General features: G+C 39.2%; 4 protein-coding genes and 2 long non-coding RNA genes across 7 annotated transcripts in view; 2 read left to right on the top strand and 4 right to left on the bottom strand.

Moving 5' to 3' along the window:
• The first annotated feature begins 13,413 nt into the window (after positions 1 to 13,413).
• On the top strand, positions 13,414 to 35,426 carry LOC108708186. Its single transcript, XR_001934410.2, has 2 exons — positions 13,414 to 14,849; positions 33,516 to 35,426. It is a non-coding gene; the product is annotated as an uncharacterized LOC108708186 (long non-coding RNA).
• A 28,237-nt stretch (positions 35,427 to 63,663) lies between these two features.
• On the bottom strand, positions 63,664 to 102,376 carry LOC108708185 (H(+)/Cl(-) exchange transporter 4). Its single transcript, XM_018246625.2, has 12 exons — positions 102,189 to 102,376; positions 98,733 to 98,884; positions 96,531 to 96,630; positions 91,941 to 92,128; positions 79,553 to 79,675; positions 77,006 to 77,212; positions 76,845 to 76,925; positions 75,361 to 75,906; positions 73,037 to 73,223; positions 71,172 to 71,570; positions 66,479 to 66,695; positions 63,664 to 65,737 (listed from the first exon to the last, which is right to left on the bottom strand). Exons 2-12 carry the CDS (start codon positions 98,874 to 98,876, stop codon positions 65,647 to 65,649), a joined length of 2,283 nt encoding a protein of 760 aa, XP_018102114.1. The 5' UTR covers positions 98,877 to 98,884; positions 102,189 to 102,376; the 3' UTR covers positions 63,664 to 65,646.
• An 8,647-nt stretch (positions 102,377 to 111,023) lies between these two features.
• Positions 111,024 to 244,794, bottom strand: wwc3.L (WWC family member 3 L homeolog). 2 transcript variants are annotated; one of them, XM_041582087.1, is made up of 23 exons: positions 244,163 to 244,794; positions 200,258 to 200,367; positions 199,084 to 199,287; positions 185,143 to 185,219; positions 182,967 to 183,046; positions 166,284 to 166,413; positions 145,933 to 146,082; positions 144,050 to 144,123; positions 132,765 to 133,007; positions 130,120 to 130,209; positions 127,472 to 128,049; positions 124,681 to 124,798; positions 122,916 to 122,990; positions 121,974 to 122,060; positions 121,046 to 121,238; positions 119,770 to 119,925; positions 117,522 to 117,673; positions 116,827 to 116,989; positions 116,437 to 116,601; positions 115,792 to 115,884; positions 114,259 to 114,489; positions 112,333 to 112,460; positions 111,024 to 111,723 (listed from the first exon to the last, which is right to left on the bottom strand). In XM_041582087.1, exons 1-23 carry the CDS (start codon positions 244,393 to 244,395, stop codon positions 111,657 to 111,659), a joined length of 3,597 nt encoding a protein of 1,198 aa, XP_041438021.1. In that variant the 5' UTR covers positions 244,396 to 244,794; the 3' UTR covers positions 111,024 to 111,656. The 2 variants fall into 2 exon arrangements, with proteins under 2 accessions (XP_041438021.1, XP_041438022.1); XM_041582088.1 differs by lacking the exon at positions 244,163 to 244,794 and adding an exon at positions 210,717 to 210,966.
• A 4,740-nt stretch (positions 244,795 to 249,534) lies between these two features.
• On the bottom strand, positions 249,535 to 257,606 carry LOC121399652. The gene is made up of 3 exons (XR_005965238.1): positions 256,731 to 257,606; positions 249,978 to 250,042; positions 249,535 to 249,806 (listed from the first exon to the last, which is right to left on the bottom strand). It is a non-coding gene; the product is annotated as an uncharacterized LOC121399652 (long non-coding RNA).
• A 12,386-nt stretch (positions 257,607 to 269,992) lies between these two features.
• On the top strand, positions 269,993 to 271,370 carry LOC108707495 (putative claudin-24). The gene has a single exon (XM_018245494.2). The coding sequence runs from the start codon at positions 270,011 to 270,013 to the stop codon at positions 270,635 to 270,637; it is 627 nt and encodes a 208-aa protein (XP_018100983.1). The 5' UTR covers positions 269,993 to 270,010; the 3' UTR covers positions 270,638 to 271,370.
• Positions 271,371 to 274,029: 2,659 nt separating this feature from the next.
• The window catches only part of cldn34.L (claudin 34 L homeolog), an 8,825-nt gene continuing 3,506 nt past the window's right edge, over positions 274,030 to 279,348 (bottom strand). Inside the window, exon 2 of the mRNA XM_041582086.1 lies at positions 274,030 to 275,126. Coding sequence (XP_041438020.1) covers positions 274,259 to 275,053 — 795 coding nt within the window. The 5' untranslated portion in view covers positions 275,054 to 275,126 and the 3' untranslated portion in view covers positions 274,030 to 274,258. The remainder of the gene's footprint in view (positions 275,127 to 279,348) is intronic.

Genomic DNA, 279,348 nt, shown 5'->3' with positions numbered 1-279,348 from the left:
AACTTGCATAGGGATTGCATTTCCAGGTAGTTTGTTTCTTTACAAAAAAGGAAAATGTGAGTATCCCCCAAAATAATGAATCAATCAATTGAAAGATTGAAAAAAAATTGAAACGCGTTTCGTGCCTGCTGGGGCACTTACATAGTGAGTAAGTGCCCCAGCAGGCACGAAACGAGTTAGGTCTTGCTCTGATGTCCTAATAAATTTTTCAATTTTTTAATTGATTGATTCATTATTTTGGGGGATACTCACATTTTCCTTTTTTGAAATGTTGACTTGGACCTACACCCTAGGACTGGGGTGAATTGTGAGTATATCCTCCATGATTAACTTTAATATTTGATTTTGTATTATTAATTAGTTTTGTAGTAGTACCTATACATACACATATTTTTTTGGCACCAACATAAATTATTTTATTATAATTTGTTTCTTTTCCCTTTATGTAAAAAAAACCTTTATAACAGAGCAAGACTAAGGGCAAGTAAAGATCTGAAACACCCAAAGTTTCCATGGTTTATATGGGCAGTAAAAGACAATATACAACTGGTTTTAGTTTTAAGGTTTTGCTTTTTTTTTTAATTAACAGTTTCATATAGGCAGCCATTAGAATACTATTCTTACCACTGCCTACAGAGTCTACTAGAGAACTTTGACTGAAATGTGATGTGGCAGGTTTGCTATTCAGTTCAATGGACTGGGGTATATCTGGTGTATTTGTGCCATAAGCCATAAGAGAGGAGTGGACATAAGAATAAAACAGAGAGGAATGAAAGGATCTTTTTAGACCTGGATTTTCCAGAGAATGAATACAATAAAATTCACTGTTCGTATATAAATTAAACACTCATCCCTGTTGCCATACCCGTAAGCATTTCAATTTGCATGATGTAAATGTATTGTTCAGATGCTTGGGGGAAGCTACATCACTAAAAAGCAATTTATAGGGGTCAGAGTATATGCCCATGACTCCTAAAATGTGTTCATATGTTTCATTTATTGCAGCATTCTCAGCTACAGAACTGGGCTTCATGTACGTGCAGAATGAAACCACACTGCCATTATCTCTTAAATGAACCATCTGTCTCCATTTTAATATTAAACTGTCTGACCTGGAGCTTTTAGGTGTTTCACATGGGAGTCATTGGGAGACAGGAGGGGCATTTTTGGATTATTTTCCACTGGTGGAGAAAATATCTCCTGTGCCTTAATTAATTATTAATAATATTAGCCTCTAGAGAGCCTAACAGTTAGACATGAAGATAGTTAATTCTACACCACTATAGAGTTAAAATATGTAATTTTAAGGGCAGTCCTTGCCAGCCATAGATCTCTGTATTCAGAGTTCCTGGATATGAATTTTGTTCTAATCCTCCCACTGACCCTGTGCCCATATTTTGTGTTATTTTGGTTTTATGATATTGGGCTGTAATCAGATATCTAGAGGAAGGACATACTGTGGTTTAGTCTTCCTTTGATGGAAAAGGCTTCCAGCTTCAGTTTTAGGAGCAAAAATGGAGCTATAGGTGAGTTTTTTTTATTGGAGGATTCTTTGGAGATTTAATATTGTCACTGAGCCTGAAGAACCATCAAAAAGTGCTACTAAATAATTTTGCTTTAAAAATATAGTGTTGCTAAACTGCATATTATGCCATGCGTTAACCCTTAATATTATGTTATTGTGTACCGAAGTGTGGTTGAGCAAGGAGTAATTAGATTCTCTTTAACTAGAAGATTAATTTGATTAACTGCATTCTCCTCCCCCACAAAAAAATCTCTGATTAACCAAGAGGGTGGGATGATGTGTAAAATGAATGTGTTTATGTTTTAGTGTTCTACACAGTTAAATGCAACAAATAATGGCTCTAATGAAACTGAATCTAATAACAGAAAAATACGATTGCATCCATAAATGTAATTTAAAGGTTAATGCGCCTCATATGCAAATGAAAGCATTTGCTCATATTATAATACAAGGAGAAAGAATTACACAGAGATTTTTGCCCACATCTGTCAGTTAAACATTGAGTGCTGTTATACTCCGTGTCCTCCTAGTTCTCTCCTTGGTTTACGGCAGTCTCTAATATACAATACTGAAATATCTGCATTATTTCATCATCGTGATTATCATCATTATCAAGAAAAGCAGCACACACACATAGTAGGAGTAATGAGAGGCTTAACCCCATGTATTGAAAGCAAAAGAAACAAGTGTGTGTGTGTGTGTGTGTGTATATATATATATATATTTTATATAGTGAATAAAGTACCCCCTCTTGTAAAATATAAGGATATTATAAGTTACCGAGGATTTTCATATAAAAACACGAGCCCGCAGGTCATGGAACTCCGAGGTAACTTCTAATATCCTCATATTTTACAACTGGGGGTACTTTATTTATTATTATACACAAATTTCAGTGAGTCATGTGACAGAAATGACATCAGAACTTACAATTTATAACTGATGACATCAGAACTCACCGTTTATAAGGATATAATTTACAAGATATTCATGGCTTTTGTGTATTATATATACAAATTTAAAGAATGCAGCTTATCCCCATGTTGCAATTAAAATCAGTTGGGTGCATGGGTGTGTGGCTTATATCAAATATTGAACAAAACAAATTAGCCCAGCACTCCTATTATATAGCCTTTAGGAAAAAACAGATTGAAAGGAAAATATCTGTATTTAGTAAAAAGAGACACTTTTAGTTACATGGTTTGTACAAAGTATGCATAAGCTGATGCGCCCGCCAAGGCAGTGTCCATGCATCTGTCCTAACTAAGTGAAAAAGTATTTTCTTTGCTTCTCTCTTTATTTGGCATGACCTCTTCCAAAGAAACCATTCAGCTTAATGAGCTTTTACTAAAAACTAAACTATTATAAAAGTGTGTCTCTTTTTACTAAATACAGACATTTTCTGCTTTTTCCTAAAGTCTTTATAATAGGAGTGCTGGGCTAATTTGTTTTGTTCTAGATAGATTAGATAGATAGATAGATAGATACACACATATTAGTGATATTGTTACGATGACCGCAAACACAGACAACAAGCAGGATATTTGTCCAAAGGATTATTCAGCACAACATCTAGGTTGGAGTAGAGTTGGCAGCAAGTAGAGCAACCATGGCAGAGAATACAGAGGTGAAGGAAGCCCCTCGCTTTCATATTGTATTGTTCTTGATGCCAGTTTTGTGTTTAGTACTTAGAAACTGAGATCACAAGATATCTTATTTTAAAGTTGGATAACTAATCGCACCCTGAAACTGGATAACTAATCTCATCCTGAATTGCTATGTATGTAACACTGATGAGCAAACCAGATAATTCAGTCAATGTAATCCCCAGGCACACTTCTCTAATTTAGCTGAAATTGCTCTTTTTGTGGTCTAGGCTTGATGTACTTTTTATTAGTCTGTTTTGTATACGGTTTCACTTATGTCTAGGACTGGTGATTATTCTTTCTTCCTGTGAAGTTCCAAAATGTTGTCATTTTAAGATATAAAACACTCATGTAGTCCATTCCATAATTTTCATGAGAAAATGAGTGCACAAACCTATAAAAGGATTTTCCTACACACCACGCATCAGTAGCAATGTCATCACTGATATTCAACACAATGTTCATAAATTAAACAGTTCTCTGCCTAATACAATGAGAACTAGGAAAATATATTCACAGTATTATTTTAACGGGAAATTTATTATACACAAATACACATATTATACACATATATATATTATATATATATATATATATATATATATATATATATATATATACACACACACACAAAAAAATGGTTAACTTTCTAAATACCTTTTTGATGCTTATTATTTATGTAATAAATAATGTACAAGTCAGGCAGAGAAAAACCATGACATATCCATTTATTGGCTAGATCGGAACCAGACAAATCAAATCAGTGTAGCAGTGTGTTTGCTTATTTATGCTTGCTAAGTTTGGGGGTTCTCACTCTACACTCCATGGAGCTCCTGGCATGCATTGCAGCTGTAATGTACAATATACACTGTACTTTCAGAACCATATTATTATGTAATGTATTATGTAATGAGGAAAATATGGAAGATCCATTGGATTCCAATTGTGAATATTGTGCAGTCCAGAATGCAGCAACTCAAAATATTTTGCCTACCATTTTGCTTATTCAGCCACTGAGATCTAAGTTGAGGGAAGACATTAATCCATTAAAAAAAATTCCAAAAGCTTTTAAATGATGGCACAGGATTCAAGGTCTCTAGGTTGCCTATGAAACAACTCAATGTTAACAGTCCAGTAATTGTTACAAAAAAAGGGAAAGTTGTGCCTACTGCTAATTTTTAAAACCATTAGCTGGGGTGCTGGGAGGCTGTGGCCACAAAATTCCCATAGACAAATACAAGAGGTTGTCTGCACTCAACCCATTATCAATATATTTAGGACATGGAGACATTTTGTCTATTAAGCTACTAAAAAAATGCCTTACCCTTTAAAGAAAAGATTGTTTGTCCATATATTTAAGCAGGCCAACTATGTCAAAGTTATCCCTGGTATGGCCAGTCCTACATTCAACTTTCATCTGATTTATTAAGAGTTATACTGCTTCATCATACGAGGGACTAATTTTACCTGCTTTCAAGGTTAAAGGAACAGTTCAGTGTGAAAATAAAAACTGTGTAAATAGATAGGCTGTGCAAAATAAAAAATGTTTCTAATATAGTTAGTTAGCCAAAAATGTAATATATAAAGGTTGGAGTAAACAGATGTCTAATAAAACAGCCAGAATCCAACTTCCTGCTTTTCAGCTCTATAACTCTGAGCTAGTCAGCGACTTGAAGGGGGGCCACATGGTACATTTCTGTTCAGTGAGTTTGTAATTGATCCTCAGCATTCAGCTCAGATTCAACAGATATGACCCATATCCCCCCCCCCCTCAAGTCTCTGATTGGTTACTGCCTGGTAGCCAGGGTAACCAGTCAGTGTAAACCAAGAGAGCTGAAAAGCAGGAAGTAGTGTTCTGACTGACTTGTTATACATCAAATCACTCCAGCCTCTATACATTACATTTTTGGCTTACTAACTATATTAGAAACATTTTTTATTTTGCACAGCCTATTTATTTACCCAGTTTTTATTTTTACACTGAATAATTCCTTTAATACTTCCAAACATGGTCACTGTTTTATTGGCCAACACTAGAATCACCTGACTTTAGCTGGAAAGGGTGGGAGCTACAACATGGAGCTAGTCACTACTCCAGTAATTACTTAATTTTTGATGATTTTATGGAGGTTAAATAACTTTATATTTACATTTTTTTAAAGTCCAGATCACTTAACTCCCAACATTTTCCATTAATCAGAAAACTTAAGATTAGTCAGAGTCTCATAAGTGAATCCAGACGGTCTCTTGTCCCGTCCCCAGCAACTCTGACAGCTTTATAGCCTATAGAAGAAAGCAATGGTTTTTATTCCCAGTTAAACCAAAACATATAAAAGTTTCAATTTTCACTTAGTAATTACTTGATGCACTGAATCAACGTCAAAGTATTTGCCACAGTCACTGGGTATATAAATATGCAGAGAGAGACACTGTGTTCATTCCTGTCTGAGTAGTTAGGGAAGAATTTGTTCTACTCTTTTACTGATCTTTATTTTTGGACTCTCAGGGTGATGAAGTTACCCTGTTTACTCCATTAACCCATGAGGCAACTTTTAGAAGTAGTAGTATGGAATGCACAAGTACTCCTATAGGCACCTGTATGCAGAATAATACCATGTTCCATTACAATTTATTCTTACTTACCATTTACACCCTTCTGACATACTGTGGTGACACAACCAACTCATTAGCAGTCCATACTTTAAGGGGCATAATATTATAATTACTAACTACACCACTACTTTGCACCAGCACAATAATGAATAGGAACAAATATGGGACAATTTAGAATTTTGCATTATAAATATAGTAAGAAGTACTAAAAGAAGTAAAATAACATGTAGTGAATATATAGTGATCAAGCTTTGTTTTTAAAAGGTTTCAAAAAGGCCCTAATCATTGGATACAGGCTGATGCTTGGAGCTGGAACCCCAGGTTGGAGATTCCTGGCCGACACATCTCCATGATAATGGCCTCATAGGTAGCTTTCCTGGCTGACACTCGTTTTTGTGCTTTGATAAATAGGCAGTTGTAGTGTTTTGGGCAGCTTTTCATTGATGATTAATTGCAGCTGGAACACTGCCCATGTGAAATGTACTTAATGTGACAATATCGGGGCCCATCAGCCATAAGAGACCATTCATACATTTAACATCGATAGTGGTTTTTACACAAAGATGAAAACTTTTCACATGAAACGCATTCAAATCATGTTGTTCATTAGATTAAATATGCTAAAGGAAGGGCAGAGGAAGAAAGAATTAATTCAAATTAAAAAATATCAGAGCTCGAAAATAATGTTTTACCATCTTGTTTTAGGCATTTTCAGATTCAAATGATGCATTTTGAGCCTGCAGCAATAAACCCAAGCAAGTAGAAAATACAAATGCTACATAATGAACGTATAAGTAACCCTTGAATATAAATGAGCTACAGGGCAGTGAATAACCCAAGGACTTGTATTCTTCCTCTGCAGCTCCAAACAAAATTTGTAGTATAATGGGCCCACTTGGTATGTAGATTGCACCATGAGATGAGACATGTCTCCAGAGACTATTATTCTGTGATTATGGGGAAAACAATTGCCTCTGTGTTTCTTTTTTTTGTGTAAATTCTAATGTAAAATGGGTCATGTACAGTTTGCTGCGCCACATACAGACATGATGTATTTTATAAAGTTTGTGCAATGTTAAGACAAGATGGGATCACTTGAGAGGGCATTGGTCAGCATTGCTATACTTTATTATGTGTATTAATAAGAATCTGGAGACAATTCTAAATTTTTATCTAAATTCTTTCGAAAACAGTATGTGTTACACTCCATATTTGCTTTTATAAGTAGAATAAAAAGTTCAATGTATAGGGCATGTACTGCCAAGTGTTTTAATTAGGAATATTAGGATTGTTATTTCATGCCAATCTGAAACTGAAATAAATGTCACATTCTACTTTCAACAAGTCAGCAGCCTACTGAGAAGCCTCTGGATAATGAGTTGCTCAGCCATGTAAGGTGAGGGAAGGGTTTGTTTACACGGAGGATACTCAGTAGACTGTTGATTTGTTGCTTTGCTTTCTCTTTTAGAAGTTAGCCTGCAAGAAACCACAAAATCCTATAATGGAACTAGTAGATCCTGGGCCACACTTACCGCAAAATCCATCCATAAGTATTAATTAAAATTATAGGCATAAAGTATGTTCAGGACAAAGCCTATTCATTCAACTCCTGTTGAACCAGTGAGCTTACCACCTGCTTAAATAAGGTATTTTACATAAATATTTATGGTATAAACACATGGCAAAGCAGGTTCAACTGCCCTTTTCTCTGTGTATTTTGTACATTGTTACAATCCATTAATGGTACAGCCAAGAGACAAACTATTGCAATAGATAGAAAATACATATTCACAGCTACGGAGATTAATAAGTGGCCATTTACTTACCGATCCGCAGCGTGCTTAGTGCAATTTTGGTTACAATCTCCAACTGAAGTGTTATTTATCCATAATTCTAGTATCATTACTCCTATAAGGGATAGATGCACTTTATGCAATACTGTCATTATCTGTGGCAAGCAGAACTACTTGTTAGTCAGTATACAGTATATTGAATTGCAAGGAATGGCTTTGGACGTAAAGAGATTTAATAATTGGATTGTTTTGCACAATAACTGCGGCAAACTTTGTGCACAATTGCACTTGCAGTAAGTAAATGACCCCCAAGAGTGGGATGACCCTGTCCAAATATAAATTGGTGCATTATATACAGACACAAATAGGTAATGCATAAATGCTGCATTTGGCAGTGACTGGAGCATTGCCCTATATGTGCCAAGACTCAGTCAGATACTGTTCTAGACAACGGTGGTGTCATGGTCAGCTAGGACATTAACTGCAAGAAGTTTGGTTGAGCGGGTTTTTTCTCCACACTCTAAAAACTTAAGAGACAGGTTAAAGGGCATGTAAAGTCTAAAATAGAATAAGGCTCGAAATGCTGTATTTTGTATACTAAATATAAACATACTGCACCACAAGCCTAATCAAACAAATAATTTATGCTTTCAAAGTTTGCTACAGGGGGTCACCATCTTGTAACTTTGTTAAACATCTTTGCAAGACTAAGACTGTGCACATGCTCAGTGTGGTCTGAGCTGCTTAGGGATCGTCATAAACAAAGCTGCTTGAGTTCTGCATGGCTGGGAATTAAGGTGGGGGCTCCCCCTGCTGTTCATACATATTATTGTTCCCCTGCTCAGCAGTTAGGGACCATCTGATAATTCCTATCCACAGCAGTAAATGAAGGGAGAATTTCACTGCATACAGTCAAGTTTCTTATAAAAACGGTACACATTTTTTAATTAAATTATATTGGAGATGTTTCTTTTTCATTAAAGAATTTTTTTTGCCTTTATATGCCCTTTAAACGGTTCTTAAAAACTGAACGTGTGTGTTATGCAGACCTGTGGGATAAGGACTACAATAGAAGAGGGGCCAGTAGGAATGATGGTATCCAAGCAGTTACGCTTAGCAGTTACGCTGATCCAAAAAGATCCCTTATCAGAAAAAACTCAGGTCCCAACATTCCAGATAACAGATCCCATACCAGTACTACCACTTTGTTTTACAGCCAGGATGTTGCCAAAATCATTTTATACATAAACAAAGCAGCTATATCTTCATCCACTAACATTTTAATTGCTTCTTACATTTTAAATTACTGCCTGGTACAGTTCATATGCATGCTATTTACGTAATACTGTTATCCAGAAAGCACCAAATTACAGAAAGGCCATCTACCATAGATTTCATTTTATACAAATCATCCAGGTTTTTAAAAAATGATTTCCCTTTTCTCTGTACTAATAATAAATAGCACCTTGTACTTATCCAAACTAAGATATTAATCCTTATTGAAAGCAAAACCAGCCTATAGGGGTTATTTAATATTTACGTAATTTTCAAAATGAATCAGTTAATAGTGCTGCTCCAGCAGAATTCTGCACTGAAATCCATTTCTCAAAAGAGCAAACATTTTTTTATATTCAATTTTGAAATCTGACATGGGGCTAGACATATTGTCAATTTCTCAGCTGCCCCAAATCATGTGACTTGTGCTCTGATAAACTTCAATCACTCTTTACTGCTGTACTGCAAGTTAGAGTGATATCACCCCCCTCCCTTTTTCCCCCAGCAGCCAAACAAAAGAACAATGGGAAGGTAACCAGATAGCAGCTCCCTAACACAAGATAACAGCTGCCTGGTAGATCTAAGAACAGCACTCAATAGTAAAAACCCATGTCCCACTGAGACACATTCAGTTACATTGAGAATGAAAAACAGCAGCCTGCCAGAAAGCATTTCTCTCCTAAAGTGCAGGCACAAGTCGCATGACTGGGGGCAGCTGAGAAATTGACAAAATGTCTGGCCCCATGTCAGATTTCAAAATTGAATATTAAAAAATCTGTTTGCTCTTTTGAGAAATGGATTTCAGTACAGAATTCTGTTGGAGTAGCACTATTAACTGTTGTGTTTTGAAAAAAACATGTTTTCCGATGACAGTATCCCTTTAAGGTAGGGTGATACAAATTATGCAAAGATCCCTTATTCAGAAAACCCTAAGTCCCAAGCATTATGGATATATTCTCTATTTAAAGACCAGTTTATTCTATCCAGATATGATGTCACTGTATATAAAGATAAACTGTTCTTTTTGTCTGGTGAAAAATACTATGTTGGTCCAATCAGTGAGGAGATTTCCCAGTAACAGCTGAACAAAGAATTGTAGCTGCAGTCTTAAATGTATAAATATTGATGGGTATGATATACTTTATTGCACCAAATTAGCACAGACATGCATTGTTTAAACCTTTTTATCAGGTAATCACTGCAAAACTGCAGGTGAATTTCTGCTTAAGAATAGGAAATGTAGTGAGGATTATTTAAAATAGATAATAAATTGAGCAAGACCAGTTGCTAATAGCAACCAATAAAGTTTTGCTTTAATTTTTCATCAGACTGTTCAGAACCGATTTGTTGCTGTTGGCAACTACGCTTATGCAGCGTAGCACCGACATTCCAAAAACTACATGGGAGACTTTGGTCAGATAGACTTGATGGTCCCACATTATTTGTTCTGCTGATGAGCACTTACATTGGATCTCTTATTTGGAGAAGCCTGCACCCACATTCTGGTCCCTACATACATATGATTAATATATTCTGGATTTTTTTGGAGTCTGCAATTAGGGACTCCTTAGTTTCCCGAATGCATCCAATATATTATTCGTCTGCTATGAAACATTTTAAATTTAAAGGGAATAAAAGAAACGAACCAGCTATGAATAAGGCTTTTAATATCAGTAGGACATGTCGGGCTCAGTCACAATGCCCCACCCAGTGTTTAAATGAAAACAAAAAAGACCTTAATCTGCCATTTTTTTTTTGCACTTTGCCCACTGCGTGGGGTGTTGTGTAAATAGTCGCAGGCCTACCAACTGAATGCCCCTTAGTTCTCTTGTGGATGGGACCCCTGAGGCTCATAAATGACTCCTATTATCTTCCCACTCAGAATATTTGAATTATATAGTGATTTGGTGTTGGTTTACTAATCTGGGCAGTTGTTGACATTAACCTAAATAAATACCACAGATATATTCTGGTGGATAGTCATGTGATGCTTCACTTCTAACCTTAGTAAGTTGTGGTTGTTTCTCAGTATTGTTCACACAATATGGGATTGCAGCGCTATCATTTTAGACACCATGCATCTGCTTTAGAGTACAACTGGACCAGACAACTAAATTGCATGTAAAGTTTAAAAGGAGCACAGGTATGGAATTTGTTATCCAGAAAGCACCAAATTACAGAAAGGCCATCTACCATAGACTTTATTTTATCCAAAACATACAGGTTTTAAAAAAAAATGATTTCCTTTTTCTCTGCAATAATAAAATAGCACCTTGTACTTATCCAAACTAAGATATTAATCATTATTGGAAGCAAAACCAGCCTATTGGGGTTATTTAATATTCATATGATTTTCTAGTAGACTTATGGTGTGGTGATACAAATTATGGAAAGGTCCCTTATTCTGAAAACCCCAGGTCCCGAGCATTATGGATATAATACTTTCTATTTAAAAAACAGTTTATTCTATCCAGAGAGCAGTGTATTTACGCGTTGACACTATAGAAACATCTAGAGCAGGGCTGTCCAACTGGCCCCCTTCTTTGGCCCCCCAGATGCTGTGTCTGTTTACCATATGTAAACTTTAAAAGATATCACTGTAGAGATAAACTGCACCCTGCATTGTTTAAACCTCAAATTCAGACTCTAACCCCCTGTATTGTTTACACCTGTGATCCCCCTGTATTGTTCACACTTGTGACACCTCTATTGTTTATATCCTAAAGCCTGAACTGTTCACACCTGAGACCCAGACTGAAATTGCCCACATTGTTCTCCTGTTCACACTTTATACAAAATGCTAATGGAGCACCAGCACTGTGTCACTGTATGTAGTACATATTAGAATGATAGCTTTCCTGTCTCCTGCTCTGTTCTGCCTTCCCTCCCTGCAGGGCTGGAACTAGAGGCAGGCAGAGTAGGCGCCCACCTAGGGCGCAGTCATGGGGAGGGCACACTTTTAAGGGGAATTTCCTTTCTTTCTTTTTTAAACCCTGATTTGCTTGGCCTTTAATAGTTTTTCAACTTTATAAACCCCCTGTTCCAGACAGAATCACTCCCAGCTCCCCTTTGGCAGCTGCTGGCACAGGTACTGTACATATTTGTGGGCAATATCTTGGCTGCTACTTGCACAGGTAAACAGATGATATGATGGATATTTGGCTGCTGCTGACACAAGTACATATATGGAGGCAGTAGTGTGTATTTTTTGGCTGATGCTGGCACAGGTACAGATTGGGGGCAATATAAGGGATTGGCTGCTGCTGGCTCAGGTACATGGGGCAATATGGTGGCTGCTGGCACAGGTACACAGATGTTTGAGGGCAATATGATGGCTTTTTGGCTACTCCTGGAACAGATCCAAATTGGGGCAATATGATGGATTCTTTTGGTTGCCGCTGGCATAGGTACAGATTGGGGGTAAAAATATGATGGATGTTTTGGCTTATGCTGGCACAGGTACAGATTGGGGCCTGGGGGCAATCTGAGGGATTGACTGCCATTGGCATACAGGTAGGTACAAATGGAGGCAATATGATAGGTGCTGGCACAGGTACAGGGGGCTATATGACTGGTAAGGTGGGAAATGGTAATGCAGGACTGGGTGGGGGGCACTGATTGAAGCCTTTGCCTAGGGAGCAAAAATACCTTGGCCCAGCCCTGCCTCCCTGTGTGTGCCATTCTCTGCTTGCCCAGTGCTGCTTGTGTGTGCCATTCTCTGCTTGCCCTGCACTACCTGTGGGATGTAAGCCTGTTAGGGGTTTGTTCTTGGGGTTATTAGCATTTGGAAATTGTTGTTAAGGGCGCCTAAGGTGTTTAATCATGTGTTGGGGGGTTGTTGTATTATCCACAGGGGAGGATGAGGCATATGGATATAAGGGTATGTTTTTAACATGACTTAAATTTTTCACATATGAGTGATGAGGGATTTCCCTGCAGTGAGCACAACCATTTGTTTTTTTGGTGTGCTACCACCGTTAATGTGGATATGATCTTAAAAGTTCTTGTGGTAACATGGGTGTGGTTTACAGTGGGTGTGGTTTAAAAGGAGTAGTGGCCAACACTGACTTCCATTATCGGCCCTCCTCCACATAGGCCAGTAAAATTTTGGCCCTCGGTACCATAGAACTTGGACAGCACTGATCTAGAGGGTTATTTACTAAACCTCAAATTTTTCTGGTCGGACTTTTTGGGGCAAAAACTTAAATTTTTCATGGGAAAAAAGACTAACTCGAGATATAACACCCCGATACTGCAAAAAAGCCAGAACCCACCTAATGCCAGAATCTGCCATCTCAGACCTGTTGAGGTCCTGTATAATTCAATAGGAGAGGCACCTATCTCAATTTGAAGTTAATGTGGTCTGCACTTGATTTAGCCCGAAAATATGAGTTTTCGGGCAAAAACTCGAGGGGAAAAAAAAAATATTTTGGAAAATAGCCTGAAAAATTCAAGTGATTTGGGTTTTCACTCTATTAATTCAGGTTATTTTATTAATATATAAGATAAAATTGAGTATGGGAGTTTGGTTGTATTTTTTTTTTAAATAAAATATGAGATAAATTTGGATTTTAGTAAATACCACCGCCCCTAATGTTAGGGAACTGAAAATATAACATACCTCTGTTAAGGACACAATGAGATCCATGTAGCAAGGAGCAATTAGGTATAGAAAGCAATTAGGATTTATGCAGGTTTCACTTGAGGTCAGATAGTTATTCTGCAATGAAAGCTTATTTGTTTTTGCACTAGAATAATAAATATGAAGGAGCAAGCTAGTATATAACTAGCAGGTAGTTAGCAGGAGTTGAAATGAAAGGGTTAAGCTCCCACTAGCAGTGACTGCAGGCAAAGCTGCCTTAATGAATCAGACAAACTAGGAACTCAGAACACAACTAGTTCTACTATATCTGTAACAAAGTATCATGTCCTGGAAAGCTCTAGGTAAAAATAACAGGTCCTCCTCAAAAGTAAATCAGATACACACAAGCTCAGGAGATTCTGAATACAGCCACACAAACAACCTGGACAGACAGAACTTAACAAATAGCAACTTACCACTAACACAGAATCAGGAATCAGACCCACTAACTAGAAATCTCACACTACACTTTAGCAAAGTCTCTAGAACACAAAACCACCTCTCTCCCTCTTCACAACCTGTAACTCAGTGTGACCAGCTGACCAAGGGATATTCATTGCTTCCTCTCAAAGTTGATTGATTACCACTCTTGCAATGATTAACTCTTCCATTTCCAAGTAAACCAGAAGTAGGAATTCCCAAAAGTCTCACACCATTATGGACTTACAAATGGGAGACTGTTAACCATTTCCTAATCCATCCAGAACATACCAGTTACATCCAGTGACTTGTCGCATACTCACTTTCCAGTAAAATCAGACCCCTCTCAGGTTGTGTTTCAGGACACTTTATTTGGAGATGCCTATATTTTCTGGTCTTTCAAATTCAAGCACATAACAATACTATTGGCTTTTCCTCACCCTGGTATTAATGCTGTGCTCAAGTTGCAGTTGTATGCTGCACAATAGCCTACCTGTTAATAGGGGTAACGGATACCACTTCATGTGAGGCTGTGTATATCTAAAATTCCTACAGATTTTGTTATGCAGAAATAAAATAGGAATAGTAACGGCAGATCTGGATAACTGACTTCTCTATGCAAACCATAAAAATTGATAGCAAAACATTTTCCTAAATTATACTACTACAACTCCCATTATTACAACTTTTCAGCAATCAACTTTTCTGTTCTGACAGCAGCATCCCTTGTGAGTAGGACATCCCCAGCACTTGAAGCCAATGGAAGTTGAACTCCTCACATATAACAAGTCAATAATTATTCACATACATACACAGCTTTCCTCTGCTGCACCAACAGCCCTTGTTTTTCTTAAGACCTCACCATAACCGCAGAAAGAACAGTCAAGGATATAAATGGATTTAATGGGGATATACTTCAGAGATCTCAAAGAAAGGTAAGAAACCATCCCACCCCTAAAGGTGGTAAGGGGAAACTCTGATTATATATACAGTATATATGCTATAAGACTTAGCCCTGCAGTGTCCCTAGAAGACTGGCTACACTATCATTTTTATTATCATTTGTCAAGTTAATCTAACAGGTGACTGAATGAGCTCTATAACATTCTTTCATAATCCTCCCATAACAACAACCAAATTTTTCCCTGGAATGTTTCAAACCGCAGCTGTTCTACTCCATTGCCAACAAGTTAAAACGTCGTTTAGAAGGTGTTACATCTTAAAACCTACATATGGATTTTATTTTAGTACACCTGCCATCTAGCCCACAAGAACGTATGTTAAAGGATCTCGGGCTTTTCATAGCTACAAAAGATTAACTCCAAGGAGATTTTTCAAAATAGTCTTAAAATGGATGCATTATGTGGAGCTGTCATGGTTACTAACCGATTTATTCTAAACCTACAGGCCTCCATGCACTTGCACTCTAATGTAATATCAAGAAACTGGCATAAAGTATAAGCCTCAGCCAAAGGAAAAATGGCCTGAAACGTGTACAATAATGAGCAAAGCAGAGAATACATTAATGTATGTATATAAATGTGTGTCAGATTATACACATCTTAATGTTAATTTGCACTAATTCCCCTGGTGCAGCCAGTCAAGTTGTCCTATCACATTGTGTATGTGGTTTGAGATATAATAGGAATTTAATATATATTTTCTTTTTTTTATGGGGTGGTTCACCTTTAAGTTTACTTTTAGTATGTTATAAAATGGTCTTTATTATTTATATTTTATAGTTTTTGAATTATTTCTCTTCCTCTTCTGACTCTTCCCAGCTTTCAAATGGGGGTCGATGATCCCATCTGAAAACAAATGCTCTGTATCACTGCACATTAATTGTTATTGCTACTTTTTATTACTCACCCGTCTATTCTGGGCCTCTCCTATCCATATTCCAGTCTCTTATTCAAATCAATACATGGTTACTATGCTAATTTGAACCTAGCAACCAGATTTCTGAAATTGTAAACTGGAGAGCTGCTGAATAAAATGTTAAATGCAAGCTAATGCACTTTGGCAAAAATAATATACACTAAATGCCAATGTGTTTGGAGTTTCCTTTAATGAGAAGGATCTAGGGGTTTTTGTAGATACCAAGTTGTCTAATTCTGGGCAGTGTCATTCTGTGGCTACTAAAGCAAATAAAGTTCTGTTTTGCATAAAAAAAGGACATTAACTCAAGGGATGAAAACATAATTATGCCTCTTTATAGGTCCCTGGTGAGGCCTCATCTGGAGTATGCAGTGCAGTTTTGGACTCCAGTCCTTAAGAGGGATATAAATGAGCTGGAGAGAGTGCAGAGACGTGCAACTAAACTGGTTAGAGGGATGGAAGACTTCAATTATGTGGGGAGACTGTCAAGGTTGGGGTTGTTTTCTCTGGAAAAAAGGCGCTTGCGAGGGGACATGATTACACTTTACAAGTACATTAGAGGACATTATAGACAAATAGCAGGGGACCTTTTTACCCATAAAGTGGATCACCGTACCAGAGGCCACCCCTTTAGACTAGATGAAAAGAACTTTCATTTGAAGCAACGTAGCGGTGGTTCTTCACAGTCAGGACAGTGAGGTTGTGGAATGCACTGCCGGGTGATGTTGTGATGGCTGATTCAGTTAATGCCTTTAAGAATGGCTTGAATAATTTTTTGGACAGACATAATATCAAAGGCTATTGTGATACTAAACTCTATAGTTAGTATAGATATGGGTATATAGAATTTATGTGAAAGTATGGATGGGTGTGTGTATGGATGCTGGGTTTTCATTTTGAGGGGTTGAACTTGATGGACTTTGTCTTTTTTCAACCTGATTTAAGTATGTAAGTATGTAACTATGAGAGAATGGTCATAAACATGCAAAAGTTGGTACAGGCAGCGAACAAGCAGTAGGCAGGGACAAGCAGGGGGTTTTATAGCCAGACTAATGGCAACAGGTAAAACAAGCCATGTTTACTTGCAATTACAAGTAAAGCAGTAGGATTGAACCAGGATCTTTGCTTCACATAGGTAATGCAAACAGCATAGAAACACCAGGGGGCTCATTTATCAACACTAGGCAAATTTGCCCATGGGCTGTTACCTATAGCAACTAATCAGTGATTAGCTTTTTAAAGCCAGCTGCAAGTAGAACAATGAATGCAGCAATCTGATTGGTTGCCATGGGTTACAGCCCATGGGCAAATTTGCCCAGTGTTGATAAATGACCTCCCAGGTCTCTATTTTGACTCCAGGCAGGATGTTACACATACCCTCTGGTAAATGAGACTAAAAGAAATCTCATGTCAGTAATCAAAACCATGTGATTTATGAATAAAAGTATTCAATTTTTTTCACCAATTTGTATTGAATGATAAAAAAACATCAAACTGAAGAGTTTTTTATTATATAACAGAGCAAATTCTGTCCAACCTATATAGAATAAGAGTCAATATATCTGAATATGGCTTAGGTTTCAGCGTTCCTGCGTTCTGTATGTCATAATTGTCATTTATTATTAACCTTTATATAGCATCAACATATTCCACTTTGCGTTACAGGGACTTTGCATATATATCTAGGGATATATTATCAGTATGACCCACAGTGTGTACACTAATGTCCCAATGGCGTCTGTGTGGGTATAGCTGTGGGTTGGCAGGTGTGTAGATTTGTGGGCCAGATTGCAGGTCTTATCTACAGCTAGGGTTGCCACCTGGCCGGTAAAAATGAAGGTTAATCGCAATGTTATTAATAGGGACAAAAGAAAAATATATAGGAAGGCCGGTATTTTTTTCAGAAAAGGTGACAACCCTATCTACAGCAAACAAAAACACCACCTCTGCTACATTTTAAATACCAAGTTTCCATTTAATTGTTTGTTTTTTTTAAAGGAAAACACAGTCACTAGAAACCAGAGAGTGGTTTCAGAAGTGACACATTGGGATTCAGGAGACCTTTGCAGCTATGCAAAACATGAACCCTGGGAAGAAATCAAATGTTCCCTTCCAAGTTTTTCTATTTTCATGAATTTCCCTAGAGGCTGAATTGCACCAAATGGGTTTTATACCACACTGTGCAGATGCCAACAGCAGCATGGTTCCACCATTATGAAGTATATATGTATGTATATATGAGACCCTTAAATCCTGGGAAGGAAGTTTCTCTACCCTGATGCAGGGCCGGAACTAGGGGTAGGCAGAGTAGGTGGCTGCCTAGGGCGCCATCATTGATGGGCGCACTTTTAAGGGGATTTTTTTTTAGTTTTTCATTTTGCTTATTTAATAATTTTTTAAGTATTAATCCTGGCCCCGGTGCAGGCAGAATCCATCCATCCCTCACCTCCCTCACCTTCTCCCGGCAAGTAACAGCTCCTGGTGGTGCGGTGGTGTGATGTGCGCATGTGCGTTAATGACTTCACTTACGTGGTTCGCTGGCAGAGAGCTGGCAGCCAAGGCACATTGGTGTGGTTTGCGCGCATCGCTGCTCTGTCTCAGGTCAGCATTTACAGATAGTTGCGTTCAGTTCAGCCTGAACTGAAGGAAGATTAATATTCTTCTGTATGATGGATCAAAGTATCCTACTGTTTTGTTTTTTGACATTTTTCAGTTTAACATTACATATTTATATTTATATAAATGAAAAATTTCATTAGTTAATGTGTTGTACATTTTATTGCTTTCTTTTTTTAAAAACCGACATGGCAAGGTGGGAAATGGTAATGCAGGACAGGGGGGGGGGCTGATTAAAGCTCTTGCCTAGGGTTCCAAAGTACCATGAATTTTATCGCTCCGAGTGTGGAGCTCCCCATTCGTCCAGGCTACTCACGTGACCTCCAGTCCCACATCCTGGCATTGGATTCCTTCAACTCTCTCACTACAAACGGACTTGATTCACGGACACATTCTGGATACGTTTAAAATTCTTCACATCCTTTATTTATTCATATTTAAAAGGTTGTCAGCATTGGCACAGTGCATATAACACACCACTGACGCGTTTCGTGCCCTTACTAGCAGGCACTTCCTCAGAGGAAGTGCCTGCTAGTAAGGGCACGAAACGCGTCAGTGGTGTGTTATATGCACTGTGCCAATGCTGACAACCTTTTAAATATGAATAAATAAAGGATGTGAAGAATTTTAAACGTATCCAGAATGTGTCCGTGAATCAAGTCCGTTTGTAGTGAGAGAATTCCAAAGTACCATGGCCTGGCCCTGATGCATTAAATGGGTAACCTTCAGCCTATAAAGAATTCCACGAAAATAGAAAACTCAGAAATGAAACTTGCATTCCCTCCCTATCAACTAAAGCTGGCCATAGACGCAAAGATCCGATCGTACGAATCGTGGATTCGTACGATTTTCGGACCATGTGTGGAGAGTCCCGACATTTTTCGTCTGGTCGATCGGACAGGTTAGAAAATTTCTGTCGCCTGCCGATAATATCTCTGCGTGTATTGACGATCGTACGATTTTCAGAGGGAGACTGTCACTAGTGTTGTGAGACATAAGTATCGTACGATTGCTGTCAGGGGCAGAACATTGGCTGATCTGTTCTTTTTGATCGGAATGGTAAAGACTTTGATCTGAATGGTTAGTGGAGGGTCGGGAGATGGGAAAGTCCAATCGTACATTGATTCGTACGATCGGATCTTTGCGTCTATGGCCAGCTTAAAGCACATTACAGAAGAGAACGTTATACTTGAAAAAGCAAGAATGCATCTGAAAGTGGCTCAAGTCCACTATAAACTGCTTTTTTATCAGGCTTGCTGTAATATTACCGTATATACTCGAGTATAAGCCGTCCCGCGTATAAGCCGTCCCGCGTATAAGCCGAGGTACCTAATTTTACCTCCAAAAACTGTGAAAGCTTATTGACTCGAGTATAAGCCTAGGGTGAGAAATGCAGCAGCTTCTGGTAAGTTTCAATCAAAAAATTGAGGGTTCTTGCTCCCATTGGAGGTGCTGGCGTCTCGTTTTTGGATGCCGGCGACTATTCTTGGACGCCGGCGACTATTCTTAGGCGCCAGCGACTATTCTTAGGCGCCAGCGACTATTCTTAGACGCCGGCGACCGTTTTTGCGCTTGACCCGAGTATAAGCCGAGGTAGAGGTTTTCAGCATATTTTGGGGGCTGAAAAACTCGGCTTATACTCGAGTATATGCGGTACCTTTTCACTTCTTTCCTCCTATTGCGTCATAATAGCATACTGCTTATTTAATAGCATGGATGGATTTGTGTATCTTATTAAGTAGATGTTTAACATTTAAGATTTTATATCTCACATACACTTTTCATAGTAGAAATAGTTTCAACCCCTTTCTGAGAACCAGGCCATTCTAGGCAACTGCTTAGAGAAAAACAGGATGCCCTGGTTTTCATTTGCATTTATTATGATGAGCACAATACCTATTAGCTATCAGCTTACAGTATGTACGGTAGCTGATCCAGAATTGGTGGTGAAATCAGCTATGAACAAAATCTGCTATGGGGGTGGAAAAATAATAAATATACATATTTGTCCTCGGAGAGCAATAGTATTCATTTAATGCAATGTTAATCAAACCTCCGGACATTGAAAACACAGACAGCTGAGCTTTCAAGCGCATTGGAAAGCACTTTACAACCGGTTTGTTTATGTAGGTTGCTATGGATAATTCACAGCTAAAATGTTTTGCAACTTGGGGTAAAGTGGAAAGTCTACACAAGCAGCTGCTGGAGAGTGAGCTCCAAAAGAGCCTGCAATCATATGGGACTTGCAGCTTATAATGAAACAGATGTTATAGGAAAATGGTGTTATTACTTCAACATAGGCAAGCAAAGGATGTATGCTCAGCATGAAGTTTTACATAAGACTACCTTAAATCAGCAGTGTTTCCATTGGAATCATTTCAGTCTAATTTGTTTTAGTAATTTACTATATAATTAATCCACTACAACAGTGCTGTCCATCCAACCTGTGACCCCCCCTTGAGTGGCCCCCACATGAAAGTCTGCCTGCTGTGACTGCTTACCTTGCGTAAGCTTTTAAAGGTATCGTTACTGAGATTAACTGGCCACTGCATTGTTCACACCTCAAATTCAGACTGAAATCCCTTCTGCATTGTTCATCCCTGTACTTGTTCAAGCCCTGTACTATTTACTCAGACCCAGAATGAAAGTGCCATACTCTGCCTGCCCTACGCTCCCTGTGTGCCATACTCTGCCTGCCCTATGCTCCCTCTGTGTGCCCTACTCTGCCTGTGTTATGCTCCTTGTTTGTTCTGGGGGTGTGACAGCATTTGAAAATTGTTGTTAGGGGCCCCTAAGTTGTTTAGTCATGTGCTGGGGGTGCTGTGTTTTCCACAGAGGAGGAGGAGGCATATGGATTTAAAAGTATGTTTTAATATGACTTAAAGTTCTCACATGAGTACATGTGTAATTAGTGATATTCCTGCAGTGAGCACCAACCATTTAGGTTTTGGTGTGCTACGACCATTAATGTGGATATTGTCTAAACATGTGTTAACATAGGTGTGGTTTAAAGTGTGTGTGAGTTGTTTAATGTTAACCCCAATAAAAAGACTCTGAATACATTTATCACTAGTGTTTACATTCATGTCTTTAATGCTGCCCACTAAATTTGGAAATTTAAAGGTATGGTTCACCTTTAATCCATAGATGGCTTGCAAACCGGGCAGTTGTTCCTTTATTCCAAATTATTAAAAGTCATGAGTCAAGCAATTTTTAATATTTGATTTTGAATAAAAGACTACTGTCCGGTGTGAAAGCCATCTATGGATTAAAGTTGTTATTTCTCCCCTGGCTACAGATTTGGGACATTGGCACACAGGCCATCAAGAGAATCGGGTGAGTTACTTCCTAATTTGCTGTTATGCTTAAAAGTTTGGATGTCCTGGATTGTGCTTCTCTGTTGCATTCCCCCATCAAGTGCTGGACCTAGGGTAGGAACACCCTGGTCAAAAAATGCTTGGAATAAGTTAAACTGAAAACTAAATTTGGCCGAGCCACACTTTATTTGAATACCGTGGTTTACCTTTAAGCTAACTTTAAATATGTTATAGAATGGGCAGTTTTAAGCACCTTTTCAATTGGTCTTTATTATTTTGTTTTTTAATTATTTGCCTTCTTGTTCTGACTCTTTTCAGCTTTCATATGGCATCACTGACCCCAACTAAAAAACACATGCTCTGTAAAGGTACAGATTTATTTTTATTACTCATCCTTCTATTCAGGCCATTTCCTCTTCACATTCCAGTCTCTTATTGATCTCAATGCATGGTTGCTAGGGTAATATTAACCCTAGCATCCAGACTGCTGAAAATGCAAACTGGAGAGCTGCTGAATAAAAAGCTAAATAACTCAAAAAGCACAAATAATAAAAAACTGAAAACCAATTGCAAATTGTTTCAGAATATTACTCTCTACGTCATACTAAACGTTAGCTCAAAGGTGAATATCCCCTTTAACTGGATTTTTGCTCTATTTTACTTGTTCAACAAGTAAAACATTATCCTGTATTATTCAAAAGTTTGTTGAGCAATCATTTTTATACTGTTTATTGTATCGCATGCCAATCTGGATAATAAAATCAAAGAGAACCTCAGCTCAGCTAGAAAGGAATTTAATTTCTTACATCTGTTTTACGTGTCCATGGATAATGTTTCTACTGAGTTCTGTGTATTTTTGTGAAGATTAACAGTTTATATGACATATGTTGATGTTAACCAAAATCATATAAACCAAATGAATAATGCAAATGTATATAAATCTCATAAGTGCTCAACGGGGATACTTAAAGTGTTGGCCGATAGGACGGTACGAAAGAGACAGCAGATCCAATGACTGCTGGGGGCAAAAGAAGGCAGTTAGCCCCTAGGGCAGGGGTAGGGAACCTGCGGCTCTAGAGCTTCATTCGGCTCTTCATCCTGCTTGCTGCTGCTCAGTCTTTCGGCTTTGCCTGTCAGGTCGTATTTACAGCCCTCGCACCTGCTGGTGGCTTCTTGAGTGTGCGACCGCGGTAAGCACACTCAAGAAGCCACCAGCAGGTGCGAGGGCTGTATAGACGTCCCAGGAGTGGCAAGACTGAGCCACAGCAAGATGATTCATCATGGTCCTTACCGCGGTCACACACTCAAGACAAGAGAGAGACGATCAGCATGGAGCTTCAGAAACAGAAGTCACATTAAACAGATGAGAAAACTAGCATTTAATAGGGCTATTCAGTGTTTAATTTATTTCAAAGTAGCCCTGCATATACACAATGCACTTCCGTTTGTTGTATTCTGTTGTTGTAACAGTTAAATTAAAAAAAGGTTAAAAAAGTTTATAAGCTATGTTATGTTTTGCGGCTCCAGACTATTTTTCTTTAGTGGGAGAGGGGCAAAATGGCTCTTTTGATAGTAAAGGTTGCTGACCCCTGCCCTAGGGTGTACTGATATACAATACACTGTGCTGTGTGTAAGGGCACACATCATCTACCTAAATGTTTGTCATTGATGGGAGGTCCTGTCCTGTGGGACAGTAACTTCCAGTTACCTTACTGTTATTAAAGATAAGAAACTAAATTACTGTATATCTTGAGAGCTATTTCATATTGATCTTTAATACCGATTAAACAGATATTAAGAGGCCTTGGACTGCAGATGTTAAAATAGAGACCCACTGGGAGGTAGGCAATGAATTAAAGGTAGGGAACACAGACAAAGAATTAGGCCTTAGGGATAAACTATGAGAAAGGAATGAAGCATTGAAGGGTTTGTGGCAAAGATTTACTGTGGGCTAAGTGATGCACTTTGACTGGACTGTGAATTTAAATATTTACACCCTTTTTAGGAGGGAAAGAGGGATTAAAAAGGGTGGATGAGTGTGTTTGTATGTAAAACCTAAATTAAAACAATGCACTAAAGAAATAACCATAGCTGGCACTAGCTAGGGAGTGAAATCCCTCTGGGTAGAGATTTTAAATGGGCAAAAGGTTAAAAAGAAAATTATCATTGATGTATGCTATAAACCATCTCTTATAAGTGACGAGTATGAAGCCCAGCTACTCTAACAATTAGAAGCAGCTTCACAACTAGGTCAAGTTATTACTATGGGTGACTTCAATTATCAAGACACTGACTGGGTTGCTGGGGTTGCCAAGACAGAAAAAGCTAGTAGGTTTGTAAATATGCTGAATGACAACTTTTTAGACCAACTCGCTCAAGAACCTACTAAGATCTTTTGGATCTTGTAATAACTAATAATACTGAACTTATCTGTAGCATTTGTGTGGGTGAGCATTTAGGGAATAGTGATCATAACATGGTCTCCTTTGAGATTCTGTTGCAGAGGCAATTCTATAAGGGAGTAACTAAAACACTAAATTTCAGACGTGCAAACTTTGGCAGTGTAAGGGCATCTCTGTAACATATTAAGTGGGAAATGCTTTTCACAGGGCTAAACACAGAACAAAAATGGGAAGTCTTTAAAATCCTGCTTAATAAATATACATGTCAGTATATTCCCCTTGTAAGCAAGGAACAACGTTGCAAAGCAAAACCTTTTTGGTTCAATAGAAGTGTTGGCGTTGAGTTGGGTAAGAAAAGCCATGCTTTTAAGGCTTTCAAGTTAGCTGGGACAGCTGCATCATTTATAAGGTACAAGGAGGCCAATAAATCATGCAAAAAAAGCGATCAGGCTAGCTAAAATCGATATGGAAAAGGATATTGCAGTAAGCAGTAAAAAGAATCCAAAATTATTTTTTAAATATGTTAATAGTAAAAAATGATTGCGGAAGGGGTGGGACCATTTATATCAGAGGGGAGTCAGCTGGTTGATGAGAACAAAAAAAGGCTCAGATTCTGAACTCTGAAGATTTCCTTCTTAATAGTCCCAATTCTAGTAATACAACTAATGATGCATGGTTCACACATGAAGAAATTCAAAAGAGAATATGTTAGGATAAAGAAAGGTCCGGGGCCAGATGGTATTCATCCCAGGTTACTTAGTGAGCTTAGCTCTGTGATTGCCAAACCTCTTTACTTAATTTTTTAGGATTCATTAAGGTCTGGCATGGTTCCTAGAGTCTGACGAATTACTAATGTGGTGCCACTAAAAAAAGGGATCCCGATCTCAGCCTCAAAACTATAGGCCAGTTAGTCTGACGTCAGTGGTAGGAAATAATTTTAAAGGGTTAATAAAGGATAAGATACTGGACTTCATATCAAAAAACAATACTATGAGTTTGTGCCAGCATGGTTTTATGCATAATAGATCTTGCCAGACTAAATTAATTTCTCTTTATGAGAAGGTAAGCAGGGACCTCGATTCTGGGATGGCAGTGGATGTGATTTACTTAGACTTTGCTAAAGCATTTGATACAGTGCCATGCAGATGGTTACTGGTTAAATTAAGGAATGTTGGCCTTTTCCATAGTATTTGTATCTGGATAGAGAACTGGCTAAAAGATAGATTACAAAGAGTGGTGGTAAATGGAACATTTTCTAATTGGAACAGTGTTAGTGGCGTACCGCAGGGCTCTGTACTAGGTCCCTTGCTTTTCAACTTGTTTAATAATGACCTGGAGTTGGGTGTTAAAAGTACTGTTTCTATTTTTGCAGATGATACTAAATTGTGCAGAACTATGGGTTCCATGCAGGATGCCGCCACTTTTCAGAGTTGGGAAACTGGGCAGCAAACTGGAAAATGAGGTTCAATGTTGATAAATGCAAGCTTATGCACTTTGGCAAAATAATATAAATGCAAGTTATACACTAAATAGCAGTGTGTTGGGAGTTTCCTTAAATGAGAAGGATCGAGGGTTTTTTGTAGATAACAAGTTGTCTAATTCTGGGCAGTGTCATTCTGTGGCTACTAAAGCAAATAAAGTTCTGTCTTGCATAAAAAAGGACATTAACTCAAGGGATGAAAACATAATTATGCCTCTCTATAGGTCCCTGGTAAGGCCTCATCTGGTGTATGCAGTGCAGTTTTGGACTGCAGTCCTTAAGAGGGATACGAAGTCTAAGTAAATCACATCCACTGCTATCCCAGAATCGAGGTCCCTGCTTACCTTCTCATAAAAAGAATTTAAGTTAGTCTGGCAAGATCTATTATGCATAAAATCATGCTGGTACACACTCATAGTATTATGATTTGCTATAAAGTCCAGTATCTTATTCTTTATTAACCCTTCAAAAAGCTTTCCTACCACTGACGTCAGACTAACTGGCCTATAGTTTTGAGGCTGAGAACAGGATCCTTTTTTGAATAGAGGCACCACATTAGCAATCCGCCAGTCTCTCGGCACTATGCCAGACCTCAATGAATCCTGAAAAATTAAGTAAAGAGGTTTGGCAATCACAGAGCTAAGCTCGCTAAGTATCCTGGGATGAATACCATATGGCCCTGGACCTTTGTTCATCTTAACATATTCTAGTCTCTTTTGAATTTCCTCATGTGTGAACCATGCATCATTAGTTGTATTACCAGAATTGGGACTATTAAGAAGGAAACCTTCATTAACTGGTTCCTGATTTGTGTAGCCAGATGAAAAATTTGAATTCAGAATCTGCGCTTTTATTTTGTTTTCATCAACCAGCTGACCCCCCTCTGATACTAAAGGTCCCACCCCTTCCTGCTTAATTTTTGTAATATTAACATATTTAAAAAATAATTTTGGATTATTTTTACTGCTTGCTGCAATATCCTTTCCATGTCAATTTTAGCTTGCCTCATAGCTTCTTTGCATGATTTATTGGCCTCCTTGTACCTTATAAATGATTTGGCTGTCCCAGCTAACTTGAAAGCCTTAAAAGTATGTTTTTTCTTACCCACCTCAACACCAACAATTCTATTGAACCAAAAAGGTTTTGCTTTGCAACGTCGTTCCTTGCTTACAAGGGGAATATACTGACATGTATATTTATTAAGCAGCATTTTAAAGACTTCCCATTTTTGTTCCGTGTTTAACCCTGTGAAAAGCATTTCCCACTTAATACTCCCTTATAGAATTGCTTCTGCTACAGAACCTCAAAGGAGACCATGTTATGATCACTATTCCCTAAATGTTTATCCAAACAAATGTTAGAGATGAGTTCAGTATTATTAGTTATTACAAGGTCCAAAGGTGAGTTATTCCTAGTAGGTTCTTGAACGAGCTGGAATAAAAAGTTGCCATTCAGCATACAAACCTACTAGCTAGTCTTGGCAACCCCATTACCCCAGTCAATGTCTGGATAATTGAAGTCACCCATAACAACAACTTGACCCAGCTGTGAAGCCGCTTGTATCTGCAAGAGTAGCTGGGCATCATACTCGTCACTTATAAGAGGTGGTTTATAGCATACACCAATGATAATTCTCTTTGTAACCTTTTGCCCAGTCAAAATCTCTACCCAGTGGGATTCTACCCAACAATTTGTCTACCTTATCAACCACATGCCGAACCCTGGCACCAGGTAGACAGCAAACTGTTCGGTTGTAGTGATCCGGATGACAGATTACCCTATCCACTTTCCTAATAATTGAGTCCCCTACAACCACAATCTGCTTAGGCCTGACTCTGCTCTCCTCCCCACCACTACTAGAGAAACTGGTCTCCCAGCTGTTAGAGAGATCAGCCCCATCTAGAATTGCCAATCCGGAGTTCATACTCCCATCATCATCACACAATCTGGCAAATTTGTTGCGATGTATAAGCTCCGGATCAGCCTCCACTTTCCTTTTGCCCACCTCACCACCCAGTTAGCTGCCTCAATATCCTGCTGGTGTTCTGTTCCCCCCAAACTATCTGACCCTGCTAGGTCCTGCTCAGTGAGCAAGAGACTCCTTTTAAGATTGTCAATTGACTGCAGTGTTGCAATTTGTTGCTCTAGTGCTCTAACTTGAGCCTCCAAAGTGGCAATTTACCACAGAGGTAAACATTTTGGATCTCTTGTTCCAAATCTGCATACATATGACAGATTGTGCACTGAGTCAGACCTTCAATCTTGCTAGCACTCATTATCCCAGTTATAGATCAAAACAGGAATAAAAAATAAATAAATTATGGTTTAGAACAAACTTTTGACCTAGTTTGAACCTCCTTTAGTTGGAAACTCCGGTGTTTGTAACTCCACTTACAGATCCCCCACTTAACTCTGGTGTTTGTAACTCCACTTACAGATCCCCCACTTAACTCTGGTGTTTGTAACTCCACTTACAGATCCCCCACTTAACTCTGGTGTTTGTAACTCCACTTACAGATCCCCCACTTAAAGAGCAAACACTTAAGAGCAGCTACACACTAGAGCAAGCTCCACTGGAGTCCCAGGGGTTCTATTTATAGAGTCTGTTCAGGTGCAACTAATCAAACCCCATCCCCTCAAACTGAGGGAAAACTAAACGCAAAGTAAAGCAGGTTGTGACAAACTTGCTGTAAGCACACTAGCACACCAAACGTTGCTATTTAGCACCCAAGACAGAATAAAAAACTATAAAAAATTAAACCACAGTATTTAAATATAAAACCTTACTATAAAATAGCAGTTAATAGCAAATACTTATCCTTTTCAGTTGATTTGTTTGCTTTTAGTTGCTTTTTCCAGTCAGCAGCTTGTTTCAAACAATGGGAAACATTTAAAAATTCAGGTTGTTCCCCCCCCCCAACTGCTTATACAGGCAAAGATTCTTGATTCTCTGTACTTCTTGGTTTTGGGCTGCTTTCTTTCCAATGGGCATGTCTTGAACTCTCTGATCATCTCTTCTGTCTCCTAATATGTAAAAATCTCTGGCTGAAGTACCTATCCAATTGGTTGCTTTTAATGTCTCCCACACCACTCCTGTAATCCCCATGCAAGAGGCCAGTAGATCATATGTCTTAGCACAAAACAGAGACAGGGTCACAGTGTGTATAATTATTGCAGTTTTGAGTTACCATCTATCCCAGGCATTTCCAAAGTCTGGCCCGCTGGCTAATTGCGGCCCATTTTCAAATTTACACTGGCCCGCAGCCTCCGTCATGAAATTAATAATAATGTGACCCGCCAGCAAAGTGCATTCAGGAATGGCGTAGCCGTAGCAGTAATATTTGGGCACATTAGTGAAATGATCTGCCACTTGGTCTATACTGCTGCCTGTGTGCTGAAGGTGTTAGCAATAGTGATGGGCGAATTTGCGCCGTTTCGCTTCGCCGAAAAATTCGTTTTTTCTACGCTGGCGCCCGTTTTTTACGCCGGCGTCCGTTTTTTTCGATGCCGGCGCCCGTTTTTTACGCCGGCGTACGTTTTTCGGAAAAAATTTTCGTCAGTGTGTATGTTTATACAAGCCATCAATTTTTTACATATGAGCTGTTTTATGCAAAATATTTTTACAGACAGCAACATTGTTCAGGTGTATAGTTATCCTTTAACGGACAGGTTGAGATGGTACAGTCAGGTTGACAAAACAGTCAGGTTTAGAAACTTCAACTAACAATTACATACAAAAACAGACCTATCCGCGAAAAACGATCAACATGACCTATAGGTAGCTTTTAATGTTCATTCATATTTTAAAATGTAGTATTTTAGTGTCAGTATCACCTTAAGTACAAGGGAGAGGTCAATAAGGTACTTTATGTGTGTGTATGCAAACTTGTTTTATGCTTTCACATTTATTGTACGTGATGGTGACATGAATAGTGCCTAGAGCAAATATTGGCCCCTCTACACATCATGCTACAAATTTGTTGCCAAATGGTCCTACCGTACACATGTACGGGACTGATAAATGTATACCCCATTTACTTTGCATTCCTTTAAGGATTGGTCACAAAAGGGAGCCTTAAGCAGGCCATAGATGTTGAGATTTTTAAAAGATCAGATCCTCATCGTGAAACCACGATTTTCTTGGAATGATCGTATGAATTGACCATCAACTAAAAAGACCAATTTGCCAGGAAAACAAAGGGGAGCTGCCTGCTTGACCCTGTAAACATAGATAGATTGCACTGGGACCGACAAAGATTTTTTGACCTGGCCGATCAATTTCCTGACTGATGTCGTAAGATGTATGATCGTTCGCATCCCACTAACCGCACGATAATTTAGAAGGATTGGTCGGACTTCCCTAAAATCGGTCGTTCAGCAAGAAGAATCGTCGCGTCTATGGGGAGCTTTAGTCTAATGGAGGGAGTAGTTCTTCCCGTCCTGGGTCACTGCATGACCCCTAGTTATCCTAATTGTGGGTCCTAGATGGCACTGTGTAATAATATATAATGAATGAGCCATGCTTTTGCCAGAGGCTTTTACCTGAGACTCTCCTACGTGGATTGAAGTCTCTTGTGGAGCCATCGTTAGTGCATGACAAGTAAGGGGTAGCTAGATTCTGCCACCAGTCTTGCTAGGAGAGAAAGCCAAATCAGGGATACCTATATGAAAAGCTCTCGGCTCCACCAAGGAGTACAGAAGGGATTAAAACCCAAGGTGCATTGTTTTGCGAATTTCGCGAATTTTTCGGCGAAGTGAAACGGCGCAAATTCGCCCATCACTATTGCTAACACCTTCAGCACACAGGCAGCAGTATAGACCAAGTGGCAGATCATTTCACTAATGTGCCCAAATATTACTGCTACGGCTACGCCATTCCTGAATGCACTTTGCTGGCGGGTCACATTATTATTAATTTCATGACGGAGGCTGCGGGCCAGTGTAAATTTGAAAATGGGCCGCAATTAGCCAGCGGACCAGACTTTGGAAATGCCTGGGATAGATGGTAACTCAAAACTGTCAGGGAACCAGAGACAGGTTGTATGGGCTTGATAGCTTCCCACCTGGGTTCCACTAAGAGGTGCCCCCAGAAAAACCGTAGAAACTATTTGTGTACTGCATACACTCCTCTATCAAGATATATTGGAGGGATTATTCTACGAACGGTCTTCATTGTGAATATGTACTGACAACTCAATGACTATTCTCTGTTTCATTGCTCTATTCTCCCATTTGAATCTGTTCTAAATAAATCAGTTTGGTTATTGTTCAAAGAACCACTGGCACCCATTCTTTATTAAAGGCGTTGTTCACCTTTAAATGAACATGATACAGAGAGTGATCTTTGAGTGATCCAATTTGCAATTGGTTTTCATTTTTTATTATTTGTGTTTTTTTAGTCATTTAGCTTTTTATTCAGCAGCTCTCCAGTTTGCAGTTTCAGCAATCTGGTTGCTAGGGTCCAAATTACCCTAGCATTCATATATTCATTTGAATAAGAGACTTTGATATGAATAAGAAAGGGCCAGAATAGAAAGATGAGCAATATCAATACATATGTAGCCTTACAGAGCATTTGTTTTTTAGATGGGGTCAGTGACATCTGAAAGTTGGAGAGAGCCAGAAGAAGAAGGCAAATAATTACAATAAACTCTAGAAAAGAAATAATGAAGAACAATTGAAAAGTTGCGTAGAATTAGCCATTCTATAATATACTAAACATTCACTTAAAGATGAACCACCCCTTTAATACAACTGATTACAGTGTGTTACACCCTGCCTCCACACAATTGTGAGGGCTCATCCCCCTGAGAATTATAGGTCTCATCCAGAGCAAATATTGGGGTAAAGCTCATAGTGAGAGTAACAGTGCCGCAAATGTACTATAGCCTTGCACACACATCAGTAATGCTAGAGATCTTGATATGTTAAAATATATCCTAAAAAAATCAGGCCTGGCACAATAGTTAACTTTGCACTTATAGGGTCTTGGCTTTTATTTGAACTAATTGTATTAGTTGCTGTTTGTGTCTACTAATTCTATCTATTCGTACCAAAGGAATGTCAGTCTGCTTCTCCTCTGGAAAAAATTTTGACAGTCTCACAAGTTTTTTTACTCAAGTAGGATATTGCCAGACTACCTGTAATGTTAATAAAACATGCCAAGGGTTATGGAAGAAGAAGGGTAGGCAGGCTATTGGGAAGTACAGTGTTGGTTGGATTCTGATTATAATCAATATATGCATTAGTGTTAGGGAATCTCTTAGCATAAAGCACTAACTCTTCATTCCTAAAGGCTATATGACTTTTGTAGGCTGCAAGTAGTAATATTTACAAAGATAAAATGCAAAACGATATGTGTGGACCATATATGCAGTGTCGGACTGGCCCACCGGGATACCAGAAAAACTCTTGATGGGCCCAGGTGTCAGTGGGCTAAATATTTGGCGTATTTCATGGCCAATCCCTATTTTTATGAGAACAAAGAGGCTAAATCGATGGAATAATAGATTATAGTATGTAAAGAAAAGTGACTAGGAGAAGAGTGAGGAGAGGAATTACAGAGTGTGGGCCCCTGGTTTTGGGAAGGCCCCTGGTGTCCCAGTCCGACATTGCATATATTGCATTACAAACCATTATTATAAGTGTCTTTTGTTACGATAATGTATCATTGATGGTCAGTTGGTTATAATCCATTTGTTTAAATATTGCAAAAAAATGAACCCCAATTGTAAATTGTCTCAGAATATCACTCTCTACATCATACTAAAAGTTAATTTAAAGATCAACAACCCCTTTAATCAGTGGTTGGTTGCTATAGGTTGCTGTTTTCATACAACCTTGTCCAGTGGTAATAAATGGACCCTATTTTGGTAGAATAAATGATTTATCTTATCATAATGGCTTTTATGCACCTGCATCTCCCACTGCATTTATGCTGCACAATAGCAGATGCAGTTCTAGGTGCAAATTTGCACATGTTAAAGTGAAAGAGCTTAGGTGGCTGATTTATCAATGATTGGATTCCAATTTTTACTGCAATTCGAATTTTTTGAATTGCATTTACTAATTGCAATTTAGGGTTTCCAAAATTCAAATGACTGATATTTATTAAGCTCAAAAATGTTGTAAAAAATTAAATGTAAATCAAAAGTTTACAAGTTGCTAACTTTTGTAATTATCACTTTTTTCTAAATATCCTTAAATAAAATTCACTATTACGATATAGTATATAGCTCATTATTTTGAATAATTCAAAAGGAGTGTATATTGTATGTATGTATATATATATATATATATATATATATATATATATATATATATATATATATATATATATATATATATATATACAGGGCCGTTCCTGCCATGAGGCAAGGTGACAACCTTGCCTCAGGCGGCAGGGAAACGGGCAGTTACAAGGGGTGGCAAAAAGCAGCCTCCTTTAACTTTAAGAGCTCATAACACTAGCGATGCCGCACCTTTTGACCAGCTCCGACGCTAATCTTTTAAGCGCGGAGCTTATAGGAAAGTATTTAGGAGCACTCACGGATGATTCTTAAAGTGTCTTTATTCAAATTTTCATATAATCCCCTACATCACACAGATGTTGAAAATTTGAATAAAGACACTTTAAGGATCATACGTGAGTGCTCCTAAATACATACACACACACATATATATATATATATATATATATATATATATATATATATATATATATATATATATATATATATATATATATATATATATAATATGAAACAGAAAAATGACTGCATTGTCTGCTACTTAATTTCTGATTGGATTGAAATGTTCACAAAAGGTCTAAACAACAAGAAGCAAAAGGGAAAAGCATTTTAAAAAAAAATCTTTAAAAGAATTCTAATGACCCTTTTCCATTGTTAGGCTCTACTGACATCTGGGCCAGCCTCACCGCTTCACATGATCGTGTTTCGTATATGTAAGCGTCACAGCAATTCAACTTCCTGACTTATATTATGAGCAGACTTCGTCCCAAGGCCTGTGGGGAGTTTTTATTTTTATTATGGTTCTCCATGGAAACTTCACACCACCTACTTCAAATCCTTTCTTAATTATGAACACAAAATACAACATTTTATTGCTGATGTTCGTCATTTCCTTTTGTATTCACCAAAAAATGTGTTTCGATACATTACACATTGATGCTGCAAAGGTTAAAGTTTTCGTTTTTCTTCAAGACTTGAATATGAAGGCCTTGCTTTAAGTCATCAAAAGGCTGTTTCAAGAAAAAAAAAAGCTTATTTAGGGAAATTGTACTGGTATGGGATCCATTATCCAGAAACCCATTAACCCGTTTAGCTACGAATTGCAGGAAAGACATCTGCCATAGACTTAATTTTAATCAAATAGTATATGTAGTTCTAATATGGGAGATCTACCAAAGGGATATTTCCATTCTAACTACTTATGAAATTTTGGAATTTTCAAAATCATGGGTAAAAACACTGCAACATAAAATTACTAATAATTAATAAAAAACTATTTTGCCAAAGAATCACTTAATATCAACAATAACAACCCCCAATTAGGTTATATTTATCCCCTGATTAAAATAGACTTATTGCAAATAATAACTGGTATCTATATCAAATAGAAATCAAATTCCAAAACACCAATACTGAAGGCATAAGCATATTTTTTTTAAACAAATATGTGAATAAAAGGTTGCCAAAATGAAATCATACTGATAAAATTCTTACAGCAGTGAAGAAAGAATATGGCTTTACTGTATGGTTTCCGGTTCTATATAATCTAATGGACTTAGATGGCTGGCTTGTGTAAAAATAAGAAGGAAAAACTTTAGCCCCTATTCTGAGGTAGACATGCTCTGTGAGAGGGTTAGGAATTCTTACTGATATAAACTTGTTTGGTGGTGTCCACTGGCGTAGCTATAGAGGAAGCAGACCCTGTGGGTCTGTTTGCTCTTTAGTGTTGAAACCCTGTCGTGTTATTTTTTCTTTTTAAATTAATGCGCTCACACCTCAGCGAGCGCACAAGCAGCAGGGGGCATCTACGCAGGGCCCTCCGTACATTTTTCTTGCAAGGGGGCCCAGCATGCTGTTGTTATGCCCCTGGTGGAGTCCTACTTATTGTTAGATGGGGAAGCCTTATTTGTACCATGTAGTTCTCTTAGACTCCCCTTATTGATGAGGGGACAGTGCTGGGAGCCTGGGATATGAAAGACTCCAATGAAGAAAAAAATGTGTGGATCTCAGTGGGAAGACCAACCCTGTGAATGAGGGATAGCTTGCTAGTTCAGGGGTCTTTATCCTTGATGTCACATTCAAACTTAAAACAAGTTGGGGAGCAATACAATACCCTGGAGATGCCAAATAGGGCTGTGATTGGCTATTGGTATCTCCTATGTGGACTTGCCTGGTTTTTATACAACCAAAACTAGCCTCCAAGCCTGGAATTTAATAATAAGCACCTGCTTTGAGGAAACTTTGAGCAACATCCAAGGGGTTGGTGAGCAACAGGTTGCTTGTGAGCCACTGGGTGGGGATCACTGGGCTAGATCTTACTTTTAGTTGAGGAACATTAGTTGTTAAAGCTAGATATTAGTGTAGTCTAAAGCTCCACCTGGTTTGCCACCAGTGTAGGAACTCACAGCAGTGTAGGAACTCACTTGCAGCATCCAATAGTTCAAAAGACCATGGCTACCTTGTCGTGGTGCTCTATCCAGAAACCTTGCTGCTTAACTTGGTTCCAGTATTCCATATAGTATAAGAAGTCGGATGGCACACACTGTGGCAATTGTGCTAAAACATAAGTGATTTATGTGGATCTCAACACAACGTTTCGGAGGTACAACCTCCTTTTGTGGAATTCAATCAAGTGTTCTCAAACGTGCAATTCAATTTCAATCCACAGGTATATAAAAGGTACATAGGTGGGGAACTCCGCCCTTCTAATTAAGTGACATCACCATGTGCATTTACATATTGACCTATAAAAGGTAGTGCATTATATTATAACTTTATATCATACCATCATAGTTACAATACCTGAATAGTGACAAACCGTGCTTATCAAAGTCCAAATGTTTTTTATCTGTAAAATGTCCATATTAGTGTCCATGTACTCGTATAATTTCCGTTGTGACTGTGAAATAAACATACAATATCCCGACTTGGGATCATTACAAGTCACTATTGATTCAAATTACATAAAGAAAGTACACCATTAACATCAAAAATAAAATGAATAATTCCTCCCCATTGGGGCCATAGTGTTCAAGTCGGGATATTGTATTTAATTGATTTACGTTTATTTTGGTCATTTTCTTTAGAGAACTAGTAGGTGCAGTGGGAAGGTTTTAAAGAGGCTTAAGATCCCCTTTGCAGTCAGTTTGAAAAATTATCTATTTTTGTCTGGTTAATAATACTGAGCCTTGTGATGTCTCAGAGAAATAATTCATCTGTCATTAGGGAAACATTAAATAATCTAATTTCTTGTCTATTTCAAGAATGCAATTTCAATAAGCTTTCAGTTTGTAAAAAGGAGATGTGCATACAGGTTTCACTAAGATAACCAGAACATTGTATGAGATATTGTTGAGTGAAGAGACATACTTTATGGCATGTTTGCACTCTATCAGCATGTCACTCAGTGCAGGAGGTAATTCAGAGCTACACCGATGACATTTTTGTGTGTATTCTACGTTATCTGTAGTGTGAGAGCGGCTCTTCCAAGGACAGCAAACTTCTGTTTTGTGGAAATCATATCGGCACAATTAACTCACTGCCAGTGAAAACATTCTACTGAAGTATTGTATTTAACTGGCCTTTCTGCTGTCAAAAAAACACATTTGTAATGTTAATAAGCTGTATCTAAGTTAGTGCATTATTTCATAATACATGGAGGGCACTATAAAGCATCAATTGGTATTACATTTATAGAGTGATATTCTGAGACAATGTGCTGTTTTAAAATTTTTTATTATTTGTGGTTTTTGAGATATTTAGCTTTTTATTCAGCATACAATAAAGATAACTCTAGAGAACAACAGCAAGTTCAGTGTGTTTATTCCATCACAATATATATCGGATAAACATATCCTTCATCAGGTGCTAGTAACTAGCCCAATAACCCGAAAAAATTGGGGTTTTAGCAAAAAGCTAATTTTGGAGAAAATTAGCAATTTCGGAGAAAAGTCAGATAAAATCGTAAGATTGGGGTATTCTCTTCATATAATAGATTCTTTCCACAATCCAATATATTTGAGTTATTTAATGATAAGGTAAGGTAAAATCGTGGATGGGAGTTTGGTTGACCTTTCTTTATGAAAACAAATGTGATAAAATCGAGTTTTAGTAAATACCCCCTAAAAGCTAACTTTTAGAGGTATAAAAAGCAATTGAAAAATTTCATTAAGGGGTAGTTGTACCCAGGGCAAAGGCTCTTTGCACTTTTTCAGATGGCCCTGCCTAGCTTGCAAGCTAACCAAGGGGGTTCCGACATGCTGCCCAACACCCACTTTCTATGTATACACTGTCTCCAAATGCAGACAGTGATTTATTTACAGGAAGAATCAGCTCTCTGTGTTCCATACTGACCACATAAAGAGCTGTGCCTTTGGGACAATCCTTAGCGTAGGGTGCAAAGTGCAGTAAACATGGTGCTCAGCACCTGTTTTTTGCACTTTGCACCCTGCTCTGTGCTTGGTAAATGACCCATCATGACCTGGTGTACAAGTTGAAACTCTTTTAAAGTTTTGTGACAGTGATCATTTTTGAAGAACAGATGGTGGTTATGGACACAGATGTTTGGGCTTGCAACCAGACTACTAATGGCGATCTGTTATTGATCTTCATTTTTTTACTTCTGAATTACCATATCCCATTGTATAAGCTAGAAAATAAGAAAAAGAGAAACAAGTTACAATAATTAAATTTTTCATTTGACCCAGAACCTTGAAATATATTTGTAGAACTTGCACTATAAGCTTCATAATAATAATAATAATAATAATAGTAATAATAATAATAATAATAATAAAAAGTAACTCCTCAAGGCAGGTTTTAAATACTGGGATACTTCTGTCTGTGTGCACTGTACAAACCTTACAAAGTGCTAGGTATACATAGTTAGGTTGAAAAAAGACACGTCCATCAAGTTCAAACTTTTAAGGATATATATAACCTGCCTAAGTGCTAGTTGATCCAAACGAAGGCAATAAAACCCCTACTGAAGCCTCAGCAAATTGCCACAGAGGGTGGTAAAAAATCCTTTCCAAAATGGCAACCGGACTAGTCCCTGTATCAACTTGTACTGTGAGCTATCTTCCATAACCCGTATTTCGTATTCCCTCACTTGCTAAAAATCCATCCAACCACTTGTTAAAGCTAAATATACTGCATTGTTATTTTATATTATACACAAATTACAGAGGTTAAATAAAGGAAAATAGGAAAAATATTATGATTGATGGTAGATTACAACTGTATCTATACTGTATAGTATGTAATATATGGACTATGATATCTATTAAAATATCTGACTATGATTAATGGTAAAGATACATCTTGACAATACTTGACTAATTGGGTAGTTCTACCTAGAAAAAATTTAATCTTTGGATAAACATTATTTAACAACTGAAAAGTAGGCCTATTCCCATTACATTACAAATGTTTTTTAAACCTTACTTTTTAGGTGATTGTTAAACCAGGAAGGTAAACACTTATCTGAAGTTGAAAAGGTTCTAAAAGGAAATTTACATTCCAATACTGACTACAATTTGGATAAAATCGATTTTAGGAATCTCCTTTTTGTGTACAGGTATGGGTCCCTTAACTTGAAACCTGATATGCAGAATGCTCAGAATTATAGGACATATCCCACAGACTATTTTTCAATCAAATAATCCAAATTTTTTACATTTTTCTTTTTGTCTGTAATAATAAAACAGTACCTTGTACTTGATCCAAACTCAGCACAATCTACATTGGTGGCAAAACAATTTTATTGGTTTTATTTAATGTTTAAATTATATTTAGCAGATTTAAGGTATAAAAATCCAAATTACAAAATATCTCTTATCTGGAAAACCCCAGGTCCTGAGCATTCTTCATAAAAGCTTCCATACCAGCACTGGAAGCCAAATATGCACTATAATACATCTATAGTAGGAGTGATTGGAGTGAATCTATAACCATTTAAATTCTGAAAAATATCTTGTTAGCACTTGCTGCTGTTGCCCAGATCCTTTTCCATTGGGGGAGGGGCAGTAACCCTGGGAGCAGACTCGTTACATGGGGTTGGGTCATGCAATGTTAAGGTGCAGAGCATGCCAGGCCGGCCAGACACCCTAGGCAACCTGGGCAGTCGCGGCACCGGCTGGAAGCACGCATGCGAATTGACTCTGGCACGCATATGCGAATTACCGCAATCGCGAATGGACAGAGAGAAAGGGGACTGGACTAGGGGAAGGCGGCAGAGAAGGTACGTGCCTGGTCCCCCCCAGCTTTGCGCCCTAGTCACGTGCCTAACCTGCCTACTCCTAGTTACGGCCCTGTTTGAGGTGTGTTTGTGATGTGTTTTTACAACAACAAAAAACTCGTTCATGTCCCTGGTGTTTCAGTCTGCAAGCTCAGTGACCAAGGTGCAGATTCTGAATAATTACAATTTGCTGCATCAGTTGATACATTTCTCAGCAGCATCTGTGGAACATTAGCAACTATTATATCAATTATAACAGCTGAAGGGGTTGTTCACCTTCCAAACACTATTTTTAGTTCAATTGTTTTCAGATTGTTCTCCAAAAATAAAGACTTTTTTCAATTACTCTCCATTTTATTATTTTTACTGTTTCTCTTAAAATCTAAGTTTAAGGGCTGAACTCCACGGACGATCTTCGTCGGATCCGTCACATGCCAAATATTATGGGAGTGATAGAAAAATCGCAGGTACAAGCTACATGTATCTGACACAAGATGACTGTCGGCTGTGAAATCGATCGATGCGTCTTCATCCGACAGTCGTGTTGTGTGTAGTTTGTAGCTGTGATTTTTCTATCACTTTCCCCCCTCCCAGAGCTGCTTTAGAAGGTGAAAATGACACTTTACACTTCAGTATTAGAAAAACAATCAAACATAGGAAATAGAAAGTAATTGGAAAAAGTCTTTATCTCTGGTGAACTGTCTAAAACCAACTGAACTGAAAAAATAAAAAAATGTTGGAAGGTGAACAACCCCTTTAATGAAATTCTGGGTTTCAAAATGGATCAACTAAATGTATCAACAGCTTAAAGAATTGGGGACCCCCTCCTCTAAGCTACTTCTGAAAGACAAAAGACGGTGAAAAATGAAACTTTAAATTTCAATATTAGGAGAACGGTCACAAATGGAAAATAAAAATTAATACAAGCTTCTGAAAATAAAAATAAAAAACTTTCTAAATTAGCAGTTTAGATCATAAGCTCTTGTTCAGTGTATATACCCATTTATTATACAGTACTTTGGAATATGTTTGTGCTTTATAAATAAACTGCTAATAATAATTACACATTTTGTACCGCTTCTAAAATAAAGAAGTTACAATTTCTATCCCCCCTTAAAACAGTCTGTCTCACTAGGCAGCTTTGTGACAGAGTTGTGTTTTTTAGAAAGACAAGTAGCTTCAATAAATCACCTAGGCAAAGGGAGCACAGACAGATGATGTATAAGAAGTGAGTAATAAAAAAATACGACTGTGATACAAAGTCAAAGCAAGCATAGAGAGGCAGACTGGTGGAAGCATAGCTAAGAATAAGTTATTTCCCTGAGATGAAGTGTGTACTAAATTTTCTTTTCATGATAGTATCCACTTAATGCTGTAAATTGTAAACCCTGCCTGCTTCAAAGCTGGGTGAGCAGCAATGACGATGATTAAGTACAAGATACATTCTTACCTCAGAGGCACAGAACTAGAATTTACAGGGAGCAGTCTGCATTTCTAACCCTCTAGTTTTATTCACATGATCCACTGTGTCTTCTCATTGAATAGAATTTTGTTCATTAAGACTTTGTAGAGGGATAGTCATAAAAAATTAATTGCTATTAAATATTATGTAGTAGCATGGGAAAATGTCATTCCTGAACCACTAGTTAAGTTTTTTAGGGCAAATTACATTAACCTGTGATTGATTTCTGTCTGATATTTTACACCCTTTAAAATGTTGACTCTGAAAGGGGTGGTTTAAGTTAACTTTTAGTATGTTATAGAAAGTCCAATTCTAAGCAATTTTTCAATTGGAATCATTATTTCTTTTTTTATAGTTTTTCAATTATTTGCCTTTATCTTCTGACTCTTTTCAGCTTTCAAATAGGGTCACTGACCACATCTAGAAACAAAAGCTCTGTAAGGCTACACATGTATTGTTATACGCTGTTCTTTACCCATCTATCTATTTTGGCTCACTCCTATTCATATATCCGATAATATGTAGGGTAATTTGGACCCTAGCAGCCAGATTGCTGAAAATTGGATATCTGCTGAATAAAAAGATAAATAAAACACAAATAATAAAAAATGAAAACCAATTGCAAATTGACTCAGAATATCACTCTCTGCATTATACTAAAAGTTAATTCAAAGGAGAACAACCCCTGTAAGAATTTTAATGTCACTTTGTTAGTTATAGGTGATAGGATTTCTTAATAAATATAATATAGTTTTTTTGTAACACTGATACTGGAAGGAATATTAGCTGGGAAGGGTTAAGGAAAGCTATGTTCACTGTATATCAATAACTGTTAACTTTTTGCTCTACAAGCAATCATCATTTACTTAAGCTTTGGGATGAAAATGCATCATTCTTGTTTATATTATCATGGATATATGATATACAGAGATGTGCCCCAGAGGACCATATGTTATGCAGTGAAATCCCATTATGATGTGTAGAAACCGTGTTACCACAGCAATAAATGCAAGAGAAACATTACAATAAAACTGCAGATCTAATTCGCCAGTGTCATTTCCTACTTTTCTAGATCCTAGTGCAGAGTTGGGAAATCCACTTCAGATTCACAGAATGCCTCATGACTCTTAAGTCATCCAACATTTGTTTCTAATCTGCGTGGCTTGGACTCTAACTAATTTTAAGAGTATTTGAAATGACAAACATGTGTGTTTAAAAGTAAGGTTGCACATAATTCCCTGGCATGTTGTTCCCCATCTGCACTGTATAGAATAGTGTTTCCCTTTCTGTGATGTCCTTTAACTTTCTAATCATTTTTTTACACCTATGCTTTACTTTACAGCTGGGCTAACTTTTACAATATTTCTATTCTTTTCAGAACTGCATACAAACTTTACCGTACATGTGGTTTCTCTTTAGAATGTTCTCATTGGACCAATCTTTCTAAAAAAGCTGGCACTCTGCTTCAAGCTTTATCCAAAACCAATTATTATAAACTTTAAATACATGAATAATATCATTTTATTTAACCATTAATTATGTTTATCTAGGTTAACAATGCTTCTATTTCATCAAATGGCATAAACGCACAAAATGATGCTGTGAATAGTAGTTTAGAGAAATGAGCCAACAGGCTGTGGGATTTAATAGAGAACTTTAAGAATTTGCCAGGTTTGGTCCATTTTTCCAGAAAAAAAAAACTTTCTTCTGGCCCATTTCCAGTGTCAACTTTTCTTTTTCTAATCAAAATTGGCTCGATATTAAATGTGTGTGTATATATATATATATATATATATATATATATATATATATATATATATATATATATATATATATATATATATATATATATATATATATATATATATATATATATATATATATATATATATATATATATATATAAGATATATAGATATATATATATATACACACACACAAACTCATGTATGAAGTGTTGTTACCAAACTGATAAAAGTTATATTTGATGACAGTGGTATTAATAGGGTAATACACTTGTTGCTTATGTTACCCTTAAGAGCCCTCTAGGTCAAGCCTCGTAGGTGACAATCAATTACTTAGGGCATGATTGCTAATCATGATCAGATTCTAGATCCTACACTGTATACAGACTTCAAGACTGGGATGTGTCTAAGGTGCCCAAAGGCTTATTTTAGTACTTCTCTAGTCTTGAACCAATAGGCTGAAAGAATCGAATGGTATTACTGTATCAGCACCCACTATCAATTATCCTCTTATTAAACTGCACATCCTGGTGATGTCTTTAAGGGGTGGTTCACCATAAGGATAACTTTTAGTATGTTATAGAATGGCTAATTCTAAGCAACTTTAAACCTGGTCTTCATTATTTATTTTTTTATACATGATTTGCCTTCTTCTCACTCTTTCTAGCTTTCAAATGGGGTTCACTGATTCATCAAAAAACCAAATGCTCTGTAAGGCTACAAATCTGTTGTTATTGTTATAGTCTATTACTCATCTTTGGACCCTAGTAACCAGATTGCTGAAACTGCAGAGCTGCTGAATAAAAGGCAGGTGTGAAGAGATGAGAGCACATGTTTGCATTTGTGAGCTTGGCCCCCAAATATTTTTTGCGGGGGGTGGGGCTTGACTAGTTACACCACTGGTAATAATGATGGGTTCTCACCTTGCCTCATTTCTGGAGCACTCCTGGGTAATTAGTACTATATGTAAAGCTCACATACCTTCCCATTACCACCACTATTTACATATTTAACCATCTTATAGTGTCATGTAAAAGAATATTGGGCAGTCTAATGGTATATAGAAAGGATTTACATTTCCCATATTCCTTAGGCTTATATTTTATTGAGCTATTACTGAACCCTTATGGCTGCCACTGGATTTGGTTTATCAATCATCAGTGGAACCCTTCCTATTTACAAATGAAACATATATATTTTTTTGATATTACTTTACTGTAGGATTCCTTTTGTATGTGGTTGTTCAAAGTGCCTTTTTTGTTAACGGAACATGGGCAGAGATACTTATTTTAGAGTGGATGGCAATCAGATAAATGAATATATCTTCCAAGCACATACTGTATCAGTTAATTGCATGCTTCATAATTTCAAGATTGGATAAAGTACATTTATAATGTAGCAAGACAGCTGTCATTACACTAAGTTTTCAGGGAAATTGCAGTGCTGTGCTAAGGGATTATCCAATAGCTAATTTTAATCAGAGTGGGCTACGGTCTTTTTAAAGTGCCCTGTAAAATACCTAATTTCTTTCTTAGGTTTTTAGAGACTGCTTGATACGCATTAGGCAGACTGATTGCTTAGAATAATAAACATCTACATTCATGAGACAACCGTGTGATCAACATAATTCACACCTAAATATATATTATAATCATCACAATAACAATACAATAGAGAGCAGTTATAGTATGACCAGCATTCCTTTTGCAAAGTGTAATTATACTTTGTAAGAAAAAGTTTAATTATATCATTATTATAAGAATGAACATTAACCAAACTCAGGTGAGGGCGTTAGATGCAGTTTGTCTGTTCAACTTTTGTCGCTCATGTTGTGTATATGAAATTAATAAGCAGAAATTTTTTTTTTTGGACTTTTACTGGGTTAGGAGAAACAATGCCGAGTACATGGTAGTGCAGTTTGAATATGTGGTCATCACTATTTAAATACTGTACATTTAGGTCCATAAATATTTGGAAAGAGGCAACTTTTTTTTTCTAATTTTGGTTCTATACATTGCCACAATGAATTTTAAATGAAACAAGTCAGATGCAGTTGAATTGCAGACTTTCAGCTTTAATTCAGTGGGTTGAACAAAAAGATTGCATAAAAATGCGAGGAACTAAAGCCTTTTTTTAACACAATCACTTCATTTCAGGGGTTTAAAAGTAATTGGACAAATTGAACTGAAAATAAAATGTTCATTTCTAATACTTGGTTGAAAACCCTTTGCTGGCAATGACAGCCTGAAGCCTTGAACTTATGGACATCACCAGATTCTGGGTTTCCTCCTTTTTAATGCTCTGCCAGGCTTTTACTGCAGTGACTTTCAGTTGCTGTTTGTTTGTGGGCCTTTCTGTCCGAAGTTTAGTCTTCAACAAGTGAAATGCATGCTCAATTGGGTTCAGATCAGGTGACTGACTTGGGCATTCAAGAATATTCCACTTCCACTTTAATAAACTCCTGGGTTGCTTTGGCTGTATGTTTGGGTCCATCTGTATTATGAAACACCTCCCAATCCATTTGACTGCATTTAGCTGGATTTGAGCAGACAGTATGTCTCAGGACAGAAACAGCCGAATGAATTCTGAGGTGTTCAGTGTCACATCATGGATAAACACTAGTGTCCCAGTGCCACTGGCAGCCATGCACGCCCAAACCATCACACTGCCTCCGCCATGTTTTATAGAGATGTGGTATGCTTTGGATCATGAGCTGTTCCACAACTTTGCCATACTTTTTTCTTGCCATCATTCTGGTAGAGGTTGATCTTGGTTTCATCTGTCCAAAGAATGTTTTATCAGAACTGTGCTGGCTTTTTTAGATGTTTTTAGCAAAGTCCAATCTAGCCTTTGTATTCTTAATGCTTATGAGTGGCTTGCACCTTGCAGTGCACCCTCTGTATTTACTTTCATGCAGTCTTCTCTTTATGGTAAACTTGGATAGCTATACACCTACCTCCTGGAGAGTGTTGTTCACTTGTTTGGCTGTTCGGAAGGGGTTTCTCTTCACCATGGAAATATTCTGCGATCATCCACCACTGTTGACTTCCATGGACGTCAAGGTCTTTTTGCGAGGATGAGTTCACCAGTGATTTCTTTCTTTCTTAGGATGTACCAAACTGTAGATTTTGCCACTCCTAATATTGTAGCAATTTCTCAGATGGATGTTTTTTTTTTAATGTTTTTGCAGCTTAAGGACGGCTTGTTTCACCTGCATGGAGAGCTCCTTTGACTGCATGTTGTCTGTTCAAAGCAAAATCTTCCACATACAAGCACCCCCTCCTCAAATCAACTCCAGCGCTTTTATCTGCTTCATTGATAATGACAGAATTGCCCATACCTGCCCATGAAATAGCCTTTGAGTCAATTGCCCTTGAGCCCCTGAAATGAAGTGATTTTGTTCCTCACATTTTTATGCAATCTTTTTGTTCAACTCACTGAAGCTGAAAGTCTGCAGTCCCACTGCATCTGAGTTGTTTCATTTAAAATTCATTGTGATAATGTACAGAACCAAAATTAGAAAAAAGTTCTCTATCCAAATATTTATGGATCTAACTGTACATGACATACAAAAGGAAATCACCCCCTTATTTTTCTTGGAAGCCCCTAAACAGCTGACAGCAAGAGGGCCAGCTGAACAGTAATAGTTATTATTAGCTGCTTATACAGTGACAGGAGCTGTTGCTGGAGGCTAAAATGTATGCCACCACCATTTAAACTAGATTTCGTTTTTATGTTATTTTGCCACTTTTCTTAAACTCAGCATTTACAAGAGCATCAAAGCAGGAGAAGGAACATGGAATGATAGGATGCGCCTGTCTTTCAAACATGTTAACTGCAATATCAGGTCTGTATATTGGGCCCAATACATTAACTGATTTGTGTCTAGGCTCTATCGTACTGGGTCCCAAATGGTGTGGCTGCCCCTCTCCAGGGGGTCCTTGAGGCAGAAGCAGGGGAGGTGCAGCTTGAAGAACAGTTAGGGAAAGATTTGGAGAAATTACTTATTTGTTCTCCTAGATATTGTTGGAACTGTGGATGAATTACTGAATCACTAATAAGTTTCCATACCTGTAACCTGTTACAAGCTAAAGGGGGCCCTGATCAAAAGTTTTGAGTTTTAACAGGGCTTAAACATCGACTGCTTGTGTGCTTGGCTTAGAGCCACAGGTATAATATTCTCTTATGTTTTTTCTGAAAGTTGGAAAAATGCAATACAGATATAATGTGATTAATTCATAGGGGTTAAAGGTGTACTTTTGGTAATATCACCTAACACAAGAATGAGTTACCATTTTCACTTTCAAGAATGATATAATGATGTCCAGATATCACTAGGCAGCAGCTATTTCCCCATGCCTGACAGGAGAAGGATGATTAGGAGATGGGGCAGATAAAGGTTTAGGCGGCAGGCTTTTTTCCTGCAGTCTATCCTTTTTAAAGCCAAAAAGATGGACGGCATTGCGTTCAAGGAGGTAGAAAGTTTATTGCAGGATCCTACAAGGATCTCATGCCGGGCCAGACACTAATATATATTATTTATTATAAAATAGCTGTACTGGAAGGGTTAGATTGCTCTTAGCAAGGAATAAGCTACAGGGTTACTTGTATTACTATAGAACAGTTTTCCAGTTCAGAACCCTTTTAGGAGTTGAAGGATTATTTTTATCATCTCATGTAAATTGGAGACAACTTTAGATTTTGTCACACACCATGAAGTCTTGAGTTACCATATAGTGACATTAAAACAAGTGTCTGTCTGTTAAAAGAGAACAACATGTGACATTTGGAACACGAGCAAGACTATATTGTATCATGCCTGTCACTGTCTCTTAAATACATGAGAGACAGTGCCTCAGTGCCTACTCGACTCTTCCAGACCAAGTCAGCAGTTATTAGCCCATGTATGGAGCCATCACAAGGAGTTTATACCGATATATCTGGGAGGAAATCAGTCATATATCTATAAGGCAGGTTTAAAAAGTCCAAAACTGCACTGGCATTTTGATACCGTCTCACCCTTCTCAGGACAATTTTTGAATACACATACTTCAAGCTGGATGCATGGATCAAGGATTTGTGTGCAGTCATGCATCCAACTTGCAGCATGTGTTTTCAATAATTGAGATGGTAACCCTACCCCGTTCTTACCTGATGAGTCTCCATAAGCCAACTGTATGATCTAATTATTAGACCCCAGGAAGTAAAATCTGATCGCTTGTCAGTACAATTTGTTTGTGGAAAAGTTCTTGGCAGTGAAAGGGTTATAACAGGTATGATGGAAAACCATCAGCTCAACTTGCAAACAATGCTATCAATGCCCAGTATAGACATATCATTTCTGAAAGCACGCATGCAGATGCAATAACACTGATTTGAAAGTAAGATATGGATCAGTGTAATAATCTTATCAAAGAAAGAGGCCATTATACAGAACACAGCACAACTTTTCCTTACAGCCACAGGGGAAACTTTACAGTAATAAATGAGGAGGTTGTAGACTAAACACTGCCTGTTTGAAGTTATGTGATGTTTTAGCACTAGAGTTAGATTAATGGGGAGTGCTTTGATTTTAGTAGCAATTAATATGGAGAATGGAGATAGCATAGGATACACAGATTCGGATTTTCAGACAGTCTCAAAAGTAGTACAGCAGCCAATTAGTGCTAGGATTGGTTACTAGCCAGTGACAGTGGCATTGAGAAAACTGTACATATTTATCTTTGTGTTAATACTTGATCCAAAAGGAAGAACTCTTTGGTTTTTGTAACCAGCAGGTAATTGTTAAAACAGTGAACTGCTGCTGGAAGCAACAGGGTAGGGAGCACCAAGCAAAGTGTTAGTGAACCATTGGTTTAATGAATTCTCTTTCTGGCACCCTCCATGGGGAATAGAGAATAGAAATGCAGGCTGAAGCAGTGCTGGAGTTACATATCATGTCTGCCTGGATTGGCACTGAACATTTCCGCCTGGGTTTCACTTGGGGACTTAACTGTCCATTATTTATGTTTTACAGGAAACATTTTATTCCAAACATACTATAGAGAATTCACCCTGCTAAATTTGTGAGGAAAACATTAGTTTAAAAAGGTGAAAGGAGGGCAATGGTACAATTCTCAGGAGGTAAAAATTCAATTCTGGGGGGGGGCGTGGCCTAACCATCTATGTAGTAAGACGTGTTCCCGCTGAGCTCTGGTATCACCGATCCGTGACTGAGCAGGATCGAGGAGGTAAAAACAGACCTGGCGCTGCTGCACCAAGATCTTCAGAAGGTGTGCGAGCAGACCGCAGAAGTGGAGAAGAGAATCTCCGATATTGAGGATGTCACAAGAGAAGTTCCGCAATCCATGAATGATCTCCAACAGCAGCTCAATATGTGCAGAGCCAGGGCAGATGATCTGGAGGGCCGGAAAAGACGCAATAATATCCGTGTCACTGGAATACCAGAAGGCCAAGAAGGGCCCTGATTAAACAACATATTGAGGCACAGCACCTATCTCCTCTCTTTTTAATAGAGTGGGCTCACAGAATCCCAGGGCGCCCACCACCTCCGGGTGCACCACCACACACCATGATAGACAAAATTCTCAATTACAGAGATAGAGACGCTATCCTGAAACAAATGCGAGTGAAAGGGGACATTACTATAGGGAACTCTAAGATGCTGTTCTTCCCGGACTATACGAACAAAATGCAAAAACAGAGAGCAAAGTTTGCTGAAGTCCGGAAGAAGCTAAGAGATAAAGGCATGTCTTACTCAACAGTGTTCCCGGCAGAACTCCGTCTGATAGATGGTGGGATCACACGTTTCTTCGATACTCCCCAGAGTGCCATGGACTGGCTAGAATGACAAGGAGCACCAGCTTCACCGCGCAGAGACTGAACAACTGCCAGTGGTAGTGTGAGTCGTGAGAAGGTTCAGATGACTTCAAGTGATCGACTACCCCATACATGCTCCCCCTGCTAGACTACCATGGAGCAGGAGGCCCAACAATAAAACCTGGGGGACCCCAGGCTCCGACATCTGGAGACTCTGTTCATTATTCGGACTCGGAGAGAATTGGATAATATAGTATGTTTATAAGTTTACGTTGAGTACAAATTACTACTGCAATGGTTCAATAGTCCCATGCAAATGCTTATTTAATTCAGTTTGGGGCCAAGGCCCACCCCAGTTTGCAGAGTGGGCAGGGAGGGTTAGGGTTATGTTTTATGGGTTTTTTCTTCCTCTCCCCTATTTCTACCTTACCCCTATACTCAGGTACAGCGATGTGTCCAGCAAGCACAATCAATCATAACTATAAATGGCGACCACAACATTAGTCTCATGGAACATTAGGGGGCTCAATGACAAAATAAAGAGGGCTCTAATGTTCACAGTTTTAAAGCAATGGGCCCCTGAAGTAGTTTGTCTCCAGGAGACCCATTTAATAGGGCGTAAAACACTTCCACTTAAGAGAGGATGGGTAGCACAGGCGTACCATACTACATTTTCCTCCCACGCCAGAGGGGTTGCTATCCTTATTAAGAAAAGCCTTCCATATGTACTCCACCAGATTCATACAGATCATTATGGGCGATACATTATCCTGCATTGTACAATAAGATCTACTGAATTCCTACTGGTTAATGTTTATGTACCTCCACCATTTAGTGTGGAACTTATAGATCAGATAATGTAGAAGGTTATTACTCTGCCTCTCCTCCCTCAGTGTTGGGTAGGAGACTTTAATTGCTGCCTAATCCCCACCCTTGATAGCCTTAAGGTGGCCATACATGGAGAGATCCGCTCATTTGGCGATGTCGCCAAACGAGCAGATCTCCCTCCGATATGCCCACCTTGAGGTGGGCAATATCGGGCTGATCCGATCGTGGGCCCTAGGGCCCAACGATCGGATCCTAACGATGCCCAAACGGGCGGTCGGATTGCGGGACCGCATCAACGAATAGATGCGGCCGCGATCCGACGGGATTTTCTGTCCCATCCGATCGAGATCTGGCCGACTTTCGGCCAGATCTCGATCGGTGAAGCCCGTCGGGGGGCCCCATACATGGGCCAATAAGCTGCCGACACGGTCTGTCGGCAGCTTTTATCGGCCCTCCTGTGGGATGCTTTTAAGGCGGTGGCTAGAGGAGACATTATTCAAACAATTAGTGCGGTTAGGACCAATACTAAGGTACAGGTACAACAGGCTACCGAGGAGGGGGAATGGGCAGAGACGGCATATATTGCAGCACCCACAGAGGGGGGACATACTCTCACTGAATTGACCCAGAAAAAATTGCTTTATGCTTCCCAAAGGAAGTTTGAACAAGGAGAGAAATCAGGTAAAACTTTAGCATTTCTTTCCAAAATAGCAGTGCCTAAGACAGTAATACATAAAATCAAACCTGAAGAGGGCCAAATTCTAACTGATCCTAGGCAGATTGCTGACCATTTTAAAGAGTATTATATCAAATTATACAGTACCCAGGCCAAGTTTACCCAGACACAGCTAGAAAACTTCCTAGCAACCATACCTCTCCCCAAACTTCATCCCGCATATACTGCTCTATTAGATAGCCCTATAACAGCTGCGGAAATTCAAGAGTCGATCAACTCAATGGCGACTTCGAAATCCCCTGGACCTGATGGTCTACCAGTAGAATGGTATAGGGCATTGGGGAAGAAAATAACAGGTACACTATGTGACATCCTGGCACAGGCCTATGACCAGGGAACATTACCTCCATCATTTAGTAATGCGTCAATTGTTTTGCTACATAAGGAGTCTACATAATATCCCTTCTTATTGTAGATGCTAAAATCCTAGCTAAAGTGTTGGCATCCAAAACGTGCAGACACTGGCGCACATTCTGGCGCACGTCCTGTGACATCATCTAGCACGTTTTGGCGCGAAAATCCACCTATTTAAGGTAGCCAGAAGGTTCTCTCAGCGCCCGAGTATAGGTTCTTCTATCTAGAGTTCCCGGGTGTTTTCTAAATATTGATTCTTGATTCTCGACCTTTGCCTGAAACCTCGACCACAATATCTTGCTGCCTGGACCGACCTTTGCCTGAACTGACGATTCTTCTGCCTAGTCCATTGTACCGCGAACTGTGTTTGCCTATTTGCATCCTCCTTGGTCCACACTCCAAATTGTGCCTTCGGGCCCTGACAGCTCTAATATAATATGCAGGTCCCACATGACAACATAGGCTCCAGGGTGATACTGTCACTTGATTCAGAAAAAGCCTTCGATTCTATTGTATGGCCTTATTTATGGGGAATCATGGAGCAATATGGGTTTGGAGATTGATAAATTAAGTGGGTTAAACTCCTATACCAGAATCCGACAGCCAAAGTTCAGGTCAAAGAATTTGTCACCGATAATTTCCAGCTAGGAAGGGGGACCCAACAGGGGTACCCTCTGTCCCCCCTACTCTTCGCTCTGGCTATTGAACTGCTGGCCATTCAGATCAGAACATCACCGCAGATAAAAGGGATCAAATATGGAGACATTGAGGAGAATCTCCTTATATGCGGATGACGTATTACTGTATTTGGAAGACACGGGTCCTTCGCTGGTAGGGGTATTAGACATGTTTGATAATTTCACTAAATATGCTGGTCTACGCATTAACTGGGCCAAGTCAATGATTTTTTCTCTTGAGCAAGACCTAAACCCCGGTTTAGCAGCTGACCACAGATTGCAATGGGTCACAACTTTCAAATATCTAGGTATACATATACATAGATCAATTTGTACCCCAGAACCTCTCCCCCATAACTAAACAGCTCACGACAGCATTGATATCCTGGAGTACACTCCCACTTACCCTATGGGGCAGAACAAATATAATTAAAATGATTTTTCTACCAAAATATCTCTATGTACTACATAATTCTCCACTGACTATTGCTAATGATATACTAGACTCTATACAAGCCCTAATCAGACCCTTTCTGTGGGATAATAAAGTCCCAAGAGTGTCACAAAGTACATTAATGGTGCCATATGATAGAGGGGGATTGGAATTACCCAACCTTTATGCTTACTATCTGGCAGCCCAGATGGCTTACATTAATTGGTGGCTAACACAGGATTTGGAAAATCTCAATGTAATTCTGCAAACCAGATGTGTGGGCTCTCTTGAGGCTATAAGGAACTGTATTTTTAGGAATGAGAAGGACTATCCTCAACTTCCACCTTGCATGAAAGCTCCATTGCTAGCGTGGATGCGTGGATGACAATACTGAAATTAACACGAGTCAAACCCCCTATTAGATCCCTAGCACTTCCCTTATGGGGAAATTCCCATCTACAACATTTTCTAGATACAGAGGTCACAAGATACTGGGCCCCCAAAGCAATAAAATATCTGGCTGATTTAGTGGAGGGGTCTAGTTTCATAGATATGAACCCGTTAAGAGATAAAAATGGTACCCCAAATATGCCTATGTACAGATATCTCCAACTCCGCCACATATTTAACACTCAGTTTGGGGCAGGAGTCATGGTAATGGAAGAACCCCTGCTGCTAAGCCAACTCAGAAAAGTGGACACCTCCAAAATGGTCTCCAAACTGTATGCCATAATAATAGAAACTGGTCCCAAACCCTTTTAATAAAGCTCTAGCAGCGTGGAAAAGAGACATTCCAAATCTCAGCACTGATCAGTGGGAAGAGGTAACAGGAAACCTTTACAATTTCCTCATAAGTGTGAGAGACAAACTCATACAGCACAAATTTATTTTAAGAACCTACCTCACTCCCAACAGATTATATTGCATGGGGAAAATACATGCACCAAAATGTAAGCGGTGTGGGGATCAGGATGGGTCCTACTGGCACATGCTTTGGACGTGCCCGGTCATCCATAGATATTGAGCAGAGGTAACACTCCACATAAAGGAAATCCTTGACCTCCCCCCAATCTGCACCCCTAAAATATGTCTATTGGGCCTAGTGGACGACTTTCTTAAAGCAACCAGGACAAGAGTTCTAGTTAGGTCCCTCCTCTATTATGCTAGGAAAACAATAATTATGAAATGGATGGCTCCTCTCCCCCCAAAAAAAGGTGAATGGGTACAATATGTTAACCTAATGCTCCCTTTGTTCCAACTAACTTCTGAAGCCAGAGGTTGTCCTGAAAAGTTTGGCAATAATCGGAACCCGTGGACTGATGTGCACCTGATAACGTTGCTTTAAGATGAGAACAATATTATTTTGAGTGTTTATATGATGTAAACAATGTTCTGAATCTATGGACTTTGCTGTCCCCCCCCCATTTTTTTTCTTCTTCTGTATCCCACCTTATTTACCTTGAAAATAATAATAAAAAGTTACCTATTAAAAAAAAAAAACTAAATTCTGAAATTTGTTCTGTTAAAATAATTTGTTGAGCACCATGAATGGCAGGGACAGATTTTAAAATGATGTGCCTATAGTCCAGTAAAGGAAGGTGCCCCCCCTAACCCCGGCTTATGACCATGTGAACCCCCTTTTCCTGCCCACTTCTGCATAAACCCTTCCTCTGCTGCTCAGTGTACATAGAAGGGAGAAAGGAGCTGCACTGTGGACTGGTGTTTGTGGGAGTTTCAAATACCTGTGGTTCCATTCTCCCTACTTTCACAATCATTAGGTACAGTACCATAGTGGCATGCTGACTCTAAAACTACCCAGGCCCACAAATACAGGCCTGATGAAGGGAACAACAAAATTGTATCACAGGGCCCTTATATGGAGTGCCGTTTCTCCCCAGTACATTTTATCGATAAAAAACATTTAGTAAACAAAAATGCGGACAAATGGAACTCCATACTTACATAGGGACTTTTTACTTGCCCTGATGTGCAGTGGATTTTTTTTTTACTGTTTTAGTGTCCTTTTTACCTGCATTCAGGTTGTTGTGTTGCTGTGCAGTGAAACACAAAACACATCCTGTGCCTAGGTGGTAAAAATACCCATATGTATGGACCCCAATGTAAGCTCTCTGTAATTTAGAAAAATCTATTGTATGCATCAACACAGTAGGGACAATAAGTGGAGACAGCATAAATATGGAGAAGACCTTCACATTTTGGTGCTTATACACACTAAATACAAATTCATTTTTTCTAGTAAAATTATTGGAAAAATATTAACAGCTAAAATCTATATGGATATCGTAGACTGAATATTTAATTTCTTTTAATCAAAAGTATTATTAAAAAAATCTAAATGTAAGATATAAGACTGAGATGTCTAACCTGCAATCCATTCCATGTTACTGTCGTTCATTTCCCACTGAACACAAGTCAGTTGGGGGGTGCTCAGGACTCCCCTGTGAAATAAAAGGTCTTAGGGGGCTGTAAGATGTTGGAAGAGGATTCTGGGAAGAAAAGGAAGGGGAAGTTGGAAGAAAAGTAGAAAATAATTCTAGCTTGGATGGGGGCAAGCTTTTCTAAAGAAATAAAGATAGTTTAAAGGCTAAGAGTTTGGAATGTGGGTGGGAATACCAGAGAAAGGGTGCAGCTCTAGCAGAGTACTGAATCAGTGTTTGGGAAGAGGTGCTGAAGAATTGATCAATAGGGTGGGGACTGCTTTGAACATCTTCCCACGATATATACAGAAAATGTATAACTAAAGAAAAGTAAACAAAATACAATATATGATATGAACCAGAATCATAGGATACTAATGTACAAGAACTGACATTTTCAGACATTATGATGCTGTTGGTTTGTTTATAAGTGGCAAACTGGACAACCAGTTTTCTTATCATCATAAGTATGTTTATTCTTACAGACTAAACAATAAACAGCCTAAAATTGGAGCATGTCTGGTAACTGGAAGTAGTTGGGGCACATTGAATTGTGGCTTAGCTGAAGCAGTTCCCAGATTTGAGATGTTACTTGGTATGCAGAATATCTGGCAAATCTTTGGAAGACTAAGCAACAACAACTTATTATTATCATTATTATAAAGCTGCAACACAGTTGGCAGCATTGTATACAAGAGGTAAAGAGGGCCCAGCCAAAAAGAGGTTATAATCTAAAAACAGTATCCGATTTATTTTAGTCCCATGTGCTGTTATTTAGCAAAGTGCAGGTAAAACAGCACCAGAGTCATGTAATGCTGACTTAGCATGCACATTCACTATATTGTATCATTTTACCAAAAGCATTTTATTTTTTCTGACAATATGATTAATGTGAGTCATGCCCACTGAACACCATATATTGAGTAGCTCTTTAAACAACTAAATGTTGACTGCAGGCACCAGCACCGATAGCAAACAATGCTATAAAGCAGAACCTCTGGATATATATATATATATATATATATATATATATATATATATATATATATATATATATATATATATATATATGTGTGTGTGTGTGTGTGGCGTGTCCACATGTTTATTTCTTTACCCTTATGGGTATACACATTTCATATTTGTTCAAATATTTTCTGCCATCCATTATATGTGAAAATGATTTATTATGAGCAGCACACTCCGCTCTTTTCCCATTGCTTTTCATCCTTTGTTCATGTCAACAGCATTGGCCTTTGTTTGACCCGTGTTTGTGAGCACAAACCACCACAGCTCTGACCGACCAAAATAAAAGTAACAGAATAGAAAACAGATGCCCTAGAGCCCAGTATGCCGAGATCAACACATTTTATGGTGAAACAAATTCTGGAGCAAGTAAGTAACTGCACTTACTAAATGCAGACTATGACTGCAATTTGAAATAGAACATATAATGCCCTTTTAGTACTTTCTTTTTACTGACCTTTTCTTATATAAAGATACCATACATATTTTATTATCCTTTATTGAAATAGAGATGTAGGGGCCCAAACGGTTAATGTGCCCCTATGCCTTTAATTCCCTACACTTCCTGATCTCCCTAGTTGCTGGGCAGATGCACATGTAGCTAGATTTAATTTGCATATTTGTATTATTGGCTAGGAGGCGCTGTGACCACACCCTGTCACACTTTGGTATAGTGAGAGAAAAGGGGTGGATCTTCCTCTTTGGCTTCTGGTTGCTGACCCAGCTGGATGTTCCAGGGAGCCTGGGTGCAACAAGGCCCAGTAAAGCCACGTGCCCTAGAGGGACCAATACCTCCAGAGAGATAAGTCAGGGAGCAGGGACTCGTGAATGAGGCCAGCTAGAGATAGTTTACTACCTGTAATTGTACTCTCTAGGAGAGTAAGATTGGCAGGTTAAGTAGCAATAGCAGCTTGGCTCCCACTAGGAGGGATAGCAAGGAGGTAGCTCTCCCCTCAGGCAAGACTGGCCTGTAGATAGGGACACAGCCTAATAGGGAATTAGGGCTAGTGAGTTCCCTGATTCAACGTGTGGAAACCAGGTAACGATGCCGAGACCCTGAGGGTATATCAATACTGGTGTGATGCTATCACCTCAGGGAGTTCCAATGTGCTGTCTCTAAAGGACATGTTGTAACCATGCCATGATTGTCTACTGGGCCTTTGTAAGTACAACCCTGTGGATCATTAGTCTCTGACAAATAAAAGCTGTATTCTGTTTCAATGCAAGAACCTCCTGGCACCTGTCTTTCATGTTTTATTGCACAGTAGCCTGTGGCAGTTGTAGTTAAACTATACCACACCTTTAAAGCTTCCATTTAGCGAAGGACCTCGTCTGAAGTGTTACAGTCACGTGTAACCCATGCTCTAGTGCACTAGCTGGTGATTAACTGTGTTGGTCTGTATAGCCCAAAATACTGTTACAGAGACATAACAGAAAATTAATGTGGGGGTGATTTGCTTTTTTTTTTTGTTTTCTTTAATGGCCTTTATTACATCCTGCCAGTGTTGCCACATTTTTCAGAAAAAAATCTGATAACAGAAATAAGGCAGGGACTGTTAAAGAAGTCTCATAAAAGGCTTGAGGTAGTGATGTAAAATTAAATTAAAAGATAATTTCTAATAGAGCTAAGTTAAAGGGAGGAATAGTGGGCAGCTGAGTTAAATCTGAATGCAATCAACAAGGAACAAGGGCTCCAAAAACAGAACTCCGTTCATTTGCACTATAACTCCAATGGTCTGTTAGGATTCCAGTAGTAATAGAAATAAAACAACTTTTAATGATAACAAGGTGTATAATGAAGGGTCATGAGTATAACTTAAGCCCATGCATGCACTTGGGGCCTAAATGACAAAAGTAACCACAATATAATGTCCAGTCACCCCACATTTATGTAAAAAGAGAGAATGCATCAAAGTAAGTAACAACTACAAGTAGGTGAGCAAAACAGACGCATATTATGGTCACAGCTATTCACCAACAAATTCTTCAATAAGAAGCTGAGAGATGCACATAGTATTTAGCGACAAAAAAATGCTAATATTGGTATATTAATAGTATGCCCTATTGTTTGTCGGTACTTAGTCCAATTATACAAGAAAAACACTGAGTTGTGCACCAACAAGCTCACCAATGTGAGGTTGATAATGGCAATTGCACATAGAATGTACAAATGGCTTGTACACTGGCACCATCTTACTGCAGGCAAAGGGAAGGGAGTTCTGACCATATGTAAGACTACCCAATTGCACCCCAGTGTGCTTATTAGCCACCCATCCCCTTTCTGAACATGCAGTTTAGACAAACAAGACAAAAAGTTTCAAGTTCCCTAAAGCCAAAAACCCCTTGTGAAATGCACTTAATATGTAATTAGTGTGTTAAACATCAATATTTGATTTCACTGTTATCTTACCAAGAATTAGAGTGGGTGACTGTTCCAAGTAAACGAATAAACCAAATTTATAATCCGAGTTCTGCACAAATAGATAAAAAATATTGGCTTTTGCACAAGCACCTTCTCACTGTAGGCAAAGGGAAGGGGGAGGGAGTTCTGACTATGTACATTCCAGTGTGCTTAATAACACCCATCCAGTGTCGACTGAACCCCCCCCCCGCCTACCTGTGCTCATAATTTCTTCGATCAGGGGTGGAGGTCAGGAGCGCAGGTCGATCTGAGCCAGCGGGGCCCACAAGGGCTGGCATATCAAGGCCCTTGTCCCCCTCCCAGAAAACCCACTGTGCCACTCTACATCCCGTACCAGGTGCGCATCAGGTGGGGGTGGAGTTTTTCAGAGATCAGGCCATGTGAAGTGGGCTTGGGCCGGCTGGATCTGAACCTGCACCCATCTCTTATCTAGCTAATGCCAAACAGTGGAGACAAAAAAACAAATGTTAAAGTGCCCAGGAAGCCAAAGAACTTGAGCAGCAAAATAAATGATACTTTTGGTGGCCTAGTAACTTCTTATTTTTACCAACAAGATTAATGAGTTTTTCTAAAATGTATAGATGCCCCCAAAAAGGTGTGGTGTGGCAGGTACTAGCAAACTAGTTAATTTCAACTCTGGGCTGGCTTGCACATATATAGTACTAGCGGTTAATCATGAACTATCAACCACATCACCCCAGCCTGTCATTGACTTATGTCAGTCATCGGAAACAGAGAAAATCTGCAAGAAAACAGCAGTTAAATACTAAGACAAGATCTCACAATAAATCAAGGAAAATTAAAAAAAAAACCTTCAGATGTTATTGTAACATATGTAATGGTATCCCAAAACCCAGAACAAATCCCAAGGTCCTGATCTCGGCTCACACTACTGCCTATAACAACCGCCTTTTGCTTTGAGAGAAGCCCTCTGCTACTCAGATGCCGCCAGGTCTTAAAGTGAGAGGGCCAAGGGGGGAGTTCTGGGCAGGCAAAGGAACCATGACTTGTGCAGGAGGCAACAGGGAACAGAAAGTGTAGTCATGGAACATGCCATTACCAATCAGACAGGAACGTAATCAGGATGAACAGGTACAATCGGTGCAAGTCAGGAACAGGCAAAAGTCAAAGAACAGATAATCAACACGAATCACATCCAGGCACTATCAGGAAATAGACCTACGTTGGGCAATGAGTCAGTGCAGAGCAAGGGGTTTTATAGCCAGACTAATGGCTTACATGGATCACCTGTGGCCAGGTCCCTAGTTCAGCTCCAGGCAGGATGTTACATTAATAATATTATACAAGGTAGAATACTTGTAGATTATCCTACATGTAATATTCAATTAAACTAACAAAAGTTCAAGGAAAACTTTTTTTATACTGTACTATGGTTCTGTGAAAATAGATATTTATCTCCAGCAGATGCATTTTTTTAAAACTTCCTTCCTAAAATTTTCTTTTCTTTTACTTGGCATTGATGGCTAACAGTAATAGTAAGTTTGCCAGATCAGTGTCATAGTATGTACCGAATGATGACCAGGCTTATTTTTATTAGCATATATTGGAAACTGCCTCCATCTTGATGGTTGCAGGAATGGGGAAGCTAAAAAAGCATTTTGGTTGAGCAGGAGGAATTCTGGGAAAAGAAGCCCAGGATCACTCCTAAAATTTTCATTTACATGGATTACCTTATAAACTGAACCTAACCCACAGGGTTTTTAAGAACAGCCAGGGCAGTAAAGGTATGGGACCTTCTATACAGTTATACTTGGGGCCTGGTGTTATCTGCATAACCAATTTTTCCATAATTTTGGTCTTCATAACTTCTAGTCTACTAGAAAATCATGTAAACATTACATAAACGCAATAGGCTGGGTTTTCTTTAGTTTGGAACAAGTTAGTGGTACTGTTTTATTATTAATACAGAGAAAAAGGAAATCATTTTTTAAAATTTGGATTATTTGGTTAAAATGTAGTCTATAGGAGATGACCTTTCCATAATTGGGAGCTTTCTAGATAACAAGTTTCTGGATAACGGATCCCATACGTGTATACTGATTAGATTCCCAACTGCAGATTGGTTTCACCCTTAATTGTGTCTCATCAGTGCAATGCAGGGTTTTATAATGAGCATATGTAGAGTCATGAAGTGGATCCAGTAGAAAAGTATTTTGGTTGAGGACCGGTAAAGCTTACACTCTTTCAGGGAAGCCCAGGAGGTTAAGGGGCCCAACATGACCCTAATTCATATAAAATATTGGTAAAGCAGGTCAACCTCTAGACATTTTGGGGGCATAAAAAATAGTTTGCTCTAGGCCCAGTAATATCTAGTTACTCCGCTGCTTGAAAAGTTATAAATAAAGGATCAGAGTCTGAAAATCTCATATATTATCTTTATTTAAAAATAGATTCCAAACATTTTCATTTTATATAATGTGTCAATATTCCCATGGCCTTCAACAAATATCCATTGTCATTGATTTACTTAATAAAGAAACAAATTATCATGAAATGTCAATGTTTATGCATATAACTCTATAAAGATGAAGTTGCTACATGAGCAAATGATCGGTATCAATACACTAGAGAATAACAAAGGCAAGTTATTAATTGAATGGGGTGCAGTGCACATTAATACAAAACTTAAATTATATATTATATATATTTTATTCAATCATTTTAACTTAAATAACTGTAATTTATTTACTTACAGATCAGTGATCTGGTGAAATTTTTTTATCACACAATATTATTCCTGAAAAATATATGTACAGAGTAAGTTTCCATAGATGCTTCCAGTGGTTTTGAAATTTGCAGGTATACAGAACTTTTCCAAACAGTTTGATTTGGCTGCTCTACACTGGTAAGTATAAACAATAATAATGTACTTTCTTTCTCAGCTAGTATATGTAACTGCTGTGGATATAAGAACAAAACCCTAGACCTTAAAACAACCTGTATTAAAACTTTCAGCTGACAACAAGTGAATGGGAAGCTATAGAATTAAAAGCTGCCTCCATGCAATTATTCCGCATTCGTTCTGTGTTCTGCAACAGGGAATAAAGTTGAAAAGGGACCAAGCCCTTTATATAAAACTTTAGAACAAATAAACAATGTCTATTGGTTTGGATACCAAAAATAGATAATCCACAAAAATGTTTAAATTGTACGGCTTTTGTATTGTGTTCCAATTTGAAATATTTAGAGAGACTTTGACCCTTTTCCTCACAAAAAGCATAGGCTGGAAAGGAGGTTTTGGAGGAATTAAGTAACCCGTCTTACAGATTTAGAATTTGAACATTCTTAAAGTAGTTTATAAAAAGTTGTAACCTATTTCTCTAGGATTGATGTCCAAAGTTAAAACAAAATAATGGGACTGTTATATTTTCCAGCAAACAATCTGCCTCCTATAATAGTCAATAAAGAATTCATTGCTGTAGTCATTAATGTTTTTATACTTAAATTCTGAAACCTCACATTTAATCCCTTGCATCCTCAGCTCACTTACCAATGCTTTTACAGATCCATGATTGGGATCAGATCTGCTCATTTGATGGGTTATCCAATTTGGCCAACAACAAACTACCCAGATCTGAATGACCTTATATTTTGATTCCTTTGTCAAGATCAAGATTAGCATAAAGAGACCCCTTGGATGCGGACCACATGAATGTGCGTGGGATTTTCTAATTTGCCCAATAGATATCTAGTGGATTTTTAGCCAGATATTGGTCATACACAGTCTAGCAAGCTGCTGACTCTAAAGGGTAGCTTTTATCAGGGTTGCAAACTTTTCTGGAAAAAAAATACCTGCTTTCCTATATTTTTATCTTTCTTCCATATTAAAGGGGTTGTTTACCTTAGAGTTAACTTGAGTATGATGTAGAGAGTGATATTCTGAGACAATTTGCAATTGGTTTTCATTTTTTAGTATTTGTGGTTTTTGGGTTATTTAGCTTTTTTATTCAGCAGCTCTCCAGTTTGCATCTCGTTGCTAGGATCCAAACTACCCTAGTGACCATACATTGATTTTAATAAGAGACTGGAATAGGAATAGGAGAGCCCTAACTAGAAAGATAAATAATAAAAAGTAGCAATAACAATAAATGTGTAGCCTTACAGAGAATTTGTTTTTTAGACAGGGTCAGTGTCCCTTATTTGAAAGCAGGAAAGAGTTAGAAGAAAAAGGTAAAGTAAATATTTCAAAAGCTATAACAAATAAGTGAAGAAGACCAATTGAAATTTGCTTAGAATTGACCATTTTATAACATACTAAAAGTTAACTTCTTTAAAGGGATACTGTCATGGGAAAAAAAAATTTTTTCAAAATGAATCAGTTAATAGTGCTGCTCCAGCAGAATTCTGCACTGAAATCCATTTCTCAAAAGAGCAAACAGATTTTTTTATATTCAATTTTGAAATCTGACATGGGGCTAGACATTTTGTCAATTTCCCAGCTGCCCCATGTCATGTGACTTGTGCTCTGATAAACTTCAATCACTCTTTACTGCTGTACTGCAAGTTGGAGTGATTATCACCCCCTCCCTTTTCCCCCCAGCAGCCAAACAAAAGAACAATGGGAAGGTAACCAGATAACAGCTCCCTAACACAAGATAACAGCTGCCTGGTAGATCTAAGAACAACACTCAATCGTAAAAACCCATGTCCCACTGAGACTCCTTCAGTTACATTGAGAAGGAGAAACAGCAGCCTGCCAAAAAGCATTACTCTCCTGAAGTGCAGGCACAAGTCACATGACATGGGGCAGCTGGGAAATTGACAAAATGTCTAGCCCCGTGTCAGATTTAAAAATTGAATATAAAAAAATCTGTTTGCTCTTTTGAGAAATGGATTTCAGTGCAGAATTCTGCTGGAGCAGCACTATTAACTGATTCATTTTGGAAAAAAAAAATTTTCCCATGACAGTATCCCTTTAATAACATCGGCATCAAGTAACATGTTTTACCGGCCAGACCGGTAAAATACTGACCAGGTGGCAATCGTGTATGTATGAATACCTTTACATGACACATCACTGAGACAAGTAACACAGATTTAGCATGTTTAGCAATTTAGCACTGTGAGAGAGTGTGTTCACTGTCAAGCGTGTTCTAAGCTACTATAAGGGTGCAGTATTTTTGATCTCAAAGAAAACAATTTAACAAAATGGCATGTATTAGAAATGAAGCAGCTTCCACATAATTGCAAAATTGCTTAATATGCTTTTAGAAAAGCTGAAAAACACTTTTAACTGTACAATATTCAGGCATCACAGCACTTTAACAAATTGTATCCTACCAACAGGAAATTTTGGTAGGAAGTAGAATTGTAATTATTTTCCCAATGTCTCTGAACCATGGTATTTACAGTGGAACCTCAATTTTACATCTCCCGATTTTAAGTTTCCCCTCATTTTACATTGTTGTTTTGTGGTCCCACCTATATATTATGCATAATACATTTACCTGGTTTAACATTTTCCTGGATTTTACACTATTTTTTTCTGGTCCCCTGAAAAACGTAAAATGGGGGTTCCACTGTACTTTCAAAATTCAAAGCCAGGCCTGAAGGTGCTAAGTGTGAGGCAGGCATATGGCTTAATTAAAGAACCCTATATAGTAAGACTAGTTACAATAAAGTGTTTTTAATATATGTAACTATATATACATACGGACCTGTTTATACACTTGACCAAAAAAGCAATTCAGCTGGCATAACACCCATTCCTGTAATAAAGTTTCCTTTCGGTAAATGCAGTAAAACTGAATCTTTCAGCATTTTTTTCAGCATTTTTTTGCTATCTGAAATACTGTGTGAGGATGATGCTTTGATAAGGTCTGCTCCTTACTTTAATTTTTATTTAAAATATGCCTGCCAAATACTTGACTAAGCATTGATAAGAGAAATGCAATATGGTAGGATGTAACAATGGGCATTACTGCTGTATTGGCTTATTTTAGGGTCAACCATGAGTTACACTGGCCTTTTTCTGTATTAAACAGCAGGAATCCATAATCTTATGTCATTCATACTTGTAAAGTAGAAAATCTTTTATAGACTGTGCAAAAACACATCAGTTCACAAAACCCTTTAACCCATTAGTCTGACCACATATAATAAACAATAACTGTATATGTATAGAACAGCAGCTTGGGTTGTATTCCCTCCATGACTCCCTAGCCTCTATATTTGTCCTTGTTAGAGTGCTCTTTGATCTAGAATGGTGCAATAATTCCCATGATACCAAGGGCGCAGTCCCACAACAACATACAATTAGGCATCCAACAGACTGGGTGCACCAGCCCTCCCCCGATTAATAGTATATTGTTGTTCTTTCTTCTGTTTCACTTCACATTATTCTTTGATTTTCACTTCTGTCTCACTCTTCTCTTTATTCTCTACGTATTGTCCCTTGCCATTCTTTGCTCTTGTTCCCTACTGCCGTTTTCGCCCTTCCACTCTTTCATCCCATCACCATATTTCTTCTCCTAAACCTTCAGTCTTTCTCCCCTTTCTTGCTTTTTCAACTAGCACATGTACATTCTCTCTTTAAGGTGCTTTACTTCTTTATAGTTTAGAAAAATCTGCAATTGTTGCATTCTCTGCTTCTTTGTCCATTACAGCACTATTTGCTTTTGACCTAAATTTATTCCCAAATTAATCTCTGCTACCCCTATTGGAGCATCTCCAAACAGCTGCACAGGGATTAGTTTAACTGGAAGGACCTTCCGTGCTGAACGTCCCACCATATGTGCAGTCCATGTGTATGTATTCACTGGTGGTCAAGGTTTTTGGGATCTCAGGATTAACAGCTGGGGTAGTATAGAGGCTTAAATAAAGTCAAACAAACAGATTAAGTTTATGCTAGTTTAGTTCAGACAAGATGCAGAGACTGCTCAATAACCTTAGCAATAGCTATGTCATCTGACCAGTCTTCCTATAGATAGGAATGCCCCTGATATAAATGTCCCAAAACCATTTCAATAAAATACATGTGCAGACCCAAGTAGCCATTCAGTCTAATGACAGGGCCACCTTATGCTCCTACATATACAGATTTACTGCTACATTCAGACATTTGTACATCATTCCCACTGCCCATAATCTTATAATGAGCACAGACATAAATGAAGCAGGATGATCAGAGATACTGGAGCGAAGTTTTTTCCATCTGTAGGTAAAACATATGCTATCCAGCAGGAGGGAAATTAACAAACTCCAAGTGATTATTTGTTGCAGAGATACTTCATCTCCGGAATGCATAGTTGATTTAAAACATACATTGTAATTAAATCGGGGCATAAACTTTAAAAAACATAAAGTTCCAGTGAACAATTACATTATCATGTAAGAATTAATCTGTTTAGTTTCAGAATGTTTATTTGAGTTGATAGTTCTCTTTTCAGTTTTTTTTTCTTCCAGTGAATTATGCCTGGATCTATGTAGGCCTATAAACAAACCCAGCAGCTTCTGATACATTTGCCTTTCTATTGCTTGCCTTAGTTAGTCGCCAATGATTTCTCCTTAGTGTATGTCACGTGATGGACGCAGGGTGGAATCCATTGAAGAACTTCCTGTCATTAATATTCCCTTACCAATATTCTTGCAGTCTTAGTTGAACATTATGGATTCAGGGTCTTGATTAGCCATTTGAGCCATGTGTCTTAAAACATCTTTTTTCGTTATAATACCCAAAAGTCTCCTGTGGGGAAAAGAATGTCATGTGAAGTCATCCTAGAGTATTTCATTTTACATTATATTGCCCTCATTTAAGCTCACATATTAAGGACAATGAGAAAGTTAGTTAAAGAGATTCAGATTTTTATGGGTTGATTTTTATTTCTAAATTACACTGTTTACATCAAATAATGCACTTTACCATATAAAATTGTATTCCCAAACCAACAAGTGCATTTATTTAGTTGTAGTATTGGTGTGTAGGCAGCTATCTCAGGTCATTTTGCCTGAACCTGTGCTTGCAGAAAGAGGCAGCATTTCACAACTGCTTTAAGAAAGGCTATTGTTTCTCCAACTCAGTGTAATTGAAGGAGTCGCAGTGGGACTTTTACTAGTGCTATTCTCTTATCTGCCAGGAAGCTGTTAACTTGTTACCTTTTCGCTGTTCTGCTTATTGGCTGCTGGGGGAGACGGAGAAGGTGATATCACTCCAACTAGCAGTGCAGCAGTTAATAGTGACTAAAGTCTATCAGAGTACAAGTCACATGACTGAGGACACCTGGGAAACTACCAACATATCTAGTCCCATGTCAGATTTTAAAAATTAAACAATGAGCATTGGCAGAGAATGGCACAAACCCAATGCCACTTTGTTAGGGTATTAATGGATTAATGATCAATAGACTACAGCACATGGAAGCACAGTACATAAGAATCTTCCTGAAGGTGCGTTAACCTTAGTGGATGTTCGGATAGTAGTACTTACCCACTGCGAGTAACGAGACATTGCCTTAGCCCAAGTTTTCGGAAAATGTCTACTACTGTTTCCATAGGTGTGTGGTCAGTCACAGTGAAGGGACTTAGATTAAGGATGCGACGCAGTTTCAGTGGATTGGGACTGTTAGCAGGAAGCTCTGGAGGATCCTCAGTGAAATATACAATAGAATTGCTTACCACCCCATCTTGGCATTGTCTAGCATTCTCTGAAAACCAAAACCAGACATTAATAGACATATTATAAATAGTAGTCATTCTGCAAGCAACTGCATGGTAACAGGTAGGCATATTGTTAACTAAATAAAGTCTACTGTGATTTCCTTTTCTAAAATTCCATAAAACTGGGGTTTTAAATGATCGTGTTATGAACGCCACAAAAAACAGCATAGGAGAATATTATAAGGCTGTAGCTGAAGTGAATTTATTACTATTCAAAAAGATTATTAAAGAGAGCCAGCTTAGCATATGATTCTAGCTTGTGATAGATGTGCTCGACAAGGCATGAAAATTGGCCTTTTTTCAGCTTTTTTTGAGTCATATATTAGAAATGCGGCAGATGTTCAAGATGAAACCCAGCAGATCAAATAATATTTTTAATGAATGTCAATAATACAGCAGTGTCTGGATTCAACTAATAATTTCAGCATTTAAATAGACGAGCTGAATATCTCTACATTTATTACGCGCTTAAGGTTTCTACAGCTATATGCAGAGAACAATACATTGAATAATGTAGGTTAACACTGACAATAAAAGCAATGAACTGTATAATGAAGTCTTGCAATATAATCACAGCAACATTTTGTTATTTACAGTGAAGTCAGAACCTACTGTCTTGTTCCCAGTAATTTTAGGTTAGGGGCAGTCGTAATGGCAAAAGGAATGTGGTTTCTTAAAAAGGCATAAGCAAGATGGATCAGGGGCATATCTGTGTGCATGCCATGGGTGGATTTAGGGGCATGGCAAGGTGTTGACGTGTATAAAATAGAATGTACTATGAAGCATAGAAATAAATGTGCTGTGAGCTATTACCCACTTTGGTCACAGACCATAACTGCTTCCTCTTGTAACCAACTGAACCACAACTTAACACAATCCAAATGGGCAACCATTATGGTGCTGCTCTGTGCAATTTCATCCAAGAACACAGATAATAGAGAATAAGTTATTCTAAACTAAAGGCCCTGAGAATTAGGCCACACACCCAAATACCTGAGACGTTGGTTAAACCCTGACACTGCCCAGGTGCTGCAAGAGACAGCAAAAGAAAGAGGTATTGTGCAGCATAGATTTGTTGTAAAGCAAATAATTACCACTTCAAAAAATTATAAATTTAATTTTTTAGGAGACAAAAATGTTAAACTGTTTTCTGCCTGCGGATACTTGGAGTCTTCTCTTGCGTATGAATAATAATTTATGGATCAAGTAGCAAAAACATTATTTAAAAATAACAAGCTACCACATATTTTCCAGAGTGCAATTGGTATTAATTAGTCACTGTTTCTTGGCCTGGATATCAAAAATCCCATATTGATCCTTTCAGTATTTGAACATACTCTGTGAAGAATAAGCACTCTGTAAATTGCTTAAAGGTAAATTCTACTTAAAATACAACTTGCTTTATATGAGCTAGTTATAGCAATCTCATCTATATAACTCATCTATGTAACTGGAAATGCAAACAATACTGATTGTTTTGCATGAAAGCAAACGATTTATGAAAAAGGGTTCATGTTTACACAAATCAGTGATGCAATTTTTCAGTTATTCGCCTTTAAATTAACTTTTAGTATGATTGCTATTTTGAGACAATTTATAATTGGGTTTTCATTTTTTTTTTTTTTGTGGTTTTGAAGTCTTTAAGCCATTTGTTCACAAGCTCTCCAGTTTTGAATTTAAGCTATTTGGGTCTTGTTTACTGTAGCACCCAGGCAGTGGTTTGAATGAGAGACAGGAATATGAATAGGAGAGGTCAATAAAGGTGTAAACTCATACAGCAATAGTTTCTGGTAGCCAGGGTCAGTGATCTCCATTTAAAGGGGTGGTTCAACCTGTAGGTTGAAAATATTTCGCCAACCAAAGGTGCGGGCTAATAGAGCCCTCAATTCGGTTCGGGGCAACAGAAGTTTTTTTTAAAAAAAAAATGCTCCCTGCCAGCGCTAGGACACCTGCACCAGGATGAAGCTCCCCGTTTGAGCGGCCATGTTGGGACACATGCATGCGCATAATGAGCAAATGCCGCCATTTGAACATTATGCACATACGCCACAACATGGCCGCTCACACCAAAAGCTCCCTACTGGTGCACCCTTTGGTTGGGAAAATATTTTCACCCAACAGGTGCCCTTTAAGTTAACTTTTAGTATGTTATAGACTTTAGCAACTTTTCAATTGGTTATCATAATTTATTTTTTTTTTATAGTTTTTAAACTATTTACCTTCTACTTCTGACTCTTTCCAGCTTTCAAATGGGGAGTCACTGACCCCATCTAAAAACAAACTCTTTAAAGGAATTGTTCAGTGTAAAAATAAATACTGGGTAAATAAATAGGCTGTGCAAAATAAAAAATGTTTCTAATATAGTTAGTTAGGCAAAAATGTAATGTATAAAGGCTGGAGTGACTGGATGTCTAGCATAATAGCCAGAATACTACTTCCTGCTTTTCAGCTCTCTTGCTATACACTGACTGGTTACCAGGCAGCAACCAATCAGAGACTTTAGGGGGGGACACATGGGTCATATCTGTTGCTTTTGAATCTGAGCTGAATGCTGAGGATCAATTGCAAACTCACTGAAAAGAAATGTACCATGTGGCCCCCCTTCAAGTCACTGACTAGCTCAGAGTTATAGACCTGAAAAGCAGGAAGTAGTGTTCTGGTTATTATATTAGACATCCAGTAACTCCAGCCTTTAAACATTACATTTTTGGCTAACTAAATATTTAAGAAACATTTTTTATTTTGCACAGCCTATTTACACAGTTTTTATTTTCACACTGAACTGTTCCTTTAAGGCTACACATTTATTGCTATTGCTACTTTTTATTACTCATCTTTCTATCAAGGCCCTTTCCTGTTCATATTCCAGTCTCTTATTCAAACCAATGCTTATTCAAATCAATGCATGCAGGAAAATTTGGACCCTAGCAACCAGATTGCTGAAATTGCAAACTGGAGATCTGCTGAATAAAAAGCTAAATAACTCAAAAAGCACAAATAAAAAAATGAAAACCAGTTCCATATTGTCTCAGAATATCACTCCAAATATCATGCTAAAAGTTAACTCAAAGATGAACAACCCTTATAAAATGTGGAAAGGTGTGGAAGAGGAAAACTATGAAAAATAAACAATGAAGAACAATTTCTAGGAATAGAACATTCTATAACATACTAAAAGCTAACTTAAGGTTGACCACCCCATTATCGTTTCAGTGTTTATTGTGTACTGTAGGTTGCAAGACTGGCATAATTTATTCATACCCCTTATACCCCTAGAAAACTCATTGGTAATAGAATGTGATATATATATATATATATATATATATATATATATATATATATATATATATCACATTCTATTACCAATGAGTTTTCTAGGGGTATAAGGGGTATGAATAAATTATGCCAGTCTTGCAACCTACAGTACACAATAAACACTGAAATATTATATATATATATATATATATATATATATATATATATATATATATATATATATATATATATATATATATATATATATCCTGGTTCAGCCTAGATATTAATCTGTTTTTAAAGGCATCATCTGTAAGCCTTCCATTATACATGCATAATAGAACTCCCCATATGACAAATGCATTATTCAGGGGATATGTTGTTTTTTTTTTAAAACATGGGTAAAAAACTGGTGATTCCTACATCAAATAAGAAAGAGATGGCAAGTCTGTATTGCCCTATGTCTATCTCGTTCCTTGGTCTGATATAACCTGATGTAAACAGTGCACTTTCCAAAGCAATTCCTTTTCACTGACCAGTAGTGAGGGAGGTTATTATATATTACTATTACCACATATTACCCTGCATTTTACAGAGACTGTTCTCCATTGGCGTCAGTCTGTAGACAGTGGAACATACAATCTTTGGTCTGTATCACATTCACTCAACTTACTGGGGACATTTTCCTCAAAAGGCTATTAATCTGCCTGAATGTGTGGGAGGAAATCCATACAAACACAAGGAGAACTTCTTGCAGATAGTGTCCTGGTCAGAATTGAAATGAGCAGTTCTATTATTGTGTTACTTTATTATGAACCATTACTACATTATTACTCTCCATTTTGGCCCCATACCACTGCAGACTGACTCAGGTTTGGCCTATCTGAAAAAAGTTGCACCACCAAGCACCATGTCATACTGCTTCAATCACTAGAGAGATAACATTCTGTAACAATTATGTTATCGAATGTTGTGCATATAGTTTAGTAGTCACACTCCCTATATGCTGTATATACACAGGATACACAGGCTATAAAAATACTGCTAGTGTGGTGTAACACGAGTAAAACAGCACTTACACTGTTAAATGTTTATATGTCATGTGCAGTCCTTGAACTTGTGCGTCATCAAACAATAGTTTTGAGACATAAACACACTTAGAAATGAAGTGGAAAGTTCCACAAAGGTAAAGCCATAATCAGACTTACTGATTGCAATGATAAGTTCTCTCCTTTGAGCGAAGCCAATTAAACGCTCGGAATCTCTGGACACCACAACAGGAAATCCGTTATAATCTGTGTCTTTGATTAAGGTCTCCATATCCTCTACTGTCATACTGTCCTGGGTAAGAACAGAGAGGGAGGGCTCCCCTCGGCGAGGCCTCATTACATCCATTGCAAGTGTTCTGTGGGTGAACTCATCCTTGACATCCAGGAATGGATAACCATTTAAATGAATGTGTGCCTCATAAATGCCTTCTTTCCCAAATGCATCTGCAACCCATTTGCTCGTTACAGCTGCTGCCATCAACGGCACAATGTACTCTAGGCCACCAGTCAACTCAAACATTATAACTACTAGGGAAACTGTCATTCTTGTAACTCCTCCTGTAGGGAAAAAAAAGAGAGTCTTCATCATTAGTTTTATGGGATTTGTAGTTTTTCTGTTCATGGCAGTAGTGAATTAGAGACCACTCTCAATATTCGACCTACTCTTCAGTCTGCCACTGCTCATCCCAAATGAAGAAATATATTAGTGTGCATGTTTGTAGACTTTTTGATGGCATGGTGTCTTGCCACCTTTTAGTAGATATATCCCATAGACACTTGATATGATTAATATGGTTCAGTTGCCATGTTAAAGGGATACTGTCATGGGAAAAAAATGTTTTTCAAAATGAATAATTTAATAGTGCTGCTCCAGCAGAATTCTGCACTGAAACCCATTTCTCAAAAGAGCAAACAGATTTTTTTGTATTCAATTTTGAAATCGGACATGGGGCTAGACATTTTGTCAATTTCCCAGCTGCCCCTGGTCATGTGACTTTTGCCTGCACTTTAGGAGAGAAATGCTTTCTGGCAGGCTGCTGTTTTTCCTTCTCAATGTAATTGAATATGTCTCAGTGATACATGGGTTTTTACTATTGAGTGTTGTTCATAGATCTACCAGGCAGCTGCTATCTTGTGTTAGGGAGCTGTTATCTGGTTACCTTCCCATTGTTCTTTTGTTTGGCTGCTGGGGGGGGGGAAGGGAGGGGGTGATATCACGCCAACTTGCAGTACAGCAGTAAAAAGTGATTGAAGTTTATCAGAGCACAAGTCACATGACTTGGGGCAGCTGGGAAATTGACAATATGTCTAGCCCCATGTCAGATTTCAAAAATTGAATATAAAAAAATCTGTTTGCTCTTTTGAGAAATGGATTTCAGTGCAGAATTCTGCTGGAGCAGCACTATTAACCGATTCATTTTGAAAATAAATAGAAAAAGAATAGATCACAGAGGGGAGAGGACTTGTATCCAGCTTAATGTAACAAAAAACAGAGTTTGATATGAATAAAAATATTGTTATGAATTGGCAGTGGGAAACTATAAGCAGGCAAGAGACAGATCGAGAATTAATTTTACACTGCCTGTGCTTGTTTACACATTCTGCAATAAAACATGTATAGTACAGAGTAAAGCTGGCCATAGAAGCAAAGATCCGATCGTACGAATTGAGGATTTGTATGATTTTCGGACCATGTGTGGAGAGTCCCGACATTTTTCTTCCGACGGAGATCGGTCGTTTGGTCGATCGGACAGGTTAAAAAATTTCTGTCGGCTGCCGATAATATCTCTGTGTGTATTGCCGATCTTACGATTTTCAGTGGGAGACTGTCGCTAGCTTTTGTCAGACATAACTTTCGTACGATTGCTGTCAGGGGCAGAACATTGGCTGATCTATACTTTTCTACTTTATTTGATCTGAATGGTTAGTGGCAGGTCGGGAGATGGCAAAGTCAGATCGTTTGAGGATTCTAACTATCAGATCTTTGCATTTATGGCCAGCTTAAGCCAAGTTTTTCACAGTACCTAGACAGGCTGCTGCTCCCACCATAGCATAGAGCCCAGGAGTCACACAGTCTGCTCCGGGTCTGCACCAGTTCCTGAAAATGATCCAGTCATGGTGATGGTAGGCCAGCTGCTCTACACCCACTCCTACAATCCGGCCAGCTATGGCCCCCACTGCTATGCTGGGAATAAACAGGCCAGAAGGTATCTAAAAAACAAAAGAGAAATCAAATAAATATTTATAGCGCTGGAGAATTCTTTCTAAAGCATGCAATTTCTATCAAGCGTGCAAAACACAATACCATTTTCTTTTCATGAGTAGCAGTGGCCCTGGCATTCAAAAGAAAATTATAAACGGTGCTCTGTGACATATGCGGTGGCAGGATACTAGTGCTATAGACTTTCATTCCTAAACAAAGATTTACATACAGTCTGGCAGGGACTGCACAAATGCAATCAGCCAATTATTATTGGTTATCATACTATTGATACAGAAATCCCTTTGTTGTTACATGATATTTCCCATCTTGATGCCTTTTGCATGTTTAATCCTAAATGCATGGTTTTGTCTGTTATATTGCAATGCCAGGCTCCCCTGAATAATGACAAGCTAACATAATAAATGACATGTAATTTTAGAACACAATTAACCCAGATCCCAAGTCAAAAATGAAATGCTTTAACGTTCTACAAATCACATATATTTTTATAAAGAATTATTGTCACTGAAAACTTGTCATAGATGCCTTTAGATTCCTAAACATCTAAATAAATGATATGTCTCTGGCAAACAGTTGATAGATAAACATTCATTGCATGCATATAGAATGCCCTTTAATTGGAGTAATTTCACATGGCTACTTTAGCAGTCAGAATGTACAATCTCCGGTATAAGCCATGTACCGTACTTAAAGGGGTCATTCACCTTTGAGTTAAATTTTAGTATGATGTAGAGAGTGATATTCTGAGACAATTTGCAATTGGTTTTCATTTTTTATTATTTGTGGTTTTTGAGTTATTTAGCATTTTATTTGGCAGCTCTCCAGTTTGCAGTTTCAGGTTTCAAACTGGTAGCTAGGGTCCAAATTACCCTAGCAACCATGCATTGATATGAATAAGAGACTGAAATATGAAAAGGAGAGGCCTGGATAGAAATATGAATAATACAAAGTTTAAAAGATGTGACCCCCCTATTTGAAAGCTGTAATTTAAAAAAACTATAAAAAAAAAAAAATTAATTATGAAGACCAATTGAAAAGTTTCTTTGAAATAGTCATTCTAGAACAAACTAGAAGTTACCTTAAAGGCGAACCACCCCTTTGAGAAAGCTTTATGGTGCCCCCAGTAATCATGTTTTTATTTCTTAGCAAGACATATCCATACTATTCTTTTCTCTGCAATATGTTGCCAAAAAACAATATGTTGTAAAAAAAAAAAATGCAGAATAGGAAAGGGCTAACACATTAGAGCAGGTACAGTATGACATGTCAATACATATAATTAGATATTACTGGGCCCCAGACTCTGGTTATGTTTTACAAATATATATATAAAAATTCCATCTCAACTTGGGCCGAACAGGGGTAATGCATTCACTTTTAGGCTGAATGCAGAAAATCTAGTTGCCGTAGACTGATATTTTCAACACATAATGCACATATTGCTAAATAAAAATACATTGTAATCGTTAAACATGCAAATTCCTTAAGGACATCTTGGGAAGAAGGATTTGTGTAATTAAGAAATGACCCCATTAAATTCCTTAGGCTTATGGCACACAGGGTTCTTTCTCTGTTTGCCAGTGTGTTTGAGCCAGCAGAGAAGAACCTGTCACCACTCACCGTCTATTTATATGAATGGGAAACGCCTGGAAACACCAGTGCTGGATGGTTGGGAACAAGTACAAATTACTGTTTTATTATTACAGAGAAATAGGAAATGATTTTTAAAACATTTGATTTATATGATTAAAAGGTCTATGGGAGATGACCATCCCATAATTAGGAGCTTTCTGGATTATGGGTTTCTGGATAACGGATCCCATACCTGTACTGTCACACTTGATAAAGGGTATGGGAAGCCCAAAATGGAGAGTAAATAGATTGCACTTACAGAAGTATTTAGTCATAGGTTAGGTTAAACTCAGTCTGCCATTGGCTGCTTCCACACACTCATATATACCCTAATTTTATTTCCTTGTATCTATTTTGCAAGTAATCTGCACAGACATTCCTCTCTCTAAATGCTGAGACAGTAACCACAACTTTATGGATCCAGAATGGCATAGAAAATAATATAAAGATCATATAATGTAAAAGTATTCATTTATTAAGCGTTTGTCTTACCTTCATACCAAATGTAAATATTGTAATAACTATTTTAAATATCAGAGCCAGGGCCAGTTGCCACATTGCCGTATAAACACCAGCACCCGCCTGACGGTCTGGAATATCATCTACAGGTCTGGTCATGTTGGGATCATTAATGTAATCACAGAGCTGGGAAGATTCCAGTGCCCCGCAGTCATTGAAAAGCTCTGAGATGAGCTCACTTGTGCTTCTTCTAGTATATGGATTTGGGTAGGCCAATAAAGCTGTGATCGCAGTGACCACAATAACTTCCAGCACTGGGTATTTACCCAGTTTAGTGGTTTTACGCCTTCTGCACCACGCAATATTACAGCGAATAAAAAGTGTTCCCCACAGGCCCCCGAAGACACCGAGGAGGATGAATGGAAAAAGTTCCGCCATGTACCAAGGAGTATGGTATTCCACATAAAACAGAACAAGACGGCTGTTTCCAAATGGGTTGATTGATCGGAGCGTAAATGCAGCCACCAAGGCAGCAAAGAATGAACGCCAAAGTGTTTTCAGTGGAAAGTAATAACTAACCTGTAAATAAAAAGAAACAATTGTGCTCCTTTAATTAGATAATCATAAACGAGAACGAACATTTGTCTTTCTAATATAATATGACACAGTTACGACAATGCGGATCTGAATCTGAATGAGCATTTCTCAATTTTTGAGAACTTAAAGGTGGCTTAACTTTTACCTCTTTGTTATGAAGCAGGCCTGGACTGTGGGTTCTGGCAAATGCCAGAGGGGCTGCTGTAAGTTGCCATAGAGAATCACTGTATATTGGGCTGGTGGGAGGCTGTTTCGGCTGCTGTGTGGCCTGTTTGGGCCTCTGTGTACCTGAATCTCAGTCCAGGTCTGTTATGAAGCCAAGTCTCCCTAAATCTTCACTTTTGTCCACCCATGTTGCAGCCCTTGCCCTACATTAAACCAAAGCTTAAGGCTTGTAGAAACTGGTTACGCCTTATCAGTCCCAACAAGATTCCAATGCTATATGCCAAGGGTGTGCCTAGCTAATGGCTCAACGCTGCAATACATTTTACATTTAATGCTATGTTGTAATTATGAGAACATTTTAACTTACTTTTAACCCAATGAAAAGAATCTATTAAAGTGGTCACATTTGTATGTGAGCCCCCAGCAAAGTCAGCACAAATATAGTCAACACTTATAAAATATACTAGGGATGCACCGAATCAAGGATTGGTTCGGCCGAATCCTTGTATGTAGCCAAACCAAATCATAATCTGCATATGTAATTTAGGAGCGGGAAGGGAAATCACGTGACTTTTCCACTCAAAACAAGGAAGTATAACATTCTTTTTCCACTTTTTCTTTTCCAGCCTCTAATTTGCATATGCAAATTAGGATTTGGTTCGGTATTTGGCAGAATCTTTCACAAAGGATTCGGGGATTTGACTGAATCCCAAATAGTTGATTCGTTGCATCCCTAAAATATAACATTCTTGTACCTCTTCCAGACTGAAAAGAACACCGCCAATTGGAGCCCCAAAGGCAACAGAGACTCCTACAGCAGCAGCCGCTGAGAGCACCTGTAGAAAAAACACAATGTACTAAGCAAAACATTTTGGAAAATGAAAGATAATTTTGGAAATTCCTTAATTTAACTTACTTCTCGTCTCTTTGCCTCATTCTTGCTGTATTTGGAAAATAAACTGCTGAATAAGTTGCCACAGCAACATGCCACATGAACAGAAGGTCCTTCTTTTCCAAGACTCAGGCCTGATGACACTACTAGTACCAATGTTACTGTTTTTATCAGTAGGGTCCATTTTCCCAGGTATCCTCTTATTATGAATCCACTGAGAATAGTTTTTATCTAGAAGGGAAAAAAAATGAGGAGCAGCATTATATTTTGTAATTAGGACAGCTTTGTACAAAGCAAGATGGCTGACGGTGGCGGTCGTTCCACATGACCAGGTCTTAGGGGCAAATTCACTAAGCGCCGAAGCGCCTAACGCTAGCGTCAATTCGCTAGCGTTGGTCATTTTCATTACTTCGCAAATTCACTAACGAACGCTGGCGTAAATTCACTAGTGTTACTTCGCACCCTTATGCCTGGCGAAAACGGACGTACGTGTAACTACGCAAATCCACTAACGCGCGCATTGTACTGAACGCTACCTTTTACGCCAGACTTCCTTCACCACCTCAGACCAGGCGAAGCGCAATAGAGTAGATAGGGATTGCTTCAAAAAAAGTTCACAACGCTGGCGTTTTTCTATATTATGGGTGATAGGCTGAAAAAGATCGAAAAAAATTTTGGGGCTCCCCTCCTTCCCCCCTACATTCCCTAACTCATGGCAACTTAACTATATATACAGTGGGCACATGTGTAGAGCAAAAAAAATTTTATTTGATGTTTTGAAGGTTTCCCAGGCATTTGTAGTGATTGTACGTATTCCTCCATTGAAATTTGAATTTGGCGCCATATGCAAATTAACCATCGCTAGCGTAACTTCGCTTCGCTTAGCGAATCAACGCTAGCGCAACTTCACGCTACCCCTGAGCGCAACTTCGTATTTTAGTGAATTTGCGGAGCGCTGGCGAAACTACGCCTGGTGAAGTGTGGCGAAGTGCCTTAGTGAATTTGCCCCTTAGTATTTTGGCCATATACGTGATCTGGATTTTTGTATATGCAAATTAGGATTCAGAATCAGTTCAGCCAGGCACAAGGATTCGCCCGAATCCAAATCCTGCTGATAAAGGTCGAATCCCAAACCCAATCCTGGATTTGGTGCATCCCTTAATAATATAGTACTATAGTTCAATTTTCTTCAAACCAGGTGTATACAGTATAGATACCAATACAGTATTATTAATCAAATGAAGCACTGTAATTTCTGCAAGCAAAAAGATGTATAAATATAAATATGAAATGCAAATATGATCCTACTTAATGTACCAATGAGTGATGGTTAATTTATGCTTGTCATTTACGTGACAATATCTAAAGCCACAATAAATATGTCTATATATTATGCTTTGTAAGATTCTTTTTGGGAGAGTTTTAGCCACATTTCCCATATTCTAGAGCAGAGTTTTGAAATAGTGGAAGACAATTATTCATCCCCAAATATGAAATGATTACCTATATTAAATCAGGTTAATATACCTTATAAGGAAGGGTTTTAGTTGAAAAGAATTATCAAGATAATGACATGGCATCTGATGTACATTGGGAAAACGTGACCCAGTGCAACAAACCAAAGATCACAAGCTGTAGACTGATCAAAGGACATTGCAGATAGATTGTTATGAATTACAGCAATGGATCAAATCAGAGGCGATGTAGTATTTTATATTTGGTACATGATTTGATAGCTTGAAAAAGAAACACCTACGCTTTTCCATGGTCTGTAGATTAAATGTGAAATTAATGCCTTAAAGAATTTTCTCAGAATGCCTGTAGTAGTTGTCAGGAATATTTATCTTTTCAGAACCGAAATAACTTATTATGACAAAAAGCAGGCCCTAAGTAGGCCATAACAAATGCAGTATTTTTATTCAGTTTGACTAGTGTGACAGGATGAGGTGCCAGAGGGAGATGGTGTAGGTTTCTTCTACTGGCTCTTCTAACTTCTCTCTTTAAACATTCACCTCAAACAGTAATTTATATCTGTACACATGCTCTTATCTCGTGTTATTCTAGTGTAAAGGTGGCCATACACGGGCCGATAAAAGCTGCCGACAGACCGAGTCGGCAGCTTATTGGCCCGTGTATGGGGGCCCCCGACGGGCTTCCCCGATCGAGATCTGGCCGAAAGTCGGCCAGATCTCGATCGGATGGGGTTAAAATCCCGTCGGATCGCGGCCGCATCTGTTCGTTGATGCGGTCCCGCGATCCGACCGCCCGTTTGCGAACGTGAAGGATCTGATCGTTGGGCCCTAGGGCCCACGATCGGATCAGCCCGATATTGCCCACCTCAAGGTGGGCATATCGGAGGGAGATCCGCTCGTTTGGCGACATCGCCAAACGAGCGGATCTATCCGTGTATGGCCACCTTTAGGCCCATAAATCTACACTTTGGCCCTGTGCAACCTAACAGTATACCATGCCACCCTTTTTAAATTACAGTTGTTTTTGTCTGGAGAATATTTGACAATATATTTTCTATAAAAAACAACAATTGCATGCATTATAAATATAAATTCCTACCTCTGGTATTCCAGATCCACATGCGTAAGGAGCAAAGACTCTGACCAAAGAAACTGCCAGAAAGGCAAATAACAACGCCCACATAATGTATAGAAAATAATTCAAAATGTAGGCACTGCCACCCTAAAACAGATAAAATGGTCACATTAGAATATTTAGTAGAAAAACTCAGATGTTAAAAAAAATACTGAAAATAATTATTATTTTATCTAACAATTCTTTTATTGAGCAATTAGTTATTTAGTTGACATATCAAATAAAGTCTGTGTTACTTATGTTAACAAAATTTCCGCATTTTAATTAAATAACCAATTAACAAAACAATTGGTGTCTTTGTTTTCTCAGTTCGTCCCAGAAAGCAGTGCAAACAGTAACATGCCATACCCATACCATTTGGTACATTATTACATATTAATTAAAATTTACATTACAGCAGTGGTTGTCACCCATAATTCCCTACTGTGGAGGGGTTGAGCAGGTTTCTGTTGTGTAAGGCTACTTGACTGATCTAGGGTGACCCCACTGGATCGTCCATAGTGTAATGGAATCTACCTCAGGTCGTCAAGATGGCGTCCAAGATGGCGTCCAAGATGGCGACCACCTGCCTCACCACATGGCTCCTGCTGGGCACAGGTCTATGACCTCACCTTCTTTCCACTCCAGGATTGGTCGTCGGCGACGGAACGGACGCCGGCGTCAGAATCGGGCGCCGGCGTCGAGACGTCAGCGTGAGGACGCTGGCGTCTGCGTCTGACGCAAGCGCGTCAAAATTTGGCGCCAACCCAGAGACTATTTAAACCTACTTCCCCTTCCAGTCCTTGCCCAACTATAGGTTCCTGCTACTGAGTTCCTGGGTGTTATTATCTATATTTGATTCTTGTGTACCGATTCCTGCCTGTTCTTCGATTCTGCTTGTCTTCTGCCTGGTCTGACCTATTTGCCTGTATTTTGACGATTCTTTGGATAAACCCTCTTGTACCTCGAACCTGGTCTGGTCTCCTCTTTGGTCTACACTATTACTGTGCCTTCGGGCCCGTTACAGTATAGTTGGGCCATGGACCCTTCGGAGGAGACTCCAGCTCCACCTGATGTCGGTGGCGCTATCCGCGGTCTGGCTTCCCGCATGCAGTCATACGAAGCCCAGCAGTCACACTTCGGTCAGGCTCTTGAAGCTATCCTGGACAAACTGTCGGCATTGTCACCTGTGGCCCCGGTCCCTGTGGCCGTTCCTGCAAGCCCACTTCAGCCTTCGGAACCTCGCATTCCTGCGCCTCCCCTCTACAGCGGCGATCCTGATGCATGCAGAGGTTTCATCAACCAGTGCGAGATCCAGTTCACCCTGCTGCCAGATCAGTTTGTATCCGAACGAGCTAAAGTGGGGTACATGATTACTCGCCTGCAGGGGAAGGCTTTGGAGTGGGCATCACCTCTGTGGGAGAAGGGGGACCCTTTGATTGACAACGCCAGTGCCTTCATCCGTGAACTTCGGGTCGTCTTTGATGCCCCTGGTCGAGCTATGGCATCCTCTGCTCGTCTGTTCCAGATCCAACAAGGCACTCGCTCTGTTCCAGAGTACGCTATTGAGTTCCGCACCCTAGTTGCGGAGACCACCTGGAACAATGATGGGTACCATGCCGCCTTCTACAACGGCCTAGCCATGCGGATCAAAAACGACTTGGTCTCCCGGGAAATTCCTTCTCGGTGGGAGGATCTGGTGGCGTTGGCTATAAAGGTTGACACCCGGCAGAGGGAATTTCAACTCGAGCTCGACAGAGAGCGTTCGAAGAAGTATCCCCGGTTCCAATCCACCCTGGCTCCTCGCTTCCAGAGACCCCTACTCTTCAATCCGGCTTCTGCTTTTCCCTCTCCTACTCCTGCGGTTTCTGCTTCCTCTGCTCCATCTACTGAGGAACCCATGCAGATCGGACGGGCTCGTCTTTCCGAACAGGAGAAGTTACGGAGAAGGGCTGCCGGCCTATGCCTGTATTGTGGGGGCAAATCGCACTTCGCCCATGAGTGTCCTGTGAAGCCGGGAAACGCCAGCACCTAGGTAGGTTTGGGGAGACCTATCTGGGTGGTGTTTGTCATTCTCCCCAACCCTCTACTCAACGCTTCCTTCTTCCAGTACAGATCCAATTCAGTTCCCAGAAGATCCCAGTGCAAGCTTTCCTGGACTCTGGTGCTGCCGGAAATTTCATGGACAGAGTTTTTGCTGCTCGTCATGCGGTTCCCCTACAACCCTTGGCCTCTCCTCTGCGGGTGTTAGCTATTGATGACCGCCCTCTGTCTTCGGCCATTATTTCTCAAACCACCGCTGAACTTTCTCTTAGAGTGGGCACTATGCATCTGGAGAGATTGGCCTTCCTACTCATCGATTGCCCTTCAACTCCACTCGTTTTGGGACTTCCCTGGTTATGCACCCATAATCCAGTCATTGACTGGTCCTCCTCTCAAGTCTCCCGCTGGAGCCCCTATTGCCAACGGAACTGTTTGCCTGCTGTACCCCTTATCAAGGTTTCTTCTGTTTCTTCCAAGTTGTCCCTTCCATCCGTCTATCAAGATTTTGCTGATGTCTTCAATAAGGGCTCTGCAGAGACCCTTCCTCCTCATCGACCCTATGACTGTCCGGTCGAACTTCTTCCTGGTTCCATGCCTCCCCGGGGTCGCACCTATCCTCTTTCCCCCTCTGAGACGACTGCCATGAAGACCTACATTCAGGAGAATCTCCAAAGAGGCTTCATCCGCCCTTCTTCCTCCACTGCTGGTGCTGGATTTTTCTTTGTCGAAAAGAAGGACGGAGGTCTGTGACCATGCATCGACTATAGGGGGTTAAACAAAATCACCATTAAAAACCGTTACCCTCTCCCCCTAATCTCTGAACTCTTCGATCAGTTAAGAGGGGCCAAGATCTTCACTAAGCTGGATCTTCGGGGTGCCTATAACCTCATTAGAGTTCGTGAAGGGGACGAATGGAAGACCGCCTTCAATACCCGAGACGGGCATTATGAATATCTTGTCATGCCGTTTGGACTATGTAATGCCCCCGCGGTCTTCCAAGAGTTCGTAAATGATATATTCAGAGACCTGTTGGGGGCAAAGTGTTGTCGTCTATCTGGATGACATTCTTGTCTTTTCCAAAAATCTCCTCGAGCATCGCTCCCAAGTGAAGGAAGTTCTTCTTCGCCTAAGAAAGAATAATCTCTTCGCTAAATTGGAAAAGTGCTCGTTTGAAGTGTCTTCCATCCCTTTTCTTGGGTACATCATCTCCCAGCAGGGTTTCAAGATGGATCCAGCCAAGGTTTCAGCAATTCTCGATTGGCCCCTCCCCACAAGTGTCAAGGCTATCCAAAGATTTATTGGCTTTGCCAACTATTACAGACAATTTATTAAAGGTTTCTCTTCCAAGATCTCTCCTATCCTGGCCCTTATCCGCAAAGGGGGTAAACCACAGCACTGGCCTCCTCTAGCCTTGGAAGCCTTTGAAGCCTTGAAAACTGCCTTTTCTTCTGCACCTATTCTCAGACACCCCGAACTCCTTCTTCCCTTCTTCCTCGAAGTCGACGCCTCAGATGTGGGAGTTGGAGCTGTCTTGTCACAGAGATCATCCGTGGATGGGAAGTTACATCCCTGTGCATTCTTTTCTAAGAAATTTTTTTCCTCCGAGCAGAACTACGATGTGGGGAATCGTGAGTTATTGGCAGTGAAACTCGCCCTGGAGGAGTGGAGACATTTACTGGAGGGATCCTCCATTCCCTTGACCATCTTTACAGACCATAAGAACCTTGAATTTATCCAATCCCTCAAACGTTTGAATCCTCGACAAGCCAGATGGTCACTGTTCTTCTCCCGTTTTAACTTCGTCATCACCTTTCGTCCTGGCTCTAGAAATAGAAAGGCTGATGCCTTGTCAAGAAGTTTTGTTCCTGAAGTTCCCTGCTCCGAAGATCCTGAACCCATTGTGCCTTCCTCCAAGATCGTCGCTGCCCTATTTCCCTCCTTGGCTTCGCAAATCCTTTCCGCTCAAGCTTCTGCTCCTGACAATATTCCTCTAGGGGTTGCCTTTGTTCCTCCTGATTGTCGCCAGTCTATCCTATCCCAGGCTCACAGTTCCAAACAGGCCGGCCATCCCGGAGTGGAGAAGACTACTGAACTCCTTTTCGCCTGGTGTGGTGGCCATCCATGAGAAAGGATGTTAAAGACTTTGTTTCTTCTTGTACCATCTGTGCCATTTCCAAGTCTGGACATTCTCCTCCCAAAGGACTCCTTCTTCCATTACCCATTCCATCTCGTCCTTGGACTCATCTTGCCATGGATTTTATTGTGGATCTGCCTGTCTCCTCCGGTCACACTGTCATCTGGGTTGTCGTTGACAGGTTCAGCAAAATGGCTCATTTCATTCCCCTCCGCAAACTTCCCTCTGCTCCTGAACTTTCCAAGCTTTTCATTCAACATATTTTTCGTCTCCATGGTGGGTTTCCTGCCGAGATCGTCTCTGACCGTGGCTCACAATTCGTGTCCAGATTCTGGAGATCCTTGTGCAAAGCTCTCAACATTTCTTTGCAATTTTCTTCTGCCTATCACCCACAGTCCAATGGAGCTGCTGAGAGAGTAAACCAGGCTTTGGAACAGTTTCTTCGCTGCCATGTTTCCCTGTGCCAAGACGACTGGTCGGATCTCCTTCCCTGGGCTGAGTTCGCCCATAACAATGCTTTGCATTCTTCCTCGCATCAGTCCCCTTTCTTCTGTGTCTACGGTCAGAATCCTTTGGCGTTCCCTCAGGATCTTCTCCTCACTAATGTTCCTGCCGCCAACGATCAGGCTGCCCACATGATGGCTATTTGGGCTGCTGTTGCCTCTAATCTGCAGAGGAGCTCCCTGGTCCAGAAGAGGTTTGCCGACAAGAAGAGGGTTTCCGCTCCACCCTATGCTCTGCCGACAAGAAGAGGGTTTCCGCTCCACCCTATGCTCCTGGTGACAAAGTTTGGCTTTCCACCCGTAACATCCGCCTGAAGATTCCTACCCCAAAGCTTGGTCCCAGATTCATCGGTCCCTTTCCCGTCATTGAAATCATCAATCCAGTGGCGGTTCGTCTTCAACTCCCTCCAGAGATGCGGATCCCGAATGCCTTCCATGTCTCTCTCCTTAAGCCTGCTGTGTCCTTTTCTTCTTCTTCTTCTTCTTCCCCAGCTCCAGTCCTGGTTGACGATCACCAGGAATTCGAGGTGAAGAGGATCTTGGACTCTCGTTTTTCCAGGGGCACTCTTCAATATCTCATCGAGTGGAAGGGGTTCGGTCCCGAGGAGTGCTCCTGGGTCAGGAGCTCAGATGTCCATGCGCCCATCTTGGTTCGTAGATTCCATAAACTATTCCCTCTCTCCCCTAGACTCGGTGGTCCTGAGGCCCCCCTAAGGAGGGGGGTACTGTAATGGAATCTACCTCAGGTCGTCAAGATGGCGTCCAAGATGGCGTCCAAGATGGCGACCACCTGCCTCACCACATGGCTCCTGCTGGGCACAGGTCTATGACCTCACCTTCTTTCCACTCCAGGATTGGTCGTCGGCGACGGAACGGACGCCGGCGTCAGAATCGGGCGCCGGCGTCGAGACTTCAGCGTGAGGACGCTGGCGTCTGCGTCTGACGCAAGCGCGTCAAAATTTGGCGCCAACCCAGAGACTATTTAAACCTACTTCCCCTTCCAGTCCTTGCCCAACTATAGGTTCCTGCTACTGAGTTCCTGGGTGTTATTATCTATATTTGATTCTTGTGTACCGATTCCTGCCTGTTCTTCGATTCTGCTTGTCTTCTGCCTGGTCTGACCTATTTGCCTGTATTTTGACGATTCTTTGGATAAACCCTCTTGTACCTCGAACCTGGTCTGGTCTCCTCTTTGGTCTACACTATTACTGTGCCTTCGGGCCCGTTACACATAGGCCCCATACCTTGTTGAATTTCTCTGGGCAACCCCTTCTCATATACGTGAGTTTATAAAGAGGTAGAGATTTTTCAATGAACTATTCCCAGCCCTGTGTTGTGGCTCCCCCTCTCGACTTCCAGTGCATTCGTACCAGCTTTTTAGTGTCCATGCAAAGGACAGCAGCGTGCGTTGTGCTCTCCTTGGAAAAACATCCTCTACCTGGTTCAATAGCAGTACTCTAGCCTCCATTGGTACAAAGATGTCAGTTTTTACCCGAATTAGCTGTGTGACCTCCCCCCCAGAATGAGTGTATTAGAGGGCACTCCCACACCATATGAAAGAATGCAGTAGGGGAATGTGGACACCTGGGGCACTCTGGGCTAATAGTTGAGTTCATTTTATGTAGCTGTTGTGGGGTAAGGTACACCCTATGTAAATAGTTTAATGGTGTCATTCTATCCTTGCTGCTAATTACCCTGTCAAAGAATATCTACCCAGTTACCACAGGATGTCATGTTGCCACTTTGCCACGCAAATTGTTCAGTGAGGTGCTGCAGACTTGAAGCAATTGTGCATAAAAGTGGGACAAGGTTTTACGCAAATCTTTTCTGTGTACCCCTATCTCTAGGTTGTTCGGCGTAGTATCTAGTGACTCACACTTGAATTGCGACTATTGTATGTCTCAGTTGTAAGTATTAGTTGTTAGGGATTGCAATGTTCTGTTTCAGCTCTTGAGATCTTAATAACTTGTCATCTACTATGACTTTTGCTATATACTTTATATATATATATATATATATACACACACAACGTGCCTAGGCCTGTGGATATGGGGTTCTCTCAAGTTGTTGTAGATGGGAGTAGCACCACAACGGGGTAAAGCATGAACAGTGTTGTAACCTGGAATAAAACTGAAGCGCAGTCTGCCAGGCTCGCACCACGGCTTTCACGAGGGGAGAGGCTTTGGTGGCATAGGTGGTACCTCTGTATGGTAGGTTTCTGAGCCCTTCGAATAGGATTTAATATGGCAGGCCTTGGGTTTCATGGCGATTGCAAACAGCATTGGGGAAATGGGAAACCCTTGCCTGTACCTCTGCTAATTGGGAAGGAGTTTGACAGTTTTGTGTTGGTTCGAATTCTGGCTACTGGGAGGTGGTATTGTGGCCCAGAGGTACTCCCATTACACTGAATAGAAGGCCTTTTAATTATCTAAAGAGGCAACCATCCTACTGCCCTGGTTATCGTGTGTTATGGAGATGTTAATAAACAGCCTCCTGATATTTATACGAGTGGTACGTCCATGCATAAAGCCTGTTTGATCTGCAGAGATTATGGTGAATAACTGTGGTGCCAAGTGCATAGACAATCCACTCCTCCTTTGTTGCTGCTCTGCCTGCACCAGGAAACATTGTCTCTGCTTGGGTGCAAGCAGACATGACTGATTCTGGGGCCAAAACACGAGATTCTGCATTTTGTGTGTCTGCGTGCATCTGAGCGGAGGCTATGTTTCCAGACAGAGCAGCAGCAAAGGAATAGTATAGGAGCAGTTTATCTGCAGGCTGAGGTCCACTTGGACTGGCATTAGCCTAAGGGTTTAGATATACAGATTACATGCAAATACTGACTGATACATGAGATATAACAGGCACCGCTGATTAGAGCTTGCATAGGGCAGTACATTTTATCTACACAAATAAAGTTTAAGAAAAGACTTTCCAGATCACACTACCTTTTTATTTCAGAAATCAGAAAGGAGAATATTTTTTACTTTCTTTACAGTTATTTTGCATAAGCAAAAAGAATGCCCTGGTAAAATTATAACTTTTGCAAGAAAGCTCCTTACAATGATTCTGAGCCTAAAGAACTGGATTTTGTGGAAGAAAAAAAAAAGGAAACAAAATAATTTACATAACACTTTTCTCCTGTGGGACTTAAAACACTTTACAGCAAGCAAGGCATGCATTATAGGCATAAGGAGATTAAGTGACATGGCCAGGTTTGAAACAGGGAATTAAACCAGGGTCTCTAGCATGAGACCCCACTTCAAAGTCTGATCACTTAACTTCTATACCAGCTCCAAGGACATTTTCAGAAAAGCACCACAAAGTGCAAAGCACAACATATCCCATGTTTTCATGCCAGCATTCTAGGCAAAAAACTCGATCAGTACAAGTGAAAATGTGGCACTAGTTGTGGCAACGTTATAAAGGCTCATCTACTATTGCAGCACTGCAAGTGTGATAAAACTTAAATGTTACACATACTGATGCCATTCATTAAGAGGCAGATTTATAAAAAAAAAAAAAAAAAACCTTAAAAACAGAAATTTGGCAGGTTTTAGATGGCGTATAGTAGACGTCGATTTTTTAAAGAGACAGTACATGATACATTTCAATATTCGAATTTTAGAATTTTTTTCAAATTCAGTTAGAATTTGGACTATTCCCTAGTCGAAGTACACTAAAATTACCTCAAAATTAGAATTTAAAAATTAGAATTTTCACTTTGACCCTTGATAAATCTGCCCCTAAATGTACGTATTTGTGTCTAAACGATGCTCATATAATTGTACTATATACAAATGCCAAGGGGCAGATTTACTAAACGGCGAAGTGGCTAACTCTGCCGATGATTCGCCAGTGTTACCGTATTTAGGGACTTTGCCAATTTACTAACAGGCGCAGACGTCACTTCGCTAGCGAAGGAGATAGACGCTAGCAGTTATTCACACTCTATCGCTAGGCAAATTTTCGTTCTGGCGAATGGACGTTACTCCGCAAATTCACTAAGATGCGGATTTTACTGAACATTACCTCTTTTGCCAGACTTGCCTTTGCCAGCTCAGACCAGGTGAAGTGCATTGGAGTGCATAGATCTTCTGTTGCTTACAAGATACTTTTTTAGTGGAAAAAGTCCAAAAAATGATGGCGTCTTTTACTTTTTTAAGAGTGATAGCCTGCAAAAGTACTTAAAGGGATACTGTCATGGGAAAAAAAAATTTTTTCAAAATGAATCAGTTAAAAGTGCTGCTCCAGCAGAATTCTGCACTGAAATCCATTTCTCAAAAGAGCAAACAGATTTTTTTATATTCAATTTTGAAATCTGACATGGGGCTAGACATATTGTCAATTTCCCAGCTGCCCCATATCATGTGACTTGTGCCTGCACTTTAGGAGAGAAATGCTTTCTGGCAGGCTGCTGTTTTTCCTTCTCAATGTAACTGAATGTGTCTCAGTGGGACATGGGTTTTTACTATTGAGTGTTGTTCTTAGATCTACCAGGCAGCTGTTATCTTGTGTTAGGGAGCTGTTATCTGGTTACCTTCCCATTGTTCTTTTGTTTGGCTGCTGGGGGGGGGGGGAAAGGGAGGGGGTGATATCACTCCAACTTGCAGTACAGCAGTAAAGAGTGATTGAAGTTTATCAGAGCACAAGTTACATGACTTGGGGCAGCTGGGAAATTGACAATATGTCTAGCGTTGTCCGAGTGAATTGTGTTGTGGGATACCAGGAAAAAACGCGATGGGCCTGGCTCTTTTGGGTTTCGCCGGCCCAGACCCGCTCCCTGCACCGTGGCTTAGTTCCCTCCCTGATCCCAGTTCATGCAGGCAACTGGGCATGCATGAGGTGGGGCGGGGGCTGAAGGGGGTCCCTGAGGCTGCAAGCCTGGTGGGAGTAACACACAGTAAGTACAGGCAGAAGCAAATAGATGCAAGTACTTTTGGGAACTATTCCTATAAGGATATTGAGCAACATCAAACCTAACACCAATTAATAACTTCACAACATCAGTTGCAGCTATTTAAAATGTAACATGGCAATTTTCACCACTGGGAATTAATCAACTCTAGGTACATGATATATTTATTTATCTGAGGGGCCCCTCCAAATGTACTTTGCTTGTTTGTTTTTATGGGATAGGCCGGTATTGTAACATGAGTGGCGTATAAATAAGAATAACATATTTTATGTTTTTGTTGCTTTGATTACTGTACTGAGAAACTGCTGAATGTAAAGATTTCCAATCAGTATTTTGATTTAAAATGAAAGGCACAAATCCCTAAAGAATGTGGATCTTACCGTGGAAATTCCCAATAATCTCACTTGACTTATCTTTCCAGTGCCATTCAGCTCCATCATTTAACTGCTAGGTATTTTTGTTCTTGACAAGGCTTGCTTTCATTTTATTCAAGGTATCAGTGTGTAATAGCCTCAGCCCGGCACAGAGCAACTTTTGCTCTTCCATCTGCTAATAACTCCCAGAGTTACAGAGTGACAGAATAGCTGTCTAGCATAATATGAGAGAGTCTGTGGGGCTGTCAGGTTAATCTGCAGGCATCAGTCATGCATTCTAAATGTAAAAAGAGCACATATTTGAGGCATGATCATCGCATGCCCCTGCCTATTGTGCAATCAAGCAGACAATGCTTTATAAGTTGGCTGAGGCAAACAGGCAGCAATAAAATAACATTTCTAAACACAACAGGGTTGTATATTATTTTCCTTAGGCCATTTAGCAATACATTTCTAACATGCAATGTTGCTGAACAGCAGATTACAGTGCTGGGATGAATGTAGTCTAGAGTTTATTTAGCCATCAGTGATCAATTCTGTGTTGTTACAAAACTGTCATCTCAAGTGATACAAACAAAATACAGGAAAACAAAGCAAAATCCTGCCTGGGGTAATGCATCACATGAAAGCCTATTTTGCCGTTATTATGCACTTTACCATGTATCCTGTCTCACACGGGCAACTGCACTAAGAACAACATACGGCAATATGGGAATAGCATCATTACATGCACCTTCTCCATAGAGTACTCATACAGAACAGATGAGCCTACAAGTCTTTCCACCAATGCCAATGGAATATAGGCAGTCTGTGAAATCCCAAATTCAAAGAGATCTGTCAGTTGAGAGCTCCACATAGGGGAAGATTGGGAAAGACAAGAAAAGAAAAATGATATACTGTGTAGCATTCTCAAGTAATCAATACATAGAAAATATTGTGCCCCACACTCATGATATATTCAGTGGAAAAATGCAGCAAATCCAAAAGGTCACATGCCTGGGAGTTCACTTAAATTCAAACAGACTTCACAGACTGTGTGCATTTAGTGTTGGATTTATGATATGTGAGGCCCCTAGGCGGCACTTTATGCAGGGTACTCCCACTTCTGTGCACCTGGATGCAGGCAGATCCAGGTCAGGTTTTGTGAGCGCAAGTAACGTAACTGGCGTGCGCTGAACCGGATCTAATGTAGAGAGCTCAGGTGCACACGTGCCTGGATTTGCATACATCTGGGTGCACAAGCCTTGCCTGCCTTCTGGGTGCACTTGCCTGCTTTCTATATTGTCCCAGCCCAAGGTGCAACCCAGATAAAATATTAAATAAATGCATCTTTTTGAATTTGGAGGTTTTGGAGGGTAAAGGGTTACCTTAAAAAACAGTGCTGGACATTGCAGTGTGCGCTTGGTTCCAGGGGATAAACACCACTTAGCACATTGTTTCTGCAGACACTACTGCCAAAGCTCAGACTGTATATAACAGTTACAGAATTCCCAGTTTCCACATCACAATCACTGTGACAATCACTGATCTTGAGGAAGAAGGGGCCGACAGTACAGCTGCCTCCCCCACAGCAAACAGATTTGGTCCCAGCTGTGAATTAGTTGATCTCCAGTCGATGGAAAACAGGTGGGAGTGTCAGGAATAAACTCTACTTACTAAAAATTAAGGAGAACTTGACCTTGTTCACAACAGGCCATTTCTTTTAATACTTTTTCATTTACCTTCCCCATTGTGTTCCAATGTTTATTCATGGCCCCCTATCCTCTAAATAGATAACATATATAAATGCAAGCAATGTTCTCAATAATAGCTAGGATGGCAAATAATCATTCTATACAAATTTGCCATCCTTTGGCCTGTCCATCATTTTAAGAGATGTACATGTAGCCTATAAGGTAATTGCACCACCAAATGTAAAAAATGTTTATAATATAGTTATAGTGAGCGGATGTCTAAAATAACAGAACAGAACCCAACTTCCTTCTTTTCAGCGCTCTAACACCGAGTTAGTCAGCGACTTTAATGGGGGCCACATGGGACATAACTGTTTAGTGACTTTGCTTTTGATCCTTAACATGCAGGTCAGATTCAAAAGCAAACTGTTATGACCCATGTGACCCCCACTCAAGTCACTGGTTGGTTACTGCAATCAGTGGAAACCAAGAGAGCTGCAAAGCAGGAAGTAGTGTTCTGGCTATTATATTAGACATCCGGTCACTCCAGCCTTTATACATTACATTTTTGGCCAACTAACTATAATGTATTTTGCACAGATTACCTTATCTACCTAGTTTTTATTTGTATACTGAGCAATTACAAAGAGAAGATCTGAATTACAAACAGCCTGATGTAACCAAGTCATGCATGTGCAATATCACGTCAATAAAGGCTATTCCCATACCTCAGACTGATCAATCATCAGCTCAGACCATTTCTGCCACTGAGGACACTTGTCTCTGTCCTCAAACGTTGTTTCATCTGATGTCCAGCAGCACTGCTCATGGCTGTACCAAAAAGCATTAAGACAAATGCCCTCTTTAAGATCCGTCATCCAGTCCACAGCTAAGTCTATAACCCCAGCTAATGTACCTGAAAAAAACAGCAAATGTAATAAAATCAAGACTTGTTTGGAATCTCACAAACCCATTTTATTCAAGACTTTTAATCATAATTCTAAGAAATGGTGCAATCCTGTATAAAATCAGTCATTGATATAAAAAGTGCATTATGACGCTCAGCCAAGCAGCGGCCTGGATAGTGCATCCCCCTACCCCAGTTTAGAGTGTCAGAAATGTTCTGGGTGGCTTTGGTGATCATCACCAGCAAGGCCTGGGCCCTCTAAAGCCCCTTCAAGCATGAGGTTTGTTGTGCCTTGTGATTTAAAAAGCCTCATTTATAAAGGCAGCCCTGTGTGCCAATTTTGAGGCCCAAATCTTTTTTTCTCTGAAATGTTTTTTTTACCTACAGTGTAACATTTCCCCCAAAATTTCAGTGTAACTTAATGCCCCAAAACAAATCTGTGTTCTATTCAGTGCATGCAAGCTGCGGCACACACTTACATTTCCGCAGGATTGATGTCTCTTTCGGCATTGACATCCAAAATATTTGGTGCATTGACACATCCTGTTAAGGGAGCCCTGGAATTACCGGCAGGCACAGGCTGTTGGTAATTCTAGGAATCCCTTGCATCCCTGCTTGCACTGGTGGGTCATTTATCAGAGCAGACTGAAGGGGCACATTGTACAAAAAGAAAAAGGAGTCTGTTTGATACAAAAGTGGGGTGTTCCCAGCATTTCTTCAATGTGCAATTACATTCACATATGGCTCAAACTAGTTCAGCCCTGAAGGGGCACATTGGCACTCACTGCCAGTTTTATTAATGCAAGAGCCTTTCCGAATTATGTGTATAAACTAGCACTTTCATTCATAATTTATACCTTCTTTAATCTAAAATGATTCCTTATCAGGGTCCCAGAAATAATGGGTCCACACACATCTGTTGCCCTTTTACCTCCTGTTGGCGGCCTTAATTTTACATCCGTTTGTAACACTAAAAAGAAGGGTTTTCTGGCTTCATTTTATAAACATTCATGTATGCAGCCTGAGAATTCCATTTCAGAGTTAATAAAACAGTGACATCAAGTGGTAATGTGCAGTTCCACCAAATTATCAGCATTTTGTTTCTTCCTAACGTATGGGTTGTCTCCACTATTATTCACTAATCAAATCTATTTGCTGATTGGTTGCCGTCACGACTCCTAAACCTTAGTTGATATACAGGTATGCACTCTGTCAGGTAATTATTTGGAGCAAAATATAATAAAGGGAGTCAGTGCAAACATCATTTTGTGGATATTTCTGTAAATAGTTTGTGCTATTTGTAGCAGAATAAAAATTCACTCCAACATATTGCATCTTGCAATGTAATATGATGTGATATAGAAGAAATAATTTGGATAATACAAAAATTTATCACACGGATTCTTCACCTCAACTAATTTTCCATTACATGAGCATATTTGCATATTTGTTGTTTTATTGCCATTACTTCTTTTGCTTTGTGTGGTCAGTTCTGCAGCAGCTGTGTACTGCATCTCACTATCTGCTTCTTTTAATGAGGAATGGAATATTTTGGAATAGCGGCTCAGTAGAACATGTTACAGTCACAGCTGATAAGCGGCAGTGCTAATAGCAGCAAAAAGCAAATATTTTCTCAGTTGATAGCATTCTGCAGTGTAAAGTATTTAAGTCTGGCTTAAGTGGCCATGAAACTTTAGTCTTAATGAAAACCCTCTACTTTGAAGTTTTTAAACAAATAAGCCCGCTTCCATACCAGAAGCCATTTCTGGAGTAATTCAATATATATTTATTGTACTTTCAAAACTGTGCTTACATTTTTTACACAGTGGTGCCCTGGTACATAAAGGAAGGTCTGGGCTGTTTAACAGAGGAATGTGAGTTTAGTGTTCTGGCTTTTATAATGTGATTTTTAGAGTGTCAGTTTTTAAAGAACCTGGACTAGAAAGTTAATGCTCACAACTATAAAGCACCCTGACCTGATTCTCTCCCCCTCTTTCATTACTTCTTCTCAATCCTGCATTCAGGACTTTTTATGTGCTGGAACACTGTGCCCCATCCCATGAAACACTCTCTGTGCCTCTAGACTTTCAAACAATCACTTAAGGCTCACAACTGTCAGACAGGGAGTTCTGAGCCCAACGGAAACATTACAGCAAAGCCTCCCCTTTCCCCGCCATGAAGGCCATCCTCCCTTTTATCAAACACACTTACCCCCCCCCCCCCGCTGTGTATTCGTCAGCTCAACCCCCTCTTCTGTGTGGCATACCTTTATCATTTATTTCCTAACCAACAGGAACTCTACAATCCCACTGGTTACTCTCATCTTATGTCAAGAGTCCTGCGAGGGTCTAGTTGAGTAGACCCTTGCCCAGACCGGATCCACCAATGCACAACCTGACCCAAAACAGCTGACCCGCTATTAAGGGCCCTGTCCCTGCTACCTGAACTTACCTTAACCTGGCCTAAGCTTTAAACGGACCTGAGACCCACGTAATCCGGGAGTGAGGTCATCGGCAGGCGGCCATGATGTCCTTCTGGAGGCGGCTCAACCAGGTAAGTAAGAAAACTGTACATTTTATGTGGAGATGTGGGGGAAATGCAAGTCTAGAGTAGGCCAGGGTACCCAGGCAGGGTACTTGTGGCCCACCTGCATGTTAAGGGAATCATGATCTTTCTACCCAAAACCAGACCACTTTGCGGGTACTCTCTGGTTACCCAACACGATACAGGACTCTACCGTGTGTTTCACTTTCTTTACCTCTTAGAATGTAAGTTCTTACAAGCAGGACCCTCCCCATATTGTCTATTTGCAATTTTAACTTGTCACTGATATTATGACCTAACAAGATCCCAGATGGTGAGCTTCTGTGGAGAATATTGAAGGCATGAAGGCATTACAGTTCTAGGGCTGCTAAACCTTCCTGCTGGTAAAATAAGACGGCTTATAAAATAATGCATTTCTATCTATATACATTTTTAGGTTTTATTTCTCTTTTAAAAATTTATTGGAATCATAGCAAAGTAAAACCATAACAGGTACCAATGTCATTTTAGGATACTCACAGATACAGTGAGAGAGCACCAAAGCTACAATAGAACCACATGACAAATTCTTTTTTGGAACATAATAAAAGTTGTTAAAAATTTAAAAGATATAAAGGGAAGGGAAATTTGCATTTTGCAATATTATATTGTTTGTTAGATGAATTCTCACTTGCAATTCAAACAGTGTGTTGTTTATTCCATTTATAATGACACCAAATATACACCACCCTGAAACGTTGAATATGGTATCATTGTAAATTATAAGGAATAAACAACACAATTTATTAATTGCAAGTAAGAATACACTTTTTTTATCATTAGCAAACAATATAACATTGCAAAATTCAAATAGCCTTTTCCTTCATTTCTTCAAATTCTGTATGGAAGGTGCCACATTTTTCCACTTGTAATCCATTTTTTTTTTGTTTTGTTATATAGTTTGTTAAGCAATAGGTGCCCCATAAATTAAAAAAAAAAACTTTTACTAAAGAAAGCGCACTGAGTGAAGATCATTTCTTACATTACAATACTGTTTTTTGCTAAACTTTTGTGAGATATACATTCTTTGCTTCTAGTTTTAGTATCCAGAGCTAAAGGGGGACGCCTAGTGGTCAGCAAAGAGTTCTGGAATTCAGATGTTTTCAACTCGGTTGAAGTTTAAGAAGCCCCAAAAAGGGAACGGTAGGGAAAGGGTTGTAACTAATGGACCTGATATAGCCCTTCCAGCCCTGTGGATGCTGTTTCTGTGGCAAACCAGAGGTTCTGTTTTAAGTCTGTGTTGCATTATTAATTTTATAAAAGTGTCTGTTCATATTCCCCACCTATCCAAGAAGAAAGGAAAGGAAAAAACCCTGATAATACAGGGATTTAAACTTAAACCTTTTCAAGGTTTGATAATAAGGAGTTTGCCTGGTAGGGAATTTTCATATTTTATGAGGGCTGTGTACTGTTATATTCTATCATTTATTGGTGCCCTCTTTGAATTTTTTTATGGGCCAAAGGAAAGATTGATGTTTGATTATAACAGAAAGACCTCAAGCCCCAAACACATTAACATTTAATTAAATTCTGGGTACAAAATGATCAGTCCATATTACTTTACAAGATCAAAGGTAGAAAACATAGAAGTAAAACCCTTTCATATAAATACTGTATACAGCAATTTTTTATGGTGCAATGTAGTGCCCACCTTAATCATTCTGGGGATTGTATATTACATGCACCCATAGCCTTTCTGTAACCTGCACTTCCAGCTGTGCCTCTGAGCTAAACCAGAGCCTTTCTGATTTAAGATCACTAATATATGTATATATTCTTATGTGCTTATTTAAAAAAATTAAAGTAATATGTGGAATGTTCTTCTTACCAGCCAGGAGTCCAATAAGGAGCATTACAACCCATCCTGACCATGCATCAAGAAGGCCTTTGATAAATTCCCAGATTGATTCCTTGCTCTTGCTAGTGATCTGTACAGTGGGGGAAATACATCTAATGATTAAATCAATTTTAAATGACCATAAAGAAGTTTCATTTATTGAAAACATAAATCTAAGATTCAAATTCACAAGAAGTCTTCTCGCTTCTTTCATTTTAGAAAAATGTAGCAAATATGTGAATTTGAAACCAGACTTGTTTAGTAAAGGCAGTCTCATGTGAAATACACATTTTTAATAGAGTGGAATTCTTTTCCAAGTAACGCCCGATGGGAGTTGCAGTAAGAGGTAAGATGGCCCTCCTGTGAGGGGAAGCTCTCCAATTACCTCCATGTTATTCCGTGGAACCTATTCATCAGGGCCAGCCTAGGTAGGATAACAGAATGTGGATTGCTTGTTCCCTAAAGAGGTTTATCATAACATACTGCTTGTTTCATCCTGTCTTTTTGGGTAGAATGTCTTGGAGTTTTTGTTAAGCAGTTTAATGCTAAAGTCTCCAGTTACATGTCACAAATGTTATACTAGAAATGGTCAACTAAAGTATTGGTAATGTTTCACATTCCAAAAAATAATTACTTTATGTAAAGGGTTTGCTGATAAGCTGCAAGGGAATATTGCCTTCACTTTGCTAATGAACCACAGAAAACTAAAGGGATGATGTTCAGCAAAGGAAACAAGAAGGGTAAAATCATTCAATTAATCTAATTAATTTAACTTCTAGTAAGTTTGCATTTGCCAATAAAGATATTGACAGACAAATCTCCCCTCTGATGGATACATACCTGCCAATACATAGAGAGGTACAAACAGTAAGTAAATCTCTCTCTCTCTCTCTCTCTCTCTCTCTCTCTCTCTCCTAGACTTCAGAGGAGATAGGGAGATAGGTGGTCACTTTGCATGTGTGCCAATATATATTCTTTTCAATAATCACCTATGGCAGTGTAGGGGTCCCCAACACCTGGGTCGCGGCCCACTGCCGGACATACCTGAACTGGGCCGCCAAGCCAAGTCTGCATTTCATGTGGGCGCACCAAATTTGATGCGGACGCACCGAATTTGGCGTGGACGAACGAAATTTGACGCTAGTGCACCCAAATTTGACTTGTCATCCGCAGTTGACGCCCCCCCCCAGGCCTTACATAAAATTCTGGTTTACACTGGTCCCTGGGGCAAAAAATGTTGGGGACCTCTGTTCTAGAAATCCCCTTCAAGTTGGAAATCCCTGGTATGGCCAGCTAAAAGGTGGGCCTAAATTGGCCCCCTTTAAAGGGGAACTAATGTCTAAAATAGAATAATGCTAGAAATGCTGTATTTTGTATACTAAACATAAACATGAAATTATTGCACGAGAAGCCTACTAAATTAACAAATGATTTATGCTTTCAAAGTTGGCCGCAGGGAAGGGAGGCCTATGTGCTTCCCTTGGCATGTTCCTTATCCTCGCCAAATACACTCATTGCTGTATTATTTGTGAAAGCACAGGTCATTGCCTTCATTCTAGAGGCTTATGGGCACTTAAAGGAGAAGGAAAGCTACCGAGGCAGTTTATTGCCAATAGATTAGCCACAAGCTAGAAAAACTATATTTATTCCATAGAATGTTTTACCATGTCTGAGAAAAAAGCTCTAGAAGCGGTTTGTTTAGGATAGCAGCGCTCAGTCTCTCCCTGCTTGCTCATAGCACTGGGCTCAGAATAAAGCAGGGAGGGGAAGAGGGAGAAGGGAGAGAGGAGCAAACTGAGCATGCACAAACCCATGCCCTGGAGGTTTAAGCTGAAAGAAGGAAGTCTGATATAGAAACCCATGTGTACACAATACAAGGAAAGAAATGTGGTATTTCTTTTGACAGAGGACTCAGAGCAGCAACCTTGAGGGTTCACTGTTGTATTTATATAGACCTTTCTGATAAAGCTTACTTAGTTTTAGCCTTTCCTTCTCCTTTAAGGTGAGGCAATGCACAAGGTAAAAAAAATGTTTCATAAAGAACTCCATTGGGTTTTTGTTGCCTGTGTGAAAAACCTTTTGCCAACCAACGTTTTTATTATATACAGTCCTCTAGTTTTCGTTTTCTGTTAATCCAGTATTTCTGCTGTCATCAGCACATTCATCCACCTTGTTAAAGCACTGGACACTTACTTTTCTGTGTCTGTCTGTGTCACGTGACTTCTCTCTTAACCAGTCAATGGTATGGAAATCCTCATATGTCCCCACATCTGGAATTGGTTCATCAAGGAAATCCATAAGGTTGCTAGAACCATTGATGTCACCGGTGTTAACCATGTTAATTCCTATAATGAAAAGAATTTGCTTTTATATGGCATCATTTGCAGGCAATGAAAGCAAACATAAGAAGTTCATCTTTACAAAGTGTATCAAAAGTGAATAATGCTTTTATTTTTTCCGTTGCTTTCTATACCTTATCATTATTCAAAACTTCATTTTAAATTTGAATCTGTTTTATTTCCCCCTCTCATGTTCCCAGTAGCAGCTCAGTAAGTCCCACCATTCACTTTCTACACAATTTAAGCTTTCAGCTCTTACCCAGCATGCTCTCTGAGCCTTAGTTATGATAGACTAAGCCAAATATAAGCAATACATACTTCTCTCATTATCAAAGCCTGGTATACTACCCACTATTCGTCTATGTGAAAGGATTGTGTTGATTTTGGATGAATATATAACAAGGTACAAAGGTTGCACGGAGTCCAGTAACTATCTGATTTGAACTATTTAAAGCCAGCATTCTGCCAGTAGCAGACTAGTAAATGCTAATGCAGATGGCTTTCCCCTACTAGATTAGGGGCATGCGATTTATCTACGACAACATACATGTCACAGTTGCTTCTCAGGCTTGGCATGTTCGTCTGTCAGTTGGGTAATACAGATACACATGAATTCAAGGTCCAGAAAACCACCATACCTTTATAAATTCTGGAACTAAAATGTTAATTACAGTATCCCTTTTCTGTTCTCTGGGTCTGACACATAAAAAAATATAACAGAAATCTGGTTTTCTTTGAAAAAGATAAGCTTTGGCTATATTGTTTCAGGAATCAGAACCAGCATTGCCGTAAATACAGTATAAACTACCAAACATTGCTATTACATTTACAAATAACTTTAAAACAAATTGATACATAATGAAACATCGCTTAGTCTTACAATTTCCTTAATGATGCAAAAAGAATGGGTTTTTGGTGTTTCCATTTTCTTTTGCTATACAGGTTTTAGGCGGAAGGACCCATTTAACATAATAAACATAATAAACAGTCTTCTGTGCATAACAACAAGTGCCAGAGAGCAAGGTCATTTGATTAAATGGCATTAGCATAGTTGCTAACATTTGGAATTAGTCTCCAGGAAGGATTTGTTGCTGGGCCATGTTATTGGTGACTGGTAAATGTTTAGGATATTTAGGATATATCTACAGTAGAACAATTTCTATTAATTGGTCTCTCAGGTACATTTAATTCCATTGTATTAGAAAGACTCAATAATGCTTTTTTAACAGGAATGTTTGTGCCATGAGGTCAGATGGAAATCCATGGTGGATATGGCCAGTGAAGGGATAGAGTGCTCATGTATGGGACCTGGGGTTTTACAGATAAGGGGTCTTTCTGGAATTTGGATCTCCATACCATAAGTCTGATAAAAAAAATATTTAAACATTAATTAAACCCAATAGGACTGTTTTGCCCCCAGTAAGAATTAATTATATCTTAGTTGGGATCATGTACAAGGTACTGTTTTATTATATCAGAGAAAAAGGAAATGAAGGTATGGGATCCGTTATCCAGAAACCTGGTATCCAGAAAGCTCTGAATTACAAGAAGGCAATCTCCAATTGACTACATATTAATCAAATAATTCAAAATTTTAAAAAACATTTCCTTTTTCTCTAGCAGCACTAGGGGGAGAGTGTTAGGATATAACAATACTTTCTACTGGGGCCAATACCTCTGTCCATATATATACATATACATATATATACACATAAATATCCCAACCATTGTCATGCAGCTACATCATTTATTGACTTTTGTTTTGTGACATTTGGTTGTCACATCGGTCAGGGTGTCGGCACCCAGGCCCCGATTAATATTTGGGCCGCCCCTAGGCCCTCAACCGCCCCCCTCATGAGCATGCGCATGTACTGGATCCTTCCTGAGCACTGAGGATTAGGTGCGTGGGCAATTGAGGGTAGGACTACATGCACGTTTTCGATGCGCTGCGACAAATTGCATACAATGGAAATAAGGTAAGAGAGAAATGTTGGATGAAGTCGCAGCGTTGATCCGACGCGACACGATTGTCGGATGCAGACGCTGCGTCTGCATCCAACAGTGGTGTCGTGTCGAATCAACGCTGCAACTTCATCCAACATTTCTCTCTTACCTTATTTCCGTCGCATGTGATTTGTCGCATGTGTTTTGTTGCAGCGCATCGGATCACGCCGAAAACGTCCATGTAGTCCTACCCTTAAACAGCACCTAATAGCAATGATATTGACAAAGGTGCTTTCAGTTTTTGAATACTGCTTACTCTTACACAATGCTTGGACAGGGCATCAGCTTCTATGGTTAAAGGGTTTGTTCACCCTTGAAAATGATATTCTGAGAAAATTTGCAGTTGGTTTTCATTTTTTATTATTGGTTTTTAAGTTATTTAGCTTTTTATTCAGCAGCTCTCCAGTTTGCAGTTTCAGCAATCTGGTTGCTAGGGTCCAAATTACCCTAGAAACCGTGCATTGATTTTAATAAGAGACTGGAATATGAATAGGAGAGGACCTGAATAGAAAAAAAAGTAGCAATAACAAATACATTTGTAGCTTTTGCATTTGTTTTTTAGATGGGGTCAGTGACCCCCATCTGAAAGCTAGGAAGAGTCAAAAGAAGAAGGCAATTAAAACTATAAAGGATACAATTGAAACAAAATTGAAAATTAAAATTGGCCTTTCTATATCATCCTAAAGTTAGCTTAAAGGTGAACCAACCTTTAGTTTTGTTAGAAAAAGGGACACAGGTGTTAAGACAAACATAGTAGTTGTGATAATTACATTTTACAAATCATATAATATGGCACAGAATACATGTATCTAATAATTTATTTCAGTAAAGACACAGTAGCTGGTCCTTCTGGCAACAACTTTCCATTTGTTCAGTGTAATCTCAGCCCCACTGCACTGCCTGCATTCCCATTACATTTCTCGCTCTCTCACATACACAGACTAACCGACTGCCATTTATCTTTGCATTGGGGCATATTCTTTCATTTAATCCTGGTTTATAAACAGATCTACTTCATTTCAGTGTTCCCGCAGTCTGTGGCCTGAATATGTTCTAAATTCCAAGTGATCCCTTTCATTTATTATGTATGCAATTTGTCAGTAACAAAAGGCCATTTGCTACAGAGCTGGACAATAGGCCTTCTGCTGCAGAGCTCCTTCTGCCAATATATCTGCAGCCATTTCAGCTGGAACGACCTGCATTGTGGCTGCCTTAATGGATTCAGTGTTGTTCGTATCAGCATCGACTCACTTCTCCTAGAATTTTTCTGCCTGTTACATACGAAATATAAGAAATAGTCACTTACCTGCACTGTAACATCAGCTTGCCAGCATCCACAGACTTGCACAGCATCCTCTACTAGGAGCTAATGCTATGGGATCTGTGATGTCATCATAGGGAGGATGCAGTCACAGTCATGTGGTCTCCTTGTACAGCAACCTGCCTCCATACACCAGCTGATTTAAAGGAGCAATGACCATTTCCTCCTGCAGACTCTCAGTTCTGCCACTTGTGTTTTTTGTTTGGTGGGGGGGAGGGGCTTACTCGATCTTTATAAACACAGAGCTGGAGCCATAAATTATAGCACTGAAGGTTTGTGCCTGTTATTCTTGCACTGCAAAAGCAGATTAGAGGATTAAGGCTTTTCAATACAGTGAATTCACATGGCAATGTTTGCTATTGCTATATGGAATTTGAGAAGATTTCAGTTAGAAACAAATGATAAAAAAATAAATATTAAAACAATGTGACAGAAAATGTCAGATTTTTTTATTGTATTACTCTTCTAAAGAAGCTTATCTCTGAAATTTTTCTAACATACAGTAATGTTATCCAGAATGCTCAGGACCTGGGGTTTTCTGGATAAGGGATCTTTCTGTAATTTTGATCTTCATACCTTAAGTCTACTATAAAATCATTTAAATATTAAATACACTCAATAAGCTGGTTTTGGTTGCAATAAGCATTCCTCCCAACTGTCCTGTTTTTAGAGGGACAGTCCCTCTTTTGACAGCTCGACCCACAGTCCCTCATTTGTACTGGAAAGTCCTGTTTTTCTCTGCACTGAACAGCCAACGTTTCTAACTTAATTGGCTTTTGGCAGAGAGCCCAGAACAGCCACAGCTGCTTATAAGATACTTTTGTAACAATTTCAAGATAAGCAAATAAGTAATTGTAACAATATTAGATAACAGGTCCCTTAGACTCACAGCTTAAAGGGCAATTCACCTTCATAGCAAAACTGTAATAACTGGAAAAAAAAAACCACAGAAATATGTTCAAACTTTCATAACCTGCCAAATTTTGTAAAATGAACAGTATGGGACCCATTATACAGAAACCCGTTATCCAGAAAACTGGATTTACAGGAATTATGGAAAGGCCATCTGCCAAATGATAACCTTTTTCTCTGTAATAATACAACAGTACTTTGTACTTGATCCCAACTAAGATATAATTAATCCTTATTGGAGGCGAAACCAGCTTAGTGGATTTTTATAATGTTTAGATGATTTTCTAGTAGATATAAGGTATGAACACTCAATTTATGGAGACACCCATTATCTGATAATGGTTATCCAGGTCCTAAGCATTCTGCATAACTGGATAACTGGTCCCATACCTGTACCTTGTACTTCGTCCAAACGAAGATATAATACATCCACATTGGAAGCAAAACCAGCCTACTGGGTTTATTTAATGTTCAAATGATTTTCTAGTAGACTTAAGATATGAATATCCAAATTACGGAATTACGGAAACCCCAGGTCCTGAGCATTCTGGATAACAGGTCCCATACCTATATTATTTTTATTGACCAGAACCTATCTATACTCATAACGAATCAGTAGAAATGTAAATTTCTATGCATACATGTAGAAATGTATAAATACTAATATACTGTACATACAAGCACCCCCACATGTAAACTGTCTTTGCTAGACACCCGATTTAATCAGAAATTTTGCCTGTGCCACGTGCAAGTTTAGGAAGACAGTGGGAGCTTAGGGAGCTAAATGCATGGCTCAAGTTTTGGTGTAGGAAGGAAGGGTTTGGGTTCCTAGACCACTGGGCTGATTTTTCCTTGGGGTACAACCTAAACATTCGTGACATATTGCACATAAATGGAAGGGTGTCCACTGTGCTTGTGGAAAGAATGGCTAAGAGGTTGGAGGAGTGTTTAAACTAGGCAAGGGGTGGTGAGATAAAGAGTTAGGGTAGATGGGGCAGTGGGATTAGTAAGGGGTCTTGGGGGAGGAGTGAGGGGGGCATACAGTTTACCAATTAAGAAGGTCCCTCTATTGCAAGAAAAAAAGGCTAATACTAACTTAAGATATAATTCTCCACTAAGTAATCCAAATTTCAAAAGAAAAAGTAGTAACCTCAGCTGTATGCTGGCAAATGCACAAAGTTTGTCAGGTAAAATGGGAGACCTAGAATTAATTGCATGCTCTAAAAATTATGATATAATTGGTATCACTGAGACCTGGTGTGATGAATCATGTGACTGGACTGTGAATTTAAATGGTTGCACCCTTTTTAGGAGGGACAGAGGGATTAAAAAGGGTGGAGGAGTGTGTTTGTATGTAAAGCCTGAATTAAAGGAGAAGGAAACCCCCTGGGCGCAAAACACCTCCCCCCCTCCCCTGTGTTGCCCCCTCTCCCTCCTCCCCCGTGGCCTACCTTTCCCCCTGGGCAAATGCCCCTAACTTGTTACTCATCCCTCTAGGGGCATTTGCCCAGGGGGACAGGTAGGCCAGGGAGGACAGGTAGGCCAGGGAGGAGAAGGGAGGGGGGCAACACAGGGGAGGGGGTTTGCACCCAGGGGGTTTCCTTCTCCTTTAAAGCCATGCACTAAAGAAATAACCATAGCCAGCGCATTTGTGTGTGGAATCCCTCTGGGTAGAGATTTTGACTGGATAAAAGGTAACAAAAAGAATTATCATTGGTGTATGCTATAAACCACCTCGTATAAGTGACGAGTATGAAGCCCAGCTACTCTTGCAGATACAAGCGGCTTCACAGCTGGGTCAAGTTGTTGCTATTGGTGACTTCAATTATCCAGACATTGACTGGGGTAATGGGGTTGCCAAGACAAAAAAAGATAGTAGGTTTGTAAATATGCTGACAACTTTTTATTCCAACTCTTCAAGAACCTACTAGGAATAACTCTCTTTTGGATCTTGTAATAACTAATAATACTGAACTCATCTCTAACATTTGTGTGGGTGAGCATTTAGGGAATAGTGATCATAACATGGTCTCCTTTGAGATTCCAGACGTGCAAACTTTGACAGTATAAGGGCATCTCTTCAACATATTAAGTGGGAAATGCTTTTCACAGGGTTAAACACACAACACAAATGGGAAGTCTTTTCTTTAAAATAATAAATATACATGTCAGTATATTCCCCTTGTAAGCAAGGAACCTCGTTGCAAAGCAAAACATTTTTGGTCCAATAGAAGCGTTGGTGTTGAGGTGGGTAAGAAAAGAGGTGCTTTTAAGGCTTTCAAGTTAGCTGGGACAGCCGAATCATTTATAAGTTACAAGGAGGCCCATAAATCATGCAATAAGCTATCAGGCAAGCTAAAATCGATATGGAAAAGGATATTACAGCAAGCATTAAAAAAATGCAAAATTATTTTTAAATATGTTAATAATAAAAAAATTAAGCAGGAAGGGGTGGGACCCTTAATATCAGAGTGGGGTCAGGTGGTTGATGAGAACAAAAAAAAAAGCTGAGATTTTGAAATCATATTTTTCGTCTATCTACACAAATGAGGAACCAGTTAATGAAGGTTTCCTTCTTAATAGTCCCAATTCTAGTAATAAAACTAATGATGCATGGTTCACACATGAGAAAATTCAAGAGACTAGAACATGTTAAGACAAACAAAGGTCCGGGGCCAGATGGTATTCATCCTCAAAACTATAGGCCAGTTAGTCTGACGTCCACGGTAGGAAGGTTTTCAAAGGGTTAATTAAGGATAAGATACTGAACTTCATAGCAAATCATAATACTATGAGTATGTGCCAGCACTGTGTAATAGATCTTGCCAGACTAACTTAATTTCTTTTGAGCAGGGACTTAGATTCTAGGATGACAGTGGATGTGGTTTACTAAGGGGTTTATTTATCAAGGTCCGAATTCATCTCAATATCGGCTGCTACAAACTCCGATCTAACTACTTGGGCTTTTAACGCTTATTTATTATTACATATTCCCGAATATTACCTTTGCGGGAAAAGCTCAGATTTTCAAGATTTTTTCGTGAAATTTCCCCGAAAACTCCAAATTTTTCGGAGTTTTCCCCCAAAAGCTCCGAAAACATAGTGAAATTGCTCGAAACCCCCGACACAACCAAAAATCAATGGGACTGTTTCCATTGACTTTTATGCAACCTTCATTTGGGAGGTACTGTTGTGATAGACCCGGAAGCGAGTAGAAATTCTGGATGCTAAGAACTTGTGTGAGGAGAGGGAACACTAAAAATCTATCCTGAACAAAATACTGTTGACTAGTGATGGACGAATTTATTCAGCATGCGTGAATTTGCGGCGAATTTGCGCATTTCACCACAGGCGAATAAATTCGTGAATATGCTGTGAAAATTTGCTGGTGTCAATGTTATTCCGACACAGCGATGGTTCCGACACCAGCACCAATTTTAACGCTAGTGATGGACGCCGGCGTCAACTTTGATGCCAGCACCCATTTGGTGTCAAAATCGAAGTTATGCAAATTTTTCAACAGTTTTGCAAATTTTGCTGGAAATTCGCGAGATTCCTGGCGAAGCGAAACGTGACAAATTCGCCCATCACTACTGTTGACCCAAGCAAAGTTTTCTGTGCTGTGAGGTCTGCTGAGCAAATGTGCCAGCATGAAAAGATAGTTTGGGACGTGTCTGAGGAAAAGACTTAGCATTTTTGTTATACTGGGCACAATCTTAGTCCCTCGCTCACTCGTTAGATACTCGTGGTATCAACTGATATTTACTATTATAGTCTACAGATCTCTAGGACTTACTACATTTGATCCGGACACTGGTAAATGCAAAATGGATCTGAGCAAGTGCATCTTGGACTTACTGCTGAGAAAAGACACAGTGGAAGTAAGAGCTTTGGCTTTTATTCTATGTACATGTTTATAGGAAAACATAGAAACAGGAGATAATCATGGCTTCCAAAATCCAAATGATGCTAATAGGTTTGGTAACAAAACAATAATATTAATCTTTATCTGTCACTAGAAAATATAAGGTCATGTCTTAATATAAGAAGAACTGCAAAATGCATCCTTCCCTCTTAACTCTGCAGGGCATGGGGGTGAATTGGTTTGTACTCCTTAACACCTAACTATAATAATATTTAATATTTTATTGCGGTGACTAACTGGTTATATAAAAACACTCTTTTACTTGGATATTCTGTATAATAGTGGGCCTTGCAATAATATTGGACTAACTGAAGTGTTTTCTACTCTACAGACGCCCCTACATGAAATAGTTCTGGATGATGAGGATGATCAACATGGAAGAAGGTTCTGCTTTTATAAGCGGTACATTGACAACATGAGTGGTACAAGTATTAAAGTAAGTGCTTCTATTCTACTAAATATTCTGTTCTGGTCCCAAGTGTCAAACGGGAAGTTTTCCTTAAAGTTTTCCTTAAAGTTATAGTTTTGCCTGATGTGAACAGTGATATTCTGTGACAATTTGTGTTTCATTTTTAAATCAACCAAAAAGCAAGTTAAGACTTTTTATTTTGTGTCTGTGAATTAAAAAATATTTTCTTTTTAGACCTTTTGCTTTTTAACTGCAATAACAACCTGCCCTTAATATCTGTCTATAGTTTATCTGTCTATATAGTTAATTTCAAAGTAAACTACCCCTTTGCGTTATTTTTAAGAGAGTTGCTAATAAACTGAAAATTTGACTTTGCTTTTTATTGTATAGCTTGAGCATGAATTTTATAAAGAAGCGGAGTCACTGAGATGCCACTGGTGGTTATGTGATGGACCCTGCGAGCAGCTAAAAAAGAGAGCAACAAACAGGACAACGGATACTAAAGCATACACAAGCATAAATGTGGTGGAAATTTGGTTAAGATTGCAGAACCAGAGAAGTCACCTAAAAAAAGAAGAAGCTAAAAAACAGCCTCAGCATTGAATAACATCATAGATGAGTAACACCAGCATCCAACCAGAATACCTCCCAGCTGTCCCTGTTTAGATGATACACTATTGGGGCAATGTATTAAAAGTCGCAAAAAGCAAAACAATTTGCACAAATACTGTAAGAATAAAAATGTGCATTTCACAATGCAATACTCTTCCTTAAATTGCATTGTGAATTTTAATTGCACATTGCCCACTTTTAAGAACTGCTTGAAGGTATCATTATCTTTTGGAGGATAGATAACTTTTGCAGTAAGAAGTTTTATTACATTTACTGCACACTGGCGCAAACTATAAAATTTACAAACCTTCTTCCACTGATGGAAGTGGTCGCTAAACAGTTTCCGGGTTCGCAAAAGCCATATTAAATTTGTACAAAAGCAAATTTGTTTGCACAAAGGCATAACTTTTCGCATTGCAAATGTTTTTTCCGTTACCGACTTTTATTACATTGCCCCATTTGTATTCAGGGACTGAGAGAATGAAAGGGGCTTCATAAAAAACTGTATAGAACTTGGGTGGATTAGGCCTTTGGCTTCTAATAACACTGTATGACTGTGCCACATAAGACTAATGGCCTAAAGTTTAAATGAAATGTTGGGAGATGTAGAACAGCCCTCTATGGAAAATAGCCCCAGAATTCAGCACACTGTGATTGACTTTGTAAGAAAAGTCACAGATCCTTTGGTATATAAAAGAGAATACATCTCTAAACTGTATGAAACTAGGTTTCAAGTTTGTCAAGGACTCTTTTTGGCGTGGTTAAGGATCTGCATTGAAGATTAAATCCAGCCCTTGCCAGAGAGGAGACTGATTTCACAGGCTAGAAGATGTATCTATTGCACAAATTAAGCATCAAATGAACCTGCCTGATCTCTCTGGGCTGATGGAGATCCAGTCTCACTGGAAGCACAACTGGTGACTCAGTCTGGAGAGGCCTAGTCTGCTTTTTTTTAGGTCATGTATGGCCATCTTTGGTCATTACAGATATATTGTTACTGTCATCACTGTTTTTAATAAAAAGAAAATCCATGAAACTTCTCATATTAAAGTTGTCAGTCATTTTATACAGTTTAGGTACTGTAACTAACACTGTAGATGAACCCTTTTAAGGGTTAAAATAATAAATTAATAAAAACCAGGGAAATGTAAAAAGGGAATTTACATCTTATAATGTATTGTTTGTTTAAAAAAATGATTACATTGCTGATTTTACTTATGAATATTGCTTTTTATTACTTTTCTTTAATACTGGTTAAATATAGCTTTCTTAAATTTCTAAATTTTATAATCTAATGTTTTTTAGACAAATTATTACATTGCAAACTATTTTAAGGGGGTGGCAACGCACACAGGCCACAATGGGGCCAGGGCATACTGTTGCCCTATGGTAGGCTATAAGGACAGGGTTGGCCTATACAGTGCTCTGCACCTTGCACCAGATTTCTCTATTCCACATGAGGTGCAGCCCTACTAGTAGCACAAAATATAGAATACCAATTGAGACGTTGCTTAACATTGGCCATCATAGAACATATTAAAAGGTAAATAAAAGGTGAACCACCCTTTTAATATCTAGTAGAAGTAAATCTAGAGCAACTGGACTTGCTGATTAATCATTGAAGACGAGCAGCTTTAATAGTTTGTGTTCGTGTTAGCAACCAAATAATCTGATATTAACTATTTAAACCAGAATGGGTCAACCACATGAAACTGACATTAAACCATTTTAAAATTACCAGTTTTCCCAGATCAACTCCTACCAAATATTTTTGTCTAAAAAATCCATATTGTTAAAGGACTCAGCAAAACATGGATTGATTGGTGCAAGGTTTATTTATGTGCATAGCCAAATATTTTGAAAGTTGAGAGCAAGTAAAGTTTGCATAATTGGTAGCATTTTTTTTCCAGCTCCTATCCAATAAAGATCTGTGGTGTACCCGTTACCGAGCTCGCTCATTATGAACATGCTTGTGATGTCACATGCAATTTTAGAGTTTTTCTTATTTCAAATCAACTTGAAATTTTACCAAACTCGAAATGCTTGCTTATTTATTAAAAAACTTAGTTTAATAAAACAAGAAAAAATATCTTGAGTGCATCTCATATTGTAAGCAGATCTAAATGCTTTAGTGGAAGACAGTGTAACTGTAAGGAAGTTTCCTGGTGGTCTAGTGGGCAGGGGTCCAGTGCCGCGTCCCTGGCGTGGACGCCCGCTGCTCCGCTGCTCCCTTCCTGGTTCCCCTATGGTGCGAAATTCAAACAGTATAACAGGGGAATTCAGTTTTCAGCAAGTTGCCCGTTGTTAGGTTCAATTTGCCTTGTTCCTGGGTGCTTTATAACTTGTTTTCTGATTGATCTACTATGTTTTGACCCGTGCCTGCCTGTTTGACTCTTCTGACCTCTCCAATCCTGATCCTGCCTGTCTGACTATTCTGACCTCTCCAATCCTGATTCCTTGCCTGTCCACTGACTATTCTACCTGCTCCAATCCTGATTCTGGCCTGTCTGACGATTCTCTGCTTGTGCTGGCCCGGCCTGCCTATTCCTCATGGTGTTCTTTCTTCCAGTATCCTGGTGAGACGATCGTGCCCCTTTGCTCGTCCAGAACCGTTAGCTTTGCTCCTCTCTCTGTTAAGACCTGGATGCATCCAATAAGCCTGAGGTGAAAGGCGGCGGTTAAAGGCAGAAGTGAGAGCCGAGACCAGGGAGCTTAGCTTGGGTTCTGGATATAGGGTGCTGAACGTGACAGTAACCCACCAGGAGAGGGGCAATATTTAGAGACTAATATGGCTGGAGCAGAGGCGTGGTATAACGTAGTAAAAACCTGTACTTCCCCTTAAAAAAAGCTTCAGTGATAACTACATATGCTTGTTTTGGTACTTTGAAGAGCCTGCAAAAATTAACTTTTTACATCAGTAAGTTATGTATTCACATAACAGACAAGGAAAGCCAAACTCTTCTCTGAAAAAAATGCAATGCAATTTTAATCAGTTTTACAAATCTGGATTTGATAATACTTCAGTACAGAAGAAAGAGATGGTGCTTAGCAATAAGATTGACATACACATTAAAGAGAAGCGGCAAAAAAGCGACTAAAACCAATGACAATCTGCAAAACAGTATTTCAGTTCAGGTACCAGAAACAAAGCCAGCTGGACAAGGTGAATTCATCTGTTTGAAGAACACCAATAAGCAGGAACTCAGTCCAAAATATCTTAAGGCAGGTATTTTCCTTCAAGGAAAACGGAACACTTTAAATAAATTACACTCCAGGGAATTCCCCTGAACTGGCCTTGTTTCTGATTTCCAGCCTTTATTAATTCACATAAAACAGTATCGGCACTGCACACACGACAGGACAGTTGATCTATAAAATAAGTTGTTCTTCAAATGCTTACGTTACAACAAGGAAAAACCAAGCCTTGCTGCAGTCATATTATAAAATATATAATTATAGATATTTATATATGCATATATGTTTTTGTTTTTATTTTTTACAAAAAATAGCTTTTGAAACATATGTAAGATAAAAGTAACTAGTCTAATAACTTCATGGAGATAACATCAATACTCTGTGTTTCAGATGAAACAGGTCATACGTCGTCAGCGGGCAAAGGAAGTATGTTGATTCTTGGTCTTGTGAAGAATGCTATCTTCTCCCTGAGGAAATGCATGAAAAGAATTTGTGTGTAGGTTCTTCAGTAATTGCTTATTTTATGTAGGACATTGGGTTGGAGTAATGTGGTCTATTTAAAATTACCAAAGCATTTGATACAGTGCGGTTTGAACGCCTGCTTTCTAAACTGTGGCCTGTTTTAGGTGTTCTTTGTATAGAAACCCCATATCCAGAAAGTTCAGTTTTAAATTATAGAAAAGAGTCCATATTAAGCAAATACAGATTTCCTTTTTCACTGTAATAATAAACATGACCTTGTACCTGATTGTAACTAAGCCTCAGGAATCCAAATTGCTGGCAAAACAAAAACAATCCTACTGAGTTTAATGTTGAAATGTTTTTTAGCACACTTACCCCAATATGTAATAAAAGGCACTAAGTTTGCCCAGGTGCAATAATAAGACGTTTGCTTTTAAACAGGTGACCAATAAATGCTACTTGCTGTCTGGTTGCTATGGGTCACTGCATCTGGACAAACTTAGTGCCAGTTATTACACAACCCCCCTATGAGGCAGATTTATCAATTTTAGAGTTTGGGGTATCCAAACTTTTTCATTCAACTGTATGTAAAGTGGAGAAGCAATTGGGCATACCTGAACGTTTGCACTTGAAATGGTTCCTTCTGATTTTGCCCACGCAGATGGAAAATCTCTTTGGATGCTTTCTTAAGCATTTTCTCTGCAGCTTGTTCCTGGTGCTGTTCGAGTTTGGTCTGCCTCGTCTGCATATAAAGGGAAAAACAATTTTAAATAGACCCACAGAGTAAAAGTTCATTATAGGAGAAACCTAGTTATTGAATAACAATATTTTTTTTCCAATTATGAAATATTTCCATAATTATATTTGCATACAAAACTATAGGGGTAATTTACTGCATTAAGGGCAGAATCAGAGCCGCCATCAGGGGGGCACAGTGGGGGACAGTTGTCCCGGCAAAGTCTGAGGTGAAAGGGGGGCCCGGCCATGCTGACTCTCCGAAAAGCCAGGCCCCCCCCTAAAAATTTGCCCAGTGTTGATAAATGAGCCCCAATGTTTTATGCACTCTCTGTCCTGTTCTGCAGATCACGTCTCTACCAGTCAGGGCTCTGTATTTATCCTACAGTAGGCGCTAAGGTAAGAGATGCTTTCCATTTTGCAAGCAATGCGTCCTGCACCTTGCACTGAATTTTTTAATCCAGGTGCATCCAGACACTGGAAGGAAGTGCTCTTTGAATGATCACTATGGCTTATTACCCAACAAGTAGCCTAAATACCATGTCCTTCCAAAGACAAAGGCACATTTGGTTGAGATGACTTGATAACAGATTTTACTTAGGTGCTCTAAATGTTCTTCCCATGCTGAACTGAAAATCACTACATCATCAGGATATGCTGCTGAATACTCACTATGACCCTCTAAGAGAAAATTCATGAGGCTCTGAAAAGTTGCTGGCGCTCCATGAAGGCCAAAAAGCATAGTTACAAAATGAATAATACTATTCCTGGTACTGAAAGCATTTTTCCCCTGAATTACCAGTCCAAAGTAGTGATCCCCAACCAGCGGCACATGAGCAACATGCTGCTCACCAACCCCTTGGATGTTGCTCCCAGTGCCCTCAAAACAGGAACTAGTTTATGAATTACTAGCTTGGAGGCATGTTTTTGTTGCATAAAAACAGGTGTACCAGTAAATAGAGCCTCCTATAGGCTACCAGTCCACATAGAGGCTACCAATAGCCAATCACAGCCATTATTTGGCACCATAGAAACGTTTTTCATGCTTGTTTTGAATTGTAAAAAAGGTTGAGAATCCCTGATTCACAGGTATTTGCCAATAACCTTTTGTCATATCTAGTCTGGATATATACTTGACTTCACCTAACTGATCAATTTAGTCATCAATTCTAAATAGTGGAAAAGCGTCAAACTTGGGACACACTGTTTATCTTATGAATATAATGCTTTTTATCAAGGGGACCAATATCAATATCCTTTAATGGTTCACTTGAGGATGTTAATCTATAATAGGCTTGCTCTGGATGCCTTGTACAATAGTGAGGTACTACCAAAATATACTTGTTATCCCTATTACTTCTCTCTAAGGTGCCATTATGTACATAGCTACCTTTTCAAAAGCATTGCCAACCAAAGGAATAGGTAGACAAATACAGGGAAACCCAGGATTATAGCAAGGGAGAGTGATAACAACACGATATGAGCAGGATACAACAAGCTGTGCAAAGTGTCCAACTAAAGAGGGGATATATTGGCATCATAAATATATAATAAAGCATAGCCTTGAATAGGGCATATTCTCATATTAAATAGGAAAACATATTTAATTGATATAAAAATAAAAAAGTGCATTCCCGTCATCTGCTATGCTGTTAACTGGTTATATTGCCTGACCCAAACTGAAAGCTATTTCAGATCCATTTTACTTGTCTTTGTCTTCTTTGTGTCTGTATGTAACATTTTCACTTAATTATAATCTCTATATTTTCGTAGCATGACATTACAATCAGCAGTTATTGCCATACCTGTCTTTCTGCTTCCAATAACAAAATACGGAACCGTTCATCTCGAAGCACCCACTGTGGAAGATCGCTCTGCCCGCGAAGCTGTACCTCTTCCAATCGATTCTTCAGCTCTCTGAGAGCATTTATTTCCTCATTTAATTGCCCCTGCCTGGTTCGGGAAGCCTGAAGATCCAGCTCCAGGTCAAGGGATGTTCGAGCCATGATCTCTGCCATGGAAGACTGGCAGGACGGCTGTAAGGCAAAATCAGTAAAACTCATGCTTGCACCATTCTCTGGTAAAAACAAAAAAAAGTATATCCACATGCAACACTTTATTAAAATACATACTGTATTAATATATGCTGTTATATTGCAGTCTCCCCTGATTAAGTGTCTGTGCATTTGGATACAGTTGGTATTTGTCTGTCACTGCTGATATATTTAGTTTAGTACTGTATATATAAATGATAATAATAATAGTTTTACTGTTATATTTACTTCATTTTCATTTACTAAATTGTTTAGTTGATTTGTGTAATGCCAGTGAATCAGGAGTAGACAATTTTGAGTTGCGGTGCGGTGGCTGCAAATTTAACCAGATCCGGATCCTTTACATTCATATCTTTTGTGCACCAGGGTATTCATTTCTGTACTGTTAAATAAGTAAGAACAGCGCTAAATAGTTAATATAAGCAAACAACTGTACTTCTGAATAGGATTCTAAATATGAATTGTATTATAAAGCTATTATTAATATCCAGACTAGACAATGTTATAGTTAACATATTTCTAAATTTATACATAGTGTAAATATATTCTCTGTCTTTTCTCTCAGGGTCACATGTGCTTTGAGTCCTGAGTGCCACCATCTCAAGATTCCAATGGATGGTTGGATTGCTGGTGTCATGGACGAAGTTTATAGTTGTAATTTCGGATAAGGGGAAAAGCCAACTGAGAGTTGCCAGTGCCCTAAAATAGCAACGACATTTCCCCATAAAGGCCCACACACTGCTGAGCTACACAAATATATATATATATATATATATATATATATATATATATATATATATATATATATATATATATATATATATATATAGATATATATATATATATATATATATATCGGTAACATTGTGCAACACCATTTGTTCTGCCACTGAAGCCTGAGGCAAATGCCTCAGTATGAGAAGAAGTGCCATAATTGAAAGGGCACCACCACACTAGTTTTGACTCTGTGATAGATTAGTTTCCCCTGTTACAGTAACACTCTATGACTGTGAGATAGGGTACCTAGTAAGTGTAATAGTATGTGACACCGAAGAGAAGTAAACTGGGGTAGCACCCCAGGTAAAAACTGCGAAACTGTAAAGACTCAAGTGGTTTAGCGCATGGTGACCTTTGATATGTATTTTGTAGCCACAACAAGTAGCTGCTACTAGTAGTTCTGTGTGTCTTCACCCTTAAGGTGTTACTAAACTCTTTTTCTTTGTTAACAGATTTTGCCTTGCCCTGAAGTAGTGTTTGGTTGTCTAACTTTGCAGTTATTCTTACCTGCTTATAGCGTAGTGTTCGCCTTTCCAGTGTATTTCGGATGAAAGGTGATTTTCTTGGCAATGTAGAACTATCACTGTCACTTCGATAAAGCTTAATTAAAAATGTAAAGCAGAGACATTAGTCAAAAAATGTTGGAGTTTATAAATGGGGTTCCATCAATGCCCTTAGAATATTCAGTACTTTATTAAGAAGTTAAATACTTCAAGTTAACAGTTAAATACTTCAGAGGTATTTTTCCACTTGCGTAAGTACATTTGGTGAGAAATCATGTAATATATTACCAATGTATAATCTACTTGTCTGATCAGTGGGTCCCTTAATGTGTTTAGGACAATCAAACCTGAGTCTTACTGAAGTTTAACACCACTGTGGCCCCTGGCTCTCACTGATATAACTGTATGGTTACTGGCCAATCCAGAACAGCATGAGTCAACAGACAGGCCAATGGGAAGTGATACGTAATCAACTGCATACTCTGCATAGCAAAGGAATAAACAAGATGGCTATAATCATCCTGTTGCTAACAGGGTCTTCAACCTTAGGATGCCAACAATTGCAGATCAGCATTATCTGAAGGACAAGAAGTTAGCACTGGTATCTCTGTGGCAGATTATTTAATACGTCAGGTGATTTAATACTCACTCTGCAAACATACTGACTCCTTGCACCAGGAGAAAACGTCTGTGACCGAACTATTGTACTGCTGCGTACAAATGGAGATCCACGGGACCTGTGGCAGGTTCTCTCTTTTGGAAGGTCTCTGACTTCATCTGGAAAGATATCCTCAGTGTTGGTTTCTTTATCTACCTGCAAGATACATCAGTGTCAGAACTGCATATTTGAGGGTTAAAGCCATGGAAAGACAGATATACTTTAACATACAGTGAGCTAGAACTTAAACTAATTAAACTAATTCAGCTAGTAGACCCCTGATCTGTACAGGAAACCAGGAAGTCCTTGTATGTAAATGAGCCATTAGATACTTGTCTGTTTTCTCAGTACCTTTATAGAGTACATGCACTCTTTTTTTACCTTAATGGGCTCATTGTGAGTCTTCACAGGATCGTACAGATTTGCTTGACCTGCTTGCGAAGATCCTTGCACAGCGTCTCTGTAACAGCTTTCTGAATAAGGAGGACTCAGCTGGTTACAGTTACTGTGGCATCCACTGTCAACAGATTCTGCTTGCCAACTCCTATTGCACAGAAATAAAAAATTTATATTGTATTGCTGATTAATCATTTAGTACATCATGGAGTTCTGTTTAGCAGGTCAATAGAAGATGTTGAACATACTTTATAGCTAATTTTAAGCAACTTTGATACTGTATATAAAAAAAACAGCCTCTGATCCTACAGCTTTTGCTAACCTCACCTTTTCAGAATAAGCAGAAAAATGATTGGCAATCGCAAACTCTTAGAAAAAAGGCCTACATTTAAAGGAACAGAAACACCTAACAGTGAAAATGACCACATCAATGTATAAATATATTATGTAGATCAAAGGAAAACTGTACCCCAAACAATGCAGGTCTCTATATAAAATATATTGCACAAAAGACTCTATTTGGTGTATTGTTGTTACTGACCCTTTAAAACCATTAGCAAATCTATTACAGTATTTTTAAAATATAAGGACACTGGAAGTCAGAGTTTCCGTATAAGGGTACAACGACTAATACCTTCCACTACAGTTAGTTGCACCAAGCCTACAATTCGGAGTTATACCTCTCTGAGATAGCTTCAGCTTGGTCTTCCTTCCTCTCCATCTCCAGAATCTCTTCTTCTGTGTACTCAAGCTTAACCCTCTCCACAGCCAGCTCCCGCTCCACTGCTTCAAGTTGGGCCGTAGTCCGGGCTAAAAGTATGGACACTGCATCCTAGAGAAAACAACACCTCTTAGAACTTCTGTGTAAAAATAAAACTGAGTAAATAGATAGTCTGTTCAAAATCAAAAATGTTTTTAATATAGTTAGTAAGCCAAAAATGTAATCTATTAAGGCTGGGGTTAATGGATGCCGAATGTAATATCTAGAACACAACTTTTCATCTCTCTAACCAATTCAATTGGTGAATAGAAGGGGGACCACATGGGACATAACTGTTCAGTTAGTTTGGATTTGACCCTGGCCTGCGTGTTCAGGATCAATTTATTTTGCACAGCTTATCTTTTTCACCAATCCAGAAAGTTACTATCCACCACCCAGTGGTTGCTGCTGAGACTGCCCATGTGACACCAACAAAGGAAGTTCAGACATGAAGTTCTACATTAAAAAGCCCCTTCCATTCCAGGTTATTTTCCTATTTTTGATACGATTGGCTGGTAGGATTCAGTTAATCATCTCCAAGATACACATGTACCTGAATTTCCTTCTTTGGCTTCCTGTATGCTGACACAGGCAGGGGAACTGAGAAAAATATTACATAGAGGTATTTACCTTGACAGTGCATTATTTTAAAACATGAAGATCAACTGGAAAAGTATTCCCATGTGTTCAGTGTGTTCATATTGTGTATGGGCTCATATCCATTATTATTATTATTATTATTAACATGTATTTATATAGCGCCAACATATTGCGTAGCACTGTAAAGTAAATGTGATTATACAACTACATCAAATGAATTGCATACATAGAACATATGGAATAACAAACATCACAATCAATACAGGTACAAAAAGGTGAGGAAGGCCCTATGCATAGGCATACAGTCTAAAGGGAAGGGAGTAATACACAAGATGTGGGAGAGGGCAAGATCGAATTAAGTGGGTGAGAAATGTGGTATTGTATGTGGTTTGGTAGTTAAGCAGAGTGAGGGTAGGCTTCTCGAAAGAAGTGCGTTTTCAGAGATTTCTTGAAAGCAGAAAGGTTGGGAGAAAGTCGGACAGACCGTGGGAGAGAGTTCCAGAGGAGGGGTGCAGCCCTTGCAAAGTCATGAATGCGAGCATGTGAGGAGGTAATGAGAGAAGAGTTGAGTAGTAGGTCAGTAGAGGAGCGTAGTAAGCGATTGGGTGAGTATATAGAGAAGAGTTCAGAGATGTAGGGTGGGGCAGAGTTATGAAGTGCTTTGAAAGTCAGTGTCATTAATTTGAATTTGATTCTGAAAGGTAACGGAAGCCAGTGCAGGGATTGACAGAATGGCGAGGCAGAGGAGGAGCGGTTGCTGAGGTGTATGAGCCTCGCAGCAGTGTTCATTATGGACTGGAGAGGTGACAGTCTCTGGAGGGGGAGGCCAATTAAAAGGGAGTTACAGTAGTCTAGACGCGATATGATGAGAGAGTGAATAAGAATTTTGGCAGCGTCTTGGGTGATAAATGATCGTATTTTGGATATGTTCCTTAGGTGGAAGTGACATGATTTAATAAGTGACTGGATATGAGGAGTGAATGACAGGGCAGAATCTAGGATAACCCCAAGGCACCGGGCCTGGGGAGAGGGGGTGATAGTGGAATTGTTAACTATGATGGATACTTCCGGGATGTTACTGGTGTTAGTTGGAGGAAAGAGAACCATTTCAGTTTTAGAGAGGTTTAATTTAAGGTAGCGTTGCGACATCCAGGTAGAGATAGCGGACAGGCAGGAGGAGACGCGAGTTAGGAGTTCTGGGTTGAGATCAGGAGATGAGAGATAGATCTGAGTATCGTCAGCATAGAGGTGGTAGTGGAAATCCATACACAAAGGACCAATGGCATAAAAAACTAAAAGGATTTTTACATATTTTTGCATATGATGTGATATTACCCTGCACTCTCAAAACTGTGTGTGCTTTAGAAGGACAACTACAGTTTATAAAATGGAAGTTGCTTCTGACATACATTTATTACAGCTAGTTGAAGATCTAGTGCAGTGGGGAGCAATTCAAAGCATTAAGTCACTTACCTGGGTGACAAAATGCCTGGAATCATGCACTAATCCATTGTCCTAAAGGGATCTACATTATATATTAATTAGAAAGGGACCATTCTGTAACTCACTGTTTTTGTTTCAGTGATATTTTCAGCTGGTTGCAAGCAGTCTTCAATTTCAGAAACCCTTTGTGGATCTGTGCTACTGTACATTTGGATGGGATACCACTGGAGATGCATCTCGGTGGAATCCACATAATCAGCCAAACCAATCTGGGCAATACCCTGTAGACAAACATTTTTTACAAAGGAAATGTACACATTAGAGTGATAGTGACACATTCAGCAGACACTATTGTACTTTACCCAGTGCCTTACTGTCTTTCTGGTTTAATTTTGAGCATAAAGTGCCTCTTCTAATAACTACAACAACAACTGATTGTATTTACCATACCAACTGGACAGTTAAAATTGGGCAGAATCATTTATGTACCCAAGAGATCCCCTTTCAGGCTGACCAGTTATCCTTTAAAAATAGTGCTTTCTTTGCATTCACACCAGCTCTTCAAGACCCATGGCTTGTCTAAATTAAATTCAAGGTGATTTTCCAGAGGAAGAGATATGTTTGCTACGTAATTCAAATAAATATAGTCTTACAACTTACAACAAAATCACTATGTTCTGGTGCAAACACATGATTTGATATACTTTTTCCGTGGGCCACATAGTTTTATAGTTTTTGTCATGTAAAATGTTACTTTGGCTTACAGTGGCACTTAGAGTTTGGTAATAAAAGGTGCAAATTTTGCTACCAGTCTAGTTACCCATAGCAACCACCGAACAGGTTGTATTTTCTGGTCAACTATTTAAAAAGCAAAATTCTGATTAATTGCCAGGGGTTTCTATGTAACATGTTGCACCAAGTATTTTTTAATGGTGCATTATATATTAACTTGCACCAAGCTGAGTTTTAATTCACCATTCAAACCTACTTTATCTCTAGATACAGATAGTTTCAGTTTGGCCACTTGAAGGTGGGGTTGGCCAAATCATGAAGCTGTGTGCCCATTTAATGCAACGTGGTTGTTTAGTGGAAGGAAATCCCTGTTATAATCTTTACTTGTCGGCAAATAAAGCTACAGTGCTTGGCCAAGATGTAAGTGGTGCATATGAAAATGACCCCTTCAGCTACCAATAGTTAGTGATAGTTTTTTTTTGGACGCTAGCGCAATTTCGCCAAAAACAGACACCGGTGTCCAAAAAAATGGTTGCGTGAATTTTTCGCCGTTTCCCGAATTTTGCAAATTTTTCGGCGAAATGAAACACCGCAAATTCAACCATCACTACCAATAATCAAGTGATAAGCAACTAAACGGTTGAGAAACTAGTAAACTTCTGGACTTACTAGTAGTTCTTCCTGGAGCCGGAGACAAACAGAGCATATGTACAGCTGCAGTGAGCTCTGCTTCAGAATGGTTGCGTGCATAGGGATTTGAAAAATTTCATTAAACATTAGCGGCACGTGGAACTCCAGAGACTTGGAACAGTAAGTGCTAGGTGTGCTGGAGTCCAGGGAAGGCAGGTAGACTCTTATGTGTCTAAATAAATAAAATATATGGAAAAAAAACCTCTTTGAATGATATAACAATATATTTCAGCACTTCAAAATTAAATTATATGTTCATCACTGCTATAACATGCAAAAATTCACAAAATGGTTTACACACGCCCTAAAAAGAAATTAAACATTGAATACCAACCAATTAATATAGTATGCAAACAAATGAAAGTAGTATAAAACCTTTGCTCAACCACATCTCTATACATACATTTTATAAGTCAAACCAGAACAATTTTGGCCATGACCGTGTCAAGGTCTAACCATACCACACACATTTTCAGACAGGGCATATCTGTGAATTTTTATACAGGCCTATTGGGACACATGCTGAAACACTGTAGTATACCTTTAATAAACTTAAAACAATTGCATTATTACTTGCATTTGAATGGAGAGAGGAGTTAAATTAAGGGGTTTTAACTATGATTGTCTCATTAACTAGGGTGAATTGTCCTGATTTGGCCCACCATGTGCAGCAAAAGTCTTTCTAGTGACCTAGATACATTATTTTGATGACATGTAAAAGAAAATCAATCACTGTTTGGATTTCATTCATTTTAAAGCAAGCTAAACAACTTTTGAAAATAATTTCTCCCTCTAATACATGCATTACTGAATATTATTACAAAGTATTTCAATAACTACTGTACACTCTTTGTGTTACATAATAACATGAATGAAAAAGAGCTGACAATATGTTTATGGCACTTACATTTTGCAACCTTCCTTAAAAAAGGCACAACTTAAATTGTTCAACTGCAAAACGTGCACAAGAAGGCATTCACTTTCACTGTCGTACCTACAATACAAATTATGCATATGAGTAATATAATAATCTTTTTCTAATATGCATTACAATACAATGATTATATTATATAAAATCACTGTGTAATATAATATTTTACTCTATTCAACATAATGTGAGCAAAATTGTCTCTATTCACACAGACAAGATCCTCTCAGCAACCAGCATTGTCTCCAGCTAGTGACATGATATGGTCCAACAAGTCTTCCACAATAGGCAATGCGACTGCTGAATTATTTACATATTAACTCCGCATTAGAGTCTGGCTCAACATTAAAAGACATAAAAATGAAGGGGAAATGTGTTGTCATGGTTTAATTTAGATTTAAACTGAAAAGCCATGTATCAAATGCTTGTCAGTGTCACATATTTGATTGTACTTGATAGAACTTGACAGGTTTGTCCAAAATCTCAGCACTATGTGCTCCCTGAGCTACAGAATACTTGTCTCCCTAAATGTGTCTAGAGGTAAGGCACAGAAATAACTTTAAAAAGAGCATTCACAAAGAATATTTAGTTTTTTAATGCCTTAAAACAAGATGATCAACAAATGTTTTTTTCTGAACATAGATGTTATTCTGCTTCAGCCCTGCAAACTCACCAAAAATTTGTGACAAAACTGTTCAAGTAGAATGTTTATCTGTTGATAAATCTAGCCCACAGTGCTAAAGGTGAGTGCTATGCTAATTGTCGGTAACTTTAAAACCTAATTAAATCATTCCTGGAAAACCTTTTTCATCAATCTTGAATATCTACATTTGGGCAGCAATAAAAAAAATCATATAGGAAAATGTTTTAGCTGATTTACACTAAGAAAGCCAAACCAAATACAAAATCCCATCTACTTACACTATTCCAACATGTACTTGAGGTTCTTCATTCTTGGCACTGTTCTTTTGCACAGAATTGTCAGCATTTCCATTTCTAAATATAAAGAATATAATTATATATGTCTGGACATCAAATAACCAGCAAACTGTTTCCCAATATCATATAAATCACTGGGCATTTATGCGAATTATAAAAGTAAACTGGGCCATAAGACTAGCTCATGCAGTGATTGTAAGAGAAGAAGTCCCAAGGTAATGCAGGGAGACTGCTAAACATGACAAACAGGAAAACTAAAGTTACTCATGTTTGGTTTGGTTTCAGGTACATCATTACTTTTCCAGTGCCCAGATATTCCCCCTGCATAATGCACTCCAGCTTATCTCTAAGCCAAAACAATCACAACAAACGGTGAAGGGAGAGGGTTGTTTATACATAGCATAGAATCTCCAGCTAAACTAACTGTGTGGAAACAAAATAATGACAAGTTACTGCTTTGCTTTATAATAAATATACCTAAGCAATAGAAAAAAATATATACTGTATATACCTAAGCAATATTATTTTTTTTATTTAAAACAGGCAAAAGGTACTTTCAACATAAGTTCTATCTAATATGCTTATGTTGAAAAAAATATATATTGATGTATACTGTCCCGTTAAAGGTTTTGTACGTTTGATAGTAAACTTTAAACTACCCTCTTCTTCTAAGCCCTAGTTTCTTCCTGTCCAAGTTCTATTTCCTTTTATATACAGTTCATGAGACTCTGGGGCCTTTTTATCATGCTGTAAAAAACATTGGAGACAAACATCGCTGGTGATGTTGCCCATAGCAGCCAATCAGAAATTTGCTTTTCGTCACTTGCAGGTGACTGTTGAAATGTAATTGCAGATTGGTTGCTATGGTTAATCCAAACGAAATGCAGATGCACACCTGGTCCCTCTTTCAACGTTCACGGTGCATGGATCATAGGAGGACGGCACCCCCAACACAAGGTACGTAATAATTAATCAAGCACACGAAGTTTGCTCAAGGGTTATTACCCGTGTTTAATGTCAAGCCAAACAGGTTACCTGTTTGGCTTGACATTAAACACGGGTAATAACCCTTGAGCAAACTTTGTGTGCTTGATTAATTATTACGTTGCTATGGTTAATACCACTGGTGATGTTTTTCTCCAATCACACAGCATGATAAACTAACTGTAACTTGTCTGCCAATCTGTATTATATACCAAACACAATTTCCAAAATAACACTTGCAACTGGGGCTAGTACAGAATTTTTACAGGGATTTCCAATATTTTATTAAAGGGGACCTATTGCCCTTACAAATGTGCTCCCTTGTAGTCGAGCCAACCTGAGAGGCAAAATTGAATGTCTTCTCTACAAATATGCAGCATGTGCATTCACATATCAAGCAGATAACCTACAAACCCAATATGTATATATAAATTTCTGGCCTGCTCCTCTGCCCTTTATCAAGTTCATAGTTCAAGGGCTGGGAAACCAGAAAAGTTGTAATTGTCACAGTTCAAAAGCCATGTGCTCAATAAAGGTTTTTAAAATTTGACCTTGCAGTGCAGTAAAACAGTGGCCATTAAAGCTACAAATATATCACATATCAGCTTCACAGAGGGGCCAGACCACTGTAAGTGTTCATTTAGAGCCATGTGTCATGTATGACATAAAGAAACACTGACATACAATTGCTTTCCCTCTTTGATTTAGTAATGGTTTTTGTGAAAAGCAGCACAATAAAAAAATGAACATAGAAATTGCACACCTTTTATTTAACGTTTCAAAAACCCCACTATCACTTGTGAGAGAGTCATCTGAAAATCCAGCAGAGACTCGTCCAGCTGCTTGTAGCCTTGTTGCACAGACTTCTTGGATTGGGCTTGCTGTTCAGAAAACAGAGAACATGTTTTCAATATTGCATACACACTGGAAGTCTCTTCTACCTACAATATCAATTGCTGGCCTCAAAATGTGTGGATGTCATAGCTTGTATTTTGTTATTCTGAAGATGTAATTAGAAGTCAGAAATAAAATACTTTATCTACTGTTCTAATTTTTAAGTAATCCATAGTCTCCATAGCAGTTACAAACAGATGCTTTCCTGCTGATGAGTAGGTGCACTCTGACTACACCAAAAACAACTACTCGAAGAGAAAGCATTGTGCTTCTGAGCACTCTGTGATTAAAAATACTTTTGTTTGCCCAGGAACAAGCCATGCAGCATACTGTAAGTATGTATAAACAAGGAGAAGATATGAGAGATTTAGTTGTTGCAGGTAGGCTACAGGGCTGTAACGGTGCTGCGGTGAAACAGTTGCAAGTCTACTCCTTCCCATTCCCAGGTTACTAAACTCTTTACTGATTTTGTTGCGTAATATGAACAGCAACATAATTTAAATAATGCTGATCAAGTGACCCATTCAATACACTTTAGAAGAACTGGCTGTTCCAGAGATGCCGGATGAGGGACTGTGTTTCAGAAGGAACAATCTAGTCTCTTCCACTAAAATAGATGGCTGAATTTATGGGCACAAAGAATCCATGCATAGTCATACGTAAAAATGTAAACCCCTAGAAATATGTTCATTTGGTTGGTCATTTACATTCATTATTTTCACGTTTTAGACATACGGGTATGAGATCCATAATCCAGACACCCGTTAACCAGAAAGCTCAGAATTACAGGGAGGCCATCTCCCATAGACCCCAGTTTGTCCAAATAATCCACATTTTTAAAAATGCTTTCCTTTTCTCAGTAATAATAAAACAGTACCTTGTACTTGATCCCAACAAAGATATAATTAATACTTATTGGAGGATAAACCAATCTACTGGGTTTATTTAATTTTTAAAGGATTTTCTAGTAGACTTAAGGTATGATCCAAAAAAGATCCATTATCCGGAAAACCCCAGGTCCCGAGTATTCTGGATAACAGGTCAAATACCTGTATTATTACTGACAGACTGAAGCAATTCCATTTGAAAGGTCTGTGCCACAGCACTCCAAGTGGGCACAAGTCACACCACTCATCTACGGTGGCCCACGAGCACCTCCATGCAAGCCCTTTAGTAGCACACTATTTCACATAGATTAGAAGTAGTGCCTATGGGAGCAGGAAGTATCTGTAGCTCTGCGCTACTGTCAGATTAGAACATTCAGCATTGGAGCCTATTTATCATGCTGTTTAAAACATTGGAGATAAACATCGCTGGTAATGTTGTCCATAGCAACCAGAAATCAGAAATTTGCTTTTCGTCACTTGCAGGTTGCTGTTGAAATCTAATTGCTGATTGGTTGCTATGGTTAATACCACTGGTGAGGTTTTTCTCCAATCACACAGCATGATAAACTAACTGTAACTTTTCTGACAATCTGTATTATATAGCAAACACAATTTCCAGAATAACACTTGCAACTGCGGCTAGTACAATATTTTATTAAAGGGGACCTATTGCCCTTACAAATGTGCTCCCTTGTAGTCATGCCAACCTGAAAGGCAAAACTGATTGTCTTCTCTACAAATCTGCAACATGTGCATTCACATAAGAAGCATATAACCTACAAAACCAATTTATGTATATATAAGTTTCTGGCCTGCTCCTCGGACCTTTATCAAGTTCATAGTTCATAATGCATAAGTACAGCAAATGTTTACTATACTATCACAAAAACTGGTTGCTGTCCAGTCTTTGAGAATGAAGAAAAAAACCTTTAAAATAAGTGTAATAATACATTTTACTTCAGAGAGCATGCCTTTAGTTTTTTGTGCAGCCACATCTTAAATATTTAGTATAAAACAGAGTGAACCCCATAAATGCACCCATAAATTGTTTTAAATGATGCCAGTAGATGGCAGCAAAGTAACCATATCTGACATACTTCTTTAATGAGCTCACTTATTGAAGGCCAGCTTCGCCTAAATTTTAATGTAAAACACATGTTTAGAACCAGCACAAGATTACAGTACTGTTGTTAGCTCCTTGAGAAAATCAAAGACCACTGCTGCAGAACAAAAACACAAAAGTACCAAGTATACTTGAGGGGACATACATTGAGGGGACTGCTTATGAGATTTTTTTTTTAACCTTGAAATATGAATCTAGTTTGCACTAAATAATTGATAATATTAAAATGCTCAAAAAATGACTGAAATACAATTTTCCAATATATTTATTTGTGGGGTTCTCTAAAAGTGACAACGAATATTACTTTTGTTGGCATATTTAATGTAAATCAATTCAATTCATGGTGCATGGATTTGTCACATCATCAGTGAAATGTTATTCTCTATTAATCAGCTCTCAAGGTTGCCTGTATCCTGTAAACATCGGGGACAAGATACAGTGAAGCAGTAAGATAACTTAGGATTTTACTGTACCTTTGTAGCCTTATAGGTTTCCTTGTCCTTTAAATACAGTAATACCAAATTAAGTTTTGGTAGATACACGGGTGCTAAAAACCAATATGGTATATTTCCCCATTTAACTAGTTATCCTATTCAGACCATAAGGTCTTGGGTGTGTGTATATGTGTGATTTTAAAATTAAGATCTTACCTGCACTCAATTGAAGTCTTGACAATTGTGGCCCACTGTCTCTGAGATTCTTACCCTTGTTTTCAGTGTTACAGCCTTGTATTTGGGAGCATGCACCTTGGGTATTCTCTTCACCCAAAGCTGAAGCATTCCCTCTCATCATATCTAGAGCACCAATGCTCATTATTTCCTCCAAGCCTTCTGACATTTGGGTCAAGGGAGAATCACAAGAAGCAGAAAGAAAAGGAGTATCCAATGGAGAACTTGGAGGAGACAGAGAAGACAGAGATGAACGTGATGACAGTGATGCCAGTGACTGGGGAGTATCCATGGATATCTTCTGTTTGTTAAGGTTGGGAAGTCCACCTGTCTCTGAATACTGACAATCTCTGCTTATAGCATCTAATGGAATCATATCAAAATGCATATGCTGCCCATACTCCACTTGTGTTTCAGCTTTCTCATAATGCGGAAGACCATAAATGTCTGTGAAGCTTATAGAGCTGAGAGATCCTCTGCTTGAAGCCAGTGAGCCGCGACTTGATGCTAGAGATCCTCGGCTGCTACCAGAAGACACAGTCAGGGTACTGGCGGACAAACTGCAAATTGGATTTAAATACTATTTAGATTTTTAAAATTGTCACATTCAAATATTTAATATACATTGAAAAAGAGATCTTTCATAAAAACAAAAAGATCAAACTGTGGCTGTTCTTAATTCTCTCTTCCAGAGGAGCCAGGAGCAGTATTTCATATATGTAGCTGCCTTTAATATTATTTTAAGGTAGTATTACAAAAATATAAAATACTAAAATCTATTTTATATAAACTAGTTATAGGTGATTTTCACCAATAGTTTAGAACTATTATTATATTCCAAATTGATGTTTCTGAAAAGGAGTGCAAGCAGAGTTTCGGTAAGTTATTTCTTAATAAAGACTTAGCGATTTTTAAAGTATAATATGTCTTTGTGGTTTTTTTCGTTCTAAACTAACGAATTTTTGTAATAAAAAATATTGATGTTACCGGTCCTGTAATTGAATCTTGGCAATGCATTGAGGATGCATAGACAGAGTTGCTGACACTCACATAAAACTGTACAAACACATGCTAACATCTCAGAAACCACTTCAAATACAAAATGTAAATATAAATGGACCACTCTGAATAAGTTTAAACCAAATCATTTTTGGGGCTGTTCGCCTTCCAAATACTTTTTTCAGTTCAGCTGTTTTTATAGTTCATCCGAAATAAAGACTTTTTTTTAATTGCTTCCATGTTTTATTTTTTTGACCATTTTTCCAAACTTAAAGTTGTGGGATATTATCAACTATTGAAATCAACTGAACTGAAAAAAGTGTTGGAAAGTGAACAACCCCTTTAAAGCCACAGCTATAAAGCTTCCTACCGGCTGTTTCTGCATTTACATAATGGAGGAGAGGGCGACAATTTAAACAATCCATTTCTGCATAACTATTGTATTTTTTTTTATTTTTGAATAGTCTTACCACTCTGGTAGGTACTCTAATGTAATGGGATCCATTACAGATCAGCATCAGCGTATATTTATTTTAACAAATTCATATGTCATGTTTCATAGCAGAGTTTAGACTTTAGGCTTGCTGCCAAACTGCAATGTGGGTTACAGGGTGAAACTTCTAGATGGTGTGCTTGGGGGTACTTGAACAAATGAAGAGTCACAAGTCAAGTAATACTAATAAACAATCCCTGTCCCTTCTGATGAGCTATGTAACAGTCCTTGTGCAATAGGTTATCTGATCTGAAAGAGGCCACACCCAGGCATTATTTGGATAATGTGTGATTTAGCAAAACATGCAGAAGGGAACGTTGCTCTGCCCAATCCTAGAATCTACGAACGAATGGGGCCAGTGACCTTCCAAATTTGCAAATGAAGGACACAAGATGGAATGGCTACTGAAGGTGACAGTCTGAAGAAAGAGCTTGCTAAAGACCAATGTTCACAGACAGAAGGAAAAAGAGAGAGGGAAAGTAAGAAAGAAATAGGTCAAACTTGGCAACTGGCTAAATCAACTTGATACAATAATGGTATGTATGTAACAAGTCAAGGGAAATTTGGAACAGTTATATGTGCTATATATGACATCCATAGCAGATGGTCCATTCATATAAAAATAGCTGTATGGATAAGCAATGTAGCTAGAAAGGATTACCCAGAAATGGTTTGGGCAGCAGATGTGACAGAAGTAATATGGTAATAAATTAATGTTACAGAAGTAATCTGGATTGAGATTATTTATAATTAGGTAACCTCCTAAACTGGAGACATTGTAAAAATAATTATGGCTAAACTGGGGGCCTATTTAGACATGAGGGGATGCGTCAAGGCTGGACCCAGATATCATGTTTCAGATATCTTAAGCATCCCTTAAATAATCTTTGATAAATCATTTGTATCCCCTTTAAGGTATTGTTCATATCCCCAAATGCTATTGCACAGATTTATGAAACTGAGACTTTCCTGGGAAATAATAATACCTAAAGCCAATGCGTGCATCTTGCTTCAATCAGACTGCTAGAGTGTATGCATGCATGGATGTGTTTGGGACCCTGGTGATACCAATGTTTGTTAGTCTGCTGCTCAGCAATTCTAACTTCAATTTATTGGCACACATTATTAACTGAATTACCTCTTTATCTGAGTGTGCAAATATGAAGCCAAGCGTGTAGCCTCCTCTAGGCTCCTTAACAGACAGTTTCTTTTCTCTTGTAACAGCAACCTGTAACATGAAAATAATTTATAAAATCACACTGCAAATATGAAATTATAAATCTCAAGTAAACAATGTATTTGAAAACAAGCCCTATTCAGCACTAGCCACACTACTATTAGGTAGATGTTATGTTTATTATCTCATGCTCTCTTTCTAATTCTTCTCAACATTCCATACTTGTTACACTGTTATTTTTCTAGCAGGATCACTAACCTCTTGGATCAGGTCATCAAGAACTTTAACTAGCACATACACAAACACACATCTACTCACAAATGTACATGATCTAATTAGCAAATTTTACCTAAAACAAACTCTAATACTATAGCCTCAATTTCCTGCACTAAACAGGGAAAATTTGAAAAGGTTCTAAAAGGTGAAGGCAAGGTAAAACCAAATCAGCAACCCATAGAGATACCCCTGTATAATGAGTTGCTTCTTATCTAAAAGGATAACATGATGTAGCTGTGCAGGGAGGGGTTTGTTTATTCTCTATGGACTGCTCATTTGTTTTTATCTTTCTCGCTATGAGAGGAAGTAGAATATGACTTTAGTTTCAGTTTCAGCATTTGCCTTATTTAACACAATACATAACAAAAGCTATACATAAAGCCGCATTTTTTGTGGTCCCACCAATTTATAATGCATTTCAATGGGTGCATTTTCCTGATTTTTACATAGTCATAACCCTTGTCATTAACATGGTAAATATTGTATTTCAAAGTATTGGTATAGGGTGTTACCAATGATAATGGATTATTAAGACCTCATAGGCAATAAGGTGATATACTACTTTTTTAGTTAAAGACTACAACATATTACTTCTCTCAATTCCTCTTTAGGCTACCTTAATTTTACTGTAGTTTTTGAAGTTATATTTGCATACACATAATGGATGGCAAGCATATGAAAAACAAGTTCTAGGATGCAAATTAGGATAGTGAGTAATGCCATGTATAACCATGTAAAACTAATAATGGAGAGTGGTGGGGGAGTACATGCAGTCAACAACCTCTTATGGGACAGGGACTTGCTTCCTACTGTCTCTTTTACCACATAGCACTTAAAATCAAATTAAGTGATGGTCAACTACCATAAAGTCTATTTTGAGGCAATAATTGTACATTTTGAAAATTATTTCTTTTATACTTTTAAATAATAAAACGTTACCATGTACTTGATGGTTAACTGGCTGCATGAATTCATATTTGTGGCTAAACAATCCTATTGGCTTCATTACATTTTTAAACTATTTTTAGCAGACTTAGGGTATGATCATCAAAATTATGGAAATAGCCTTATCTGAAAAAACCCAAGGTCCTATGCATTCCAGATAATAGATCCTATACATGTACTTGCATTCCATTGTCTTTTGCCTTTGCAGATATTGGTATGCAGTTCAGTTAATCCTCTAAACCCTATATGTATTAAAAGGCCATATAACAAAAGTTTGCCCAGGAGCAGTAACTCATAGCAACCAATAAGATGTTTGCTAACAACATAACAGCATATTGCCTTTTTTAATTAGCTACTTTCCTAGATTCATATCTCTGGCATATAATGGAGCTTGTTTATTAGAGAATTGAAGAGCCAATATTGTAAATTCAATCCACTGATCTCTGCACTATGTACAAAGAGTATCACCACTTACATGCCAAGTTGATTTATAACATCAATTAAGCATACCAAGAGTATAGTAGGAGGGCAAGAGTAGTTCATTTAGATTTGTGCAATGCACGTCATCCAACAATGTGAACTCCAGTGGTTAGACCAATTGCATGACAAATGGACCTACTGAAATTCTTTCATACTAAGTTGTTAGTAAAAATTATTTACCTTAAAAAACTTTCTGCCATATTTGAATTGTAAGATTTTTAAATGATCCCAAATTGATTTAGCCACTATATGGTCAAAGCTGATTTTTCAAGCTACAATTTGACTGACCCTTCACTTGCTGTAATCAATAAACTGCAGGGGTCATTTACTACGGCATTAGGCAGAAGAAGATCCTGCTCCTAAGGGTTCCAGCAGCAGGCATTTCTGCCCTAAGTTTGGCTATGCTTTGTACCTTGCACATTGCAGACTCCAGCCAACCCTGCCACAAGAAAAGGCAATAAGTACAGGGTCCAGTTATGTCTGGTGCTGCTCCATATCTTGCAAGTCTGAATGACCTCCAAGTTGGTTGACAAGAAGGAGGATGGGAGGGTAGAATGACTATGTCCCTTATGAATATAACACTGCTGAACACAGGTGACTCTGTATTCATGAGGGCAGCTGCAAAGTTCTATGCTCCGATGGCATTCACTTGCAGAAATTCAAGCAGCAAGGAAAGCAGTGTGCAAAGTGCAAAATGGTGAATTGCACCTATTTATTGCACTTTATACAATGCCTTATCAACATAAATTAACTCTTATATGTCCCACTAATGACCAGTGTTACATATAAGCGCTATAATCAAACCTAAAGGACTGCTAGTTGTCATAGGAAAATGTGTTATCAACGACGAAACAAATAAATCCCAATGACAAGTAAACAGCAAAGATACAACCAAAGCTAAAAACCTTTCTGTGATCCCTTGGGCAGATGTTGTATGGGCCCTCTGGATCTCATCTGTTAATCTTCTCATTTCTTCTTCCATCTTTGAAAGGTCCTCAGGAGATCTTCTCTGCTGGCAGATGAGCTGCAGGTCTTGAAGGAGAGCTTCTTTCTCTTTGATTAGCTGAAGATGGTCCCTGTCTGCTTCTGCCATTCCTGGCCAGGTTTCATTATCAATAAGAGCCAGCTGTTGCTGTATGCTGGAAACTCTAAAGCAGGAAAATGAATACATTACTGTGTTAATAAAGAAAGTGAATGTTACTGATGATAACATTCATAATCTGGATTATATTACATTTTAGCAATGTCAAAGTACTGATTTAAAGTCTTACATCAGAGCTATCAAAATGGAGGACAGCGGGCCATATGTGGGCCCTCAAAGGATTTTTATGGCCACCATAGGCTTCACTGTATGACACCATTATTTTAATTCGGCCCTCTAACATGCTATGACAAATAATCAGGCCTGCTACATTTAATAAATTGAACAGCACTGTCTTAAATAAGGCATTACGATTTATTTGAAAATACATTTCAAATGAGAATATCTAAAATTATGACATCTGATTTAATTAACAGTCCAACTGTCATCAGAGCACTCTTACATCATTTAGGGGTGAAAGTTTTTAAGGAATACTAGTGTAACTCCTTATTTCATTTCTAATTTAGTATACAAAATTACAAAAAAATCACTTATCCGAAAAAACACCAGGTGATGAGTATTCTGGATAACAGGTTCCATGCATGTATTAGGAAAGTGCAAAGCTACCTATTATAATTACAATAAAAATTCTAATCAGAGAAAAACAGAACAGTATTTATACTTGTCATATGAGTGTACCTTTGCTGCCAGTAATAACTGCAGGTCAACATGCTCACATTTTCTAATCTTTTTCAAGAATAGGCGCTCAAATTTGTACAAAATGTTTTACTGACCACATGAAAAAGTGGGGATGACAAGTAGTTAATGAAAAAGAATAGACAGACTTCTAGAAAGTTTTAATAGCTTCTTTGGCTTTGGGATACAGGATCAACAGCCAAACTATGCTGATATTTCTCGGTTTCCAAAAAAAATGACATTGCATATGGCCAGGAAAAGCTATCCCAGAAGAAATGAAATCTAACACAGTTTATTTCCTACTTGCATCTGGAAGGAATTTGGATCATCTGGCCTTCAAGGCAAATGTCTTTCTTGAAATACTGCTCAAAAACAGCAGGCTTGTCACAATGTGTATAACTGATTACAATTACAGTAAGAAAGAAGGCCATGTTCTACATTTAAACAATAGAGATCATCATGCTACAAGAGGTGTTATTCTTACAATTCCTATCACAGAAATTAGAGTGACAATAGGTTGTTGTTTCTATTTAATCTGCTGTGCAGTGATGCATACATAAGTAGTGATATATGAATAAAAATATAAATATATATACATAATCTAACTACATATATACAGTATATATAATGTAACTACACGACCAAATCTACTAGTAATTGTAACCCACTTCTTAACCCTGTACTTTAAAGTGCAAGCAGACATCAAACTGAGCAACAGTGATCAATTGTAAGCAGGCTAAAATAATGTTCAAAAAAGCATGTGCAATTTTCACTTAGAATACTACTGGGAAAATGCATTATGGAAAATAAAATGTCTAAAAAATGTGCAATATTTAGTAGGGGTTTTAAAAGGCAACAAAGTAGCCTAACTACGGAGGAAGCAGAACCTGCAGCCGTGGGGTTTGGCAGATCCAGTCTCCTTTCTCTTTAGGGAGCCCAGTGGGTGACGCATAGGGGCAGATTTATCATGGGTCGAATTTCGTAGTGTAAAAAACTTCGAAATTTGACCATCGAATGGCATTACTTCGATATTCGAAGTCGAAGGAATTTGGCCATATTCGGTCGAAGTAAAATCGTTCGATCGGACGATTAAATCTTTCGAACCGAACGATTAGAACGATTTAATCGATCGAACGATTTTACTTCGACTTCTAAAAACTTAGCCAAATGTTGGCTATAGGTTCTAGGAGGTCCCCATAGGCTAACATAGCAATTCGGCAGGTTTAAGGTGGTGAAACGTCGAAGTCGAACTTTTTTTAAAGAGACAGTACTTCGATTTTCAAAGTCGAACTTTTTTAGGCCTATTCGATGGTCAAAGTACCCAAAAATTAGTTCGAAATTCGAAGTTTTTAAATTCGAAAATTCACTTCGACCCTTAGTAAATGTGCCCCGTAGTTTCTCGTGGCCCCCTCCCCCATTGTTATGCCACTGAGGTAACAGTTAATAAATGGGAATAAAACTTCTCACAAACACTGTAAGGGTTGTTGCTGGAACATTTTAGGACATTTGATCCTAAAGTACATCCAGGGTATCTGTAAATGACACCCTGTGTTCAGGCCCGGATTTACAAACTTGCCGCCCCTAGGCCGGCTCTACTCATCGCCCCCGCTCCCCTGCCAGTGCCGTCCCCTTCGCTTCCCCTGTCCAGCACTGTTACCTCCACTTCCGGTTTCCCCCTGTCCAGCGATGTCCCCTTGCCTTTCAGGGCCTTCTGCTTTCTGTGCATGTGCATGCGCATAGCTTAACACTCGGGAACAGCACTGTGCCATCCCCTTCGCTTCCCCCTGTCCAGCACTGTCGCCTCCACTTCTGCTTCCCCCTGTCCAGCGATGTCCCTCCCCTTCCAGGTGCGGTCCTCTTCCCTCTCAGTGTGTGCACATCTTAACACTTGGGAACAGCACTGGAGACTGACGTGAGTCTCCAGTGCTAGTTACTGATGTGGCTGGGCCTCCCCTGAAATTGTACCGCACTAGGCCCGGACCTATGTGGCCTTGCCACAAATACGGGCCTGCCTGTGTTACCAACAGTATTGACCCATACCAAGTACAGGTATGGAATCTGTTATCCAGAATGCTTGGGACTTGTGGTTTTACGGATATCGGATCATACCTTAAGTCTACTAGAAAATAGGGATGCACCAAATCCAGGATTCAGTTCAGGATTCGGCCAGGATTCGGTCTTTTTCAGCAGGATTCGGATTCGGCCGAACCAAATCTGAATACTAATTTGCATATGCAAATTAGGGGTGGGGAGGGAAATCACGTGACTTTTTGTCAGAAAACAAGGAAGTAAAAAATGTTTTCCCCTTCCCACCTCAAATTTGCATATTCGGTTCGGTATTCGGCCGAATCTTTCACGAAGGATTCAGGGGTTTGGCCGAATCCAAAATAGTGGATTCGGTGCATCCCTACTAGAAAATCATGTAAACATTAAATAAACCCAATAGGCTGGTTTTGCTTCCAATAAGGATTAAGGATATCTTAGTTGGGATAAGGTACAATGTACTGTTTTATTATTACAGAGAAAAATTAAATCATTTTGAAATATTTGGATTATTTGGATAAAATGGAGTCTATGGGAGATGGCCTTTCTGTAATTTGGAACTTTCTGGATTATGGGTTTCCAGATAATGGATCCCATACCTGTAAAATAATTAAGTGCGTTCATGTTCTAATGAAGCTTGCATGCCAGTGCTGTAACTACCATACAGCAGACTCCATCCCCCGACCATCAGTGAGGGGGCCCGATGCCTTCTCGCACACTATAGTACCCATTGTGTACAACTTGACCTGAAGAAGTATGTGTCAGATAGCATATATACATATACAGATATAAAGGTCTTAACATAAATGCTTTAGTGATCTATAATAATCACTGTAAAGTACATTTGTTTAGTTTCTTCATTTACTTTATTGCATGTATCATGATATTATAAACACAGAATACTGACACAGAAGATAGACTAGTGCTACCAATATTCTCAAAACTGTCTCCTTTCTGCCACGTGATCACAAATGATCTTTTATTTCTATGTTTAAAAGCTGTGTGTGTGTGCAGAGATGTGAGTATTCTGAAATAAGCACTAAATTATACGCTGCACCTCTGTGAGCAGGGCTGCTCATTGTGCTCTAGTACTTACATCCTATGCACTTACCACTTGTGCCCCTGTTCATACTCCATAAAAATGGTGTTCTATGCCTTGTGTAGGATTCAAAGTCAATCCATAGAGGTGCCAAGGAGCCCTGAATTTAATAACCTGCCACCAGCAGTGCTTTGTTTCCCCTGGCACACACTAGCTTCTGAATCACTTGCAAGGTATTCCAGGGGATGCCCCTGTGTCCTCCATATTCTATCCCTCTGTATACATTCAGCGTGGGACACATTTTTTTGGACTCCAACAACAGACCTGTCACCACTAATGCCTGATTGCTTGTCTTCTCAATGTGAATCACTGTGTCTGTGGAATTCCCAAATATTACCTGCTGAGGTTATTGCCAATGGCAGCATGCTTCCTATGCAAATACACAAAAAGTGTTCTACTGTTCATTCACCATTAACACTTATCCACATACTGGGTTGGGTTGGTGTGCCAAAAACGTCTCCTGGTGGGAGACCAAGGCCAATTCCCATTAATCCTATCTAATTTATCACAGGGCTATATAACATCTGTACACTTTGGCACTATCTGCATCTGATTGTTGTGAGAGTAGGACCAAGATGTCAGGTTCTTCTACGTAGCTGACGCACTTCTGCAATATCCAGTAATCCACATTTTAGTTGTTGCGTAATGCTTACACATTAATTTGTATAATGGAGGCATTACAGTACCAATTAAATAGTAAATGACACTATGACTTATATGCTTCAGGTAGGAGAAAGTCTTGCCTAGTAGAATATAAAATGTTTTAATTAGACTGCATGCATTAAAAGGTTACTATCTAATAAATTAGCAGAACGCATTTCCTTTACTGATCATTTAAATAAACTACAATTATAAACAATGAAACAATAAAAACACGTCATTTGATAACTAATACAGTGTCATAATTTCAAAGTTAGCCCATGAGAGTAAGGCTAGTCAAGAGAACTCTAAATTACCCAAAATGAAGTCAAACATTGGCATATCTAAACAAGAAATTTCTCAATATTTGGAACATGCAGTAGATCACAATAGCATAGTCAGTCTCAGGAGGTACTGATGATTTAAAATCTGAAATGTGTTTTCTTAGCTATTAATTGCCTGTTGGACACCCTCACTATTAAGTGCTTGTTCATAAAGAATTTACTCTGCCTTTTCTCTTTTTGATTTGAAATACGAGGGATCTTAGAGCACACAGTAGTGTGTATATATGTTTAATTGTAAACATATGAATTTATAAATTAATGTATGTATTTTAAAATAAAAACATGAATGGCAATTTGTGTCCTTATTGATAATCATAATGAAAGAAATCATCTTTTTTATTGTTTGAAATCAGATTGCACTGATTAGCAAAACTGAGCAGGGTATTTGGCAACTGTCTTCTTTTATACAAAGCTGATGAAAGGGATCAGGGCATTTGACTAGGGTTGCCACCTTTTTTTGTGTGAAAATGGGCAGGGGGCGGGCCGGTGATGTAGGGGAGGCGGGCAGGTGAGGTCAGGGGTGGGACTGATGTTGTGGCGATCGGCAATTGGCTGATCGCCATGTCATTCACTTCAATGTCCTGTCTGGATTTCCTAATTTTCCAAAAACCGGGCTGGCCGGATGAAATCCGGACAGGTGGCAACCCTACATCTGACGAAGTCAAGATATTCTGATTTTTATATCAGAATCTGAGCAGTGGTGGAATTAGTAGTATTACTTGTCACTGCATTTACTTCCTTTGTTAAACTAAGAAGCCTATAACATTTGTATATTGTTTAAAATTGAACCCATACTTTTCTGCTTGCCATGGTCCCCTTACCCTAAAGAATGCAAACTTTTCTGCGTACCATGGTCCTAACATCCTAATGAGCTCATACTTTTTCATGTGCCATAGTCCTAACACCCTAAAAAGCTCATACTTTTCTGTAAGCTTGAGGCAAAATTGCAAATGAAGCTCATGGCAGCTCATACAGAGGAAGCAGATGCAGTGGCTGAGGCGAGGGGTGGGGGAGGGTCTGCTTCCTCTATAAAAGAGGCCTTGAGGGGAGGGTAGTAAAGGCAAATAGCTGATTTCATGCGCAAGACACAATGCATGAAAAATTATGGGAAGTGGTGGGGGAAATTTTAAGTGGTGGCACAGGCTGCAGAGTTAGGTTACTAACTGCACATGCCTGCCACTGACTGAACTCCACCAGTCACTAATGCTATTACCATTCAAGTCTTTGGCAGGCCGCATGGGTTCTGAGAAAAAATGCCTATGTCCATTAGCCATTAAAAAGGTGTCACTACACTTGAGTTGTTTTAGTTCTCTCTCCAAATAATGTCAAACAAGAGGTGCTTAAGAAAGACGTAGTAAATGTCAAAATAAACTCATAGCCATTACACCTTTATAATAGCAAAACAAAGATCTGTCAAAAAACAGAGATAATGCTGCTATTGTTATTATACATTTTAGTTTATATTGTCATGGTATGAAGGGAATGTGCAGTGTTTGTTTCATGTGATGCCTTTGTCTTAGGGCTCTTACACACAGGCGTTTTTTGTTGCGCTCCCCTGTGTTCCGCTTTCTTCTGTTCAGCCACAGGGAAGCACATAAGTTAACAAACTCAATTATTGTCACGGGGCCTGTATTCACACAGACGCATGTAAACGCCAAACGCAGATGGGACGCAGCATGTTGCATTCCACCTACGTTTGGCGCTTACATGCGTCTGTGGGAGTATAGCCCCCTTGACAATAATTGAGTGTGTTTACTCCTGTGCTCCCCTGCGGCTGAACAGAAGAAATCGGAATGCAGGGGAGCGCAGCAAAAAACTGAGATGATGTTTAAAACCCAGCTTTAACATGATGCAATCACCTGAAATTCCAGCTCCGACTCCCTTTAGCTGCAATGGAATGCTGCAGTCTTTTAAGCAAACAGCATTTCAATGCCATTAGAGTGATTTAAAGGTGTTGTTTACCTTCGAGTTAACTTTTAGTATGATGTAGAGAGAGGGATACTCTGTGACAATTCTCTCCAGTTTTCAATTTCAGCGATATGGTTGCTAGTGTCCAAATAACCCTAGCTATCATGCATAAATATGAATAAGAGACTGGAATATGAATAGAAGAGGGCATGAATAGACAGATGAGTAAATAAAAGTAATAACAAAACATTTGTAGCCTTAAAGATCATATGCTTTTTAGATGGGGTCAGTGATCCCCATTTGAAAGCAGGAAAGAGTCAGAAGAAAAAGGGAAATAATTAAAAAAAACTACAAAAATTAAATATAATAAATGAAAACCAATTGAAAAGTTGGTAAGAAGTGGCCACTCTGTAACATACTAAAAGTTAACATCAAGGCAAACCACCCCTTTAAGGCGGGAATCTGGCCAGCTCTTTTACTGTAAAAAAAATTACTTTTCATTTTCAGAATACTGTTTCTGGGGATGAGGATATGGTTCGTTAAAACTTGTCAGTATCTTTCATTCAAAGGTTCGTGTTGCACATTATGAAGTGCCCAGTTTCTTGCGGGGTACACAAGATATAGAAAAAATAGCCGTTTTTTAGCATCATTTGCCCACTGTTGAATCCCTCTGCTAGTGAAATTCACACTCAACAGCACTTTAAAAACAGGTATATGAGTGTCTAAAATATTGCGTTTTGGCAGATAATACAATTATTATCCAACATCATTCAGAGAGCGGCTGACTCAATATTCTGTTGCAGATTATTACTTAGTTATATTGAATAAATTGATGGGTATTTAAACTGCACAGAAAGCTTACTTTATACAGGAAGTTGGAGATTTTATGCATATGCTCTAAATTATAGAACAAAGGTTAAACAGATCTTAATTTATTTATTTAGACAACAAGTTTGTATGTAACAAAAGGAACTACATTCCATCTTTAATTATTAGGACAATGGGTCAGTTGCTACAAAAACTACATGGAGGAAATTCTGAGGCTGTTTTTCAAATCAATGTGGCTGTCTTACAAACAACATATTCTTATGAAAGAGTATAAAACCTTCTGACAACTTTAGCAGCTGACTTCTCTATCTCACTAATTCCCACAGTTAGGTTGCTAATCATGCAGGAAAGCTGGCCTTTCCTTTGTAACTTCCTCTACCACTCCCTGCCCTTCAGCATTTTTTCAGGGAATTCCAGTTTGTGTCCCATTATTATCAAAATCCAGACAATGGAAAAAGCATTTGTATTTCATTACTAAATTAAAGAGCCAGTACACACTCATATTTCCATAAGACTTGAGGTTAGTATATGGGAATGCCAATGAATAATGGTATTTCGCTATAAAGTTAGAAAAGCTAGGACATTTTTCCCTGCTATTTAACTCATGTTTCATTTGATTTGTTCTTTGATTATGCATCCCTTAGTGATCTAGGACTTGTACCCAGGGCTGTATTAAAATGACCCTAGTAGCTGGACCCTAAAACATGTGCGGGGAAATGTAATAAAAGTCGGTAATGGAAAAACTATTTGCAATGCAAAAAGTTATGCCTTTGAGCAAACAAATTTTGATTCGCGTGAATTTAATATAGCTTTTGCGAATCCGGAAACTGTTTAGCGACCACTTCCGACGGTTTGCGCCAATGTGCAGTCAATGTAATAACACTTCTCACTGAAAAAGTCGTTATATTTGCTCCAAATGATTACGACACCTTCAAGCACTTCTTAAGAGTACACAATTGAAATTGGCAATGTAATAACAGTTTAAGGAACAATATTACATTACGAGATGTGGATTTTTATTCTTATTGGTGCAAATTGTTTTGCTCTTTGTGACTTTTATTACATTCCCCCAGTGGTGTCCTGTCAAAACAAAGGAGCTAATTTTCTATCTATTGCTTGCTTTTTATAAATGGTACCAATTCATTCCACTGCAGAAAATAAATTATTAATCTTCATAAGTGATTTTCAGTAGGGATTACAATTTCAGATATGCGTTCATCCTGCAACCTAATTTTTTTTAAAGATGATAGATGTGTGAATTCTCCCAAATGAACTTCCTTAATTTGAAAGAATAGGCAGATCTATCATCTTTAAAAAAATATTAGTCATTCAGGAAAGAGTTGTTAAATTGTAAAATGGTTTGAATTGCTGGAATCATTAGTTTGATCTGTGATAAATCAAAGAAAACAAAATGTAATGGCATAAGGAAATACAAGGTACAAATTGCAAAGTTTATTACACGTGTAGTAAACAATGTAATCCAATAGGTAGCTTTCAGCCAGAAAATTCACACACCACAGTGACAAGTGGATCCTGTTTGTAAGGGTGTAGAGTGGGTGATGTATGTTAAGGTGAGTGAAAATAACTGTGTGCACATTGCTGTTTGAAACTGTGTGATATGTAAATGTGGATTCATTTTTATTTGAGTATGTTTCAATACGGGTGTAACTTGATAAATCGGCCACTAGGTGGTGCAAAAAGGTAATAGAAGTGTGGATGCAATATACTTCCCCGTCACTAGAGGGAGATGGTCTAGAGGTATGAAAAGGGGACCACACCCTGGTTTTGTGGTCTTAGTCTGGAGGGAACGGCCGAGAACTGAAGACTGGAAAAAAACAGATCTGAAAAATAAATAGAAGCAGGCTAAGAATAGGTAAGAGGGAGTATAGCAGCCACTAGGTGTCTGAGTTAAGATAGTGAGCATGGGCCGCCTAATGCCCCAAAAAGGAAAGTAGTGGGGATAGTGCCCTGATGGATTTCCACAGAAGAGGGACCCAAGAGGAAAGGGTTTAGGTCAGTAGTAAGGTTTGATGGGCTTTGGGCCAGTGGTCTGCCAGAAGAAAAAGCCTGGTCAGAATAGTAAAGGGCAGGAGTGCCCATACGTTACTAATGTCAGGTCTACTTTTAGTGATGTTTTCCCATTATGATCTACATCCATAATAGCATTGTTAGCATTCTGAATTACTTAAATATTATATTGATTCATGGGAAAAGTTATATTGCTATATTTAAGAATTTAATAATGTATTATTATATTATTATGATATTATGATAAATATCTAAATGAAAAGCACGAAACAGGAGGGTGATTTAGACAAGCTGTTTGTTGACTTGAGATCTACTGATCACCAACTAAAGGTCTATGGGTAGATCCCGATCTGCCTTATGGGCACCCCTGATAAAGGTGCACCTCAGGGAGTGCCGGATTACTGAGCCAGTGTAAGGGCCCGAAGGCTCTGTTAGGACCAAGGCGGAAACACCAGTCCAACATAGTTCAAGGTATCTGATAAGGGTGAAGAAGAAGAGCAGTCAAGTCCAGGCAAATGGGTCAATGCAGGCACAGGAATCCGTAATAGCAAGGAATAAGACGCACCCAGGAACACACAAAGTAGAACTTATTATTGGGCAAGGTCTGCAATGTTCTGGGATATTTTATAGGCCTATTTGACGCCAAACGGGTGTGATGATGTCATGATGCTGGCCTCACAACGCTGTGTCCATTCTGACTTGCTGGCGTCATGATGCTGTGTCCGTTTGACGCACTGATGTCATAACGTGCCACGTGGGATCCCTGGGAGCCGCCATCTTGGAGAAGAGGAGCGGAGTGGCCAAGTGGGGAACAGAGATTCACGGCGACTGGAGACAGGTGTCAGTACCCGACATAGCCATCCCCCAAGTATCAATCCTCTGGATAAAGGGTTAAACTTAAACAAGCCTGTGTGAATATTTATGCAAGTCTGAATGTATATTCCTGTGTAGAGTTTGATGCATGTGGTTATGGTGAAGAGGGGTGATGTAATAAAGCTTCAGGTTATCTGTTTGTTTGGAGTTTGGGTCCTATTTGGTTTCCTATACAGACACTGGATGGTCGCAGGCCCTATTGGCAATTTCTCTTACAGTCACATGACATTAGCTCAAAAGTTCAAAATTCCTAGGCAAACTCTTACAGTATTAATAGCAAGGTCTTATCATTAGTGTAGGTACTGGTACATTTACACTCATTTGACTGCAGTAGGGATAAAGTCTATTCCCATATTTATATAACTCTGCTGCTGTACCCAGACAGTCCACCCAAATGACACATAAATAAATATAAAAAAAATATTACAACAATTCAGGAAAAGTTGTGCAATTACATAACCTGCATGTTGGCACTAATGTGCTAACCACCTCTTGCTCAATCTAACATGATGATTTCCTTTTTTCTGCACTGCACTGCAGCCTAGGCCCTATGTTTGAATCCCAGTGTCTCAGTAAGCACCTGTTAATGCAGGCAACACATACCTAGAGTGAGAATAAAATATTTTTACAATATTTCGAGGCATTACCAACCTTTTTTTGGCCTCCTCATACTGCCAGTTAAGCCTGACTCTATCCGCCAATCTCGATTTATCATCGAGGCCAAACTGAATAAAGAACAAAAACATAAAGAAAACCAATTTCAATTAAAACAGCAGCTAGCTAAATAAATCATTCATAAACCACTTGAAATATACACATTTAATTATTTTCCTATGTGATCATTAATGTTCTATGGCACTAAAATAGTTAACCAAGTAGAGCTGGCTGCAAATACATGAGTTATTGTTTGTAAATGTGGAAAGCCTCAATCTAAAATAATAGTTTCCCCTACAGGAATCTTGCTTTAAGTGAAAGTTACAAAAATTTCATTCATCTTAGGCAGACCATTATTTAGCAGGAGGTTAAAAAAACACTTGAAAGAAATGATTCAGTGTCAGTGTCACCCAAGAACAGCTCTGCTAAACCTAAGCTCTTTAGGCTATGGCCACACAAGCAGCCTTTGTCAAATAATAAGACTTTATAAAGTGGGGCTTTCTCTTTTAAGCCTACACAATAGTACTGTATTCAGATATGGTGGAGAGCAGGTTAAATTAACTTTTAGTATGTCATAGAATGGCTAATTCTAAGCAACTTTACAATTGGCCTTCATTTTGTCTTTGTTTTAGTTTTTTAATTATTTGCCTTTTCTTCTAACGCTGTCCAGCTTTCAAATGGAGGCCATAGACCCCATTTAAAAACAAATGTTTTGTTACACATTTGTTGTTATTGCTACTTTTTACTACTCATCTTTCCTATTGATATTCCAGTCTCTTGTTCAAATCAATGCATGGTTACTGGGGTCATTTGGACCAAACCAAAGCAGAGGAGATTTGTTCCTACTGCAGCATTCCATATTCAACAGATGATGGAGGTCTGCTGTAAAATTAAATATTCATCCTCTGCTTCCCACGCTTATTACTATTACCTTATTGTTTAAGAATCATAAGACAGTGGTAACACTTCTGAAGCACAAAACTGGAGACAATAGTAAGCACAGAGGCTTTTCTACAGGAATATCAAAAGAAATGTAATAGTAAGCAAATCTGCAATATAGATTAATTAGTTTCAAAGGTTTTAGAGTTATTTGTAGATATAATTGTTATTAAAAACAGTTTCTCAAGAAGGGTTATTCTCAATGATGCAAAAAATGTTATATAAATGCACCCTTTAATGTTATTATATGACAACCTCTATTGAGATTACCAAAACTGAAGGATGTACTCAAAGTGATTTGATTTCAGTCTTAACTACTGGAGTTGTACAGGTATGGGACCTGTTATCCAAAACGCTTGGGACCTGGGGTTTTCTGGATAACAGATCTTTCTGTAATTTGGATCTTCATACCTTGCGTATGAAGAAAATCACATAAACATTAAATAAACCCAATAGGCTGGTTTTCTTTCCAATAAGGATTAATTATATCTTTGTTGGGATCAAGTACAAGGTAGTGTTTTATTACTACAGAGATAAAGGAATTGTTTTTTAAAATTTTGATTCAATTAACAAAATAATGTATCCTATAAAAGAGCATATTAACCACATCCTTTCTCTTTATAGCTATTGCTGACCAGTGATTATTTGATTATTTTAGTATAGTCAATTTACAAGTCCTGGTTACTTTGAGGCACATAACTCTACTATAAAAGTGCATGACAATTCTAAACATTCTCATTTTGTGTCTGCTGATGAGTGTTGTTATAATAAAAATATCATCACTGCAGGTATATAATCCAGGTCTCAGTCATGGATTGCAGGGATGACATTACCATCGGTACAAGATAATTCCTGGCATAGTAATGGAATTATTGCCTGGCTGAAGTTTATTTGTTTGCTTTGAACAAATCACAACTAAGAAATGACAGACCATACAGTACCTCTCCAATGTTGTCAGTTTGCGAGCAGGCATCACAGTATTGCTGAGGTAAACAGGAGTCAGTCAGGGAGCCTGAATTGTTCTGAATGTTGTGTAGAGAGTCTGATATACAACAGCTGTTTCTGAATCCATCAGTCAACTTTGCTAGGCTCTGGTTGGAAACACATACAAGCTTCTTAGTTCATGTACGGTATTTAAAAAGAGAAACCATTGTGCAGCAATATAATAAATGAAATAATATGGCACACAGTGACACTAAATATTAATTGTGAGGGCACGCTGATCACTTCTCAAATCAGTTTGGACTAAAATGAATATGTTGTCTTGACAATGGGACTCCTTAATTGACCCTTCGCCTTCAGCTATCCCATTGAACCCCTTAGTTACACACAGTAATGAAACACAAGGAGCCAGAAATGGTGAAAATGGCCACAGCATTAATTCACATTTTATTAAATAAATAGGACCTTGCCAACCTCACCCCAAGGCAATAGTCAAAGCCAGAATACCATAAGGGGTCGCTACTATGCTCTGTCGCTCCTAACTTGAGATCAGCACTATGTCATTATATCCACCACTGAGTATTAGGCTGCCTCTACCTACAGAGAGGATGGCCCCAAACTCTGCTACGAACAGGAGCTGCAGCTCTCTGGCAAGGTCCTACCGTTGCTGTGACAAATAAGAACTTTATCATATATCCACTGTTTTCATGCAGAGGAAGGCAAAAAACCCAGCCTGAAGCCAATGCCAATTATGCCTCAAGAGGAAAAAAATTCCTTCCTGACCCTATGGCGATTGACTGGGTCTCAAGGGAGGTGGTTCAATGGGGTACTATGTGTGGTAGGGTATGTTTCCCCTTTGTAGTTGCAACTACTTCACTTGAAGGGTTACCTGCTGCATATGCAGAATTCGCTGATGTCTTCTCTAAAAAGGCAGCAGAAACCTTACCCCCACACCGGCAGTATGACTGCCCAATAGATCTGGTCCCTGGGTCAACTCTTCCTCGTGGTAGAACCTATCCTCTTTCATTGCCCGAAGCCCAGGCAATGAAAGAGTATATAAAAGAGAACCTAGAAAGGGGTTTCATCAGACCTTCTAGTTCCCCTGCGGGGGCGGGCTTCTTTTTCGTTTGGAAAAAAGATGGTGGTCTTCGCCCCTGTTTTGATTATAGGGGGCTCAATAAGATTACCATAAAAAATCGCTATCCTCTCCCTCTAATTTCTGAACTTTTCGATCAAGTTAAAAATGCAAAAGTCTTTACCAAGCTTGATCTTAGGGGGGCTTATAACTTGATTCGAATCAGGGAGGGGGATGAGTGGAAAACAGCGTTCAACACCAGGGATGGCCACTACGAGTATTTGGTAATGCCATTCGGTCGTTGTAACGCCCCCGCAGTGTTCCAGGAATTTGTCAATGACATCTTTCGGGACCTGCTGGGGATATTCGTAGTGGTCTATCTTGATGATATTCTTATTTTCTCTTCTAATCTGGTTGAACACAGGAATCATGTTTGTGAGGTCTTACGTAGACTAAGAGAAAATAATCTGTATGCAAAACTTGAGAAGTGTACTTTTGAAGTTACCTCTGTTCAATTTTTGGGTTTTAACATTTCTAACAGGGGTCTTGAGATGGATCCAGGGAAGGTGAGAGCAGTCCTGGAGTGGACCCAACCCCTTTCTTTACGAGCAACCCAAAGATTCCTTGGTTTTGCAAATTATTACCGCCAATTCATCAAGAATTTTTCCCTGGTAGTTGCCCCAATCACTAACTTGACCAAAAAGGGTGCTGACCCTAGTATTTGGCCCCCAGAAGCAGTTCGAGCTTTTGAACGCCTCAAACAAGAGTTCAGTTCTGCCCCTATTTTGCAGCATCCAGATACTGCTTTTACATTCATTGTGGAGGTAGATGCCTCTGAAGTGGGTGCTGGGGCAGTCCTTTCCCAAAGGCACCCGATTACCAACAAGTTACATCCCTGCGCCTTTTTCTCTAGGAAGTTTTCGCCTACAGAGGCAAACTATGATATTTGGAACAGGGAATTGTTGGCTATCAAGTGGGCCTTTGAGGAATGGCGGCATCTACTTGAAGGTGCTAAACATATGGTAACCGTATATACAGACCATAAAAACCTGCTTTACATAGAATCGGCCACACGGCTAAACCCTAGGCAAGCTAGATGGGCATTGTTCTTCACCAGGTTTAATTTTTCTTTAACATATAGGCCTGGATCTAAAAACACCAAAGCTGATGCACTCTCTAGGAGTTTTGAATCTACCTCCTCTGACTCTAGTGAGTGCATCCCCATCATTCCTAGGGAGTTGATTGTAGCCGCATTGGATTCTGACCTCTCCACCTTGTTGTCCCTGTCCAATCTTCTGCTCCAGCAGATGAATGTTTGTGCCTGAGGAGCTGAGGGAACAAGTTCTTGAAGAGGTTCATAACTCCAAAATGGCTGGGCATCCTGGCTTTGCCAAAACTATTTCTTTGTTAGCCCGTCATGTGTGGTGGCCTTCTTTTAAACAGGATGCTAAGGTTTTAGTAAATTCTTGTCCAATTTGTCAAAGGTCAAAAACCTCTCGTCAAGTGTCACAAGGTTTGTTAAATCCGTTACCAATCCCTGAGAGGCCATGGTCCCATCTTTTGATGGATTTCATTGTAGATCTGCCTCCCTCTCAGGGTAAAACTGTAATTTGGGTGGTGGTGGATAGGTTTAGTAAAATGAGCCATTTTGTTTCCCTTCCACACCTCCCTTCTGCCAAAACCTTAGCCGATCTGTTTATCTCTCATATTTTCAGGTTACATGGGTTTCCTGTTAACATTGTGTCTGACAGAGGTGTTCAGTTTGTCTCGAAGTTTTGGAGAGCTTTCTGCTCTTTAGTTGGTATTGATTTATCCTTCTCAACTGCTTACAATCCCCAAACCAACGGACAAACTGAAAGAGTGAATCAATCCCTGGAGCTATATCTCAGGTGTTATGTATCTGATAACCAGTCCTCTTGGGCGGAATTGTTGCCCAGAGTTTGCCTACAATAATGCCACTCACTCCTCTTCTGGGGAGTCTCCTTTCTTTATTGTAAATGGGCTACATCCAAAAGCATTTTCTTTTTCTGGTTTAGATTCCTCTGTACCCTCTGCTAATTCCTCAGTCAATCACTTTTCTATAGTTTGGTCCCAAGTTCATCATTCTCTTTCTGCAGCTTCCTCTGCTCAAAAGAAAGCTGCAGATAGATCTCGTAGAGAGGCTCCTCAATACAAGGTGGGAGATTCTGTTTGGCTATCTACCAAAAATATTAAGTTGAAGGTCCCCTCTCTCAAACTGGGGCCCAGGTTTATTGGTCCATACCCAATAACTGAAATAATCAATTCCTCTTCTGTTCGTCTCCAATTACCTGCAGAGTTTAAAATATCTAATTCTTTTCATGTTTCTCTTCTAAAACCAGCCACTCAAGTCCGTCATATTCCTGTTCCTCCCCCAGTGTTAGTCGAAGGTCAGCCTGAATTTGAGATCCAGGAGTTCCTTGATTCTCGTCTGGTACGGGGTAATCTCCAGTATCTTATTAAGTGGAAGGGCTATGGCTCTGAGGAGAACTCCTGGGTCTCAGTCGATGATATCAAAGCTGATCAACTCAGAAAGAAATTCCATAAAAAATTTCCTGGGAAGCCTGGGGGTCCAGTGGCCCCCCCTAGAGGTGGGGGTAATGTAATAAAATTACCTGGTGGTCTAGTGGTGTGGCGGCGTGGACGGCCGCCACGCCGCCGCGCTCCTGTTCCAGCCTCCAGCGCCGGCGCCATCTTGGTTCTCTAGGGCGCGCCTCTTAAAGGTACAGGCGCGCTGGCGCGATTACGTCAGCGTGCATCGGGCACGTTTTGGCGCTAAATTTGGAGGTATTTAAGGCCCATTCTTACTCCCAGCCGGTGCCCGTGATAGAATCTTGATTCTGGTGGTTCCTGAAGCCTTGTGCTGTCTGTTCCTGTGAAATTTGTATCTGTTATTCCGGTTTTGATCCCTGAATGTTCCTGACTATTCTGATATCCGAATCCTGACCTTTGCCTGCATCTCGACTACTCTTTCTGCCTGACCCCATCTGTTTGATGACCCGGTTTGACCCTTGCCTGCCTGACGATTCTTGATATCTGCCTGCCTCAACCCTGCCTGTCTGACGATTCTCTTGCCTGCTCCATTTGTACCGTGACCTTCGGCCCAAAAGACTATCTATGTGCTGTCCATCACAGGACTATTGTGTTAAGACATCTAGTGGTCATTTGCGTAACTGCAGTTTAGCTCCTCTCATAAGGAACCATGAAGTGTCTTACACTTGTTAATAAAGTTTGTTAATAAAGTTTCACCCTCAGGCTGCAGGAGCCATCTTACCTCTCAGGAGTGTTCTAGGAAGTTCATCTGTCTTCCCTCCATACATATATGCTTGTAAGTCTGCATATTATTTGTTAGATTTATTGTGCATTGCATCACTGTATGTTCAATGTCAGTATTAGCTGTTCTTTCTCTGAAATGTGTTTATAAATGCCACATGCAATTGCATATTGTAATTTCAGTCTATTTGATTGTATTGCAGTTTTACAAAATAAACAACTCCACATGGAAGTATATTCAGTTTTACCTAAAGAACACAACCTCCTTCTGTCGAGTTATGTTCGCTAGCTGTCAGCTAATCGTTAGTAGGACAGCATAGTAAAAAAGCATACGTATACGTAACAGGCGAAGATAAAGAGCTGCATTTGAATTCATACATCATGAATCCAGATAAGAGTATGGACATCTCGCAACAAACTTATGAGACCAGGTCCCACGTGTCTGGCTCCAGATATTCAGGACACTCCAGCAGATCGTCTGCAAGCTCTGCAGGCCTCAGAGCAAGAGCAAAAGCTGAAGCAGCACGCGCAGCGCTCTCATATGTCGAAAAAGAAGCCGATATGATCAGACAGAAAGCGGAGTTAGAGGCTAATATGCATATACTGCAGATTCAAAAGGCAGCAGTATCAGCATCGGCAGAGGCTGCAGTATACGAGACTGCTTTCGGCTTGGAAGGAGATCAGCTCCACGATGTTCCAGAAGTAGCAATTCATGATCCAGTACAGAGAACTCAGGAATATGTACAGAAACACACTTTGGACCAAGTCAAAACAGAGTATCCTTCTATTGAACCCATCTCCAGCACAGTTCCACAGTTCCATAACTCAACATATAAGCAGCCTGTTCCAGATACATCTGAGGCGCCCCCTGCTGCTCATGATGATTCAAAAAATGTTCCAGCTTCAAAGGTGCGCGTTCAAGAAAACATGGACTATGCTAATCCTCAGTATCCATCAAGTGACCCGGGTTATCATACGCCCTCTGTGAGAAATGTCCCCTTAGGATCATCAGAGTCAAATGATCTAGCGAAATACCTAATTCGTCGAGAATTAGTAAGCACAGGCCTCTTAACATTTGACGATCGTCCAGAGAACTATTGGGCATGGAAGACATCATTCCAAGGTATCACCAAAGATCTCAACCTCACAGCCAGAGAAGAGCTAGATTTGCTGACAAAGTGGCTTGGGCCAGATTCATCTCGGCAGGCTCAAAGAATCAGGTCGGTGCACGTTCATAACCCTTCAGCTGGGGTTAGGATGGTGTGGCAGAGACTAGAAGACTGTTACGGCAGCCCTGAAGTAATTGAAAATGCCCTAATGAAAAAACTGGACGATTTCCCTAAAATGTCTAACAAAGACAATCTAAAGTTGAGAGAACTTGGCGACATATTGTTGGAGGTGAATGCAGCTAAAACAGAAGGCTACTTACCAGGACTGGCATACCTAGATACAACTCGTGGGGTTAAATCGATCATTGAAAAGCTTCCATATAGTCTGCAAGATAAGTGGATTTCTCAAGGTTCTAGGTACAAAGAAGTTAATCACGTTCCCTTCCCACCATTCAGTTTCTTCACCAACTTTATTGTCAACCAAGCAAAAATCAGAAACGACCCAAGCTTCATATTCTCAACGTACAGCAACCAGATGCCAGCACACACAGAGAAGACAGGAGCTAAGTATGGTAACAGACCTTCCGTGTCGGTCAGAAGGACAGAGGTGTTAGCCACGGATTCAGCTGTGCAGATTACTAACTCTGAAAAGAAATCTTTGGACCCAGATAGTCCATGCCCGATCCATAGAAAACCTCACCCACTGTCAAAGTGCCGTGGATTCAGGAGCAAGCATATCGACGAACGTAAAGCTTATTTGAAAGAAAATAATATCTGCTTTAAATGTTGTGCATCCACCAAACATTTTGCTAAAGACTGCAAGGCCAATATAAAATGTAGTGAGTGCAAAAGTGACCAAGCATATCTCAGCACTGCACCCGGGCCCAGCTCCTTGGACATCAGAGACTATTGTAACCGTCAAAGAGCATGGCGGGGAGGACAATGAACCTATTTCATCCACAGTTGTATCCAAATGTACAGAGGTATGTGCAGAAGGGACAAGGCCCAGATCCTGCTCCAAGATTTGTTTAGTAACTGTATATCCCTCTAACAAACCTGACTGTTCTGTAAACATGTATGCAGTATTAGATGATCAAAGTAACCGTTCATTAGCTAAATCTGAATTCTTTACTGTGTTTAACATTAGTGGTGAAGCATTTTCCTACACTCTAAAAACGTGCTCAGGTACTATGGTGAAAACAGGGCGTAGGGTATCTAATTTTACTATTCAGTCTATAGACGGGAAATCACAGTTAGAACTTCCCACTCTCATCGAGTGTGACATGTTACCTGATGACAGGTCAGAAATACCAACACCTGAGATTACACAGCATTTTCCTCATTTGGAATCATTAGCAGACAAAATTCCTGCACTTGACCCTAATGCTCAAATCTCCTCTTGTTAGGAAGGGATATCCTGAGGGGTTCACAAAGTACGTGAACAAGTCAATGGACCCCATAACGCCCCCTATGCACAGCGTTTAGATTTGGGTTGGGTCAATAGTTGGAGAAGTATGTTTAGGAGGAACTCATCCATCAATGGTGTGGAACTCATTCAAGACAAATGTACTACCGTAGTGGACGCACTTCGCTATTCAGCCCATGCTCTAGCTTTATGCAAATAAAAGAAAACTTTAATGCTTGCAAACGGCCCTTTCAACCCCCCGCTCTATGCTATGTGAAAACGGCAACTCACAGCATGGACAGTTTAGACCATAATGTGTTTGTTACAACTGCCAAATGATGAAAAACCTGCTACGTCAATTGAAGATAACATGTTCCTTGACATAGTTGAAAAAGAGATGTTTATCGATGAAACGAATCATTGGGTAGCACCCCTACCATTTCGTTCACCACGTCTTAGATTGCCAAACCAATAAGAGAGCAAGCTCAGAAGAGACTTCTTGCTTTGCAGCATTCATTCAGAAAAAAACCTGAAATGAAAGAGCATTTTGTTAACTTTTATGCGAAAGATCTTTAGCCAGGACCAAGCAGAGCCCGCTCCAGCCGTTGCAACCAGATGAGGAAAGTTGGTACTTACCCATCTTCGGTGTCTATTCACCTCAAAAACCAGGGCAGATCAGAGTGGTTTTTGATTCAAGTTCTCAGTATCAAGGTATCTCACTGAATGACGTACTTCTTAGCGGACCTGATTTGAATAATACATTGTTGGGTGTACTCATGGCGCTTCCGCAAAGAACAAGTTGCAGTGACTACTGATGTACAGCAAGATGTTTTATTGTTTCATGTTAGGGAAGACCACCGCAACTACCTGAGGTTCCTTTGGTACCAAGACAATGACCTAAGCCAGGAAATTTCCAGAGTTCAGAATGAAAGTACATGTCTTTGGGAATAGTCCTTCTCCAGCCATAGCCACTTACGGACTCAGACAAATAGCGAAGCGTGGAGAAAGTGAATATGGCAAAGACGTAAAACAAGTTTATCTTAAGAAATTTCTATGTAGATGACGGACTTATTTCTGTGCCTACTGAAGCTGAAGCAATCAGTCTCTTGCAGAGGGCCAGAGACATGCTGCACGAATCAAATCTCAAACTGCACAAGGTAGCATCAAATAGAAAGTGCGGTAATGGAAGCATTTCCTGCAGATGACAGGGGCTAAAGAGTTAAAAGACCTTGCTTCTAAGGTGTTGAATCCTTTGCCCCTTCAACCGAAGTCGTAGGAGTAAGTTGGAACCTACAGACTGACAGTTTCACCTTTCAAGTGTCCAGGGAAGTAAAGCCATTCACACGGAGAGGTATCTTTGGCCACAGTGAATAGTCTTTATGATCCACTTGGTTTTGCGACTCCGATCACTGTACAAGGTAAAGCTTTAGTTAGAGAGCTTTCAGTAGATCAATGTGATTGGGATACCCCACTCTCTCCAGACAAAGAGAGACTCAATGGAGAACGTGGACAGAAGATTTGATTCATCTTGAAGGTTTCAGCATTCCCAGACCCTATGTGCCAGTGTCATTTACAGCTACAAGGCGAAAGGAGGTATGTGTTTTTTCTGACGCTTCTACTATGGCAATAGCAGCTGTAGCATATCTCAAGGTTACAGACAGCGATGGTCAATGTCAATGTTGGCTTTATTATGGGAAAATCCAAACTAGCTCCTAAACCAGCCCATACAGTGCCACGTTTAGAGCTATGTGCGGCAGTTTTGTCAGTTGAGTTAGCAGAACAGATTGTTGAAGAAATGGACTTTGAACCTGACGCAGTTGAATATTATACTGACAGTAAAATTTGTAACTAGGTTATATTCATAATACTTCCAGAAGATTTTATGTTGTATGTTTCAAACAGAATCAATCGCATCAGAAAATCCACTAGTCCAGATCAGTGGCATTATGTTACCGACTATTCAAAATCCAGCAGATCACGGGACTAGACCAATTCAAGCAACCCACTTGAAACATACTAACTGGTTTTCAGGTCCAGATTTCTTGTATTATTCAGTCACAAGTCATCAACCTGAAGCCAATACGTTTGACCCTCTGTAGAACCTGGTTCTGACTGTGAGATCAGACCCGAAGTGACAGCCTTAGCAACTGAGGTACATGAACGTCAGTTAGACTCACGTAGATTTCTCAGATTTTTCCAAAGGTTGGGAAAATCTCTTGTGAGAGGTATAACTACACTTATTCAATCAGCAAGTCATTTTCTGCAACAAACAGAAAGATTCATGTAAGGGCTGGCATTGCTGTAGAAAGTTATGCCATCCCTTAGATTACTTGCAAGCAGAGACTGTCATTGTCAAATGTGTCCAACAAGAGGTTTTTCAGAAGAGATTAAGTCTTTGTCAAGACGAAGAAAGTCACAGATCAAAGCCTGATCAAATGTCTGAATCCTATAATTGACAAAGAGGGACTACTCAGAGTAGGAGGGCGTTTGTCTAATTCAGACATGGCCGAGAGTGAGAAACACCCCCTCATAATTCCAGCCAGCCATCATATAGCCACCCCCTTAGTCAAACATTACCATGAGAAGGTAGCACATCAAGGTCGTCATTTTACTGAGGGTGCATTACGTTCGGCAGGCCTATGGATCACAAGAGCTAGAAAACTAGTCTCCAGTATTGTTCATAAATGTGTTATCTGCAGGATGTTGAGAGGAAAGGTGCAGGAACAGAAAATGTCAGATCTCCCACCAGACAGGCTCGTTGTAGCCCCTCCATTCTCACATGTTGGGCTTGATGTCTTCGGGCCTTGGAACGTGATGTATCGCTATACTAGAGGACATTCTGCTCAGAGCAAAAGATGGGCTGTAATGTTTCACTTGTTTAAGTACCAGAGCAGTTCATTTAGAAGTGCTTGAATCCATGTCATCTTCAAGCTTTATTAATGCTTTAAGAAGATTTTTGTCTATCCGTGGACCAGTCAAGCAATTCCGATCAGATAATGGAACAAACTTTGTAGGAGCTTGCAAGGAACTGCAAATTAACTCAGAAGATTCTGAGATCCAAAATTACCTTTTTGAACAGAGATGCACTTGGACCTTCAATGCTCCTCACTCATCTCATATGGGAGGAGTGTGGGAGAGGATGATTGGCATAGCCAGACGTATTTAGACTCGATGTTGGCACAAGGCAAAAATGTTAGACTGTCACATGGAAGTGCTGATTACTTTGTTAGCTGAGGTTACGGCCATAAATGAATGCTAGACCATTAGTTAACATTTCAATGGACCCTGAGAAACCTGAAGTTCTTACACCAGGAATGCTTTTGACTCAGAAAGCTTGTCCTATATCAGCACCACCTGGTGAGTTCACTTTGAAAGATCTTTACAAGTGTCAGTGGAAGCAAGTTCAGAACCTTGGCTGATACTTTCTGGAAACGTTGGAAGCAAGAGTATTTGTCATCACTTCAAACAACAAGGAAGTGGAAAGAGGAGAAACCAAATGTTCAAGAAGGACATGTTGTCTGTTGAAAGACCCTCAAGCTAAACGCAATGAATGGCCAATGGGTCTTATTGTAAAAGCCATTCCCAGATGGTGATGGGAAAGTTCGCAAAGTTGGAGGTTAAAGTCATTAACCACGGAGCTTGCTAAAGTATATCTCCGACCTGTTTCAGATTTGATTGTCCTTTTTCATAGTAAAAAGTTATCGGATTGAATTTACAGTAATTCTTAGGTATATTATAGTGGCATATATTACGCCAGGCGGGGAGTGTGCTGTCCATCACAGGACTATTGTGTTAAGACATCTAGTGGTCATTTGCGTAACTGCAGTTTAGCTCCTCTCATAAGGAACCATGAAGTGTCTTACACTTGTTAATAAAGTTTGTTAATAAAGTTTCACCCTCAGGCTGCAGGAGCCATCTTACCTCTCAGGAGTGTTCTAGGAAGTTCATCTGTCTTCCCTCCATACATATATGCTTGTAAGTCTGCATATTATTTGTTAGATTTATTGTGCATTGCATCACTGTATGTTCAATGTCAGTATTAGCTGTTCTTTCTCTGAAATGTGTTTATAAATGCCACATGCAATTGCATATTGTAATTTCAGTCTATTTGATTGTATTGCAGTTTTACAAAATAAACAACTCCACATGGAAGTATATTCAGTTTTACCTAAAGAACACAACCTCCTTCTGTCGCAGTTATGTTCGCTAGCTGTCAGCTAATCGTTAGTAGGACAGCATAATCTACCTGCCGTGCCCCTCTGCTAGCCAGAACATCTCGCCTTAGACCCCTCGTTAGTCCAGGTGGCACCCAAGTAAGCTGAGGGCTCCTCTTGAAGCCCAACGGTGGTCACACTACTGGTGAAGCCGAGCCGAGACCAGGGTACTTGGCACCTGTTCTGGTATTGGGTGCCGGCCGTGACAATCCTCTTTTGGTGTAATGTGTAAAGGAGGGGACAGATGTGGCAAGAAAGGAAACTTCAGGTAGGAATCTGAGAAAGAAACTTATGTGGTTTGAAGTAAAAATAAGAGTGTTTAATGGACAGAAAAAAAATTTAAAAAAAACTCAGAAAATAAAAGTCTGAATTAATTCTGAGCAAACATGGGGGAGGGGAACAGGATGGACACACATGAGTGTGTAAAAGGAATGCTTTTGACTCAGAAAGCTTGTCCTATATCAGCACCACCTGGTGAGTTCACTTTGAAAGATCTTTACAAGTGTCAGTGGAAGCAAGTTCAGAACCTTGCTGATACTTTCTGGAAACGTTGGAAGCAAGAGTATTTGTCATCACTTCAAACAACAAGGAAGTGGAAAGAGGAGAAACCAAATGTTCAAGAAGGACATGTTGTCTTGTTGAAAGACCCTCAAGCTAAACGCAATGAATGGCCAATGGGTCTTATTGTAAAAGCCATTCCCAGTGGTGATGGGAAAGTTCGCAAAGTGGAGGTTAAAGTCATTAACCACGGAGTTGCTAAAGTATATCTCCGACCTGTTTCAGATTTGATTGTCCTTTTTCATAGTAAAAAGTTATCGGATTGAATTTACAGTAATTCTTAGGTATATTATAGTGGCATATATTTACGCCAGGCGGGGAGTGTGCTGTCCATCACAGGACTATTGTGTTAAGACATCTAGTGGTCATTTGCGTAACTGCAGTTTAGCTCCTCTCATAAGGAACCATGAAGTGTCTTACACTTGTTAATAAAGTTTGTTAATAAAGTTTCACCCTCAGGCTGCAGGAGCCATCTTACCTCTCAGGAGTGTTCTAGGAAGTTCATCTGTCTTCCCTCCATACATATATGCTTGTAAGTCTGCATATTATTTGTTAGATTTATTGTGCATTGCATCACTGTATGTTCAATGTCAGTATTAGCTGTTCTTTCTCTGAAATGTGTTTATAAATGCCACATGCAATTGCATATTGTAATTTCAGTCTATTTGATTGTATTGCAGTTTTACAAAATAAACAACTCCACATGGAAGTATATTCAGTTTTACCTAAAGAACACAACCTCCTTCTGTCGAGTTATGTTCGCTAGCTGTCAGCTAATCGTTAGTAGGACAGCATAATCTACCTGCCGTGCCCCTCTGCTAGCCAGAACATCTCGCCTTGTACCCCTCGTTAAGTCCAGGTGGCACCCAAGTAAGCTGAGGGCTCCTCTTGAAGCCCAACGGTGGTCACACTACTGGTGAAGCCGAGCCGAGACCAGGGTACTTGGCACCTGTTCTGGTATTGGGTGCCGGCCGTGACAATCCTCTTTTGGTGTAATGTGTAAGGAGGGGACAGATGTGGCAAGAAAGGAAACTTCAGGTAGGAATCTGAGAAAGAAACTTATGTGGTTTGAAGTAAAAATAAGAGTGTTTAATGGACAGAATAAAAAATTTAAAAAAAACTCAGAAAATAAAAGTCTGAATTAATTCTGAGCAAACATGGGGGAGGGGAACAGGATGGACACACATGAGTGTGTAAAAATCGAATTACAGAATGTGCATTAAAGTCACTGTATGGTTGTCACGGCCGGCACCCGATACCAGAACAAATGCCAAGCACCCTGGTCTCGGCTCGGCTTCACCAGTAGTGTGACCACCGTTGGGCTTCGGGAGGAGCCCTCAGCTTACTTGGGTGCCACCTGGACTTAACGAGGGGTGCAAGGCGAGATGTTCTGGCTGGCAAAGGGGCACGGCTGTTTAGCAGAGTCTTTAGGCCGAAGGTCACGGTACAAAAGGTCAAGGCAAGCGGATGGTCAGACAGGCTGGATCGAGGCAGGCGGATAACAGAATCGTCAGGAAGGCAAAGGGTCAAAACCAGGTGATCAATCAGATGGGTTGAGGCAGAATCGGAGTCAAATAACAGGCAGAAGTCAAACCGGAACGTCAAACAGGAGGATTAAGCAGAGTCAAGTTCGGTTTCAGGCAAGGGTCAGGTTTCAGAGATCAGAATAGTCAAACAGGCAGGCAAAGGGTCAAAACAGATAATCAGGAACAGATTCACACAGAATAGCAACAGCTAAAGCACCAGGAACAAATCCTATCACGGGCAATGCTAACTATGGGAATGCCCCTTTAATACTTTTGAATTTGGCGCCTCTCGCGCTGACGTCATTACGTCAGCGCGCATGCGCCTTTAAATCAGAAGTGCGCATGCGCGCGCGCACAGGAGCCGGCACAGGAAGAACGGAGCGGCGTGACGGGCGTCCCCGTCGAGGGGGCGGCAGGCATCCCTGCCGTCCCCCCACTAGACCACCAGGAGAAGGTATTTTTATTACATTACCCCCCTCTCTAGGGGGGGCCACTGGACCCCCAGGTTTACCAGGAAATTTGGAGTGGAATTGCTTCCTGAGGCGGTCAGCCTTGATGTCTTCAACTGAGACCCAAGAGTTCTCCTCAGGACCAAAGCCCTTCCACCTAGTAAGGTATTGTAGCTTACCTCGCACAAGGCGGGAGTCGAGGAACTCCTGGATCTCATATTCAGGCTGACCTTCAACCAACACTGGGGGAGGAACAGACAAGTGACGAACATTAGTGGCAGGCTTTAAGAGAGAAACATGGAAGGAGTTAGAAATTTTAAAATTAGCGGGTAATTGAAGACGTACAGAGGATGGATTGATTATAGCAATGATGGGGTATGGACCAATGAACCTGGGACCCAATTTGGGAGAGGGGACCTTCAGCTTGATGTTCTTTGTAGACAACCATACCAAGTCCCCCACCTTGTACTTGGGTGCTTCCCTACGGAATTTATCAGCAGCTTTTTTCTGAGCTAGGGAAGCTGCGGACAAAGAGTTGTGTACCCGAGACCAAATTTCAGAAAATTTAACGACAGAGGAATTCGCAGAAGGTACAGGGGAATTAGAGCCAGAAAAAGAAAATGCTTTGGGATGTAACCCGTAGACAATAAAGAAGGGAGACTCTCCAGAGGAGGAATGGGTAGCATTATTGTATGCAAATTCTGCCCAGGGTAACAGTTCGGACCATGTAGACTGATTATCAGACACATAGCATCTAAGGTATTGTTCAAGGGACTGGTTTACCCTTTCAGTTTGACCATTCGTTTGGGGGTGATATGCAGTGGAAAAGGATAACTCAATCCCTACTAAAGAACAGAAAGCACGCCAAAACTTCGAGACGAACTGGACCCCCCTGTCAGAAACAATATTCTCAGGAAAACCATGTAACTTAAAAATGTGAGTAATGAATAGATCGGCCAAGGTTTTAGCAGAAGGGAGGTGTGGAAGGGGAATAAAATGGCCCATTTTACTGAACCTATCCACCACCACCCAAATCACAGTCTTCCCTTGGGAAGGGGGCAAATCTACAATGAAGTCCATCGAAAGATGGGACCAAGGTTTCTCAGGAATTGGCAATGGATTTAACAGACCTTGAGATAACTGACGAGAAGATTTAGATCTTTGACAGACTGGACAGGAGTTGACAAAAATTTTGTGTCCCGTTTGAAAGAAGGCCACCAAACATGACGGGACAGTAGAGAAACAGTCTTAGTAACTCCTGAGTGCCCCGCCATTTTAGAATCATGAACCTCCTTCAAAACTTGCTCCCTAAGCTCCTCAGGAACAAACCATCTCCCAGGGGGAGTATCGGTAGGAGCAGATGTTTGTAAGGGAAGTAATAGGGAGGAAAGATCGGATTCTAAAGTGGCTAAAATTAATTCTTTGGGGATGATGGGAGTACACTCACTAGAGTCGGAGGGGAAAGATTCAAAACTCCTAGAGAGTGCATCCGCCTTGGTATTTTTGGAACCAGGCCTGAAAGTTAAAACAAAATTAAACCTTGAGAAGAATAAGGCCCACCTGGCTTGCCTAGAATTTAGGCGATTAGCGGATTCAATATAAAGTAAATTCTTATGATCAGTATAGACCGTCACCACATGTTTTGCACCCTCTAGGAGATGCCACCATTCCTCAAAGGCCAATTTGACAGCCAACAATTCCCTGTTCCCTATGTCGTAATTTACCTCTACAGGTAAAAACTTCTTAGAGAAAAAGGCACAGGGATGCAATTTGTTGGAAATCGGATGCCTTTGGGAAAGGACTGCCCCCGCTCCCACCTCAGAAACATCAACCTCTACAATGAAAGGAAGAGCGGGATCAGGGTGTTGAAGAATAGGGGCAGAACAGAACTCTCTTTTGAGGGTTTCAAAGGCGTGTAAGGCTTCAGGAGGCCAAATACTGGGATCAGCGCCCTTCTTGGTTAAACTTGTGATGGGGGCTACAATAAGAGAAAAATTCTTAATAAATTGACGATAGTAATTGGCAAAACCAAGAAATCTTTGAACAGCACGTAACGAAAGGGGTTGGGCCCAATCCAGGACAGCTCTCACCTTGCCTGGATCCATTTCTAGACCCTTGTTGGAAATAATAAACCCCAAAAACTGAACAGAAGAAAACTCAAAGGTACATTTCTCTAGTTTTGCATAAAGATTATTCTCCCTTAGCCTACGTAAGACTTCGCAAACATGATTACGATGTTCGTTTAGATTGGAAGAAAAAATAAGAATATCGTCAAGGTAGACCACTACGAATACCCCCAGCAGATCTCGAAAGATGTCATTGACAAATTCTTGAAAAACTGCGGGGGCGTTACAGAGCCCAAAGGGCATTACTAAGTATTCGTAGTGGCCATCCCTGGTGTTAAATGCTGTTTTCCACTCATCCCCCTCTCTAATACGAATGAGATTGTAAGCACCTCTAAGATCAAGCTTGGTATAGACTTGGGCACCTTTAACCTGGTCAAATAGCTCAGAAATTAGAGGAAGGGGGTAGCGGTTCTTAATGGTGATTTTATTTAAACCCCTGTAATCTATACAAGGGCGAAGACCACCGTCTTTCTTACCCACAAAGGAAAACCCAGCACCGGCAGGAGAATTAGAGGGTCGGATGAAACCTCTCTCAAGGTTTTCTTCAATATAGTCCCTCATTGCTTGGGCTTCAGGTAAAGAAAGAGGATACGTACGACCACGAGGAGGAGTGGAACCTGGAACTAGGTCAATGGGACAATCATACTGTCTATGTGGGGGTAAGGTTTCAGCAGCCCTTTTGGAAAAAACATCGGCATATGCCGAATAGGCTGCAGGTAAACCCTCAATTGAGGTAGTTGCTATTGTTGGAGGAATACATACGCCCCCGCAATCTGAACCCCACTGAGAAATTTCCCCCGTAACCCAATCAATATGAGGATTATGAACCTGGAGAAAGGGTAACCCCAAGATAAGAGGAGAAGAGGCACCTTCAATAAGAAAAAGGGCTATCTCCTCACTGTGAAAATCGTTAATACACAATGATAAGAAGGCAGTTTTTTTGTTAATTACACCTGACCCTAGGGGTCTTTTCTCCACCGCTAAAATTCTCATGGGGGTACACAGAGGGACCAGAGGAATACCATGTTTGGCTGCGAAAGCAGTATCCAAAAAATTACCCTCCGCCCCAGAGTCCACAAAAGCGGACAAATTAACAGAACCCGTAGGCCAAGACAATTTAACTGGTAATAAAACCTTGCAGGCAGATTGGGGAGAGGAAACGCCTGCACCCAAATGGAGCTCCCCTTCTCCATTTAGGCTTGGGCGTTTCCCGGCCTCTTAGTACACTGATTAAGGAAATGACCCTTTTCCCCACAGTAAATACATAAACCTAGGGAACGCCTGCGTGCCTTTTCCTCAGGAGATAAGTGGGATAGGCCTAACTGCATAGGCTCATCCTGAGGTAAAGACACAGAAGGGTTAGATACCTTAACATTAGTGACACCAGAATAAGAAGAAGAAGTCCCCCTTTCACCTCTTCTCTCTCTCTCTCTGTCTCCTATCTATCTGGATGGCGAAAGACATGAGGTCATCCAGATTGGAAGATAGGGGGAAATTTACCAGACTGTCTTTGACAGGATCTGACAGCCCTATACGGAACTGACTACGTAGAGCCATATCGTTCCACCCGGTCTCTACTGCCCACCGGCGGAACTCAGTGCAGTACACCTCCGCATCCCGTTTCCCCTGGCGCAACTTACGAATCGCGGTATCGGCCGAAGAGGCACGATCCGGGTCATCGTAGAGTATGGCCATGGTCTCAAAGAAAGTATCTAATGAGAAACGGGCTGGATCAGAGGCGGGCAGTCTAAGAGCCCAAATTTGGGGATCACCCTGTAATAGAGTCATGACGAACCTTACTTTCTCCTCACCTGTTGGAAAGGAGTGAGGGAAGAAACCAAGGTATAATTTACATGCCTCTTTAAAGACAAAAAATTTTGCTCTATCCCCACTGAACTTATCAGGGAATGCAATTTTGGGTTCCTGGGGTCTAGCAGAATCACCCCAAACAGCAGAAGAACCCTCAGGGGAAGAGACAACTGGTCTGATTGGCTGCTGCGAAGTTTCAAGCTTGCGGGTCAGATTGTGAAACCCCTGAAGCAAATAGTTTTGCTTCTGCTCATGGTCCTCCATGCGCTGTAGCAGGGCAGTAAGGAGCACTTCAATGGTAGTTGGAGGAGGTGAAACGGAAGCAGCAGCAGAAGCACCGTCTAGACTTTCGTCCTCCATGGCCCGTGATAATGTCACGGCCGGCACCCGATACCAGAACAAATGCCAAGCACCCTGGTCTCGGCTCGGCTTCACCAGTAGTGTGACCACCGTTGGGCTTCGGGAGGAGCCCTCAGCTTACTTGGGTGCCACCTGGACTTAACGAGGGGTGCAAGGCGAGATGTTCTGGCTGGCAAAGGGGCACGGCTGTTTAGCAGAGTCTTTAGGCCGAAGGTCACGGTACAAAAGGTCAAGGCAAGCGGATGGTCAGACAGGCTGGATCGAGGCAGGCGGATAACAGAATCGTCAGGAAGGCAAAGGGTCAAAACCAGGTGATCAATCAGATGGGTTGAGGCAGAATCGGAGTCAAATAACAGGCAGAGGTCAAACCGGAACGTCAAACAGGAGGATTAAGCAGAGTCAAGGTCGGTTTCAGGCAAGGGTCAGGTTCCAGAGATCAGAATAGTCAAACAGGCAGGCAAAGGGTCAAAACAGATAATCAGGAACAGATTCACACGGAATAGCAACAGCTAAAGCACCAGGAACAAATCCTATCACGGGCAATGCTAACTATGGGAATGCCCCTTTAATACTTTTGAATTTGGCGCCTCTCGCGCTGACGTCATTACGTCAGCGCGCATGCGCCTTTAAATCAGAAGTGCGCATGCGCGCGCGCGCGCACAGGAGCCGGCACAGGAAGAATGGAGCGGCGCGACGGGCGTCCCCGTCGAGGGGGCGGCAGGCGTCCCTGCCGTCCCCCCACTAGACCACCAGGAGAAGGTATTTTTATTACAATGGTATTTTGTAGTTGCATTGTTTACAACCAAAATTATAGATGTAAAAAATAAAATATTTGCCAGAAAAAGGAAAGCTTTGACACATTAAGTGGTTCATTGGTAAATTCCTTTAGGCTCAAATAAAAGCACATATGGGTAGCTTCCAATAAACTAGTAGATATTTAACTAATGCCTTGCTTTCAAAACCACGTCAAAACTTTTGGTGCAATATTTTGCTATTTTCAGCAGGCAATTTAGTGTATTTCAGGTGATTTACTATAAAAATTACTAAAAAAATACAATTCAACCCATTCACCATGTTTCTGATATATTCTTTAAGAGCTTATGTTCCTGTTCAAAGCTATTATCGATCACTTTGGGGCCGATTCATCAAGGGTCGAATATCGAGGGTTAATTAACCCTCGATATTCGACTAGGAACTAAAATCCTTCGACTTCGAATATCGAAGTCGAAGGATTTAGCGCAAATGCTACGATCGAACGATCGAAGGATTATTCCTTCGATCGAACGATTAAATCCTTTGAATCGAACGATTCGAAAGATTTAAATCCAACGATCGAAGGAATATCCTTCGATCAAAAAAACTTAGGCAAGCCTATGGGGACCTTCCCCATAGGCTAACATTGACTTCGGTAGCTTTTAGCTGCCGAAGTAGGGGGTCGAAGTTTTTTTTAAAGAGGCAGTACTTCGACTATCGAATGGTCGAATAGTAGAACGATTTTTAGTACGAATCCTTCGATTCGAAGTCGTAGTCGAAGGTCGAAGTAGCCCATTCGATGGTCGAAGTAGCCCAAAAAACACTTCGAAATTCGAAGTTTTTTTACTTCGAATCCTTCACTCGAGCTTGATGAATCGGCCCCTTTATGTCAGACATTGCTCCTGTGCTTCCCAATATTTTTTGGTGTGTAACTTACTTTTATATTTATAATTGCGAGTAGTACTCAACCAGTGCAGTTGATTTTTGTTATTAATGGAATAATATGCTGCAACTGACTGCACTCAAAGCCTCACATTGGGAATGATCACAATCGAGTATAATTATCTAAATTCAAATTTGTGAATTTTTGAGGTTTTTTTTATTGAATCATTAAACTTAAATTAGACCTTTTTTTTATTAAAAACCTTGAATCTTGAAAACTGGTTAGATTAAAAAAGTGAAAAGTAAACTTGAACACAGTAAAATCGCATGCTACTCATCATTTCCAAGGAGTCTTCCAACTTTCAAAACAATTAGATAAACTCTAAAAAAATACATTTGTCTAGGACAATTCCCATTGACTTCTACATGAACTGTTTTCAGATGCCAAATGTTTCCATTAATTTCCATTAATTTTTCATGCTTAATAAATATCAAACACATAACACGAATTTGAGTTATTAAGTTTAAGCAAAAATAAACTTGAATCTCATTGATAAATCTACTCCAATCAGTTAGCCAAGTTTCACTTTAGATGGGCTCACAATATTGTTTTATGCACAATACTGTTGTATTATCCTAACGAAGTGAATTAGTTGCCACCCCCCCCCCGTCCGGAAACATTGATTTTTGTGGCTTTTACTGGCAGAATAAATGGTGTAAGTTCCCCTGCCAAACAGCAAGCGTGTGCACTCATTGCCAATATTATTTGTTCTGCATTTTCAATGGTTTGTACCTGCATAAGATCACGCCTTTCCTTTTCTCCCATACAAATTGCTTGACGTAATGTTCTCAGTTCACTCATTATTGCTTGTGCTTCATCAAGCTTATAGTTGGTGTGAGCACTGGACATTTTGCGGTCAATCCTGTTAAAACAAAAGCATAGATCTCTTAGCTGTTTCAAAAAGAGCAGGGGTTGCATAAATAATACATTGTATTGATGCTATAATTGCTTCTTTTGTAGAAATTCAGTTTCTTTTTTTCCTGCTTAAAATGTAATTCCCGGGTAGAAGATCACCATACTGCTAAACAACTGTCCAGTGAACTATGATGCCAGGTAATATGAATCTATATCAGCCTTGTATCTATTATTTTATACTGAATATTTACTCTATAGAGTCAGTCCCGAAGCTCAGGACAGCAGCCCAGATCAGAGAATCAGCAGAAAAAAAGATGGGAAACTACAGGTGCTGCTAAAGAGCTGGAAAAACATTCTTTGGACAGATGAAATTAAGATCAACCTCGACCAGAATGATGGCAAGAAAAAGTATGGAGAAGGCATGGAACAGCTCATGATCCAAAGCATACCACCTCTCTATAGGGATGTCGCGGACTGTTCGCCGGCGAACTTGTTCGCGCGAACATCGGCTGTTCGCGCTCGCCGAATGTTCGCGAACGTCGCGCGACGTTCGCCATTTTGGGTTCGCCTTACCTGGCGCTTTTTTTTGACCTCTCACCCCAGACCAGCAGATACATGGCAGCCAATCAGGAAGCTCTCCCTCCTGGACCACCCCCACACCCCTGGACCACTCCCCTTCCATATATAAACTGAAGCCCTGCAGCGTTTTTTCATTCTGCCTGTGTGTGCTTGCAAGAGCTAGTGTAGGGAGAGAGCTGTTACTGATTTCACTGATTTCTTTGAGGGACAGTTGATAGTAAGTTTGCTGGCTAGTAATCTACTTGATACTGCTCTGTATTGGAGGGATAGAAGTCTGCAGGGATTTGAGGGACATTTTAGGGTAGCTTTGCTGGCTAGTAATCTACCTCTACTGCAGTGCTCTGTATGTAGCTGCCTGCTGTGGGCACTGATCTCTTCTGATCTCATCTGCTGACTGCTGTAATAACCCAATAGTCCTTGTAAGGACTGCTTTTATTTTCTTTTTGTTTTTACTTTGCTAGTTGCTAGTATAAGCCAGTGCTATTAGTCTAGCAGTGTTGGGGAGTGGGACTGGTGTGCTACTGTGCTGCTCCTAGTAGTTCAGCAGCACCAACCCGAGAAAAATATTTTTTTTAATATACATATATTTTTTTTTTCTTTTACTTATCTTACTGTTCTTTAACGTGTACAGTGCTGTTGCTGTTCTTCATAGTAGTGCACCAATAGTAGTGCACTTGCAGGCATTATTTGCTCAGTGTGTTCTTCATTTTCAAACAACAACCATCTAGCTGTGTGAGCTTGTTCACATTCTGTCTAAATATCAATAATAATACCGTCTCTAGAAACACCACCCGAGTGACGTTTTTCAGGCAGCAATCATATATATCGTATCCACTGCTGTAGTAGTGTATACGTTAACCTTGTAGGCATTATTTTGCTCAGTGTGTTCTTCATTTTCAAACAACAACCATCTAGCTGTGTGAGCTTGTTCACATTCTGTCTAAATATCAATAATAATACCGTCTCTAGAAACACCACCCGAGTGACGTTTTTCAGGCAGCAATCATATATATCGTATCCACTGCTGTAGTAGTGTATACGTTAACCTTGTAGGCATTATTTGCTCAGTGTGTTCTTCATTTTCAAACAACAACCATCTAGCTGTGTGAGCTTGTTCACATTCTGTCTAAATATCAATAATAATACCGTCTCTAGAAACACCACCCGAGTGACGTTTTTCAGGCAGCAATCATATATATCGTATCCACTGCTGTAGTAGTGTATACGTTAACCTTGTAGGCATTATTTGCTCAGTGTGTTCTTCATTTTCAAACAACAACCATCTAGCTGTGTGAGCTTGTTCACATTCTGTCTAAATATCAATAATAATACCGTCTCTAGAAACACCACTCGAGTGACGTTTTTCAGGCAGCAATCATATATATCGTATCCACTGCTGTAGTAGTGTATACGTTAACCTTGTAGGCATTATTTGCTCAGTGTGTTCTTCATTTTCAAACAACAACCATCTAGCTGTGTGAGCTTGTTCACATTCTGTCTAAATATCAATAATAATACCGTCTCTAGAAACACCACCCGAGTGACGTTTTTCAGGCAGCAATCATATATATCGTATCCACTGCTGTAGTAGTGTATACGTTAACCTTGTAGGCATTATTTGCTCAGTGTGTTCTTCATTTTCAAACAACAACCATCTAGCTGTGTGAGCTTGTTCACATTCTGTCTAAATATCAATAATAATACCGTCTCTAGAAACACCACCCGAGTGACGTTTTTCAGGCAGCAATCATATATATCGTATCCACTGCTGTAGTAGTGTATACGTTAACCTTGTAGGCATTATTTGCTCAGTGTGTTCTTCATTTTCAAACAACAACCATCTAGCTGTGTGAGCTTGTTCACATTCTGTCTAAATATCAATAATAATACCGTCTCTAGAAACACCACCCGAGTGACGTTTTTCAGGCAGCAATCATATATATCGTATCCACTGCTGTAGTAGTGTATACGTTAACCTTGTAGGCATTATTTGCTCAGTGTGTTCTTCATTTTCAAACAACAACCATCTAGCTGTGTGAGCTTGTTCACATTCTGTCTAAATATCAATAATAATACCGTCTCTAGAAACACCACCCGAGTGACGTTTTTCAGGCAGCAATCATATATATCGTATCCACTGCTGTAGTAGTGTATACGTTAACCTTGTAGGCATTATTTGCTCAGTGTGTTCTTCATTTTCAAACAACAACCATCTAGCTGTGTGAGCTTGTTCACATTCTGTCTAAATATCAATAATAATACCGTCTCTAGAAACACCACCCGAGTGACGTTTTTCAGGCAGCAATCATATATATCGTATCCACTGCTGTAGTAGTGTATACGTTAACCTTGTAGGCATTATTTGCTCAGTGTGTTCTTCATTTTCAAACAACAACCATCTAGCTGTGTGAGCTTGTTCACATTCTGTCTAAATATCAATAATAATACCGTCTCTAGAAACACCACCCGAGTGACGTTTTTCAGGCAGCAATAATATATTCCGTATCCACTGCTGTAGCAGTGTATACGTTGACCTTGTAGGCCTTGTTTGCCCAGTGTGTTCTTCTTCTTCATTTTCAAACCACTGCCACTTAGCTGTGTGAGCTTTTTCACATTCTGTCTAAATATCAATAATAATACCGTCTCTAGAAAACACCACCCGAGTGACGTTTTTCAGGCAGCAATCATATATATCGTATCCACTGCTGTAGTAGTGTATACGTTAACCTTGTAGGCATTATTTGCTCAGTGTGTTCTTCATTTTCAAACAACAACCATCTAGCTGTGTGAGCTTGTTCACATTCTGTCTAAATATCAATAATAATACCGTCTCTAGAAACACCACCCGAGTGACGTTTTTCAGGCAGCAATCATATATATCGTATCCACTGCTGTAGTAGTGTATACGTTAACCTTGTAGGCATTATTTGCTCAGTGTGTTCTTCATTTTCAAACAACAACCATCTAGCTGTGTGAGCTTGTTCACATTCTGTCTAAATATCAATAATAATACCGTCTCTAGAAACACCACCCGAGTGACGTTTTTCAGGCAGCAATAATATATTCCGTATCCACTGCTGTAGTAGCGTATACGTTAACCTTGTAGGCATTATTTGCTCAGTGTGTTCTTCATTTTCAAACAACAACCATCTAGCTGTGTGAGCTTGTTCACATTCTGTCTAAATATCAATAATAATACCGTCTCTAGAAACACCACCCGAGTGACGTTTTTCAGGCAGCAATCATATATATCGTATCCACTGCTGTAGTAGTGTATACGTTAACCTTGTAGGCATTATTTGCTCAGTGTGTCTTCATTTTCAAACAACAACCATCTAGCTGTGTGAGCTTGTTCACATTCTGTCTAAATATCAATAATAATACCGTCTCTAGAAACACCACCCGAGTGACGTTTTTCAGGCAGCAATAATATATTCCGTATCCACTGCTGTATTAGTGTATATGTTGACCTTGTAGGCCTTGTTTGCCCAGTGTGTTCTTCTTCTTCATTTTCAAACCACTGCCACTTAGCTGTGTGAGCTTTTTCACATTCTGTCTAAATATCAATAATAATACCGTCTCTAGAAACACCACCCGAGTGACGTTTTTCAGGCAGCAATCATATATATCGTATCCACTGCTGTAGTAGTGTATACGTTAACCTTGTAGGCATTATTTGCTCAGTGTGTTCTTCATTTTCAAACAACAACCATCTAGCTGTGTGAGCTTGTTCACATTCTGTCTAAATATCAATAATAATACCGTCTCTAGAAACACCACCCGAGTGACGTTTTTCAGGCAGCAATAATATATTCCGTATCCACTGCTGTAGTAGTGTATACGTTGACCTTGTAGGCCTTGTTTGCCCAGTGTGTTCTTCTTCTTCATTTTCAAACCACTGCCACTTAGCTGTGTGAGCTTTTTCACATTCTGTCTAAATATCAATAATAATACCGTCTCTAGAAACACCACCCGAGTGACGTTTTTCAGGCAGCAATAATATATTCCGTATCCACTGCTGTAGTAGTGTATACGTTAACCTTGTAGGCATTATTTGCTCAGTGTGTTCTTCATTTTCAAACAACAACCATCTAGCTGTGTGAGCTTGTTCACATTCTGTCTAAATATCAATAATAATACCGTCTCTAGAAACACCACCCGAGTGACGTTTTTCAGGCAGCAATCATATATATCGTATCCACTGCTGTAGTAGTGTATACGTTGACCTTGTAGGCCTTGTTTGCCCAGTGTGTTCTTCTTCTTCATTTTCAAACAACAACCATCTAGCTGTGTGAGCTTGTTCACATTCTGTCTAAATATCAATAATAATACCGTCTCTAGCAACACCACCCGAGTGACGTTTTTCAGGCAGCAATAATATATTCCGTATCCACTGCTGTAGTAGTGTATACGTTGACCTTGTAGGCCTTGTTTGCCCAGTGTGTTCTTCTTCTTCATTTTCAAACAACTCCCATCTAGCTGTGTGAGCTTGTTCACATTCTGTCTAAATATCAATAATAATACCGTCTCTAGAAACACCACCTGAGTTGTTGTTGTTGTTGTTGTTTTAAAAATAATGCCAGGCAAAGGCAGGCCGCCACGCAGAGGCACAAGGGGCCGTGCTGCTATGCTATCCTGTGGCCCTAGGAAATTGCCCAGTTTTAAAAAGGCAATGACCCTGAACTCCCAAAATGCTGAAGAGGTAGTTGACTGGCTTACACAGCACACCCCATCCTCTACCGTTTCTAACTTTACCACAACATCCTCATCCTCCACTGCTATGGGCACCCCACGTAACACTTCCTCCACCACCGGCGCCCCTTCTTCACTGGAGTCAGAGGAGTTATTTTCACATGAGTTTCTTGAACTGAGTGATGCGCAACCATTATTGGCAGAAGAAGATGAAGGAGATGAGGACGTTACACCAGATTTAATTCTGGCAGAGAACACAACAGAGATGGACATAATGAGTGATGACGAGGAGGTCCCCGCTGCTGCTTCCTTCTGTGAGCTGTTAGAAGAAATTGATGCATCTGAGGAGAATGAGGATGAGGAGATTGATGTTTTATGGGTGCCCAGTAGAAGAGAGGAAGAGGAGGATAGTTCAGATGGAGAGACGGAGAGTCAGAGAGGCAGGAGGAGAATAAGACTTAGAAGAAGCAGGGAGGACAGCTCGCAGGGAACAGTAGGGCAACAACATGTATCGGCACCTGTGGTCAGCCGGCCAACGCACCCGCCATTGCCGCCAACGCCGCCGACTTCTACTGTTACCGCCAGATTGCCAGCCTCAAAAAGGTCAGCAGTGTGGGATTTTTTTAATGTGTGTGCCTCTGACAAAAGCATTGTCATTTGCAATGAGTGCAGTCAGAAACTGAGTCTTGGGAAGCCCAACAGCCACATAGGTACAACTTCTATGCGAAGGCACATGAACGGCAAGCACAAAGCACTTTGGGAGCAACACCTCAAAGGCAACAGGCAAACTAAAAGCCACCCTCCTTCTGGTCCAGCATCTTACTACTCTACCTCTGCTGTCCTTCACCCGTCTGAACCACCCTCCACTCCGCCTTCCACCTTGACCACCAGTTCCCATTCCCAGTCATCTGCCCCCAGCCAAGTTTCTGTGAGGGCCATGTTTGAGCGTAAGAAGCCAATGTCTGCTAGTCACCCCCTTGCCCGGCGTCTGACAGCTGGCTTGTCCGCACTCTTAGCCCGCCAGCTTTTACCATACCAGCTGGTGGACTCTGAGGCCTTCCGCAAATTTGTAGCAATTGGGACACCGCAGTGGAAGGTACCCAGCCGCAATTTTTTTCAAAAAAGGGAATACCACACCTGTACCACCATGTGCAGAGCCAAGTCACCGCATCTCTGTCACTTAGTGTTGGGCCAAAGGTCCATATGACTACTGACGCATGGTCCTCCAAGCATGGTCAGGGCAGGTATGTCACCTACACTGCCCACTGGGTGAACTTGGTAATGGCTGGGAAGCAGGGAATGTGTAGCTCAACAACGACAGTGGAGTTGGTGTCACCGCCACGGATTGCACGCGGTTCTGCCACCACCTCTACTCCTCCTTCGCTCTCTACCTCGTCTTCTTCCTCTTCTTCGTCCTCTGCTGCTGGGTCCTCCTCCTCCACACCTGTGCACCCCCAGCTCCCCCTAGGCTATTCGACGTGCCAGGTACGCCGTTGTCATGCTGTCTTGGGGATGACGTGCCTGGAAAGCAAAAAACCATACCGGATCTGTACTCCTGTCATCTCTGCAGTCACAGGCCGATCGGTGGCTGACCCCACACCAACTGAAGATCGGAAAAGTGGTGTGTGACAATGGAAGCAATCTGTTGGCAGCACTGAGACTGGGCAATTTAACACATGTGCCCTGCATGGCACATGTTCTGAATTTAATAGTACAACGTTTTGTCTCAAAGTACCCAGGATTCCAGGACGTTCTCAGGCAGTCCAGGAAGGTGTCGGCCCATTTTCAGACGGTCCTACACAGCCATGGCACGCCTTGCTGACATTCAGCAGCGGTACAAAATGCCAGTCAGGCGTTTTGATTTGCGACAGCCAGACTCGCTGGAATTCAACGCTCCTCATGTTGGAACGTCTGCTGCAACAACAAAGAGCCGTCAACGAATACCTGTTTGAACTGGGTGGTAGGACTGGATCTGCAGAGCTGGGGATTTTTTACCCCGTTACTGGGTGCTTATGCGCGATGCCTGCAGGCTCATGCGCCCTTTTGAAGAGGTTACAAATATGGTCAGTCGCACCGAAGGCACCATCAGCGACCTAATACCCTTCGCTTTCTTCCTGGAGCGTGCCGTGCGACGAGTGACAGATGAGGCTGTAGACCAGCGTGACGAGGAGCAGGAAGCGCACGATTTCTGGTCGGAATCACCAGAACGAACCCAGGCACCTGCTGCAACGCAGGGAGAGGTGTCAGAAGTGGAGTCAGAGGAGGAAGGTGGCTTTGTGGAGGAGGAGGACCAACAGGAGCAGGCTTCCCAGGGGGCTGGTGGTGACCTTTTGGGGACCCCTGGTCTTGTACGTGGCTGGGGGGAGGAGACCGTGGATGATGCAGTCCTTGATAACGAGGAAGCGGAGATGGATACCTCTGCATCCAACCTTGTGAGAATGGGGTCTTTCATGCTGTCATGCCTGTTGAAGGACCCCCGTATCAAGAGGCTTAAGGAGAAGGACCTGTACTGGGTCGCGACTCTACTAGACCCTCGGTACAAGCATAAAGTGGCAGAAATGTTACCAACATACCACAAGTCTGAAAGGATGCTGCATTTAGAAACCAGCCTGCAAAACATGTTGTACAATGCTTTTAAGGGTGATGTCACTTCAGGAACTCATCAACATTCCAGGGGCAGAGGTGCCAGTAATCCTGCCACGAGCGCACCTGCAAGGACAAAGCACTTTGGCCACTCTGTAACGTCAGACATGCAAATGTTTTTCAGTCCAAGGCAGCGGCAGAACCGTTCGGGATCCACCCTCAAAGAACGCCTCGACCGGCAGGTAGCGGACTACCTGGCATTAACTGCAGATATCGACACTCTGAGGAGCGATGAACCCCTGGACTACTGGGTGCGCAGGCTTGATCTGTGGCCAGAGCTGTCACAATTTGCCATGAACCTCTTGTCTTGCCCCGCCTCAAGTGTCCTCTCAGAAAGGACCTTCAGTGCAGCAGGAGGGATTGTAACTGAGAAGAGAACTCGCCTAGGTCACAAAAGTGTGGATTACCTGACCTTTATTAAAATGAATGAGGGGTGGATCTCGGAGGGTTACTGCACGCCGGAAGACTTGTGCTGAGTTTCTGATTCTGACTCCCCATGCAGCTGTCCTTCTCTGCACGCCTCATGACTCCACATACAGCTGTCCTTTAGCGTCCTCCTCCCTCCACCACCGTTACAAACTAGGGTGCAAACCCTACTGGTTTAATTTGAATCCAGGTAAATCCTGAGTTTTTCTGGCCTCTGTGCTTCAGTGGCTGTGACAAAAAAATTGAATATTTTCAGCATTTATATGGCATATTTTTATGGCCTCTGTGCTTCAGTGGCTGCGACCAAAAAAAACAGAATATTTTCTGCATTTATATGGCATATTTTTTCTGGCCTCTGTGCTTCAGTGGCTGTGACAAAAAAATGAATATTTTCAGCATTTATATGGCATATTTTTTCTGGCCTCTGTGCTTCAGTGGCTGCGACCAAAAAAAACAGAATATTTTCAGCATTTATATGGCATATTTTTTATGGCCTCTGTGCTTCAGTGGCTGTGACAAAAAAATGAATATTTTCAGCATTTATATGGCATATTTTTATGGCCTCTGTGCTTCAGTGGCTGCGACCAAAAAAAAACAGAATATTTTCTGCATTTATATGGCATATTTTTTCTGGCCTCTGTGCTTCAGTGGCTGTGACAAAAAAATTAATATTTTCAGCATTTATATGGCATATTTTTTCTGGCCTCTGTGCTTCAGTGGCTGCGACCAAAAAAAACAGAATATTTTCTGCATTTATATGGCATATTTTTTCTGGCCTCTGTGCTTCAGTGGCTGTGACAAAAAAATGAATATTTTCAGCATTTATATGGCATATTTTTTCTGGCCTCTGTGCTTCAGTGGCTGTGACAAAAAAATGAATATTTTCAGCATTTATATGGCATATTTTTTCTGGCCTCTGTGCTTCAGTGGCTGCGACCAAAAAAAACAGAATATTTTCAGCATTTATATGGCATATTTTTCTGGCCTCTGTGCTTCAGTGGCTGCGACCAAAAAAAACAGAATATTTTCAGCATTTATATGGCATATTTTTATGGCCTCTGTGCTTCAGTGGCTGTGACAAAAAAATGAATATTTTCAGCATTTATATGGCATATTTTTTCTGGCCTCTGTGCTTCAGTGGCTGCGACCAAAAAAAACAGAATATTTTCTGCATTTATATGGCATATTTTTTATGGCCTCTGTGCTTCAGTGGCTGTGACAAAAAAATGAATATTTTCAGCATTTATATGGCATATTTTTTCTGGCCTCTGTGCTTCAGTGGCTGTGACAAAAAAAATGAATATTTTCAGCATTTATATGGCATATTTTTTCTGGCCTCTGTGCTTCAGTGGCTGCGACAAAAAAAACAGAATATTTTCAGCATTTATATGGCATATTTTTTATGGCCTCTGTGCTTCAGTGGCTGCGACCAAAAAAATTGAATATTTTCAGCATTTATATGGCATATTTTTTCTGGCCTCTGTGCTTCAGTGTCTGCGACAAAAAAAATTTATATTGTTAGCATTTATATGGCATATTTTTCCTGGCCTCTGTGCTGCAGTGGCTGCGACCAAAAAAAATTAATATTGTTTGCATTTATATGGCATATTTTTTCTGGCCTCTGTGCTGCAGTGGCTGCAACAAAAAAAAATTAATATTGTTTGCATTTATATGGCATATTTTTTCTGGCCTCTGTGCTGCAGTGGCTGCGACAAAAAAAAATTAATATTTTCAGCATTTATATGGCATATTGTTTCTGGACTTCTGGTTCAGTGGCTGCGACAAAAAAAACATAATTTTTCAGGAAAGTACACATGCCTAATTTTTCAGGGTTCTGCAACAGTGGCAAAATCGCATCTTTTATGGTCACCGCAGGTGATCAATAAAGTAGACCAAAACTGGGCCCACACTGCAGAATCAGTGTTTTTTGGTTCACTTCACTGTACATTGAATTACCTCTGCCTGACAGTGCACGTGCGCACAAGCACGGTGACTGCTAAACACACCACTACAGAAATATTGCCACCAACAGGACGAACATCCTGGAGGTGACAAGCAACTAGTAATTAAAAACTATTATTTGCTCACTTGACGGTATCATTCATTAAAGCTCTTTGCGTCTTTTTGCGTTGCAGTAAGCACCGCGTTTCGTCTTTGCGTGTGAACAGGCTGTAACTTTTACACGACTTGATTGGCATGTAGACGCCGGACGTTTTAAAGCATTTTATTACACAGGTTTAGAAATGTAGTGTGATTTCTGCCCTTTACAGCACAAAACGCAGCGCTGTGTCAACAATGGATTTTTTAGAAACATTTTTGCCCTTGATCCCCCTCTGGCATGGCACTGTCCAGGTCGTTGCACCCTTTAAACAACTTTAAAATCATTTTTCTGGCCAGAAATGTCTTTTCTAGCTTTTAAAATTCGCCTTCCCATCGAAGTCTATGGGGTTCGCGACGTTCGCGAACCGTTCGCATTTTTGACGCAAGTTCGCGAATATGTTCGCGAACTTTTTTTCCGACGTTCGCTACATCCCTACCTCTCTATAAAACATGGCGGAGGCAGTGTGATGGCTTGGGCGTGCATGGCTACCAGTGGCACTGGGACACTAGTGTTTATCCATGATGTGACACAGGACAGAAGCAGCTGAATAAATTCTGAGGTGTTCAGAGACACTGTCTGCTCAAATCCAGCTAAATGCAGTCAAATTGATTGGGAGGTGTTTCATAATACAGATGGTCAATGACCCAAAACATACAGACAAAGCAACCCAGGAGTTTTTTAAAGCAAAGAAGTGGAATATTATTGAAATATTATTGAATGACCAAGTCAGTCACCTGATTTGAACCCATTTGAGCATGCATTTTATTTGTTGAAGGCTAAACTTCATATAGAAAGGCCCACAAACAAACAGCAACTGAAAGCCACTGCATTAAAGGCCTGGCAGAGCAATAAAAAGGAGGAAACCCAGGATCTGGTGATGTTCATGAGTTCAAGACTTCAGGCTGTCATTGCCAGCAAAGGGTTTTCAACCAAGTATTAGAAATGCACATTTTATTTTCAGTTTTTTAATTCGTACAAATACTTCTGAGCCCCTGAAATTAAGTTTGACGTAGTTGGCCAGCTTAAATATATTGCAATATATGGACAAACAATCCCTGTTTTGTTTAAAGGGTAAGGCATTTTTCAGTAGCAGTATGCACAAAATGTCTCTGTCTTAAATATATTGATAATGGGTTGAGTGCAGAGGACTCTTGTGTGTGTGTATATATATATATATATATATACACATTTTTTGAATTCAGATCCCATATAAGAAGATGCTATGTGCTGTTTCGATGCCTACATGTCTGCATATAGTGTCAGAACAGCTGGAGGGCTGCAGGATGGACAGCCTTGCTTTAGAGTGACAAAGAAGAATGCAGTGTGTGAACGTTTATCACTAGCAAAGGTGTAATCCTCACTGTGCTATTTTTATTGCATCTTGAATAATGACTAGGAGCCTTAGAAGACACCTCCCAAGCCAAGCCATAGATTACCTAGAAGAAGAATGATACTTTTTGTTACAGACCTGGCCTTTTACATCATCAAGCTTGGCACAAGGCCCCGAGCTAACCACAGCCTGCTTCCTGCAAGCTTTCTATCAACAGCAGGTACTGTTGAAAAGCCAGGGCTTTTTTTAAAACATAACCTGTCCCATTAACACTAACAATGCCTTTTTTGTTTTTGCTGTTATCTCGAGGCAATGGCTATTTGCAGAATTTTCTGGTGGTTATGTGCTGCTATATACAATCTATAGTTACTCTACTAGCAGCAGTTAAACAATGCCATGCTGTTCAAGAACTATGCTAAGATTTTCTAAACTAAACTTTGCACCACATGGAAATTCTTTGCATGGCCAAAACTGTACTGTCCACAGCTTCTTACAGTTCTGCGTTCAGAAGGAAGGAATGATCTGTCCCCAGGGGACACTACTTTACAACTTTCAGCATAGGAGAAGTGACACTAAAACGAAATTGTAACAAACTGGTTACCAGCTCTAATAAACAGATTGCACCTTATACCAAATCGAGAGTATGTTAAACATCCCCAGTAAAAGGAAAAATATTAATTTGCTATTATTTCTATAATAAAAATGTTATCTGAGGTCATGATACTTCATAAACCTGAATGCACTTTGCCATAGAAAATATAATCTTTATCCTTATATTGCTATTTATTTTAACCATTGCTGTACCCCAGGGTGCTAATTTATTATATATTCACCACGAAAAACTTTACTTACTTTCTAGAGTAAGTTAGAGTTAGAGTTCAAGTGTAAGGAGAAGATTTATCAAAATGTCAGTTTACATCAGAAAAACTCCCCCACTTTCTATTCATTCCTATGTGATTTTCAGAAGTGCATTTATCAAATAGTGAATTCTAACTTTCACAGTGATGACTACACTTCTAATAATCCCATAGGAATGAATAGAAAGTGAGTGTTTATTGGTGTCAACTCTAATCTCACATTTTGATGAATTTGCCCCGTGTACATGTATATCACCTTAATCTTGTATATTGTGTGCAGTAGGTCCTCTTTTTAGTACATACACAAGGTTTAGGCATGATGCAAAGCTTGCCTTGATGGCAACACAAGATTTGATCTTGGATTCCAAAGAATAAAGGAAACAAAGCTGAACTAGTTTATTTTGCCCTATTAATATAATAGAAGAGGATTTGGAAATATTTCATAGGCAGACAGGTCCCCTTTAAGACAAGTGGGTGTAACATATAAACCCCAAATACATGTGCATTTTGACTTGCCCATGTACACAAATATTTAACATAAAGGCTTTGCAAAAAATTGGCACAACACACGTGGTTCTTCAATTCCTAGCAAAAAATATTATCAATTAATATGATATATAAATACACATAATACACTATTCTGCAACTTTTTTAAAACAGTCACTTTTTGTTCACTCCCCTACAATTACAGAACTGAGTCATCACCCGAGGCAGGCAAATTACATTTTCCACACAGTCCTGCAGAAAAGAAGCAGAGCCAATATTATAAATGAATAGAACTACATAATTCAACCGTCCTTCAACAGCAATTCATTTTTAGTTAAAACTGCACAGCACATCATTTAATTACAGGTATAGGATCAAAAGAATCAATAGTTCCTGAAACTTCTGAACCTTCCCCTAAATTAAAATATATACACAATTACACTGCTGCTTCTACACATTAAAACAATGAAACGCAATCTGAATATTTATACCTATATGCAAAATATTTACTTTCAAAAGACTTTACAGCCAATCAGAAAAAAAGACACCTTCCAACAAACAAAAAACACAGTGCAAAAACTTAGACTATTTACTCTCAAATTTAATGAATACTCCACAACCATATATACAGTTAGGCCCATAAATCTTTGGACAAACAACTTTTTCCTAATTTTGGTTCTGTACAATGAATTTTAAATAAAACAACTCAGTTGCAGTTGAACTGCAGACTTTCAGTGGATTGAACAAAAAGATTGCATAAAAATGTGAGGAACTAATGCCTTTTTTAACACAATCACTTCATTACAGGGGCTCTAAGTAATTGGACAAATTAAAAAACTGAAAATAAAATGTTCATTTCTAATACTTGGTTGAAAACCCTTTGCTGGCAATGACAGCCTGAAATCTTGAACTTAGGAGACAGGTTCTGGGTTTCCACCTTTTTAATGCTCTGCCAGGCTTTTACTGCAGCGGCTTTCAGTTGCTGTTTGTTTGTGAGCCATTCTGTCCAAAGTTTAGTCTTCAACAAGTGAAATGCATGCTCAATAGGGTTCAGATCAAGTGACTAACTTGGCCATTCAAGAATATTACACTTCTTTGTTTTAATAAACTCCAGAGTTTATTTAACTCCTGGGTTCAACTGTGTTTTGGGTCATTGTCCATCTGTATTATGAAACTTCTCCCAATCAGTTTGACTGCATTTAGCTGGATTTGAGCAGACCATATGTCTCTGAACACCTCAGAATTCATTTGGCTGCTTCTAGTGTCCCAGTGCCAGTGCCATGCACGCCCAAGCGATCACACTGCCTCCGCCATGTTTTACAGATGATGTGCTATGCTTTGGATCATGAGCTGTTCCACGCCTTCTCCATACTTTTTTCTTGCCATCATTCTGCCAGAAGTTGATCTTGGTTTCATCTGACCAAAAAATCTAGCCTTTCTATTCTTGATGCTTATGAGTGGCTTGCATCTTGCAGTGCACCCTCTGTATTTACTTTCATACTTTTTATGCAGTCTTCTCTTTATGGTAAACTTAGCTATCGATATGCCTACCTCCTGGAGAGTGTTATTCACTTGTTTGGCTTTTGTGAAGGGGTTTCTCTTTACCATGGAAATGATTCTGCGATCATCCACCACTGTTGTCTTCCGTGGACATCTGGGTCTTTTTGTGTTGCTGAGTTCAACAGTGTTTTCTTTCTTTTTCAGGATTTACCAAACTGTAGATTTTGCCACTCCTAATATTGTACCAATTTCTTGGATGGGTTCTTTCTGTTTTTGCAGCTTAAGGATAGCATGCTTCCCCTGGAGAGCTCCTTTGACCCCATGTTGTCTGTTCACAGCAATATCTTCCACATACAAGCACCCACCTCAAATCAATACAAGGGCTTTTATCATCTTCATTGATAATGACATAAAGAAGGAATTGCCCACACCTGCCCAAGAAATATCCTTTGAGTCAATTGTCCAATTACTTTTGAGCCCATGAAATGAAGTGATTGTGTTAAAAAAAAGGCTTTAGTTCTTCACATTTGCAATGTTTTTGTTCAACCCACTGAATTAAAGCTGAAAGTCTGCAGTTCAACTGTATCTGAGTTGTTTCACTTAAAATGCATTGTGGTAATGTACAGAACCAAAATTAGAAAAAAGGTGTCTCTGTCCAAAGATTTATGGACCTAACTATACTTAGGTATGCTTTTTATAGAATGAAAACTATCAATTTGTCCTTTTCTAAATATTCCATTTAGAATCTCAAATTGGAGACAGTTACAGATCATGGCAGGGGGGTTGCCTTCCTTTGGATTAACCAGAAGTAAGGTAGGATTTATTTAAGCACCATTAAGGATGTACAAGTTTTGTCAAAATCAACTACTATACAATGATGTAACAAGGTTCTCTACGTCATGCCATACTCTGTACCAGCCAAGGCATTCTTATGTGTCTCCCACTATCCACACAATCTTCTGGTTTTTGCCTTCTTAACATTGCAGCTGTGCCCACCTCCAACATCCTCATGTGCCTCTCTTGAATTGGACCAATCTCTGTCCGTTATGTCATGGCCCTGCTCACTGACTTTCTCACACCACACCACCTAGTGCTGTATTTAGGTCCGGTGCCCCTAAGCTGCAATGTGTTTGTGCAGGAAGTGATACAGTACACGTGTCAGCACATTACATCACTTCCTACCACACATGAGCATCACAACACTTAACGGCCCTCCAGGTACCCCCCACTCCATCCGCCAACAGATTTAGTCGACAAGTATCAGGTGGTGGAGGGGAGAGTTCCTTTAGGAGGGGTCTTTTACCATATATGCACCTGAGGGCCGTCCCCTTAAAACTGCCACCATCTGCAAGGGCCCTTGCATGCCTATATGGTAAATATGGCCATGACAACACCCCCTTAACATCATTCCTCAACACCCCCATGTCATCCTGGCTGCCCCTTGACTACACTGCCCGACCACAGGATGAGGTGTCAACCCTACATTTGTTTGAGTACCAAACCAAATCAGAATGCTAAGATGCATATTAAATTTTAAAGAAAAACAATAATTTGCATTAAAAATGTTTTCCAGCGCTTTAAATCACTTGCTTTTGCAGGTTTCGGTAAAACACTAATCCAAATCCTACAAAAAGTGTTTGGGTTCAGATGAATCCCAAACCAGCTTTTCTACTATTGCATCTATTCAACTATTGCTCTTCAAGGGCCAATTTCCTAATTTTTGACTAAGGGGGTTGGGTGAAACATATGTAAATCCATAATCCTCATTGTAATTCTGAAAGATGTTAAAAACCAAAGCTGCTACTGAGCTCTAACAGACAGGGCAGAATGGTGTTCCTATGCTTAATAAACAGAGAGAGAGAAATATTTGACAAATGTGTCATGATCTCAAAATGAAAACATCTGTTTTGTCATTGAACCTGATTTGTTATGAAGCATTCACTTACTCTTGTAAAGTTTCCACTCCTTTTTCTTTGTATTGCAGTTCTTGCTTCATCAGTGTCAACTCTCGTTTTAACCTGGAAAGCTAAACACACAAAACATACAGCTGCAAATCAAAATATTGTTAATAACAATAATAATATATCCAGTTGGTAAGTAGAGATTATTGCCTTAGCTGTCACTTTAAACTGAAATAAATAGGAAGCAATGGTCTAGATTCGCAGTTTCTTTAACTATACCTATGGAACTGGAAGTCTCTATCACTAATATTTTTTTATGCTTTGTGTTATCAGTCTAATGAAAATATCTCTTTCTATTGCATCTATAAAGGTAGTATTGACTTGCTTGCTGGTTAGACAATGCATAAGACTTCCCTTGTTCTTTGTCTACACAGCAGTCCTATCATCCTGCTACAACACTCCAGTAGTGTACTCCAGCAGTCAATTCAATTGCCAGAGACCATCATTGAAGTCATGTTTGATTGTGTTACATATAGCCTTACTATAACTATTACTCTCGAAAAGAGTTGTTAAAACTTCCTGGCAAAATGCAGTTTCACAAGCTCCACCTTAAAATATGTCATATACTGTGGGGCAGATTTAGACATTTTCAAGATATATTTACTGATATTTTCCTGTAATTTCTAAAGTTTGTAATTTAGCAGGTGGTGAGATTTTTTACACTGTTTCAAAAAACTGAGCTGTATCTCAGAAACAAATAATCATAGTTTGTAGACAACCCTAACCCAAGTGTTTCAAAAAGAACATTTTTGAATACCAAGCTTACCCATAAACATTTCAGGTCAGAAAAGTGCACTGTGATTTGTAAAATTTTATTCTAACATACATTTCCAGCAATGATCCAAAATGCTGCAGAAAAGGGGTTTTCCTAAAACATAACATATAGCACAGGCTACAGCTATTTAGTATTACAAAGAAAAAGCAAATCATCCAAAAATGAGGCACCTTTTAACCCAATCTCAAATTACATTGCTGTATATTGGAGTTCTCTCGACTACCTGTAGTAAAAATAATTAAGAAAAAGAAACCCCGCCAATAGCTGATTACTAATAAATTACCAGTTTACAAAGACATTTTTCGCCTTGACAAAGCTTCTAAGCGAAATGCGCTTTCTAAATTGAAATTCTGTTCCTGATTCAGATAGAAATCTTTCTCCACTATTTAAAAAAAAGTTTCTTTGAGTAACGGTTCATTTTAGAACTTAACGGATGTGGGTGTGAACTGTCTGTGGGTCAAATCCAATCCTTTCTACAATCTTCATTCTTCCTTCCATTCTAAGGGGCTGTGGGTTTGTGGTTTTTTAGGGTTACTTAGCCTCTCCTAATTATTATGGCAAAATTAATATCAAGGCCAAAGCCACGGTTACCCTGTCCTGCCTTAACTTTGTGGTGTCCCAGGCCTTACAAAATAACAGGCAGTTAGTTTGCGGGACAACTCCACCATCTATTTTTTCCAATTTCTCCTAACTTTCTTAATGGATTATGACTGCATGACTTTTTAACCCTCCAGTAACCTGGGCCATTTATTTATTCTTATAATTCTTTTTAATTAGTCAACAAATTACCTAGTTCTATTCACATTAATTTATTGCACTGCACTTTAGGGCACAATAACTGTATATTAAGTGGTGAAATATTAATTGAGTTTTTTCTAGTTTTCTTTAGTCTGGATCTATAAATGAACTCATATATATAATCAATTGAATTTTCTTGAAATGGTGGCTTTTTAGAATTCAGTATTATTGAATTAAAATAATAGTTGCAATAGCACCTTTGAATCTGCATAGCACTTTAATTTTGCACTTTATTAGGTATTGAACGAGACCTTTAGTCTTTGTAAACTGGTAATTTATTAGTAACAGCTATTGGTGGGGTTTCTTTTTCTTAATTATTTTTAAATTTGTTATAGTATCTGACGTTGTCAGACATTAGCCAACAGCTGCTTAAAAAGGTTCATAATATATAAACAAGGGCTTCCAATTTTCAATTCTGCTGACTACCTGTAGTAGTCATAGATCTTCATATATATTTATGATCTTTAACTCTTGAAAGTAAAGCAAAAAAGTAAAGTATTTCATTCATATTCTTACAGTGGAAATCATACCCTATGATACAGCTGTACAGATGGAAAGATTAGTAAGAGTATTAAGGTTTCAGCTTACCCTGTCTCGCCGGTTTGCAATTTCAGCCTTAATTTGGTACGGATCATACTTTGTGTTTGTTGAGAATCCAGAAAAGGCTAGAAAATATAGAGAGATATAAACATTGGTACAAAAAAGAGAAGCTACATATTAGTTTTCAGTTACAAAAATAAAAACATTTTTCATAGGGTAAATTTAGATAAAATACATTAAAGCTTGCAACTGTATGGGGGGCTGTGGGTCAACAAGGCACTTTTATGGTCTTGAGCCTTGTTTACCAAAGACTACAAATGTTTATGCATCATCATTATTTTTATATAACCTGACCTGCAAATGTGATAATTCCTATAATTGCTGATATGCTTGACAGTGGTGCCATCAAGTGGGACAGAGCAGAGTAGTATCAGGGACCCAGTCATATCGCGGCCTAGGTAGATAAAACAACCTGATTTAAAGATGCAAGGGGGGCATGTCTGGATTGTGGGGCATACTTGGCAGAATGGCATATGACCAGGGCATATTACAGAGCTTATTGACAATTGTAAACCTAAAAAACGAAACCTTTATTCAAATACCAAGAAATTATATTCACAACTATTAGTTGAGGTCTGACGGATGTCAGAAAAAACAAAAATTATTTTAGAAAAGAAAAAGAAACCCCACCAATTGTTATGATTCTAAAATTGGCCAGAAATACTGCAACGTGATTTATTACACTTGTTTACTGACAACAATTCATAGAGAATTGTAATAGAATTAATAAAGTGCTAGTGCTGCTATAAATTCATCCATAATTAGAAAAATTCATGGATTTAAGTAAAGTGCTGTGCAATAAATTAGAATATTAGACCCCAAAAAAAATCAATTAAAAATATATATAGAAAAATGACCAACTTTAGGTAGTGGGTTAGCAATTGAAGTCACAATCCATAAATTTAGATTACAGAAAATAGAAAAAATAGATGGTGGAGTTGTCCCATAAACTAACTGCCTGATTTTTTCTAAAGCCTGGGACACCACAAAGATAAAGGCAGGACAGGGTAACCGGGGCTGTGGCCTTGGTATTTAACTTGCCCTAAGTGTTATTAAGAGGCTAGGTATCCCTAAAAAGCCACAAACCGTCGGTCCCTTAGAAAGGAAGGAAGATTGTAAGAGGTTGTATAGAATAAAGAAGGATTAGACCCCGAGCTCTCTTGCCCCCACTTCCGTTGAAAACGGGTTTTTCAACGGAAGTGGGGGCAAGAGAGCTCGGGGTCTAATCCTTCTTTATTCTATACAACCTCTTACAATCTTCCTTCCTTTCTAAGGGACCGACGGTTTGTGGCTTTTTAGGGATACCTAGCCTCTTAATAACACTTAGGGCAAGTTAAATACCAAGGCCACAGCCCCGGTTACCCTGTCCTGCCTTTATCTTTGTGGTGTCCCAGGCTTTAGAAAAAATCAGGCAGTTAGTTTATGGGACAACTCCACCATCTATTTTTTCTATTTTCTGTAATCTAAATTTATGGATTGTGACTTCAATTGCTAACCCACTACCTAAAGTTGGTCATTTTTCTATATATATTTTTAATTGATTTTTTTTGGGGTCTAATATTCTAATTTATTGCACAGCACTTTACTTAAATCCATGAATTTTTCTAATTATGGATGAATTTATAGCAGCACTAGCACTTTATTAATTCTATTACAATTCTCTATGAATTGTTGTCAGTAAACAAGTGTAATAAATCACGTTGCAGTATTTCTGGCCAATTTTAGAATCATAACAATTGGTGGGGTTTCTTTTTCTTTTCTAAAAAAAAAGAGCTTATTGACAACACATCTTTTGCCTATTGTTGTAATTAAGAAACAAGTATGTTTTTTGCTATTTCTCACACTAAAGCAGGTAATGAAACCAGTTCCATAGTAGCACTGGTTCTGACAAGCTGAGAACACTAATTTAGAATGAAAATCCCACTGATAATGAATTGCTCAAAGGCTCTTGACCTTTGTTCAAGGGCAGATGAGGACCCCTAAACAAATGGCCTTTTTTCGAATTTCTAATAAGGGTGCTATAATGGCACAAAATCAGGAAAACATGGATTCTTTAATAAAAATAATAGGCATTTTCAATACAACTGCTATTTATTGTGCTCTTTTTTAGCAAAGGTGTTTTTACATGTATACTGTCCCTTTAAGTATGTGAATCGATTTCATGGCCCAAAAATGTAAAAGTAGTTATGCATCTCATTTTAATTACCATTTTCTATTCTAGAAAGATAAGTCACATTACAAAAGAGGGTATAGGGACGAACACTAAACAACACAGGGACACATTCCTGACCCATAAAAAAGAAGAATGGCTTTGATTTTTGTAATTATTGAAAGCACATGAGCTGTTAAAATAAAATTCACTCGCTCATTACTTCATTTAAGAAAATGTTATTGTAGTTCTGACCTAAATTAATTTTCTCTTCTTCCAATAATACAAAATCATATTTACTATGATTATTTTATTTCCGTGCCATCTGATATGGAGATTTTATGCCAGCAATTGTCACAGGAGCCCTAAATACAAACGCCACATATTCTCAGTTCTTCTGATTCCACAGTTGCAAAGTTTTACAAAAATAACTGGCTTCTACAGATGCCAAAACTTTAAATTACCATTCTATTTTTCATTATCAGATCTTTGAAGCTGACAAATTAAATGTAGAAGTAGAACCTGTCCCTGTTACAAGTAAAGGCACTGACATGGTACTCTATATATTTGGAAAGTAAACAAATGTAGAAATACACACTGGCTGAATAAATAGTGTCCTGCTACAGTATTTTATCCATTTCTCTCATTTTACTAAAAAAAAAACCCTAAACTAAGATTGTGTATCTTTGTGATATTTTAGGTGGCATAGAAACGCCTAAAGTCATCCATCCCACTTCTAATTATGAAACTGAAACTCCCTGCCACAGCTACAACAGTGAGTCCCAAAAACACATATTACAGCATCTTAATAACGACCTGTACTAGCAGTGTTAGCTATTAGGCATGTGGCACACAGGGCATTTTGTCTGCCAGCGCCCAGGCCATCTAAAACGCTACGTCACCACTTCTGGTCATTTTAAATAAAAGACACCCTGAGTGTTGAACATGGAGCAGTGAAAGGAGTACCTCTGCCTGTCACAGCGAATTTTATTTCAGAAGCAGTGACAAGTATACAGGACTGTTTTTAATCGTATTGCATTTACACAGCCACTATGGACAATATTATCAGGAACCAATTAACCCTTCCTGGAGTGTTGGGGGAAACCAGAATACCCAGAGGAAACCTACATAAGCACAAGGGGAACATACAAAGTCCTTGCAGGGCAACATACAATGTCCTTGAAGAAAGTGCCCTAGTTGGAATCTAGCCATGCTGCTTATGTGTAGATGCACAAATGTGGCTTTGATAAATATAACCACTTGTACCATTTCCAAAATAAAGAAAATTACAAATGTTATCCAAATATGTTGCAGACATTCTCATATTTAGGTTTGACACAACCCAACATGTGCAAAAAGTGTGTAACCAAACTGCACTTACACACATACTATTTTTACTTTTTCACCATTGTTCTATAAAAAATGTTTATACTACGGTAGTGTAAACTGTAGACTATGTAGATCAGGGGTCCTCAAACTTTTTAAACAGGGGGCCATTTCACGGTCCCTCAGACTGTTGGGGGCGGGACTATAGTTTGAAAAAAAAAACCATGAATGAATTCCCATGCACACTGCGCATTTATTTGTAGTGCAAAAAAAGGTTTTAAAAAAAAATTGTGTCCAGTATGGCTCGGCTCCTAATTCGGCGCAACTCCGCTCCTTCTTCAGCGCAATTTGGCTCATACTTTGGGGCAACTCGGCTCCTACCAAGGCAGTTCAAGGGGAACACAGCACCACTGGGCTCCTTGAACGGCCATTGGGCCGGGGACAATTGTCCCTCCAGTGCCCCCCTGATGGCGGCCCTGCACATGTATCTGTCTCTCCCTGAAAGCAGAGATTTGGTTGATGGTTCCCCTGTAACCCTAGCTAAGACTATACATGTGCGAAGGGTGCGTGCAAGAGAAGTACCTGGACCTGGTGAGTGTCACACTTCCACTAAGCTGCTGCTCGCCAATCCTCTCTTTTCCTCGGCTCCAGCAAGTCCCCCTGGCTGATGCTAATGACGCTGGATTTGGCTGCAGCGGGGGGCGGGGCTGGGTAAATAACCTTGGAGGGCTGTATCTGGCCCACGGGCTGTAGTTTGAGATATAGACTGTTGCCATTTTGCATATCTACAGTATGTACAAATTACCTATGTACAAATATATAGTTAAGCTTAATTCAATTCCAAATGTTCCCATAGAGACAGATGCAATGCAAAGAGAAAAATATATCTCACTGTTTATCATATTAAATCTTTATTGACATCTATAGGAAAATCCATAAAATGATGTTTTCACGTGGAATTAGATCCATGAGTAGAAAAAATCCCAGAAGAAAACAGTCGTGCAAACACATCTCTCTATTTGTGAACTGTGCATTATCTTCCTTTTAGCTGACGGCAGCTAATATACTATAATATATAAAGAGTCAAAATGGCATTAGATTCATTTGTTTGAAAAACAGTTTTTACCACAAACTGAATGACACAATTTAGTTATTAATGTGCCATCAGTAACTCACACTGTAAATTTGGGCCAAATATGTGGGATGCAGAAATTTTCTATAAAGCCTTGCTTTGTATTAAGTGCGGCCTACATACACTGACTACTGTCAGCTGACATTCTTGTTAAATGTGCACCAGCTAGTTAGCGTAATTTCAATAAAACAGTAGCTTTTCCTGTTAGTTGACTGTGATTTAAAATCACATATTTATATTCCCTTTGACTATACTGTAAGTAGTATCAGTGAACTTGTTATTTATAAACACAGGGATTCCTATCTCCTGACTTGCAGCTTACATCTCTCCTATGCACTCTGCAAAAGTGTGACTGGTTCATGACATTCATGATATTTTTGTATGTTTTTATGTTAGGCACCAATAAATACATAGGTCTCCATGTCCTAATAAAGATTTTTTACTTTTTACATCTGACTTTTCATTTTTTGGAAACCCTCACATCTCTGTGATGCAGTGTTCTTGGTTTTTGCACCTTGGGACTGAGGTGAACTGTGAGTGTTTTCACATTTATTTATACTTTTCTATCATTTTTTGTATTTAATAATTATTTTTGTGAGGTGGCATTATAGACTTTTCCATTGTGGCAGCAGCACAAACTAAAGTATCACCAATAAATACATACACTCACAAATGAAATGAAAACTATGAAAAGGCTTATTTTACTCCTCCCCATTTGTAAATAAAGTCAACATCCCTTTCACCAAGTATAGGGTAACTTCTAATAACCCCAAATTTTACACGCAAGGATACATTATTTTTTATAATACAAATGTTTTAGTAAACCAAATGGCATCACTAATCACTGATTATAAGTTATGACATCACTAATCATCATTTCTAATGATATATTTTATATATTTAGATTATAAATAATCATAGCAAAAAAACAAATGAATCTCACCGCCTTTATATCTGATTCATTTAGTGCTGCCAGTACAGCTATTATTGCTTCACAGCAGATTCTCACTACCGTGAAAAAAATCTTCTTTATCTTCCTGGCACTGGGCATATATGCAATCAATCAAAGACTTTGTCCAACGCATATTATCTTTATTCATAATAGATCAAACTACATGTTACATTTTTGCTGACTAGGATGATCCCGTTAAGATGTATACGGTACCTATGGTAGAGGGAAGAAGTATATATAAATGAAGAGTTTATTTGCCGATAATATATACTGCCATGGGAAGGGAACGAAACGCACCAGAGATGTACAGAGGTTGATCTTTTACAAATATAGATGTATTTGTAAATAAAGGTGTATATTAAAAAGGTTGTTTATGTCATACTATAATTTCAAGGGAGAGAGTCATATTCTGATACTATCTGCAGTTCATTGTTTTATTATTAGTGGTTTGAGTTATTTAGTAGCTCCCCAGTTTGCAATTTCAGGAATCTGTTTTCTAGGGTCAATGCATTGCTTTGGATATGATTGGAATATGAATATACGAGGGCCTAAATGGAAAGATGAATATTAAAAAAGTACAATCAATTTGTAGTGTTACAGATCATTTGCTTTTTAGATGGTGTCAGTGCCCCCCATTTGAAAGCTGGAAAGAGTCAGAAGGCAAATAATTCAAAACCTACAAGAAAGAATGAAGATCATTTGAAAAGTTGAGTAGAATTGGCTATGCTATAACATACTGTACTAAAAGTTAACTTAAAGTACCCCATTTAAGCTTTAAATCTAACTGCGTGTGAATGGTTTTGCTTACCTGGAGCACTACACTGTATTTAGCTCCATGAGCAGAAACAAAGTATTTATTTGTTTAAAGTTTTTAACCATCACATTGGTTGCCATTTTAAAGTAGCAAAGATGTAAACAGTATATTTCAGTTAAAGCTTTTGTGCGAGACCTCATCTATTCCCTGTAAAATGTTATTCGCTTTCTGATGAAGGGCCAACCTAGCTATTTGCCTTATAAATAAGTCCTGCACACCATCCCTCTAGCAGACAATGTATTTGAGGCAGCAGAATGCTCTCTCAGAACCTACAACTTCTGCTCTATTTAGCAGAAATTAACCTGGTCCATGTTGGTTAATAAAGACTGTAGCCACTCCACTAACATGCTCTGGTGTAAATGCTGTAAAGCGAGTGTCTCACTTTAATTCATTATAAATTTGATTTGTATGCAGTTAGGGCATTCTCAACAACAGTTGCCTACTTTTTTCTTACACTATGGGTGCTACTTAAAAGGAATCTGTAGAGACTATTTCTTCCAACGGAAGCATAATGGCAGCTCCCATTTCTGCATATAAATGCAGATATAACTGAGTTGGAATGGTCTGGGAATGGTCACATATTTTAATGTCTGAATAAAAATAAAAGGCTTATTTATAAATACAGTACATTTTTCCTTTGAGAGTGCAGGCAGTATGTACATAATTCTGTCCTTTCATTAAAAGGATCAATTGCTGCATAATTTCCATAACCTGTACTGGGAAGCATTTATATTTCTGCAAGCAATGGAATGTGAATACCACGTGTAAGGGTACATATCAACACCATACCACATCTTGTGTCTGCTAAATAGAGACTTACTGGTGTTTTCAGGGGAAATAAAATCAGCTCAGATTTATTACCCAAATTATGATGTTGTCACTGGTCAAAATGACAAATGTAATTTATTTCTTGGCAAGACCTGTGTTTGCTCTTGGCGAAAGCCCTAAGTGTAACAGTAGACAAGGTACCTTTGTAACCTCTAATGTAACATAAGGTCATTAGGACTTCCATATTGTCAAGACCGCCGGGAGCGCGAGGAGTCGCGTCCGCTCCCGGCGGCGAAGAATCCAAAATGGCGGCGCCCAGGCAACCCACGTGGGTTCCGACGCCGGCGCCGTGACGTCAGCGCGGCGCGACGGTTGCGGGCGCGCTGACGCTGGCGCAAGGGCGCCAAATTCGAATATAAAAGGACGCCTGAGGCGCCAAGATGGCGCCCGAAAATAGGATTCTGTTCCCTGAGTATTCCTGGGTTCCCTTGCTGTTTCCTCTGCTTATCTTCCTGATTCCTTGTTGTGACCCCTTGCCTGGACCTGGACTTCGCTGATTCTCTGCCTGCCATTGACCCCCTGCCTGGCCTTGGACTTTGTTTGTATTCTGCCTGTCTTTTGACCTGTGCCTGGACTTTGATTATTCTCTTGCCTTACCCCTGGATACCACGACCCTGATTCCTCGTGAGGGGCTTCCTCCTAGATCCGGACTACTCCCCAGAGGGGGCTCCCGGCTCCCTGACATTATTTTCGGGCCATGGATCCTTCTGAGGAAGCCACACCTCATGTCGGACGAGCGCTCCGCGGACTGGCATCCCGCATGGAGGACTACGAAAACCAGCAGGTTCGCATTGGGCAAGCACTCGATGTCCTGCTAGCTCAAGTGCCTTCTGCTCCCTCCACTGCTCCACCTACTGGAGATCCCCCCATGGCGGCAGCCCCTACGAACACAAGCTACCCGACAGGTGAGCCTCGCATTCCACCTCCCCCTCGTTTCAGTGGGGACCCACAAGCCTGCAGGGGATTTGCCACGCAATGCCAAATTCAATTTGAGTTCCAACCCACACAGTTTCCAAGTGAGCGTTCCAAGGTGGGGTATGTGATGTCTCGATTGGAAGGCAAGCCACTGGAGTGGGCAACGTCTCTTTGGGAGAAGAATTCCCCGCTGACTTTTGATGTTAAAGACTTTCTCCAAGCTTTTCGTATAGTCTTTGATGCTCCAGGTCGGGTTACGAACGCCCCTGCCCGTCTCTTGCAGCTCCGGCAGGGAAGCCGCAGTGTCAATGAGTATGCTATAGACTTCCGAACACTGATGGCGGAGACTTCCTGGTGTGATGACGCTTACAAGGCTGTATACTACCAAGGCCTATCCATCCGCATCAAAGATGATCTCGTCTCCAGAGAGACTCCTGACACCCTGGAAGGGCTGATCGCTCTATCCATTAAGGTGGACACTCGTCTCAGAGAGCACCAGGTGGAGAGAGAGCGCAGCAGACGATTTTCTCCCATGTTGGCCCCTTGCTTTCAAAGGCCGATTCTGCAAACACCCGCTGTTCCTGTGACTCATGTGTCGACGTCTCCCTTGGAGGAACCTATGCAAGTAGGAAAGACTCGCCTCTCCGAGCAGGAAAGACTCCGAAGACGTATGGCAGGTCTCTGTTTATACTGTGGTGGGCATTCCCATTTTGCCAACGCCTGTCCTGCCAAAGCCAAGAGTTTTGTACGTCTCAGGTTTCTCATGTAGGGGGCATCACTCGAGGTCCTCAGGAGAAGTATCAAGAAAATTCACGCAGACTTCTCCTTCCTTTGCAGATTCACCTGGCAAGTAAGTCTATCTTCGAAAGGGCCTTCCTCGACTCCGGAGCGGATGGCAATTTCATGGATGCCTTTTTTGCCGAACGCATGAAGATTCCCCTGCTTCCATTGTCTTCACCCCTGCGAATTACCGCCATAGATGACAAACCCCTGGAGTTTGAATTCGTCACAAAGTTCACGGCGGAACTATCTGTACAAGTTGGGGCGCTGCATCAAGAAAAACTTTCATTCTTCATCATCCCCTGTCCTTCTACTCCAGTAATATTGGGTCTTCCGTGGTTACGTCTGCATAACCCCACCATAGACTGGTCCACTGGGGAGATCTCTCGTTGGAGTTTATTTTGCCTGCAACATTGCCTTCCGCCAAAACCCCTCGAGAAGGTGAATGTCTCCTCTGCGGAATTAAAGACTTTGCCCTCCACTTACAAGGGATTTTCCGATGTGTTTTGTAAAAAGTCTGCAGAGTTCCTTCCCCCACATCGCTCCTACGACTGTCCGGTTGAACTCCTGCCAGGAGCTATGCCCCCCAGAGGGCGCACCTACCCTCTCTCTCCTGCAGAGACTACCGCTATGAAGGAGTACATCCAAGAAAATCTCCAGCGGGGGTTTATCCGCCCTTCTACCTCTCCTGCAGGGGCTGGGTTCTTCTTTGTGGAGAAGAAGGACGGAGGTCTTCGGCCTTGTATAGACTATCGGGGTCTGAATAAGATCACCGTGAAGAACAGGTACCCCCTGCCCCTGATTGCTGAGCTCTTTGACCAGCTGAAAGGGGCAAAGATTTTCTCCAAGTTGGATCTCCGGGGGGCCTACAACCTCATTCGCATCCGGGAGGGTGACGAATGGAAGACGGCATTCAACACTCGGGATGGGCACTATGAATATCTCGTTATGCCCTTCGGCCTATGCAATGCCCCTGCCGTCTTCCAGGAGTTTGTTAATGATGTGTTCCGAGATCTCCTAGGAAGGTTCGTAGTCGTATACTTGGACGACATCCTGATCTTTTCCAAGGACCTTGAAAGTCATCGCTCCCAGGTGAAGGAGGTACTCTCTCGTCTGAGGAAGAACTCTCTCTTCGCCAAGTTGGAGAAGTGTGTCTTCGAGGTATCCAAGATCCCCTTCCTAGGATACATTATCTCTCCAGAGGGATTTGAGATGGACCCCGTGAAAGTGTCGGCCATCCAGGAGTGGCCTCTCCCTTTGAGTACCAAGGCAATCCAGAGATTCATCGGATTTGCTAATTATTATCGACAGTTCATCCGGGGGTTCTCTTCCCGCATTGCACCTATTCTGGCCCTCATCCGGAAAGGGGGTAAACCCGGCCTGTGGCCTCCATCTGCCATAGAAGCTTTTCAGTCCTTGAAAGAGGCCTTCACTTCCGCTCCTGTTCTCCGACATCCCAATCCTGCACTACCCTTCTGCATCGAAGTTGATGCTTCTGAAGTCGGAGCCAGAGCTATCCTGTCTCAGAGACACTCCACTGATGGGAAATTGCACCCCTGTGCGTTTTTCTCCAAGAAGTTCTCATCCGCAGAGCAGAACTATGATGTCGGGAATCGGGAACTCTTGGCAGTCAAGCTTGCCCTTGAAGAATGGCGTCACCTCCTGGAGGGCTCTGAAATTCCTGTCCAGATTTTCACAGATCACAAGAATCTGGAGTTTATACAGTCCCTCAAGAGGCTAAATCCCAGGCAAGCCAGGTGGGCCCTTTTCTTTTCCCAATTTAACTTTGTTTTGACCTATCGCCCAGGTTCCAAGAATCTGAAGGCCGACGCCTTGTCTCGTAGCTTCACTCCGGTGGACCGTGACCCTGAGAGGCAAGAACCAATCATTCCACCAGTCAAGATCATTGCCTCTCTGTATCCCCAATTTGCCGACCAGATTCTGGCTGGGCAGTCCTTGGCTCCTCAAGATACTCCGATTGGCATGGCCTTCGTCCCTCCAGAACTTCGCCTGGCCATCCTACAACAAACCCACTGCTCCAGGCAAGCTGGACATCCTGGTCCGGCCAAGACCCTTGAACTCTTGAGGCGCCTAGTCTGGTGGCCTGATATCCGCAAGGATGTAAAGGACTTTGTGGCTGCTTGTAATGTCTGCGCCACTTCTAAGCCTAGCCATTCCCGCCCCAGCGGGTTGTTACAGCCTTTGCCGGTTCCCTCTCGTCCATGGACGCACCTCTCTATGGACTTTATTGTCGAACTTCCTCCCTCCGGTGGGAATACTGTGATCTGGGTTGTTATTGACCGCTTCAGCAAAATGGCCCATTTCATTCCTTTGAAGAAGTTACCCTCTGCGGTGGAATTATCCCAACTCTTTATTAAGTACATCTTCCGCCTGCATGGTTTCCCGGTGGAGATCGTCTCCGACAGAGGCACCCAGTTTACCGCCAAGTTCTGGCGTTCCCTATGTAAAGATTTGGGAATAACACTTCAATTTTCGTCTGCCTACCACCCGCAGACGAATGGGGCAGCTGAACGTGTGAACCAAGCCTTAGAACAGTTCCTGAGGAACCACGTGTCTCTTTGCCAGGACGATTGGTCTGACCTCCTCCCGTGGGCGGAGTTTGCTCATAATAATGCATGTCATTCCTCCACAGGAAGGTCTCCGTTTATGGTGGTGTATGGACAGCACCCTCAAGCCTTTCCTCAGGACTTCGTGTTGTCGGACGTCCCGGCTGCAGATGATCTGGCAGCCCATATGCTTGCTATTTGGGCTGCAACCAAGTCTAATCTGGAGAAGAGTGCTCTAGTCCACAAGACTTTCGCGGATCGCCGTAGAAGGCCCTCTCCTCCCTACAAGGTGGGTGATAGTGTCTGGCTCTCTTCCAGGAATATTCGCTTGAAGGTGCCATCTCCCAAGTTGGGTCCGAAGTTCCTGGGTCCGTTCCCCATCTTGGAGATAATTAACCCCGTAGCCATCAGACTTCAACTCCCACCAGAGATGAGAATCCCCAACGTGTTCCACGTCTCCCTGGTGAAGCCCACCATCTCTAACCGTTTTTCTGATGTCCAATCTCCTCCTCCTGCCGTCTCTGTGGAGGGTCAACAAGAATTCGAGGTGGAGAGAATCCTTGATTCCAGAATCTCCAGAGGGTCCCTTCAGTACCTCATCCATTGGAAGGGCTTTGGCCCCGAAGAATGCTCTTGGGAGGGACACCGTGATGTGCATGCTCCTCGTTTGGTAAGAGACTTCCACTCCAAGTTTCCCCAGAAACCAAGTCCCGGTGGTCCTGAGGCCCCCCGTGAGGGGGGGGTACTGTCAAGACCGCCGGGAGCGCGAGGAGTCGTGTCCGCTCCCGGCGGCGAAGAATCCAAAATGGCGGCGCCCAGGCAACCCACGTGGGTTCCGACGCCGGCGCCGTGACGTCAGCGCGGCGCGACGGTCGCGGGCGCGCTGACGCTGGCGCAAGGGCGCCAAATTCGAATATAAAAGGACGCCTGAGGCGCCAAGATGGCGCCCGAAAATAGGATTCTGTTCCCTGAGTATTCCTTGGTTCCCTTGCTGTTTCCTCTGCTTATCTTCCTGATTCCTTGTTGTGACCCCTTGCCTGGACCTGGACTTCGCTGATTCTCTGCCTGCCATTGACCCCCTGCCTGGCCTTGGACTTTGTTTGTATTCTGCCTGTCTTTTGACCTGTGCCTGGACTTTGATTATTCTCTTGCCTTACCCCTGGATACCACGACCCTGATTCCTCGTGAGGGGCTTCCTCCTAGATCCGGACTACTCCCCAGAGGGGGCTCCCGGCTCCCTGACACATATTTCCTTGATAATACTTGAATATTTTACTATTTTCTATATATAACTATTTATTTATTTTGGTGGAAAAAAAATCTAACCAAAATCAAGTAAAAAGTGCCTCAAGTGGAAAAACAAATTGGAATATACCAATATTGAAATATTATAATTATTTAATGGGAAACTATTCATACCTAAAGAAATTAATGTAATATTCCTCAGAATGCTCTTCTGAGCACTTTTACATTTCTTTCTCTTACTGGCAGTTGTATACTGCTAATATTCTGTTTTTGCAACAGAAGTGACCCTGCTTTCCCTGCCAGCCAGCAAAAAAAGTCTTAATTGCACATTTGTTCAGAAATGACAGGAGAACATCTGGGTGGGTACATTTCAGCTTGAGAGCAGTTTTAAGAGACTAGCCTGCCAAATTTGATTTGTCAGAACACAGACCAAAAGTAATAATTTTCGTCAAAAGTGCAGCATGTCCTGCAGCTTCTCACCCAAACAAATAAACATGGCCATCCATATGTATGTGAAGAAACAATAACAATTTCTTGGATGCCTCAGAGGAAAGGCCATTGTGTCACCATGAATAGATTTTCAGTTGCATAGAAGACTTTTTTTTATAGTAACGTACATTACATGCTCCCAATATTGTCTACTGTAGAGATATAGCGGAAAAAAGAAATGTATGCTTTAAAGCCTTTTTTATTTTAATAAATATTATTATATATCCAAACAAAATGTAAATGTTTACAAAATCTCTTTTTTATTTCACCTTATTGGAAAAATTACATATTTTCAATTATATCCTAGCTCATGCTTCTATTATGGATGGCACCAACCTTTCCCTTTAAGTTGCACTTTCACAAAAAGCAATGTAGGAGGGTTGCCAATGCACTGGAGGCATAAACACTTAAGTAACAGAACCATCTAGAGCAGAGAACTCATACTGGTTACACTATTTTACACTCTGCATAAAAAAAGGCTAGCAGGAGGAGAGGTCATTGGCTAAATGCCACTGAAACCAGGATATCAGGTAAATATATACCTGTATAAGTTCTTTATTTTTCTGTATTAAGAACTTTGAAGGTATAATGGTTCTTTAACTTATGCAGTAAAGCATCATTTTCCCAAATGTAGTTAGCTCTTTGGTGTAAGTATATTCTTTCCATAACACTGTGAAAACAGAATATTTTAACAGCTGTAAGGAAGTGATAATAAGGTAGCAGGTTACTTACAGCTGACATAAGAGCGACTGTCATCTTCACAGAGATCATGCAACTGTTGAAACTCTTCTTGTGCCAACTCGAAACGCTGCTGCTTAATATGGTAAATCTCCTTCTTGGCATTAAGAGCCTCCTGGGCTACAACCAAGTATTCTTTTAGCATGCGTTCCTGTTCTCGTCTCCACTGCTCTCGTGGGTCCTCAACCTGGGTAAGTTCTATAAGACAAATACAGAAATTGCAATAACAAAATTGTGCAGTAACTGGGTCAGACCTTGGGTCCATGGGTCATAATTGGTGTGAAATCTTCATTTCAAAAGAATCTCACAATCAACAATGACACATACTGTATATTTATATATATGTATATATATTTTTTTTTAAGGGCCACAGGACATGAGTTAAATGTTGACACACTGTGCAATATAGATACATGTGTGGGGTGTCCAATAATACCAGGTATAGAACATTTCTTATTTACCTTTTAAAAGGCACATGTTAAAAAAAAAGAGTGCTTGTATCTGTCCTTGGATTATTGAGAAAATACACCAACGTGTGGTAAATCTCCCTATGTTGGTTGGTTATTTTTTTACGTTTTAACTGCCAAGGTATCTCGGGTCTGAATTACTAATAATTAAACGGTATATGCAATCTTTTATATTTACTGTTATCACTCAGTGTGGTGTTTCATGAATAGAATACATACTGGCATGATGGAAAAATAGCACCCTTATAGCACATTATAAAGTGGGTAATGTACCTCATACTGTAATTTATAAAGATATAAGTCACCAAAGAGTTACGTGACCATATAAAAGCTCAAGGCCACAGGCAGTGTGCATGGGGAGAAAGTTCTAGAAGAGATCACCATAAAATATAAATGTCACATTTATAATGAAGTAGAAACCTGCTGTTACAGTGAAAAAATACCCCCTATTGTAAAACATATGAAGTCAATGAGGAGTTCCATGACCATATAAAAGCACATGGAAGGCAATCATGGAACTCAGGGGTCTTCTAATATCCACATATTTTTTAATAAGAAATAGTCAGGTTACCATTAGATACCCAGATGTTTGGGTCCTGACCCAGCATGCAATGCCAGTGCCTTGCATGGGAAAAAAGACCTCAAAGTGACCCATAAATTATGATTGCAAATGTTGCATAAAAAATTAAAACATTACTTACGGTTAATGTGGTCCATGTAGTATACTCCTATCTGTTGATCGTAAACAATTTCCCATCCCAAAGGTAGCTCATTCCCAACACAGTCAGCAAACGTTAAAGGTTTTGTTATCCTATAAAAAAAAACAAGTTTGGGATTCTTAAAGATGGTTTAATACAGGACTGTTTTTCATATTTTTCAGTGAAAATTAATAAAGCTTATCTAGTAACGTTAAAAAAACTTGCAAAAAGAAGCTTTAGAATGAACATACACCACTGGACCATAATGTTCTGCCTTTGGAGCCGATGTTTTAGCTTCGTAAATATTACAGAAATCACTGGGGCAAATTCACAATGTGCCGAAAATGCGCTAGCGACGGCTTCCCCTGCACTTCGACAGGCGTAGTTTTGCCAGGCCTACGCAAATTCATGAAGATCCGAAGTTACACACAGGTTACCGAACGGTTGCAAAGTTGCGCTAGCAATAATACGATAAGCAGACCGATGTTACGCTAGCGATGCCTAATTAGCTGTGCAGTTAAAGTACAATGGACGTGTATGCTGCAGCAATTACATTACACTACACAAGGCCAGGGAAGCTTAATAAAATTTAATAGAGGTCTTTAAAAGCCATGAATATCTTGTAAATTATATCCTTATAAACGGTGAGTTCTGATGTAACTCACCGTGACATGACTCGCTGAAATTTATTATAATAAATAAAGTACCCCCAGTTGCAAAATATGAGGATATTTGAAGTTACCTCGGAGTTTCATGACCTTTATAAAAACACTCGGCCTTCGGCCTCGTGTTTTTATATGGTCATGAAACTCCTAGGTAACTTATAATATCCTTATAATTTACAAGAGGGGGTACTTTATTCACTATATATTGCCCTACACATGTGCCCACTGTATAGTTTAGGTGCCAAATGTAAGGGGGAAGGAGGGTACCCCAAAAAAAATTTACTATCTTTTTCAGCCTATCACCCAGTAAAAAGTAAAAAACGCCATTTTAGGTCCATGTCACTATATAAGTTAGTAAATGTTCAGGTTACTTTATATAGGAAATAATGTCACAGAGGAGTTTCATTGCCATATAAAGACATTAGTGCTTTCATACTAGGGATGCACCAGATCCACAGTTTTAAGATTCTGCCAAATCCAAGCACTAAACATTATCATCATCAATTGTCCAATAGTTTGGCACACAAACAACTATCTACTCCAATCCACCCCATGTTGCAGAAGAACTGAACTGCATATAGAGTTGCCAACTTTCCTCTTGGAGGACTCTGAATGGGGGAATGGGGATGGTGACATCACATGGCAAGACATGTGCTGTCAGGGATGGGACTATGATGAATCAATCATGTTGATCAATGGGATTCCTTTCCTGATTTCCTTCTTGGGAAAATGAGGCAGGCAATTTTGACCTAGACAGGGACAGCACTCCAAAAACCAGCTGACCAGGTCAAAACTGGACAGGTGGCAACCCTACCTGCATAACATCCACCTCTTAGTGTGCACACTATTCCAAAGAGACTATGCATTTTCGGAAATGCAAATTTTTAATGAACCAAAAAGCAAAGGTGGCCATATTCCCTCATGCCTTCAAGTGGCCATTCTATCAGCAGATGTCAGGACACCAAAAAAATTAACCTCACCTGCAGATTTTAAAATCGCCAGTGTAGAGCTTATGTCAGAAGCAGAGTCAAGAACTCTTTTTTTTTTTTTCCAACCATCATCAGTGACTAAGGCCTACTGATTGGATTTAATAGCTGAAGGACGACAGATCTGACAGCTATGGAAAAATGACTCATTTAGGGATAACAAATCATAAAAAATGTGTAAAAATGTCTAGATGCAGCATAACTATTTATGGAGTCCATATAAACAATACTGTTACGAGCTGTGTTTAAAACAGCAATGTGCTGCTGGAAATCTTGACTCAATTATCCCATAACCTTTAAAATACAATATACAGAATAGTTTCCTCTAAACAGCTGATCCTTCTCTGGAATTCTGGTAGATGTTACTAAATCCCATTTTCTTGCCAATGTACGAGCATGAATTCTGTACCAGAAGCAACAATTTCCAAAAATGTCCATAGCTTACATGTGCACAGCAATTCATAGAGAGTAAATCAAAGCTAAAAAACATCCCCACAAATGTTATGAGGGTAAGGAACAGTGACACAGTCACACAGAATGCTAAAGACGGAAAAGAAGATCAAGCCATTATGGCTTTTCCTGTCCCTGGTGGTTCTTATTCACTTAATTCTTAATATATGTTTTCCTCTAAGTTGTAGATCCTTCTATGTCCATGGAAGAACCTAAAACCTGTCCAATAAATCAAATTATTTGTTTTCTAAATTCATTAGGTTAACAAGATTATCTAAGGATCCAAGCAGCAGCCTTATCAGGAATGTAAATCAAAAGTGATAAATGCAGGTGACCACAAATATGTGTAAATGTGTTGGCATGGTCTTCTGTATGTAGTAAAGACTATCATAGAGGTAACATAACTATCCATAATGCTGCATATCACAAATTCATATTCTAAAATTCATACTCAAGTGTGAGTTAATCAGCATCACAAATACTATACTAATCTACTACAGTACCAATCAAAACAGATTTGGCATGACTTGCTCCTTTCACTGTTACATAGAATTGGTGGTAGTACAAGGTAATTTTATTTTTTACTCAGTAAACAGATGATATCTTACAACTTTTAACATATCCTTTTGTATTGTACTTGGCTTTCTATTTAAAAAAAACAAACCAAACGAAAGTCATAAAAAAAGTGATATGGATTCTATAGACCATATAAAATAGGCTTGCCTCTGTCTCATTCATTTATTGCTCTAAAGCAGTTGTCACTTGCTATGAGTTTCAGGGTTTTGTTACTCACCATTGTAAAATTGTGACATCCTTAATATAACAACAAAACAGAATGTCAATGCTGACTTAGTTGTAAGCAAAAAGTTAAAGATTGTGCACATTACTGCAAATCATTTGCAGACTTCCTTAGTAGATATTGCCAGCCCCCAAAGGGTTTAGAAAGAAAGCCATGGAAGGAAACAAGATATGCTAAAATATGTGAGTTCTACGCATTTTTTTTTCATTGTGGCTTTCAATGAGCTAAAGTAATATATTAAAAAAAAACAATATTCTGTATGTATATTGTATAGCTCTAAATATGTGTTTAACTATCAACTCCATTTGAGCATTTCAAGTCTGTATAATTAGATGTTATTGACCAGTTGGTAATAATGCACACCAAGTAAGAGTGTGTGCATATAGGATTTTGTGATATAGTAACCGCATGGAAAACTAAAGAAGAATGCATTCCAGATGTGAGACATACTGTAATGCTTTTCTTTTCCCTATTTATACAACAAGGTTACAGCACTCATGAGATCATGTGCGTGTTCTTCACTGGCATTGTGGGTAAAAGCAAGCATACAATTCCCAATGAAATATTTCAAATATTCTTGCTCATATTAGATTCTTCTTTTCTGTTTTCCAAGTGACTTGTCTTTCTACAGACTGCATGCATATCTACAGACATAAATCTGTACATAGTTTTGCTCTCAATTGGTACACATTATAAGCAGAAAGCACACCCCAGATTAATCACTAGATGTAAGACTTGCAGGTTGCTTACTGACAAATATTATCATTGTAACATATTTTGTAAGAACATAATTGTGATATTTATTAGGTAAAATGACTTCCGGTTCAAATGTATTTATTGACAGTAAATAATGTCTAGACATGATTTCCTCAACATTTACAAGTCTTTTTTTCACTTTGGTATTTATGAATATATTTTTCATATAAATACACACAAAAATCTGCCTTTTCTAGCATTCCTAAATAGCCATTAAAGGAGAACTAAACCCTAATTTGAATATGGCTAAAGACATCATATTTTATATATTGCATCAGCCTAAAGTTTTAGCTTCTCAATAGCAGCAATGATCCAGGACTTGTCACAGGCGGTCATCATCTTGGAAAATGTCTGAGACACTTAAATGCTCAGTGGGCTCTGAGCAGCTTAGGGGTCATCACAAATTATCCAGCAGAAAATGAGGTTGCGCTGTAATATAAGCTAATGCAAAATTTTCGTGCTAACTGCACTAGTTTCTGTGCTGCTATGTAGTAATTATCTGTATTAATTACTAATCATCCTTATATTGTGACATTTCTATTATATGTGTATTGTATATTGTGAGTGTGTTCCTAAGCTCAGTAAGTGACAGCAGCACAGAGCATATGTAGTGAATCAGCAGAAAATAATATCATGTGGAGATACTGGGGCATCTTTAGAGACACAGACCTTCCCTGCTACAGGGCTGTGGTTACCTTGGGCTGGTACAGAAGCCCAAAACATAATGTACAACATTTCTAGCTAATTCTTTAGTTAAGCTTTAGTTCTATTTTAAAAGAGTCTGCCTAATGTTATTTTTATGAAAACTACCTTACCATGAATCTGAAAAGGAAATTCAATTGTAAGCACCTCTGGGAACATAAAGCTTGTCTGTTCTCTACCATGTGTCAGGGTGGCGTTATTCTGGTTACTCCAGTTTCATACCATGCTTCAAAATAAAACATTTATTGGTGCTGATGAAAGAGGGACAAGTTGCTGGTAAATTTGTAAAAACCCTATAAATCACCCTACCCTGACAGTCTCTGCTGCCAATCACCCCTTATAAAAAAGAAGCCCACCTCTACTCCACCCATTTCCCCACCCAGCACGCCCATTTCCCCACCCTGTGACATCATTATCCCATCACCCTACAACTTGAAGCCCGGTATTACCGACGAAAAAAGGTGGCAACCCTAGTTTTCCTGGCAACCTTAAAAACCTCTACAAATTACTGTGCCATAGACAATACTGACAACTATCTCTGCTAAAACACTAAAATAGCATAATCGCTCAAAAATTACATACGGTTTAAGTGTTTTAGCAGACACAGTTGTTAGCATACCTCCCAACACTATAAAGAGAGACCAAAATATTTGAAGCAGAAAATTCTTACAATTGTTTCTTTGCTTATCTTAAATTGTTACAAAAGTTTCCAATTGCAACACGTATTCTGGGCTTTCTGCCAAAAGCCAATTAAGTTTTAGAAACTTTGTATCTTTCTCTGGCTGTTCAGTGCAGGAGATCAAAAAAAAAGTCAGGACATTTCAGTGAGAAACCTGGGACTGCAGTTTGAGCTGTCAAAATCAGGACTGTCCTATGAAAAACGGGACAGTTGGGAGGTATGTTTTAGCATTATCTATGGCAGTGCCATCCAACTGTTGGCCAGGAGCCCCACCCCCCTTGTGTGCCCCCCCACATGAGAGTCTGCCTGCTATGACTGCTTACCTTGTAAGCAGTTTTGAAAGGTATCACTACTGCGATTAGCTGACCCTTGCATTATTTACACCTCAAATTCTGACACTAAACTCCTGCATTGTTCACACATGTAATCCCTCCTGCATTCTTCACACCTATATTGTTCACACCCCTAAAGCCCTGTACTGTTCAGACCTCAGAGCAAGACTACAAATTCCCACATTGTTCACCTGTTCACTACTCATACAAACTGCTGGGGGGCACCAGCATTGTGTCACTGTATGTAGCACATGAAATTATCACTTTAGAGTGGTCCTTATAGATTTTTCTGTCTCCTGCCCTATTTTGCCTGCCCTATGCTCCGTGTGTGCCCCGCTCTGCCTGCCCTACACTTGATGTGTGTGCCATACTCTGTTCTGGGGGTTTGTTAGCATCTGGAAATTGTTGTAATGGGCCCCTAAGGTGTTTAATCATGTACTAGGGTGGGGGGTGCTGCGTTATCCACAGAAGAGGAATAGGCATATGGATTTAAGGGTATGATTGATATGACTAAAATGTTTCACATATGAGTGATATCCCTGCAGTGATCACCAACAATTTTTTTTTTTTTTGGTGTGCTACCATCATTAATGTGGACATGGTCTTAAAAGTTCTTGTGGTAACATGGGTGTGATTTAAATTGGGTGTGGTTTAAAAATAGGGAATGGTCAACACCAGCATCCATTATCGGCTCTCCACCACATAGGCCAGTGTCGGACTGGGCCGGCGGGACACCGGGAAAAAACCCGGTGGGCCCCGGGCTCTTGTGGGATCCGCCGGCCCAGATCCACTTCTTAGTAGCGCGACCTCGGAGGTCACGGTAAGAAAAAAAAAAATTCACGTGCGCACAAATGTGGCGATGTGCGCACTGAAGCCACATGCCTACGCACCAAACCGGCACCGCGGACGTATCCAGAAACTTTATGCGGAGCTCAGGAGCGACAGGGAGGCGGTGGGGGGCCCTGGGGCAGTAGCCCAGTGGGCCCTAAACCCCCCAGTCCGACCCTGACATAGGCCAGAAAAATTCTAGCCCTCGGTACTACAGAAGTTGGACTGCACTTATCTTTAGCATTTTATTTTGTAGCCACAACAAAATGAGGGCTATAAATTACACAATGTGTCATTGACCTGAATGTAATGTAAAAAGGTACAATATACAAGTCAGGTATTTACCTTTTTTTTAATACAGTGATAGTTATGTATTGTGAATAGGTGATAAGAGAAATGTCTTTTGCCTTTGCCTTTTCATGGCTCAGATAGATAACGGGTGGCTAATTTCCATATGTTCCTTAGCCCTAAGAGGGTGGGTAACTCAGAAGCAAAAAAATAAGGTTAATAAGTGCTATGAATCACAATAGTTGGCACTGGACTTTCAGGTACAAGGAAAGTGATATTAATTGGGGGCACCAATTTGTTAGACACTGCCCCAGTAAATATAATCCCTAACAGAGCTAAGAGTCTATAAATACTATACAGTATATATTTATAGAATAAATGGCCATATTCAACGATAATAACAGAAATACTATCATTAGGTATTATAGTAGAACCCCCATTTTATGTTTTTCAGCGGATCAGAAAAAATTGTGTAAAATCCAGGAGTATATAAAAGCAGGGAAATGCATTATATAGACCCGGATTTGGAGTGAGGCCACAAAGGCGCAGGCCTAGGGTGGCAAAATTTTAGAGGCAGCATGCCGCCCCGCCACATTCTGCCTGACCATGATATAGCATTTGTAAAATGTACAACATCAGCACATAGCAATGTGACAAAGCAATAGCAATGAATGTGGTTTGAGTAAAACTTTACTCTGCTGCAGTAAAAATTAACAGAGCTTAATAAAACAAACATGAAGGAAGTAAAAGGTATGAAGAAATAGAAAGTTCCTAGAACTGCAGAAAAGAAATGTTTCTTCAAGGCTCTTTTTTCACATACTTTTTACTGTACCAAGTTAACATGAGACTGTATATTAACATGAAACTGTCATATCACTGCTGAGGTTTCACATTCTTTATAAACAAGGGGTTTTCCAGTGCACAAAAATATGCACCCATCACAATCCACATTCTGAAAATAATTAAAACTCTGTTTCTTAAAGAAATCTGCATCAAAAAATGCTTGGAAATGAACAAATGTTTGCTCAAGATGCCACTAGTCACCATTGCCTTTTCAGTAAAAATGTATGCTTTGCACATTTCACCTAGGGCAGCATCCCCACTATCCAATACGTCGAGCTGAGAGGAAACGCAGGCGACCAGTCGGAGGAGCCGAATATAATATAAGTGATAGAAACATCGCAGGTACAAACTACATGCATTTGACTTCACACGACACAACTGCGTCCTCATCCGACAGTCATGTTGTGTGTAGTTTGTAGCTGCAATGTTTCTATCACTTACATTATATTTAGCGCATCCAACTGGTCGCTTGTGTTTCCTCTCAGTGCGACGCATTAGATAACATCGCCCGTGGAGTTCTGCCCTTACAGTCCACATAGGAGCTGCCAAATAGCCAATCACAGCCCTTTTTAAGTACCCCCCAGTACATTTTTGCATGCATGTGTTGCTCTCCAACTCTTTTTACATATTAATGTGGTTCATGAGTAAAAAAATGTTGGGTTGTCAGCAAATATTGGGATCAGTTACCCATAGGCCGTCTGTCTGATCATATGTACATTACAAGAAAGTCAAAAGTGAAAATGAGGGCAAGCCAGTCAACAAACCAGGTTTTGCCTTTTAGCAGATACTAAAAATGCATATTAGTTCCTGTTGTCTTACCAGAAACATAAGCTTTGTTTGCATGCACATATTTTTGAATGGTACTGGTCACTTGGTTTATAAAGCACTAGTAAGGACATAAGATTTTGCCTGACAAGCTGTACTGAAATGCAGTTGTAACTTATACACTCATCATAATAAAGTTTCTATTTTTATGAAGACATCACTACCATCCCATATGAGAAACATGGTAGTTTGTCTAAGCTAAGACATTTTTTCCATCAAACTGACCAATTATAGGATTCAGAACGTTAAGCTTAATTTTATGGCCTTCCAAGTACAGTGTGTTACATGGTGCCTTGAGAAGCACATACTTCCTATCTTGCCCATTTGTCACGGGACAGTCCCGATTTTGACAGCTCAGCCGACAATCTCCGACTGTTACTGAAATGTCCCGAGTTTCTCCTGCACTGAACAGCCATAAAAAGATACAAAGTTTCTGAAATGTAATTAAATAAAAGGTTTTGGCAGAGAACCCAGAAAACTTGACACCTGCACTTAGATACATTTGTAACAGTTTAAAATAAGCAAAGATACAATTGTAACTATTTAAGATAAGCAGGTCTCTTGGGAGAACTAAGAATTGCAGCTTAAATGGCAATTTCATCTTCATTAACAAAACTGTATTAAAGGAACAGTAACACCAAAAAAAATTAAAGTGTTTTAAAGTAATGGAAATATGATGTAGTGTTGCCCTGCACTGGTAAAACTGATCTGTTTGCTTCAGAAACACTACTATAGTTCATATAAACAAGCAATGTGTAGCAATGGCAGAAATTGAAAAAAGGCTATATGGTACAAGATAAATAGTGGATAACAAATAACACCATTATGTTCTACTTATCTGCTATCTACTGTGTAACCTGAGCCTTTTCTCCTTTGACAGGCTGCCCCATTGCTACACAGCAGCTTATATATGTGAACTGTAGTAGTGTTACTGAAGCAAACACAGCAGTTTTACTAGTGCATGGCAACACTGTATTATATTTTTATTACTTTAAAACTATTTAATTTTTTGATGTTACTGTTCCTTTAACACATAAAACCTGATCTTAAAACCACTTTCCATAACCTACCACATTTTGTAAAATTGATGTGGTATTTAAGTGGTGTGGCCATAAAATAGCGTGTTCAAAACATTTTCACCGCATATCTTTTTGTCCCTCTTTCTGTTTTTCAACTGTTGGTAGGTATGGAAGTATATTGCTTTGCTTGCAGTCAACATATCAGTTATTTTTGCACAGTCGTCAATGAATGATTTAATCATGTATTTAAGATATCAGCTGACACAATAGGGCTATATCTCTTGTTCACCATACATCTATTCACTCATACCCTGAGTGGGCAATGGAGTTCCCTTAGGAGTTCCTCACGTCCTCCTTGTGCCCATCCAATCCATTATATCACTATTTAATCTATGGGTGACCTTGCTCTATTCAGCACTTCTGTATTACTTACAAGTTGAATATTGTAGCGAAACCCTGCTTGAGAGCTAATTAAACATATTTCATAGCACCTATATAGGACACAAAATACATATCACATTGAACAATATTTTTGAATGCAGAGATTAAATAATATTTTCCTAAAAACATGTTACTCAACCAAAACATAAGTACCGGTATGGGACCTATTATCCCAAATGCTTGAGACCTGGGTTTTTTTTTTTTGAATAATGGGTCTTTATTTGTATCGTCATGCTTCTTCAGTCTATTAAAATATCATGTAAACATATAAAAGCTCATTTATCAAAGGTCCAATTGTAAATTCATGTGTTTTTTTTTAATTATAATATACTCACAATTCAACTGTGAGGTTATTTAAGAAAAAATTCTAATGGCTAACATTCGATCGAATGGTTCCGCCCTGAATATTTTATATTTGATTCATATTCGATTTGTACGAAACAAGTTTTTCACTTGAAAAAACCCCCAAATGTCAGGAAGGCTAAGAACATATCCAAATGACTCAACAAACCTCTGCCATTAAATTGTACATGAACTTGCCAGGTTTTAGATGGCGAATATTCGAATTAGGACGTTTCCATGGCCGAGGTGTGATAAATCTCACATTCTAATTCACATTCGAATAGGGGGATTAAAATTCAAATGTGTGAACTTTGACACTAGAAAAATTTTAATTTACTATTCGACCCTTAATAAATCTGTCCCTAAATAAACCCAATAGACAGGATTTGCTTCCAATAATAATTAATTATATCTTTGTTTGAATCAAATGCAAGGTACTGTTTTATTATTACAGAGAAAAGGGAAATCATTCCGAACTTTCGGTTTTCCGGATAACAGATCCCATACCTGTAATATGTATTTTCAGCCACTTCAGAAGTAGGTATAGTCTCACCCACAAAAAATACGAGTTTGAGGTGTATTGCTTGTAGCACCTGATGGTAAATGTAAAACTGTGAACACTACAGTGGTCAGATCTGGGTCTTGGTACTACTTTCTGCCTGTAAATCACTTAGTATGTCAGCAACGCCAAATAACACTCAAACAAGAATGTGAGACTGTAATTCGCTACAGATTCGGCCTTCAACTGTATACAAACATTAGTTGTCATAGTAACAAAATTTCATGGCATCAGAAGGTCTTTCTAAAAGCTATATTCCTATATGTATAGAATGGCCTGGTTTAAAGCACCACATGCAATAAAGCTGTTCTGGTTCCTTAGGACTATTTAGTGCAAGAAGGAATATTGCTCAGTTCAAGAGAAAATAACTATACAGTCAAATCACACTAAAATATTTTATCTATGTTACTCCAAGAATGTCTGAAATTCTAAGAAAATATACTATAGATATACGATTGAGATAAGAACTTTCGAAAAAAAAAAAACAGGTTCCTAGAAATAAGTATTTACCAAATGCATACAAGGAAAGGTGCATTTTTCTAGATATATAGTATATGTACCGTGCATTGCAGACTGCAGAATATATAAATGTATGCTGAATGACAACGCATGCTTCCTATTGAGGATCAAAATTAAGGTTGCTGAAAGTAAAAGCAAAGGCCCATCAAAATAATTATTAATATACATCAAATACAGGTATTGGAACTCTTATCCAGAATGCTTGGGGCCAGGTGTTTTCTTGATAATAGTTAGAAAATTGTACAAGGCACTATTTTATTATTACAGAGGAAAAGGAAATCATTTTGAAACATTTGAATTATTAAATTAAAAGAGACTCTATGGGAGATGGTATTCCCATAAATTTGTGCTTTCGGGAAAACAGACTTCTGGATAACAGATACTATACCTGTACCTTGACTTGGACAATAAATGAGGCACAAGTGTGTGGGAGTGAAAACAATGAAACTAAGAATAGCCAGGGCTGCTAGCTAACTAGCTACAGAAAGTAACATAGCATTCTCCAAAAAATTTTTTGGGTATGGGGGGCTGCTCCAATATTCTTGTAGAATTGTGTTTTATTCAGACAACTTATGTTTTATTGTCTTCTTTCAATTAGAAATCGTTTTTTGTATACGTTTTTTTTAAATATACATATGCCTCATGGGTGCTTAAGTCATATGTAAGTCACAGCACAGATTTTTACCACTTAAGGTATAAAGAATAAGACTGTAGGCAGAATAGTTTGTTGATTGGTTATTCTGATTGAATTATTTTAATAACTGATGTATTATGTGATATTACAAAATTTAGTTATAAAGGTCATAGGGTGGTTTGATTTGGTACAATGCTGGTTTTCTATATGCTTCACTGAGTTTGTATTTGGTCATGGTATTCCACACCCTTTTTCTACTATTGGCAGGAGATGGTAATTTACATTTTAGTAACTGCTCACTATCTACTTGATATTTATATTTGGGTATGTGCATGCTTTGAAATATGGGTAGCCAGGGTAGGGTTGGGGTTGGGGGTAAATGTGTTTCAAGCATTTTTCCAAATTGTTAAATTAATAGAGTTGCTGAATTTCATACTATGCAGCTATTAGTACTTGTGAATTACCACAATATTAGAATATTAAGTAATGTGACAGATTTACTCCTGGTCATGGAACGTTAGGGGCTTAAAATTTTCAAAGAGCACAGCTTTTTATATATCTTAAGAAATGTTCTCCATCAATACTTTTATTGCAGGAAACCCATTTAGTGGGCTCTAAAGGTTTTGCCTTTATAGGAGAACTAAACCCCCCTATGACAAAAGTCCCCATCCACAGCCATCAAATGAGCCCCTCTCTGCTTCCTCCCCACAGAGTCTATTTCAATGAACAGTGTCTCTCATAGTAAAGCTGACTTCTACAAGCACACATGCACAGCGGAGGTAGCAGACGTCATCTTCTGAATCTTCGTGTTCTTTTTAAATCAGTTCTGCGACACAAAGCTTGCTGGCGCATGTGCAGTTGAAGAGTATCCCAGAGTATCTATAACTGCTCATGCGCCAGCAAGCTCCGTGTCGCCAAACTGATTGGAAAAGAACATGAAGATACAGAAGAAGGCACCTGCTAGCTCCACTCTGCGTGTAGCAGAGAGGGGGCTCATTTGATGGCTGTGGATGGGGACTTTTATTGGGGGGGGTAGTTTTCTTTTAAAGGTGACCTGTCACCCAGACATAAAAAGCAGTATCATAAAAGCACTTTTCAAATTAAGTAAGAAACCCAAATTCTTTTTTTATTCAAAAATACATACCCATTATAAACTCATTTAAAAATCTCAGCTGACAATCATATATTGCCTGCCCCTCCTCTATACCAAGGACATGGACATCAGGTGCTTCATTCCGGTGCATAAACAAGACTTTGGCATGATGAAAAACTTGCCTTAATAACAATGTCCACAAAATGGCACCTGCCCGCTTCATGTGATTTTGGATTTGAAGACTAAAAGAAACCAGATTTAAATTATTTATAAAGTGTAAGTGAACTTTATTTTGCTTGGCCAACATTATAATATAGGATTTGGAATTATTTCTCAGGGTGACAGGTTCCCTTTAAGAAATCATGGGTGATGCACCATTATCACTCCCCCTTTTCTACACATGCCAGAGAGGTGTCAGTGCTAATTAATAAGGATATAATGTTTGAGTGTTTTCGAGTATATGTAGATATGCAAAGGAGATTCTTAATACTCCACTGTAAAATTTATTATTTTTTGATTACAGTTGTACATGTATATAACCTACCTCCGGGTTCTTTTACAATGGAATTGATTTTTGCCAAAATAGCTACACTACTTTTAGCCCCTTTATGTATTATGGGTGACTTTAATTCTCCTTTGCACTCTTGTTTAGATAAGTTGTCATCACAATTGGGCAACTAGTGAACATGCGAATTGGGCAACTAGTATGAACCTTATTGACATATGGAGATGGAAGACTCCATTCAGTATTCTTGTCATTCTGTAATCAGACGCTATCCCAAAAATATCTTTGGTTTTATATGAGGTAAGCAACCTAGATTTTCACGGAAATCTTTGACAGCTCCCCTAGACAGAGGAGGTTTACTTAGCAGCTCAGTTGTCACACTTACATACATGGTTTGTTCCAGATGCTGATGATCAGAATATGCCTCACAGTCCTTTGTGTAAATTAAAAGATTCTAATTCATTCCCTCTTGTATTACAAATTCCTCACTACTTCATATTTATTGGATTCACATACATCACTATGGGGCAATTCTCATTTGCATTCTCTATCTGATTTCATATAGTGGCCTAAACTTGGTATTAAAATATTAGGACATATTTTGCAAAATAGAACTTTTAAATCTTTACCACAACTTATAGAATTTACGCAAGGTCATCACACAGATCGATTTCGGCATCTACAATTTAAACATGCATTCAGAGCCCAATTAGGCTCATATCAGATAGAGACTAAGAAATTAGTATCCTACTTATATAAAGCACTACAGAATATGTTTCCTCCTCCTTTCCATAAAGCTCTTGATAAATGGCACTGGGGTTCTTCACTCTATCACAGATGAACAATGGGAAGAAACTATGGATTCACTATATTATTTTTTAATTACTACAACAGATATATTGATTAATTTTATTCAAATGTATTTTAATAATTTATGTATTAAAATTTATGCAATAATTACATTTCTTAAACTCCTACTAGGCTAAGTAAAATGTATCCCAACAGATTTTCATCTTCAGTCCTTGCTGTCAATTCCCTCAAGATGATTTCTTTTATAGTATATGGTTATCTTGTAAGATTGTGAAACATTGGAAAGGGGGTATGAAAACTTAAATGACAATCTGGCTATCCCCCACATTTTTTTCACCAGAAATGTGTTTGTTCATAAGTTCACTAAGGAAGATGCCATGGCAGTGCCATTTTTGGATTGTGCAATCAGGGCCGGATTTACATAGCAGGGGCCCCTAGACCCACTGCCATTTGTCTCCTTTCCCCTTACCTTTATTCGAGCAAATTTTAATTATTGGTACCGGAGCAATGTGGATTGGCGCATAAGAAATTAAAAACATTATTGTATCTCCTGCACATCCCCAGTGTTTTTGAACCAATGTGGGTGTGGTTGGGCCTTTCCACAAATCCGGGCCTGTGTGCAATAGTTATCAAAGAGGGGGAAACATGGATATTGAAGTATACAAGAAACCCACTCACACCGATCAGTATTTGCTGTTTGATTCCCATCACCTTCTGGAACATAAACTGGGGATTATAAGAACTTTACACCATCGGGCTGAAACTGTGCAATCAGTGCAGAAGTGAAAGAGAAAGAATACAAACATCTGAAAGGAGCTCTGAAACCTGGACTGTGCCTTTATCAAAATAAAACCAAAGTCAAGCAAAAAGAATTTGACAAGGGGTGCCATTCAACTGCATATATATTTATTTTTGGCAAATTAAACACCTCCTAAAAAGGAATTATTTCTATCCCTTAAGATTTGAGTCATAGGGACTTCATGTTTTGAAAAATGAACAAAGAAAAACTAGAGTAGTCTTTAAAAGATCTAATTGGTAGCTAATTTTAAGACCCCAACATTCGGCCTTTAAGGCTTATTATTATTTCACCAGAAATTTGTTTGTTTGGTATAATGGATGAAATTTTGCCTCAAAGTAAAACTCCTATAGTGTGTAGAACACTGTTATTCTACGCTAAAAAAGCCATTATACTACAATGGGGCGAAACCTATTTCCCCTACCATTTCTCAATGGGTTAACCTAGTCAATAAATTGTTACCAGTCATAAAACTTAAGAAATCAGAGGAGTATCATATAAATTTGATAAGAATTGGGGCCTCGTGAGTTGACATTATCCAGTACCAAATTTGCTTTTCCTTTTTTTTTATTCTCTTACATGGTTTTATGTCCTTTTGCCAAATTTGCTTATTTAAAGTTAAAAGCACTGAACAGCCAGAAAAAGAAACATAGTTTCTAAATTAATTGGCTTTTGGCAGAGAGCCCAGAACAGCCGCAACAGAAGATAAGATACATTTGTAACAATTCAAATGTATCTAGATAAGCAAAAAAAAGTTTAAAAAGTTAAAAGAAATTAGATAACAGATCCCGTGGGAATAGTTAGACTCTCAGCTTAAAGGGCAATTCACCTTCATTAAGCAAAACTGTAATAACTGAAAAAAAAACACAGAAATATGTTCAAACTTTTATATCCTGGAAAATTTGGTAAAATTAACATAATAATTAGGGGGTGTGGCCAAAAAATGGGAGTGGTCAAAAAATTTGCCACGCTACGTGCTGCAACTTTTTTGTCCCTCTTTTTATTTCCAAAATGTTGGGAGGTATACACTCTATAAAAGTGACAAATGATAAATATTTAAAAATAAGAAAAAATTAAAAATGTTCTACAAGATTTTTCAGAAGCAAAATTAGACATGAACAATTGGTAATACTTTTTAACATATTGATAAAAAAAAGAATACTGCTGTTTTGGATATAGGTATGTGAGGAAGCATTTTCTGTAGCATGTCAGCTCTTGTAATGGCTCCTTAGTTGTGCCAAGGAATGAGATGTTAAGCACCAAGCAGGAAAAGCAGCAAATGCCTTTCATTTAAATAAACTATTAAAATGATATTACATCTGTTAGCATTGCTTTAATAACAGGGCATTCTATGTTATACATATACAAAGGCAAGTGAAAAGTCAGCAAGTTTGTAAGCAAGTACTGAACCCCAAAATTGATTTGGTGCTTCTTTTTACAACTTTTTAGTATGGGCATTGAAAAAAAAGTATTAGGTACTGAACAAAAGAAAAGAAAGAACAAAAATTTGCAATAATCCTGTATTTATGGGGTTCATCTTCGACTAAGTCCAAACAATATGGAGAGATGAGGTGGATGAGATGGTAATGATTTAATAAAACAGTTCAACCAGGGTGGTAGGACTTGCCAAAAAATATTTTGGTACAGGTATGGGATCCGTTATCCAAAAACCCATTATCCAGAAAGCTCCAAATTATGAAAAGGCCATCTCCCATAGACTAAATTTTATTCAAATAATCCAAATTTTAAAAAATGATTTCATTTTTGTCTTTTATAATAAAACAGTACCTTGTATATGATCACAACGAAGATATAGGCCTATTGGGGTTATTTCATGTTTACATCATTTTCTAGTAGGCTTGAAGTATAAAGATCCAAATTATAGAAAGATCTGTTATCTGGAAAACCCCCAGGTCCCAAGAATTCTGGAGAACATATCCCATACCTGTAATAACATTCAATGACAGAGATATTTCATTACCTGTACCCAATCATTGGATTCAGCATTGATGCAGACTGGGAAGTCAGAAGCAGTCAGGACAACATGGCTTCATGTGTTCCTTTCCATGCCCTGGCTGTTCTCACTCATCTGCATATATAAGATTAGCTGTTTATACCATTAATGTTATATGTCTATGAAGATGCTCATTTATCCAGGTCATGATATACAGTATCTAGTAGAATTAAGTCAAAGGTAACTGGACATATAGAGGGTTACTTATTAAAATCCAAATTTATCAAATTTTTTTATTAAAACGATTTTGCCTTATTTGTCATTAAAATAACTTGAATATATTGGATTGGGGAAAAACTCGATGAAATTGAGAGAAAACCTGAATTGTACATTTTTTCCAGACTTTTCTACCGAAATGCTCGATTTTTTAGGGTTATTACCTGAAAAAACCCAGAGCAGACCACGATATCTTCAAATTGGTATAGGGAAATCTGCCATTGACTTATACATGACCTCGAAAGTTCTGAGATGTCAGATTTTCAGATTTGGGCTTTTTGCAGCATCGGGTATAACAAATCTTGAAGTTTTTTTCATGGAAAATTCAAGTTTGTGCCACAAAACGCCAGACCATAAAAAATTGAGTTTTAGTAAATAATCCCCCTAAGAGTTTTTCCTGAAAACATTTCACCACTCATCCGAGTGGCTTCTTCAGTTCAAATGAAGTAGTAGGGAATTCCACAGCATGTAAACTCTTGAGTGTAGTAAAGTCATGGACATCCAATCACAATGGTTCCATTGAACTTCAGCAAGCTGAAAGCCCTGACTACCTTCAAGGGAACAAGTCTAGTCTAGGTTTCTAGGTTTCAGCTTTTACTCAACATATAAACTCAGTGGACAACAACAAGTTCACTAGGGTAGGTGTGAAAGTTCAGTAGTTATCAGTGCAGTTCAATAGTTATCAAAGAGGGGGAAACCTGGTTAATGAAGTATACAGGAAACCCTTCACACCGATCAGTATTTGCTGTTTGATTCCCATAACCCCCTGGAACATAAACTGGGGATTATAAGAACTTTACACCATCGGGCTGAAACTGTGCATTCAGTCCAGAAGTGAAAGAGAAAGAATACAAACATCTGAAAGGAGCTCTGAAACCTGGACTGTGCCTTTATCAAAATGAAACCAAAGTCAAGCAAAAAGACTGACAAGGGGTGCCATTGAACTGCATATATATTTATTTTTGGCAAATTAAACTCCTCCTAAAAAGGAATTATTTCTATCCCTTAAGATTTGAGTCATAGGGGCTTCATGTTTTGAAAAATGAACAAAGAAAAACTAGAGTAGCCTTTAAAAGATTTAAGTGGTAGCTAATTTTTACCCCAACATTCGGCCTTTAAGGCTGAAATCCTTTCTTTTGTAAAGCTATATACTGCCATGTGTAAACACTGTTTCATCCTCATTTGACATCTGGTGCCAGTAAACCTTGCACTCATGGGGTTATAATTGGGAAATGTTTAGTTTACTGTAGAGAAAGTACAATTTACTAAGCTTATGAAGCAATGCAATTTATGACCTACTGGATATTATGTAGCTATCACTTTTAATTTAAGTCAGGAGGGAATAGAAGGAACTCTTAAAAAAATACATGGCTCTCTTTCATGGGGGCTTGGCAAGTATATTGAGGCAACAGCAAATGGTCAATGTCTAAGACAGGCTAAGACTGTTTGATTTATTTCAAGTCTCCCAACCCTAAATATTGGTTGAAATAGAAACTCATGATATTACTTCACACTGGAAAGCATGTGTACTAAGAAGAAGGCTGTTGCTTTTCCATGACAAATACTACTATACAGCCGTTCATAATGCCTACAACAACATATTCACATAACAAATGATAACAGGATGAGGAAAAGTACCATTTAAGTCACAAAACATGTTGCTTTGCAGAGTTACTTCTGCCAAAAATGTTATTCTAAAAGAAAATTGCCAAAAATTAAGGTAAGAATTTTGTCCAACCCATTTCAGTGCACATTTGAGCACTGTCTAAATATTTTTCCTACTAATCTTTATTTTCTTTGAAAAAAACATTGACTGTTTCCTTTAAAAAAATCATTCTTTTACTCTTGAGTTATTCATGCAGGTATTAGAAGGGTGGAACACAGTTAAATGCTATGGAGGGAATACCACAGCAGCTAAGTATTTAGCAGGCAACACCCTTAGTAATGACAAGCCTACAAGTGACGGAAACTAGAAAATCAGAAGAAAAAAGAAATAGATGTAATCTCTAAAATCAGATCTCTGCCACACACATAAAACAATGAGAACCAACAAATGCATGCTTTTTAAATTTTTTTGTTTTTATAGAGTTTATCACCAATGATCTTCCTTAAACTGGACAATGAAGTATAGGTGAATTGATTATTTGGCACCCAAACATTCATTTACAAATGAAAAGTTCTCCTTTTCAGTCATGCATGTAAAGGTGGCCATACACGGAGAGATCCGCTCGTTTGGCGATGAGGTGGGCAATATCGGGCTGATCCGATCGTATCCTAACGGTGGCTTTACGGGCGGTCGGATCGCGGGACCGCATCAACTAACAGATGCGGCCGCGATCCGACGGGATTTTTAGTCCCATCCGATCTCGATCGGAGAAGCATGTCGGGGGGCCCCCATACATGGGCCAATAAGCTGCCGACTCCGTCTGTCGGCAGCTTTTATCGGCCCGTGTATGGCCACCTTTAAGTGACACTGAAGCTTTAGTAAACCAGCTCCCCATCCAAAGAAACTGATTTTATATTATTTTGTATATGACAAGGGAAGTCCTTAATAGACCCTTGCATAAAGGCCATGCCGAGCATAAATATAAAAACTGGAATGTTTGCTTATTTCTGAAAATGTAAAAAACTCGATTGAATGCAGTCAGGGGAAAAAACTTGAATACCGTGAATTCATCGAGTTTATTGGGTAAAAAAAAACATGAATACTTCGAATTTATTTAGTTTTCGAGCGCAAAGCACTGTAAACACCCAAAAATCATGAAGGCTAAAAATATCTTCAAATAGTTCAAGGGACACTTACCATTGACTTCTACGTGACCTTGACTGGTTTAAGATGGTGAATTTTCAAATTTGGGCTGTTAGCAGCTTCAGGGCATAATATATCTTCAAAATTTTGATTTTTTCCCCCCTGAAAACTACCCTAGTGAAACTACCCTCAAAAAAACTTGAATTTTTCAAGAAAATACAACTCGACTATTAAAGGACATGTAAAGCCTACATTTTCCTACCATGTATATAAGTTGGGTACATCTTCCCCACCCAAGCCACATCATTTGTTCTACATATACCCCCCCCCCCACCATTTGCCATCATTTGCCATCATTTGCCATCACATTTTCCTAAAACAAATAGCAGCTTTCACCCGGCGACCATTTTCCCTCAGGCACATCATCAGTAACATTGACATCTGCAAACAGGACATATATGCTGTAAAGTTCATGCGATGCAGAATGCAGGTTTACAAAGGCACAACATACTTTTTTAAAAAAAAAATCTGCTAGGGTTGAGCACTGTAATGGTTAAGATGAGCTCAGGAGAAGTGGTTAGAAGAAAAAACTAAGATCAGACAGCTAGAGCAGAGTTTCTATGGGAAACAGTAATGCTATCTCTTCATTGGCTGTTAGACTGGAGGGTATGTTTAGTAATCTGAGCTGAGAACAGAGCATGCTCATAAGTCAACAGCCAATGCAAATTCCTGAGGGAGGGGGCCAAGTGGGTTAGAGGAGGAGAAGGTATTCTAAGTCATTAAGGGGATGCTGTAGCCTTACTGATAGCCTTTTAACAACAAGAGTGGCAGTTATCTAAAGATTTCAAAGAGGCTGTTTACTGATTACATTTTTGTGAAGGGGGTTTACTTGTTCTTTAAGAAATAACCCCATAAGTGTGCACCTTGCTCTAACTTCATGTGCCTGTCTTTATGGCAGCTCATCTGTTGCCTTAACCATACCCTTAGGGGCCTATTTATCATGCTGTGTAAAAAATGGGGTGAATCATTACCGGTGATGTTGCCCATAGCAACCAATCAGCAATTAGATTTCAACAGTTACAGAATACAAAAGGAAAGATCTGATTGGTTGCTATGAGCAACTTCACCAGTAATGTTTCACTTCACTTTTCACGCAGTGTGACAAATAGACGCCTTAGGGTAAAACTACATGGGAGATTTTGATCAGATTTTGTGGGTTAGATTTTAAACTTTCATAACCTGCCAAATTTTGTAAAATGAACATGGTAATTAGGGGGTGTGGCCACAAAAATGGGCATCGCCTTTTTTCCCTCTTTTTATTTTCAAAATGTCGGGAGGTATCCGATAAAGTCAGATGGTGTGGTATGTTCATGTGTCTACATCCGACATTCAAAGTTATTCAATGTATTTCAATAGGAAAAAGTCAGTCAGACACCATCAGATTTTATTTGGTTGTATGTACATGCTGTGTTCCCATCCAACAGTCGTGTTGTGTCGGAGGAAAATTTTGACACATGTGAATACATCCGACTTGTAGGATATGATCTGTCAATCCAACACTATCCTACATATCTCCCATATGGGGATGTTTATCAAAGAGTGAAGTTAGAGATCACCACAGTCTGCTAGCGTGAAATACCGCTGCTCTCCATGAATTTCTATGGGATTTTTAAAGGCGTTTTCATTAAATAGTGAACTTTCACTTTCACCCTTTCGATAAATAAGACTTTAAAAATCCCATAGAAATGAAATGAAAGGAGAGAGGCGGTATTTCACACTAGTGGAAACTTCACTCTTTGATAAATGATAAATATACCCCATGGAGTTTAGCCCTTATTATTTCAGATTTTTATCAAATCAATAGGCGAGCTGGATTTAGGAAAAACTCTTGGCCAGATTGACTGGGAATCCTGCAGGATCTAGGATAAATTAAGCTTTGCCAAATAATCCCCATGGGGGTATATTTATCAAAGAGTGAAGTTAGAGATCACCACAGTCCACTAGCGTGAAGTACCGCCTCTCACCATTCATTTCTATGGGATTTTTTTCACCCTATGATAAATACGCCTTTAAAAATCCCATGGAAATGGAGAGAGGCGGTATTTCATTCTAGCAGACTGTGGTAATCTCTAACTTCACTCTTTGATCCCCATGTGTTAATTTCCATTAAATCTATAGGGGTATATTTATCAAAGAGTGAAGTTAGAGATTGCCACAGTCCTCTATAGTGAAATTCCGCTACTCTCCATTCATTTCTAAGGGATTTTGAAAGGTGTATTTATCATAGGATGAACTTTCACTTACACCCATTGATAAATACTCATTTAAAAATCTCAAAGAAAAGAGTGGCGGGATTTAACTCTAGAGGACAGTGTTGACCTCTAACTTCACACTTTGATAAATATACCCCATAGGGTACTGTGCCTTTGTGTCGAGATTTCCAATCCATGTGGTCAATAGCAGCACAGGCTTTTTATAAGCAAATTGAAAAGAGAATAGAAAACCATTATACACTTGGCTCCTCTACTATTCTATGACAGAATTTTTGAGGGTATTTTTGAGTCAAAAAAAACAAACAACTTTTTCTAGATTTGTTATACCCGATCCTGAAAATAGCTTGAATCTGAAAATACACAAAAACCTTTCAAGGTGATATTGAAAGAAGTCAATTGTACCCTTGAACCATTTAAAGATTTTAATAGCCTTCATAATGTTTGAGGTTTTTTTCAGTGGGTTTCGTTCGCAAACTTGATTAGAGTGATTCAAGGTTTTTTTGCCGTAAACGCGATCAATTTGCACAAATAAGACTAAAAATTCCCATTTCACAATGTATTATTCTTCATCAGAATGTTATCGCATTGCAAATTTTCATTGTGCTCTTTTCTGAAGTGCTTGATGGTGTCGTAATCTTTTGGATTAAACTCTTACAGTAAGAAGTTACATACAATGCGCACTGGTGCAAACTGTTACATTTGTAATCTTTTTTGTACTGATGGAAGTGGTCACTAAATCATTTCCAGGTTCGCGACAGCTGTATTAAATTCGTGCAAAGGCATACATTTTCTGTTACAGGTATGGGATCCAGAATGCGCAGGACCTGAGGTTTTCCAGATTTGGATCTTCTAGAAAGTCTACTAGAAAATCATGTAAACATTAAATTGCCCCAATGGGCTGGTTTTGCTTCCAATAAGGAATAATTAAATCTTAGCTTGAATCAAGTACAAGCTACTGTTTTATTATTACAGAGAAAAATAATTTTTTTTTAAAAAAAAATTGGATTATTTGGATAAATAGTCTATGGGCCTTTTCATAATTTTCATAATTTTTACGCTTATTTATTATTACATTTTCCCAAAAATTTGCTTTGCCGGAAAAAAATCCGATTTTCATGAATTTTTTCATCCGATTTTCAAGATTTTCATGATTTTTTCGTAATTTTCACCCAAAAACTCAGAAAACTTCAGGGTATTGCCCGAAACCCAGTGCACATCAAAAAATCATTGGGGTGCCTCCCACTGACTTATAAGCAACCTCGACAGGTCTGAGATGCCTGATTTTCTGAGTTTTGCATTCGGAGTTTAGTAAATAACCACCTTAGTTAGGGGCACATTTATTAAGCTCGAGTGAAGGATTAGAATGAAAAAAACTTAGAATTTTGAAGTTTTTTTGGCTACTTCGACAATTGAATTGGCTGCTTCGACCTTCGACTACGACTTTGAATCAAACGATTCGAATTAAAAATCGTTTGACTATTCGACCATTCGATAGTACTGTCTCTTTAAGAAAAACTTTGACTACCTACTTCGCCACCTAAAACCTACTGAACACCAATGTTAGCCTATAGGGACCTTCCCCATAAGCTTTCTAAGCAATTTCTGATCGAAGGAAAATTGTTCAATCGATGGATTAAAATCTTTAAATCGTTCGATTTGAAGGATTTAATCCTTCAATCGTTCGATCGAAGTAAAAGCGGTAAATCCTTCGACTTCGATATTCGAAGGATTTTACTTCGATGGTCGAATATCGAGGGTTAATTAACCCTCGATATTGACCCTTAGTAAATGTGCCCCTTAGTGTTATTATGGGACAGTTGTCCTTTGTATTATTTGAGTATAAGAAGACTTATTGCACACTATGGGGCAAATTCACAAAAAGGGCGTATTTTTGCCTGCGAAGGCTTTGCCACATTTAAAGCCACTTTACCAAGAGCAAATTCTCTAATTCACTAAAATGCTGGCAAAGTTTCGCTAGCGTTAATTTGTCAGTCCGAGCATTTCATAGCGAATTTTTGGATAAAGTTTGTTTCTGCCAAGTGAAACTTCATTAGGCAGTTAGACCTTGGGCTTAGGTCAATTTGAATAGGTTGAGTACATATAGGGCGTATATATGTCTTTATTACAGATGGTGCAAATTCTTGAAGTGGCCACTTAGTGTATTATTAAAAATGTCCAAGGAAGCAAAATAAAGACAAAAGAGATCCTCTAATGCCCTAGACATGAACCCACCCTAAAACAAATGGGGCATGCCCCACACATGGTAAAAAAAAAATGTTAAAATAAATTTTTTTAATAGTTACAACTTTTAAAGATAATCCCACTTTAAAATATGAAAAAACGCCAGTGTTTTTTTTTTTACTTTTCTGCATACGTTATGATGTCACTAACATGAGGATAAAGTAGCGGCATCTTATCACTTATCATGGAAAGTCGAAATGCAAACTTTAGTGAATTTGCAGAATAACAATCGTTCGCCTGAGCGAAAATGCTCCTGGCAAAAGGGTGCGAAACTGCGCTAGCAGCGGTCTCTTTCGCTAGCGAATTGTCCTCTTCTCCTGTTAGTAAATTGGCGATGTTCCTGTGGATGGTATTTCTGGCGAATATTCGCTAGAGATGCCCACTTTGCCCTTGAGTAAATCTGCCCCTATGAATGTGAGAGGAAAATATTACATTTAATGGCTACAGTAATATACCATTTATCAGTTTTGTTTACAGTGCTTAGTGTTCTGTATCAGTCCAGGTTTAAGACATATTCTTTAACTAACTGATGCATGACTCTGCAAAGAGAAATTAAATATTATCACCGTCCCCGATTTAATATACAGCTCCTTTTAACCTTGGATGTAGTACATTTCACAAACATTATCATGGTTAATGGAAAATATACAGGCTATTTTACTAGGTTACTAGTTATATGCACAACAAGGTACCAATGGAACCACCTAGAAAAGGGCTGCTGTTTTTTATGATTAAAAGTCATTAGGAATGTAAAGTCAAATAAAAAAAAAACTTTCAGAAGGCAAATAATAGACTAGCGATTGAGTTGCATCTGGGAAAAGTGGCCTCAATTGTATGTAAGCAATACATACATACTCAACACTGTACATTTTTACAATATGGTAAAAGTACAGGAAAGACAAACATTACTATTAATACATATACATACATATATATATATATATATATATATATATATATATATATATATATATATATATAAATAATATAATAATATATAGTATAAATAGGCACAGCACACTTGCACCTAAAGAATCAGATGAAGATGTCACTTGCATGTCGAACACCAGAAATTATGCCTGGCAGACTTTGAAAAAATTTGGCACAACTGCAAAATATGTGCACAAACTGCATGCACAGTTGTGTTCATTTTGGCAAACTGGACATAATTGTGGTAGGCGCAGCACAATTGTGTCATAAGGATGACCCATTTGTTTCCGCAATTACTAGAATTCTGAGGAATAAAACTGTGCATTGTTTGAAAAAACATGGCAATTGTACTCCAAATTCTAGTTTTCTAACTGGCCCTTGTGAATGCCCCTTGTATGTTTTTGGGGTGGGAATAAACCCACTATGGATATACTTATTTAACGTGAATTATATATCTCAATGTTTTATATTTTTACAACTGACACCCTGAGATTCGAATGCTTAGATCATCCAAACACGGTAACGTATGGGGTTGAAACTTTCCACTTTCAGTAGAGAATTAATTGGGGAGTACAAAAAAAGTGTGCAATTTTGGCAATTTTGTGTTCTCTAGTACAGTCTGGTGCCTTCCAAAGTCTTCTTTAGCCAATGTAATCAGGGAATACATCACTAGGCGTTTCTGTAGAATGTTCAGAGAGAATAACACAGAGAATAACACAGAAATGTCTAAAACTTCAGTAGAATTTGAATGCTAAGAATTTGACAAAGCAATTTAAGAAATCTCTGGTATAAGCAAGGTGGGGAAAGCATCTGTTAGGGGCAGATTCACTAAGGGTCGAATTTCGAAGTTAAAAATACTTCGAAATTCGACCCTCGAATTGAAATCCTTCGACTTCGAATATCGAAGTCGAAGGATTTAGCGCTAAACATTCGTTCGATCGATCAAAGGATTTTTCGTTCGATCGAACGATTAAATCCTTCGAATCGAACGATTCGAAGGATTTTAATCCAACGATCGAAGGAAAATCCTTCGATCAAAAAAAGGTTAGCAAACCTATGGGGACCTTCCCCATAGGCTAACATTGACTTCGGTAGGTTTTATCTGCCGAAGTAGGGGGTCGAAGTTTTTTTTAAAGGGAAAGTACTTCGACTATCGAATGGTCGAATAGTCGAACGATTTTTCGTTCGAAACGTTCGAATCGAAGTCGAAGGTCGTAGTCGAAGGTCGAAGTAGCCCATTCGATGGTCGAAGTACCCAAAAAATACTTCGAAATTCGAAGTATTTTTCATTCGAATCCTTCACTCGAGCTTAGTGAATCGGCCCCTTAATGTTAACTATAGAATCTTACCATAGTATAACTGAAAAGTATTCAAGCCATTTTCAGCGGCAAATAAACAGTAACAAATAGCAATAATCAAGTATTGCCACTTGTGAAACGCGTATTTTTTTCCAGCCAAACTAAGGATTCAAATTGCAAAAAAACAGACACAGAGCACCAAGGGTTTCTTCATTTTTCGCCTCCCCTAAGGGCTGAAACCAAAAATCGTTAATATAAAATCCTTCGGATCGAACGATTCGAAGGATTTTAATTAATCGATCGAAGGAAAAGCTTAGAAAAATGATAGGCTAACATCGTACCTCGGTAGGTTTAAACTGCCGAAGTATGCAGTCAAAGTTTTTTTTAAAGAGACAGTACTTCGACTATCGAATGGTCGAAGTCGAAGGTCGTAGCAGCCTATTCGATGGTCGAAGTACCCAAAAAAAACCTTCGAAATTCGAAGTTTTTTTCATTCGAATCCTTCACTCGAGCTTAGTAAATGTGCCCCAGTGTGTTTTAAAGGTAATTGTGAATAAAGGTAAATGTGTTGCCCAGATTTTAGTAATAATAGAGCTGCTGTACTAATAAGTTATTATTATTATTTAATTATATAGCACCGGCATATTACAGAGATTTTACATAATTCCCATCAGTCTTGGACCAGTAGAGTTTACGAACGAAGGTCCCTATCATATTCACACATGCTATGGTTAGTTTTATCAATTATCCTGCCTGTATGTTTTCAGAGTGTGGCAGGAAACCGGAGTACCTGGAGGAAACCCACGCAGACAGGGGGAGGCAATAAAAAAACCTTTCAAATATTGTTCTGGCTAGAATCGCAGCTATTAAGACCCCTGTTCAGGAAACAACCCTCAGATAAATTAATACCATATTAAATCATATTTAATGACTTTAAAGTAGAAAACATTTTGCATAATGTAAAAAAATCCTATGTTCCCATATACACCAACTCAAACTGGTATGTATATCTCAGGCAATCTACATAACTCAAAGTTCAACTGTAAGGTTACTTTTAGTATGTTAAATAATTTTAATATTTTTTATATTTTTAGCAACTGTTCAGTTGGTCTTAATGTTTTATTTTACATTGTTCTTTCATAATTTCTCTTCTTCTTGTTTACAGCTTACAGATGGAAGTCACTGACCCCAGCAGGCAAAAAAAGCTAATGCTCTATGATGCTTCAATTTCATTGTTACTTTTATTACTTATCTCCTATTCATCTTTCAGTATTTTATTCAAACCACTGCCTAGTTACTAGGATAAACTGGACTCTGGCAACCAGATAACTACTGAAATCTGGAGAGCTGCAGAACAAAAAGCTAAATCATTTAAAAGCCACAAAAAATTTACAACTAATGAAGGCCAACTGCAAATTGTCTCAGAATATCAGCATATGCATGACACTAAGGGGCAAATTTATTAAGGATTAAGTTGTGTTTTCCACAAAAATTCCAGTTTTCGAGGGTTTTTTGGGGGGTCAAAAATAACCTTTTTCTAGATTTATTATACCTTGACCCTGGAAATAGCTTGAATCCAAAAATACACCATCTAAAACCTGCTGAGGTCATGTAGGAGTGAATGGCAGAGGTCCCTTGAACCATTTGAAGATGTTAATAGCCTTCATGATGTTCTAGTTTTTTTTCTGTGGGTTTTGCCTGAAAACTTGATCAATTTGAGCTATTTAAAATTTTTTTCACCAAATACTCTATTGATTCAAATTTTTGGTTTTTAACCCTGAACTCGCTGAATCAAGGTTTTTCCTTAAATAAGAAACCATTCGAGTTGTGAGTTCATTCCAGTTTAGACGATATAGACAGTAGTTGGTATAAAAAAAACTCTTAAATTCGACCTTTGATAAATAACCCCCTAAAAGTTATGCTAAAGATGAGTTACCCCTTTTGTGTAGAAAAAAACTCCAGAGATTCTAAATTAGGTTTTGAGAATCACAAATGGAATATAAGTTATATTAATGGCTCTCAAAATTCTCTCAATAAGAAAAGCACACATGATTCTAATATTAGCACAAGTTATCAAAATGTAGACATGTTATGACTGCTAGAGAGGAATCTCTGCTGAGTAACAATTATAGAAATGACATACACAAATAACACACAACATATGGCACAAAGCCGGAAAAGCGTGAACTCTTTGCCATCTGGGTAAGCAAACTGAAATGCTATGACACACCACAAATACAAAACAAGCTTGGAAAGCACTGCCAGACATTTCTAGGTCCAATACTAAATTATGATAGATAGATAGATAGATAGATAGATAGATAGATAGATAGATAGATAGATAGATAGATAGATAGATAGGTTCCAATGGGTTACTGCCCAGGTGCAAATTTCCCCAGTGTTTATAAATGAGCCATTGTGTATGTGGAAGAACAGGATGTATGTAGTATGTAATAAAATGCTTGCTTTTAAGCAGGTGACCAATCTGCTGATTGGTTGCTATGAGTTACTGCTCCTGGGTAAACGTAGTGCCTTTTATTACATAACTCCTATAGACTGTAGAATCTCTAAAAGGATTTATTGATTTTAGGGTTCTGTCACACATACTTTAACCAACCACCACAACGTTTTGTGTAAGTAAGTATACTTAAATTTAGTAATTAGTATACAAATTCAATGTTAATTTTGCTTTGTTCATTACTTTCTTACATCTCTTAAAATAATTTTTTTGCTAGCTGAAAAAATATGTTTATTAAAAGAGGTACTACTTACAAAGTATCTCTTGACAAAATTCTCACACAAGAGGAAGGTGAATGGTCCTGAGAGCCTGTTGCAAAGGAGACCTCAGTAAAAGAAAACAGAACCCTGAAACAGATTCATTTACATGAAGGTTGGGGAGAAAAGACCCTGTGAATGAGGACTATAGAAAATGAGGGTGATCTGTTACAGGTATGGAATCTATTATCAAGAGTGCTCAGGGACTGGGGTTTTCTGCATAATGAATCTTTCGATAATTTTTATCTCCATAATTTAAATAAACTCAATAGTATTGCCTCCAATAAGGATAACTTATATCTTGGTTTGGATCAAGTACAAGGTCCTGTTTTATAATTACAGAGAAAAAAGAAACAATTTTTAAAATTTTTATTTGATTAAAATGGAGTCAATGTGGGACATTCACTAAGATTCGTAGTTGCGCCAGGCGTAACTTCGCTGCACTTCGCCGCACTTCGCAATCGCTCCGCAAATTCACTAAAATCCGAAGTTGCGCTCAGGGGTAGCGTAAGGTTGTGAAGTTGCGCTAGCGTCGATTCGCTAAGCGAAGCAAAGTTACGCTAGCAATGGTTAATTTGCATACGGCGCCAAATTCAAATTTCAATGGAGGAATATGTAGCAGAACTACAAATGCCTGGGAAACCTTCAAAAATCAAATAAAATTTTTATTTTCAGAACAATGCGCGCGTTAGTGACTTTGCGTAGTTACGTCCGTTGCGCAAATTTGCCAGGCGTAAGGGTGCGAAGTTACACAAGCGAAGTTATGCTAGCGTTCGTTAGTGAATTTGCGAAGTAAAGAAAATGCCCAACGCTAGCGAATTGACGCTAGCATTAGGCGCTTCGGCGCATAGTGAATTTGCCCCTATGGAAGATGGCCTTCCTGTAATTCTGGCTCCTGGATAAGGAGTTTCCGGATAACGGATCCCATACCTGTATTATAGACCACAGTAGAAGTGAGCAGCAGGCATAGAGCAGCTGGCAGAGCAGTCAAAGTTTCCAAGAGGAGAGTGGTTAGCACCCCAGATGTGAAACAAGGTATTGACTCAAGTCAAGTCAAGGCTAAAGGTAGAGGGAATTATCTTTAGAGGGAAAATATTACTTGTCTATAAAGCTGGCCATATATGTACCAATAATGATGCACAATAGAAAAGTTTTTGTAATTGAGCAGATTTGAACATTTTGTCTTATGATGAACTGTCCCTCAATTCTGGTGCATCAGCAGATGAAGAAGTGAAAATGGACTGCAGCTCCTCTGCAGTCGCTCGGATAGAAAGCATTCCCTGTCATTTGCTATGAACCACTGGCACCCATATTACTTCGAGTGTGTGACGGAATGCACTCATCGTGGTAATCCTTTTTCTTCGTATGATAGCAAGGGCCCACCTTAGACAGTGATATATATATATATTTATTAAAAATTAGTGGTGAGCGCAACTTTCCCTTGTTTGTTATAGTTTTAACAGGAGCAGTGGCCAGCATCATGTTGTAGCTCCCACCCTTCCCTGCTATAGTCAGGTGATCCCAGTGATGGTCAATAAAAGGGCAACCAAGTTTGGGAGTTTTAACCTTGAAAGCAGCAGGTAAAACTTAGTCCCTGTGTAGCTGTATGCACAAAATGTCTCAATTTCTTAAATATATTGATAATGAGTTGAGTGCAGCGGACCTCTTGTATTTGTGTGTGTATATATATATATATATATATATACGAGAGTGACTATTCAAATAAATATTCACGTTTGATTGAATAAACTGGAGTGCTGGTCCATCTTGAAAAGCTGCATAATATCATTTGACCGGGCACCCACTACGAACTGAGAGGGTTAAAGTGCAGGTACTTTTTGAACTTATATATATATATATATATATATATATATATATATATATATATATATATATATATATATATATATATATATATAGATCATTAATGATGTATGAATCATAAGAAGGAATTACAAAGAATTCTACAAATTCACCTAACATGGGAAACTGCTTTTGTTTACATAAATATTCAGCTACAAGAAAATGGTATGCCAGCAATTCAGTATGCTAGTAAACAGGAATTGCAGAGCCTGTTATTATAGTCTACCATGGACTCCACTTTAGGATTTCTGTGGCCTGCTTAACATTCCTCACATAGCTCTGCCAGAGACATCATAGAAGTGAAGTTCACTCTGTCCTTGCCTAGCTTTCACTTGGTATTTAATACAAGTTATGAGACTATGTAACTGATGTGCATAACACCTTTATTTAACTGGTAGTTACAGCTACAGTGGTTAGCTTCTTGCTGTATGTACAACATTAAAACTATAGTAAACATGTAATAACCTCTGTTGGAATGGAGTTAAACAATACCTGTATTTTGATACAATATATTAGCTCTGTATTTAAAGAAAAAAAATATGGAAAAGTAAGAATTAAAACATGTTACAAGGCAGTTCAATTCACTATATTCTGAGTAGCCCTGTGTGTTTATATATTAAAAACATACACATGTTAGTCAATGACTTATTAAGTGTAAAAACCACAAAAACACTAATGTAAAAGTACACCATTTAAAAGCATTGAGGTTATGTAGAAGTCAATGGGACCTTAGAAAATGTTAAAATATTTAGTTACTTCAAGGTTTTTTCACTTGTAAATGCACAAAATATTCAGGGTACACAGATATCAAGGTTTTTGTTCTAAGTTTTTATTCATTTTTGCTTTTTATATTCCTTTTAATAAATAAGTAGACATTCCTGCTTATTTTAAATGTGAGTGGAAAATGTCGTGGTTGAAAAAGCCTCTAAAACTGCACAAATTCTAATTTTGTTAAATAGGCCTACTTGTCTACTAAAAAATAATTTAAACATTAAATAAACCAGATAGGATGGATTTGCCTCCAATAAAGATTAATTATATCTTAGCTAGGATCAAGTACAAGGTTCTGTTTTATTATTACATTGAAAAAGGGGAGAATTTATAAAAATCTATAATTATTTGATTAAAATAGAGTCTATAATAGATGGGTGGCCTTTCCATAATTGAGAGCTTTCTGGATTTCTAGATAACAGAGCCTATACCTGCAGACGAGCTTTAGGTTAACAATTTGCAATGGAACACTCTCAGATATTGTGGCTCCACCTATCAGTCCTTGTCCACTTAGTCTGGACAACCTCCTGGATTGGCCTAGCTAAAAATTATATGGTTAAAAACTCTGTACTCCCCCAGCATATAGAAGCATGTCTTGCTAAATCCACATGAAGAGTATTTTTGCTGTAGCTCTCCAAAGGAAATGTCTTCCATTAATAGGAACATAGCAGCTGTAATGCAGAATAAAGTACAGTTCAAGACATACAGAGAAATAGACAGCCAGTGTGGTCATTTTTTAATATTAGCAGGCCTGAGTCCCACTTCCTTACTAAAGTACAGTGCTATTCTCACAGCTATCAGATGACAACCACTCCTTTTCTGATATTTTCACAATTTGAATCACAGATTGGCCAATAAAGACATCCACCTAAACACTAATATCTACCATACTTTTTCCTACCTCATCCCGCAATCTCTCCTCAATGACTGAAAAAATAACAGGCAATAAAGGTAGAAATGCTACTTAGCTAAAATAAACTGCTAGTGCCTTTCGACTACATATGAAGTCATTGTGAATGTTTGGAGCTGACAAATGCTACTACACCCTCCCAAATCAAGTGCAATCCTATCAGTACAATTTGGTTATATTGAGTAGAAAAAATAATATGTATATATGTATCCATACTGCCTGCTGGAACAAGACCTGTTGCCAAACCAACCAGAAATAAACTAACAAGGCAATCATTTCTGAAAAACTTATTTGTTTGCAGAATTTGGCATGTTTTGAACATTTTCTGAGAAATATTCTCACAAATACACTAATGTGAAAGATCTGCTGAATATGTTCTACCTGATGACCCTTGTGGGTGGCAGTGTTTAAAAGTCAAGAATACATTAAAGGGGTGGTTCATCTTTAAGGTGAATTTTATTATGTTATAGAACATCTTTGCAGCTTTCAAATGGGCATAGCTGACCCTAATAAGCAAATGCTTTGTAAGGCTAAATGTAATTTGGACCCTAGTTACCAGATTGCTTAAGATGCAAATTGAAGAGCTGCTGAATAAAAAGCTAAATAACTTAAAAACCTTCAATAATAAAAAATGAAAACCAATTGCAAATTGTCTCAGAATATCCCTCTCTATATAATACTAAAAGTTATCTCAAAGGTGAACAACCCCTTTAAGTCAATATGTTGTATTGTCAAATGTTGCATTGTGTACATTGTACATTCCAGTTAAAGGAAAAAATACAGCTTTTTTTTTTACCTAGCACTCAAGGATAAATTGTCTTAGACATCAGTTGCATTATATACCAAGCAGTTTGATTTAACAAGTTCAAGGCTCATGTGGTAGCGCACAATACACATACACATTTTGCCCACAACTTTAGTAAAGCAGCTGACTTGGCACTCCCACTAGTGCCAGGAACTTAGTAAACAATAATATCACTAAAAAGTCCAATTGTCAGCTCTGGATCATAGTTACAAATATCCCTATTATTTAATAGTTATGATATTTTACTTATCTCTAACCTTTTATGAGCGAACAGGGACCTAAATAAGTATTAGACTGCATTAAAGACGTAACTTTATTTATGCTCTGGTTTTTATATTTGTGTTTGATTTCCAATTGTTTATTGGTCTTTACAGATAACACCAAATGGCAATAAAAAGAAAATCACAGAGAAAAACAATCTGACCATTTTACCTCATACTAAAGCAAGGGGGGGGGGAGTTAAATGAGCCATTTCCAATCGGTTCTGAGAAAGTTTTTTTTGTGCAAAGCAATTCTACCTAAAATAATGTATATCAATTTATTATATTAAATGTTTAAGAATTTTCAAATTTTATAAGAATAAAGCTTAACAGCAGCATTACAGTGTCCACCATACTAAAACAAGTACAAGACCAGATGCTTGTAAAACTGGAAATGGTGTTAAATGCATTCCATATCTAGGAGGAGAGAGGTAGGAAAAGGATGTGGTTCCCCCTTGGGGTGTTATACTAAGATTCTAGGTGCTTAGAATATGGTGCTTATTTGCAATAGCTTTGAACATATAAAGCATACATTCCCAGACGTAGGAGGAATAGATTGGGTTTAGCTATAGTCCTGCAGTGGAAATTTAAGAGCATATCTCTGCTACCATTACCCAAAATCTCAAAGCCTCAAGTCCACTAAGTATGGATGAATAATTCTGGGTGAGATAGTGGGTGGTACAGTGCCATCTATATGTTAAGTTATATGATCTCTCTTTTGCAGTGGCACATACAGAGGTTATCCTTGCAATTTACCAAATTAAGCTCCAATTTTTCTCCACAATGAGCATATCTTAATCCCACTAACTCTGGTAAGGGTGCAAAAGCTGTGCTGTGTTGACCTGTAGGCACACATATATCAGGGAGATGAGGAAGTTAGCGCCTGGAGAAGTGAGCACATACAATCTCATAATATGTCTCCTGGTTCTTCTGCTAACTCCAGCTCAGACTCCACAAAGTGCTTAACCTGTAAAAATCAAACTAATTGTTTGGTATTTTGTGTTGCTTTTTGTATTGTTTGAAGGTAAGATTTTTGAGGGATGTTGTCAGTAGTGTCAAGTTCACTCGGATTCCAGGGTCCAAATGCTATTGGTTTAAGCCTAGAAGGAAAACCAAAGATTGTTCTCTATGGCTACTGTGATGCTATTATGCCCTGTGATATACCCAGTGCCTGCTTCCAGAAATAAATCTGTGCTACCAGTCATACTGTAGTCTATGGTACAACAATAGCCAACCTTCACACAATGACTAGACAATAGAAAGCAACAATAAAGTGGCAGATCTGGACATCAGCTGTAAAACACACACAGACACGTTCTACAGAGATAACACACAAAATACTTCATTCTGTGAACCTTTTTTGCAAACAGGGACCATTTTTTCTCTTGTTACCAGCAACTGCAGATTTAACAGGCATAAAAGAAGGGGTGGAGGACAAAAACAGTACAGCTGAAATGACACTTCTACTACTGTAAACTTTGTACAACTGAAAACCCCCTCAATTTATTAAACTATATAGCAAATCATTTGCCTTTATCATCAAAGAGAAAGCAAACGTTGCCAGTAAATACAGAAAGGGGAATGTCATAAACATTATTTGGTTTAGGATTCAGCCATTTTCAGCAGGACTCTGATTCCGCTGAATCAAATCCAAAGTTAAGTGGTAAATATAAGAATGCTGAAACTTGAACAGACCGTTTTGAATCACACAGCCCTTTAAAGAGACATAATAATCTTTAGACATGCTCAAAACCTTGCTTTTAAAATGTTGCTGTCAAAAATGTTCCTGACCACATTAAAGCATGAGGCCAAATCCAAGTAGTTTTTTACTTTACAGGTCATGAAACCCCCTGGTGACTTCTAATAATCTCATAGTTTACAACAGGAGGGGGGAATGATTTTTCTGGACTCAAATATCAGTTTCTTTACAACAATCTCCATGAACTACTGTTTATTTCCACCAGAACCTACAGTAACTGTAATTTATAAAACAAATCATAATAAATTCATAATAAAGAGGATGCCCTTGCAACATACAAAGGGTTCTTTCTGGACCTTAAAGTGGTTGTTCACCTTCCAAACACTTTTTCAGTTGAGTTGTTTTCAGATTGTTTACCAAAAATAAAGACTTTTTTTCTTTCCATCTTTTATTTTTACAGTTTTTCCAAAACTGAAGTTTAAAGTTGAATGTTCTTGTCTCTGGGGTTCTAGTCTGGCAGCTCAATAATCCAGGTGGATTCTTTACTATTACAATTTGCTACATCAGTTGCTACATTTAATTGATACATTTCTCAGCAGTAGCTGTGGAATATTAGCAATTATTGTATCAATTATAATAGTTGCCTTTAAAGGGGTGGTTCAGCATCAAGTTAACTTTTAGTATGTTATACAATGCCTAATTCAAAGCAACTTTTTAACTGGTTGTCATATTAAAGCATGTTGAAAAATGTAACTTTACACTTCAATATTAGAAAGGCAGTCACAAATAGAAAATGGAAACTAATTGTAAAAAAGTCTTTATCTCTGGTGAACTCTGAAAACAAATGAACTGAAAAAAAGTGTTTGAAATTAAACAAACTAGTACTATTGTAGGTAGAACTGTGCGGTTGCACATAAACATTCAATGCATTCGATGCTTCGCTACAGTCTGTTGTCTTCATACTCAGTAAACAGAATAGCAGGTCAATAAGAGTCTGTACTGTGAACACCAGCCAGGTGTACTTGAAACAGTTAAATGACTTGAGGCTTTAGAGACCCTTCACGTAAGTTGCTATCAGTGCAGACGCATGCTAAACATTAACGATTAATGGTTATATGTTCAATTACTTATTATTCAATCACTTCAATTCTTGGGTGTTAAAAAAATCCTGTGGGTATATATGGCAATGCTGACATTGTTTTTTTTACTTTCAGCTAGTTTCTGTTTTAGTGTATGATGTACTGTACATACAGGAGAATGGTTGTGACCCTGCTGGAAGTAAATGCTAAAGTTCTTCATAGAAAAGATAGCGATAAGAAGGCTTGCATTCAAACAAACAGTGGAAATCATCTTTTAGCCTGCTACAACCTAAATTCTTATTTTTGTTATCAGTAAAGCTTCCTTTCTGTTTGTAAAGTATACTAATATCCAACAGGTATAATTAACCCTTTCTCTGACACGCCATTGTTGTCTGGCAGCGTGGCATGGCACGATCAAAGGCACCCACAGCCTTTCTTTGTCTTCCAAACATGTGCCAAAAAATACTCTTTAGCATATTTACACTTCTACACCAAAGCATTAGCTTACCATACTGCTTACCATGTTTAATGTATTTACCATAAACTGAAGATATAAATATCAGTAGATTTTACAGAATGCCTCAACAGGTTCAAGCAAAACAATATAACATTTCCTACTATAAATATATTATGATATTTATTTTCCCTTCATTTATATAGCATGGGCACATATACACAGCATTTTACATAGATTTAGCATTATTGGCAGCAGTCAATGTCACAATGCTGCTTACAGTCTAAGGTCCCTATCAAACTTACACAGCATACAAGAGTTAAGCTGGCCATAGACGCAAAGATCCGATCCTACGAATCCTTGAACGATCGGACTTCCCCATCTCCTGACCTGCCACTAACCATTCCGATCAAATAAAGTAGAAAAGAACATATCAGCCGATGTTCTGCCCCTGACAGCAATTGTACGAAAGTTATGTCCGACAAAAGCTAGTGACAGTCTCCCACTGAAAATCGTACGATCGGCAATACATGCAGAGATATTATCGGCAGCCGACAGAAATCTTTTAACCTGTCTGATCGACCAAACAACCGATCTCCGCCAGGCGAAAAATGTTGAGGCTCTCCACACAAGGTCCGAAAATCAGACGAATCCTCGATTCGTACGATCAGATCTTTGCGTCTATGTCCAGCTTTAGTTTCAGATATATAACCTGTTGTATGTTTTGGAGTTTTTGAGAAAGCAGGACTAAAACACACACAGACAAATTAGTGACAAATTAGTGTGCACACACTGAGCTAAACAACCTTTACCATATAGGCATTTGAGGGTTGTCCCCTTAAAACTGCTGCCCTAGGCCTATGATGTGAAAATAAACATAACATAAGAGATCCCATTCCTCAGCGATCCACTACTCCTTTTGTGACACTTGCCTGTCAGCCCTAAATGAGTCGAGATGCAACATTCAAAATACCAATATTCAAAATATTCAAAATTTGCTGAATACAAGAGGTGTTTGGAGCAAATTTGATCTATAACCTCTATAACTTGTTCTATAAGACAACTTCCATGATGTTAAATGAAAAAGCAGGTTTTCATGTATGATTTTATACAACATTTACTCCACCTCCATTTTTATACATCTTGCCCTAGTGCTTCAGTAAGGAGACTGCAGAAACGTGTTGTCAGCAGAACCTGTGACAGAAGGTTTACATCACTTTTAAATGCAAAATGGGGGAAAAAAACACCCAATTCCTGCATTGCTCTGCCATGACATTACTCAGCTCAATTTAGCAGCAGACAGATCTGAAACATGTATAAACGACAGTAGGGGCATGACTGAAGCCTTTGTTAAAGTCTTTAAAGGAACACTAACATTAAATTAAAGTTTCCATTGCTGAAGAGCAAGATGTTTTTACATGAAGGCAAATTCTTAGTCGCTTGATCCAGCTTTGGCTTAATAAGCAAAGAGCTTTTTTTCCGAGGGCATTATTTTGCTTTGGCAAGTATTTTCAAAGAGCCAAGTTTCACACTTCAGGGACACAAGTTTATCTTACCCATAGTTTCAAGTCAAAACTTTTCTATATATTTGCCTTATTATGTGACTGTGCTTGACAGCCAAGCTGCCTCTCATTCGGCATAAGACACTGAAGTTCATTCACTAACTAGGGTACAAATTGCCACATGTGGAGAAACGAATAAGCAATTTGTTTTAACCAAACTAGTTAGTGTAGAAACATGCTAGAAAATCTCTTGCTATGGTTACTGTATTGGTGAAAATTAGCAACTGTTAACTAATATGCCTTAAAAGATTTCAATGTGAAGCAAATGCAGGAGCTTCAAACCATGTATACTCCCTATTTTTACAATTTACTAGTTATTTACACAGTAATAGTGGCTTGGGAAATTATTTGATTTTCTGATACTAATTATATATAACATGTTTTGCTACATTTTCTAAAACCGACAGTTGGTGGCTTGTTTCTCTTACATCTGCCGTTAGAATATCATAGGGTGTGAGGTGTTTTACCCTTTGCCATGTACCTGTAGGCAGCAAAAAAAATTGAGACAGATAGGAGTCGTTGCATTGTTATATTTAGACAACCTCTCTGTCAGTGATATGTACCTGTGCGACATGTAGCCTGCAGAAAAAAACACTTACAGTGCAAGTGCAGTTCAAGTAGTTTATTATGAGATCAAACTAACTCGCAATAATAGCTTATGGGGTAGTTTATGGGTTATGAAACCACCCACCATGCACACTAAATTCAATGGAGCGGTGATGAAATGTGGCTGCTAGTCATATGATGCAAAAAGATTTAATGTATTGTGCAGTGTATTGTGCAGTATAGGTATTTGCAAAAGCTAGGCAGTGCCAGAGGCTCGGGAAGGATTCCTGCAGTAAAAAATTATTATAGGAGAATGTGACAGCAAACTGAATCTCCATTATACTCCTATTTATGGGGCCTAGTTTGATTAGCGCTGAAATTTTTTTTAATGAAACGTTGTATGAATATTACTTTTGACAAATGCAAATTAATTACACATATACAGTAAATATAAGTCCTCAGAACAGCCACACAGGGTGTATATGCATAGCCCCTATCCTCTAATCCACTTTTTGGTGTGTCTGCATCTCGTGTAAAGACACCAGAAAGGGGAGCATAATGGGGCTGTTTTAGGCTGCATTTGCCTACACCCAAGGGGAGGTAATGTTTCTGGGTGCAGGCACATTGGGCAGAAGGGCAGCAGTGGAGGAGCGAATTCTCAGAATCCTACTCGTCTGGCCCTAGATTAAAGGGATTGTTCACCTTCCAAACACTTTTTTCAGTTCAATTGTTTTCAGTGTTCACCAGAAATAGCAACTATTGTATCAATTTTAACAGCTGCCTTTAATGAAACAAAGATAAGAAATGTATCAACTAAATGTATCTATTTAGAACAGTTTACAGGGTCGGCAACCACCCCCCTCCCAGAGCTGCTTTAGAAGGTGAAAAATAAAACTTTGCACTTTAATATTAGAAAAACAGTCACACATAGAAAGAAATTGGAAAAAGTCTTTATTTCTGAAACCAACTGAACTGAAAAGTGTTGGAAGGTGAACAACCTCTTTAAGTGCTACAAATGTTTTTGTAAAAACTTTTATGTGGGCCCTGGCGCCAATAGTTTTTTTTTTATTTATAGGGGGGGCCGGACCACCAATGATTTTTTTTAACTTGAAGGGAGATCCTGACCACCAATGTTTTTTTTAAAAACTTTTATGGGTGCCCTCACCACCAATGATTTTTTTTAACTTATAAGGGAGGCCCTGACCACCAATGTTTTTTTAAAAACTTTTATGTGGTACCCTGGTCGCCAATTTTTTTTAAAAATTATATGGGGGCCCTGACCACCAATGGATTTTTATAACTTGTGAGTGAGGGGGTTTACCGTTTTTAGTTCTGGTGTGGACTTTTTACTGTGGTGTGGACAGGTCTGGGTGGGGCTTAGAAGGCAGGATCTGTGGTGGGCGGGGACCAGGGGCGCAGAAAATTTTGCTGTACGGGGACTAGGGATCTATGCAGGTAAGCCTTTAGACAATGCAAAAAGTAATTTCAACCCATAAGTAAGTTCAACTGCTCATCAAAACGTAAAAGCATGGCAGGGCTGCTGTATTATGGGTAATTATTCCAGGTGATTTAGGTGCAATTAGGTACAGCATTCTTAGGTAATTTACAATGTGCATACCTCGGTCTCCAAGTAAAGAATAAACCTCCTGTTTAGAGTACTTGAAGGCACTGCTCATTGAATACATTTAAAATTGCTTTAAGGACCATTGCTTTGTTGACAAACTCTTTCTATTAGTCAATGAAGGGGTAAAATTGTGTGGCTGTTTCTAAACTACAACCAGCTACCTTCACTCTAGAATAATGAGCAATGTGTTGAGGATACTTGCACAGATTTACATGTAATAAGCTGTCTTTACACTGAAGGACTTTCAGAACCGTATAACAGCATGTGCCAGGATTGCTGTTGTTTGTCTTGGAAAAAAGTAAGCAATCAGCTCCTGTAATCATTGATCTATATAAGACCATAATGAAAAAGCAGTGCTGTTAGGATATGTGTTTGATTGTATAACATTGTATTATACTAGATTGCATTTTGTATCACCTTTGTGATTTTGCTAACAAAGTGTTTCACGTGACACGGCTGTTAAATTCAAGTCGTTTTTGCAACTGAATGTAAGCTTCTAACAGAAATAATTGTATATTTTACTTTTCTTGTATTATTATAACACGCTTTAAGTAACAACGTTTTGCTCATTCGCAGATACGCAATTCTGAAATGCTGCCACCAAACCCTTTAAAAACCTCTTTCATGGAATCTAATACAGGAAGCAAAAATAAATAAATAAAGTAAGATTGGTAAAAGGAAATTCCTTCCTCCACCCCTTCAATTCCTGCAGCATAATTGTTAAAATACAGTAAGTGAGCTGTGTCTGAACATCCTGTTAGATCTAGGGAGAGGGGAGGAGGGGAGGACCTCTGTGGAGGCCTAAGAAACCCTTACCCAGAGCAATCAAGGAAGAAAGCAGAGGATGGAAAAGAATAGTGCTGGGTTACTGGCAAAAATAAAAACCTAATAAATCAGACAATTAATGGAACAAAAACATTCATCTTTTCATTGATATCAAGAGAGTGATTTCGTTCATGGAGTTATTCTAGTCATCTATGTTAGCATTATGTTAGCATTATTTATAAAGCATCAGTATAATATAAGGACTTATTATTATTCTATAAATGTGCTTAGGCTGTTTTGCCTTTTAAATACAATTCGCTAGTTTTCTATCAAGGAACTTAATATAAAAAAAACATATTCCACCTCCTTTTTGGGCCGATCTGGCCAGCTAACAATGACGTCTACCTGACAGGAGGCAGAACATTGGGCAACTTACTGTAGTTGCTGGAACTTGCTGAATTTCACAATGAACATTGTTTTTTACTGCAAAATATACTGGACTACACAGATGTTCAGTAACAGCAAAAAATTAATTTACCAACAAATTCACACACTTATGAACACCATTTTTATTTTTACGACACCCTGCAGCAAAATTAAAGAATTGTTTTCTTTTTAACTCTACTGAACTTACAAACATATGTGTGAACAAGGCTTTAGGAATACAGTGGAATGTCTGTTTTCAGCCCAGTAAGTAACCTGTGGCAGTATGGCTGGTGTAGCAGTGCAGGGCCCACTGTAAAACAAAACTGTTAAAGAAGAAGCAAACCCAAAAGTTAAAAAAAAACCCTAGCCCCCTACCCTACATGGACCCACCTCCCTCCTCCCCCAGCCTATGTGTTACCCCAGGCAAATGCCCCTAAGTCTTTAATTACCCCTGCGTGCAGATTCTGTCCAGCCGAGTTCACTGGCACCATCTTCTTCTCTTCGGTAATCTTCAGAATGAAACTGGTGAAGCGACAGATGCGGAACAATTTTCTGTTCTGCGACAACTGCGCATGCGCCGAAACTCATGAAAATTGCAGAAGCGCTGGTCTCATTCCAAAGATTACCGAAGCGGCTGAAGATGGCACCTGTGAACTCCGATGCCGGAATCTGCACCCAGGGGTAAGTAAAACGTTTGGGGCATTTGCCTGGGGTAACACTTAGGCTGGGGGGGAGGAGGAAGAGGGGTAGGTTTTTTTAACTTTTGGTTTTGCTTCTCCTTTAAGGCATATTTGCAGTTGACCAGACACTCAAGGACCAGAGCTTATGATTAAGTGTCTGTAGAGATATGGAATGCATAAGGCTTTGCCATGAATATTAAATAAAATATTAATTTATTTTACACTTCTTTGTGGAGGATTGGTCCTTGAGTGCCTGCTCAACTGTAAATACGGTTTGGAAACGCTCCCTTAGCTCAAGGTTCTCCTATACTTGAGTTAACCTTTGTGAGCTTTTTTCACATTGTATAAGTTATCAGATTTGTTAAGGCCCCAAAATGTATATAAAGCAGAACAGTCAAACCAATGGGCCTTAAGTTGCTGTTAAATACAACATCTGGCATTTAGATGTTGAAAGTTGGGCAACCTTGATATACAGTTACCATCAGCTTAAGAAGTAGGAACAGCACTTGAATGACAAGGATGCAGAACTCATGCAGTCAAAGGTTTATTTAGAGTTGGATGGGTAACTTTTAGGGGAGTCCTATCCTCTTCTTCAGTGACCTGTCATATTGCCCTACTATTCAAGTTATGCCATTGTCCCTTCCTATTGGCATCATTGCCACATTACTGATTCCTACCTGTAGTGGATTGTCCTGCTAAGTACAGGATTGTTGCCCATGTGGGTGCCAACTGTTCAAGAGCTTTCCATCAACTTAAGAGTGAACAAACAATAATTTGTAAAATCAGTTTTTTTTGCTTTTATCCTGTTTCCCAGCCATACCATACAGCTAACCAGGCTACCCCTAATGCCAGTAGCTGGTATGACAAATAGATATATATGATAGAATACAGCTCTTTGCCACTGGTAAGGAGAAAGTAAATTTGCTGATGGAGCTCCTGCCACTGATACCAAGTCCTAACCAAACAAACTCATGATGGCCCAGAAGAAACAAAGCTCAAATAAAGGTCCGAAGTGTGAATTTAGAGAGGCAGCAGCAGCAGTAAATAAGTGTAGGAGAGATGCCTGGCACATGGTGGCACACTCGCTCTCACTTTACCTGTCCCTGGGATCTATCCACGAGGTCTGCCTGGTGTTGTGGTCGATATAAAAGACCCTTCCGTCGTAATCCCTCGCCTCCTCCCAGCCAGCGGGCAGAGGCAGCTCCGAGCTCCCCCTCCGACAGGACGAGGGGCCGGGTGAGGGGCATCGCTGCTGTTCGGACGGTGCCTGGGGCGGCTGCTGTTGTTGCTGCTGCCGCCTGCGCCTCCTGCCCCCGCTCAGCCAGGGCATATTCCCACAGTCACTTCTCACCCCGGGCCGCCCCGGCCGCTTTCTAAGCGCTTGTGATTTCGGACTCCTCTTTATCGGCTGGTGCAGCCGCTCTCCCCCATAGTGGCCAGGGCTTCTCCCGTGCAGAAATCCCACAGGGAATCACTATCGCGGCATGTAGCTGATTTTCCCAGTAGCTCGGCACCACATGCAACAAGTCTCTTCCTGCTGTGCGTGGCCCTTTTGTAGCCCCAGATGTGAATGTGGCACTTTCCTTCGAACTTTAAATTGGGCCAAGCGGCCAGGCAGCGCTTAAGGACCCTGCTCCTTCCGTTCCATGACGGCTTTCCCCAGCAATAGCTTTCATTCCTCAGAGCCCATGTTATTAGCAGGGACGGTGCCTCCTCTGTCCCCTCCCATTCCCCCTGGCCCCGTCCTCCCTCACATGCTGCATCCCTCTTGCCAACATCACACCTCCACATTTAGCAAGGCTGGGACGCAGCTCTTTGGGACCTTATACAGAGCAGTTGTCTTTAGAAACTTTTTTATTGCTGAATAAAATACCATCACATGCACAATAAGCTTCCTCCAAAGTTATTGCTTGAGGAAATGAAGCACATTCTACTCTGACGTTTCCCTGGAAACTAATTCTGGGTCTCTGTACTTGAGGTGCATATAAACTGGGCCCCATTTACATTTGATGTGTATTTATCCTTAAATACTGAGCTTATTAAAAACCCTATTTTCTGTAAAACGGTGCCATAAACAAGCATAAAGTGAATCCTGTTAAAATATTTTATATTGACTTTCTTTGTGAGAGATGCCCAACTGACAGCTTCAGTTGTTCAATTAGGACCAGCACACAACTGAGGATAAGAATTATCAAACATATACTGTACAAGTACAGGCAGGGCCCGAACTTGGGGTAGGAAGAAGTTGCAGCTGCCTATGGCGCAATAATAGGGGTGCACTGGGCAGCTACTTCTAAAATTGTCTTCTACCTACCCCTAGTCTGCACCTCTCAGTTACTCCCCTTCCTTCCCGACACCCTCCCCTCTGTCGCTGTCACTCCCCTCTGTTCCTCCCTTACCATCGCTCACCCGTCCCCTCAGGGCCAGATTTACATAGTGGCTGTCCCTAGGCCCACTGCCGTTTGTTGCCCCCATCCCCTCCCTTTATTTGCACAAATTTTAATCATCGGGACCGGAACAATGGGGGTTGATGCAGGCGAAATTTTAAAAACTATTGTATCTCCTGCTTATCCCCAGTGTTTCTGAACCAATGTAGGTGTGATTTGGGCAGTATGCCGCCCCCTAAAAATCTGCTGCCCTAGGCCCGGGCCTTTCCACAAAGCCGGGCCTGCCTCCCCTCCGTCGCTTACCCCTCTCTGTCGCACACGCATGCGCATGAACGAGCAGGGGCGGGGCTTGCCGCCTGAGTTGCATAGGTGCCTCTGTGATTTTGTAAGTATTTACCCTGTGGACATTGTCTTGAACAATAAAATCAGTTCTATTGTTTTGTTACAAGAATCTCCTGGCATCCTTATTTTATTTATAAACACAAATCAATTACACCTCCCCTTCATATCTTCTGTGTGTCAGAGTCTAATATAACTGATGCTTTATCTACCTAGCTGTGCAACAGTCTAATATAGCCAAATTAGGGTCACACACTAATACTACATGCACAAATATTTTATGGCAGTGGAATAACTATAGAGGAAGAAAACCCCACAGTTATAGGGGTGCCTAGACTGCAGGGCCTGCTCCCTCTACAGCTAACAAGAAACCCCCCCTCCCCAGCCACTCTCTTACCTGCGGGTGGGAAGGGGGGGCACAAGTCGGCACAGGGCGGAGAGGGGGCAGAGGTCGGATGGGCAGTAGGTGGAGGTGGGCAGAGGCGGGATGGGAAGTTGGCAGGAGGGGATCAGCACACTCTAATTACATCACTGCTTCATGGGGGAAATGGAGGTTAATGCAATTCATATACATTACACAAAATATTGCCCATTAATAGCTAATAGTCCAATAATAGTTACCTGAACCAACAGGCACAGGGACCTAGAACTCAGCAGACCATGGGAAAGAGGCATTGGCCACATTTCATTTTGGTGCAAGGTCAAGGATCCTGGCATTTAGTGTCAGAGTGCCAGTGACACTCAGTTTATCACCTGGGGCTAGCAATGAAGTTTTGCAGACAGGGCTGGATTTATATAGTCGCCCCTGTTCCCGCCCTTTTATTTGCAGAAATTGTCATCATCATGACTGGAGCAATGGAACTGGAGCAATGGGGATTGGCGCATGGGAAATTAAAAAAAACAATGTGGGTGTGTTTGGGCAGCATGCCGCCCCCTAAAATACTGTCACCCTATGCCCGGGACTTGGTGGCCTTCCCACAAATCCGGGCCTGTTTGCAGGTCTATGTAGGTTTCATATACTGGAACTGAGCAAAGCATTTGTTTGACAAGCTGACCAGTGTGCTAACAAGCAAACTGTGCTTTAAGTCCTTGACACCCAACCCTGGGCGTTACTAAACAAATAGCCTCAAAATTGCCAAGCACTTTAAATTTACACACATTTGCCCTGACTAATATGCAACATGGGTTCATATTTCCAAGAAAAGAGGAAGACTTGGCAGGAGGACCAAGGGAGGGAGGCCCAGGGGCAGAGGGGTGGTTGCGGCTGAGAAAGGGGGCAGGGAAGTTTGCGGGTTCCAAGGCAGAAACCCTGGTGGGCCCCAGACTCTCAGTTCAATGCTAGCCACAAATAAGGCTAATTAACAGAGCATCCTGAGAAAGCAGAGAACAAACAAAGGTGCATGCTGGCATGGCAGAAGGTAGGCTAAAATAATGAAAGCAAGAATGGGAATGTCCTGCATTCTGTTTTCTGTATTCAGTAGCAAAAGAAGGACATGGAATTCCTGTGATGCACCATGCAAACAGGTGGTCATCTCTTATCTATTGCCAGGTGCACTGGTACATTAGAACAGGCTGATAGGTAGCCTTCACACACCACCAAATACATGCTTTGGTCTGGAAATTGTTGTGCACGGGCATTTTTTTCATGCTTTGATTGGAATTTACACAAAAAAGAAAACATTAAGATGTATTTAATCAGTGTCTGTTAAATACAGCTAAGCCTTTTAAAACAAAGTAATTCAAATGCCTCATGCTATACTTATTCCATTGCCTTAAACAAAATAACAAAAAAAAGTAAAAGTTGTTAAATATATCATAAATTGTCTTTGCATGAGCTTTATAAGTTTGCCATAAAAGTACATCCTGATGCTTTTACATTAGTTGTCAGATCCCCAAGTTCCTCTATGAGGGGGCTGCCATTTTATGCTGCAGTAGTCCACTAGTGATAGAAATTTTGAGGGACAGTCCGGCAAAACAATCAGTTGTAGGAGCTACAGGTACCAATTACTTATAGGTAACTTTTTATGTACATTCATATTTTGAATTATGGGCAGAGACTTGCAAATTGCTCTGTTAGGCTCCAGTGACTAACAACACATCAAAATATATATGTATCTAACATTTAATGTCCCATGATAAAAGCATATAGTAACAAGAGCATGTATACTCATCTGCACGGAGACATAACGCAACGTTTCGGGAGTCCACAGCCCCCTTTCTCAAGCGTGTCCCTGGTGCATGTCGCATAAAGTCAGTTAAAGACCCGGAAGTCTATCATTACCCTTGAAATAGTGAATTACCTCTGACATATCGACGCAGCCGGCGTCAGTGCGTCATAGAAGCAAACACATGTATCAGTCCGCTTACTGAAGCGTCAAACACCATATTGATTATTGGCTACACTCGCTCCATGGTGCCTAAGGAGTTGCGTAATGCAATGGACATTCATAAGCATTATACAGGATACAATATAATCTTATCTATACAGCACACACATCAACCAGCTTTACACGGATCTATTAAGTTTCAAATACTAGTTATTACTGAGTTCACAAATAAGCCGGTATCTATCTCAAATAAACAGATGTAAATCAAAATTCTTATTTAACCCATAGGGACTCAATGACTTCAATCGGTGTATCCATTGTACCTCCGTTCTTTTTAACATGAAAATTCTGTCGTCCCCCCCCCCCTCTCCTTGGTTGTGGGACATATTGTATCACCCTCAATCTAAGATCTTCTGCCATAAGGGCCATAGTGCATAGAGTATCAAAAAAGTATCAAACAATGTAACCCTGGTGCTATCCACTAAAGCTGTATTTCATCAAGGAATTGAGGATGAAAAAACTTTCTCAGCTTTGAAATAGGCTGGAGCAACAGCCAAAGCATTAGTGAACGATTTATAATAAAAAGCTTTCTTGATCATAAGACCTGTCAGTGCAACATATTCTATATGGTGTATGGAACTCGGATGGTGGTATGCACCAAGGCACTGTTGATACTTGAATCGTGAGTGTGGATATTTGAACACATTATATATATATAATATAGTACTTGTGAAACTGGACTTATATGTATTGGTTGTGATGTATCATATGTTCTACGTATATAATTCATGTGATTTAGCTGTGTAAACACATTTACTTTACAGTACTGCGAAATATGTTGGTGCTCTATGAATACATGTTAATAATAATAATACTAACAATAATAAATGGTTGTTTTTTACACTGATAGTAGAAAGTATGAAAGTAAGCAGGTAGATTTTATCCAAATCTGCAGACAGTCTATTTCAATTGTCTCATCAATGGAGGCTATTAAAACTGTGGGGTAGAATGAGAGCAACCACTTGAAATATGTACGGTAACTAACTGGCATTATACAGTAACAAATTTGAGGGGATGTACAAAAATGACGGGAATAAATGACGGGAATTTGGTTGAATGAAGAAAATGATAGCTCCATAGGGCAAATGTATGAATGGATGCAAATACAATTTGTTACATTTAGCCACAAGGCTAACTGAGGTGAATAGTCTGTTCAACCACTGATAGATATCACTGAAGATCTGATGTATCAGGAATAAATATAGGAGAATAAAGGTTATAGATTATAAATAATGGGTCCAGGTACTCATGCCACAGTCCATCAGTGCAGGGTGTAAACATAGGAACAAATATAAGACAGGCTGGCTCTGTTCTGGACCCCAAAGTAAAAAACTTTAAGCAGCCGGTTAATTTAAAGTAATTCTAGTTTATTTTATATCTTAAATTATCACAATAAACATTGTGACACATTTTGTGACTTCCAAGAGTATTTAAACATATAAACCAAATTTCAGCAACTATCTGGTTGCTTGGATCCAATTTAACATACAGCAGCAACTAAGCAGTGGTTCGTATGAGAGACTGAAAGATGAATAGGAAAGGCCTAGATAAAAATGTAAGTATGGAATAAAAATGAATGAATAAAAATGTAGCATCACGATCTAGAGTCAGTGAGGTCCAGTTGAAAGCTGCAAAGAAACAAATAAATAAAAAAAACTAGAAAGCATAAAAAGGATTTCAAAATTGTTACGAATTGGACTTTCTATAACATACTAATAATTAAGGTAAAGATGAATTAACTATTTAATCATAAACAATATCATAAGTTGTTAAGCAACATTGGGAGAATCTCCACTCACCTCTAATGGTGAAAAAAATGAAGAAGTGAAAATCCTGCTCTCCTCCTCAGAGTTGATATCATAATCTAGAGACAAAGACAGGACAATAAATTGTAAATCACAATGCTGGAATTGCTCTTTTCTTTAGAGATAGTTAAGCAATCTTAAGAATTTGCGCTCATACTGAACTGCATAAAACAACACAGAAATGTACATTTTTTCATCAAAAGGATAGACAAGTATGAACAGAACATGCAATTTAAAAAATAGTTTGAGATAATGCTGGAGTTAAAGATCTTAAAGATCTTGGCATTACTTATTACCAGAGCACTGATGTACCATGTCGTGTTTCAGCTTACTCCTGTCTATCCCTGCTAGTATAAGTGTGTTCATTTCTACATCCCACTTAGACTATTGTGATGTTTACCTGCTGGCAAAGAGGCAAATATGAGCAGTTTTATGTTCACTGTTTTGGAGAAACAGAAAGAGCCTGGGTGATGTATAGTATAGTGTTTCTCTTGTGTTGGGTCTTCTGTCTGTGATTTTGACAAGTTGGAATGTTACAGAGCAACCTTTTTGAAATAAAAAAATAACAAAAGTGGTATAAAGGTGATACCATTATTGCTGATTACAATGAAGCTGTGGTGTTCTCTGGTATATACAACATTCAGCTCATAGGTCAAATGACCAACAAAAAGAAATATCAATCTATGTGTAAGGTTTATTTACGAGGGGATCTGCAAGAGACAAGCAGATAAGGTACAAGATAATGTGGGTCAAAGAAGCTGAGTATAAATTAGGGCTGAATTATTGGAGTGTAGAATCAAAGGAATTCCATATGATCTCTTAGTCCATATCCAGACATGTTGGTATTTCTGACCTGGTGCAGTCCTTTCTTAGTCCTCAAAATTAGCCATAAATCCAAGGCCCAGGTTTAGTCCATTCTTCAGAGAATTGAAAGTTTCCATTAATTTGTATTCCCACACTTTTCTTTCATTATCTGTTTTAAAATTGCCCCTAAGAACCAAAATTCTTAAATCCTTTATGGAGTGATGCGGGCTATTGAAATGATTTCCTGTTGGTGTGTCCAGTTTATTATTGGTTATAGTGAATTGTGTTGTGTATTTCTCTTTCTCAGACTTTGCCCAGTCTCTCCTATATATAGTCCCCCTGTTATGCATTTATTGCATTGTATTAAGTACACCACATTGGAAGAAGAACAGTTGTAGTGACCATCAATGCTGTATTCCTCTAATGCAGGGGTCCCAACCTTTTTTTACCCTTGAGCCACATTAAAAAATAAAAAGAATTGGGGAACAAAACACATCCCGGGGTGCCAAATTAGGGCTGTCATTGGCTAATTGGTGGACTGACAGACTACAGGAGGCTCTATTTGACAGTACATCTGTTTTTTTTATGTAATTCATACATAAGCACCTGCTTTGAGGCCACTGGGAGCAACATACAAGCGGTTGGTGAGCAACATGTTGCTCGCGAGCTACTGGTTGAGGATCACTGCTGTAATGTGTCCGGAATTGGTATTTTGTCTGAAATCAGGATGTGTGGGCAGGTTTTGCATTGTTTTTTGCCACAGGGATATATTCCATTTTTGGTGGGGTGCAATAAGGCACTTATTGTTATTAGTGACTTTAGATTGGGAGGCTGTCTGAATGCTAGGAGTGGTGGGTCTGGGAATATGCTTTTGAGCCTTAGTTGGAACAAAACCACATGCTTTTTATTACACAAAATATTTGTGCAAAAATGTATTAATAGCAAGGAGCAGTGGCATAACGTCATATAAGTCGGTATCCCCCCCTCCCAAAAAAAAAAACGTTGGAGGGGCCTGGTGCGCACTTCAACCCCTATTGGCTTCTACTCCCAGGCTGCCTGCTTGTGTCACACACTCCACGCTCTCAGGTAAGAGAGCAAGGGGGGATTTCTATATTGCTATACATGAAGCAGACCCTGTGCCTCATTCCCTCCTGAGACCATGGGGCTGCATTCTCTATAGTTACACCACTGGTAAGGAGCAAGGTATTGTAAACTAGATGCATAATATGTAGGGCATACTATGAGTTGCAGCCAAGCACAGGGAATACAAAGGGTCCTAACAGCACAGTTACCTTTATGGCAAAGAAACCAGTAGCAAAGTCGTAAAGGTATTATTGGCTGTATACGTATGGGATCCTTTATATGGAAAGCCGTTATCCAGAAAGCTCCTACAGGTAGGCAATTTCACATTGAGCCCATTTTAAGCAAATAATTCTGATTGTTTAAAAATTATTTCCTTTTTCTCTGTAATAATAAAACATAACAGTGCCTTGCACTTGATGGTAACTTAGCTGCCTAAATCCATATTTCTGACAAAATAATCATATTGGATTTACTTAATGTTTAAATGATTTATTAGCAGACACAAAATATGGTGATCTAAATTATAGAAAGATCCCTTAACCAAAAAACCAACAGTAGCATAACCAGGGCAGCCATCAGAGGGGGACAGGGGGCACTGTACCTGATGGTTTGGGGAACTAAGGGGGGCCTGGCCGTGCTGCACTTACTTGCATAGCGGGCCCCTGCCATCAGTGAGCTGCAGACTTCAGAAGGGAGGGCTGGCTGGAGTTTCGATGGCTGCTTCTTGCTTTGTGCACTCTGATTCGCCATGAAGTGTAAGTCCCGGTAAAGCCGCATGGGGATTGGATGGGTGAAGTTTGAACATCCCCTCTACTTTATTCAATTGCCATGTGACTTTACCGTGACTTACATTTCACTGGCGAATCAGAGCATAGAAAACTTAAGATGCTGGCATTTGAGCTCCCTGGCTAAGGTAAGTGCAGTTTTTTTTAAATAACTTGTAGGGGCCCTGGCCAATTGTTTTTTTTTAATAAATTGTAGGGGCCCTGGCCAATTGTTTTTTTTTAAAATAACTTGTAGGGGCCCTGGCCAATTGTTTTCTTTAAACAACTTGTAGGGGGGCCCCAAAGCTGCTAAATGTCCGAATCCAAAAATACTCAAACTAAAACCTGTCAAATTCATGTAAAAGTCAATAACCATTTAACCATTTGAAGATGTTTTGTACCTTCATGATTTTCAGGTATTTTACTCTGGTTTTTGCTCAAAAACTCAATAAATTCGAGGTATTCAAGGTTTTTTCCCGATTACATTCAATTGAGTTCTTTACATTCAGATTTTTTCATAAATAAGCAAACATTCGAGTTTGTTTAAATTGTGAGTTTATTTAAGGTAGAAAAAAACTTCACAAACCTGACCTTTAATAAATAAGCCCCTAAGTGTAGGAAAAATAAAAGATGAGTTCAGATTTTATAGTGGTAACGCACATACAGTGATATCAGTAAACAGGATATGGTTTAAAAAGTTGCATGATAGTGATCTGCAGGTAATTTTATCTGTTGTTTTTTCCCCTCTTTCTATTTAACTCTTTTGGTAAGAAGGCAACGGCATCATCTACTTTGTGCCATAGAAATGATTACATATATAACCAACTCTTTCAAATAAGTCTAAAGGCAAAGGTTCTAGTTCACATCCTGTTAAAGAGTACATCATAAAATTGTAATACCACAGGGCAAGTTAAGTATAGGAAAATAAAAGATGAGTTCAGATTTTAGTGGGAGGGCACATACGGTGATATTAATAAACAGTGTATTGTCTACAAATTGTATGTTGTGATGTGTGGGTCGACCAAAATTCAACCTACACCGACCCTAACCTGGCACGTTCCCTCTTTATATATGTGTGTCTGGCCCGCCCTGCTGTGATGTCACAGAAGGGGGAGGGGCATGCCGGCTAGAGTATATAAAATGGTGTGCACAGAGGTGGAATTGGGGCAGTAGATGGTTGCGGCAAAATGGATGGATGCTAAAGTTCAGATTGTCCCACAGAAGCACATGCAATTCACTGAGAAAATCTCACCTCACCGTTTATCACATGAAAACACTACTGAAGTCTATGGCAAAAGCTGGAACAGAATTAGGAGAAAAGTCTTTACTTCTTCTCAAACTGAGTCACACCCATGTATCTTCACATGATAAACCATAAAATAACATGTTTTCTTTTATTTCAATCATTGTGTCACAAATGTGTGGACCAAAGTGGTATAATTCTTAGCTAGAGTCAGCCATCAAAAGAATTAAACCTAAATTTTGGCCTCAGCAGGTTGTTACACTGTAGGTTTTTCCCTACTTAAAGGGCAAGTCAACCCCAAAATAAAAAAAAATTGCCTATAAAAGAAAACATCATTCTAAGCATCTTTCCAATGTACATTTATTAAAAATTGCTATTGAAAGCAGCATTTGCTTATCTCTTGGTTGTTTCTTTTTAAACAATTTTGCAAAGTCTTAGTTTCCCTGCAAAGACAGGTCTGTTAATCAGCTGCCTTGTCTTGCATTGTATCAACAGTCTGAGCCATCAGGGCAGAGAATAGAAAGGGACAGACAAACGCTGCTTCAATAGCAATCCATATACAAATAAATTAAAAACCGTAAAAGATGTAATGACTGTAAATTGCAAATTTACTTAGAATTATGTTTTCTTTTATAAGGCAATTTTTTTGTTGACATTCCCTTTAACAGTGCTTCCTTTTGATAGATCAGTATTAACATTCCTTCTTTTCTCTTCCAGTGAGTTTTTATGGCTTTACTGTTTATAACAATTTTCTTTTTACTCTATAGTGCCATCTTGAGTTGGAAACTCTGATCTTCTACTCAAGGTAGGCAACATTTGTTAATAGAAACCTTATTTGGGAAGAATATATTTCCATCTTCATTATTTTCATGATGTGGCTACTGCTTTTGTATTATTCATGACATGTTTGAGGTTATTACAAGTAATACATTTTTGAAATTGTGGTTTAGAATGGTAGAGGGAAACAAACTGCATATCCACATAAAGGGAGCTAAAGTAAAGTCGCTGAAGGGAGCAAAAGCCACTGAAAGGAGGCAAAGCTGAACTACCATGGAGAAAAAAAAAGCTGCTGTCGCTAAGAAGCAAGAAGACCACATGCCAATGGTCTTTTTTTGGGGTGTGAGAGCCCTGACCACAATTTTTTTTAACTAGGGGGAGCTGGTCACCAGTGTTTTTTTTTTAACTTCTATAGAAGGGCTCTGACAACCAATGTTTATTTTTTATCTTGTAGGGGGGACCCTGGTGTAATGTTGTTCCATTCATTCCTGTGATGTTAAATGTTCATTTTGATATGCATTAGCAGCTTAGCACTGGGTGGAGTAATGAGAAAGGTTATGGACACAGGAAGGGGAAGTGAAGGGGAGGAGGGAACAGTGTGGAGAGAGCAGCCAGGAGAGCAGCCAGGAATAAAGCAGTCTGGCATCTCTGTGTGCATTCTTCCAGTTTCACAACACCCAGCACTGGATTATTACACCTGGCAAACAATATTTTTTTTTTTTTTTTAACTTGGGGGGGTTATATGTAGACTGCTTTGATTTTTTTTTTGTTAGTGCTGCTAGCTTGAACACTTATGACCGAGCTTGAACACTTATTGGTTATCCCAGATATTCTTAGATCAATAAATATATCATTCTTGTTATTGTTCTGTAACCTTGTTATTAGAAAAGGGGTGAGGCTGACAAAAATTTTAAACCTCAAAGTGGGGCTAGAAAAAAAACATTTGATTTACATCAGACCCTGCTCCAGTAACCAATGGTGCCAACCCTGCCTCTTCACTAAAGTTAGAAATCCAAGATATAATTTTTAATAAAATGTATTCATTATGGGGGTTATGCAATTAAAGGCACTAAGTTTGCCTTCTTGGTTACTATGAGTTACTGCTTCTGGCACACTTAGTGCCTTTTATTATTTATGGGGATATGATACTGCACCTCACAATTTTAATTACAAGTTTGGTTGCAGAAATCCTAGTGCATTAGAAAAAAAACAAATCTGTCTTCAAAGGAACAGTTCAGTGTAAAAAAAAACTAGGTAAAGAGATAGGCTGTGCAAAATATAAAAAATTTTGATATAGTTAGTTAGTCAAAAATGTAATTTATAAAGGCTGGAGTGACTGGATGTGTAACATTTTAGCCAGAACCCAACTTCCTGCCTTGCGGCTCTCTAACTCTTAGTTAGTCATTGACTTGAAGGGAGCACCTGGGACATAACTGTTCATTGAGTTTGCTTTTGCAAACTTTAGCACGCAGGTCAGATTAAGCAAATGGTTATGACTCATATTGCCACCTTCAAATCACTAATTAGTGACTGGCAGGGTCATACTGGGCTGGCGGGACATAGGGAGAAAACCCAATGGGCCCCAGCCCTCATGGGCCCTGCTGACCCAGACCCAATCCCCACCTGCCCTCCGCCATCACTCCCAGCTGCTCTCCCTTCCCCGGTCACTGCAAAAGTAAGTATAAGGTGCGCACGCGCGGGGGGGGGGGAGTTTCTGTCGTTAGGTGAGCGGGTGGAAGAGCAGAGTGGTACAAAGATGCCCTGTGGCAGAGGGAACCCAGAGTTGAAAAGCCATGATTCACAGGTCACAAAATGGGTAGAGATTATGTTGGGGTTTGGTCAGGGTTTGCTAGGGCAGATCAGAAGTGAGCCTTGGCCACGCAAGGGGCATTTTTATTCATTGGACCCCCATTTTAGTTTTTGGTAGGGACCACCACCCGGGAGCCTAATAGACCAGTCCTTCATGAAAGACCTGCAGAATATACATTGTAGGTTATGAATCTGAAAATCCATTTATGTTCCCTATTACAGTATATAGTTTTGTAAATGTGTGTGTGCTGTTCAGTGTGGTGCTACCTGTTCATGTAACTCTCTTCCCCTCTGTCTCTGTAACTAGCTCCATGCCTTCTTCATAATAAAGTATGCCAGCAGAGGAAGTCTTCATGAAGTTATCAGAGAAAAGTGATACCTGGAAAAAACAGAAGTGATGTAAGTGTCAAAATCCTTTTTATAGATGCAGAAAACAAGGTTAAAGTTGGTATAAAACTACAAAGTTTAAATGGATAATAAGAAACTGGCACACTGTAGAGAATACACCAACTTACCTGTATTCTGGAGAACATGATGAGTCTTGTGATGTTTTATATAAGTAGCATATCTGCTGCCGTTACAGTGGTAGAATAACTGTAATGGCACATTGAGGGTCGTGTGATTGGGGAACAAAATATTGTAATAACATGAACTGGTTGTAACTTCTAGTCACCCCAAGTTTCTTCTATGGAATTCAGTGTATGGTACTGTATGAAGCAGCTGTGGATCGTTTTGCATAACACTATGCAAAATAGCCACCTTAAAATGCTCCAGGATGGACATGACCTGCTCAATGTGAAAAATGTATCCTCAAACATCAACCCAACATTCCAGGGTGGATCAGCTCAGAATTACGGAATCTTCTGAGAAAGGTGGGTGTGATCTAATATTACGTCTGCCCTCCCCCCAATAGTTTTTTCCATTTCTTCTGATAATGCATTTGTATTGCATTTATTACCTGAATCAATACTGTAACATATGGCATGTGATTCAAAAATGCTCACACATGTCTTGGCATCAATGGAAGTATCCAGCAACATCCTTTTTATGCTTCCATTGATTGGGAAGCTCTGGAAAGCATGAGGATACCACTGCCTTTTCAGATAGAACCTGCAAGTGCATAAGTACTGAATACAATGAGAAATCACTTCTTTATGTTAAGGGCCGAATTTACTAACAATCACATTTGTTTCTTCCATGAATCTCATAGTTTAATAAAAGAAAAACCCAGTTTGTTTATTTACTAAAACTCGAATTTAGCTGGTCAGGCTTTTTTGGGGCGAAAACTTAAATTTTTTGTAAAAAAAAAAAAAATACAATTTTTTCGATATTTATTATACCCTTATGCTGCAACAAGGCCAAATCCTGTATAAGTCAATGGGAGAGGCACCTATGTCAATTTGACATTTTCGTGGTCTGCGATGGGTTTAGCCTGAAAATCTAACTTTTTCTGGGATTTTGAGCAAAAACTCGGAAAAAAAATCGAGAAAAAAAGCCATAACATTTCTAAAAATGTATTTTATCTAGTATTTCTGCGATCTGATTAATTTGGGGTATTTTATTAATAAATAAGGTCAAAACGAACATGGGTCATGGTTTTTTTTTAATAAAATATGAGATAAATTCTGATTTATGTAAATACCCCTCTAAATGTAAATAAATATATTGTTACTGCTCCTTTAACCCAATGGGTTGCATTGATCCCCTATCAAAGACTAGTTTATTTTTCGTTTGTAACAAGCTTCAGATCGAATGCCTCTAATGCCTAGGCTAACTTTCTCAATGCCAAAGGTGCTTATGATGTTGATTTACCATTCTAGCATTTGACACATTATCTTGCAATAGGGGAAATTTTTTTCTGTACAGTGGTTCCTCAGTTATGAGTGAATTCTCTGACACAGATTTTTTTAAGAGCTAAATCCTCCCCAGCCAGCAATCAGGCTTTTAAAGGAGAGATATTCCCAAAACAAACGCCCAATTTTAAAAGCATAGGATCACCACTAGTTTAAAGGGGGGTATGGGGTGCTACAACCACTGAAGCTATGCCACAGCTTCCAGCTTTAAACTAGTGGTGATCCTATGCTTTTAAAATTGGGCGTTTGTTTTGGGAATATCTCTCCTTTAAAAGCCTGATTGCTGGCTGGGGAGGATTTAGCCCTCAGTGAAAAAACAGCGTTCAATGGACATTGATTACAGGTAATGCTAAAATGCACATAAAAATAAAACAAGTTAAGGACCGCCATTCGGGGTTTACCTTGACGTGGTATGGTGGCTTATCAATTTTATGATCATAACTTTGTAACAAAATAACCCCTATTTGGGTACATATGCAATAGCATTTATTATACTTATATATATATACTTTAAAGCCTTTAGAGTGCTCCCACAACCCCTTTGTTTTGATATTATATATATATATATATATATATATATATATATATATATATATATATATATATATGTATACACACATGCAAGATTACTCAACCCATTATCAATATATTTAAGACAGAGACATTTTGTGCATACTGCTACTTAAAAATGCCTTACCCTTTAAACAAAATAGGGATTGTTTGTCCATATATTGCAATATATTTGTCACAATCGCCGCCCGGAGCAGTTCCAGGAGCTCAGGGTGGCATGTCCTGCCCTGCCGGCGTCGCTCCCAAAATGGCAGCGCCCATGGCCGCCACGTGGGTAGCAGCGCTAGCGCAATGATGTCAGCGCGTCGACGTCGGCGCAAGGACGCCAATGACGTCACTATGGCGCCAAATTCAAATATAAAAACGCTAATAAGACGCCAGAATGGCGCCCAAGTATAGGATTCATTACAGTGTGTTTCCTGGGTTTCCTGTCTGCTATTTTGAGACTATATCTTGTTCCCGTTTGTTGCCTGACCTCTTGCCTGGACTTTGGATTTGCTTATTATTCTGCCTGCCCTTGAACTCTTGCCTGGACTCTGATAAATCTTCTGTTTAACCCTTTTTGATTCCCTTGTGGGCTTCCTCCTTGATCCTGACAACCTCCCTGGTGGGAGCATCCTGGCTCCCTGACAATATTTAAGCTGGCCAGCTATGTCAAAGTCATCCCATATCTGGCCAGTCCTATGCTCAATTTTCATCTGATTCAGCTATAGCCAGGTGATCCCACTGGTGTCTAATAAAAGGGCAGCTAAGTTTGGGAGTTTTACTTTGAAAGCAGCTAGTAAGTTGCAGGTAAAACTAGTCCCTTTTGTAAAATGTATAATAAAGCAATAGAATTCTTAATGAATCAGATGAAAATTGAGCATAGGACTTGCCAGATATGGGATGACTTTGACATAGTTGGCCAGCTTAAATATATTGCAATATCTGGACTAACAATCCCTATTTTGTTTAAAGGGTAAGGCATTTTTCAGTAGCAGTATGCACAAAATGTCTCTTTCTTAAATATTCTGATAATGGGTTGAGAGCAGAGGACTCTTGTGTATATGTGTGTATGTATTCATAGTCCAATGATAAGGGTGCACACCAGGATTTTGTAAATTAAAACTTCATATTTATTAAATAAATTTAAAACAGGAACCGGCCAACGTTTCGGTCTCTCTCTAAGACCTTTATCAAGACCCTGTTCACATAAAACATCAGTGTTTAAATACCTAAAAACATGACTCACCCATTAGTGGACGCCCATACAGTCATGTGACAAAGGAAACACCTGCACCAAAAGAGCAGAAAGGTAAAAACATTGTATCAAGTCTATACAAAAACGATGTATCAAATAACCAGAAACAGAAACAATTGGGCATATGTAGAAAACTAATACATATTGGGATATATAGTGTGTAACATTATAACTAGACATTTAGCGTTGCTCAAGAAAACATAAGTAAGAGCAATGCTCATTCAAGCCCATAGGGGCTATAGTGTTAAGTTTACGTATCCAAAATGCCTCCCGTTGTAACAATATCCTAGACCTGTCCCCCCCGCGTTTCAAGGGCGGGATATGATCTATGGCTATATATTTGAAGGTGGGGAGTCTATGGTTCATTTCTAAAAAATGCTTGGCAACAGGTTTATTGGTTGCGCCATTTCTAAATGCTGTACTGATAGCGGATCGTTGTCCGTCCATCCGCATTCTTAGTGTCTGATCTGTTTTCCCCACATATGCAAGGCCACAGGGGCAGGTGATTAAATATACCACATGTGTAGTGGTGCAAGTGATGTGGTGTCTAATCAATAGACGTTTGCCCGTTTGTGGATGTAGGAAAGAAGTGCCTGGGGACATAAACCTACATGAGGTACAGCATGGGCAGCGAAAGCAACCTAACTTTAGTTCACTTAACCAACCGCTAGATTTCTTTGTATAACATTCAATTGGATCGCTCTTAACAAGTAAATCTCTGAGGTTAGTGCCTCTTTTATAGCACATCATTGGCGGACCAGATGTCACCTTATGCAGATCAGAATCTGCCTCTATGATTTTCCAATGGTCCCTCACTACCCTGTTAGTTATATTAGTATTTGCATTAAAGGTAGTAGTAAAGACAAGTTTCAGTTTTGTTTTTTTAGGCTTGCCTATATCACTTATTCTGTTCTGTGCTATCGATAAGGCCTCATTTAATACCTTATCCGGATAGCCACGGTCTTTAAAACGGGCCCACATTTCTCGCAACTGTTTTTGGGTTTGTTGTTCAGAGGAATTATTGCGAAACACCCGGCAAAACTGTGAAATTGGGAGGGATCGCTTCATATTAGGTGGATGGCAGCTCCCAAAATGGAGCAGTACATTTTTGTCGGTTGGTATGTGTGTGTGTATGTGGATATATATATATATATATATATATATATATATATATATATATATATATATACTGTATATGTGAATTTTTTTAAAGATATTAAAATATAAAATTGTAAATAAAGAATTGTGCATTATAACAATCATGGTTGTATTTCTTGCTTAACTGGATTTAAGCATACAATGGGGACATGCCCCTCAGTGGAGAACAAAGTTCAAAAGTGTCCGTAACTAACAGTCTAACAACTGAATTAGTGAGTCTATAGAAACCATACCAAACAAAGAAAAAATATACCCTAAAGGGCTTAGAAAAGGAACATACATTTTAACAACTAATGGAGACCTGTTTCTTTCAGATTACAGTTTATTCTATATTCTACCTGTCCTGCTCTGCCATTGTTAAATTATAAGAAGGCAGGTGGGTAGAGTTCCATTAAACCTAAATGTTATCCATGGTTGCCACACTTTTTGAAATTATCTGTTATCAGTACTAGTAAGTTTCTCATTTGTAAAAATCCAGTCAATCTTATTCTTAAACATAGTGTAATTTATAGAGGGGGACCTCCAAGACTTTGCTACTATCTGTCTAGCTGTTAGAATGATATGAATTAGTAGTTTATGTTTTATATGGGGACCCCTTAAGTGTGGGATCTAATGAGTGCCTCATAGGGATCTTTACATAAACTTAGTTGTAACAACATCCACTTTTTTTTTAAAGTAAAAGTTCATATATTGTAAGGGGGAATGTGAAATATTTTGCTAGCGCAAAAAACCTGCCAAAGATGCTTGCGACCGTTAGTGACCTAAACGTCTACATCGCAAAATTTGCGAACAAATTACTACTAAACATTGTAAGTATATGTAATTAATTTTCGCAAAAGCAAAGTCTTTTTAGATACAAAATATTTAACGAAACTCCAGAGCAGGTATTAACGCTAAACCTTTGCTTAGCGAAAATGAGCAATGTAATATTCGCCAGCAAATGATTTTACATTGCAAGCAGTGCTAGATATTCACAAAGATGCCATATTAAATAATGCCTGTGACTTTTAATTACATTCCCCCTTAAGTCTTGTAATGGTTGTTTCTTAACTTTTGACCATCCTTGTAAAACCGACTTCTTATTCTGTGATTTAAAATAATTTCCTCCAACAGAAGAACGAACCTGAAAAAAAGAGAAATATATCCAGTTTATTAGTGTGACAAAAGGTTAGATATATTTGTAAAAGTTAAGCATGGTACTCATTCAAATGGTGTTCACTCGGATTAATAATCCATAGGTCATTAGACACATTAATAATTACTCTCTGTTGTACCATCTCATGAAAAAAAAAATCAGATACATACATCGATGGTGTATCTGTGTGTTACCATTTTTGGTTTTCCCTTTAAATTTAAGAAATAAAATATCATATCAGTTTGAAAAACAATATAATTTTAGTCTTGAAATAAATAAATGCAATGTTTCTGTGAGCCACCATACCTTAAAATTTTCAAAACACTAATTAATTATAACTAATTAAATAAAAGTTATGCTTTATCCTATATAATAAAGTTGAAGTGTCTCTGCGTCCAATCCCTGTGTCCGTGGGATTGCGCTACTGCGCATGTGCCCCACGGACCATCTCTGGAGAATTTTTAAGTTGAAGTGTCTCTGCGTCCAGTGCGTTACCACAACAAAATGGCGCCCAAGCCCACCATAAAGCGACAAACTAATTTCTATCATCACAATTCAAAAATAAACAGCCGGCACTGAAAGGGGCGGCGCTACGTGCAACACACCCTGCCCACATCAACGGCCAGAGCATTAAAGCCGCCACGCCAACAGCGCCCACCCACTATGAACTATGGAAGCTGAAAACCATCTCCGTCTCCTGATTGGTCGAAATGTCTTGAAGGGCGGCGCTCACAGTAATAGGTGGGGACGTAGTAAATCATTGTGTCAGGACCATGCGTGTCCACACCTACTTACGAAGCTGCAGTTGATGGCCCGCATAGGTTGGGAGGTGGAGAGTATAGAATTTGTAAGCATAAAGTAGCCAATGAGAGCGGAGGACGCTTTTGGAGGCGGGGAATAGGGGGTTAGAGACTGTAGTTGCTCGGTGACAGACTGTGAACATCCAGTCACTGCACTTCCTTCCCTGAACCATCTCTGGCGAATTTTTTTTTAGATTATAAAGTTGAAGTGTCTCTGCGTCCAGTCCCTGTGTCCGTGGGATTGCGCTACTGCACATGTGCCCCACGGACCATCTCTGGCAAATTTTTTTTAGACTAGAAAAATTCTGTTTTTATAAATGTTTGACTACATATGTTCTAGCGCCCGTTAATTTAATGGGCTTAATGTCTAGTTCATCAATATAATCCCAGTGTGGGCAATGGAGTCTATTACAATGCTTCTTTTGTTTAAAAAACAAAAACCATGCTGAAAATGTTTTCTCACATTTTATTATTTAATGTAGTCAGTGACATGATAACCAGGGGTATAACTAAAGGTGATGAGGCCCTACACACAGTGTCAGACTGGCCCGGCGGGATACCGGGAAAATACCGGTTGGGCCCCGACCCTTAATAGGCCCCCGCCGGGCCAGACCCCTCTCCAGATCTCCAGGGAAAAGTTTTTCCTAGGCGCCACACAGTGCCTTCTGGCATGCGCTTGGCACCAAACACCCAGAAGCCTTCAAACAGGTGCGCACACTCCACAGTATGGGTGGCCCTGGCCAGTAGTCCCGGTGGGCCCAGGCCCCCCAGTCCGACCCTGCCTACAGATGGCCCCTGAATGCAGAAAATTATAGGGCTGGAGCGAACCTAGGGCATAATGGGGTAGACTCTAGGCATAAATGAACATACTCAGGGTATGCTGTGGGCATGGCCAAAAAATTACCCAGATCCTGTTGATGTTGACACCTCTGCAGCACCATGCCTAGGACTGCTGTGTGGGCCTGCATTATAAAAAAGAAAAGTTGAGTTTCCGGTTAAAAAAAACTAAGATTCTTAATTTTTTGCAACAGGGGTCAGGCAGAAGTACAAAAGACCCCCCCCCCCTTAGTGGTCATTTAGAGAACACTTCTTTCTGGGATCTGTCTGTGCTCTGCACCTCATGCAGGATAAAAAAAATCCATTAAGGTCCCCATAGACGCAAAGATTTTTCTTTGGTGAACGAGCGATTTTAGTGCAATCCGTCAAATTATCGTGAGGTTAGTGGTAATTGAACGATTGTGCATCTAACGATTTTTAGGCGGACAATCAGGTTAGAAAATTTTCATTGGTCGCAGTAAAATCTATCTATGTTTGCAGGGCCAAGCAGGCAGCTACCCTCAGTTTTTCTGGCTTTAACTAGACAACATCACTTGAAATGGTCTTTTTAGTTGATAGACAAATCGTACATTTAAAAGATCGTTTATGTCAGACGAAAAATCGTTAGATGCACGATCGTTCGATTAACACTAACCTCATGATAATTTGACGGATTGCACTAAAAACGCTCGTTCACCAAAGAAAAATCTTTGCGTCTATGGGGACCTTAAAGGCTGTGCAAAATAAAAAATGTTTCTAATATAGTTAGTTAGCCAAAAATGTAATGTATAAAGGCTGGAGTGATTTGATGTATAACATGTCAGTCAGAACACTACTTTTCAGCTCTCTTGGTTTACACTGACTGGTTACCCTGGTTACCAGGCAGTAACCAATCAGAGACTTGAGGGGGGGGGCACATGGGTCATATCTGTTGCTTTTGAATCTGAGCTGAATGCTGAGGGTCAATTACAAACTCACTGAACAGAAATGTACCATGTGGCCCCCCTTCAAGTCGCTGACTAGCTCAGAGTTATAGAGCTGAAAAGCAGGAAGTTGGATTCTGGCTGTTTTATTAGACATCTGTTCACTCCAGCCTTTATATATAACATTTTTGGCCTATCTATTTACACAGTTTTTATTTTCACACTGAACTATTCCTTTAATGGATTTTTTCTATCCTGCATGAGGTGCAGAGCACAGCCAGATCCAAGAAAGAAGTGCTCTCTAAATGACCACTAAGGGGCGGTCTTTTGTACTTCTGCCTGACCCCTGTTGCCTTAGGCAAAAAATTAAGAATTTTAGTTTTTTTTTTACCGGAAACTCAACTTTTTTTTTTATAATGCAGGCCCACACAGCAGTCCTAGGCATGGTGCTGCAGAGGTGTCAACATCAACAGGATCTGGGTAATTTTTTGGCCAGAGACCATATCAATAACAAAAAGATCTTTTAAAAATCTTTACATCTATGGCCAGCTTTAGAGCATAAGCCTGCGGCAATCCTGCTTCCTGCACAGCATGGAAATAATGCAAAAAAAAATGGCAGACTCCATTTTTTGCATTTTGCACCCTGCACTGAAGGAAGTAGGATTGTTCTAAGAACAAAGACCTGTGTTTGCTCAATGAACACAGCTCTGTTTTCATGACAAAAGGGTGGGGGATTAGGCAGGCTCTAAGGACAGTACTGCGTGTGCCCACCAACGCTGCACTCTGAACCTGGTGTTGGATTTTTTACCCTACATGAGGTGCAAGAAAACCCCATTCACCCACACCCTTGTAACATTATTATTATTGTTGCTGTTGTGTCACTGGTAACATTGTGTTCAGAGATCAGTGACGTGTTTGTCATGTTTTTTTGTAATCAAAACAGTCTATTGTATTTTAGAATTTATTTGGCCCCCTGTGCAACCTTACAAAAAGTTGCAAAAAAAATTACCATTTTAAACCAATTTTGGGACTATGAATACCATTTAAGTCTATTCAAAAATCTTAACTTACACACATACAAATGTACTCAATACACAAACAAATGTACTATGCATTGTTATCCATTAGATGTCAGCATTTTCACACAACTGCCACAAGGCATAAAGGATATACATGGAATTCTAAGAGATCAGTTTACCATAGTGCCTGTATATGAATTTGTCCAAAAAAAAATTTCCCACATTTTTTAAATGAGTGTTTCTTTGTATTCTGAATTTTTTTTTCTTCTTATATTAAAAACTGCCTGCTTAGAGGTGGCAAAAACTATTACATCCTGTATGGAGAATTTGATCTTGATAATGATGGACTGAAAAAAGTAAAATGTTGCATGTGGAGTTTGGTAATCAAATACTTTAGCACTTTAGTAGAAGGTCACTTTTCGTAATTAAAAAAAAAAAATCTTAGAATTAAAAAAAATATAACTTATAGGGGCAAATTCACTAAGATTCGTAGTTGCGCCAGGCGTAACTTCGCCGCACTTCGCCACACTTCGCCAGGCGTAGTTTCGCCAGCGCTTCGCAAATTCACTAAAATCCGAAGTTGCGCTCAGGGGTAGCGTAAGGTTGCGAAGTTGCGCTAGCGTTGATTCGCTAAGTGAAGCGAAGTTACGCTAGGGAAGGCTAATTTGCATACGGCGCCAAATTCTAATTTCAATGGAGGAATACGTATCAGCACTACAAATGCCTAGAAAACCTTCAAAACATCAAATAAAAATTTTATTTTGCCCTACACGTGCCCACTGTATAGGTAAGTTGCCATGAGTCAGGAAATGTAGGGGGGAAGGAGGGGAGCCCCAAATTCGATCTTTTTCAGCCTATCACCCATAATGTAGAAAACACGCCAGCGTTTTTTGTGACTTAGAAAAATTTTTGACTTTTTTTGAAGCAATCCCTATCTACTCTATTGCGCTTCGCCTGGTCTGAGGTGGCGAAGGAAGTCTAGCGTAAAAGGTAGCGTTCAGAACACTGCGCGCGTTAGTGAATTTGTGTAGTTACGTCCGTAGCGAAACTTCGCCAGGCGTAAGGGTGCGAAGTAACACTAGCGAATCTATGCCAGCGTTCGTTAGTGAATTTGCGCAGTAACGAAAATGCCAAACGCTAGCGAAGCAACGCTAGCGTTCGGCGCTCCGGCGCTTAGTGAATTTGCCCCATAATGCTGTGACATTGGAAAAAAGACAATCATATTAAGACAAAAAAAAACAATATAACACAATAGAAAGTGAGCTCCATGACTGGTGAAAAAAGTTAGAAAATGATTTCTGCTAGAAGACTCTAGAATGTCAGTTTATCAAAATTTGTATTTGTTTTAGTGTTTTTTTGACACCATGAAAAACCTTGGCAACTTTTAGCTAATGAAGTTTTGTGTTAGTATTTTGTGTGGTTTTTAAAGCTTAATAAATTACACATTTTTTGTGGTTTAGAGTAATTAGTATAATCCACGATTTTTAGCACTATAAAATACGATTTGTGAAAATGAAAAATCCTTGGGGTTTCTTATAATCTGTACACATACCTTCCGCAGATCTATGTAGTTGCACAATTTACAATAAAATTTGGATTAGTTCCAGTGGCTTAACTAGAAGGATCCTGCTCCCCTAAAAGAAAAATCTTTGCAGGCACCCCTGTGACTGCAGGTCTACTGTATGGTAGTTATGTCACTGTTTGTGGCTCTTTACGGTGAACTATAGTGGGCGCATCCCATGATGGATCCATAATGTGTAGGTTTGCCACCTTTCCCCCACTGTAACTCCGGGTCGGGGGCGGGATGGTTATGTCAAGGGGGTGGGTAGTTATGTTGTGGGTGGGGTAGTGATGCGGAAGTTCGTAGACATGAAACGCGTCAGACCTTGGACGCTTTTACATATATCTAATGTTCAAATAAAGCTTATAACTTTTAACTATAACACCTGACTTCGGCGGTCTGTGTGTGGGATCCGGAGTGCGCTGTCGCAAAGAGATTGAACGCTGTGACTGCCGTGAATTTCTTAGCGACGGACTCGGGGCGGCTGCACCCGGGTCAAAACATCGATTTGGTAAGAGTTTTATCTTTTGAGAGTCGTTGAACTACACTATTGAAGAGGAGGCTGATTTAACTCTTAAGAGCAGGGTTCGGGGCTTGATGCACCCGAACCAATTAAAGTAATTGGTGAGCAGTTAACTAGCCTATCGTTACCAAAGGGTGTTAATAGAATTTTTTTATATAGAAAAACATTCCCCGTTTAGGAACATTGATAGCGCTGATGGTAGTGGTTTGGGGTAGTGATGCTGCAAAGGTGGGTATTTGGAGCTATGGTGTGGCAATTAGCAATTGACCAATTGTCACATCAATCTTAGGGAATCCTGCCCGGTTTTCCAAATTAGGAAAACTGGGCAGGCAATTTTGACCCGGACAGCCCTCCTGGAAACTGGGCTTTCCAGGTCAAAACCGGACAGGTGACAACCCTGATAATGTTGCAGACCTGGTGTCCAGATAAGGTGTGAATATCCAAGTTTGCAGGTGGTTAAATGCTATTTCTGCAGCAAAACTGACTATATTGCACAGAATGAAAAGGGATGCCCTTTTTGTGAAAAAAAAAATAAATTTAAGAGGAATGAGCCAATGAAATCTTTTTTTTTTTGAGGTCTGTCTTCATATGCCCTTTCTTTTTATAATTGCAGATTCATTCAAATCAGGGACTAACTGTGGACAGGCGGTGAGGAGGCCATACACAGGGGGTGAGGAGGCCATTTAAGCTGACAATTTGGCCCATCCAGACCGAGTATGGTGCCCTCCAATGTGCCTGCCCAAAAGATATATGGCAGAAAATCCTGTTAGGGTTAAGATGGCATTGGCTTGTTAATGTGGACATCAGCTTGTCAGCCTGTATCCCTGTTGTTTTGAACTGATTGTTTGGCCCTAGGTTGAGCACAATATTATCCACCACATGGTGACCATGCAGGGGTACAGTTCAGGGGCGATTCTAGCCCCTTTTCCACCTTAAGTGGCTTGCAGCTGCTGCCATCCCAGAGGGGTCCAGGGAGTCCAGGTTGCTAGCACAGAGAAGCGCTCTTTGAATTTCTGGTTTGAAAACCGTAAATTCATCTCTTAAAGTTACAATAAGCAGCATTTTTGTCTCCTCTAGTAACCAGTGGTAAGATCCGCTCATCTTTTGATCTCACCAAGTAAGCAGTTCTTTTTGAGGCTCTTAGAAACAACCATTCAAGGATTCTCTTCTTTAGAATTTTTTTTTAGATTACAGCTTTTTGAAACCACAATTTGAAACCACAATTAAACTCTATTTCTCTAAAACCACATATGCCATGGAGGGTATAAAAGATCCGAATATAAAAGTATGAATGAAAAAAATGCTGAAAAGTGTGAAAAAATGTGTCCGTTTACAGTCCCTGTGATTACAGTGACATTTCTTTGAATTTAATTATAAACTTTTTTGATCACAATTGTCCCATCTAAAAACAATAATACAATTCTTTAAATTGATTTGTTTCTAGTCTGATTATAAATAATGACCATTTATTAATATCTGCATCTGTATCCACTCTAGTACATGAAAGATTATACTTCTTTCCTTATATAGTACATAAATATTATTTTCATTTTTTCATTTTTCGTTGATTGATTTGTTTCTAGTCTGATTATAAATAATGACCATTTATTAATATCTGCATCTCTATCCACTCCAGTACATGAAAAATTATACTTCATTCCTGATATAGTACATAAATATTATTTTCATTTTTTTACACCAGTAGAAAGCTCGTGTGATTTAGTCCTATTATTTTCTTAGAAGAATTGGCACATTTATTCAACTTACTTTTTGAGAGTTGTGATAGCATCTGACCACAATAGGGCATATGTGACAGAACACTGTAGGCTCAGAAATAGAAAAAGAGACATTGATTTATTCAAGGCAGCCTTCAGATGGGTATGTGAAAGCTTGCCTTTTGCTGGCAGCCAGTCATTCCACACAGAGGCAAAGAAGACAGAGCCGCTCAAATGGATTCAGGGCTTTGCCTTACTGAACTTGCAGCTCTGTTCCTTTCGCTAATTGGTTACATCTGCTGCTTGGTGGCTTTATTCATACCTCGCTGGTTGATTGTCTCGTCAGGTATGCTTGTCAATGAAAGCTATCAACTTGGTTTGTGGCAGACCTGTGCCATTCAAGATGTGGGTTCAAGAGTATGTCAAGATTTCCAAACTATCCTTGACTTGCCTCTTCAGATCCAGTTGGGTCGTGTACTTATGTGTCTTTCGGTATCCTGTGGGGTGCTCGGATTTATGGTCTCCACACCTGCACTGACCTGTCTGAAGTGTCTTGATGACCAAGATAAATATGTTCGAAAAATAGCAATTATGATTGGAGGAGGTCTTTTTTTACTAGCCGGCGCCTCATCCACCTGTTTTGTATCCTACTTTGCTTATGATGCCTTTGTGAAATTTTGGAACTTACCCAAAGACATTCCTCGTTTTGAATATGGAAGTGCTATGTTTTCTGGCTGGACTGGTGGGTTATTCTTAATAGCAGGCGGAAGTGTACTCATTGTTTCCCATTTCTACAGTGGCCAAGGAGAAACTTCACCAGTGGGTTCAAATGCTACAACCATAAACCTTGAATCTGTCTAAAAGTCTATTATTGCTAATATTTATTCCAGAATTACATTTTTATAATCAAACTGCTTTTACTATTCAAATTGTAAAATATTTCTTCTCAATAAAATGCAGATAAATCACAGAAGTGTTACTGTTTTATCCTTAGAAGTAAAAGGAATGTCAAGTCACAAATAATGTCTTTTCTTTTCCACATGTGTGCTGTTTTACAATGAAGGGTAATCTGGGAATAATAGGAGCCTTTGTGTAAGTACTTTACTCACATGCTTTTTGAATTAGCCCCCACCCCTCAGCAAGCCCAAGCTGTAGGCATAGCAATTTCCCATTCAGCCCAAATACATGTAAAAGCCAGAAAATTCCCACACAAGTTGCATATTTGAATTTGTTTATTTTTGATGATCTTGTAAAATCAATATATGCTTTGTTACTACAGACCTGGCCTAGATTGCATTTGCTAGAATGTGTAGTTTATACAGAAAATGTTTCTCGGGTTAGAGAAATTAATTTGTCTAGCTCTGAAAATGATGAGGCAAGAAAATAAATAAATAAAAAAAAGATGACTTGTTTGGACTTGTTTGCAGTGAAATGATTATATTTTTAATAGTCGTACCATTTGAGATTTCATAGAACTCTGTATATCAAATATACCTACACCATATAATCAGCAAATTATATCAGTATGGTGCATTTGTAGTCCAAAAGTTATTATACATACATACATGCATAGCCATACCTTTACATGGTTGAATATAAAGTTATTATACCAGACTTATTTTACCAGTTAGATTATGTCATACTCTACTCATACAGATGTTGGATGCAAACTAGATTGTATTTGAGCTAATTGGCAGCCTATTGTTAGTGTGTGGGGCTAAAACTATGGTGGCATCCCTAATAAAATATTTGATTATCAGATCTTTGCTTTTATTTTTTAACTTGTAGGTGATGGTCTAATTCTCTAATCTAATTGTCTAATTCTGTCTAATTCTCTGATCAAATTGCTGATTGGCTGCTATGGGCACCCTCACCATTGATGTTTTTCTCCAATGTTTTACACAGCATGATAAATACCCCCCCCCATAGTTCCCCTCTCCCAGCACCAATATCAGCAGCCCACTGTTTCTGTCTAAACTCTCAACTGTGGAAGGATCTGGGGTGGACAGGGGGTCCCGTCTCCCACGGGACCTGATGGTGGCGATGAGCTGGTGGCAATTGGTAGGGAATGGCGGGCCCAGTGGTTGCAAATTTTGCCCACCGGGCCCTTGGGCATCTGGTTCAACTACTTTGAAAGCAGCACTCTGTGGCTTTCTTTCCTGTTTATCCTAGGTGTCGCTCCGTAGAATAAAGATGGCCATAGACGGGCTGATAAGAGTCCAAAATCCAACTGAATCTGCACTGTTTGGCTAAACGAAAACATTTTCAATCTTACACTACTGGACTTGGTAGGTCAGTTTGTTTATATGGACAACGCACAGAGACAGTAAAGATGGAGGCAATGCCTAAGGACGTTTGCAAAAAGCCCAGGGGAAAAAACTGGGGCTACCTAACAGTTTGCCTCTAGTGAATTATGGTTCTTTAATCTCTGTTGACTTGTAAACCACCTTTTGTTTGCAAGTATGTGTTTGAGTGCCTTGTCTTCAGTATCTGGAAAACTTCTGAAGTAACTTTCTTTATACAGTTTCTGTAGTAACATGAAATCCCACCAAGTGCAAGGGTTGTAAGCAGGGGTAGAGGTATATTTAAAAAAAATATTTTGGTGAATAAGTACATATTATCCCTGTATGGGTCATATGTACTATATTATTTACATTCCTCCAATAAATGCAGCTGTTGGACTTTCTTCCTTAGTTGGTCTGAATGACTCCAATTCCATTGCATACACTTCTTCCCATTACTTCAGAGGGGGTCCAGCTTAAATACCGTGGTTATTCAGAATTTTGTACCAAAACTTGGACACATTCACATAAATGCTTGAGAGGGTGAACTTGATCTAGACAACTTACCTTTGTTTTATACATTCTTGGTCTTGTCTCTCACATAGGACAATCATGGAGGGAACATACATGACTAGTAGAGCTGGCATATATTCTTCTACTACTTCTACAGCAGGGAAATATTCATTCTGCATATCCATCTTACAATCAATGGCTCCACACATGTGGGTGGGGAGGCATGCAGTGTCTAAAAATTGATGGTTCATGAGGTTGGTGCATTTTAAATACACTTTTATCCTCATGGTTTTCACATGCCCTATTTTTTTTTTTTTTTTAAAGGATTCAAACAACTGTTTACTGCATACTGTATTTTTTGTGACTTTTATGGTGACCACATGGGTTTATTACCCCATAGTATAGTGTTAGATTAGAAGCATTGGACTAAAGAAGCATTCTGTACCTTTCTACATTCTATCCTTGCTTCTTCTTATGTTGACTGTGATATATTAAGGAGTTAAATGCAATAATATACTCAACTGATGCAATTAATTTTATCCCTTTATAATAAATTCTTCAATCACATTATTTACTAGCACATATGGCACAATGATACTGAATATTAAAAAAAACACCCTATGCTTTTATAAATATAGGCACCTTAATTCTCCAAATGGTCAAATTTTCAGGATAATATTATCAATAGAAATAAAGCCCATACATGTCTAGTACAGAAAAATGAAACCACACATCTAGGTTTTTGTTCTTACTTCTATACAGCATTTTTTATGAGAATTTCTTGTTCTTTACAGACATGTTGATATTAGAGGGACAAGTGGGATTACTTTAAAACAGTGGGTAATTTACATGGTAACAAATTAAGTTTTTGCTTTCCTTTATATAACTAATTACTGATTTGTTACTGTAGGTTATTGCTCAAGAGCAAATTTGCCCAGTGTTAATAAGTCTGTTTCCTTTACTTTTTTTTGCCTACGTACATCAAATAATACAATTACAGGCAATAAGTAAAAATATTAAAACAATGCATTGGTTTGTCCCAGAATAATAATAATAATGGTTGACCTGTAGCATTCCAACATAAACTTAACTTATTTAAAGGGGTTGTTCATGTTTAAATGAACTTTTAGTATGATGTAGAGAGTGATATTCTTTTTTATAATTTTTTATTATTTGTAGTTTTTGAGTTATGTCGATTTTTATTCGGCAGCTCTCCTTTTTGCAATTTCCACAATGTGGTGGCTAGGGTCCAAATTACCCTAGCAACCATGCATTGATTTGAATAAGAGACTGGAATATGAATAGGAGAAGGCCTTATTAGAAAGATGAGTAATAAAAAATAACTATAAATGTGTAGCCTCAAAGAGCATTTGTTTTCTTGATGGGGGGGTCAGTGACTATTTGAAAGCTGGAAAGAGTCAGAAGAAGGTGGCAAATAATTCAAAAACTATATATATATATAAATTAAGGCCAGTTGAAAAGTTGCTTAGAATTAGCCAGTATATAACATACTAAAAGTTAACCTAAAGGTGAGCCGCCCCTTTAAGTATAAACAAAATATGTGACCTTTAATAATTTTCTTAAAAGTAACATTATAAACATCATTTTGCAACTGAGCTGTAATAATAATTTACTTGTATTAAATCAATAGGACGAAAACAATAGAAATCAAAAGAAAAATATATATTTACAACTTTTCATCTAATTCAAAAGCGCCATTAGGAATTCCATCACAATTTAGTATGTGATTTGAACTTCTTCTGGATGCAATGCTTCTAGTCCTGGATGTTCCACTAGTGGCGAAACTTAGACCATCACAAAGTATATCACCAGAAGACAATGGAAAGACCCTTGGATCCATATGGTAAGGCAGTTTGTAAGAAAGAAAAAAAGCCCCACTAATGAACAGAAGAATAGCAGACACAATCCCGACAGCAATAGCAGCACCAACTTCCTGCTTCTCTGGGCTGGACGGCATATCATAGGAACTTGGAAAGTATATGCTGAAGTTGTTTACAACCGAATGTAGGTTCCACGCCACTGGAATTATAATGCACACACTAGAGAGCATAGTGAGCACTCCTCCAGCAATAAACCTTCTTGGGATCACAGTTACATTAGGTCTACCTTGATATACATTCTTAAGTCCAAAGACGCAAAATGCTTTTCCTGCTGCCCCCAGTATAATAGCTACTATCATGAGTCCTTGTGCAACAAAAATCTCCCGTGGTACAAAGGAATCCTGAACATTGAATTCCTGGCAGTACATTACCTTTTGGTCAGGAGATACTAGTAGATCACTGAAGAAACATGTTCGCCAGATGCCTATCCAAGCAATGCCAGAAGAAATGATGGTGGTATTAGACACATACCAAACTCTCCATTGTACAAGTCCTGTAGTGATTGAGCCCAAAATCCAGCCAACAGTAGCAAATGCAAACCCAGCAAGTTGAAGATTTGCAGTATGGGCAAGGTAGGGCATGACCTGGAGTTCCTTGGCGGCTGTGCCGAAATTTACCCCGCATCACTTGTTCATAGATATTACCAGCTGACCACTGAAAATGAAAAGATAAATTATAAAAATGATAGCAAAAAACAATGTATTTTGTGCTATAAACTAGCACAGTAATCTTTTGCTTACTGCTGTCTGCTCAGCCTTCTACCTATCCCTTTCAGATGTATAATGTAGTTTGACACCTCCAGTTGCCAAGAGACAGTCAGTATTTCCAACCAGTAAGACTAGAAAGGAAAGAATGATAATGCATGCAAGGACCAACATGGCAACAATATTGTATGTTGACTGGTGATGAAGTAATGTGTAAGCAGTGGAGTCACTGGCGCTTATGTTTCATGAGTGAAGTCAGAGAGGTTAAAGATAGCATTAAATATAATCTATTAGAATTTATTACGGTAAGAATACAAATGATTTCACTACATATTCTTCTGGCTACAGTGAAACTGTTGTGGACTAGAAATCCAAAAGAAATTCTTATGAACACTTATGGAATATAAAAGCTGGGTTTTAATTAAAGACACTAGACAGCAAAAGATTCTCTAAAAACTCTAGGATAAACTCTAAAAACTCTAGGATTTAAGATGTTTTTACACTTTAGGGTTGGATTGTCAATTCTCAAGATATTCAAACACTCCTGCCTCAGGCTATTTCACCTATGGTCACCATATAAACAGAGTGTAATACATTGTCTATTTACTCTCTTTTACTCCTGTTAGTATATACACAACTGAGTATCTTTAAGGTAAGGGTACGTGGGCAGATTCAGGGAGATTAGTCGCCCCAGCGACAAATCGTCTCTTCTTCAGGGCGACAATCTCCCCGAACTGCCTTCCCCTACCTTCCCTTCCCGCCAGCTATAATGAAAAGTTCCAGCGGGATGGCACTCACGAAGCTTTATTTTCCGAAGTCTCCTCGTGAGCCGACTTCGGGCGACGTCAGTTATGCTGGGTTGGGTCAGTGCAATCCTTCAATAGGATGGTGTAGAAATATAAACTGTGAAGCTGTGCTGTGGTTATGTGACAGAGTTGGTGGGTTTGGAGTATTTCTTTAGTAATAATATTAACACTTTTCTATTAATTACAGTCAATTAGTCTAGATTTTTACACTCAAGTAAGTTTTAAAACAGGTATGGGCAAGGGCGTTTCTGCCATGAGGCAAGGTACCTTGCCTCAGGTGGCTTCTCTCCAGAAGTTACCAAGTGCAGCAAAAAGCCACTCCTGGTAACTTTAAAAGCAGAATTTCAGTTTTTTTAAACTGGAAATTTGACTTTTCTAGCTCAGAGAGTGCAATTTAGATTTTCAGGTAAGTGCGACAGGCAGGGGGGGTCTGCATTTTGAACGCTGCCTCAGGCGGCATTACAGGCTGGAGCATGCCTGGGTATGGGACCCATTATCCGGAAACCAGTTATCTAGAAGGCTCTAATTTACAGAAAGCCCATCTCCCATAGGCTACATTTTATCTAAATAATCCATATTTCTTAAAAAGTATTTCCTTTTTTCTGTAATAATCAAACAGTACCTTGTACTTGATCCAAACTAAGATATAATTCATGTTTATTGGAAGCAAAACCAGCCTATTGGGTTTATTTAATGTTTACTTGATTTTCTAGTAGATTTACGGAAAGATCAGTTATCCGGAAAACCACAGGTCCTGAGCATGAGGTTCCATACCTGTACTAGTGATAGTGCTGTCATTTACACAAATATTGTATTAATCACTCTGTTAAATTCATAAAAGTAATGTGTTTTAAATGACAAAACTGAAAGATAATCTGGAATACTAATATATCTCAATGTATGTTAGTATAGGCGTGTGCAAGCAATTGAACTTTCTTATCAGCATACTAGCTTGGGGCCATGCAGGTCACCCAGCGTGACTCTAGCTCATGTAGCTGACATTCGATAGCCACACTTTCGTCACTTTGCTGGAGACAGACAGGGAAAGTGAGACCCTGTATCATTTTTAAAACAGATGAACAGATAACAGATCCCATACCTATAATAGCATAAAGCCAAAATGACACAGTGATCTCCATATTTGTGACTGATATTGCCGGTAAGCAGCCTTCTCATTGGTGTATTCACTTCAATCCACAATTAAGTTTTTAGAAATCTTCTTTAAATAACTGGGGGAGCAGTGGGGCCAACTTAATGGTTTTCATTTCTTTGTAGTATTTTACAATTGTATTTGTGTTTGTTGATATCTTTTTTTCCCCAATCAGAAATCAGTTCACACCCTATAGCAGTGGTACAAATAATACACAAATCATCCATCTGCATAAAAGGGAGTTGTCTTCCATGTCACCATTATTGTTGGGTTTAGCTGTATGTTTCTTGACATCTGTATTTAGAAGCTGACATAAAATAGCTGAGTGTATTTTATACCCATGTGATTTGACATGAATTGATACTAAGATAAATATCAAAATATATATTTAAGATGCTTTTAACTGAAAGCACCGACAGTGGAATGCAGTAAAAATTATATGATGCATCATTAACATATTCTTTGACATTTTTTGCATCAGGAATTCAAATTGCTCATAGCACATTTTAAAGATTTGTTTGGAAGTGGTGTATTTTGGGGGAATAAGAAGCTTTATTACATACTCTACACACTATAGAATTTGCTAAATACTTTGTTTCTTACAAAAGGGACAATTGATCTCAAAAAGGAAACATAGTTCCGACTGAGCAGATTTCCTACAGGTGACAAAGGTGTGCTTAGTTCTAGCAACCCATAGCAGCAGAACAGTAGGTATCATTTAATTCTCTGCTCTTTGACATCAAACATCTGATTTGTTGCGATCAGGTAACTAGTTGCTACTTTCTCTAGCAACCAGCCATTGGTTTGGCAGTATGAAAGTCACACTGGTAAAAGAAAGTGTTTTATATTTTCTGTACATAAGTAAGTTACAGTCTTTTAATCAGTGTCTAAGCAAAGCAAAGTTTTAAGACAGTAACAGTTATAACAAAAGTGTGCCTATTGTGTGTCATTTTTTAATAAGTGGTCATCATAAAATGATCTGTTGGCCTGTAAAATCACAAAGAGAACATCACCCTAATAAAAAGAGAAATAAATGGCTATAATAAATATTATAGACCCTGTGTCATTGAAAATTGATCAAAAAACAGTTTATCGATGTTTACTGGCATGTCTCACAGAGAGAGGATTTCAGCTAGCAGTCGCGTGCATTATATAGCAGATATCTGCTCCATGTGTGTGCAATACAGTTCTGCCATTGTACACACATCTGTCTGTCTGTCGATTGATTTATCAAACTATGTACGTATCAATCCATCGGTGAGTCTGTCTTTCTCTCAGTCCACCAGCATCATCACATTTTCTAGTATCTTTCTCACTGTAACTTGATTATGAATATAACCCCAAACCTGGGAATTCGTTTCAAATCCATTTTCATAATTAATTATGCCATGACTTCAACACATAAACTTTTATGCTTTTCATTTATTCTCTGTATAGACTCCATCTTGCTCATTATGTTTTCAGTGCACAGCGATGTTCATTCTCAGCAGCTGAATTCAGCCACGTTGCATGTGCGTGTCATTTCATGTGTATTTAAAATGACTTGGCAGATCTGTTATCGGAGCACTGCAAGCCAATCCAAACAGGGCCATCATGTTGCTGATTTTGATAGCAGATATGCAGCTCTGCTTAATCACATTTTCAATGAAGAAACAAAATGATTGTAAGTGCAATGCTTGCAATCAGGAACATTAGTATTACTAGAAGTGGCTACATTCTAGCTTTGTCTCTTTTTGAAACTGAATACAATTTATTCTATATTTATTACTTGTCCAATACTTCCATGTGGAATTGTTACGTCTACACACTGACTTTTTACACAAGCCCAAGTGACATATATGAATACACAAACCACTTCTTCATAGGATCTGTGTCATGGAGACAGCAGGGCCCATTTACTAACAGACGGTACACTGCAAAGCTCAACCTTGTGTAAATCACAGTGTTATTTACAAAGGCACTTACATAGTTACATAGTTAGGGATGTAGCGAACTGTTCGCCGGCGAACTTGTTCGCGCGAACTTCGACCGTTCGTGTCCGCCGAATGTTCGCGGACGTCGCGCGACGTTCGCATTTTGAGTTCGCGTTCGATTCGAATACAAATCGTTCGACCATTCGACCATTCGAATTCCTTCGACCGCTAAAAATCGAACGATTTCCATTCATTCGAACGATTGTAAGCATTCGAATGAATGAAAAGCATTCGATCGAATGC

Source organism: Xenopus laevis, chromosome 2L, assembly GCF_017654675.1.
Source record: "Xenopus laevis strain J_2021 chromosome 2L, Xenopus_laevis_v10.1, whole genome shotgun sequence".
In the NCBI taxonomy this organism is placed as follows: Eukaryota; Metazoa; Chordata; class Amphibia; order Anura; family Pipidae; genus Xenopus; species Xenopus laevis.
Note: the sequence above shows the minus strand (reverse complement) of the source record. Positions and strands in the feature narration are given on the sequence as shown.

Coding starts and splice junctions, on each gene's coding strand:
- LOC108708185 (XM_018246625.2), bottom strand. CDS start 98,876: ATGGTTAACACCGGTGACATCAATGGTTCTAGCAACCTTATGGATTTC. Junction 96,631..98,732: donor ACACAGACAGACACAGAAAA/GTAAGTGTCCAG, acceptor CCCACTGTACAG/ATCACTAGCAAGAGCAAGGA. Junction 73,224..75,360: donor TATTTACATTTGGTATGAAG/GTAAGACAAACG, acceptor TTTGTTTTTTAG/ATACCTTCTGGCCTGTTTAT.
- wwc3.L (XM_041582087.1), bottom strand. CDS start 244,395: ATGCCCTGGCTGAGCGGGGGCAGGAGGCGCAGGCGGCAGCAGCAACAA. Junction 133,008..144,049: donor TATGAGGAGGCCAAAAAAAG/GTTGGTAATGCC, acceptor TTCCTGCTTTAG/AGTTTCCAGCATACAGCAAC. Junction 130,210..132,764: donor GCCCAAGGGATCACAGAAAG/GTTTTTAGCTTT, acceptor TTCATGTTACAG/GTTGCTGTTACAAGAGAAAA.
- LOC108707495 (XM_018245494.2), top strand. CDS start 270,011: ATGGATTCAGGGCTTTGCCTTACTGAACTTGCAGCTCTGTTCCTTTCG.